This window comes from Barbus barbus (assembly GCF_936440315.1).
Source record: "Barbus barbus genome assembly, chromosome: 8".
Classification (NCBI taxonomy): domain Eukaryota; kingdom Metazoa; phylum Chordata; class Actinopteri; order Cypriniformes; family Cyprinidae; genus Barbus; species Barbus barbus.
In genome coordinates this window covers 14,492,329-14,726,976 of record NC_136736.1, presented here as the reverse complement: position 1 = coordinate 14,726,976, position 234,648 = coordinate 14,492,329, and the positions used below count along the sequence as shown (strand labels likewise).

General features: G+C 38.5%; 1 protein-coding gene and 2 long non-coding RNA genes across 3 annotated transcripts; all 3 read left to right on the top strand.

Annotated features, from left to right (window-relative positions):
* Window positions 1–23,318: 23,318 nt before the first annotated feature.
* Window positions 23,319–24,190, top strand: LOC306873400. Its single transcript, XR_013784489.1, has 3 exons — window positions 23,319–23,535; window positions 23,645–23,727; window positions 23,938–24,190. It is a non-coding gene; the product is annotated as an uncharacterized lncRNA (long non-coding RNA).
* Window positions 24,191–30,260: 6,070 nt separating this feature from the next.
* LOC306874299 lies at window positions 30,261–31,142 on the top strand. The gene is made up of 3 exons (XR_013784615.1): window positions 30,261–30,487; window positions 30,597–30,679; window positions 30,890–31,142. It is a non-coding gene; the product is annotated as an uncharacterized lncRNA (long non-coding RNA).
* A 55,661-nt stretch (window positions 31,143–86,803) lies between these two features.
* LOC306873897 (neuroligin-4, X-linked-like) lies at window positions 86,804–190,537 on the top strand. The gene is made up of 6 exons (XM_079423429.1): window positions 86,804–87,160; window positions 94,816–95,572; window positions 117,355–117,507; window positions 173,519–173,704; window positions 177,831–178,620; window positions 187,967–190,537. Exons 2-6 carry the CDS (start codon window positions 95,110–95,112, stop codon window positions 188,853–188,855), a joined length of 2,481 nt encoding a protein of 826 aa, XP_079279555.1. The 5' UTR covers window positions 86,804–87,160; window positions 94,816–95,109; the 3' UTR covers window positions 188,856–190,537.
* Window positions 190,538–234,648: the final 44,111 nt, after the last annotated feature.

The window sequence follows — 234,648 nt, the reverse complement described above, 5'->3', positions numbered from 1 at the left end:
TAACATCTTGTGAAGCAAATCTGTGTGTTTGCATGAAACAAATTCATAATTAAAGGGGTCATATGATGCTATTTTAAATATCATTATTTTGTGTATTTGGTGTAACAGAATATGTTGACATGCTTTAATGTTCAAAAAACACATTATTTTTCAAATACTGTGCATTAATATAGTTCCTCTATGCCCCGCCTCTCTCAAATGGCCATACAAAGGTCTACAAAGTCCCTCCTTCCAACAAGTGCAGTCTGCTCTGATTGGCCAACTGACCCAGTGCATTGTGATTGGCCGAACACCAAATGTACGCCCCTTACCATAATCGCGAGCTTCAGCTTTCAAGTTAGTTTTATCAGTTCAAGCCCAAAAGGGGAACAGAGTCGCGTGACAGACACAGTGATGATGCTCGTATGTATTTGGAGTACAAAAGCCACGCTTAAGACTATTTCTGACGGGCTGTACACCCCGCTGTGATGTGACCCTGTTCCCCTCACACATACTCACACACGTTACGCGCAAAACTCTGCATTTGAACAGTCAATAGCAAATACTTGAACTAATAACAAAACATACTCACAGTCGCTGAGTCAGAAGTGCCAGATTGTCATAGCAAAGTCGGAATTGACCCTTTTTTTAAAAAAATAGCCTTCGTGCATAGCCAGCCTTGTACTCTACTAGGTTCACGAAACGGTCATCCATAAAATGCGTTGCACAAATTCGAACATTTGGGTTGTGCTGTTGTGTTGTAAACAAATCTTAACCAATGATTCCTAATTGCATCTACTTTCGGAAGGCCAAATAAAGTGCTTTTGCTTTCGCATAGAAACACACAGCGTCTTCCTCTCATGCTGCATCAACACTACTGCTGTTACTGAAACCACGCCTTCTTTCTTTGCATGAACATTTGGCCGGCATTACGCAAATATTGCCACATCGTGACGTAGATGTGGGGGTGTGTTTAAATGAGCTGTTTTAGAGGGGCATGGACAAGTCTTAACTTTTTAATAGAATATCTCTTTGGGTTTGACTTTAGTCCTTGCAACTTTAGGGATCTCATATTCACGAACAGCTTGTAGCACTTCAAAGAGAAAGGAAAACTTGAAATTGCATCATATGACCCCTTTATTGTGTTTTAACTGTCACTTCTGTCTATAGGAGTCCTCTAACCATATTATTGCTTTCTCCAGTTTGGACGGCACCCATTCACTGCAGAGGGTCCATTGGTAAGCAAGTGGTATAATGCAAAATTTATCCAAATCTGTAAACTCTACATCTTGGAGGTTGAGTGCGTTGTCATTTTTGTGTGAACTACTCTTTAAATTTACCTACACAGTACTTTGAGGAGTTCATTTATGTTTGGAATTTGTTTGCTTTAAAAGGAAACCATAAAATACATTATGTAATAACCTAAATCCATAGTGTCACTGTGCACTGATGTAGAAGCTGTTGAATTTGTCTATGCTCAGCGAGACAGACGGAGAGGGGGAGATGCCTTAGGCTGGCCACCGGCCATGTCCTCAGTTTATGTAAAAATGAGCCACCTCTGCCTGACCGGAGCACTGAAAATCCATGCTGGGAACACTTTGATTGGTCGGGAGTGTGACTGTCACCTGACCGCCAGGAGGCAGAGTATAATAAGCAGGTCTGTAGGGAGGTCAGCCTGCATTTAAATAGCCAGGGTAAAAGCGAAATGATAGATAGCGTTAGAGAGAGACAGCAAATACATGGTTAGTAAAGATATGGAGAAGGAACGCTTAAAAGAGAAGCAGAGTGATAAAGAGAGAGGGAATGGAGCTTTAAGAGAGTATGCAGGAGGGTGACAGTGATGTATAGGAAACAGAGCAGGGAGCAGAAACTAGGAGAGATGGCTCTTTTCAGACGTTCTCTTCCTCTATTCACTGCAATGCCAGAGGGGCAGAGTGTGTGGACTACATTCATCCACAATGTCAGTCTTTGTCAGGATTTTATCAACACTCAGGGATCCGGCCCTTACTTGGACAAGTAGAACACGCTCTTCCAAGAGACTCTTGGTATATACAACCTCATTTCAAACATAAAAGCGTTTTTTATCCTCTTAGAGACTGTTAAACCCTATTGGACAAGTGAGTCTACTGTTTAATATTAATAATAAAAAAAGAACTCATCTAATAAGACTGGCAGACTATTCTATAATAAGACTATTCTTCATATTTTAAAACCACCATTCAGACTTGCCATTGCTAGGTTCTACTATGCAATAAAAGCAAAACAAAAAATGCATAAAAATGTGTCTTGTATGTCTCAAATATTGAAATTAATTTCATAAGTAAAGTTTCACATTTAGCATGTGATCAAATAGAACAAATGTTTAAAAAATACAAAAATACAAAATATTACATAAAAATTAATATTATTCTAGATTACGATTTCAGATGATGGAATCTTTAACATTTTTAATACTTTTTCATTGTTTGCTTTTTGTTATTTGTTTTTTTAGTTTTGTTTTGTTAATTTCATTTTGTTTTGTTTTTTATTCTGTTTAATTTTTCTGTGTGGTCACTAAATTTTAGACCCCACTTGGAATAATCAACCAGAAGGAACATTGACACAAGCCTCCCATCTCTCATTACCAGACTTGGATATAAAATATTGCAAGCAAAAACTAGACATAACCAAGATCAGATTGCAACAACTCTCAGCTGGTCAGATATTGTGTCCCTCAACATCGTGTCTCAAGTGGAAAGCATCCCGCAATATTAAAGGAAAAGAAATGCGCAAAGTCTTCTGCTTTTGAACGATCTGCCTTTGTTTATGAAGAAAAAGTAAAAAATATTGCTCTGCAATTTTGGTGTAAGTGAAAAGCACCCGTAGAAATAAGATGTGGTTGCAGTATCCTTTATTCATACAGGCTTGATGAGAGAATGAATTCTATTATAAATTATATTACGGCAGCAGGTGGTGGAGCAGAAATGATGGGGAAGAGACAAAAGAAAGAAAGAAAAAAAACAAGATGCATTTAGATATGCAGGAAGATTACGGCAACAATCCAGCTGCCTAAGGATTGATGTTTAGTAAATTAGTTATTTCCCCTACAAAGAGAAAGCAGGATGTCTAGAAAGGTCAAGATCTTTTATTATTATTATTATTATTATTATTGTTATTAATAACACACATTGCCATTTGATGTCTTTGTGCTTTAAAAAGTATAGGCCTGGAATTTGACAGATATGAATAAGAAACCAGCATTTGATTGGTATCAGCATACATACTCTCTCTTTCACACAGTTTTTCCTCTTTCACTGTGACATAAAAGCCATATAACTCCCTTTCTATCACCGGAGAGCCTGTCTAAGAGATGACACTTTAGCAAGAATGAAATCCGATGAGAAAAATGTTCAGCCAGCAAGAGAGCTGGTGGTGCTCTTAAAAGTTCAGATGAATATTTCTACTGTACATTTGGGTCTCCAAGCCTTCCTTCCCGCACATGTGAGCTGGTCAGAACCCTGCATGAACTGCTCCACTGGTTTGTGCTTCATATTGTTTTTACTTATTACACCCAGGACTAACAGTGTCTATGTAAGAGCCCACAGCTGTCTCCTTGTAAGAAAAATTGGCAGGCGAAGGGCAACCAACCTCTACAGTACCTGCAGTGGAGTCATGACAGTATATTGCAAAATGAATGCTAAATACATATGTATCTAGATATTGCTCATATTTTAATATTATAAAGAAAAATATTGTTAATTGTATTATTCGGTTTAATTAATTTGTGAATTATTAATATCAATGTAATCTATTTTAGTGCAATATATTAATATATATATATATATATATATATATATACACTCACCTAAAGGATTATTAGGAACACCATACTAATACTGTGTTTGACCCCCTTTCGCCTTCAGAACTGCCTTAATTCTACGTGGCATTGATTCAACAAGGTGCTGAAAGCATTCTTTAGAAATGTTGGCCCATATTGATAGGATAGCATCTTGCAGTTGATGGAGATTTGTGGGATGCACATCCAGGGCACGAAGCTCCCGTTCCACCACATCCCAAAGATGCTCTATTGGGTTGAGATCTGGTGACTGTGGGGGCCATTTTAGTACAGTGAACTCATTGTCATGTTCAAGAAACCAATTTGAAATGATTCAAGCTTTGTGACATGGTGCATTATCCTGCTGGAAGTAACCATCAGAGGATGGGTACATGGTGGTCATAAAGGGATGGACATGGTCAGAAGCAATGCTCAGGTAGGCCGTGGCATTTAAACTATGCCCAATTGGCACTAAGGGGCCTAAAGTTTGCCAAGAAAACATCCCCCACACCATTACACCACCACCACCAGCCTGCACAGTGGTAACAAGGCATGATGGATCCATGTTCTCATTCTGTTTACGCCAAATTCTGACTCTACCATCTGAATGTCTCAACAGAAATCGAGACTCATCAGACCAGGCAACATTTTTCCAGTCTTCAACCGTCCAATTTTGGTGAGCAAATTGCAAATTGCGTGCAAATTGTAGCCTCTTTTTCCTATTTGTAGTGGAGATGAGTGGTACCCAGTGGGGTCTTCTTCTGTTGTAGCCCATCCGCCTCAAGGTTGTGCGTGTTGTGGCTTCACAAATGCTTTGCTGCATACCTCGGTTGTAACGAGTGGTTATTTCAGTCAAAGTTGCTCTTCTATCAGCTTGAATCAGTCGGCCCATTCTCCTCTGACCTCTAGCATCAACAAGGCATTTTCGCCCACAGGACTGCTGCATACTGGATGTTTTTCCCTTTTCACACCATTCTTTGTAAACCCTAGAAATGGTTGTGCGTGAAAATCCCAGTAACTGAGCAGATTGTGAAATACTCAGACCGGCCCGTCTGGCACCAACAACCATGCCACGCTCAAAATTGCTTAAATCACCTTTCTTTCCCATTCTGACATTCAGTTTGGAGTTCAGGAGATTGTCTTGACCAGGACCACACCCCTAAATGCATTGAAGCAACTGCCATGTGATTGGTTGATGAGATAATTGCATTAATGAGAAATTGAACAGGTGTTCCTAATAATCCTTTAAGTGAGTGTATATATATATATATATATATATATATATATATATATATATATATATATAGTGAAATATTATTAAAATTTTACAAAAAAAATCTCTTATTTTATTTTGAAAGGTAATTTGTTCTTATGATCCAAGTCTGAATTTTCAGCAGCCATGTTATAATGATATAAATGTCTTTACTGACACTTTATCAATTTAATGTGTGAATAAAAATCTTAATTCTCTCGGCTACCTCAAACTTTTTAATGGTAGTGTACATGTATATAATGCCTTTTTCAGCATACCTTTGCATATCAACTTGGAAGTTTGTTTGGATGTATGGGTGAAGTTTGACTTTAAAATATTTGACTTTTTTGACTTTAAAATATTTTATTCAACAAAAATGTCTCCAGAAATTGAATAGTCTTCTGAAAGATGAAAAGTAAAAGAAAAAGAAAAAAAAAGGAAAGAAAAAGGAAAAGTGCACTCAGCTGGAATTTGCTCCATTTGGCAGAAATAACTTATTGTATGCATTTCTTAAAATTGTCACAGTCTCAGTAGGAGAAATCTTGTCCATTCCTTATGTCCACTCCTCCATCCATTTAACTGTGAAAATTCTCAAATATACTTTTCTATAATAGCAAGTTTTCTGTCCGTGGGAGCTTTCAGTGTGGTTTGCTTATTTTTGAAACTGCACCTTATTAATGCATTAAAAAAAAATGACGACACTTTTCAAAGTTTTAAGTGATGTTATGTGTTTACATGCTGTCTTCCAATTACTATTTATATTCCAAATATTATGTTTATAAATGCATTTGTGTGTGCTCGTGTTAGTTCTCTAACCATGCTTTTTATCCTGTCGTCTTCTTTTCTTTTTCCGCAGCATTGTTTGTCCTCCCATATAATTATGCAGATTTGTGAATCATCCTCAATTGGTTCAGTATTTTCCCTTGTGACGATTTAAAAACAGTTTGTTCCTCTCTATCATCCGCATTTGTTCTCTTCATCCCGCTGCCTGACTCAGGAGGGGGTTGGGGTGGGTCGATGGCTCTGTTGCTGTTGGGTCTTGTTGCCTGCTGAGATATCAATAGATTGTCGACCATGGGAAAGTGTTGTTGAACAGCGCTGGCAAACTGTCTCAGCTTCTAAAACAAAAGTCCTTCTTGCTGACAGCCACTTTAGAAGTGTGTGTGTGTGTGTGCACTACCTGCTTATATCAAACAGATATTGAACTGAGCCTATTCATGCGATACTCTTATTTATACTTTTCAGTTAATAGCACATTAGTATCTTGGACTGAAATAATAATTTTAATTTTTTTTGGTCATCATCAAAGCCACAGTACATATTATGTTTCACAAAGGGAATATCTTGATGAAGGGGATTTGTTTTCCAAGCAGAATGTTTTATCTGAAAATCCTTTAAAAGACTTAAAAACAACAGGCTTCATGAGCAAATATACACAGTGTGTTTGGTTTTTCGCATGATTGTGTGTGTGTGTGAGCAAGAGTGATGTCAAGGATAATGAGTGGGGGTGTGTTACGAATCTATATCAGCACTCATGCTTGAGAAATTAATTTAAACTAGCCTGTTAATCAATGTCATGAAGAAGAGAGCAGGAAACGGATGTGGTGGCACCATTGATGGATGAACACACGGATATGCACACCTGCACACAGTCAAATTAGTAATTGATGCCATTCAGGGTTCAAAAATAATAAATACAGTTTTTATTCCTCATTTTTCCCCCTTTTTTTGTCTGTTTGTTTTTACACTCACAAGTACATCATGTATAATTAAAGTTTATTGCAGGCACAGACACACATATATCACAAATATGCACACAGACATCAACAAAGTGTAATTCTAAAATTATTCAGAATTTCTGGAAACATTCACATTTCTGTTTGCAAATATATCACACATGGCCAAGCAAGCCCAAGGCTACAATTACACCCCACTTGGATGTGGTGTTGGCAGTGTAAATGCTTCGAATTGCCTGGAATACATGAGTTAAAGGTTAAAATGGACAATTTCCACTCACTAAGGGAGGATGCAACCAATGTATTATTTTAAATTCCTTACAAAAATATCACTACAGAAATAGAGTTATAGAGAGAATATAGAGTGTGAAGGAATTGTGCTGATCCGAGTCGCTGTCCGAGGTGCTGAAACTGCACGTTGTGAATGATGGTCTTCTGGCTCTGTCCAAATGCTGATCAAACTAACATTACACTCCACCAAATGGCTATTGGGGGTTTAGTCTGTATAATTTAATAGTTCCAATAGTTTTATCTAGGGCCGTCACAATATAAAATGTTCACTACATGATTACTGTGGCCAAAATGCCACAAGCTTATTTAGTTTTTTGCTTGCTTATTTTGTTTTCTGTTTTTGGACAATGAATCACTCAAAATTCAAGTTTAGAAAAGAGGACAGAGAGTTGGTAACCATAATTTTACAAAAAGAAATGACTGCAGATCAGCACTTCACACTGATTGGGTTTTTACGATACTGCATGTGTTGTATTATTACTATGTTTTACATTTTTTATTACCGCAGTAATTGTCCATACTGGTATATTGCAACATCCCTAGCTGTATAGTTTACATAGAAGTTGTTTCTGCAAGAATTTGATTTTGGGTTGGTTTTTGGATGGGTTTAGTTCTGTTTCCTGTATTTTAGGAGTTAATTATTGATTATCATTTGTACCAGTTGTTTATTTTGTTGATTTGGTTTGTTCAGTGTATTTAAGCTTTGTGTTTTTTTTCAGTTTATTTTCTGTTGTCATCATGTTTTAAACAGTTGTTCTGTTCCTGTGGTGATCTACTCAATTAAAAATAAAGGTGCTTCACAATGTCATAGAATAACTTTTTTTGTCTAAATGGTTCCATAAATAACCTTTAACATCTGAAGAACCTGTTTCACAAAAGTGTCTTTGTGTTGAAAGAAGGTTCTTCAGATTATACAAAGGTAAGAAAGAGATGGTTCTTTAAGATCCTTTGACTGAATGGTTCTTTGTGGAACCAAAAATGGTTCTTCTATGGCATCACTGTGAAGAACCTTTTAAGCACCTTTATTTTTAAGAGTGCAGAGCGTTCTGAGCATTTTGTTTAGTTCATTGTTAATAAACATCACTACTGCTGCGATTAGATTATTTTATCATCTTTATTGCAAGTAACCGATGCAGTTTAAAATTAGGAAATATATAATGTGTGATATATTGTCACACTGATGAGAAATTTAGTCACTTTGTGAGTAATAAAGTCACATTTGCAAAACATAAAGTTGCATTGTGAGATATAATGTTACATAAATGAGATACGTGATACAAGATATCAAGACACTATTTTGTTTTGTTTCCAGTTTTGGTTAACTGTGAGAAAGTTTTAAAGGGGTGGTTGATTGCGAATTCACTTTTTTAATGTTAGTTAGTGTGTGATGTTGCTGTTTGCGCATAAACAATTTTTGCAAAGTTAAAAAGCTGAAAGTTCAATGCAAACAGAGATATCGTCTTTAAAAATGATGGCAGTTTAATGTCTACAAAAACGGCTAGTAGGGACTACAACGAGCTTCTTCCCGGGTTTGTTTTTAAATCTATTCATAAATGAATCGCGATTTTCTGTCTTCTAACAATTCTAATGGAATAACAAGTTTCAAAATTGATGTTCTAAATCAGCTGTTCTTAATCCTGTTCCTCATGCCCCCCTGCTCTGCACATACTCTGCATCTCTCTCTCTCACTTGATCATCAGCTAATTAGCTCCAATAAACTGTATTCCAATTATACACTTTATGTGTATAGACAGACAGATATTTTTTCACATAGCTATGAGAAGCATTAAACATGGACACGTCTGCGGTTGCCGTGCTTTATTCAAGTTTTAATCAGGATAAAACTGTATACTAAAAGCAAACATAAGAAACATTTACAAATAACAGCGTATCTAAAAGTATGAGACAACAACAAACAAAAAACATACCATTAAGAGCCGTGTGCTGATACAAGTTCTGCATGATCCGCTTCACTAATATTCTCTGGGACTCATTCAGGCTCAAATTGATAAGCGTTATTGAAGACGCCATTGTTTACAATACAACCGGAGCACATGCCGCTGAGGTGAGGGGCGGGACTTTTAGATGCACACTAGGCGCGAATCTGGCGAATCACAACACACAGGGCCAGCAAACCAATCTGAGCCCATCACATATTTCTGAGGGAGGGGCTTCATAGAAACAAGAAATCATCAGCACGTTTATAGGAAAAGGGACAATAAAATAAAATAAAGGTAAAATTGTGGTGAAAAATTAAGGTAAATTATGTGAAAAATATTGTGTTTAAACAAAGCATTAACAAGCATTAACAAGGCTTAAACCTAATCCCAGACTAAAATGTAAGTGTGAGCGGTTTCAACTGAAAGAAACTTGCACTGACTGATCTTAAAATATGTCCGTGCCTTTGTTTTGTCTCAAGATGCATACCAGTAATATTTTTTTCTTAGGCACATTTATAAAAACTTCTTAAATGTCATAACTGACCTATTACCTAATCCTGGTTTAACCTAAACCCTCTCTATGAAATGACATAAATGAGATACATAGTCACTTTATGAGTAATACACTTTCTGAGATATAAAGAGACATTGCCAGATATGGTCACAAATGGGAGATTCTGTGACATGGAAAGTGATATTGTGACAAGTAAAGTCACATTAGAAATATAAAGTCACAATTCCAAGATTTAAAGTGAGACTACAGATTGTGTGAAGTCTGCTTTTTTATTCTCAGGATCAAGCTTCTATAAAAGGTAGGTATGAGATCAAAGCAAATGTTTTACTAAAGAATGCCCTACAACCATATTTTATCGTTCATTATCACACACCGATTTGAAATCCTTAGATACTAGTTGTGTTTTCAGTGCATTGGCGAACCTCGCGAAGATCCACTGAGCTGCTCTACAAAATTGCTTTTTCAGCGGTTGCTGAATGTGCAAAAAAAAAAAACTCCCAGTCTGCCATAATGTTGTGTATTATTCGGTTTTGTTGTCAAGAGTGAGATGAAATTTACATTAGCTGAAATGGGAATGCATCTCTCTCACTCTGGCTATTTCTGTCCTATTCGTTCTACAGTTACAACTGCAAGCCCCATACAATACCTGTTATTTATCAGGCAGCCCAAATGAACATACAAACAAAGGAGATGAAAAATAGAAGTAGAACAAATAGAGAAAGTATTAACAAGGTTGAAAGGCAAAGACAGATACCATCTCTATTTCGCTGTTTTTGGTAAAGTTATTGCTTCGTTTTCGTGAACACATGGTCCTCTTGTGAAAGCATTTCAGCAAGCGGCCTTACATATTTGCACGATAAAATAATCAATTACATTAGGAGCACAGAGGCAAATAAATCCATCTATGAGCTATTGATAAACACAGTATTGAGAATACAGGAAGGTGGCAATATGAAGTGGCTCTTCTGGGGTGAATGCAGCAGGAAGTGGAAAATGTGAGGGGCACAGACAGAAAAAGCAGCTCTGCCATGATTAGCTGTTACATGTGTGACTCACAATTAATCCCTGCCATGTCACGGTCAACCTGAGCTTCTGGAGAGGAAGGTATTTCAACAGTAATCTATACAAAGCTGCACATCTTTTCATTCCCCTATGTAGAGTAACTCTCACTGTTTGAACATTTATCAGGGTAAATGCACACTTTTAGTTTAGGTGCTATTTGTATTGATTGTGTCATGTGTCCTTGCAGGAACATGTTTAAAATGGCTTCAGATGAATGAAGGATGAAGCAGCATATAGAAGAATGCTGTCATTGACAAACAGGTTTGTTTGATAATGTACATTGGTCAATGACATCTTATTTGGATCTATGAACTTTATCAACAATTATATGCAATTCTCAGTTAGTCTCTTAAAATCTTACACTATTAGATAATGTGACATTGTCACAATTAGTGATGCAACTTCCTGAAAAATAAAAACTGATAATTAAAAAATGTGATTTTTGTACAAAATACTTGTTAACTTAAAATACTTATTTTATTTTATTTTTTTAAATTGGTTGATTGATTGTAAATATTGATTGTCAATAATCCCCTGTATTCACAGTCTTTGGGAAACCAGTTGAACACAATCTACTACATGCATTCTGTCTATTTTGTATATTGTGTTTTTGCTATTTTGTCATTCTGTTGCACCGTGGAGCGTCTGTCACTAAAATTATTTTATTTGAAACTAGATCATAACACTAAGAATTTAAATATCTTCTTACTAAGATATATTATAGAGTGACAACTGATATTTCTATAATGTTATGTTAGTCTCCTATACTGTTATAAATATTTCATTAATTTACATTACAAGCTTTACATTACAAATTATCTAGATTTTAGCTTACATTTTGGTAATATACTGTAAATATCAGCATCTACACTAAATTGCATATTTTTGCTCAGTTTGGGCCTCTGAATAACTGAGCTGTCTTTCACACTCGAGTATGACCTCCATATTCTCATTGTATCATATTTTATAAGCTATAATAATTTAATTTTTAAAAAATATATATTTTTTATTATATATTTGTCTAAAGGTCCGATAAACTATTCCATTAAAATCTATTTCATATGTCAGACTTTACAGGGTGAATATGTTTGAGAACTTGTAGGAAAGGAGAGAAAATTGAGAGCGGGCTATACATAAGTGTCTGCAAAGCTTTAGCTCGCCTTTTAAAAATAGGCAGTCAAACCTTCTCCACAAAAAACAACTTGGGTTCAGTGAAGGTACAAATGTACTATCTATTCTATCACAAAACATTCTGTAAAGCAGGAAAACAATTCGTCTAGCACCTTTGAATACATCGGTTTGAATTATAAACTGGGTCAGAGCTCACAGCTTCTAGATCCGGCGCAGGAGCACTCACAGGGACCCAGACAAAACGGAACTATAACAGAGATAAATTAGCAATGTCCCATGCGGTGCGGGACAAAAAGAGTGGCATTTTTACAGAGACCCTTTGTTCTGCAGAAGGTCAAGAGAAGCCATGTGGATCCACTCTCCTTCATTTCCCCCATCAGAATACAAGTGCATGCTGCGAACAAGGGATGCGGAGGAGGGGAGGGAGATTAGAGACTCTCCACGCTGATTCTCTCTTCTCCCATCAGCTATCGAATCACAGGCCATGGACAGAATGGTTTTTAATGAGCCATCAGACATATTAAGACTGATAAAAAAGAGCCATATCCTCTAATTTCCCTTCATTAATTAGACGGAAGCCAGACTCATCAAAGACGGCCAGGGAGCCTCCTCATGGTGGGAACGGTGAAATGGGGGAAGAGAGGAGATTTGGTTCCAGGGTGCTTTAAAATTCCCCCTGGGACATCTTCTTTTCCCCCCGCATTAGGAGAAAGAGGGAGAGACGGGAGGAGGAAGAGAAAAATGGGACAAAGCTATGGACTGCAGACAGGTTGCTTAAGAAAGAAGGCCAGAATGCTTGGGGCTGGATGCTATAGCATTCAGTTATATCTCCAGGAATTATTCTTAAAAATAGTATTTCCTCTGAGGTTATGCAATGCACCAAATAAAGAAGCCAATATTCTTATAAAAACGGAAAAAAGATGTTCTGAATTCTGTCTACAAAGCCTATAGGTTTATTTTATTTTATTTATTTATTTTGTTTTACTTTGCTGTGTGTTAGAATATAGAATAGTAGCAGATGCACTTTTCTTTTTTTTTTTTTTTAGTTTTGAAGCAAGTGACACACTTTCTAACAGGCATGGCAGGTTTTCATGCTCTCATAAGACTAAAGAAATAGGACATTGTTGTTTTGTGTTATCTACTGTGGCAAGTGTGTACTAAGTGACTCTTGATGTAGAAGCAGGACATCAGGAAACGTTTGGCATGTCTTGAAAGAAAACACGGGTAATAACACAAGAGTGTCCATGATAGAAGGAAAATAAATAAATAAAAGGTCCTTTAAATATTTAGCATGTGCCACACTCTTTGTATTTATGTAGGTTCCATATAGTTTTGAAATAAACTTCTATACTAATTCCAAGAAAAGTTTAAATTTAATGACATATTTTTCTTGTACATTGAATAAGCATGAGTGTATGCATCTTCTTGTTTATTTAAATGACTATTTTTAAAATGTTTTTAAAACATATTTTTCTAGATAAAAAGTTGTAACACTTAAGTATAGGGACCAATTCTCACTATTAACTATTAGCATTAACATAATGGCTGTTTATTAGTAATACTTTTAGTAATGTTATTAATTAGTAATAGTAATAATATAAAGCACATATTCTGCATGACCATATTCTACATCCCTAATCTTACCCATTCCCTAAACTTAACAACTACCTCACTAACTATTACAAAGCAGCAAATGAGGAGTTTATTGAGGCAAAAATTATAGTTAATTAGATTAGATTAGATTAGATTCAACTTTATTGTCATTGCACATGTAAGGTACAGGGCAACGAAATGCAGTTAGCATCTAACCAGAAGTGCAATAAGCAGAGGTACAGGTTAATGGTCGGTTAATAGCGAGAATTGGACCTTAAAATGTGTTAAAGTGTGACTTAAAAAGTAAATATCATTAATTCATTCATAAATATGTTTTTGATGTAATAATGACACCACATGACATTTTGCAACCTGAACTAATATTAACTTCTCAATAAAACTTCAAATGTTGTGATATTGTAAGAGATTTATTGACCTTGACACATGGTATGTGTCAGTCTGTGTCTTGTGTTCCCCCGCCTCTCGTGTCCATATTTGGTCTTCCTGTTCCTGTCCTCGTTCCATGTTCATTAGTTGATTAGTCCCTAGCCCTGTGTTTGATTGCCCCGCACCTGTTTCTGTTCTTCCTCGTTAATTTCCCTGTGTTCTTAAGCCCTGTGTCTCCCTGTCTCCCATGTCCTGTATTGTTCGTCAATCCTCCAAGCTCCATGTTCTGCACAGTTGGAATTGCACTAAAAACCTGGTTTGGATATCTCCATGTCTCCTCGCTCCTATCTCCCGTGAGGGAACATGACATAATACAGGACCAAACAGTAAGCGGCGTCCAACCTTTTTTTGTTTCCATTTTGTGACAGTTTTTGTTTGTTCCAGTTTTTTTCTCCGCGGCATGGACGCCGCCTCCCGCCTCGCTGCCCTGATCCGCGAGGGTTGTCCATTCTATGAGTTCGCGGAGAAGTTCTGTGCGATCGCTGCGGCGACGGCTTTTGAGGATAACACTCTGAACAAGCTGTTCTGGCTCGGGGCAAACTACCACCGTCCCGTGGACCTCCCAGACCCTGGGAAGCGTCCGGTTCCGAGCCAGCTCGCCGTCGTCCGCGGCTTTCCCGAGCCCTCCAATGTTCGCGCCTCCAGAGCGCCCCCGCGAACCCGCGCTTCCAGAGTGCCCCCGCCAACCCGCGCTTCAAGAGTGCCCTCCTGTGCCTGCTCCTCGCGGGTGCTCTCCTGCGTCTCCGCTGGTCCTGTCCAGCTCTCCTGCGTCTCCGCTGGTCCCGTCCAGCTCAGCTCTTCAAGACGCCCCCAAGTGTCTGCGCTTCAAGAGCGTCCCCTAGTGCCAGACCCTCGCACGTGCCCTCCTGCGTCTCCGCTGGTTCCGTCCAGCTCCGCGCTGCCAGAGCGCCCAACAGAGTCCATGCTGCCAGAGTGCCCGACAGAGTCCGCGCTGCAAGGGAGCTTCCCCAAGAAAATTTTGGGGGGGTAAGAGGGTCACAGCCTGTGTGGCCAGGCCAAGGGCCAAGGCCACAGAACCCCTCGGGCGGTCCGAGAAAATGGGGCCGTTGCCTCCCGAGTCCCCTGACCCGCCCTGGCCTCCCGAGTCCCCTGACCCGCCATGGCCTCCCGAGTCTCCTGTCCGGCCATGGCTCCCGGAACGGGCCCTGCCCTGGAGGCCGGTAGCCCTGCCCCCTGATCCCTGGAGGCCTCCAGAGCGAACACCCCCCGTCCCCTTAGGATGGTGTATGGCGTGAGGACAAGCCTTCCGGAGGGGGGCGTAATGTCAGTCTGTGTCTTGTGTTCCCCCCGCCTCTCGTGTCCATATTTGGCCTTCCTGTTCCTGTCCTCGTTCCATGTTCATTAGTTGATTAGTCCCTAGCCCTGTGTTTGATTGCCCCGCACCTGTTTCTGTTCTTCCTCGTTAATTTCCCTGTGTTCTTAAGCCCTGTGTCTCCCTGTCTCCCATGTCCTGTATTGTTCGTCAATCCTCCAAGCTCCATGTTCTGCACAGTTGGAATTGCAATAAAAACCTGGTTTGGATATCTCCATGTCTCCTCGCAACTATGTCCTGAGAGGGAACGTGACAGTAGGTATATGTTTTGATTGACTGATTGATTGATTCATTCATTAAGGTAGGTAAAATAAGCTAAGGCTTCAGCCTACACATTTTTTGATTATTATGAAAAGTTATATGTTTATTATAGAAAATTGTGTATATGCACCAAAATAAATGTTGTTGATGATTATGTGCTTGGTCATGTCACATGGTTTATTTTTGAAAGTTTTTTTTTTTTTTTTTGTTATGAAAAAAATATTATGCCTACTATTGCGGTTTTCTTTTCAAGAATTGTATTATTCTAATGAGCCAATTATTATATTTTTTTTTTTCATTATAAGGGCAGTTGTGAACTAATAAATACATAAATAAGTACAGACAGACAAAGAAAAGAAAACATGATGTTTGGGATTGAGGAATAGCAAATGACTAACACATAATTTACAGCTAATGGAGTTATTTGTTGAAGGAGAGATGTTGGGATGTAGATGCACTTATGCCACATGGAATATATGTTTTTGGCACATTTCTGACAAAACTGCAGATATGAAAGTAAGTTAAAACTGATAAGACCACAAGTAGACCATTAAGGCGATCAAAGATTTGACGAGAAAACATTCACTTAGAATAAGACAAAATAAAAATCTGCTATAGTGCAACTCTTCCTCAGGTCAGATGTCTTCACTGTTAGGAGACTGAGTGAAAATAGAGTCCGTCCTCCTCAATATCTTCCTCTTCCAAAAAAAAAAAAAAAGCCATTTCTTGCTCAGTACAGAACCATTTCCCTTCAAACCCCACTCCAGCTGCGTGAATATATCTGTCCTCCTGAACTTTTGTGGAAATGGAACTGAACTGACACATACCAGCAGGCTTCCATTGCATCTGCATGAATTAGAGCTTTCATTTGTCAGGCAGGTAAAACACAAGCAGAAGAGAGCATGGAGACACACAAGAGACAGGCCTTGTTGACTTGCTGAAATATGTTGCCAAGCTTTCCTCATGAATTCTAAATCAGCATGAACTAATTCATGTCCAAAGCAAACTACAAATATAAATTCCTAAGCAGGAGTAAGAGCTCTCTCAGCCTCTGTACAGGAGGTATTTTACAATGTTGATTCAGCTCTGCAGTCTATGTAGGAGCTGTCACGGTGCACACAGCAGGGAGGAACAAGGAACACGCATACGAGGATGTAACTCAAATAACATACTTTACTGGACATCAGGCAGGACAAGGCAAGGCAGACACTGACAGGAACACCGGGGAGTAACGAGTAGACCAGACAAAATGGCACTACACAGACAGGACTATAAATACACAAGTAAATTAACGAACACGTTGGACACGAATAAACTACTAATTACATGAAACGAGAACAGGAAACAAACCAAATATGGGCACAAGAGGCAGGAACACATGACACACACACAACAGTTCTCTTACATTACTCCCCCCTCCCGAAAGGCTCGTCCCGAGCCTTAACAGTTCCATCGGGGAGGGGGGGTGGGCGCTCTGGAGGCCTCTCGGGACAGACACAGACCGGAACACAGGACAGGGACCTCCAGAGCGGAACAGACAGACGGAGAGCTGGACGAGACCAGTGGAGACACAGGAGAGCTGGACGAGACCAGCGGAGACACAGCGGAGCTGGACGAGACCAGCGGAGACCCAGGAGAGCTGGACGAGACCAGCGGAGACCCAGGAGAGCCCAGGAGGCCATGGTGGAGCCAGGGGCTCAGGTGACCATGGCGGTGCAGGGAGCACTGAAGGCCAAGGCAGATGGTCTACGGAGCCTTGGCCTCGGACCCCTCTCGGCCCGGCCCCTACAGCCGGAACCCTACTACCCCCCCAAAAAATTTCCCTGGGGATGTTGGGGGTATCAGGAGCCCTCCGGGGCTAGACACAAGTTAAAAAGACCTCGGTCACTGGTCAATACGGCGGCAGCCGGCTGCCACTACAACAACGGTGGCAGCTGGCCGGCTGACCATCCCAACGGCAGGGACCGGTGGGCTGGAGGCAGCCCCAACCGGTGTCGGGCCGAGTGACCTCGGACGGCGGGTTGGCCTTCCCCGCGATTCAGTGGGCAAGGTGAGCCGCGAACAGCGGCGTGATCTCCCGCGAACGGCGGGCTGGAGTCAGCGGCGATCCGGCGGGCATTGAGTCAGCGGCGATCCGGCGGGCATTGAGTCAGCGGCGATCCGGCGGGCATTGAGTCAGCGGCGATCCGGCGGGCATTGACTCAGCGGCGATCCGGCGGGCATTGACTCAGCGGCGATCCGGCGGGCATTGACTCAGCGGCGATCCGGCGGGCTTGACTCAGCGGCGATCCGGCGGGCTTGACTCAGCGGCGATCCGGCGGGCTTGACTCCCGTGAACGGCAGCCTCCTCTCCAGCGACTGGCGGGCTTGGTGATCCGCGAACGGCGGCCTCACCTCCCGCGAACGGCAGGCTGGAGTGAGCGGCCGGCATGACTTGGGGGAGCCGCGGACAGTGGGTGTGCTTTCCCCACGGACCGCGGCGTGAGACCCGCGAACGGCGGGCAAAACACAAAAACACAGGAACAAAAAAAACACTAGAAAAACTTGGACGAAACAAAACGCGGTGAAGGGACGACGCTTACTGTACAGGTCTGGTCTTCTGTCACGGTGCACACAGCAGGGAGGAACAAGGAACACGCATACGAGGATGTAACTCAAATAACATACTTTACTGGACATCAGGCAGGACAAGGCAAGGCAGACACTGACAGGAACACCGGGGAGTAACGAGTAGACCAGACAAAATGGCACTACACAGACAGGACTATAAATACACAAGTAAATTAACGAACACGGTTGGACACGAATAAACTACTAATTACATGAAACGAGAACAGGAAACAAACCAAATATGGGCACAAGAGGCAGGAACACATGACACACACACAACAGTTCTCTTACAGGAGCATGGCTTTCACATTATGAAGTAAATATTGTTGTACTGCTATATTTAGGCCAACGGAAGGAGTATTTTGCTGGGTCTGTACATCTCTAGCATCAGGGGTCTAATCTAGGTTCAGTTTACCTCTGTCTATTTGAATCACTATCAGTTGAATGTATACCATCTGGGGGCTTGATTGTAACATATGCTAAAGATGGCCTTCAGGTACACATAAGGTTTACCTGAACAATTCTGGGACAAAGAGCACTTATAGACTAAAGATGAAAATCACAAAAACATTCATTAATCAATAAAGGAATACTTAAAAAAAGAAAAAAAAAGAAAACCACTTCACAACATGTTAAGAGATTGACTGTCATGTGGATTACTTGTGGATTATTAATCTTTTTGGATTCTCATTCTGATAAACTTTTTTTTTTTTTTTTTAATTAATGTATTGTTTAGAATTTAATCCATATTCCATTAGAAGGATTCCGTAAGAGATAGAGACAATGATTCAGACCTCCATATTCTGATAGAAAATGAATCAATGCCTGTCCTATTAGCCCTCAAGTATCTGTCTTTTCTTTTAAGCACAATTTGTGAAATATTCTCTGAAATATTCTGAAATTAAGATTTGTCACCCAGTTTCCCTGATATGTATTACATCGCATTAAGTGATACTGTATAATAAAGCTATCACATATAATTATGCTCATGTGTGCTCCTCCAGGTATTATTAAATCTAACATTCTCTGCATTAGTCCACCTATTATAGAAACCCTGCACAGCACTGATTTATATGCAAATGAATACTGGTTTTATTCCCATTAAAGTTTTAGATATTGTTTTGATGTGACGCTTGGGTCTCTTTGGGCATAATAATAATGGAGGAAGTGACAAACAGCATTAAGCAATTAAAATTTAAAGAGATCTGCAGAACGACCAAAATAAACACTGGTGCAAGATGTGGCAAAAAGAGGATAAGAAAAAGAGCGTTGGCAAAGCTACTTGGAAAATGTATAAGCTAATTATAATTTAGTAGTAGTCAAGTAGACTAGTTAAATATCAGCCAAGCCACTGTCTTTGTAATGATCGTTTGTAATAATTTTTTATAACAGTCAATTTTGTTAAGCCTATTTACACCACCTCTGCCAACTATTGTTTAATTGAGCCAGGAAAAAAAAAAAAAAGAATGAATGAATGAATGTACTGTATGTATGTATTTATATTTGGTAACATATTAGTATAGGGAGCAATTCTCACTATTAACTAGTTGCTTATTAGCATGCTTATTATTAACATATTGACTGTTTTTTAGTATTTATAAAGCACATTTTCTGCATGACCATATTCTACATCCCTAATCCTACCCAACATCTAAACCTTAAATGGTTACTCCACCCCAAAATGACAATGTTGTTATTAATCACTTACCCTCATGTCGTTCCAAACACATAAAAGATTTGTTCGTCTTCAGAACACAATTTAAGATATGTTGGATGAAAACTGGGAGGCTTGTGACTGTCCCATTGACTGCCAAGTAAATAACACTGTCAAGGCCCAGAAAAGTATCGTCAAAACAGTCCATCTGCCATCAGTGGTTCAATCTGAACTTTAAGAAGCGAAGAGAAAACTTTTTGTACGCAAAGAAAATAAAAATAACGACTTTATTCAACAATTTGTCTCATCTGCTATATATATATAGATATATATATATATATACATACTGTATATACAGCGGGTAAAAAAAGCATTGGACACATCAACATTTTTCTCAGTAAATATATTTCAGGTGCTGTTGACATGAAATTTTCACCAGATGTAACAACCCAAATAATCCATACATACAATGAAAACAAAACTATTAAAACAGAACAAGGGACGAAGTTATGGTTGTGAATGGTTTTTAGTGTGAAGAACCCACTTATTAATTTCAGTCTGCAAGTCACAGGGACATACAGTGCCTTTTTTAAAAGTTGTTTGTTTATAATGGATTTTGTGAATTAGACCTTTTGGTGAAATACTTTTTTATTGTTTTTAGTGGGAAAATGCTGTAATGACACTTAATGAGTGCCTGAACTATTTAGTTCCAAATCTTGTTTTTTTCCCTGGTGAGAAATTTTTGAGTAATTGCTTGTGGCACTGAAATCCTGTCAAAATCTTGAAATTATGTTGCTTTGATTGAGCACAGTGAGAGAGCTTTAGATGGCTTTGGGCTAATTGAAATGACTAATTATTGCAATGACCTGGCAGCCCTTTCATGTTTTATATGGGTACATAGCCACAAGACTGTCAAACCAGACTAAGACAGTGATGGCTGAGAGAGTGAACAAGAAGTAGACAAAGAGAGCTGCAGGAAGTTAGTGATTAGCAGGGAAAAGTGGTTGTTGGTAGGTCTTTTATGTACCTTGTATGTAGAACTCCCAACTTTCAAAAACTCAGTGACTATGTCAGTGAACAGAATGTCAGAGAGAGAGAAAAAAAATGTTTGGGATACTCTAGTAAAAACTTAATAAATAAGAAATGAATATTAAGCAACTTACTGTCACAGAATGGCCCGTCTTCCCCATCACTCATCACTATCACCTGTTTATTTCCAATCATCACCGGCACCTGCACCTCATTATCACCAGCCACATAAAAGCACTTCCCTCAGCTCACTAGATCGTCCGATCCTGAAGTGACGTGACAAGCACTGCAAAGTTCCGATCTCAGAATTACTACCTGGACCGTCTCTACTCCCCTAAAAGCTGAGTATAGATACCTGTTAATACTTACCTGTCATCACTCACCTTCTGCCGTTGGAGATGGGGAGGTTTCCGCCACCCACGGCGAAGTATGTTCCATCAGCGGCAATGAGGAATCCGCCGCAACCGGCGATGAACGTTGGGGATGGGGATGATTCCGCCGCCCACAATGAAGAAAATTCCGCCATCCCCGGCGAAGTATGTTCCGTCTGCGGCAATGAGGAATCCGCCGCAACTGGCGATGAACGTTGCGCCGTTGGAGATGGGGATGATTCCACAGTACACGAACAATCAGGCTTCGCCAACGCAGAATAACGGGCTAATGGATGAGGCTCTTCCCCCGGAGTTCTCGGCTCCCGTTCTTTCTCCAATGTCTTCTTCTCATCAGTGCCTTCCAGTGTCTGCTCCTCGCAAGCGCCCTCCAGTGCCAGCTCCTCGCCAGTGCCTTCCATTGCCTGCTCCTCGTCTGCACCCACCAATTCCTGCACCTCGCAAGTGCTCACCTGAGTTCCCGCTGGTCCCGTCCAGCCCACCTGAGTTCCCGCTGGTCCCGTCCAGCTCCGCGCCTCCCGTGCACCCTCTAATGTCCGCGCTGCAAGAGCGCCCTCTAATGTCCGCGCTGCAAGAGCGCCCTCCTGCGTCTTCGCTGGTTCTATCCAGCTCCGCGCCTCCCGTGCGCCCTCAAGTGCCCGCTCCTCCAGAGCGCCCTCAAGTGCCCGCTCCTCCAGAGCGCCCTCAAGAGCCCACTCCCTCTGAGCGCCCCACAGAGCTCGCTCCTCCGGTGAGACCCCTTATGGGGAACATTCCCAAATAAATTTTTGGGGGGGGCTATATACTTGTAATCCTAGTAGCCATAGTGGCCTTGCTAGGGACATTTGTCAGGGCCACTATGGCTCATTTCGCATGGCCACATGAATCCCTTTGGGCTTCCCAAAAAATATGGCCATGGCTGCCCAAGCCTCCTGTCCCGTCATGGCATCCCAAGCCTCCTGATCCGCCATGGCTCCCCGAGTCTCCTGTCCCGCCATGGCATCCCAAGCCTCCTGATCCGCCATGGCTCCCCGAGTCTCCTGATCCGCCATGGCTCCCCGAGTCTCCAGATCCGCCATGGCCCCCCGAGGCTCCTGATCAACCACGGCCTCCCGAGTCTCCGGATCCGCCATGGTCTCCCGAGCCTCCAGTCCTGCCCTGGCCTCCTAAGGCTCCTAATCCGCCCTGGAGGCTTCCCTGCCCTGTCCAGGTTCTGCTCCAGCCTCCAGGGCGCCCACCCCCCCCCCCCCCCCCCTCCCCTCCCCGGTATTATTGTTGTTACGTCGCGGGACGCGCCGTCCGGGAGGGGGAGGTAATGTCACAGAATGGCCCGTCTTCCCCATCACTCATCACTATCACCTGTTTATTTCCAATCATCACCGGCACCTGCACCTCATTATCACCAGCCACATAAAAGCACTTCCCTCAGCTCATTAGATCGTCCGATCCTGAAGTGACGTGACAAGCACTGCAAAGTTCTGATCTCAGGATTACTACCTGGACCATCTCTACTCCCCTAAAAGCTGAGTATAGATACCTGTTAATACTTACCTGTCATCACTCACCTTCTGCCTTGCCCTCTTCCAGTCATCCTCCTCGTCTGTCCCCGGTGGCTTGGTCGAATCCTTGTATGTCTCTGCCGCTCTGACGCTGCACATCTCCAGGATCTGTCAAGACAGAGAGACTGATTGTGATTGACATTCCTATTACTTTAACCTCACGAATTAACACTCACCAAGTCTGAAGAATCCACACGATTGCTGTTTGCTGTTCACCCTGTAAATAAACACCTTGTGACTTCACTTACCTTCTGTGTCCGACCCGTTCCGTTACACTTACATTTTGGAAAAAAAAATAGTTCCAATTGCTTTGTCTGTTTTTGGTCTGATCCAAACAAATCTAAGGGTGTATTCACACCTGTCTTGTTTGGTGCAATTTAATTGAACTCAAGTTCGTTTCCCCCCTTGGTGGGGATCTTTTGGGCATGTGTGAATACAGCAATCGCACTCAGGTGTGGACCAAACAAAACATACCAAAACTCAGGTACGGTTGAATGGAGGAACCTAAGAATGGATGACCTTAGCACAAGTGTGGTTTTGTTCACAATTTCTGGTTCACTTGCAAAAAAAGGCAGTGTAAAAGTGAACCACATTTGTGTGACCGGGGCAAAATTCACCTTATACTTGGTTAAGTTTCACAGTAATTCACCTTTGTTGCTTTAACTAAGTTATGTGCGCTGTCCCCTTTAAGAGTTCGTGCATGCGCTAGAGTGAAGTGCACGTCAGACTGGAAGAGAGAAAAGTTAGAAGCAGGAGTTGCACAGAGGAAGAAATAGTTGATAAAACTGTTAAAGAGAGGAAATTTCCAGCTTTATTTCAACTTGTGAGTGTGTGGTGACTACAGTTGTGTGGTTTTATTGAGTGGATGGTTTAGTTTGCCGATCATACAAGCATTCTGTTCCTGCACGTGAGAGATCGCCCGTGGGGGAGGGGAATTCAGATCACGTTGACAGAGACTGAGCGTGAGTTAACCTAAGATATGTTGTAAGATTTGTTAAAATGTTAAATAACTCTGCTTATTTCATATATCAACTGAACATGCAGTAACTCTTGTCCTTTATACTGTGTTAGAGGGGAGAGAAACGATACGTAAGATCACACAAGTGCCAATCACCACGTGAGCTTTTTCTGTGTGCTTCAGAGGCTTAATAAGAGTGAGTTTTGTTCATTTTATTCTAAAGAGTTTCTGTATATTGCATGAAAAGGATTGTACCCTGTGTAAAGTGTGTACTGTTATCTTTAGTTTATTTACCGATTAATATGCTCAAAAGAAGATAAACGTGAACTGTGTATAAAGTAGGTGGTGCATTCATGTTGTGAAATGTGCTGATTGCTCATATTCTGTGTTCTATTTGTTTTATTAGGCACAAACAGGCCACTGCCGTTGTTTTGTACACCCTTTATAAGTTTTGTAACCTGGTTTGCACTGGTTTAAGTTGAATGGGGCTTGTGAATTGGAGTTTTTTTATTTGAGATTGCATGAAGAACACTTTTTCATATTATTGCTTACTATTTTACTTCTTGTACCCATTGTAGAAAAGTGGGTGTTTGTCTTTGTTTTCGTTTCTGCTTTGTACAATTTTTCTCATCTAATTGGATTAGAATCTCCAAATCTTGTCCCCCAACAAAACATTAATGCTGAGTCCCTTTTTCAGGCTCAGTCAAGAATAAAAGAATCCTTTTGCTAGATGTCTTGGCTTTGTCTTTTCCCTTAACATATAATAAGGACGTCAAGCCGGCCACATCTAATTTTGGTGTCAGAAGTGGGATTCTGTTTTGTTCGGGGCTGATTTCTTTTTGTTACAAATAGTGCAAAAGTAGAAGGGTGCAAACAACGGTAGTGGCGAAAGGCGACTGAGTGCTGAAAGGACCTACAGTGCCATCCCGACAGAAGCGGCGGCAGGACAAAGGGTCAGCGCAATAGGACTGCAGTTTGTGAGGATTTCGAGGAGGACAGTGCTGGTTTAACTGACTGTTTGAGAACTGAGACCTTTGGTGATTGCAGCTCAAAGTCATGGATGCTGAGGACATGGACGGTGCAGCTGCAGGGGAGGAGGACATTCAAGTTGCAGGTGCTAAGGTCAGGAAATAGACATTGAGGGAAGTAACCCCGTCTCACAGCTTCAGTCCCAGATCTTGGAGTTGGGACGTAGACATGATGAAGTAATGTCAGCTGTGGCTAACATGACTAGTGCCCATACTAGATCCTATGTGTATATCCCCAGAGAGAGACAAATTGTACCTTTTAGTGGGGACCCAGGTAAAGACTGCCAAAATGTTGATGAGTTCATTGAGGAACTTGGGAGGGTTATAAGAGTGAGGGGGTTGAATGCTGAAGATCAGGTAGATTTTATTCTCTCCCACTTAAAGGGTTCAGCACTAGATGAAGTCAGGCTGTGTATGGGGAGGGAGGATAAGTCAGCTGAAGACCTGTTCTCATATTTGAGGGCAGCTTTCAGGGAAAAGCGTAGCACCTCCCAGATGTTGCACACATTTTATGCACGAAAGCAATTGGACGGTGAGGATTTTCATGATTTTTCACATGCATTGTCATTGATGTTAAATGCTACACTGCAACAAGCACCACATTGTGTTCCAGATGCGCAGTTGGCATTGAGAGACCAGTTTATAGAAGGGGTGAGGGATTCAGCCCTCCGAAGGGAACTGCGTAAGGTGGTTAGAGAGCGACCTCATGCTACATTATTTGAAGTTCGGGAGGAGGCCTTGTTGTGGTGTTCAGAAGAGAGACCCCGTCCAGCTAACGTGGGCCGAAACCGAAACATAGTGAGTGTCGAGGAAAGTGTAGGGCACGCAAGGATGACCGCCACCGTACCAAACGACTTGACTGTAGCCCTACAAGATGTAATTAAGGTAATTACACAACAAGGGAAGGCAATCGGGGAACTTACCAATGCTGTCCGTGATCTCACAATTCAGAGGTCTGACCCAACTTGTGAGAAACATAGTAAGCCCAAGTTTAAGCCAAAGTATACCCGAGATGGTCAACCCATTTGTTTGAGATGTGAGGGCGTTGGGCACATAGCCAGGCAATGCACTGGGCAGCGCTTTCAAGAAAACCCTGTGCCTGAGTCTCCGGTTCCGGGAAACTTCGCGCCTCCATTGCGAAGAGCCGAGCAATGAGAGGTGGCACCGATGGCTCAAAGACTGGCACACTGACAAAAGAGCGGTTTCTGGAACGTGCAGTGGGCAAGTGCCCAGAAGTGGAAATTCACGCTGGGGGCGTAGCAATTCGGTGCCTGTTAGACACTGGCAGTAACGTGAGTACTTTGACAGAGAGCTTCTTCAAAGAACATCTTCATGGGGAAGACAAAGACCTGCATTGTACGAGCAAGTGGTTAAAAATTACTGCTGCCAATGGTTTGCCTCTTCCCTACCTTGGGTATGTTGAATTTGATATCCAGGTAATGGGCTTGACTATACCTGGGTGTGGGTTCTTGGTGATACGTGACCAGAATGATGGGGAGACTGACTCAGCGCCCCCAGGCATACTTGGCATGAACATAGCACAGCGTTGTAAACAATTAATTCTAGCTGAGTTTGACCATGCTTTGGAGGGGACGTTGGATGCTGACTGGAGAGCCGTCCTTAATAGAGTCCAAGAGGCTGCCCCAGTAGGAGCGGACTCTATGGTCCGGGTAGCAGGCACCCACAAGTTGTACATACCTGCAGCCTCCGTGGCTACAATTCAGGCCAGAACACACAAAGAAGTAGCTGGAAACAGAGACTTAAGCTTGTTTGAGCCAGGTAAGGCATCATTGCCGGGTGGCTTGGTCCTGGTTCCTACCTTGGTTTTACCTGGTAGGCGGGTATTCCCAGTGCAGGTAGTAAACTTGTCTTCAGAAGGTGTGTGGCTGCCACCGAAGGTGAAACTAGGGGTTCTTGCCCAGGGTCATCATGTTGAGAGTAGCTCCTGCGAAGTTAGATTCCATCAAATCTCTGCAGATCATGAAGAGGTTAGGGTTAACCAGAGGTCAATGACAGGAGTTAGCGGTGACCTGCCGTGTCCCTTGGAGAAAGTACAGATCGGCGGTACCCCTGCACAACAGGCAGAGCTGAAGGAGCTTCTGAGGCAATACCTGGATGTGTTTGCTATTACTGATGAAGACCTTGGTTATACTGAACTTGTAAAGCATGAGATTCCCCTGAACGATGACCTTCCTGTGTCACAGTCTTACCGACGTATACCCCCAAACCAATTCCAGGAAGTGAAGGACCATATCTCTGGACTGCTCAAAAAGCGTGTCATCCATGAAAGCTCTAGTTCGTATGCATCTCCAGTGGTGTTAGTCCGGAAGAATGATGGGAGTCTTCGGCTATGCGTGGACTACCGGAAGCTGAACTGTAAAACTAGGCGTGATGCATTCCCGTTGCCACGAATAGATGAGAGTCTGGATGCTTTGAGTAAAGCCAAGATGTTCTCGTCTATTGACCTCGCGAGTGGCTATCACCAGGTAGCAGTTCACGAGAAGGACCGTCACAAAACAGCTTTCATTACACCATTTGGCCTGTATGAGTACCAGCGGATGCCGTTTGGCCTATGTAACGCACCAGCGACATTCCAACGTCTCATGCAGGCCATAATGAGTGACCTGGTCTTTCAAACGGTACTCATCTATTTGGACGATTTACTGGTGTACTCAAGTACGTTTGAGGGACACTTAGTGAGGCTTGAGACCGTGTTACAGAGGTTGAGGGAGGCTGGACTTAAGGTTAAGGTGGAAAAGTGCCACTTCCTGCAGTCTGAGGTAAAATTCTTAGGGCACGTGGTATCTGCTCAAGGGGTGTCTACAGACCCAGATAAAGTGAGTGCAGTAAGACAGTGGCCAGTCCCTAACACTCTGAAGGAGCTGCGGTCCTTTTTAGGATTCTGCAGCTATTATCGAAGATTCATTGAGGGCTTCTCCAAGGTGGCTGGTCCGCTTCATGATGTCGTAAACACTTGTGTTCACCAGGGGAGTGTTGCGCAAGCCAACAAGTTGTTTAAGGTCTCCTGGACAACGGAGTGCCAGCAAGCCTTTGAGCACCTCAAGGAGAAGCTCACCTGTGCTCCGACACTTGGCTACGCTGACTTCACCCTACCTTTTGTGCTGGAGACTGACGCCAGTAACCTGGGATTGGGCGCTGTGTTGTACCAGCAACAAGGGGGAAGTAAGACTGTGATAGCCTATGCAAGCCGGCGGTTGAGGGGCGCAGAGCGAAATGACAGGAACTACAGTAGTATGAAGCTGGAGCTCCTGGCACTCAAATGGGCTGCGGTGGAGAAGTTCAGGAGTTACCTGCTAGGATCCAAGTTTACTGTCCTAACGGATAACAATCCCCTCTGCCACCTCAATACGGCTAAACTGGGCGCCATTGAACAGAGGTGGGCTGCACAGCTTGCAATATTCGATTTCGAAGTGCTGTACCGCCCTGGGCGGTGTAACACCGCAGCTGACGCACTCTCTAGAAGACCAGGACTGGAGGGGATGGAGGTGGTAACTGAGGATTCGGAGTATGATGGCTGTGTGGCTATTTGCAGCGGGCTTCGTACAGGGACTGCAGTGGGAGTTGACCTGGCAGGGCTAGTAGCGAGTCCTAGAGAGGGAGAAATTGGACTGTTACAGGCAGCCATAGAGAATGAAGAGACAGGAGAGGAACACCTGGAGAATACCCCAACATTACCTGGATACACAAAGGATGAGCTTCGTCAGTTTCAGGAGGCAGATCCGACCATCAGTGTGTTCAAGAGGTTCTGGAACAAGAAGAGGAAACCCACAAATTGTGAGAGAAAGTACTTGTCTAGACCGGTGCTGTTGTTGTTTAAGCAGTGGGGCAGGATTCAAGAGAAAGAAGGGCTGATGTACAGAACCATTGATGATGTGTTCAATGGGGAATGCCTACAGTTGCTGCTCCCAGCATGTCTAGTCGAAATGGTGTTGCAAAGTGTCCATGACCAGATGGGGCATCAGGGCGTAGAGAGGACGCTGGGCCTGCTCAAGCAGCGTTGTTATTGGGTTGGGATGTATGACGCTGTGGATAAGTGGGTGAAGAAGTGTCAGCGCTGCGTGCTAGCCAAAATGCCACAGCCCAAGATTCAGGCACCTTGGACCCCATTCTTGGCTTCTCATCCACTAGAAGTGGTCGCTATGGATTTCACCACACTGGAGCCAGCGTCGGATGGGCAGGAGAACGTCCTGGTCGTGACCGATGTATTCACTAAGTTCAGCCAGGCGTTCCCGACTCGCAATCAGAAGGCAGACACTACTGCTAAGATCCTTCTGAAAGAATGGTTCCTCAAGTACGGTGTGCCTCAGCGTCTTCATTCAGACCAGGGGAGGAACTTTGAGAGTGCCGTTATTTCAGAGCTCTGTAAACTGTATGGGGTAAGAAAGTCCCGCACTACGCCACATCATCCCCAGGGAAATGCACAGTGCGAGAGATTTAACAGAACTCTGCATGACCTCTTGCGTTCCTTGCCACCTGAAAAGAAACGGAAATGGCCAGAGTACTTACCTGAGCTGGTGTACGCCTATAATGTGACACCTCATGCCTCCACCGGTTACTCCCCTTACTATATGCTGTTTGGGATGCAGCCACATTTACCAGTCGATGCATTGTTGGGCCAGGAGCCAGTGCCTGAGAAGGAGCCCGCCTGGTTGTCTGTCCATAAGGAGCGGCTTCGGGATGCTCATGCCCAGGCACGTGAGTACGCTGAAAGGAAGGCAGCAGACCGAGTTGCCAAGCGTGAGAGTAGGGTATATTGTCCAGAGGTGGCAGTTGGTCAGCAGGTGTACTTACGTTATCGTCCTCCAGGACGGAACAAGATACAGGATGCCTGGGCACCCACAGCCTATAAGGTGGTGGAGGTGCATGGTACGACCTACACTGTGGAGCCAGTAGGAGACGGTCCTGCAAAAAGAGTACATAGATCAGACATTAGGCCCTGTCCGAGACCAGTCCCAATGCCACGGAGAAAAGTGAGACCTGTAGAAGAAGCACCTACCTCAGTATTGGTGGATGAGATGCCTTCTTTAGATGCGGAATGTGTGCTTGTGGAAGAAACCAGATGGCCTGAGGAGGACCCAGAGGATCCAGTGCTTGAGGAGTCACAACAGCCAGATGAGGAACCAGACAGTTGTGCTGAGGGGGGATTTGAAGAAGCACAGGAAAGATATGATGATGCACAAGTGAATAATGAGGCGAGTGTTGTTGGAGAGCCCTCTCTGCCTGATACGGAGAGAACTGATTCACTTTCAGACGTGGTGTTGACCAGACCAGTCCCTGTTCCCCGAAAGCCTAGGGCAGAGAGTATTCATGTGGATGCGCCCCTTCCTACACCACGCAGAACTCAGCGTTCAACTGCTGGTGCTCACAGTAACCCAAACAGACTGCCTAAATCCGCTTGTAATGCTGTGTCTTTCAGTCCCGATGTCCTTTCCCAAGTGTTAGCGGGCATGGTCTTGTATACGTCCAGTAAGCTACAAGGAGTAGTGAATGATTAAAGGGTGTTTGCAGTCATCGAGGACGTTGACTGTAGGCAGGGGAGAGTGTGACCGGGGCAAAATTCACCTTATACTTGGTTAAGTTTCACAGTAATTCACCTTTGTTGCTTTAACTAAGTTATGTGCGCTGTCCCCTTTAAGAGTTCGTGCATGCGCTAGAGTGAAGTGCACGTCAGACTGGAAGAGAGAAAAGTTAGAAGCAGGAGTTGCACAGAGGAAGAAATAGTTGATAAAACTGTTAAAGAGAGGAAATTTCCAGCTTTATTTCAACTTGTGAGTGTGTGGTGACTACAGTTGTGTGGTTTTATTGAGTGGATGGTTTAGTTTGCCGATCATACAAGCATTCTGTTCCTGCACGTGAGAGATCGCCCGTGGGGGAGGGGAATTCAGATCACGTTGACAGAGACTGAGCGTGAGTTAACCTAAGATATGTTGTAAGATTTGTTAAAATGTTAAATAACTCTGCTTATTTCATATATCAACTGAACATGCAGTAACTCTTGTCCTTTATACTGTGTTAGAGGGGAGAGAAACGATACGTAAGATCACACAAGTGCCAATCACCACGTGAGCTTTTTCTGTGTGCTTCAGAGGCTTAATAAGAGTGAGTTTTGTTCATTTTATTCTAAAGAGTTTCTGTATATTGCATGAAAAGGATTGTACCCTGTGTAAAGTGTGTACTGTTATCTTTAGTTTATTTACCGATTAATATGCTCAAAAGAAGATAAACGTGAACTGTGTATAAAGTAGGTGGTGCATTCATGTTGTGAAATGTGCTGATTGCTCATATTCTGTGTTCTATTTGTTTTATTAGGCACAAACAGGCCACTGCCGTTGTTTTGTACACCCTTTATAAGTTTTGTAACCTGGTTTGCACTGGTTTAAGTTGAATGGGGCTTGTGAATTGGAGTTTTTTTATTTGAGATTGCATGAAGAACACTTTTTCATATTATTGCTTACTATTTTACTTCTTGTACCCATTGTAGAAAAGTGGGTGTTTGTCTTTGTTTTCGTTTCTGCTTTGTACAATTTTTCTCATCTAATTGGATTAGAATCTCCAAATCTTGTCCCCCAACAAAACATTAATGCTGAGTCCCTTTTTCAGGCTCAGTCAAGAATAAAAGAATCCTTTTGCTAGATGTCTTGGCTTTGTCTTTTCCCTTAACATATAATAAGGACGTCAAGCCGGCCACATTTGTATTTGGTCCAGACCAAAGCAAGTGAACTAGCGGACTTTCCTGGTGTAAATGCACCCTAAATTAGAACCATTGTAATACAGAGCAACAGACGTGTTTTGAACCACTTGGTTGAGTGAATTATTCAATGACTCACTCACTTGCTTCATTCCTGAATGAAGTTTTGAACAAACCTTTTGAATGAATGATTCACCTCTCGTTTCATTACTGATTGAATCACTGATTTACTCGAATGCATGATTCAATGACTCATTCATAAGATGGTCACCATCTATTGGCATAATTATGTAACTGTGGAAAGAGTCAACGGCACCTCTGTAATGAGCAGACTGACAGTGTGTCAGTAATGTTGTTTTGTGGACAGGAAAACTACCATGTACAGTATAGTAGTCACATAATTGGTTTGGTTCTTGTCAGTGGAAGTTTTAATTGGTTTTCAATAGGTTTCTAGACAACCTCAACCGAGAACCAGCACCACTTTGCAAAATAAGTATGGGAGAGCTAATTATGGTTTAAATGTATTTAAACTTATAACTGTATAAAACTCCACCCTCGTCCTTAAATGGTTATACTGTGACAACTTCCCTTTTTCCCCCCATCACTAAAATTATGCTAACTGTCTCATCTCAGAACTCTGGTCTCCATTTCACCCACTCATACGATACATTTCAGAATTTTTGCTCCTGGTTATATTTAATTGAAAACCTTATTAAATTTAAATTCCTCCATTTGGTACAATGCAAGCATGTGTTTTTGTGCGCAGCAACCAGTTGTGCGTCTGCTTAGAAGTGCTTCTCATAAATGATGTCCATAAAAGGTTTCAGGTTTAACTTTACTGATCTTAGATCAGTATTTTTGTTTGACAACCAGATTTATCCTGAAGTGGTGTGTGTTGATGCTAAATGCACAATTACTGTAATACAAGAATGGTTTCCTCATTTGAACTGAAACTGCATATACTTCTTATAAAAGCACTGTAATGCAGATATTAAATTAAATTATATTTAATGATTACTTTTTCCACTAAGTGGCAATTAGTCAGTAAACAAAGAATATACCCTTTTTAATCCATTAACCTACAACAACCTTGTAACAAACTTATAAAATAACGCACTGTAATAAATGATGGTCTCTCGATGAGTGCACTGATTTGATCTGATGAAGGTAAAAAAAGATAAATGGTTTCCGTAATTTTTATCCTTTTATCCCATAAAGCTATAGGCAGTGTTTTTCATAAACACGTTTTGTTGTACTGGTTGAAAGTGTCTTCACAGCCTGATACCACCAATACATAGTGGTGTAAATATAAATATATAAAATATATTTATAATTATTGTTTATTATTATTATTATTTATACAACAGTTCTTGTCCTCAAATATGACTGGCTGAGAGGAGTGTGAAATTCTAATGATAACAGAGCTTCAACCATTTCAGCATTTGTATCACTCCTCTTGCAGTATTTCTCAAAGCGCCCAAATTCACTATAATTTTATAAATAATACGGTATGTGTGTCACAGAATGAAGTTTTAAGAGTTTTTTTAGGCAATAATGTACCTGTTTAGACTTCAAATATGTGGCTTGTTAATAAAGATAGTGTCTATTTGAAAATTTGCTTCAACATTTTCAGAGATGTGAGCTTCAGGAATGCTGGATCCCTGTCAACCTTCAAGCAACAACTGAAAACTCATCTCTTTCGGCACTACTTGACTTCATCCTAAACTTAAAAAAAAAAAAAAAAAAAAAAAACCTTAATCTCCCCCTCTATCTTTCTCTACTTCCCTTGCTAGACTGTACTTATTTGAACAATGACTGAGACTTGGTGTTACAAGCACTTCCTCTGTGTGATTGCCTCTTCAAGATGAATCGCTTCTTGTATTCCCCAATTGTAAGTCGCTTTGTATAAAAGCGTCTGCCAAATGACTAAATGTAAATTTAAAATGTTCAGGGAATCAGCGGTCGTTCAGTGCTCATGAACTCACTGAGAGCAGACTTACCTGGGCCAGATCTTCTGGAAATTGCTGCTGACTCTGATGTCTCTATAGTGGTTAAATATGAGATGTAATTAGTTTTGGGTAAATCTAATGTGCAGCCATTGTTCTCATAACGTTATATTTTATATAAAAGTCATAACGTTATATTTTATATAGCTTTATTTCTGTATGTCAGAGCGCTGCCATTGTACTTTTGGCTGAATTTCCTAGCTGTTGTTGTAGTTGTTGTTCATTAAATATTATAATTCAAATTCAATAAATAATATGCAATATGGTGCCATAATGTTGTATATCAGCATGTTGTGATTACCTGAGGCCCAATCACTACTAGTAATACTCTTCTGTGGAAGTCTCAGGACCATAAAATGTTAGTCCAATCATTGCATTTGTTGCAAATGTCATATGTACGGTGGCCGAGAGAGCTCAACGCGCTGCAACTTCAGAAAACACATGCAAATAGACAAAACACCAGCAAATCAAGAAAACATCTTCATCATTTTGACAACACATGCGCTGCAAATGCTCACAACACATGCAAATTAATAAACGCTGCAAATCCTCACAACACATGCAAATTAAGAAACGCTGCAAATGCTCACAACACATGCAAATTGAGAAACGCTGCAAATGCTCACAACACATGCAAATTGAGAATCGCTGCAAATGCTCACAACACATGCAAATTGAGAAACGCTGCAAATGCTCACAACACATGCAAATTGAGAAACGCTGCAAATCCTCACAACACATGCAAATTGAGAAACACTGCAAATCCTCACAACACATGCAAATTAAGAAACGCTGCAAATCCTCACAAAAACGTGCTGCATGGACCACAATGGAAATGTTTCAAGGGGACCCAAAAAAAGTGACGGACCAGCTGGGATTTGCTTATTGTGCAGTGGCTATTGGTTGAGTTGTTAGTGAACTGAAAGGTGAGTGTTTTTTTGTTGTTGTTGTTTATTTTAACACCCTGATTGCATGATTTCTTTGTCTTTTGGATATTATTAGATTAATAATGACAAATTACACGATTAACGTTATTATGTAAGATGGCTAACTTATCCTCAACTAAATATAATTTCAAGGTTAATGAAAATAAATTTGCAATGCTTCATTAATTGTTAAAACCAGGTCAAAATAAAAATGTCAGTAAGAATAATATTTTAAAATTTATTCAGGCCCTTTTAGTAGGCTAATGAAAGAAATTACATTTGCTTGTGTTGTGAGGATTTGCAGCGTTTCTTAATTTGCATGTGTTGTGAGGATTTGCAGCGTTTCTCAATTTGCATGTGTTGTGAGCATTTGCAGCGTTTCTCAATTTGCATGTGTTGTGAGCATTTGCAGCGTTTCTCAATTTGCATGTTTTGTGAGCATTTGCAGCGTTTCTCAATTTGCATGTTTTGTGAGGATTTGCAGCGTTTCTCAATTTGCATGTGTTGTGAGGATTTGCAGCTTTTCTCAATTTGCATGTGTTGTGAGCATTTGCAGCGTTTCTCAATTTGCATGTGTTGTGAGGATTTGCAGCGTTTCTCAATTTGCATGTGTTGTGAGCATTTGCGGCGTTTCTCAATTTGCATGTGTTGTGAGCATTTGCAGCTTTTCTCAATTTGCATGTGTTGTGAGCATTTGCAGCGCATGTGTTGTCAAAATGATGATGTTTTCTTGATTTGCTGGTGTTTTGTCTATTTGCATGTGTTTTCTGAAGTTGCAGCGCGTTTAGCTCTCTCGGCCACCGTACATATGTGCCTGTCATCCTATGTATTTACATATCGCCACGTAGCCAATATTGTTATATTTATTTAATTGCTGGTTAAGTACTGGATGCTTCACCACATTTGTCAGACATAAATGTTGAATAAATGTTGACAACTTATAAAGATCTTTCCACTGTAGTGAACACCATTCATCAGAGGATTCAAATAAAACACCCAGTTCATTGTTTAAAGATCTAAGCAAATCAAACTAACATTTAACAAACCCATTTAAATTCCTTTAAAGACATGAATAAATATACACATCAAAAGTTATGTTATCGCCAGCAGCTTATTTGCACAGTTATTTGCAGTCACAGAGTCTGGTGGGGAGTAATTGCTACCCACTGTGTTATAGCAAACATCTCCCACTTTCCTGTTCACACAGATTTTCATCCATATGTGCAAATCAATGGCTTCCTGTCTGTCTTTAAAGAGCAACCCTTGTGCTACTCTGAAACATGGCATGAATACTTGCTGTCATACATGATTTGCTCTCATGGAGTTACAGACATGTACGTGACTTAGTAAGTGCATTCATTATCTAGTGAGTCTGCTTGCAGCATCACACCACATGTGGCCTGTTAGGTCAGGCAAGGCGACGTGCTCCACAGAGAGAGGATCAGATCCTGGAGGCTCGGGAAGCTTCAAAGCCTTGGCTGGTCGACCCTAGAGTTTCCCTCTGAGCCCCTGAGCCAGAGATAAGACAGACTTCATAACAACAGCAAATCATGAGTCTTGGATAGAGGATAGAAGATGGTGAAAGTACGAAAAATATGCTGGTTTATGGAAACTCAAAGACTTAAGAGCATGAACTGGAGAACGGGGTAAATGGTTTGATCTATGATGCACTGAGATTCATTTTCTGATTATTGATTATGAGAAGGGATGAAATTCTCATTGATTATGGGGAAAGGTAAATTATTGACTATTGATTAAAGCTAAAGCCCTAAATCAATCTATCTATCTATCTATCTATCTATCTATCTATCTATCTATCTATCTATCTATCTATCTATCTATCTATCTATCTATCTATCTATCTATCTATCTATCTATCTATCTTTATATATATATACACACACACACACACACACATTCTTATCACCTAGAATGTTAATTTATTATTAGTATTAGTATTATTATTACTATTAATAATATTATTAATAATTATTTATAATAATAATGATTATTATTATTATAAATAATTTCTATATATTAATATATATTTCTGCTGGAGGTCCTGGACATCTTGTTTAGACACATGGCATCATGGATTCTATCAAATAGCAACAGATAAAAAATCAATAAGTGACTAACTCTGTTAGAAATCTTATTATGGGCCATGTTTGGATCTTCCAAACGGACAATAATCCGTTTGGAAGATCAAAACGGATTATTGTCTAATAATAGTCACTGAGCACAAAACCAAGCTTCTGCTATGGCCATTCCAGTCCTCTGACCTGAACCCTATAGAACATGAGTGAGGTGAACTGAAGAGAAGAAACACCATCATGGAGCTGTGAATCTGACGGATCTGGAGAGATTCTGGAAGGAATGGTCTCTGATCTCTTGTCAGGTGTTCTCTAACCTCATTAGGCATAATAGGAGAAAATTTAGAGCTGTTGGCAAATGGAGGTTTCAAAAAGTAATAAAAGAATAAAAAAATATATAAATTTGAATAAAAGGGTGCCGTTAATTGTGGCCAGTGCATATTAGAGAAAAACATTTATTTCATAATGATATTCCCCCCCATTTTAAATTCTTATTATCCAGTGAAAGGTTAGATTTTTGTGAATTTTTTAACAATACAGATACATTTTCACATCCTTAGGGTTAGGGTTAGGATTATGAAAGCTATTATATTAGTCCTCCTCCTCCCCAGCACCACCTTTAGAGATCTGCTTGGGGGGGGTTCTACATTTCTTGCAGCAGCCATCCTGTGTTATTTTGACTAAGATGAACAAATTATTGTATTTGCTCAGCAGCAGCAATAGAGTAGCAGCATAGCAGATTTAATCTGTCAAAATCAAGTTTACGTATATTTCATGCCCATGCCAATAAATGCCACTCAGAGAGTTGTCATGGCTGATCATTTATATTTAACATTAATTTAAAAAGTCCTATCTATTAAGGCATAACTAGAAACAAAGGAGGAGTAGTAGTAGTCAGAAGTCTGGCTCTGTAAGACTGTCTTGAACTGATACCACCCTTGGTGTTTAGGTCGAGGCTTGTGACTGATTCTGTGATCTCCTGCTGTTTAATGTCCCCAGTTGCCCTGTTTTCTTTCTTCATCTGCAGAAAAAGAGAAAAGCCAGAGCATGGAGACTTGCTAATTGATACGTCACTCATCTACCCCTAAAGATAAAGAAAGATAAAAAGTTGAGAAAAAATATTGAGACACTCCCCATTATCACACTACCCTTACAGAGCCTATCCACACGTTACATAAGAGCTTAGAATGTCAGAATGTGATGCTTTGTGCCAGTGGCTAAACAGAAGCAATGCTGATCTGACCACCATGTCATGCTGGAATAGCCAGAGGTTTGAGTCTATATTATAATTTATGTAATGCCAAGTCAGCCTTACTCAAGAGAAGTGCTGAGTTTTTTGCTGCAGTGCTAAAGAAGAAGCAGTTTGGGTTCATCAAAGAAACTTTCCGTGAGCAGTTCTTAAAAGAACCATTTTTTCTTTGTGTGAATAACATGTAATCTAAACAGCATTTTCAGTGTAAAGAACCTGTTGTGTACTGAAAAGGTTCCATGATGTTATGTTCTTGACTGAACAGTTGATGCCCAATAATGAACCTTTGAATAATGAATCCAATCAGTACAAACCAGACAAAAACCTCAGCAGACCAACGCATTCTCTGATCTCTCTGAAGAAAGAATGTCTCACATTTCAGATCATAACCCTAACACTTAAATTTGAGATGTCTCTTTGCATCCCTTTTGAGATTTCTTACCTTAAACTCATTCTGCCTACTGTGCAACTCACATTTCTGGTTGCGGAAAAGATTGAAGGCCAAAAATAACTCGAGGACATGTTCTTGCAGCGGCTGGCACATGTTAACAGCCTCAGCAAAAAGATTGCATGTGGTTCTGTGTCGTCATGATTGCTAATCCACTCAACAACCATATAAAACTGTAAATTCCTCTGTCAACTGTCACTACCCTGTCACTGGATATTACAATGTGAAAGAGCTGCCCGATATCCGTTCTCAAAAATCATCCATACTTCTATACATTCCACTTCTCAAGCTCTTCGGGCCATAGATATGGGTGTTTTGTAACGGCTTTAGTAGTGGAATGATTTGCAGATGAATGCAGTGCAGTCTGAATGCTGTATACTTCTCTAAAGGTCAGCAGGATTGTGAGAGAATGGGAGTGGCGTCTCTCTGAGTGTCATATCATGCTGTCTGTTCCTCTGGGTAGAGCTTGTCCTTTCAAGCTGATTTAGGAACGGCTTCTCCTGAGTAAATCTTACCTTCATGGTGAGAGGAGAACAAGTAAAACAGATTTTTGGACCAGCGTGAATGGGAAGCTTCAACTGACTCTTCTCATGTGCAGTCAGAGCACCAACCTGATTTTGTATGACTGAAAATAAAAACCCATCACAATGATATGACATCTGGGATCAAGAACACTAAAGTCTATGCAAGCCACTGACTATGCAGCTTTTCTGTCTGCTTGCATGTATGCATGCATAAAAAATATTTTTAATGAGATGCACGTGCTGGTTTTATAAAAAAAAAGTGGCTGACTGGTCTTTTTTGCAATGCTGTGTAAGTGTTCATGTAAAAATGGAGCTAGAGCTGTAGAATGTACACATTAAAATGCAGACATTTGTGTCCCACAAACTCATCCCCATGTGCAGAAATTTGTTAAGATACATTTCCTCTGGGAATTCTCAGAGTGTAAAACAGAAAGCCCATTGGTGTTCATTAAGCCTGACATAGAATAGCTCTGCTTGACACTCCCTGCTGGATTATTAAAGGGGTCATTGGATGCCCATTTTTGTGTAAAAAACACCTTTTTATACCTGTCAAAATCAGCTCTGTCTTCAGCACGCTGATCTAGTCCATGTTTCTTTAAATCCTAGTGAGCTCTGCTGACTCCGCCGCTCTCTTCTGTGGAGTGACGAGCAGACCATAGATATGTGTAGATTCCCTATTTGACAGCTCCAGATACCGTGACGCGTCAGCCATCTCGCATTTTCCATAATAATCAATGAATATTCAAAGATATACAAGCGTAAAACACAGTCAATGCACTCAAAGATTTGCAGACATTCCAAAAATGGCAGATGGCTTACATATCACGGCCCATAGAAACAGTCGATAATGTGGAATCTAGGTATATATACATATGGAGCATACTAAACTTCAGCCACTAAGTTGGCTAACTAGCACATTATTAGGAAAGTCGATTTGAAAAGATTCATAAAAAAGCCTTATACTCACTTCTTCTGTAGATAAAGCTGGATCACGAATGATTCATGCGAACATAGATGCATTTATGTAGATCGAGGATAGGCGCATTCACTTCAAAGCGAAAGTAACGTTAATCCTGTACGTCTTCAGCGGCTCAGATGTACGGAGTAAATGATGAATGCTATATTTATTATTATATCCAACAACTAAACACTTCAATCGCTTAATCTGAGACATCTTGTCTTCCCCTGCACCGGAGGCAGACAGCTCTCAGCTCTCTCAGGGCGGGTCTAAGGTAAGATGCTAGTGTCAATCAACTATCGTGGGAGATGTCTGTACAGAACTACGTCATTCTGACGGGAATCTCAGAACAGCCTGATTTGAGAAAGGGGATTTTAAAATAGGGATTAAAAAAATATATATTTTTAATTATTAAAAATGAAAAATTATAGGATGGATGTGTACACACACTTCCAACTCACATTTATGTTCAAACAACTTTAAAAGTGAATTTTGCATCCGATGACCCCTTTAAATGGCAAGTGTAACACTGGAATAAGGAAGAATAGGGTGACTCCAGTTGAATTTAGCTCTCTTTTGGGGGATTATTTATTTATTTTTTTAACTAATAATTATTCCGGCACCATTTGCTAAGGATCAGTCTCTGGCCTGGTTGTACAGTATTAGTTCAACATGCTTTTAGCTTTAGAGTGGTATAATGTGCATCCAGCACATGGGATCTGAATTCAGATCAAGGAGGTCAAGGTGAAATACAATGTAGACCATACAAAATACAGTAAAATACCAATATTGTGAAATATTGTTACAAATTAAAATAACAGTTTTCTACTGTATTATATCTGAAGATGTCATTTTAGTCCCTTGATGTCAAAGCTGCATTTTCAGCAGCCATTACTCCAGTGTCTCATGACCTACCTTCATGTCACATGATCTTTTAGAAACCATTTTAATATGATGATTTGCTGCTCAAGAAACGTTTTTATATTATTATCAGGGTAGAAATCAGCTGTGCTGCTTCATATTTTTGTTACCATGATACATCACCAATCAATCTTCAGTGTCATGATCCTTCAGAAATTATTTAAAGAAAAAAAAAAGCCATATTAAATTGACCAAAAGTGAAGGTAAATACAAAATATTATTAAATATTATTTGTGTAAAATAAAAATAAATAAATAAAATAATAACTAAAGGATGATTATTTCCACAAAAAAAATGTTTTCAACACTGATAATGCATAAAGTCAGGATAACTATCCTGATATCTATCGATCGATCAATCAATCAATCAATCAAATAAACAAATAAGTAAATGAATAAGTGAATAAATGAATAAATAAGTAAATTTCTACATACATACATTTGACAACCTAGATTAATTAGATTCTTTAAATTTGGACCTATGATAATTAGGGTATTTGACCACTGTTTATGATAAAAAAAATAAAACATATAAATAAATAAATAAATAAATAAATAAATAAATGGTTACAGTGATAGTAATTTCTTATGTCAGGAGTGTAAAATCAATATGCTAAATCAGTTGCTGGTTGTTGATATTTCAAACAGAATTACGAGACATAGATATTCAGTCGGATCTGCTCTGGTTTATAGGGCTTTGATAAACCACATCCATTGGGGCTGGTAGTCCAAAAGTATGTACATTTGGAGAAATTAGATTTTTAGATGCCCTCATTCGAATATGGAGAACTGCGCATGTTGTCTACTATTCCTCCAGTAGAAACTGCATGTATTGTAATACAAGTGAAAAGTGCTGAAGCAATATGCTGTACTACAGTGTCGCAAGAACTCATTTCTTCACTGTCATGCCTTGATAGCAGCCTCTGCTGTCCCAGCAATGTGCATAATTCATCAATACTCAGTATCGATGAATACTCACTTCAATACTAAGAGGCGCGGACAGCAATTACACCAAGGCACGTGTATGGTCATGAACTTAATTACATCTGCAAAGCATGGAGATCCCTGTCAGTCTATTGTCGTTGGAGCTAAAGGATGTAGTGTGAGTTGCTGTACCGGTGACATCCACTCTTTCGGAGCCTTGAAAATGTCATTCGCATCCTCAGATATGACACTGATACGTCGCCATGGCAAAGCCTTTGTACCAGAATGCAAAATTTCATCAGCACCTTGCAAAGCCAAGTACTTGTCACTCTGGCATAACAAAATGGATCAGGGGATTGAAAACGACATGGTGCTTTATGAATGTAATACATGTTTTTAAATTCTTTTCTCTCACTCATACACATACACTTTTTCTGCACGACAGGCTGTAAACAGTTCACAAACATTACAGTCCATTTATAATTACTTTTAGGCTGATATACACTGAATATGTCATTAATCAATATGTGCCATTCACAACTGAATTGAACTGAATTGAATATTAAGCTTCAGTTTAATATTTTAATACAGTAAAATGAACTGAAACTGTAAAAAATATTTTTATGCAAATTGTGATTTCTTTCTTTCAATTATATATTTTTTTACTTTTTTTAGAGAAAAATGTCCAATCGATTAAAAAAAGTGAAACTTTCATATATTTTAGATTCATTATATTCAACACATTTTTTTTTTTTTTTTTTGATGATTAGAGCTTACAGCTCATGAAAGTCAAAAATCAGTATCTCAAAATATTAGAATATTTACATTTGAGTTTCAATTAATGACCATCCCTACAGTATAAATTCCGGGTATCTCTTGTTCTTTGAAACCACAATAATGGGGAAGACTGCTGACTTGGCAATGATCCAGAAGACCTCCACAAAGAGTGTAAGTCACAGAGGGTCATTACTGAAAGGTGTGGCTGTTTACAGAGTGCTGTATCGAAGCATATTAAATGCAAAGTTGACTGGAAGGAAGAGTTTGGGTTGGAAAAGGTGCACAAGCAACAGGGATGACAGCAAGCTTGAGAATACTGTCAAGCAAAGCTGATTCAAACACTTGGGAGAGCTTTACAAGGAGTGAACTGAAGCTGGAGTCAGTGCATCAAGAGTCACCACGCTCAGACGTCTTCAGGCAAAGGGCTCCAAAGCCACTTCTGAACCAGAGACAATGTCAGAAGCATCTTACCTGGGCTGTGGGAAAAAATTTACTGGACTGTTGCTCAGTGAAAATCAAGGTATAATCCATGTTGCTTGAAGTCCAGTTTGAAGTTTCCACAGTCAGTGATAATTTGGGCTGCCATGTCATCTGCTGGTGTTGGTCCACTGTGTTTTCTGAAGTCCACAGTCAACGCAGCCATCTACCAGGACATTTTAGAGCATTTCATGCTTCCTTCTGCTGACAAGCTTTATGGAGATGCTGATTTCATTTTCCAGCAGGACTTGGCACCTGCCCACACTGCCAAAGGCACCAAAAGCTGGTTCAATGACCATGGTGTTACTGTGCTTGATTGGCCAGCAAACTCGCCTGACCTGAACCTCATAGAGAATCTATGGGGTATTGTCAAGAGGAAGATGAGAGACACCAGACCCAACAATGCAGATTACCTGACGGCCGCTATCAAAGCAACCTGGGCTTCCATTACACCTGAGCAGTGCCACAGGCTGATTGCCTCCATGCCACGCCGCATTGATGCATTAATTCATGCAAAAGGAGGCCCAACCAAGTATTGAGTGCATAGAAAATAACATACTTTTCAGAAGCCTGACATTTCTGTTTAAAATATCCTTTTTTTATTGATCTTGTGTAATATTCAAATTTTCTGAGACTCTGAATTTTGGGTTTTCATTATCTGTAAGCCATAATCATCGAAATTTCAAGAAATAAAGGCTTGAAATAGTTCCCTCTATGTGTAATGAACCTATATAATATATGGGTTTCACTTTCTGAAATGAGTGACAAAAAATATTGACCCTTTTCACGATTTTCTAATTTGAGATGTACCTGTACATAAATGGGTAAATTAATACAAATTAATTATATAGAGGGACCACATGATGCTTTCATGAGCCAAGTGCACATTAGCTGAGCTCTGTGTATATTACCGTATTTTACTGTTGTTCATCTTCTTTTTTACATTTGGGGTAGTTTTTTAGTTTGTCGTTGGTCAGGAGATGTCACACAGTCGGAAACTCGCTTATCTTTCACCATCATCCTTGCTAATTAAGAAGAAAACAAAACCAGCAGCCGCGGCGGGCAGAGCCGACACTGAAGACAATATGGCGGTCACTATAAAGCGATTTGAGGACATTTTGAAGGCTGAATTAGCAGCAATGCGCACCAAATTCGCCTCTCACATGACTACAATCCAGAATATATGCTCTCAAATTTACTTTTTAATCGGGGAACAGAGAGAGCAGAAAAAAGTGATCGGTGAAGACACTATGCGTCTGGATGCCCTCGAGCAACAAGTGATTGATTTACAAGACCGCAGCAGATGCAGTAATCTCTGCCTGCTGGACCTGAAGAGGCCAAGAAGGATGACCCGATCTGCCTTTTTGAAATGGTCGCTGCCGATTTGGATCCCATCACTTGCGGGCAGAAATATCGAGATCGAAAGCGCCCATCGAGTTTACTCCAGAGCTTCAACTGATCTCTTTCAACTGATTTACTGATCTAGATCTTCATGTGACAATTGCTGCTGGCAGTTCTTCATGTAAGCAAGGAAACTTGGTATCACTTATGTGCAGTTTTCAATGTACATGATACAATTATTTATGTTTGCTTCCTCGTTATGGAAAGTACACATACTATTTTTTTTAACCCCACTTTATCACTCGTGTGAATTCAAAGTTATTCTGTTCTTTTATAATAGGTGTTATAAAGAATGGTACTGGCTGTCATGTTACTGTCACTGATTGAGACAGGGGAGGGTTTTTACCCCAGTCTGTAAAAGTTTTATGGGGTGGGTTTTCTTTTTGTTAATGAGTTTTTAAAGGCAGACTTGAGTTAATTAATTTGCAGTGGTATAACTTTCTCATTTGTTCAGTTCACTTATTTGTTTGATAATAATGACTGAAATTAATATAATATAAGTTGTAATGTCAATGGTTTATATGGCCCCCATAAACATACAAGTCTTTTTACAACTACTGCGACGAAAAAAGGTTGACTTTGCTTTGAACCAGAAAGCTCATTTGTGGATGGATGATGTTCATAGATGCGATAATAAATATTATGAGGTGGTCAATTTTGCTGCGACTGACAATAAAACTAAAGGTGTTTTGATAACTGTTTGAAGAAATTTAAATATTTCCATTTTAGACAGAAATGGTGATAATGCTGACAGAATTGCATATACATCCCTTTTGAAAAGTAATTATCCCTGATCCTAAATGATAATTCTGTTGTTTCTGCTGCAGATGTTTGCTCTTTTCTCCTCGTACAATCATGCAGACCACTGTCCATAACAACTCTCTGGTCTAAGGATATCAGTGGTGACTTACGAACTTTGTTTTCTGATCAGATTTGGGAGATAATCACATGTTCCTCGATCCACGGGGGGCACTCGGTGCATGTTTTTTTTTTTTTTTAGAGTTGTTTTGTTTCTTCTCTTTGATGTGTAGTTTTTGTATTCATGTATGTTATTTATGTATTTGTTTCTCTTTTCATGTACTTGAGTTTGCCTTTAAAAATATAAAAAATTTAATTGTTCACAAAAAAATATATATAATAATGTTCCACAAAACATTCATTATTTTTAAAATATTATTTATTTGTTGTGAAACTACATAAAATTGCACTTCCTGTCATTCTATCACTGCAAATATTCTAACACATTCAAATATTTATGTATTTGTTTGTTTTTGCTCAGCAATTTTGTTCTATGAATGTTTTGTCTGTTTTCTACTACAAAAACATATATACATTATTGAATCAAGATACTTTAGTATATTTACTTAAAATATTATTTAATTAAATTAAGTGATATTAAATCTTGTTGTCTGAAAATAAAGCAAGATTAAGGGCTTTATGGCTAAAAAAAAGGATTAATAAAATTGCTTTTCATTTGAATTAAGTTGATTTTTTTGTTGTTTTGGTATAAACTCATTAAATCTTATTTTTTTCTCAGAAAATGAGATTTAATAGTACGTGATAATCATTACATTTTTACTTGAAAACAAGACAAGAATACTACTGTAAAGTATGTTTTTTTTGTTCTTGCATGAATTACAAATTCCACTCAACATAGGTTAAGGCCAATTCACTGTAGAACTTCACAATTAAATTTAAATTTCTTAAATTCAGATTTTTTTTTTTTTTCTCAAACAACAATCAGTCAAACTAAAACAGATGCTGATACTGTGGTGGCTCATACTGTATAGTAGTATGCTCAAGATTGCAGATGGCAAACATGAAGCTTCTTGTCTGTGAATCACTCTGGTAAACAGTCTTTGTTTGAAGATGCTGTTTACACAAGCTGGAAAGTCAGATTTATGAGGACAGAAGGTAAAGATGGTGGACCAAAACCGTACAATAATGTCAAGGGGCACATAAGACAGTTTCACTTCATAAAGCAGATTGTTTTTGTAATTACATTGAAGTGTTAATGCTACACCAAACAAATATGGTTGTTAGTTTATGTAAATTGAGGAGTGCTGGATGAAGGCTGCATAGTGCATGCAAGCTGCAAGAATTAATTTTCAAACTACAGGGTGGCACACAATCAACAGTAATCAAAATCCAATTTGATTTCACTGCAGTTCATGCAATTTAGTTAACCATGGCAGTATAATATTTTAGAAAAAAAAAGAACGAAAAGCAAACATGGAAAGTCCGCTGAACTGTCACAGTCCCCAGTAGAGCTGCACTGCATTTCCCAGCATCCCTCTTGCCACTCACCTGCGTAATCACTCACACCTGACCTCTATCAGGGAATCCTCCTCACCTGTTGCTTCCTATCATGCTCCCTATAAGACATCACTCCATCCATATGCTCATTGTCTGGTCTTGAAGTTACAAGCTCATTGTTTCTCTCTTCAATTGTCTGCTGGATACATGTGACTCCGTAGATGTCTTCCACCTGTTTGTTCTCCTAAAAGGGAAAGATAAGGACTGTTTATTCATCAGTTTGTTGCGCTTCACTGAATTGAGTTATGCACTTACCTTTTGATGTTGCTTTCAGTTTGTTAAATGAAGAAACTTTAAAGAAACCTTACTCATCCTCATGTGCCATTAACATGACCTAACATTACCTAACAACTGAAAACATACGATGTCCTAGTTCTGACATTTTCTTGAAATAAAATTAGTTGTTCCAATTTAGCAGCCTTTACTAGTGTTGTATACCAAAAGTACAATTGCAGGGTATCTTTATTATTTACATAATGTAAATGCATTTGTGGTACATTTGGCGTAAAATACACTTTATGAATTCAGAATTAGCTTTATTGCCAGGTATGTTTGCATATACGAGGAATTTGTTTTAGGAACAGTAGCTCCACAGTGCGACAGAATGACCGCGACAGGACACAGATAATAAAAGGGAAATAATGTACAAATATACAAAATGTACAATATGCAAAATGGCACAAACACAATAGACATGGTCTCATAAAATCGATTAAAAATAAAAGCATTCCATATAACATTTCATTTGACCTCCTAACATCAGCATTTTATTGGTCAAGGTTTAGCACCACCTTTCTATGAAAATTGCTCGAAGAAAAAAAAAAAAAAAAATCACAAATTTCTTCATTTTGTGTGACCCTATTATGTACCTTGACCATGAAATATGTCTGCTAACAATTCTGAGGTTCTCAATTAAAAGTGTAATGTCAAGTGTTTGGTCAACCGTAAATGTCTAAAAAGCATAACTATTTTATTTTAACATGTCCCTGGCAAGCATATCTATAGTATTAAAATAAACACGCAACCACCGACACTTTGTATTTGTGTGGGTTACAATTTATCTACGTTGTAGGAACTGAATATCTTCACAAGGTCAGTAAACCTACACTGTTGAAATCCGCTGATAGAAAGATTATGCGTGACCAATAAAACAAAGACCGTTGTGTATATGTGTGCAGACATATTCTGTTACTGACAGTCACACATGACAAAGGAAGTAAACTAGGTGAGAAAGGGTGCTTCTCGATATCTTTCCTCACTCCTCCGTTCTCCATCCTATGACCCGGAAACCGATCGTGCTCCGCCATCTTGAAGGACATCCCAATTCTCCAGAGGAACTATGAGGGAGGACATATCCTATGAGGAAGTATTTTTCATCGAAAAACCTGATGCACATGTAAATTATCCTCCCCTTTCTCATCTGTTGTAATTTTAATTTATATTTTACCTTTTGCAATTTAAATAATCCATATATTGCTGCTCATCAAACATTTATTTGCTTCAGTGGTATAGAACATGGAATATATTACTAATGTAATTTACAGCTTTGCACATGTGTAAAGAAGCCAGTGTATTTTTTCAATTTTTTGTATTTTTGTCAAGTCAATATTATTTGTATAGCGTTTTTAACAATGCAAATTGTCAAAGCAGTTTTACATCGGCTTGATCTAAAGCTGGGTGGCTTTATATCAGCTTTACAGTATTTAGACTGGGAAATAGTTTGTCAAAATAGTGTTATTCTCCTCTGGCCAGACAAAATCAGCAGTTTAAATCTAGGCTAAAGCAGAATCAGACTGTGCAAAGGACTCATCTGGTTCCTGTGGTCTTGTCCTGATGGCCGTCTTGGAGACAGGGTCTTCACTGGGGATCAGTCTCTGGGGCTCATCTAGGTGTCCTGGCTGTAGAGGTCATCTCTAAGTGCTGATCCACCATCTGATCTGGATACAGTCTGGATCTGGGTGGCTACGGTGACCCCGGAATAAGAAAGAAACAGACTAATGTTAGCGTAGATGCCATTCTTCTAACAATGTAACAAGTACATCAGGTGTTTTGCGACGTGTTCCCGGTTCCGGTTGACCTAATTAATGCAGCCTTACGATTTTTTTAACGGAATTGAATTATAGAAATGCGATAGTGTATTATGTGTAAACCAAGTTAAAGAGATGGGTCTTTAATCTAGATTTAAACTGACAAGAGTGTGTCTTCTTCACAAACAGTGTTAGGTAGATTGTTCCAGAGTTTGGGTGCTAAATAGGACAACGATCTCCTGCCCGCAGTTGATTTTGATATTCTAGGTATTATCAAATGGCCAGAGTTTTGAGATCGCAGTGGACGTGAATGACTATAATGTGATAAGAGCTCACTCAAATACTGAGGTGCCAAACCATGCAGGGCTTTATAGGTAATTAACAAGATCTTAAAATGTATACGATGTTTAATAGGGAGCCAGTGCAGTGTTGACCGAACCGGGCTAATGTGGTCATACTTCCTGGTTCAAGTAAGAACTCTAGCTGCTGCATTTTGAACCAGCTGGAGTTTACTAAACATGCAGAGCAACCACCCAATAAAGCATTACAATAATCTAGCCTCGAGGTCACGAATGCATGAATTAATGTTTCTGCATTTGACATTGAGAGCATAGGTCGTAATTTAGATTTTTAAGATGGAAAAATGCAGTTTTACAAATGCTAGAAATGTTTTTCGAAGGAAAGATTGCTATCAAAAGAACGTCTAGGTTACAAACTAATGACAAAGAATTTACAGAGCAGCCATCAAGTATTAGACCGTGATCTAGGTTATTACATGAAAAAGTTTTTGGTCCAATTATTAACACCCCTGTTTTTTCAGAATTTAGCAGTAAGAAATTGCTAGTCATCCAGTTTTTGAAATCAACTATATTTTCCGTTAGTTTTGCAAATTGGTAAGTATAATCAGGTCGCGAATAAATATAGAGCTGAGTATCATCAGCATAACAGTGAAAGCTAACACCATGTTTCCTAATGATATCTCCTAAGGGTAACATGTAAAGCATGAAAAGTAAGGGGCCAAGTACTGAGCCTTGAGGTACTCCATACTGCACTTGTGATTGGTATGATACCTCTTCATTTACTGCCACAAATTGATGGTGGTCAGATAAGTACGATTTGAACCATGCCAGTGCACTTCCTCTAATGCCAACATAATTTTCCAGTCTATTTAAAAGAATGTTGTGGTCGATAGTGTCAAACGCGGCGCTAAGATCCAGTAGCACTAATAGAGAGATACAACCACAATCAGATGATAAAAGCAGGTCGTTTGTAACTCTAATGAGAACAGTCTCAGTACTATGATATGGTCTAAAACCTGACTGGAAATCCTCACATACATAATTTTTCTCTAAGAAGGAACATAGTTGTGGTGATGCTACCTTTTCTAATATAAAATAGATGATCCACATTTAATTATTTATATACTTTTATATTAGATATTACTTCATATGTAGAAACACAGTTTTAAATGCAAATTTTAAACTGTTAATTTTAGATCTTCAGTGTAATTGTTTTCTTTTTTCTATGTATGTGAGAACGTGCTGCTCATGCAGTTCTGAATGATATATTTGGTTTAGAGCACAGTTCAAATTCTAACACATCAGAAATCTTCTTTAAAGTTAAAGAGAGATATGAATCAGAAGATGTGTCTGTGTTCCAATTACAGCTGTGAGCCTGAGCAACACTGTGGAAAGGACAGACCACTCCAGAAACGGGACCCATTTACAGTCTAGTATAAAGGCCATCATTTAAACAATGATTGTCGGGCAAAGTCTAGTCTACTTTCAGCGCCCACTGAAAACAAATGAGGACACTTCACTTTGACTAAGAGGTAAAATACAATTTTTAAAGTTGAAAAGTGGTACAATAGATACTTTTGCGCTAGGGAAATATTTTTTTGGACATCTCAGAGCACTTAAAGTTACATTCATACCATGTCACCTATCCTTCAGAAGATGAGGAGCAGAGGATCTGGTATTTGACCTGAAATAGATTTTAATTTGTGATTTATGCAACCGCTGCAAGTCTCATAGTATGGACTGTCAGGAAATAGATGATATTAGCCTAGGGGCGTTCAATAACTAATTTAACCCTGGGCACTAATGCTGACTCTGACAGATCAATCAAGAATGTGTTAGATTCTCTGATGCTTATGATTCTTTAGCACTGTTAACCTGCTCTATTAAATGGAACTGACAACATTAGCAGACTCAATCAACTTGACTACTTATATGATGCATTTCCTGTATTTGGCCCAAGTGAGCATGAAGTTTACAAGTGTGTGTCACTTTTTATCACCCGATGGGACACACTTGTTGAAAAAATGTAAGTGTTTGCATAGCTTTATTTTTATTTTAAATTTGCATTTTAAAATAATCAAATATCTGTTCAGTAGTCCCTATAACAGGACACAAATTAATTTGTGGTGCTTCTAATTAAGCGATGAAAAGCAGTTGCAAATGTTGTACAAAATAAATATCACCACTCAGGTCAAGGTTTACTATAAACTTCCAGGCAAGTGTTTTTTTTTTTTTTAAGGATATTGGCCAGCAAACTAGACCAGTCTGTGAGATCAGCTAAACCAACAAACCAACTTTTTTCATAAGCCAAACATTTTCCAAATTCATGTTACACAAGATCCCATATGCAAGATAGTGACTCAAGTCGGTATTATGTAAGATACTACTTGGGGAATGCAATTTTAGGATAAAATTAATTTTTAGAATGAAATTGTGGAAGTCATGCATTGACTCGTGCTAACATGGTCTACTGCTGCTTGCTTCCTGGAAATTATGTAATCTGATTAGTTTTAGCAGTGACATAAAACGTTAGAAATATAAGTGTCAATTAAGCATGAGTGTAGACTGAGTGATTTGAGAGAGAGAGAGATTTTGGTAGGTAATCCTGCACGACGACTTTTCAGCAATCTTGTGAGTTTTTAAAATTGTGATTCCTACATTACTTATGAAACAGAAGATTGATTGCCAAGGCAATACTGATTGTTATAATTATTTTTAAATGCACATAAATATTCATTGTATGTTGAATTCTTTGAATGTATTTGACAGTTCAGTGAGAAGATCAAGTCACTCTATGGTGTAGCATATGTATGTATAGTGTGGTTGTAATACATTTTGCTGTAACTTCTGTAAGGCAGGATCTCACTGGATGTGCACTTTGGGAATCTTGGCGTAGTACATCTTCCAGAGACCTTTCTTGTAATGTTTTATGAATGCTATTCAGAATTATGGATTATGAATTATACATAATTACATATGATGATATGAATGCTCTTTTGAAATACTATTACATTGTAGGCATATTTCGATGGAGGACTATTAAGTTGTCATCGCAGACTGCACATGCAGCATGCCCAGGGAAGTTGGATTCAAATGTCTTTGGCTCTTATGAATTGGTTATTTTTAGCAAATTAACATCAGTGGAACAAGTCTGTAGCCTGATTGAACAAATTAATCTTATTAGCTGTTTTTAATACACTTAAAAAAAATAGTTTGAATCTGAAGACTGAACTCCAAGATACAACCCAAATTCTGGAAATGTGATGTTATTTAAATTTGAATAAAATGAAAACTAAAAGACTTTCAAATAACATGAGCCAATATTTTATTCACAATAGATCATAGAGAACATAACAATCAGAATGAGCTTTATTTGCCAAGTATGTTTACACATACAAGGAACTTGTTGTAGTGACAGAAGTTCCACAGTGCAACAGAAAGACAGCAACAGGACAGGACGCAGATAATAAAATAATACACAAATATCCAAATAGGCAATGTGCAAAGCAGCAAAAACACAATATATAATATAGACAACTATGTATGTACAGGTCAAGAATGTACAAATTAGAAATGAGAAATAAAATGAGTATGGTGAATGGATAATGTATTATAGTTGTGTGTTCCACATTTATTGTTGAGTGTTCATGAGATGGATTGCCTGATGGAAGAAACTGTTCCTGTGTCTGGTCGTTCTGGTGCTCAGAGCTCTGTAGCGTTGACCAGACGGTAACAGTTCAAAGAGGGAGTGTGCTGGATGTGAGGGGTCCAGAGTGATTTTACCAGCTCTTTTGCTCACTCTGGATAAGTACAGCTCTTGGAGACTGGGGAGGGTTGTACCAATGATTCGCTCAGCAGTCTGATGGATTCAATGATGGCAGAGTAGAACGGTTTCAGCAGCTCCTATGGCAGGTTGAACTTCCTCAGCTGGCGAAGAAAGTACAACCTCTGCTGGGCCTTTCTGATAATGGAGTTTATGTGAATATTCCACTTCAGGCCCTGGGAGATGGTGGTGCCCAGGAATCTGAATGACTCCACTGCAATCACAGTGCTGTTCATGATGGTGAGTGGGGGGAGAGCAGGGGGTTTCTCCTGAAGTCCAAAATCATCTCCACAGTTTTGAGCGTGTTAAGCTCCAGGTTGTTAAGACTGCACCAGACAGCCAGCTCCTGTCTGTAAGCAGACTCGTCACCGTCCTGGATGAGGCCAATAAGTGTGGTGTCGTCTGCAAACTTCAGGAGCTTGACAGAGGGGACTTTAGAAGTGCAGTCGTTGGTGTAGAGGGAGAAGAGCAGTGGGGAGAGTGCGCAGCCCTGAGGAGCTCCAGTGATGATGGTACAAGTGCTGGATGTGAATTTACCAAGCTTTACTAACTGTTGTCTGTCTGTCAGGAAGCTGTTGATCCACTGGCAGACGGAAGTGGGGAGGGAGAGCTGGGTTAGTTCATTCTGAAGGGTTTCCGTGATGGTCTTAAAAGCGGAGCTGAAGTCCACAAACAGGATCCTCACATAAGTCCCTGGTCTGTCCAAATGCTTCAGGATGAAGTGCAGTCCCACGTTGACCGCATCATTCACAGACCTGTTTGCTCTGTAGGCAAACTGCAGGGGGTCCAGTAAGGGACCAGTGATGTCCTTCAGATAAGCCAAAACCAGTCTTTCAAATGATTTCATGGCTAGAGACGTTATGGCCACAGGTCTGTAGTCATTAAGTCCAGTAATCTTGGGTTTCTTTGGGACGGGGATGATGGTGGAGCGTTTGAAGCATAAGGGGACTTCACACAGCTCCAGTGATCTGTTGAAGATCTGTGTGAGGATGGGGCCAGCTGGTCAGCACAGATTTTCAGACAGGCTGGTGACATACCGTCTGGGCCTGGTGCTTTCCTCCTTTTGTTCTTCCTGAAGACCTGGCACACATCATCCTCGCTGATTTGAATTGTAGGTGTGGGGGAGAGGAGGGTTGCTGGAGGTGTTAATGATTGTGTGGAGAGGTGTTCAGGGCGGGTGTGGGTTTTTTTTCTTTTTTTCTTTTTTTTCTCCAAAACAACAAACTCGTTCAAGCCATCTGGCAGGTGTTGGTTCTCCAGAGTGCTGGGGGATGGTGACTTGTAATTGGTGATATCCTTTATTCCTTTCCACACTTAAGCAGGATCACTGGAAGATATTTTTGTCCTTGGCTTGTCAGAATAATTCCTCTTTGCCACTCTGATCTAATTTTCCAGTGTGTATTTGGCCTGTTTATACAAGACTTTATCCCCTTTTCTGTAAGCATCTTCTTTGGCCTGACGGAGCTGTCTGAGTTTCGCAGTGAATCATGGTTTGTCATTGTTGTAGATTAGATGAGTCCTGTTAGGAATGCACATATCCTCACAGAAACTGATATAAGATGTCAGTCTCTGTGAACTCGTCCAGATCGATGGCAGTGGCTTCAAAAACAGACCAATCAGTGAGCGAGAAACAGGCTTGTAGATCCCGCTCTGTTTCATTAGTCCATCTTTTAACAGATCTTCATAAAGGCTTTGCAGATTTAAGTTTCTGCCTGTAGGTCGGAATAAGATGAACCAAACAGTGATTAGAGAGTCCTAAAGCTGCTCGTGGAACCGAGTGATATGTGTCCTTTATTTTTGTGTAACAGTGATCCAATATATTACTGTCTCTGGAGGGACATGTGATGTTCTGTCTGTATTTTGGCAGTTCACGGGAGAGATTTGCTTTATTAAAGTCCCCGAGAATGATTAAAACAGAGTCCGGATGTTGTTGCTCACTCTCTGTGATCAGATCAGCGAATTTCTGTAAAGCTGCGCTCACGTGTGCTTGCAGTGGAATATAGACACTCACGAGAATGAACGAGCAGAACTCCTGCGGCGAGTAGAGTTAATGAAGAGCATTTCTAGATCTAAACAGCACATCTTCTTTAACACAGTTACATCTGTAACATTGATGTAAAAGCACGTTCCGCCGCCGCCACGCGATTTCTCAGTTGATTCCGCGTCACGATCTGCTCTGATCAGCTGGCAATTAGGCAGATGTAGTACGCTGTCCAGTATGTCGCCATTTAGCCAGGTTTCAGTGAAACACAGAGCAGCAGAGTTAGAAAAATCCTTGTTTGTCCGGGAGAGCAGAAGGAGTTAATCCGTTTTGTTGGGTAGAGAGCGGAGATTCGCCAGATGGATGCTTGGCAACGCCGTTCGAAATCCGCGCTAACGAAGCTTCACGAGCGCTCCAGCTTGCTTCCCCTGCCTATGCCTCCTGTAGCGTTTGACCAGAGCTACAGCTCCGCCAGCTACAATGTCCAGCAAAATGTCCGAAAAATTAAAATCCGGTAAAAGATTTTGTGGTGTGTTCTGCCAAATGTTCAGCAGGTCATCCCTGGTAAAACAGATCGTATTTGAAAAACAAAAAACAGGAAAAACAGTACAAACACTGGAGAGCAACGCACTATAGTTGCCATCAGCGACGCCATTTTGGATTGCAACAAATGTTTAAACTGATAAATCTTACACTTATCCACTAAATGAGCTCATTTCAAATTTGATGCCTGCTACAGGTCTCAAAAAAGTTGGCATGGGGGTAGCACAGGGCTGAAAAAGCAAGACATTTTGAATAGATTCATCTGGGAGAACATCTAGCAACTAATTAACCTTTTGAGCGGTACGGTCCCACATATGGGATTTAGAACGTTTGGTGACGTCGTATAACTGCCAAATTCAAACTGTGGTTTTGCGCATTGGCTGCCGCTGAGCCAGAGAGAGACGTGCACTGCGATTGTCATATTCACAACTATGCAGTGTTCTTAACCACATAATGCATATTTTAGGTTTCAGACACTTAAATACACAAGTACTAGTAAAACGATACATTTAGAGCTTGTAAAATACAGATGTCTATGGAAGCAACAATAACAATCCATTAATTTAATTTGGCGATGTGTTTTATACATATCAGATACACATAGTGTAAGTAACTATAAAGTTCACTCTATTCTTCACCCAGTTCACCCGCCACATGTATTTAGGGAGAAATTGATGAATTCACGTGCTGTAAATCTGACTGACAGGACTCTCTGACTCAAACATGGTGGCGCCCATATCACGTTACAGATCACGATCAAGATCATTTATAAAGGTGTTTGAAACGACAAAACACTCATATACAGTATTTGTGAATCGGAATATCAGATTGTCCATGACATGGTAAGCAAGTTTGTGAATGTTAAAGGTTGAACGAAATAAAAGCAATCCATCTGTCATACAGTGTTATTGTGGCCGCTGTGTCACGTGACAATCATGACGCGCCTTAAAAAGACTCTGGGGGGACCGCTAGAATATTTTAAACTCCCCACTGAAAGGGTTAATTGACATCAGGGCCCGTATCCCTAAAGATTCTGAGAATCCTCTCAGAGAGCTCCTAACTTAACCTAAAAATTCCTTGCCAGGAGTTTTAGCTTAGAAGTGATTCCAGAACGTTTTCAGTGAACTCTGAGCAAGGAATGGATGGAAAATCCTATCTTAGTGAGGAGGTGTGGTTGACCCCGTTGCTAGATATGAGTCATCATTTCAAAATCCGTGATTGGTTGATCCTACAAGTTTGATGAAAATGAACTTTTGGTGATAATGAGCAAAGGATGTACCCTCAAATCAATAAACATAATTATACACTCTAATCTTATGCAGACTGTAATTGTAAATAATATTTCACATTCAAGAAAATATCTGGAAAATGAATAGTAAGCTGTAGGGGTTATAGCCTAACATTAGAATCTAAAATATGTGAAAACTTAAGCTCATTACACCCTGTTCAAATAATGATTTGTCTTATTTGCTCATATTAATATCCTATTACACCCACAACGCCAGGGAATCCTGCAATGTCCATAAATGCCCTTTTATGTGTGTGTAAAGTGCGGGCATCCAGCGGGAATGAAACAAATTGTGTCACAATATTAGGTTGTGACAAAGCTGTCAGTGTTTGGGTGATGACTCTGCTGACGGAGGATTGGGACAGACCCAAGTCATCACTGCTGCATTGTTGCATTTTCCCTGTTGCCAAATACCTCAGGGTTGCGATTACTTTCTTCTCCGGTGTAATGACGTTGTGGCGTCGAGTTGAAGTAAATGCATCTCTAAGGAGATCCACCACAAACATGATTCCTGCACGATCCAATCTGTAGCGTCTCAATAATTCCCTGTCATCCAGTGTTTGCAGGACATCTCTCCTGCCTCCTCTGTTGGCCATTTTGTGCAGCTGCTTAGGGGAGCTCCTAAGCCACTAAAAGTCCTCTTCCCTGCTCTTAGCAGATCTCGCCTTAGGAGCCCTTTTAAGCGCTAGGAATTTTGAGGAATAGCTTTTATATTAACTGGGATTTTCGTGTCACTTTTAGGGGAAATTCTAAGAAAACGTCATGACTCTGAGAATTTTCTTAGAACTTGGCCGCTAGGAGCCACTTTTTGCACAAATTCTTTAGGGATACGGGCCCTGGTCTGTAACATGACTAGCTATAAAAGGGATGTCTTAGAGAGGCAGAGTCTCTCAAAAGTAAAGATGGGCAGAGGTTCTCCAAAAAAGGTTCGTAAAAATTGTGGAATACTTTTAAAAACAACGTTCCTCAATTTCAAATTGCAAAGGCTTTGCAAATCTCATCATCTACAGTGTATAACATCATCAAAATATTCATAGAACTGTGTTGGATGCCCGTGGTCTTCGGGGCCCTCAGATGACACTGCATCACTCATTGGCATGATTCTTTCATTGACATTACTAAATGGGCCCAGGAACACTTCCAGAAACCACTGTCGGTAAACGCAATCCGCCGTGCCATCTGCAGATGCCAACTAAAGCTCTATCATGCAAAAAGGAAGCCATATGTGAACATGGTCCAGAAGCACCTCTCCTGTCCTGTGGGCCAAGGCTCATTTAAAATGGACTGTTTAAACATGGAAAAGTGTTCTATAACGAGGTGCAAATGTGATATTCCTGTTGGAAACCACAGACGCCGTGTCCTCCGGGCTAAAGAGGAGGGAGACCTTCCAACGTGTTATCAGCGTTCAGTTCAAAAGCCAGCATCTCTGATGGAATGGTGGTGCATAAGTGCATACGGTATTGGCAGCTTGCCTGTTTTGGAAGGCACTATGAATGCTGAAAGGTATATAAAGGTTTTAGAGTAATATATGCTCCCCTCCAGACGATGTCTATTTCAGGGAAGGCCTTGTGTATTTCAGCAGGACAATGCAAAATCGCATATTCACATACTTCATAGTAGAAGAGCCCGGCTGTTGAATTGGCCTGCCTGCAGTCCAGATCTTTCACCTTGTAGAACCTTGTCGAAACAAGAACACACACACACACACACACACAAATTAACAGGACAGCACATTCCTGAGGAACTCCCCTCTTTTCATTATCTATATTCTTATAAATTACCAGCCCCACACTCAACATCCTATTCTGCTCTCCTTAACGTCTCACGAGACCCCTAAGAAGGATAGATTTGTGGAGAAAATCTGGAATGAATTTAAAACAGGACTTCATGTTTGGTTCTTATCACTTAACCAGAAACAGGACCAAGACCTCTGTATTTGGACATGATCTCCTGACCATTAATGCATAAATTCAATGATGCTATCAACCGGGAAGACCTTTTTACGATGAGACTCTGAGCTTAAATGTCTCTTCATTTTCGTTGACCAAAACGAGACTAAACAAAATGTCATAACGTTATTTCGTCTTGTTTAATCGTTTTATTATTATTATTATTTTGCAGCATTTCTGTTTCCTGTGTCTCACTTCAAGGGCTGCATCAGGTCACACTGCGCAGACGCAGGCGACGTCACTTCCTCAAGCCCCACTTGCGGCATTATTTAGAAGATGACAACAAAGTAAAGTCTTACACAGAGAAAGGGACCGATGGCCGGCCAGCCAGGGATCGCCTTTTGGAGATGTGTGTACTTCTAACATGTTTGGTTGGTAAAATAAATGTTGTAAATTCAAATCAGAGCATCTTCCATGTCTGGAATGGACGTATTCTTGAGTCTACAAGGTAACAATAATATAAGATAACCTTGTTTGAAATTGGCTAAAAGAAAATTTTGGTTTTATCTATACTAATAGGTATTATACTATACTGACTGGGTTAAATATAATTGCATTACTGAAAAGAGACTAAAATATTAGTCTCTTTTCATTGACTAAAATAACACTAAAATGCTCAGACTTTTAGTTGACTGAAACTTGACTAGACTAAAAAGAGTATTAACGTGACTAAAACTAAAATGACAGCTTCACACAGACTAGACTAAAATTAAAAAGGGAAAGGGGAGTGTGGCCAAGTATGGTCACCCGTACTCGGAATTTGTGCTCTGCATTTAACCCATCCAAGTGTACACACAGTAGTGAACATACACGCGGAGCAGTGGGCAGACAATGCTGCGGCGCCCGTGGAGCAGTTGGGGGTTCGGTGCCTTGCTCAAGGGTCTCACCTCAGTCGTGGTATTGAGGGTGGAGAGAGTGTTGGTTATTCACTCTCCCACCTACAATCCCTGCCGGACCTGAGACTCGAACCCATGACCATCAGGTTACAAGTCCAACTCTCTATCCATTTGGCCACAACTGCCGTCAAAAACAACACTAAGTCCAGGTTCATCTATCCATTGTGTGAGAAGGATTCCAACAGTTGACCAGCATTTTTTTTTGCTGCTGTGAGAGCAGCTAACAGTAAAGATCTTTGTTGGATGGGCAAGGTGAAGTCCCAAAAGTCATTCATGAAAAAATGGCGCGGAGTCAAACATCTCAGTACCCAACAAACAGAGCTGGGTAGATTACTTACAAATTGTAATCCGTTACTGATTCCAGATTACATGACAAAAATTATAGTCAGTAACGTAATGTTAAATTACACATTTTAGGTAATATAATCAGATTACTTTGAGATTACTTTTGATTTAACTCGTTTATCACATTGATGTAAATAGCATTATCGTGTACCATAATGATGTAAAAAATGCAAAGAGTAAGAACTTGTTCCATTTATTGTAATTTCAAGTGCATTAAACATTATATTACAGTTTCCCAAACTAGGGTTCGTAAAGGAACTGCAGGTGGGTTGTGAGTTTAATGAAAAGCTGACAATTAAATCATAAAAAATTAAATTAAAATAAATAATTTTAAAACAAACTCTTTTTTTTATTTATTTATTTTTTTTTATTTGAACTCCCTTTCGAGGAAAGTCTCTTCACTTGGCGGCCATATTTGCAACGCCTCCAGTCAGCTCATACAAGACAATCTTAATGAACAGGGGAATCCTGAAATCTCAAATACTGCTCGCTGAACTCACATTGTCAAATCAGCAACAAAAATCTGAAATTAATTGCCCCATGAATTTTGTTTCTTATACTCAAATAGCGTTTAAAAAGCTTATTTTTCAGGCTAGACCAGGCAATGTGCATGCTGAATCATAACCTGCTTATACTGTGCATATGCATTGGTTAGTCTAGTCAGGTTTCTATGGGAAATTTGGCTCTTTCATTTCAAAGGTGGGACTATTCCTCCATATTGCGTGTTGCAGTTTCTCCCATTCATAAGTATAGGAGTGAACAGTCTTTGTGTTTCTATAGTCTTTGTTTTAAATAAAACACTTACTAAAAAATATTTAAAAATTTTATTTACCTGCATGCCATGTGATCATTAATCAACATCAAAGAAACCGTGAACATGCAAATGTGATAATTTTTGAAATATTTATTTTAAAATCTCAGGGGTACGTAAAGCAAATATATTTGGTGAATAAGGTTTAGATGACAAAGTTTTGGAATGCCTGCATTACATGTATCTAAGAAATAACGTGAACTTGTATTTGAATTAGTTTTAACTAATAATACATGGTTAAAAAACCTAGAGAGTAATAATTCAAATAAAAATTAATGTGTTCATCAGTAGTTGATGCAATGTTGAAGCACTTCTTAAACCTGAAATGATTTTTGTAAATCCAGTGGTCAAATGCTGTCGCCACCTGAATAATGACTGATCTTTGTGTGAATGTCCGCAAGACTGGATTATTTATACATATATATAAGTATATATTCGGTAGACTATTTTAGAAAGGAAAATTTAAAAGATGAAAGATAAATTAGGGGGAATCAATGATTTATGAATAATGCATTGCTATTGTGTGAATATGTAATCATGTAATCCATAAAGTAACTGTAGACTGATTACGAGTACTTAATTTTTGGAATCTGATTACGTAACACAGATTACATGTAATCAGTTACTATCCAGCTCTGCCAACAAATATGATAAATCCAGTGAGAGCTGAGTCCAAAAATGTGAGAGACAGGGGCACTCCCCAAAAAAAAAAAGCAAAAACGTGCCTAAAACTCCTTGGGAACCGAGATTACACTTAGATGACAGATTCATATAAAAACGTTTCATTGGAGTCAAGTAAACCCTATGCAGCGATTTCCGATGAATCATTTGGTGATTAGGGTTTTTAGAAGACAACTTAAACACACCCCATACCTGATCGGAAAATAAAACATGCACATCCTCATTAAGATCCTTAGCCCAAACAGTAGTAATAGATAAAGGTTTGTATGAATGCTCAAGAAGAAAGAGATAGATGACTGAAGCAGAGGAGGGAGATTCCTCAGAAGGAAGGATTAATTTGCACAAACAGGCAGTTGAACAGGCAGTGAACAGGCAGTTGAGAGTTCCAAGGCACCCCATATGCCCATAGGGCCGATCTAATGCGCAAATGCATCAAAAAGGAGGTGCCTGGCAGATTATATTGAGTTTTAAGATTCTTAAACCACTATCATCATAGAGTGTTTACTTTACTATGAGTCCATTGCGGACAATGAAATGGAGTACTGCCTTACAAAAGGTTATTATTGTGGAAAATAGGCGAATGCCTATTTCCACAATACGTGGACGTCTTTCAACATCCCTCCATGTGGAGAGTAGGTGGGTTAGAATGGGACTAAACTGAGATTTACACTGCCTAAGTGGAACTCCCAAAAAAAATCAAGATGCATCAATTTATGAAGATAAACAATAGATTACTCCATTGCCCTTCAAGACACAGAACCGTCAGGATCAAACCAAACTGCTAAAGGGCGGAGGGAAAAGGCTTGAGCAAACAGTCTAAAATTAGGTAAAGAGAGACCTCCGTGTAATCTACATCGTTGTTAGGTAGTCAGTTTAATACGAGGACGTTTCCCATCCTCTGTATACCGTGAAACACATGCATCTAGTTTGTTCCAGTAGCCAATCGGTGGAGCAAGAGGATTCATGGAAGAAAATAAATTGATACGTTGGAGAACATTCATTTTTATCCCCGATATACGGGTCTGGAAAGAAGTAGGAAGACGAGACCAATTTTCCAAATCTGAGGAAACTATGGCTAGAATACCATTTCCTGCAGTGAAGGAAAAACATCTATCCCCAAGTTCTTAAAGTTTTGAACCAATGGAATAGATATAGAAAGGGAAATGGAATCAATTTTAGAATTGAAGTAAACATGACTTACTCCAATTAATTTTAAACCCTGAGAGAGATCCAAAATGGTCAAATAAATTCATCACATGAGGCACAGAATGTGACGGCTTCTCCAAAAACAAGATATCATCATCAAACAAAGAAATATGATGACGATTATTACGTATATTTATGGGATAAATAATTTCAGATTGTCGGACTGCTTGAGCTAAGGGTTCCAAGGATAGGGCAAATAACAGAGGAGACAGCGGGCAACCCTGACGAGTACCTCGATGTATAAAGAATGGGTTAGAGTGAACAGCATCTGTGAGAACAGTGGCTGCTGGATTGGCATACAGAACTTTTATCATATTTATGAAACTCGATCCTAGACCCAGATACTGTAGAACCGCTCATAAATAGTTCCATTCTAGCTGGTCAAAAGCTTTCATCACATCTAGAGATCTTACTGCATAAGGAGATGACAAACTATTCTTTGAATTAATAATATGATATAACCTGCGTAAGTTATCCGAAGCTGAGCGAGATTTAATGAATCCTGTTTGGTCATGATGAGCTAGACTATTCATACATTTCTCTAGACGACGAGATAGGGACTGATGTTAAATTATATGCTAAAGTACGATCAAAGAAAGTGGCCGGTAACTAGAACAGGAAGTCAGATCTTTATCTTTTTTTAACAAGAGAGAAATAACAGCTATATTAATGGATGGGTGAAATGAGCCTTGTCTAACTGAAAAAAAATATCTAACATGAGGGGGCCTAAATCTGACCAAAAAGTAGTATACAATTCGATTGGAATGCCATCTATGCCTGGGGATTTCCCCTTGTTCATAGATTGAATTGCTGACTCCAGCTCCTGAAGAGAAATCGGTTCAGCCAGGTATTCCGAATCTGAATCTGACAGCCTAGGTAAATCAAGGTTGGAAAAAAGATGCAAAAGAGTCAGGGTCATCATCAGCAGAAGTAGTATAGAGGTTAGAGTAAAAAGAGTGAAAGGCGATATTTATGTCTTTTGGGTCTGTCATAATGAGCCCAGTTTGGGATTTCACAGCTGAAACATTAGCAGACTTTTCATTGTTACGTAATCTTAGGGCTAAAAGGTGGCTTGGTGTACTCCCTTGAAAATAGTATTTCTGCCTGGATCTTTGGATCAGGAATTCTGCCCTGGATCTCAATAATGAATTGACTTCGGACCTAACCGCCTTTATTTTACGGAGTGTATTGTCTGAGAAACAACGCTGATTATCTCTAGTCAGATTCTGGAGCTGTGATTCCAGTTCAACTATCTTTTTGTGTCGGTTTTTCTGAAGGAAAGAGGCATATGAAATTGAGTTATTCCTTTTAAACCCTTTAACTGCATTCCAAAGTGTTCGAGGATCATCCACTGAACCTTGGTTCATTTCAATAAACTCAGCAAATTTATTTCTGAATTGACTGCAAAAGTTTTCATCCTGTAACAATGTAGGGTTAAATCACCATCTAGTGGCATGAGATGGCCGAGGGATCAAAGATAATCTGCACAAATTTCCATCATGATCTGACAGAGATAAGGAACAGATATCGGCATCACGAACAGCTGAAGATAAAGAAGTAGAAATGAAAATAGTCAATTTGCGAATAGGATATATGAGTAGCAGAAAAGAAAGTGAAAGACTTAGCAGAAGGGTTTAATAAACGCCAACTGTCCACCAACGAGGATGAGGTTACACATTGCCGAAGTTTGTCAGAACACAGAGCTTGAGAGTGTGATTCCTTTGGGCCAGATCTATCTAGGATATGCAACATTACATAAACTGAGAGAAATACAACATTCCTATTCTCCACTATTGTTTTTATATGTTATTCTACCATCTGTATCACAACCTTTCTCTAAAATCTTAATATTTAGTCCTCCGAACCAATATTAGGACACCCTTGGTTTTAGTATCCGAAGATGAGTGAGATACCACTTCATAAAACGTATTACACCTGTGTATACCCTCCTCTTTCAAATGGGATTCTTGAACTAACACTATATCAATTTTTCTTCTTTGCAAAAAATCCAGAAAACCTGGACGTTTGTGAGGGCCATTTAGCCCATTAATATTACAACTCAGAATATTAAGGTCAGTCATAGGTATCAAACAGAATTACTGCATACTAAGACAAAATACAAGTTTGAAAATAAAACCAGTTGAGTCTACCATTAACCCCCACCCTCCCCGTTACCATTCTAAAAAACAAACACATTGCCATAAACTATGGCAGATCAAACCAAGAACAAACCTTGATTTTGGTTTTATGAATTTCTTTACTGATAAAATAGATAACATCAGAAATACAATATCAAATGTAGATTCTACTGCGTCTAGTATTTCAGCTTCATTCATCGCACCCAAAGAAAAACTGCAGTGCTTTACAACTATAGGACAGGAAGAGCTAAATAAACTTATAAGTGCATCTAAACCAACAACGTGTTTATTAGATCCTGTACCTACTAAATTACTGAAAGAGTTGTTACCCGTAGCAGAAAAAACGCTTCTCAATATTAACTAATCGTTATATTTAGGTCACGTCCCAAAACCATTCAAGGTGGCGGTTATTAAGCCTCTTATTAAGAAACCACAACTAGATTCAAATGAACTGGCAAATTACAGACCCGTTTCAAATCTTCCGTTTATGTCAAAAATTTTAGAAAAAGTTGTCTACTCAATTATGCTCCTTTTTGCAAAAATAAAAATGATCTCTATGAAGAATTTCAATCAGGTTTCAGGCCCAATCATAGTACAGAAACTGCACTTGTTAAAATTACGAATGACTTACTACTTGCTTCGGATCAAGGCTGCACCTCATTGCTAGTATTACTTGATCTTAGTGCTATGTTTGACACTATAGACCATAATATACTCATAGATCGATTACAAAACTATATTGGTATTCAAGGACAGGCTTTAAGGTGGTTTAGATCCTACCTGTCCGATCGCTACCACTTTGTTCATTTAAATGGGGAGTCATCTCAATTATCACCAGTAAAGTATGGAGTACCACAAGGATCTGTCCTAGGTCCTCTGCTATTTTCAATTTACATGTTGCCCCTTGGAAATATTATTAGAAAACACAGGATAAGTTTTCATTGCTATGCTGATGATACCCAATTATATATCTCAACAAGACCAGATGAAACTTCTCAACTATCTAAGCTAATAGATTGTGTAAAAAGTGTAAGATTGGATGACCAATAATTTCCTCCTACTAAATTCAGATAAGACAGAGATATTACTTATTGGACCAAAAAACAGTACACAGAATCTCGTGGATTATAATTTGCAACTAGACGGATTCACTGTTACGTCCTCTAAAGTCAAAAATCTGGGTGTTATTTTAGACAGCAACTTGTCCTTTGAAAATCATATTCCCATGTTACAAAAACAGCATTCTTCCATCTCAGGAACACTGCTAAGCTTCGAAGCATGCTACCTGTTTCTGATGCAGAAAAGCTAGTTCATGCATTCATGACCTCTAGACTGGACTATTGTAATGCACTGCTAGGTGGTTGTCCTACATCTTCAATAAACAAGCTACAGATAGTCCAAAATGCAGGGGCTAGAGTTCTTACCAGAGCAAGAAAATATGATCATATTACTCCAATTTTACAGTCTCTGCACTGGCTACCTATTCAGTTCCGTATCATTTACAAATTATTATTACTTGCCTACAAGGCCCTAAATGGTTTAGCACCTGCGTACCTAACTTGTCTTCTACCACACTATAATCCAACCCGCTCTCTAAGGTCGCAAAACTCTGCACTTTTGGTAGTACCTAGGATAGCAAAGTCCACTAAAGGAGGTAGAGCTTTTTCACATTTGGCTCCCAAACTCTGGAATAGCCTTCCTGATAACATTCGGGGTTCAGATACACTCTCTCAGTTTAAATCTAGATTAAAGACACATCTCTTTAGCCAAGCATTCACATAATGCATCTTATAATCTTGTACTGCAGTTATATCTGATCAGACGTACATTATTATTATTCTTTAACTTGGGTTGAACAATTTATTTTTGCTTAGATGGAACAGCAGCTACGCTAATCATGTCTCTGCTTGTCTCTCCGTTTCTGCTAGGAATTACAGAACTTCAGTCTGGATCCAACCATTACATGATCTGAGATGACCGAACACCTGAGATGGAGGATCAGCGCCGGGAGATGACGTATGTGTCCCTGATTGTAAGCAGAGGCCAGACACCTGGATGAACGCCAGAGACAGATCCCCATTGAGGACCTCGCCACTTAGACAGCCATCAGAAAAGACCACTGGAACCAGCTGAGCCCATTCAATCTGACTTGCTGCAGTTTGGAACTGAACTGCTGGTTTGTTTGGCCAGAGGAGAATTGACCCCCCGACTGAGCCTGGTTTCTCCCAAGGTTTTTTCTCCATTCTGTCATCGATGGAGTTTTGGTTCCTTGCTGCTGTCGCCTCTGGCTTGCTTAGTTGTGGACGCTTCATTTCCAGCGATATCGTTGACCTGATTGCAAAGACACTATTTAAACTTATTGACACATTATTTTCCTTTTTTGATATTGTGCAGTGCTTTGACACAATTTGCATTGTAAAAAGCGCTACATAAATAAAGGTGACTTGACTTGACTTGATCTGCATGCCAGCACCCCTTAATATGGTCCGTGGCATCAACAAAACCCTGCACATTACTGTAGCACCAACATTTGGCCCCATAGTCACATATTGACTAGGTAGTATTTCTGTTTTAAAAAAAGAAGAGAAGAGAAATAAAGAATACAACTAAAACAAATAAAATATCATAATCAGTTAGTGATACTGTAATGTTCACTTAATTTATAGTTCATTGTGCATAAAGTAAACAGTGAAAGACACAGTCACCTAACCATTTAGAGCATCTCTTCTCCGATTAGACAGCAAATGTCCAGCTGAAGCTCACTGAGAGTTGTTGGATGAATGGGATCTGAGAAAATATATTGCTGCTTCTGGGGAGTGCAGCATTTTAGGTTCAACTTGATTGAGAATGACCAGGATAAAGGAGAAAATTCTGGATGCCAGCGTCTCTCATCTCCTTACTAATTGGCGCAAATGCTTTTTGCAGTGACCAGAGAAAAATCTGGAAAGAAAGACAGCGTTGCACTGTCGGAAGTTTTCACCGGGGCATGAAGTCTGGCGGCCCGCAGAATGAGCTCCCTGTCCGTGTACCGCAACAGTATAAAGATGAAAACCCATGGTTTAGCGCGATCTGAGGAGAGCCTTGTGTACACGCGATGCGCTCGCTCCACTTCAATCTCTTTGCCCGCCAGAGACGGGAGCCACGTCAGTAGAGATCTTTTCAAAAAGCCCATAGGGTCGTCCTTTTCGGAACCTTCAAGCAATCCAACCAGACACAGATTGCTGCACCCATTGCGATCCTGTAAGTCCACAACCTGTTGTTCGAGCGCGGCTACTCGCCATTACTCTCACAGTTAGTTAATGAGACCCAATGACTTGGTGCCCTGACCCAACGTAACAGTTTGTGTTGAATTTAGGCGTATAGACTGTCCCATTTTATCCCATCCTTGGTTGTGGCCAGGCTGTAATCTGATTTTTGCTCATATGTGACTTGAAGCTGTTTTTTTTTTTTTTTTTTCTCTTCTTTTCATAAGTGTGAACAGCACACTGTGACCTCAGTCTGAACAGTCATATCAGAAATTGTGCAGCCAAACTGCACTGTTGGTTTTCATGCCAAAGATTTTGCAACCTTATTATTATTATTATTATTATTTGCCCTGTCCACATTCAGTACACAGGCTGCTACTGCTACAGTCACCACAAGTCACTCCCCTATGTGTGTTATAGAACGCCTAAAGCACTGTAGCTAGATCAACACTCTGTCTGAGAGAAATACCTACTTCCTTTCCAACGTGTTTGTTTCTTAGTGAACATCTCTTTATATCTTGCCATACTGACGAAAATATGGTTCAATATTGGGAGAGTCACTATGGAGGAAGCAATGATTGCTGCCCATCAGATGATCTATATTTCTGTAATTAAATGGTTGTCAATACTTTCACAAGAGGCACACGGACAACAACTGACCTTGCTCTTGTTCATGCAACAGCTGGCAAGTCATTGCTTTTCTTATCTAAAGTGCAACAAGGTGTTACAGTGGATACAAAAAATAACACTCTCTTGTACAATTGAACAAATCCATTACTTGTTGGAAACAAACAAATTACATAAAATTGCCATAATGAGATACAAGGATGTCTTTCTGTCTAGAAAAGGGGAGGCTGTTTTTAGTCCTGCTGTGCAGCATGCTGCAATCTGTAAGCGCTGATTCGCAAATCGATTGCAGGACGCGGATAGCTTTTTGATTAAGAACCTCAATATATTTCTGTCTCTATCTATTTCTCCTTTCTCCCCATGCTTTTCTTTTTCCTTCAATTTTCTCTTTCTTTCCTATGCTCTTTCTCTTTCTTTCCTCAAACCCTCTTTCGCTCTACCTCCCTAATCTTTCCCTCCCCCTCCCGTAAGAGGAAGTTGTCCTCGGCAGACAAGGAGTATTGCTCTTGTGAGCACTGCTGCCTGGAGAAACGCATGGGTTTGAGGCGTAGGGAATGCACTGAACACGGTGTTACAGATGGGATACAGGTGGCGTATTGATCGGGCCCAAAAACTCATCAAGCTATTCCAAGAAACTGTCCCATGGATTCGGCAGCCTGGACACCAGTCTACAGCACATTCCTCCCTCCTCTGATGGATGAGTCCATCCCATCCTTTTTGAGGCCGAATGTGAAGTCTAACATTCCCTGATGTGTCCTAATCAAATGCTTATTTGTTTGCTTCTGACAGACTGACCCTGAATTGACCCTTCGCTAGGCCCACCTCAACAGCTGTTGTCATGAAACATTTCCTTAAACAAGCTTTAGCTCTTTTCTAATGTAAGTCTGTGAGGGATTTGGGTGTTTCTGTCGGTGTTAAAATATACAAAACTCTTAAATGTGGCAAATCTTTAGAAGTGCATGCTGTGAATGAAACAGCCCTCATTTCCAAATAAACACGTAGAACAGCATGCAAAACACTACATTTCCTTTAAGGTAAAATAATGTTAATAATTTAACACCATTTAATTTACTTATTGATTCAGGACATTGTTACGTCAATAGTGACTAAAAGTATCATAGTAAATGTGTTGTGAACAGTTCTGTTGTTAATGTTATTACTTGCAATTACTTTAAAATGTGGCATTTGCCTCCATTCTGAATTGTCACCACAGATGTTCTGTAAAGCAGGTAGCAACAGTAACCAAGGGAGGTGGAGCTTACCGAATGGTCAGTTCTCTTTAGATGGAAGACTGATTCATTGGAGATTGTCAATGATGAGGAACAAAACACGTACTATAGTAATAAGAGTAAACTATGTACAAATGCAAACAACGGTAACACTTTATTTTAAGGTGTCCTTGTTACAAGTTACATGTACTTTACTATTATATAACAATAAATTGTGCATAATTACATGCAAGTAAACCTAAGCCAAACCCTAATACTAAGCCCATCCATATAGTAAGTACATGTAGTTAATTAATATTACTCAGTAATTAAATGCATAATTACACTGTAACAAGGGCACCTTAAAATAAAGAGTAACCCAAACAACTAACACAAAACTAACTCTTAATCTAAACCTTATATATGTATAAGTATTAGTATGTGTTGTTAATTAACATTATTCTGTACTTAATTGTATAATTGTAATGTTACAAGGACACCTTAAAATAAAGTGTAACACCAACTCTTTCACTGTAATAGACAAGAAAAAAATAGATTTTAACTTAACTCTTTTTTTGTCTGATTTAATGTAATCACAGATCTTTCCCATAAAGTCTTGAAATTAAACATAATGAGGACGATATGAAGAGAGACCACTACAAATCACAAAATGTTATTTTCAAGCTAAAAACATATTTTTATAGAACTGTGTAACATGTTTCAGACTATATTTATATGAAAATAACTATTATTTTCCCATTATTCTACTGAAATTTCCTTTGGGTAATTTTTTTTATAATTAAATTTTGGGCAAAGGTAATTGTTTAAAAAGACTTGCACATAGTCATTGTGCATTCACTGCCACAGTGTGCCTTGTCCACAGTTCTGAGTCACATACAGTGTGTGTAATGTACACACACACATTGCCCCAGCAAGCAAGCTTGTCGGACTTAGTTCTATCCCCTCCACACTGTGAGATGGATGGGAAACACAGAGTGTGAGTCAGAGTGCTGTGTGTTGCACCACATACCTCCCCCCCAACTTTCTGTCCTTCAAAGGGCAGATTAGAAGATCCATACTGTGCACATTTGGAATTATTGCTGAACCCCTAAGACCTCAGTGTGTAAATCCAAACCCTGGCACTTGTGCAGGTCAAGCAGACACTCTCTGAGCATGTGTGAACTGGCATTGTCACATATGCCTGTCTGTTATGATGTTTAGTCCATGGGGTTTCAGTAGCAGCTGCCCCATTGTGCTGATCCAAGATCAGTTTTCTAAGACCTTTAATAACCTTGCAGTCTGGAATCCCCAAGAGAGGAGGAGGGTGGTCCTGCTTAAGATGAGAGGGCAGCGTGTACCTGGAGCAACAAAAGGCTATAACCAGTCATGTTCATACAAGGATAAACATATCATGTGAGATGGAAGCCTCACAGACATTTAATTTACACAGTTGCAGAATTAATTTACAGTACGCTATCTTGTTTAGCTAGCTATCAAGACCGATGCATTTTAAAGACCATCTGGGCTCTGATGAGTGAGCATTACTGTATTTGTGAGATTCTAGGTCAACCAAGTGCAAAGATGACAACATAATTTCATTTAAGTCTGCTTTGACTTGCTTTAGTGTTTTGTATGGATTAAAGAATTTGTCCAGACTTGCATGCATGTAGGTTTTGCATTTACATATATTGTCTGAATGTATGTTTATATTAAGTCTTAATGACACACAACTTTTATCCTAATTGAATACAAAATTATCTACAGTATAACACAAATTAGAGAGAGAGAGAGAGAGAGAGAGAGAGAATTTAAAACAGAACTTTATTTCATAATCATCTTAACAAAACAATTTACCAAAACTAATCTATACACCCAAAGATTTTCAGAAATCATACAAAGAGCTCCATTACAACACCAAATCTTCTCAAAAGGTAAACAAATCATTCATATCTTTATCAAATTTACAATCAATTAATACTAATAGATTTTACCAGTGTTAAAAATATATTGATAATGTTTTGACAAGGTGTTTGTTCAATTTTATTCCTTCTACTTATATATATTGCCATTTTTGCCTGGCCAATTATACAATTCAGCAACTTACAGATATATTTATTTCTTTGACTGTATTTAAAAACAAAATAAAAACCCATTCAGAAAAGGATTAATTAAAACCATGAAAAATTCATTTTACAAAATCAAAGAAAGGTGCTATCTAGAACATTGTACAAATACATGAAAAATTGTTTCTCTTTGAAAATAAAAAGGACAATCATCCTTGACTTCCACATTCAAAGCGGAGACAAAATAATTAACAGCTAAAATCCCATGAAGTATTCTCCATTGTAAGTGTTACGGGGCGAACGAAACGTGAGACGTGCGGGTCCATTTGCAAGCTTGCATATACGCTATGCAATACTCGGCAGAGAGTAGTGAAGTAGAGAAGTACATGGTTTATGTAGGGTGTGTGATCAGTGTAATCAGCTGTGTGTATCTTCAGTGCAATGGATGATGGGAATTGTAGTCTGAGGTGGCGTGCAACAGTTAGTGTGGTGCAAGAGTCCATGTGGTGAGCGAGTTGCCTCTGGTGGTGAGTTAACGGAAGTTCATAGACCAGATTCATGACAGTAAGTCACCAACTTTTTTCGATAACGGCGGTTTATACATAACTCTCCATTCTGGTTTTACATTTTCATTTAAACCAAAGAACAATCTCCACGGTGTATCTGATTTCTAAGCAATATGATTCTCGTTAAAAGCTATCACACAAACTCTATACAAAAACTTTCCTTTTCCAAAAAAAAAACAAAACCTTTAAATCCATCCAACTTTGGTGAAAGCATTAGACGAGAGAAAAAATAATTTTCATCAGGCACAGATACTCCAGAAAAATATTCTTATATCATTAGGCTCTCTTCAACTGTAAAAGTAGATTTCTAAGAGACCAGTCGAATCGATCTGGTGCCTAAAAAAATTAGCCACCATTTCTGCATTGTCCAAGTTCTCTCCAGCTAAGTCCAGCAATTGTCTTAAATTAATCACCTTTGATTCTTTAAGCTTAGAACCCCAAATAAAAAAAACTGCTGTTGTTAGTTGCATCAAGACGGGCTCCAAGAATCTGAAGCCAGTACGGATTTTTGGATTTCTGAATATGAAATAGACTCCAAACTTTAAAAAGACTCCCATAAAAAAATAGAAAGACAGACAAGTCAATATTTAAAGGGTTTAATAGAAAAAGATGTCCATAACCTTCATAATTCTGCAAAATAATGTGGGCAACTGCCCTCCAGCTGACATCCGCTGCACCATCTAAAAGTCTCTGTAAGAATTGTAAACGAAGCGTGGCCATTCTGCTTTGTAAATGAATCAGTCCTTGTCCTCCTTCTTCTTTTGGTAGATAATAAAAATATCTGCTGAACCCAATGTAATCTGTCCCAAAAGAAGTCCACAAGAATCGCTTGTATTGTCCTCAATAATTGAGGAGGATCAATACACGCCAATTTATGCCACAATGAAGAAGCATCAGGTTATTTATAACAAGAATGCGTCCTCTGTATGACATTCTAGAAAGCAGCCATTTCCATTTCTCTAAGCGTCCTTTAAGTTTTTTCAACAACTCCTTCCCAATTCTTCTGCTGAGTCATGTCATCACCTAAAAAACACCTAAATATTTTAAACCACCTTTTCTCCAGACCAAACATTTGGGAAGTATTGGTTTAACATTTTTTCTTTTACCAACCAGAAGTGTCTTACATTTGTCTTTAGTCCATGCTCTGCGTACATTAGGTGATCCATCTCATCACCCTGTTTGTTTCTAATCAGTGTATGCTGTTAATGTTGCATTAGGAGCTGGAGGCCTCCCTGCACAGTATGCACTTTCAATCTTTTTTGATGCTATAGAGTACTGTTTATTGATCTGGTGCTGATGATGTATCCATGATGTATTCATAGATGCTCTGCATTTCCTCCTTTACTGGCCTTGACATTGTATAAATCCGGTCATCTTCTTTTCAGCTTGAATGTGGCTTCTATATATTAAACTTCAGGTGCACTGCTATGCACATTTCTTACTGCAAAGCACAATTTCTTTCTTTTTTAATATTGACTGCCTTCCTTTACTCTCTTGTTCAACTCACTAGGATGACTGACAGGGCGTATGAATTGTTCTTTAGTTCAAACAGTAGAGGTCATAGGTTTAACTCCCGGGGAATGCATAAAGTGATAAAATGTATAGGCCAACCTTGGATGTAATAGATAAAAGTATCTGTCAAGTAGTCTTGAGCTCATGTCCACTAAAGCAGTCCTATTATGCTTTTTACACTTTCAACCTCCTTTAGTGCATAATGTTGCTGTTTTTAACATGAAGATCTGCAAAGTTACAAAGCACAAAGTCCACTCCAAAAGGGAGTTTTTCTTTATATCAGTAAGCACTGTTTCTGAACGGATTCATTGCAGAGTTGAGTTAATAGTGTGATATTGCCGTGTCCACTGTTTCACAGACCTAATATACTGATACACATGCAATTTCTTCCCAAACTGTTTACATTCACAGACATAACTGACATTATGTGAATTTCTGTGTTTGACATAAACTTGTGTGTATTTGACAGTTGACACAAAAGAGAACTTAGTTTAATACTTATGTGAAATGCCATCTCAAAGTTGTGTGATAGTAAATCATTGTTTGCAGATACCACAGAAGTACTGTAAACGGAATCTTACCTGTCGCAAAAATGGTCAGTCCTCTCATAAAACAGCATTTTTTTTTTCGAATCAAACTATAAAAGTAGATCAGTCCACAACAAATGTTTAATGGCAAACATGTTAAAGATTAGCCAATAGGCAGTCAGTTCATAAATTGATAAGACGTTTCCCAACAAAAGCAATTTATTCAGCATGGTGAAGCCTCTCCTCCATTGACATCCATTTAAAGAAAAAACAACAACAACAACAACAAAAATAATACAATAAAATGCAATGCAAAATACAATAAAACAACAGTGATACTTTTCTCTTAACAGCACGTACAGTTAATTCTTAGCTTACAATCTTTAGTCATTCAAGTACATACATTCAGTATACTTAAGAACAAAGACAGAAATAAAAGAAAATTATGAACCAAAAATTAGAAAGACATTGGCTAGTAGTCACCGAGTATCTTCAAGAAAGTTCCAGAGAGAGGACCAAATGCACCAAAACACCTCTGATCTTTGATGTAAATTTTAAAAAGTTAATTTTTCCAGTGGTAAGAGAGTGGCCACCTGACTGATATTGACTGAAGGTATCTGAGCACTTGACTTAATTGGCCAAGTGATACAAAAATTCAGTAGACATATTTATTACAGTCAAGAAACAGATCCACTTTACAATTTAGAAGGTATAAGTTTGGGGACAATACAAAAATCTTTCCAATAATCTTTTGATGTAGGAACATTTTTTATGAGTTCCTGATGAAGGTCCATATTGTTTCCCCTTTGTCACTTTGTGCTTAGCTTAATTTGGTTTGTTTGGTTTTGGCAAATTGAACGCCTGCTCTTTCTACCAATATCTGGTGCTCTTGGCCATATAGTATAATTTCCAGTTCTTTTCAACTAATTCTCATTCATTTGCAACAACATGTCTACTAACTCTCAGTAGGGTAGGTTTAGGGTTAGTAGAATAAGCTGACATATACTTGCAAAGTTTCTCATAGTCAGTATGTTGTATGTTGCAGACAAAATAAATAATATTGCGGCCATCAAAATAAAGTGTTAGAAGATATTAAGCAGACAGTCTAATACTCGAATGACTGCTAGTTGACGTAGTTGCAAAGTTACTTACTGTTAGTAGAATGTCTAAAGTGGACTATCGATATAGTGTTACCAAAAAATGCTTCTGATTGAAAATCCTAGGTCAGAACCATTACATGTTATAAAATGTGTCTAACAGTATACTAACTTAAACCAGTTGATATAAAAGTAAAGTATTAGTATTTAAAAGTTCATGTATGATTTTGTATTTGCATTACTTTGGTTGCTGCTGTCTAAAGCTATGAAAATAATTCTGTAAATTATATTTATTAATGCTAAGGAGGGGATATAGTGTGATGATTTACCACACCTTTATAAAAAAAGCATGATAACATTTTTTGTATGTTTCTTTTTGGTCAACACTGTGAAATAAAATGATACAATTCTATCACTTTGCACCTCTGCTGAACCGAGGCTTTAAGACATCAGCGGTGTTAAACAGCTGCAACATAATTTTGCCATGAAACACTTGTTAAAAAGCTATTTTTATGTTCATATGCAAATGTGTATGCATGCATGTCTTAAAACCTGTGAGCGTATGTGTGACTACCATGACAAATGCAAATAAATGTGTTTTTTGCCTAGGAGAACGTTTGCCTGAATAATCTTGCTATTAAGATGGTCTGTTTATGCTTTTCCAGTGAGTGCATGTGTGTCTAAGTGTCTTTGTGAGGTATGTGGAGCCAGAATCACCACATCTGTAAGCAGGTCAGTCTTCTGAAGCTCTCCTAGAGGAAATCAGAAAGAGTTCCATACCACCACTAATGATCCAGTACCATTTTCCAAAAAAGTGGAACATAGTTTCCTGACCTTAAAAATGAAAAGCAAATACAAAACCTCAGTTATACAAGTAACACACAATACATTTTTCTTAAATATCAATATCAATGCAACCACATAAAAAAGCAGCTGCAAGATAATAATTGGTTGGTTATGACAAAGCAGATGAGTTCACTACTCTGTTCTTCTCATTTGCCAATGGAATCTAATATTGTTGTTGCATATTTGCCTGAAGGCACAAAATTATGCACCCAGGTCAAATGAGAATTGCAAATATTTATGCTTCACTGTGGAAGTGTTGCACAAGAATGTTTTATTTATTTTAATCTAAAATGCCTGATTGAATTGTGTCAACAAATTCACATGAGAGTCAGTGAAGTCAAAATGATTAAACATGCAAACTCTGATACTTAGTCAAATAAGCATGGAGTATGGAATACACTTTTTGAGATTTTTTTTTTTCTGAATGTATAGCTCATTCATTGACCATCTTTCAATATCATCTTGTTAAACGATTAAAACATTTATATTATACTTGGAAATAAAAGTGTAGCGCAGGGGTGCAGTTACTCATACACCATTAGAAGGAAAGAGGCACTCATGAACACGGACACTATCATCAGTCTATAAATTATTAATGGCGTAGGTCAAACCGCATCATCCTTATCCATCAACACATTCCGTTTTGACATTGATCTTTTTGCCCCCTTTGCCTTCTGTATCTGTTGCTGTTGAAAGACAGCAGCACTCCAGTGCTTATTTTAGCTGCTCTCTGAATATGGAGATCCTTCGGAATTGGACCACTCAATCTGTCCATCAGCCCTTGTGAGACTGGCAGATGTCACAGAGGATTCATATCAAAGATTTTTCATGGACGTGCGATGTGGAGTGCTTCTGTCTGATGTGGGATGATATAGACCCTGTGGTCAGTGTCTGGGCAAGGATGTTCTGTGAAGGAAAGTTTGCATCCTCTGCATGTCATTTTGCACCTTGCAATGCTCTTTTTTAACTCCTTATGTCCATGTGAGTGACTGATGCAGAGTAAGGTTAGTATTGCTTACTAAAACTGTCATGAAGGAGAAAACTAGCAGTGGAAAATATTCTGTATATATTTATTTTATTTTATTTTATTTTAAATGCAGCTGAGTTGTTATGAAGATGGCAAATAAAACTTTGAACCCATACTTGTGTCTTGTATGATGTTATAATAATCATAATACTGTTTCCAATAAAATAACTGGTGCTAAATATATGTATTTCTAATAACCCTCAGGTAGAGAGCTGGAATCTTACATGGGGTGAATAGTGAAGAGGACAAAGGCATATGACTGTGAACCTTAATAAGGTTTTATCAAATTACATTCTGCTCAGTCTCATTTTACATGGATGGAATTTTCTTGAAAATTAAACTTGAAAATCATCTTATCAAGACTCATCACTAACTTGTCACATGGTTTTTACAATTTACATTTAGATAAATTGATAAAGAAAATTGTTGAGGAATTAATTCTCAGGAAAAAAAGAAAGAAATGAAAGGTCAAAGTGACTTAATAAATTATTATTTATTCATGTATATATAAATATTTAACTACCGTATTAATATTCATTGAGAATAAGAATCCATATTTATCATATAAAGTAGATAGGAGTAATTTCTCTTAGAATCTTACACACAGATTATCTGGCACATGCTTCACTTCATCCCTTCCTCAATCCCCTTGAAAAAGAAACCACAAATGCAAGAATACTAAAATATACAAAACAGGGTTTCCTATATGCAAATGCAATACATTATAGTAAATATATTAAGTAAAAAATTTACGTGCATATACAAATTTTACTAGGGGGATTTTATATACTGTGTGTTACAAACTAATTATATATCGGCTTATAAATAACATAAATGGCAATATCACTCTTGATACAGGGCAATATCATATACTGCAGTTCCAGCCATTCATAAAAGAATTTCCATTCAGATTTATTCAAAACTAGACAAGGATATTGTGCATTTAAACTCTAACCCCAAAATTGAACCTTTCACGGTTGGATGCACACTAACAGTGCACTTTTTCACTATGCCACAGCCAAACGTAATATTTAACATCAAATCAATACAAACAGTGCTATATGTCAAGTACAGAACCTAAATCATTAAAGAACAGTCGGCTCAGTCTTACTCTTACTCTTACTCTCATTTCTTTTGACAGGCGCACTTCAGGTGTAAAAGCTGATATTCCATACACCCCTATATCACTTGGCCAGCTCTCAGCAGCCATTGACGCGGGTGTCATGTCCGATACATCACAGGCTTTCCACTAGAGACGTAGCAATTGTTACGTAGCTGCGGGATGTGGCCAGATTAAATGTGTAACTATGTTTGGGGTCAGCAGGCAGTAGACAGATCCCTGCTATTAGACTGGGATGAGGGAGACAGTGAGGCAAAATGAACTGCATTGACTCGGGACGTGAGAAAATCTGAGAAATGAGAGCTGTGGAAAAGTTTCTGTTGTTGGGTTACTCAAATATAATAGCAGTTGGAAGAATGGGATGGAAGGTGGAAGAATGAGCTGGAGACTCAGCACTGACTTGGGAACTAGTGAAAAACTTTTCCCTTCATATTTATCTCATAAATAAATAAATAACACAGTAATATGTATTCCCGGTAAAGTTTACTGGTTGTTGTATTGGCACAATCTCTTTGAAAATAGTTTTCAGTCTAAGCCAGAAGCTGGAAATATTTAATTCCTCAGGATTTCGCTGGGAAGACAAAACTATAAAGTATCTGGTATATGATTATGTTTTAAAAAGTAATGTTTTGTAACAGATATAAAGAATAGGGAGTAAACAGTGGCAGGGATCTACTCACATTACACTCGCGTGGGCCCTCGGCTGCCATATGAATCCATTTGCTGCCCTGAGGCAACAAGCTTCATCTGTGCCGGGAGTTTGAACGCCTGGAGAAATGAGCGCCCGTGGTCTTTGATCTAAGTCTCTCGCGCGTGATTGTATCTTTGCAATCCGAAGCACTTAGGCACGCTCGGTAATTTCTACTACAGCCACAGCACCACAGTGCATCAGCCACTGTTAGTAATTGTGCCTTCCAAATTGCACAAATTACAAAACGGATGCCCTTTTAATCTAAACATCCAATTAGAGCTGCGATCAGTAATAATAATATCATAGATTAAAACAAACTAGTTAATAAATGAGAGAGCTCTCCAGAAAATGACTCTCCAGAAAATAAATGATCCTTGTCATCCTAAAATGTAATGCTGAACTCATAAGAAGTCCTGTCTCAGTAAATCTAAAATTATTTAGAAAATCTAAAGGATCTTTATTTTTTATAGCACTTTATACAATAGAAGTAACAGAATCAATGATGCAAACTTCAAACATGAGGCAAATCCAAAATTGTGTTATAAAGCAACTGTAGCAAGGCAATTCTGTCTGTATTCAGCTCAAGTCAGTTCAAGTTTAGTTCTCATCCAATAGTGTCAGGGGTGTCAATTCAATTATATTACAGTACTGACTAGTGTTGGGACAAGTTACTCTTAAAAGTAATGCATTACAATATTGTGTTACTCCCTAAAAAAGTAACTAATTACGTTAGTTACTTTTTATGGAAATTAATGTTACGTTACTTTTGAGTTACTTTTTTAAAATCTGGACAGGGCTTGTTTGTTTGTTTTTAATATAAAAAAGTTTTTCTTTTACAAATGTAAATGTCCTTTCACAACAAAAATGAAATGAATACACCTCAGGCTGAAGGAAATGTAAATTCATGTCTGTACAGTAGAGGGCGTAGCTCAAACAAACTGCATGAAAAATATGATGCAGAGGAAGAAAGTTCAACACTATTCAGCAACAACAAAAATGAAACAGAAATGTGTCATTTTTGCTTAGTATGGTTGAACCGGATCATCGAAGGTCAGTAGCAAAGACACTGGTTAATAAAATGGGATTATACATAAATTATATTTGTCTTATTTAACATATTTAATTATTGCAGGTTTGTATAATATTATGAGTTTGCATTCGACTGTTTTTATTCATTTTGAGGAATCTGAATCTGTTTTTTGTGCAGGTGAGATGAGTAAATACATGTTCATATTTAGTCTAGAGCTACAGTAAGCATCATGATTACACAGCACGCACAACTCCTCTATACGTACTCACAATTTCTCTCAACATGGCAACACACAAGCTGTCAGCCAAGACATGGGAAACAAAGTAACTGGCGTTACCTATTTGAAAAAAGTAAGTCAGATATTTCCTTATAAATGAAAAAGTAATGTGTTACTAGTTACTTAAAAAAGTAATCTGATTACATAACTCACGTTACTTGTAAATGCATTACCCCCAACACTGTTACTGACACATTAAGTCTTTTGACCCCAAATAAGCAAGCCAAAGCCCAACTCCATAGGGTGACATAAATGTAGAATAATAAATAAATGAATAAATAAAAAACACTGAAAAGAAACCTGTTGTTTCAAGAGTGCTGCTAATTAGTACTGGGACATTTCACTGTTCGCGGACAAGAGCATGTGAGTGGTGCAAAGTGGAACTAGACTTTGTCTGAAGCAGGGAGCATATTTTAAGCATGCTTTACTTTGTAGAGTTTAAAATACAGTCATTTGAAATTGCCAATATGAATAATGGACAGCTCACACATAAGTCACTTTCAAATCAAGCAGCTTTCCATAGGTAAATACAGCAAATTTGCACGCCAAATATCAGCCTGATATGAAATATTTTTGGAATTCCCAATCACATGAATTCCTATTGAAATTACTGTGATCACACTTTTAGACTTTTCACTCAGAAAAAAAAAAAAAAAAAAATGTAGAGTATGTTGAAAGCCAGACCATCTACAGATTTTTCACTTAATAAACACAGAGCAGGGAAAACCTGGAGAGGAGCTAACACTGAGTGATGAGAAGGGGAATCATACACTATTCCAGACTGGTTTTTCAGTGTTGCTTGCCAATATTCAATTTTATAAGTTTGTCTTCTTTTGGAACTATCTCTGTTGGTCCAGGAGAAATATACAACCTAAACTGGACATTTTCTGTTTGAAAAGTAAATACTTGAAATGATCAAATGGGGAATCAAAACCAAACTGCCATGTTGATATTCAGCACAACAGCACTCATACTTATGTGATATTGCTTAAACCACATACGCTACATAGCTGTAACCCAAAACAACCACAAACACACAGCTATTATAAAGGTACTGAAGCTGGTTAAATGGTGATAGAGTGAATGCGGCAATCTATTGGTTGTAGGCATTGTAAATTTAATTCAGTGCAGTCCAATGGCAACGAGAGAGCGAGAGAGAGAGAGTGCAGTCCAATGGCAACGAGAGAGAGAGAGAGAGGGTCCAAAACCTCTTTATTGCTTTTAAAACACAATCACAAAAAAATACAACCAATTCAAACAATTCCAAAAATACTCCAGAATGAAAACATTAACTCAACATTGACCCAAAATACAACGCCTTCTCTTCAACAAAACATAACACATTTTTAAAACACCATATGTTTCTAAATTCTTCTATATTATTTATCGACTTAAAAAAGTCAAAATCGATTTTCAGTCTGGCTTTCAACAATCTGACAAAAACTGTATTTACATCACAATCTGAAGACTCTTCTACTTTATTTCTTCTGCTCATGTATATAGCCATTTTTGCCTGGCCCAATATAAAATTGAACAACTGGCATTTCACTCTCCACTTTTGACAATATTTAAAACCAAAAATAAACATTTGTTTAGAAAAACTTTCTCCAAACATTATGAACATTCTTCGTAACAAATAAAAGAGAGCACTCAATCTGCCACAACCTGAAAAACAGTGAAAAATAGTTTCCCTCTGTAAACAAAAAGGACACTCAGCACTTACATTGGGATTGACAACTGAAATAAAAGCATTAACTGCCACAATGCCATGCAGTATTCTCCATTGCAAATCCCCTACTCTCTTTGTCAACGGTGGTTTGTATAACACTCTCCACACAGGTTTAATATCATTAGCAACCCCTAAATGAGCTCTCCAAGGAGTATCAACTCTACCATTTAATTTACTTTTGTTTAACATTTTAACAAACAGCTTATATATAACTTTTCCTCCCATGTCCTTCAAATTGTTGGTGAGAAAACTTTCAGACTCTAAAAGTTGACCAGTACATTCTTTAAAATTGGGGAAAAGAATCATAGCAGGAAAAGATACATCAATATTTGGCTGACAGAAACCATTACAGTGATCAATTAGTGAAGAGAGCTCAGTCTCTGTGAGTTTACATTTCCAAGTACTGAGCAGTTGGTCTATGACCCTAATGGATCGAACTCCCACATGAGAGGCTAGACTTGCAACATTGAGAAAGTTGGGTCCACATAAATTAACCACATGTCCCAGTGTGACAGTCCCAGTTGAAATGAACAAATGCATCATAAAAGGCCCCATTGTATCCTCTACATTAAACCGTGTCCCATATACAACAGGCTCTTTCAACAGCCAGAATAGAGATTCACTGTCTGTTGATCTCTGCTTATGAAACATCCCCCAAACAGTAAACAGTCCTTGATAAAACTTTGGGAGATTATGCAGCTTATGAGTCCTTAGCTCCATTAAAAACAAAGACTCCACAAGACCCGAAATCCCACCTCTGGACAAAATAGTTCTGGCTAAAGGCCTCCAGACAAGGTCTTTGGGTCCAACCAGGAACCTCTGAATAAACTGGAGCCGAAAAGCAGCACCTCTACTGGCAAGATGAATGAGTCCTTGTCCTCCTTCTTCTTTTGGCAAGAATAAAACGCTCTGTGGGACCCAATGCATTCGGTCCCAGAAGAAATCCACTAAAATTGCTTGTACCTTGGCTAGCAATTGTGTTGGAGGATCTATACAAAATAATTGGTGCCATAACATAGAAGAAATCAAATTATTAATTACTAGTGTTCGTCCTCTTAAAGACATATGTGGAAGAATCCATTTCCACTTTTTTAAACGTCCTTCTGCTTTCTCTAAGACATTTTCCCAGTTCTTACACATTAAAGTATCATCACCCAGATAAACCCCAAGATACTTAAAACCCCCCTTACTCCAGGTTAACCCACCAGGTAAAAGAATGTTCTGTTTTAATTTTTCACTGAATGTCACAGCTTTACTTTTCTCCCAATTAACTTTAGCAGAAGATAAAACACTAAAGACATTAATATTTTTAACAAGAGTGTCAATATCCTTTTGTTTATTAACAATTACAACAACGTCATCAGCATAAGCAGATAACTTAAAATCTGTTTCACAACCAGGAAGAGACACACCAGAAAGAGATCGCCTTAAATTATGTAAAAAAGGCTCTATTGCCAAAGAATACAACATACCAGATAGTGAACAACCTTGTCTTATTCCCCTCTGAACCTTGAAAGGAGCACTTAAACCACCGTTGACCTTCAATATACTCTCAATATCACTGTACAAGACTCGAATCATATTTATAAAACTAGAGCTAAAACCAAAAGCATCTAATGTTTGCCACAAATATTGATGCTCAACTCTATCAAAAGCCTTTTCTTGGTCTAGTGAAATTAAAATGTTTTCACAGCCCAATGACTTGGAAAGATCGAGGAAATCACGAACTAAAAAAATGTTATCAGATATTAACCTATTTGGAATACAATAAGTCTGATCAACATGAATGATATGCTCCATCACTTTTCTCAGCCTCAAAGCCAGCACCTTGGACAAAATTTTATAATCCGTGCAGAGTAACGCCACTGGCCGCCAGTTCTTAATCTCTTGCAAGTCCCCCTTCTTGGGGAGAAGAGTGAGAATCGCTCTCCTGCAGCTCAAAGGTAACAGCCCTCTACTTAGACTGTCCCTGAGAACAAGCAGTAGGTCATCTCTCAGAACAGGCCAGAAAACTTTGTAAAAGTCAACAGGAAGTCCATCAATACCTGGAGCCTTGCCTATTTCTAGGCTCTGCAACGCAGAACACAGCTCCCCAGCAGAGATCGTTGTATTCAATTCTGCCATAGCTTCCTCAGAAACCTTGGGTAAGTCTCTATAAAAAGACTGTGCCACCTCAGGATTCTCCTGGAATTCCTTCTTGAAAAGCTTCTCATAAAAAACAGCTGCACATTTTCGAATTTCTACAGGCTCTTTCAACAATTGCCCAGTACTGGACCGCAAAGAATGCATGAGCCTTTTTTGTCCATTCTTTCTTTCAAGGCCAAAGAAAAAATGAGAGGGAGCATCCATCTTTGCAATATTTTGATACCGTGACCGAACTAACGCACCTTGAGTAGAAAAACCCAAAAGGCTAGATAGAGCTGACTTCTTTCTTTTGAGACCTTTAAAATGTTCTTCATCATTTGTGGAGTTTGCCAAACTTTGCAAATCCTCTATCTCATTCTCCAAAACTTTCATAGATTTAGTCATGTCCCTTGTAACATTGAGAGTATATTGTAAACATAGTTGCTTTATTTGTCCTTTCCCTATGTCCCACCACTGTTGTAAAGAAGTGTATTCAGCTTTTGTTTTTGTATAACCATTCCAAAAATACTTAAAAGCATCAACAAAAACATTATCTGAAAGCAAAGTCACATTAAAGTGCCAATAAGCACTCTTACATTTCACATCCTTAACAAAAATGGAAACTTGCACAAGGGAATGATCTGAAAGGCCAACTGGATATATTGAACAGCCTCTAAGAACATTAATTTGATGTTTAAAACAATAAAATCTGTCAAGCCTTGCCAAAGATAGAACATTATCCTTAGCATGAGTCCATGTATACTGACGTTGATTAATGTGAAAAGATCTCCAAACATCACATAAATCATTTATTTCAATTAAACTAACAAGACGTTTCATACTAGCACTGTGTGGTTCAGGATGGTTTCTATCTAAAGATGCATTTGCTGTACAATTGAAATCTCCACCCAAGAACATATACTCATCCACATTACATTTGTTAAGTACAGTGTTTAGGATATTTAAAAATATCACTCTTTCAATACCTAGATTGGGAGCATATACATTGATAAAGGACATTTTCACATTTTCAAAGGTAGCTTGTATCTTTAGCAGTCGACCCTTGACTATTTCTTCAGTAATACATGAAATCGGTAAAAAGTCCTTAGAAAAAAGAATACCAACACCTCCACTATTACTGCTCTTATGACTGAGAAACACCTCCCCATCCCACTCCTTCTTCCAGTCAGTTTCATTTTCAGTTGTGCTATGTGTTTCTTGTAGGAAAATAACATTTAATTTCTTAATTTTAAACAAATTAAAAAGAGAAACTCTTTTCACATCTTCTCTAGCACCATTAATGTTTAAGGACCCCAGCTTTATGTCACACATTGCAAAAATGTGATTATAATCAAACCAAACAATAAAATAAGCACAAAAAAAGAAAAAACCAAACCCCAAGCACTTAATCATCATTTGCTAATTGTGTTTTAACTTTCACCATCAACTTCCTAAGACGAAATATTTCCTGATCAGTAAAGGTTGATTGGGTATTGGGTTCTGTGTTTTTCATGAAATACCTAACAGAGCCAAGAAACAAACTCAAGTCTGGAAAGAATTCATCAACTTTGATAGATCTCATTCCTTTTGTTTTTTGCAAAAAAGTCTGAATTTTGGCAAAAGAATAACCACTTTCTGCATCCACTTGTGTGTTCCCACATTCACTCCCACCCTCCTGTGTACTTGACAAATTTTCTTCAGACTGGGATGAACAAACCATTGCGTGCATTTTTGACACTTTTGTGACTTGTTCAGTATTTAATTTGTTTTCTGGGCTCTTCCTTTTGTTTGACATTTTGGAAAAATCATCATCCATCAAAACATCTTCCTCATTGAATAACACTGATTCCACTGCTCTAGTCGCTATATGGCCAACATTTAAGTCTCCTTCTGAGATATCTTGCTCTTTTTGATCACTCTGTTTATTACTTGAATCCTCCACCACCTCATCCCCTGGACCACTATCACCTCGATCATCTGCCTGTGAGACCTGCATAACCTCTCGCAGCTCAACCGGTGCAGCGGCTCCGCCATCAGCCCCAGCGGGCAGCGTTTCCACCGCATCGGCAGCCGACCGGCTCGCGCGTCTTTCATTCGGACACGAGCGAATCGTGTGCCCCACCGCTCTGCACCCAAAGCACTTCATCAGTTCTGTAGTGACATGTACAGTATAATCAAAGTCTTCAACCTTGAACTTAAAAACCAAATTCAACTCTTCGTCGTTTTTCTTAAGAATCATATGAACGTGTCTCCTAAAAGACACCACATGTTTAAGCTGGGGAGACTTGCAACTGAAAGGAATCATTTTTATCGGTGACACTAATTTTCCGTATCTCCCTAGCTCTTTTTCCAAAAGTTCATTTTTCAAAAACGGGGGTGCATTCGAAATAATGACCTTTTTTGCAGGACCTGTCAAAGACATAACCGGTGTATGTGTATCATTAATAGTAATCCCGCTCTCAAGCAAACGGTTTACTTTATCCACCTCATCCAAAAAAATGACAACTGCACCATTCATCCTGGACGCGGACTTAATGCTTTCATAGCCAACAATCTCACCTACCGCTAAACTACAATCTTCTACAGAAACTCCTTCAGGGGGAGACAATTTTATAGCATGCCGGCGCGTTAGCTTCTGAAAACTAAACTGCTCTCCCGCAGCCATACTGACCAGCTACGCCGGCAGCCGCCGCCTCCACAAAAAGAAAAAAAGGACGAAAAGAAAAAAACTAAACAATCACTAACAGGAAACAAGAAAGAAAAGAATAAAGAGAAAAATGAAAACTCACACGCTGCACCGCACTCACTCCTCGCCACACTCACACCGCTCACGCATGCGCAGAGACAGAGAGAGATAGAGAGAGAGAGAGAGAGAGAGTCTCTCTCCATTTAATCTCTTTTTTTCCAGTCAGTGCTGCCTCTTTCTATGGAGACAATCAGATTCTCTACAAGTTCCTCCGCAGTGATTTCAGTGAATCACCTTACTCTATGTGGGTCATTTACATCAGATATGTTGCCGCGTTTCTGCTGAACAGTCCCCGGTTTGCCACCTCTCTTTCGGACGGCAGCATCACGTTGGATTTTAACAGGGGCAGAACGGAGTTAGATTTTTTCCCTTGTGTGGCACATACATTTTGACCTTACCTCAGGAAGTCGCGGCGGCAGGACAGAAGCCGTACAATGCAGATACCGCCAAGGTAAGCCACAAGAGCAGCCCTGGAAGTGAAAGTGTATTTTATATTGTGCTTACACAGAGTTGAACTGTTTGCCAGACGCCGCGTACACGCTTATTTCCCGCTGGTTCCCAGATTTCCCCCCCCTCTCTCTCTTTCTCTCTCGCTCTCTCTCTCTCTCTCTCTCTCTCTCTCTCTCTCTCTCTCTGAAAGCTTCATCCATCCGGGCGAACGATGCAACGATTTTGCTTTGAGTTTTTAATTCGCGCCGGCTACTGGCGATGATTTGCTTGAAAAAGGCTGACCGTACAAACTGTTGCAGTAGTTTTTGGGCAAAACATTTTGCGTAGACATTTTTTTTCTAACGAAAGTATTATTATGCTCAATAAAACCCTTATTCTACTCACCATCATTAGTGTCAGAATCTACATTTAAAGATGATGCGCAAGTAGCCCACACTGCATTAAAGGGTCTTTATGAGTCATAGTAAATATATGTACGCACTTAGGTTTTTTAGCAGGGTTTCGTGTGGCAGAAGTGCTTCGGTACTCTATGCTTACCTGTGGCTAACCAAACCTCCGTACACCTACTATGTCGATTGAGGTAAGATTGTTTTCCCCATCGTTCGTTTATAGCGGTTCACATTCACATGCGCGTTAATCACTCACTCGGTTTAAGAATGTGGTGGCGATAAATCTTTCGACATTTCGTTTATCGAGAGCCATAATTTTGGGCCAGGGGATTGAACGAAATGCGAGGTTATTATTTAAAACGTATTGTATTTGTGATGAAATACAACATCAGTCTGTGAAGGTTTGCTCAGACTGAAGACTGAAGAAGCTATAGTCTATGGCGTGTTGTTACTTAACTTTCTCCTAGCTTTGCTATGGTTTCAGACGAACCACATTCTCCTCAAAAGATGCGGTGAGTCCAGACTTTCATCACAGGGACCACTGTTTCAACCCAAGCTGTCCCGCTTACAGCGGTGAACCACAAGGTGGTACTGTGGACATCTGCATCCGTGCGTGTTTTTGGGATGGAGTGAGGAGGGGCCTCTCGAACATTCGCACTGTACAGGACCTTCACTTTGTCAGAATGCGCGGCAACTGCATGACATTATTGTCGGTTTAAGTGGCGAAATATGGTTCATAATTGACGTAAATTGAAAAGTACCAACAAGTTATTTCTCTATAGTGTAAATTTCTAAAGACAGTCATTAGCTGTACTTTCAAAGTAGGAACTGAATTAGAAAAACTGACTGATAAAGGATGTTTTTTAGGTAGACTATATGTGTAATAGGCTCAGGCACATGCAGGGGGGTGCTTGAGCACCTGCCCCTTTTCCCCTTGATGCCCAAAGTGCCCTTTTGTCAAGGCAATTTTTTTTTTTTTTTTTAGTTTTTTTTCTGCCCAATCTAACTATTAGTAAAATTAATTAATAATAGTTTAGCCGTAAATTAAATTATCCACATGATGACCTTTCACCTGACCTCATCCGGGACGATCCCTCACATTCAGACATGCCTTTAGGATGCCTTCAATAACGTCCTCGGCTGCCAGTAAGTGGAGTTCTCAGCGGAGCTGCATGCTTGTAATCTTATATTATTTAATTATTAGTATTTTACGAGAACGGCGTGAAGATCATGCACAGCTGTTGTTTATATTGCTGTGTGTAGCCTGTGGAAACAAGGTTAGCTGCAGCAAGGGGCTACAATAATTTTGTTCAATGTTTTCCTAATGACAATTTTATGATTGGTTTATAAAGGCTATATGAACACCCTTTTCCCATTTTTATCACAGAATAATTCAGGAAATATATTTTATATTTTCTATACTAAATGATATGTCAATCAGTACTACATTTTTCATTTACCGTAGTTTATTTATTTATTACCTGAAGATAACATGAGAAAACACACATAAACCATATATTTTCGCAATCGTGTGTTTATTGTCTTCACGTTTCATCAGTAAAGACATTTCTGCTTTTTATTTTTATAGCCCTGTGAGTTTTTTGACCATATTAGGGATTTCCTGCACGCCAGTTTCTGCGGGAGAGCGCCCTGTGACTTCGAGTATGAATGAAACATGCACTGCTCTCCTGATATTCATATCTCCTCATTTTGGATACGAATGAAACGTCAGGTCATGTCTCTTTTAATTTAAATCTAGAAACCTCTATGTGAAAACACCTGTTCGAGCTCGAATAAAGTGCGGGGGACGAATTTACATTTTATTAAAATTAATATTAAATATAAAACTATTTTTTACAGCTAACGTAGTTCTACACACAGCAATAAAAACAAAGGTGCTTGTTCTCTTTCGTTCTTGCTGTTTAATTGGGAAAAGTTTAAAGCGCGTCGAGGTGTCTTGTCTTTTTTTATGTTATGTGACTAAAAACTATTCATACTTTGAACTATTATTGTTACAGTATTTATTTAAAAAACGTAGAGTGCCTTAAAAATAATTATCGCGACACTGGTAAAACAGGCTTATACTGATTTTCTCGTCCTCCGAATTATACTTATCAATCCTGTTTTTATAATCATTATCATTCAAAAAATGAATAAATTCAGAACAGGATTAGAATAAAATTATATTTTAAATAAGACAGGAATATGTTTTTTCTACAACAACAACAGTAGTGTTTACAACAGCAAAACCACCATACCCTGTAAACTCAATAACAACAACAACAATAATAATAATAATAATAATAAAATAATATAATTTCAGAGTAATTAAGAGGTGCACAAAATGTCTTTAACATTTAAACTTAGAACTCTGCTCTGTGTTTCTTTTTCAAACCTGCGTCATGGCATTTGCTGCTGTATCAATACAAAAGCATCCATTTCGATACACATATCAGCAAGGAGCATAACCCTATTAAAAGCCGTGTTCCATGTGCCCCTTTTATACTTTGAGCACCTGCCCCTCCAAAGGTCTCTGCACGGCCCTGAATAGGATACATATACAGGCCTACATACTTCATCCACGATGTTGGCATATTGTTCTTTGACCAATATATTCTTTGACCTGCAACTTTCCAACAATTAAATTAATTTCATTGTGTGCTGAAACTTAAGTTGGCCTACAGTGTACTGGGGCAACTTTCTTGGTATTTGTAGTAGACCTACACATATTTAAAAAATAAATGGCTGTTTCTGCCTGTTTCTGCTGGGTTTTTTTTAGCTCTTGTGGTACTTTTGGAGTCACCTACTGTTTCATGAATATTTGTAATATCTAAATCATTTGATGTACTGTTTGTTAATATAATACAACATTCTTACAAAATAAGCCATTTATAAAAATAATTATAGTAAGTGTGAACCTAAGTTTGTAATCACAATAATTTGACATATACTGTAGTTAAAAATAGGCATGATGCTTTCACAAGCAAAATTAATTCTGGACTTGATTGCTGAGGTTTAGAGGTCCAGTTCAGTATTCATTTATCTTCTATTCTCTCACACTAGCTCATAGGATCAGTGGTTGGCTGTTAGTGTCACCTTTGAATACATTTTCACTCTCTCTCTTTGCTTTCTGGGGTTTCTGTCCACACTCAGTCAACTGACAGAAATATAGAAGGAGAGAATACAGCTTGAGAAAACAAATTCCAGCTGACTTGCCAGCCCAGACGCCATGTTGAATAAGTCATAGCAGGTGCATTTGCGGTGGAATCGCACCACGTTTATCCAAAGTTCACCCAAAGGTCACAGCGGTTTTCTATGCTTTATTCCATGGTCTTTTGTCTATCGCTTGGACCGAATCAATGCTGTCTCCTTTGCGTCACGAGTCACTCTTTGAACAGTGCAATTGTTAGAGCCTCCTTCAAGCAGATTATTTATTATAATTAAAATTCAGAGACAGACCCGCCACCTTCATTGAGATTCGCTTGAGTTATCTTCGGTGATCACACAGGCAGTGAATGCTATTTTCTCTCCTTTTATTCTCTTTGGTTTCATTTCTCTCCGTTTTATTTGTCATACTCACTTATGTATCAAGGGTGCATTTAAGTGAAGTGTGCGGTACATTTAGAATGGTAATTCCACCCAATCACCTTTATCTAAATATAACTGACAGAAACATACATTCACTCTTCCTAAAATATTGTAGGCCTATGCAGTAATACTAGAAAACAGCATGTTTTATATTTATTTTATTTTATAAGAATTATTTATTTATTTACTCATTTACTTACCTCAGACAATCAATGGGAAAGTCAGTGGGGTCCAATGTTGTTTTGTCTCATTGTGTGGACGAAAAAAAAAAAAAAAAAATCTGAAAAGCGTTCATGCAGATTTTGGACAGTATGAGGGTGAATAACATATATATATATATATATATATATATATTTTCATTTTGGGTGAAGTATCTCTTTGGGCTGGTAGCCAGTATGGACAACTGTGTTCTTTGTTCTTCTTTGTTGTATATGGTATTTTGGCAGAAAGTGCCTCCATATACTGAGCCTCTTAAATGTAAGGATTGGTTAAGGATGTAGCAATATTGGCGTAAAGTTATTGAATAAATCCCTTTTGGCTGGTCTAGCTGGACATCAGACAAGAGTGCATGCAAACTGGTGCATGCAAACCTACATAGGTTTTTGTCTGCGTTGGAAATTAAATTGCCAGCCAGACATGCTGGCCCATCTGCCTCGGAGGACAAATATGTACGTGAAAGATTTTCTGAAATGCCCATCTTGATGTCATGATATATAATGATAAACGGCAAAGAGAGAACTAATGAAAGCTTAGGACTTAAAAATCAGTAGGCCTTCCCTCTTAGATCAACAAAGGCCTGTTGATGGATAATGCTGTCTTAATTGTTAATTGTTTACAGAGTTTATTATAGTTTTTTTTTCAACTGCATAACACTAAATCTTTACTTGTCACACAATTTATGAAACCTAACACTCAAACGCCTAAACCACACACCAAATCTGCAAAACCATATACTAATTCTCAGCCTTTGACAGTTTTCAATTTCATAAAAAACTTTTTTGCAAAACACAACACACAATTCTCTATGTAACACACAAAAATCTTACAGGAATTAATATGTCAAAAGTGTTTGCAAATTTTTGCTTTTGATTTATGTTTGTAATATTTTGAATGCAATACTTCGTTTTGCAAGAGATGCGAGGCATTTTGCATTTTGTGTGTGCAATTCTTGGATTTCTGTGTAAAGTTATGAAAAAAAGAGGCAAAGTTTTGAAAATGTGTGTAAGCAGCAGAAAAACTGTAAAATGTGTTTTATTTTAAGAGAACAAATATTCTCACTTTTTTGTATCTCTTTATAATGAAGCCATTGCTGTGTGCATACAGCATATATCTTGATATATGAGCTAAATGATGGTTTTAATAAAAAAAAAAAAAAAAGAGTGGACTTAAAAATAGGGTGTTACGGTATGGGTCTTTCTGAGACCACCAATAAAGATCTTTTAAAGCATGTTATGTGCACTGGGACTCAAGCCTTGTTAAAGTCGTGCTCCTTCATTAGATGCTGCCTTAGAGGAATATCACCTTTCAAATACTCTAAACTCCCACTAAATATTTATCAGAATAATATTTTACAGTCATGTACTGTATCTGGGGATGTTCTCTGCATTGTATAAAGAAGATAATTATTCCGTGTTGTTTGTTTTCTTGTGCTTCCTAGTTTTCTCTCGTGACTGGCAGTGCTTAAAACATCCTGTCGTTGTTCTGTTATGAAGTGGGAGAGTGAAGATAACCCTAATCCTTTTGTAATTTAGCATTGCTCAACGCCAATTTCAGTTAATGTGACTGTCTCAATGAGTCTATTATATCATCACTGCTTTGTTCGCACAATTAACTTTCCTTGGGTTATACTATCTACCATCTGATCTCTGCTGAAATTGCTTTGTGATATGAGGAAATGAAAAAGTTATATCAATCAATCTTAGATTCTTGAAGAATTATTTAGACAGGCTTTGAAAACGACAGCGTAGTTAACACTGGGTGTGACATCTGTTGAACACACCATATTTTGAAGTTCTTGGCGGAATGATGCCCTTTTATGACTATTTAAATAAGAGGTACTGATTCAAGAACAGTCTCATAGGAAACTTTGCTTCGCTTTCACTGACAGAGCTATTAATAGAGGGATCAGAGCAAACCAAACAGTTCATCACTTGCAGATTTACTCAAGGACTAAAGTCATTAAAGTTTCCCTCCAGAGGTTCCAGCGAGCCTAGTTCAGTAATTTGAGGCAAATGTGCATGAGCAATCCATGTGATGATCTTGAACTGTTTATGAAGTTAAACAAATCAGAGCTACGGTTTGTGTTGTATGATGGTGTTGAAGTTCAAGAGTATCAAAAACACCAAGTGATGATGATCTTCTTGATTCTTGTATTCACAACCACTCTCTTCCTCCTCTTTCTTGTATGTGGATGAATTGCATGGAGCATTCATTATTCAAATTGACACGCTGGGTAGCATTTCTTGTGCATAATCTACTCTCAGCTTTGTGCGCTTCTGTTTGTTTATTCAGGTGGAAAGATTATCATTCTTTCAGACAATAAATGTGATGCAAACGTACCATTTTACAATTCACATATATTTAAATCAGAGGCAAATTTGTATTCACATCTACTCCAATATATGTCTCTAAGGAAATTTATTTTGAATGCATTTGATTTATTCCAGAGGATCTTCCTGGAAAGATTCCTGGAAACACCGTGACCTTTAGCATTTCCAAATCTCGAGGAGTTTTTCATGACATTCATTCTTTCATAATTACACAAAAGGTTTCTTATTGCTAAATTCCCAAATTTGTTCTTGAACAACAGACCAGAGTCAAAGGATAATGGATAAATGTTTGGGTTTGTGTAGATGACAGACCATGATGAATTTGACTATTATATGACTTCACATCTCATGCTTTTACTGATGATGATTATGAAGATTAATCATGAAGCTCAAATTGTTAGCAATGCAAAAGTAATGGAAACGTCATGGGTTTGAATCCCAGGGAATTTATGAACTTATAAAATGCATACATTGAATCCAATATAAGTTGCTTTGGATAAAAGTGTCTGCCAAATACATGAATGTTGGAACTTCACAATGACAACTAAAAGCTTCCATTTTAGGACCAAGTCATCAGAACACTTCAAAGTCATAGATTGGTCATTTCTACACTAAGTGATGGGAAAGAGAAGAGAAAATGTATATACATCGAACTAAATTGTTGTTCTAAAACATAACTGCTTCAATCAAAATGCCTGCTTCGGTCATAGATAGACAGTTTCAAAGCAAATAGATCAATATGTTCTAAACAGGCTTGTTTAGTGCAACTAACCTCATAAATGGATATACTTTACAATATTTTGTGTATATGCTACAATGCTACGCACGCAGTTATTTGAGCCTATCAATTTACTAGACCACATACTGTATAAATTGTGGCCCAGTCAATGGAAACATAGTCATATTTCAAAAAAGCTATTGTTTGAATCTAGAGGATAATGATGTCTAAGTGTTAGCATTTATTTTCTATTTACGTCTATTATTGTACATTTTTCTCTTGCAGTGCAAAGTTACCTTGGTGCCTCCAATGCTTAACACAAAGCATAAATATTAATGAAAGAAATGGAAATCCTCTGTTTTTGTTTGTGACAATGAATGATAATTTATGGGCTGTTCTTTCTTTCCCACAGGCAAACCAATAAAGGAGGTATTGAAAGGAGGGAGTAGTTACACCAGAGGACAGCTCAGGGGGAAAGAACCACATTTTGTTTCTCATCAAAAGGATAGCAGTTAAAGAACGACAAAAATACAACTAAGATCTAGAATCGCCCTCATGGCATGGGGGAATGACATGATCGTTGATCTGATTGGTGGGCGTGCTGTCAGTCATCTGTCCATTGCAGCCTGAGGACGGGGTTTGACCTTGGCTGTAGAAGGAGTGGAGGACTGTGAATTCAACCAACTCTGCTAACCTCAGCTGGACCATGTCACGGCTCAGAGGAACCCCAGGGATACCACTCACCATGGTTCATCCGCTGGCTACTCTACGCCTTTTTACCTGGATTGTGCTTGCGGGTGCTTGGCTAGCCATTACACGGGGCCAGCAGCACCCTATTGTCACGACAAACTACGGCAAGCTAAGAGGCTTGAAAACGGCTCTGCCCAATGAGATTCTAGGGCCTGTGGAACAGTATCTGGGGATTCCCTATGCCCTCCCACCCACAGGGGAGAGAAGGTTTCAGCCCCCTGAGCCCCCCATGTCATGGCCAGGGATTCGAAATGCCACACTGTTTGCTCCCGTTTGTCCTCAGTTTCTGGAAGATCGGTTTTTACTCAATGATATGTTACCCGTATGGTTCACCGCCAACTTGGATACCGTTGTAACCTATGTACAAGATCAAAGCGAAGACTGCCTGTACTTAAACATTTATGTTCCCACGGAGGATGGTATGTAATTTCCTTCTTAAAAAAAAGAGAATTTGATGAATATGGTTAATGTTTTCTTCTTGACAAGTTTCATTATTTGTTTGCTGATTTGGTTCTTCTTAGTTGTTTATAGCAGCTTAGTTTGTTTAGTTGGCATCATCACAACTTGATCTACGAAGATTTTCCAAGTTCAGCTAATTGTTGCTGACATTCTAAAACTAGTTTTCCAATTTTTTTTTTTTTTTTTTGGGTCACACTTTATTTTGAGGTCAACTTCTCACTTTTAACTAATGGCTTTTGCCTCAATGAACTCCTAATTGCTGCTTATTAATAGTTAGTAAGGTTGTATAGTTTAGGAATTGTGCAGGATTAAAGATTAATGATCATGCCAAATATGTGCTATAAACAGCCAATATGCTAGTAATATGCATGCTAATCTTTTTTATTTCAAAGTTGCTGTTATTTAAGTGTAAATAATAGTAACAATTCACAGATAGCGCTCAGCTGTTTGAGATTATTTGTCCTATAGTCTTGAATTGCATAATAGAGTGCTAAATTTAGCTTGGACACTGGACTGAAAGATTAAGGAAGAGAGATTAACTTGCAAATGAAAATCTCTCAAAGAGTGGAGCAGCCATGTTTGCATATTTCAATTATCATTGTCTTATTATTGTGACATCGTTATGATGAAACATTTTGCCAATGATTCAATTATTCAGCCATTTGGGGAATCAAAGTGTGCAGTAAATTTCTAACAGAATGCGTCAGCATATTGTGACAGCCCACAGTTTTGCTTAAAAAAGTCCCTTTTGTGATGTTGAAATTCAATCCTCTTTTATGCTGTACTGAAGTCGGTCATCCCCTGTTAGCTTTCGAGCGCTAACTGCCCATCATGCTTTGGCTCTCCAAATTGCCCTTTTCAAAATCCTGTGTAATATGGGACCATCCTGGCATTTTTGACTCAAAGAGGGACTTGCTCTGCAGTTGTGGCACTGTTGAAGCAGGATGAAAGATATAAGAAAGCCCTTTAGTGCAAAGACCATATCAAAAGAAAAAGCATGGCGTTCAAGGCTAGAATGGAAAACCAGGATCACCACTTCCTGATCTGTAGAAAACAGGTTAGAGACACATCAATTCTCTTTTTTTTTTTAGTTGCCTGCTTCTTTTGTTAGCTAGACGCACAAAAGAGACTGCAGTCTGTTAGTGACAGAGTCAGCTTTATCTCTCAGTGCAGTTAGGAGTGAAGGCTGTGGAGGTGGCATCCTGTTTTGTTGTGAATTAATCACAATGAATGCTTCAGCCTGAAGGTACGGTCTGGGTGAAGAGACAATGCAGGCTCCCTTCCACTCTTTAATTGGGAATTCTAACCAATTTAATTTATATTGAACTATTCAAAAAACCCATTCAGAGAAACAGAAAGATGTTGAAAAGAGGTAGTCACGACAAATCAGTGCTTGTTACCCTTATTGTCTATTCCAATGGGTGGATTTCTTTAACCTAACATCTGAAATCCAGTCTTGTTGTAAAGATAATTGAGATCTACTCATGGGAACTGACATATATGATCATATACTGTAATTAATACCGCTCACTGTTCTTCCACAGCCTGTAAGCCTATATATTCATATTAGTGGTCGGGACTAGTTGTCACACTTGTATTTTTAGTGAATACTTGTTTAATCTATCTATCTATCTATCTATCTATCTATCTATCTATCTATCTATCTATCTATCTATCTATCTATCTATCTGTCTGTCTGTCTGTCTGTCTGTCTGTCTGTCTGTCTGTCTGTCTGTCTGTCTGTCTGTCTGTCTGTCTGTCTGTCTGTCTATCTGTCTGTCTGTCTGTCTATCTATCTATTTCAAACTGGCCTTTTTGCCTGTTTGGTGGCATAACAATCTGATAAAAAGTTAAATATAAAATGAATTTGAGTATTTTCATAGTATTTCTTAGGCTTTTGTCTGTTCTTCTTTGATGGCAGCTCTCTCCAGCTGATATGCACTTTATAAGTATATTCAATACTCACAATAATTAATTATCTGGCATCATTTGAGAATGTTCCAAATGATTTTAATGGAAGCAACACCATCTGACCAAGCAGTTCACATATTGTCAAATGCGCTGATTTGATAAGTGACCTAGAAAAGGGAACTGTCATATAAATATTTTTTTATTTAAAGTCATAACATTTATTTCTTTTTTGAAATCATAAAACTTTTTCACCTTGAAGTTGTATTTTGAATCGCAGACTTTCAATGTCATCTCAAACTTCTTCACGCAACTAAATATATCTCAGAATACATCTCAGAAGCTGCCGATCTCCTGGGATTGTCAGACACACAACCGTCTCTAGAGTTTGGAGGAAAAACAGATGAGCAGCAGTTGCTGGTGAAATTGCTTTGTTAATGAGAGGGTTTGACAGAGAATGGCTAGAATGGTTTAAGCTATCAGGAACGTGGCAATAACTAAAATAACAATGTATGACAACAGTGCTATCCACCTTGAACCTTTAAGTGGCTGTCCAGAGCAGCAGGCAAACAGCAGATTCCTCTGTCAGCTAAGAACAGGAGGCTGAGGCTACAGTGGGCATATGCTTGCCAAACTGATATTAGACCATTGGAAAACATCACTTTGTCTTGTGAATCAAGATTTCAGATGCGATACAGATTGTAGGGTCAGAATTTGGTGTTAACCACATTAATTAATGGATCCATCCTGCATTTCTTTTTTGTTTGGTTCAGGCTGCTGCTGCTGGTAAAATGTTTTCTTGGCACACATTAGGATTTTTGAGCATCATTTAAATTCCACATCCAACCTGCTGTGATCCTTCATTCTTGCTGACCGTGTGCATCTCCTTATGGACACACACAGTCTACCCATTTTCTAATAGTTTGTTCCAGCATTATAACATTCCATGTCACAAAGACTGTTGATGTCATTGAGTTTAGTACAATGGTCTCCTGGGAATTGCATGAATGTGCAGCCGATGTTAATGAATTTGTGTGATATTCTCATGTCAGTATGGACTAGAATCTCCAAGGAATGTTTCTGGTTGTTAAATCCAATCCATCAAGTTAAATTAATTTAACTCGGTTAAATTAGTTATTAGAATTTAAAGGATTAGTTCCTTTCCAGAATAAAAAAACAAAAACAAAAAACGTATTCTAATAATTTATACACCCTCATGTCATCCAAGATGTTAATGTCTTTCTTTCTTCAGTCGAAAATAATTTAAGGTTTTGAGGAGAACATTCCAGAATTTTTCTCCATGTAATGGACTTCAATGGGAGGCAACAGGTTGAAGTTACAGTTTCAATGCAGCTCCAAAGGGCTCACGATCTCAGCCGAGGAATGATGGTCTTACTGTCTCTAGCAAAACGATCTGTCATAAAAAAAAAAAAAAAAAAAAAAAATATATATATATATATATATATATATATATACTTTTTAACCACAAATGCTCATCTTGCACTAGCTCGACTTCATGCATTACTTAGTCATGTTGGAAAGGTCAATTGACGTATGCGGAAGTACTGACCCAGTGTTTACGAATCAAACGGGCAAAGAAAGTCAAACGCCCTTTACAAAAAAAAAAAACAAAAGTAAAACAACGATGCTGGACAATTTTGAAGTTGGAGGAGAAAATGAGATCTACCCTACCTTTTCGCTCTACCCTACCTTTTTGAACTGGAGTATACAGGTGAAGAACTAACTGCATGTTAGTTCAGTGGTTAGATAATGTGGAATCTTTGGTTAAAAAGAAGATAAAAAATGACCAATAATTTCACTAAAGACCCTTATTCCTCAGCTGGGATCATGAAGCTTTATTGAAACTGCAATTTGGACCTTCAACCCATTGGCTCTCATTGAAGTCCACAATAGGGAAAAAATCCTTGATTTCTTTTTGACTGAAGAAAGAAATACATGAAGATCTTGAATGACATGGGGGTGAGTAAATTATCAGGACATTTTATTCTGGAAGTGAACTAATCCTTTAAAACATAAATAAAATAACATATGGTAATATGGTTCTTGTAAGGTGAATCTCTGTATCTGAATCACGTATGATCATCTCTCATTGTGTGTCCCGCTGTGACTTTTAATTTGTTGCTGTCAATCACCTATGAATAATTGGCCATTTCTTGTGGTTAATGTGTTTTGTGTGAAACCTTTATTTGAGCTGTGGGGATAGTATCGACCGCAGGGTAATGAGATGTCCTTTGAAGCTCAGCCCAAAAAAAGTGTTCAAAGCTAGTGTAACTTAGTTCCTCATATTCTTCAGGTTGAATTATTAATGAATATAATGTAATGAGCTTCTGAACTAAGGGATTAATAAATGTGCTTCGTACATGCTAAAAATACTGATTCAACCTGTGCTGAGGAGAAAAAGAAAAAGTGCATAAAGTTTTAAGTCAAACCTGGGTACATGGAGGGCATCCCTGTGAATTTTTTTCTGGTATGAATATCACAACCATATTAGTGTCAAGGTTTCAACACTCATCTTGAGAATCTTCCTGTTTTATTTATTTATTTTTTTAAGTAAAGTTAGTTTTCTTTAAATACATTTGATTTGAAAAGATGTTCTAGAATGAAAGTACGAATCAGCTTGCAATGGTAAAGATAACTTTCCTTCTCTGTAATTTCATTTTGCTGAGAATGACAAAAGATACCGGAACATCCAACATTTCCACTACTTTACAGGCCAAGGGTTTCATAATTTTCATAGTGGGTCCACAATTTGAAACATTCTCTTGGCACTGGTACAGTATTCAGGAGTTTGAAGATTTCCAGTTATGAAATAAGACAAGTCTTATTTTTCTGTGGAATCTTGCATTTGGTTAATAGCACATCAAAGTCATAGAGATGAACATTTAACTGTTAAAATTGCTTTTACGACCTTTGAATGAAATGCTCCTCAGTCTTGACATTAATTAAATAATTTTATGTTAGCACATCAAGCTAATCTGTCTAAGCCAATGCAACCATAACATCAATTATGCAGTCATTTGTGTAAGCTAATGCTGAAAGACTCTAGGGCAGTGAATAAACATGTTTAGAATAGTTCATGTATTTTAAGCTACATAAGCTTGCAGCTAGTAACTAGTAGGGTCAACTTCGGATACTTTTTTGTGTACTTATAGTTATTTATTTTAAATATATTCTAAATTACATACAGTGGGGCAAATAAGTATTTGATACACTGCCGATTTTTCAAGTTTTCCCACTTACAAAGAATGGAGAGATCTGTAATTTTCATCGTAGGTACAACTCAACTGTGAGAGACAGAATATAAAACAAATCCAGAAAATCACATTGTATGATTTTTGAATAATTAATTTCTATTTTATTGCATGAAATAAGTATTTGATCACCTACCAACCAGCAAGAATTCTGGCTCTCACAGACCTGTTAGTTTGTCTTTAAGAAGCTCTCCTATCATCCACTCATTACCTGTATTAATTGCACCTGTTTGAACTCGTTACCTGTATAAAAGACACCTGTTCACGCACTCAATCAATCAGACTCCAACCTCTCCACTATGGGCAAGACCAAAGAGCTGTCTAAGGACACTAGGGACACAATTGTAGACCTGCACAAGGCTGGGATGTGCTACAGGACAATAGGCAAACAGCTTGGTGAGAAGGCAACAACTGTTGGCGCAATTATTAGAAAATGGAAGAAATTCAAGATGTCTGTCAATCTCCCTCGGACTGGGGCTCCATGCAAGAGCTCGCCTCGTGGAGTATCAATGATCCTGAGAAAGGTGAGGGATCAGCCTAGAACTACATGGGAGGACCTGGTCAATGACCTGAAGAGAGCTGGGACCACAGTCTCAACGGTTACCATTAGTAACACACTACACCGTCATGGATTAAAATCCTGCAGCGTACGCAAGGTCCTCCTGCTCAAGCCAGCACATGTCCAGCCCGTCTGAAGTTTGCCAAAAACCATCTGGATAATACAGAGGAGGCATGGGAGAAGGTCATGTGGTCAGATGAGACCAAAATATAACTTTTAGGTATAAACTCCACTCGCCGTGTTTGGAGGAAGGATGAGTACAATCCCAAGAACACCATCCCAACCGTGAAGCATGGGGTGGAAATATGCTTTGGGGGTGCTTTTCTGCAAAGGGGACAGGACGACTGCACCGTATTGAGGGGAGGATGGAGGGGGCCATGTATCGCGAGATTTTGGGCAACAATCTCCTTCCCTCAGTAAGAGCATTGAAGATGGGTCGTGGCTGGGTCTTCCAGCATGACAACCCGAAACACACAGCAAGGGCAACTAGGAGTGACTCCGTAAGAAGCATTTCAAGGTCCTGGAGTGGCCTAGCCAGTCTCCAGACCTGAACCCAATAGAAAATCTATGGAGGGAGCTGAAACTCCATGTTGCCCAGCGACAGCACCAAAACCTGAAAGATCTGGAGAAGACCTGTATGGAGGAGTGGGCCAAAATCCCTGCTGCAGTGTGTGCAAACCTCGTCAAGAACTAAAGGAAACCTCTGACCTCTGTAATTGTAAACAAAGGTTTCTGTACCAAATATAAAGTTATATTTTTCTATTGTATCAAATACATATTTCATGCAATAAAATGGAAATTAATTATTCAAAAACCATACGATGTGATTTTCTGGATTTTTTTTTTATATTCTGTCTCTCACAGTTGAGGTGTACCTGCGATGAAAATTACAGATCTCTCCATTCTTTGTAAGTGGGAAAACTTGAAAAATCGGCAGTGTATCAAATACTTATTTGCCCCACTGTATTTTAAGGTATTACGTATAAAAAATCTAGCTGGTACTGTACAGCAGCAATGAAATTGTAAATCACATTTTTGCAACAAATACTTATCAACATTTCACATTTCACAACATTTCATATCACGGGAAGTCGTGGCCTAATGGTTAGAGAGTCGGACTCGTAATCCAAAGGTTGCGGGTTTGAGTCTCGGGCCAGCAGGGATTGTAGGTGGGGGGAGTGAGTGTCCAGCGCTCTCTCCACCCTCAATACCAGGACTGAGGTGCCCTTGAGCAAGGCACCGAACCCCCAACTGCTCCCCGGGCGCCGCAGCATAAATGGCTGCCCACTGCTCCGGGTGTGTGCACGTTGGATGGGTTAAATGCAGAGCACGAATTCTGAGTATGGGTCACCATACTTGGCAGTATGTCACTTCACTTCACTTATCAGTCAAACCTATTATATCAAACACTATTTTGATTTTTTTTTTCTTTTTGAATATTTTTTCCCTTTTCTTTTCAAACCAAAAACAGGCACATACATAAATAACAATACAGAAAATGACACCAATTCAAATATTATTCAGTTACATATAAATCACTGGCAAATTAAACTGTTTATTCATTTTGTGTGTAGGAATGTTATGTTGTGGGTTTGAGCTTAGTATACATATAGGTTGACATGCAATGCAGTGTAAAAACTGGAATCACACATCAGTGTGTAGGGCAGTATATCTCCTTCCTCTGACAGGAAGTCAGATGAGTGGAAAGACAGGGGTAAGTGTCTCTGGAACCGGTCAAGCGTAGAAAGCAAATGTCATAGAACTTCACTGCAGACACATATACCTATACCCAATTACATACTGTACACACAAAATGTGCATGTGACCACATGGTTTGGTGTTCCCCCTTTTTTAATGTTCCAGAGCAGTGGCAGTATGAGTGCATTTGGTATATCTGCATTGCCCTTTTTAAATGAATGTCCAGTCTAACAGATTGTGTGTGAGCTTTGTGGGCATATTGCTGGTGATGTACTAAGAAAAATTGCACACAAATCCAAATATGCAAATCTATTGGACTTATATTTAAAGACGACTTTTGCATGCAGTAATACAAAATGTTATCTATACAACTTGTTTGCTGATGTAGCTGAATACATGGAGTACATTTTTTAGGATTTACATCTATAAATGTCAAATGATTTATTGGAATGCCTGTTGAATATTCATGAATCCATGTCAGAAAAATATTAATTCACAAATAACAAACTGAAATGAAGACATGTGCAATTTAATACACTTTTCTGAATTTTGGCCTTTCTATGGAGACATGTCTTAGATTACATGCATGGAAAACACTGTTGTATTACACATGTAAAACAATTCTGGTTAGACTAAACTTGGATATATTTAGCATGCTATCAAAATTGGCCATTTTTTCATACAAACTTTAATAATTTAGGGCTTATTTTGTGAGTAGACATTTCTGTGGACCTTTAATAATGCATTATAACTTAATCAGTTTAATTATTAGCAAATCTTTAATTATGTATCCTTTGATTCACATCATTAATAAGCATGGCCCATTGTCAATTTCTTTTCCACCAGGTAAATATTGACATAGTTCACCTTTAGCTTACTGAGCCACTAGGGAAGTGCTACAGGTCTAACATCTTAGAGCTTGATTTATTAAAAATCTGCCATTCTCATCTTGTTATGAGGAGATTCTAAACAAATGAAAATGATTTGTCTTATTCAAGGCACGATCCTGGGCCATAACTAGATATTGAGGTGGACATGCCTCACCCAATACTTGATTTAGAGTTTGATCATTATAGGTTTTCTCATTGATTATTGAACTTTACCATCTCCTGGAATTTTGTATATTTTAGATCCTTGGCACAATCCCTAATTACAAGAAATTGCCAGTAATTATTAGTTGAAAGAGAAAACAAACAAAGGAACAGCCTCTCTTATAAAAAGTCAATTAAATTGCCTGAGGACCTGAGGTTAAGACAAAATCCCTAGTTAGCAATGTCATGCTTGGTTTGATATGTCAGTGTGTTAAAATAAGAATCAATTTTAAGATTAACACTTTATACCTAGCCAGAAGTCATTACTTTATAATATTTATCTTTAGTAAGTCATTACAATTTGTATTAAACAGATCAGTACTTTGTTACAAAATGATCTGAAAATGCATTAAAGCATAAATGTAGACTAATGATCTTAAGTATTGTACAAATAATATTTGTTAATGCTAATGGCAGTTATGAAGTATTATCAGATTGTTATTTTGAAATATAAAATGAGAAACATAATTTCTAAAGGGACTGTTTGTATCTATGCAATGTAAAAATGTATTGCCTTTTGCACGTTTCAATTCGAATACAGTGCTGCCGAAATCCTGCCAAATATTGATTTCACAAAGTTGAAAATAATATGTTAAATGTGAAATTGTGAAGTCGATTTGCAAGGCAAACATCTAAAATGTTCAGCATAACAGATTTAACGCCATCAAATTCACCAAATGTTTTTATTTGAAAAACAAGAAGCCTGTAAATGACAATATTAATTATATTAGGTAACTGGAGGTTAAAAATGTATGAAAAAGTAGTATGGGAAAGAGTATAAATTAATGTCACATTTTTTGGGATTACATATTCAGTATTTTTCACCCAATGTTGGCTCAAGTTTAAAGGTTGTTTCTTAAAACCCCCAGAGCAAACAAGAAGAAAAAGTGACAATAAAAGGCCAACATCAGGCCAAATTCACCTCAGAGCAGAAGTGTTTACTCTACTGATCAGTGGTTTACTCACGGACTGATCTCAGTCACACAACAGCAATATTAAACAGCACGGAACGTGAAATGAACTCTAAAATGAACCACACATGTATCTGTGATTTTAACTAGTTTAAAGCAAGATGAAACAGTGCTGACATTCTCAACAGCATTAAAATGGAAAACAGAAGAAATAGAAGGAAGGAATAAACCTATATAAACCTGGGGAAGTCGTGGCCTAATGGTTAGAGAGTCGGACTCGTAATCCAAAGGTTGCGGGTTCGAGTCTCGGGCCGGCAGGGATTGTAGGTGGGGGGAGTGAATGTCCAGCGCTCTCTCCACCCTCAATACCACGACTGAGGTGCCCTTGAGCAAGGCACCGAACCCCCAACTGCTCCCCGGGCGCTGCAGCATGGCTGCCCACTGCTCCGGGTGTGTGTTCACGGTGTGTGTGTGTGTGTGCATTTGTTCACTACTCACTGCTGTGTGTGTGCACTTGGATGGGTTAAACGCAGAGCACCAATTTCGAGTATGGGTCACCATACTTGACAATACGTCACGACTTTACTTTACTTTACTTTTTAAACAAACATTTACAACAATAATGCAAGCATATAGTTACTTTTTAGCATGGTAGTAAAGAGACTTTTTTTTGTCAATAATAATAATAATAATAAAGAAGTCATTACTCAGAAAGAACCATGTAAAAGGATCTGTGCAGTTTGCCAAAATTCATAACACTGATGCATTGGTGAAGGGAAAGATTTAGAGTCCAGGACAGAGCTGTTTAGCTAGAAGTCAAACAGATCTGTGTGATACAAACCTAACAATACACTACACAGAACACAGCACATATACAATGAAGTATGGTGGTGGTGGAAGTATCACGCCGTAAGGCTACTTTTCATCAGCAGGGACAGAACATCTTATTACAAGAAAGAAAAATGGACTACACAATGCAGAGAAATAATGCAAGAGAATATCATTTGACTTGATATAAACTGAATCTTGATAGTTCATCTTTGAGAATATCAATAACTCTAATTCCATGTTAGGCTACATAACCTAAAAATATCTAAATGTCAGAATTGACATATGCTAATCTCTTATTGTCAACAATATTGTATTACCTTCCAGCTTAGTACATTTTGAGTGTACCTTAATTCGATTTGGTAAAGGTACAGTACATACACACTGGAACAGTATCTCTGCAGAAAAACAACTCTCTTTTTCTTTTTTTAAGACTCAACATTTACAGAGGGAAGGAGAGAGAAATGCAGGCTAGCTAGGTTGCTAATCATTGGACTGTATCATGCCAGTCATTTATTTCATTAAAAAGTCTAGCTCAAACTAAACTAAACTCAAACTAATAAAACAAAAGAAAACAAAAGAAGTGTATCATTATTCAGGATATATTCATGATCACCTCTTGGCAAAGTTGTTACATGTCTTTTTTCTACAGTCCAACCTCATAATCCCTGCTGTGTGGTGCTTATGACCCAGCAGGGTGGGTGTGTTGTTCACACTCTAGTGATTTACATGCTACTTGCTTTTGTTTATACAGCTTGACATCCCACAATTCTTTGTTAACTGAAGAAATATTGGAACCTGCATGAACTCTCAGTGTGAGCCAATGTTAACACACAGTGCTGCATATGTAATGAGCCAAGGTCATTTACAGAAACACCAGAATCCTGATGCTCATTCTGCACTGGCTTAAAGCAAGGTTTTTTTTTTTTAGGCACTTTATTCTCCCCCTCATTTGCACACCAGAATGCAAGACTACTGAAGATTATGATTAATATTATTATTTGTATTTTATAATAGTACAATTTTGTTCAGAAAAAAAGTAATTATCTACAAAATGTTTGTTCGTTTAGAAATATATTTCCCAGCTGTAATGACTAATCCCCATTGTGTTACAATAGTTCTTTTCAGCAGACTTTCTTCAAATTTGAAATAAATCATTTTGGAAATGATTTTCGTTTAATATGTAAGCTGCTGTTTTAAAATCTGTTCCCCCATTTATCCTCTTTACTTTTCCCCTGTTGTTGACAGTAGGAGCCAACACAGTCAAAGACGATGATTTCACCAATAATGAGGGTGGCGAAAATAAAGGTATTTTTCCATCTTTTTTCTATTTTTTAACAACAACAACAACAGCAAATTCCAGCCTGAAACCTGCATGAAAGCGAAATCAATTTTTTTCCTGTAATGAATTCTTTAGATTTATTTAATTTTGTTCTTACCTTTTTTGGCCATCGAAGTACACCATCATAAGGCACATCTTTTTGACACCTCTTTCCTCTTTGGCGATTCCTAGCACAGAGCTGAAGGACTGTGTGAAAAGGCTAAAGTCTGCCTCTGCAGAAAATACAAGAACTTTCATAAAATAGCACTTGTTCCCACATAAACATTACCTTCTCCCAGTGCTGCAAAGTGAAAGATGGTCGACGAAAGTCTGCATGCTTTTTTTCCTCTCCTGCTCAAAGAAAAGATTAAACAGTCATGTTTCCCTCTTTTTTTCTCAGCTTTGCCATTATTTTTCCTTCATTGCCCGGTGAAGCATGAGCACTAACCTGTGTTGTTTTGACAGTGGAAATCTGTTCATTTGTAACTCCTGTCAGATGCTGTGCTAAAGAAACTCTTCTCGCTGTAATATTAATGGTTTGCTCTTTTGCATCCCATTACACTTGGACAAATAATATTTTGTTAGACACAACACATTATAAGGTACCAAGAAAGGGTAGAACAATGTGAATGTATGTTGTATCCACAGTCATCAAATTTTTTAAAAACCAAGGGGGATGATTTTAGCTGACTTTATACAATAATTACAAATTATTTAATTTTACACATTTTTATTTAATAAAACTATTAAATAAAATTGTCGATAACAATAATTAAATGATATTCGCTGAATGTTTCAAGGATTAAAAAAACATGACATGTTGTAATAAATTATTAATTGAATCATTCAAATCAAACAATTAGAAACAAAGGAACTGACTATCTTTATGAATGGAACGTTGACTCATTGGCTCACTCGATTTGTTCAAAAATGTATTCAATCAGGAACGAAACACTGCAGTGTTGCTCTGCACTGTTGTGTAAAATTAATAGCGCATCTGCAAACATGTACACATGCTGATATTCAGGAAAGCACTCTTGCTTGTGTGATAAATATAAATAATAATAATAATTAATAATAAAAAATAAAAATAAAAACTCATACTGGGTTTTTTTTTTCTTTAATTGCTTGAATTACTAACAGCATACTCAATAGTGTATCATCTCTCTGTCCCTCACAATCACACATACAGCACAATAATGTTATGTAATACAATGCATTTAAACTTGAATCAAGAAAATATCATACCTTCCGCTGTCTTCTTTTAAAAGAATGTCAAATGTTGCACTTGGACCATTTAGCATGAAAAAAAAAAAAATGTTTGAGCTTGTGTTGTGCAGCTCATATTTAGTTCTAACTGGCCAGTTGCCATTGTTTAGTTAATAAATGATCATACATAGATAATTCTAATATTCAATAAAAAAAAAAAAACAACAACAATGGTCACACTTTGTTTTAAGGTCCAATTCTCACCATTTACAAACCATTAACTACAACTTTTGCCTCAATAAATTCATAATTTGCTGCTTATTAATAGTTAATAAGGTAGTTGTTTAGTTTATTGGGTAGGATTATGGTAGAATATAGTCATGCAGAATATGTGCTTTATAATCTGTAATAAATAGACAATGTGTTAATAATAGCCATGCTGATAAGCAACTAATTGATAGTGAGAATTGGTACCTATACTAAAGTGTTACCAAAACAACATTATCCATCTAAAGGGGATATAAGGTAAAAGTGATGTTACAGAGGGGATGCTTTTTCTCTTTTTTATTTTTTTATTTTCTTCAACAAGGGGGATTCCGTCCCCCCTCAATTCGAGCTCTGCGTAGGCTATACATCTCAAAGAAACATAGAGGCAGGTCAGTTAAACATATGATAATTGAATTGATCTGTATTGGGCACAGGATGTAGTGGTGTCTCTTGACACGTCTGATAAATTGCTGTAGTGGATCTGACTGTGGTTTGTGGCTGCCGAGGAGTCAGCTGTCATGATCTCTGAGTGATGTGTGCGATCATTGATTGCTGCTGTCCAGACATGTGCTTTCTGATTGCCCTCTGATAGCTGTATCTGGATGGAATAGAGCAAACATGTGTTTGTAGTCAGCTGGGAAAATACTACAAGAAGCATTTTTGAGATCTTATTTTACAAGGTTCAGTTTGAGCAATAATCTGTATACTATTGCTCACAAAGTTTGTTGAAATAGATGGCATTCCTCTTGTGACCTGTCATTGTGTGAACACATAATGGTAAAATTGTCAACATCAACAGTTAATTTTAAAAAAAGTAGTTCCCACACAACAATCTAATTCTGTCATCATTTACTCACCTCTATGTCACTGTAGACCTTTCTTTCATCTGCAGAATATAAAATAAGATATTTTGAAGAATATTGACTTTGATTGTACGGACAAAAACACAGAGAAAAAAGGAAGAAGGAAAGTCATACCAATGCCTATAACTTTGCTTTCTTGTAGTTTAGGTCACACTTCAGTTTGGCCACCAATTCTCTCTATGACCTGTTAACTATGACTTTTGACTCAATAAACTGCCAATTTGCTGCCTATTAATAGTTAGTAAGGTAATTGTTAAGTTTAAGTGTTGGGCAGGATTAAGGGATCTAGCATATGGTCATGTAGAGTAAGGCATTAATATGTGCTTTATAAGTACTAATAAACAGACAACATGCTATATGCATGCTAATAAGCAACTAAATAGAGAGAAGTTGTTTATAATTTTTTCATGTGCCATATAGCTTAACAATGTTAATGCTGACCATGAGAATTGACACATTTTTTATTTAGCCTGGACACATGTTTTCTACTTGCCTGTTATTTGTGTATGGTGGTTTGTGTATAATTGAAAAGATTGCTTAAGGCACATTTTATATATTCTAAAAAAAAATGCATACATTTAGGGAAAAAAATAAATCATGCTTCTCATCAGTGAACTGGTAAGTAAAGGAAAATATATAATAATAATACAAATATCAGATATATAATGAAGAGTCTTGGACTTTGGACTGAGTTGGCCAGATGGCATTTTAACACGTACAAATGCCTATTTAATCATTTTGAAATCAGGCTGCCTTAAAAAGAAACAGTGTTGAGTCCTGTAGTACCTCCACCAAATGCTTCTTGTTCTGAAGAGACGAAGATGGTGTTTTCAGAAGGGCAGGATCGATGCTCTCTGTCTGTGGGAACATCTGCAGTGGCGATGAATTACTCTTCCTGGCTCCCTTGAGGTTGTACCTATGCCATAAGACTCCCCTGCAAAATCACCCTACAGCAATGCACCAGCCTCCGCATTTCCTGCCACCTTTAAAAACTCACCCAGGAAGACTCTTTAAATGCATAGAAATGAAAGAGAACGCTGTTCTTTCCTGTAGACCCTTTAAAAAGGATGACACTCTTTAGACTCAGCCTGTACATAAAGAAAGCTTTAGTTTGGAAAAGAAAGAGTGAAAGAATATCACTTGTCAACCATGCCTTAATTGGTTAACATGGGCTCTGAATGAAGGGCCTACAGCATTACTTTAACAGCTTTATTAAAAGTTGATGTTGAAAGCTTACATTTGAGACCAGTAGCAGTACATGGATATCAAATATGGTGCATGTCCAGAAGCCACGGTTGACTTCGGCTTGATGTGAGGCCAATAATCAGCATTCAGTTGCCTTTAATGATATATTACAGATATGTTTTCGCTGGCATGCCTGCCCTGTATTGCTGTGCATTACAATTCTGTGCTACAGCTGAACAGACTGACTGAACAGCTCAGCATTGTACAGACTGCATGGTCATTAACAGCCATCCTTCCCTACTAACACTTCTGGGAATAGATCATTCAAAAATGAAAAGTCAATCATTATTTTCTTATCTTTCAAAACCTGTATGACTTAGTTTCTTCTGTGGAACACAAAGGGATTTTATTTTATTTTATTTTTTTAAATTATATATATATATATATATATATGTATATATATATATATATATATATATATATATATATATATATATATATATATATGTATATATGTATGCATACATGTATATACATATACACACGTGTGCGTGTGTAACATTTTGTGTATATACATACAGTATATATATGAATTAATTTATACATATTTATATTATACATATTAATATGTAAGTTTGGGGTCAGTTTTTTTGGTAACACTTTACTTTATGTATAATAATTATAACAGTAGTTTGAATGCATTAATTAGTTGTAATACACCTTATAAGGCATTGTACAATCTCACGAATAATTGAAGAGTTCATTTACAAAAACAGATAACTCCGTTTTTAATCATTTTCAAAAATCATGTTTTTCATTGTGTATTCCAATTAATCTCAATCAAACTTCAGTTGGGTTTTTTGATTAGTTAAAAACAAAAAATGCAGCTAATTAACACAATAAAAACATGATAACATAATATATAAAAAAGCAAAAACGAAGTTATCTGTTTTTGCAAATAAACTCTTCAATTGTAACCAAATTTAGTACATTATAACACTTATAAATTGATTGTTACATTATGCATTTTAAATTTGACTTTGGTTATAATCATTTATGACAAGATATAATGTACAACACATTATGAAAAAAAAAACATATATATGTAAAATGTTATAATTTTTTTAAGGTTCACATTTAAAAAAAAAAAGTGTCATAGTTTCTACAAAAATATCAATCAGCACAACCAGTTTCAACTGCGAATACTAAGAAATGTTTTTTGAGCAGGGAATCAGCATATTAGAATTATTTCTGAAACATCATATGACACTGCAGAGTGGATTAATGGTTGCTAAAAAATGATCTTCGCATCACAGGGATAAATTACATTTTAAAATATATTCTAATAGACAATTACAATGTATTCTTTTGAATTGTAATAATTTTGACAATACTATACATTTTACTGTATTTTTGATCAAATAAATGCAGCTTTGGTGAGCACAAGATACTTGTTTAAAAAGCCAATACATTCTGCTAAATATCTCCTTCTGTGTTCCATAGTAGTCATACAGGTTCAGCTTGACACGAGGATGAGAAAATTCTGACAGAATTTAAATTTCTTTAATAAGAACTGTTGAGTCTAATGAAGAATTCAGCTCTTTCTCTCTCGTTCTTGCTCTGTATAAAGATGAGTAATGTGTGCAGTGCTGTGCAGCACATGAGGGAATATATTATCCTCCTCGGCCTGTCCTGGCAATGATGAATGTCCAGGGTGTGTGCACTGCGGAGTCACCCCCACTCACTCTCTCTTTTCGTTCCTTCCTCCCTTCCCTTTTCTCTCTATCTCTCTGAAACTCTTACTCTCTATATCTTTTCCTTTTATTTTATTTCTGTCTTTCATGTTCTCTCATCCTCTTCACCTGTGTCTTCTTGTCACTGCACAGTTCCACAGATAAAAAAGAAAGGGAACTTGTATAACATCTAAACAGTGAAACTCTTGGCACTGACAGGATGGGATCAGAGTGGACGCCTAAAGGGCCGTTCACACAGGCAACGTTATTGCATCTGCCTGGGCTGTTCTTCTATGTAAACATGCTCTAGAAGGATTATGAGTAACTGGATAAGTAACTAGCACAACTACTACCAGGAATGGATAAATAAATAAAGTGTATAAGATGCTCAGAATGTAAGTAATTAATTTGGTTGTTGTTAGTTATGGCATTAAGTCATTAAATGGACTAAAAGTAAAATGTTGTTTCCATGAACTAATACGGTGAAGCTCATTTACTCATTTAACTCACTTAACAAGCAAATTAAAGATTATTTGTTGTTATTTACAGATAATAGCATCCACTTTGGATTATTTGTATGATGTAACTTTTTGAAGCTTGAAAATTGTGTGGACTGTCAGTGCATGGAGTCTCATTAGAGAATATTAAAAATATCTTAATTTGTGTTTCTAAGGGTTTGGAACACATAAAGGGTTAGTAAATGATGGCTGAATTTTCATTTTAGGGTTAAGTAAACCTTTAAAAAACTTTATAAAGCTTGTTTGCAATAAGGAAAAGCAAAACAACTCTGTAATATATGTCAATTTTCATACAGTCTTATAACATACAACTTTCTTTTAAACAAACTCATGAAAATGTGCAAGTTTAAGGTAGTGTTGCACAAACTGTAGAGTATTGCAGTAGTAACTCAAAGTGGTTAAATTCCCATGGAGTGCATAACTGATGAAATGAATACCGTGAATGAGTTTTCTTTTGACAAAAGCTGAAAAATTCCGTTCAGCTTTTAAAAACGAGATGTTTGGTTCCATTCCACTGCGACAGCAGTAACTGTTTTTGCATGTAAGAACTCATTCTGGGTGAACAGCCCCCAACTCATCAATCCCAAGGGCCAACATGTTGCCAACTTCGCAGGTTTCCAATGCCAGTTGAGTTTCAACACACCTGGGATGCAAAATGTGCATAGATGTGCTGCCTTTTCTGCTAACAGCCCCTCCAATATGTCTCCATGATCTATGGGTTTCACTGTGAAGAGCCTTAAGATGTGTATCGGCATCTACTTTAAACAAGTTCATGGCAGCACTCCATTCTCGTAATGTGTTTCTGGATAGTTCTCCTTCCAATAGCTGTGGTGATGAAGGATTTAAATTGTTTTCTTGGAAGGAGCCCACGGAATTAGTACCTAAACTGCATCTACTGGGTCAAGTTTGTCAGTTAAGATTCTCCATAATAGAGCTTTCCAATTACGTGGGTGGAAAGTTTTGCCAGCGTTGGTAGTAATGGGTCAGGATAGGTAATCCTAGACTGGTATAAAAGGGTAAAACATTAACACAATGCTTGTGTAACATCTCCACTAAACGAGAAGCCCTTGCGCAGCTATTAGTCTGCTTTGTTGAGAGGCAGAGTAATAGACAGGAGGTTCTGGCCTTGTTGATGGTCCGGCGCAATAAAGGTGCTGTGACGCTGAAAGTTGTACACCAGCAAAGAGCTGCAAAATAGATGCACTCGCATTAGTGTGCTGCCTGGCGCCCACTCAGAACCCGACCGAGATTAATCACCTGTCACGACGGGTTGTTTTCCAGCTCTCCCTCTCTTTCTCTGTCTCTCTCACTCTGTTTCCCTCTCTCTCTTTCTCTCTGTTTTCCTTTGCGGGGGAGAACGATACACAGACTTGCCTTTAATTCTGCTCGCCTGCCCACAGGCGCTGTAGGATTGTGCCAGCGCTGCAGCAGATCACGCTGGATGTGTGTGTGTGTTTGTGTGTGTGTCTGCGTGTTTGTGCACCACCTCTATGCAGTTAATGAAGCCATATGCAACAGAAACCAATAATCAAAGTACAGTGAGGTGGCTTTGGCTGAATACCAATTACTCTGGGTCTTACGCCGTACCCCTGTTGGACTCCACTCCAGTCTGAGAAGCTAACAAGGGCGTTTCTAATGCAGATATACCACTCCCACTGTGAGGAGGCTGTTTGCAGTGAGTGTGTTTACAGAGGTGGATGCAAACAGACAACCACTCACACACACACACACACACACACATTGAATGTCATAACCCCTTTTTGAAGCCATTAGGTCTCATTCCATCAGCTGTTTTGAGCAGGCTGAGGAAGCTGTTTGATGAAATATTAGTATACACATTACCCTAATAAGTGTAACAGTGCAAACCACAGAGAATTAAAACACAGTTAATTAAAGATGCACACTGATTATTCACCCCAAAAAAAAAAAAAAACAGTGTTTTGACCAGTATTTTTATTAATTTTTTCTTTGAGGAATATTTGAATCAATTTTAAGTCTTTGTTACGTAGGTGTTTTGTGAACTTTCAGGAAAGGTAACTGTCTTAAAGAAATAGTTCACCCACAAATGAAAATTCTGATTTCTTTTAATCACCTATATGCCATTCCAAATCTTTATGACTTGCTTTCTTCTGTGGAATGTATATATAAACAGCCACCAACCACTTTATTAAGTACACCTTGCTTGTATCAGTTTGGACCTCTTTTTGCATTCAGAACTGCCGTAATTCTTTGTGGCATAGATTCAACAAGGTGCTTGAAGCATTCCTTAGAGATTTTGGTCCATATTGACATGAAAGCATCACGCAGTTGCTGCAGATTTGTTGGCTTCACATCCATGATGCGAATCTCCCATTCCACCATATCCCAAAAGTGCTCTGTTGGAGTGAGATCTGGTGACTGTGGAGGCTATTCGAGCATAGTGAACTCATTGTCATGTTCAAGAAACCAGTCTGAGATGATTTGAGCTTTGTGACATGGTGCATTATCCTGCTGGAAGTGGTCTGAAAGGGATGGACATGGTCAGCAACAATACTTAGGTATGTCGTGGCATTTCAACAATGCTCAACAGGTACTAAGTGGCCCAAAGTGTGCCAAGAAAATATCCCCTACACCATTACACAAGCAGCAGCCTGACGCATTAATACAAGGCAGGATGGATCCATGCTTTCATGCTGTTTACACCAAATTCTGACCCTGCCATCTGAAAATCACAGAAGAAATCGGGACTCATCGGACCAGGCAACCTTTTTCCCATCTTCTATTGTCAATTTTGGTGATCCTGTACAAACTGTAGCCTCAGTTTCCAGTTCTTAGCTGATAGGAGGGGCATATGCTGTGGTCTTCTGCTAGTTTGATGTGTTGTGCTTTCAGAGATCTTTCTCTGCATATCTTGGTTGTAACGAGTGGTTATTTGAGTAACTCTTGCCTTTCTATCATCTCAAACCAATCTGGCCATTCTCCACTGACCTTTGGCATCAACAAGGCATTTTCGACCACAGAACTGCCGCTCACTGGATATTTTCTCTTTTTCTAACCATTCTTTGTAAACCCTAGAGATGGCTGTGCATGAAAATCCCAGCAGATCAGCAGTTTATGAAATACTCAGACCAGCTCATCTGTTACCAACAACTATGCCATGTTCAAAGTTTTTAAATCACCTTTCTTCCCCATTACGGTGCTCGGTTTGAACTTAAGCAGATGGTCTTGACCATGTCTACGTATGTACCTAAATATAGGGTGACCATACATCCTCTTTTTCCTGAACATGTCCTCTTTTTGGACCTAAAAAAATTCATCAGGCTGGAATTTCTAATTTGCCCAAAATATTTAAGTCATGTAAAATATTTGAGTATTTAAGTCGTTGGATGCAGCTCGTGTTGGATGCAAGGTTGCCAACTCCACATTTATTGCATGGAATTGAGCTGATTTTAAACTGTTGTGGAGGGTTGATTTTCTCCCGTGGGTTAAAGGTGTGAAATATTGCATACATTACATTTGACTGAAATGCTTTTATTGACACATTTTGCATTCTACCTAAGTTAAAACTGTGGTAGATGTTAAGTTTTGTGAATGATGGCCAATGAAAGCCTTTTAGCTGTGTGTATGATCAATCTGCACTGAACTGCTGCCATGTGATTGGCTGAATAGATATTTGCATTAACAAGCAGTTGAATAGGTGTACCCAATAAAGTGGTCGTTAAGTGTAAATATAGGGTAGTGGTTTACAGCTTCCCTGAAGATGCATTAGTTGATATCATTGTCCATCGTCTGCAGTAAAAGCACTCGTCTAGAAAGTTTCAATGTGTGTTTTTATTGTGACTAAACAAAAGGACACATCTGTATGTACATTTGTTTTTATGTTCAAGACCATTAGATATCTGATGTGAAAAACCAATAGTCTGGTAAGCCTGCCTGCCTGCAATTTGTGAAATGTTATCAAAGACTTCCTCATCCTAGGGCTTCATGTCTCCTGTTTTATAATCAGCATCTTACACATGTACTAATCAGGGGCTTTAATCAGAACAAGAGAGACCCACAAATAACCAACTCATCTGCAGCAATTACGGACTTCCCTGTGCATGAGCCACATCTTGAGGTGAATCTCGCTGAGGTAGGATTAGTTTCAATGAAAATGCGGCTTGGTATAAAAAAGCTATTTAATTTGGGATATTTGTCTGATCTTCTCATTTGGGATTTTACAGTTGGATTTGCTTGTCAAAGTGTAAAGCCTAATGTGTTCTACTGATGTTCGTTTACTGAGAAAAACCGCCAGTGCTTTTGTCAGGCCACTAATAGTTGGTGAGAAAGGGTTGTTTAATCATCCATAAAAAGTGTTTATAGTACGTTCAAATATATATATTTTTTTTTTCTTCCTGCAGACATCCATGATGAGAATGGGCTGAGACCTGTTATGGTGTACATCCATGGTGGGTCCTACATGGAAGGTACAGGCAACATGATAGACGGCAGCATTCTGGCCAGCTACGGAAATGTAATCGTGGTGACCCTGAACTACAGGCTGGGAGTGCTGGGTAAGTCATTGGTTTTTCATTAAATGGTGGATGGTTTTGGTTATGGAATGTCTTGCTGACCTCCTGTTTTATATTCACCCTCCTACACACGTAATAAAGATATACACATGTGTTAAAGTGGTTCATGATCTCGAAATAGCTGAGAAATAAAAGGGGCATAGGCTTAAAAGTCACAGAATTTAAAATGAAGATTTAATTTTGTTTATTTGTTGAATAAAAAGAAGAGATAGAATGTTATGTAAATAAGACCTATGCAGCTATAGTCATGAAATGCAAACACAATATTTATGATTTTCTTATGAATCTTTTTCCTGTTGGAAGAAGTCCCAAATGAGTTCAGTTTCTTGACCGGTTATGCTTCAGTGTTATTGTGCTATTATATTATTTATTAATATTTAGAAGGAGCTTTTTTTTTCAGATGTAGTTTTTACGTTCTAGTAATTTGATGTGCATTTTGTCATTTTTATTGGTTTTTTTGGTAACACTTTAAGGACCAATTCTCACTATTATCTAGCTTATTAGCATGCATATTACTAGCATACTGACCATTTATTAGTACTTATAAAGCACATATTAATGCTTTTTCTGTATGACGTTTTCTGTATTTTAGATCCCTTAACCCTACCCATACCTAAACTTAACAACTACCTTACTATTAATACGCAGTAATTTGCAGTTTATCAAGGGATTTTTATTTATTTATTTTTTGCTAGTAAATTTTGTACTTAAACTTATTTTATATAAGATAATAAGGCAAAATGTCTCACTCATTTTATTTTATTTTAGGTTTTTCATGTTTAAATTTGATCTGTTTTCAGCTTTATTACAATTAATTCAATTGAAATGTAATAACTGAATTGACTGATGTTGTTTTACATAGCCAGTTTTAGTTTATTTGTCTTTGCATCATGACCAGGCAAATTTGCCCTCATAAAACATAATGATTATCTTCCACAAACTTGAGGAGGACAAATTCTGTATTTTCTCAATATGAGAAAGGAATGTTCCTACATTGATAGTCATCAAATTCAGAATTTGTGCTGTCTAAAAGTCCACTCTGGATTTCATAAACTTTCATTCCATTACAGTTATGCTTCAGTAGGACGTAGTATGATTAATAATTTACATTTAAGAATCTCAGTCTTTCAGCCTGTTACCTCTCCTATTGGATGTGGTGGGTAAATATTAAAGAGGACCATAGTTTTATTCACAGTCCTCCACTTCAGCTGTTCTTACAACTCATTATCAGCCACAGCTCTCTTTGAGGCTGGCTATATTTAGATGTGTTGGAGGAAAGGGTATAGGCCTCTGCAAAAGTGTGCACTGCAGGAAAATGGCAGTAGTTGGGGGAAAGAGAGGAAAGTGGCAGCAAGACTGAGGACAGGAGTGAGAGAGCGCGAGCGAGGCCTTTGTTAAACGTGTTTGTGCTTCTCTGCCTGACAGTGCTCAGCATGAAGGTGATGGAGATAGTCTAAAGTGTCTGGCTGTCTCCGTCTTTATGGAGAACAGTTTGAAGTGTGGTGGCAGTGAGTCCTAGATGGAGGGTAAAGTGAGATTGGAACATGTTCCCAAGCATATAAAATTGCAGGATCGTTTCCCTTTTGTACCCCTTCTTCAGAGAGCAAGAGCTCTTTCTCCATGACAAAAGTAATATTTTAACACCTCTGAGGTATCTTGGTTGCAGCGTGTGTGTGTATGTGTGTGTGTGCACTGCACAGACTGCTGTCTAGTTGGCCCATGCCCAGTCCGCCACCAGTGAGACAGATTTTCTCCTCAGCTGTTTTTAGACCTAGTGTTGTAATGGCTTTATCCAGCTTTTAGACACATGCTCACTGATTAGCCAAGGGTGAGAGGAGCGTTCCGGTGTGAAAATAGTGTTTGCAGAAAGTCATGCACTCCTTTCTTGAAATGGCTTGTTATTGAAATTGTGGCTGAACATTTAAACACATAGATACAGTGACAGTGTGGAATGCATAACAGGGTTGTCAGTGTCATAATCATGTGGGAAGTAATACGACTGCATGGGTGTTTATTTAGATTTATTTTATATAGGCTGCATGGGCATGCATGTGTACGGATGTGCATTTTTCTGTCAAATGTAACTGTTTGTGTGTGCTTTCATAGTAATTGCTTCATCTGCAGTGGGGCACATGTGGCCTGCCGATGATCCAGTGGAGGCTGTTAGAATGAACTGAGATGTGTCTCGGACACATGACTCTCTCTCTCTCTCTCTCTCTCTCTCTCTCTCTCTCTATCTCTCACACACATGGCAACGTGAACAGACTGCATATGTGCTTCATAATACAGCAGAATGGGTCTGTTTCTGCATTTTACACTTCATCTCTGTGCATTATGGGAAACTTAGTTCCAATTTGTCATGATGAAGTATTTATGTATGCAGCACAAAGTGAAGTATCACACAGCAGTACTGAACGGCTTTTTTTTTTTTTTTTTTAATTGTTTAAGAGATGGCTACCAAGAGCCTTGAAACATTTAAGGATAGTTCACCCAAAACTGTAAATGTAAATTGTATTGCCCTCATGTTGTTACAAACCTGTATTGCTTTCTTTCTTCTGCTGAACACACACACACACACACACACACACACACAGGTCTCTATAATATTAATTTATTCCTGTGATATTCCACTACAATTCTTTTTTACAGAAATATTATTTATATCCTATGGGCCAGATTTTTTTTTACCAACAGCTTGCACCAGTGCAAACCATCTTTTTGTGTTAAAACAGAACTGTCAGGATTTAATAAAGATGTATTAAAACGAATCACGCAACACAATTGACTTACGTTAGCGCTTGTCAAATTATTGGTATTTGCGCCATTATTTAACGCCCCCAAAAAAGCATGTGTTAAACCAGGCTGTAATTTGTGCTGCTCTTGGTAGATTACGCAGGTCATTATGGAAATGATCTGGCTATGTTCTTTAATATGCCCATTGTTAGTGAATCACGCACATATTTTTCCCCTCCCTTCAGCGTTTTTATTAAATTGCGCTCTAACGCTAATTTGCCCTGTTTAGTAAATCTGGCCCAAATTGTTTTGAACAGTAGTCAAGTTTTAGAACTAAATGTTTTGGAACAGTAGTATTTACCAAGTATTTAGATTGTGTGTGTGTGTGAAATAGCAGTCCTTAAGTCTTTCTAGTGATCTATAAGCCAGCATCTTTAACTTTGGTCATTGGTTATAGGCATTATTTGTGACTATAAGTATGAACAGTTCAATTTGATTGCTTCACATCTGTTAGTAAATATTACTGTAATTCCTAAACAGTGACAATGAGAATGTAGCCAATCCCGGTAACACTTTAGAATACTGACCCTTTGTTAATGAATAACTACACAGGAACAAGTGACTAATGCACTATTAAAATTGTAATAAGTACTACCTAACAAGAAACTCTGATTATTGATTTAGTAAGTTGTAGTGCTCAGTTGAAACCGGTAGTTTGCTATTAGCTAATCAATAACAACTATGTTTTTTATATATATGTGACCCTGGACCACAAAACCAGTCTTACGTCGCTGGGGTATATTTGTATCAATAGCCAAAAATACATTGTATGGGTCAAAATTATAGATTTTTCTTTTATGCCAAAAATCAGTAGGACATTAAGTAAAGATCATGTTTCATGAAGATATTTTGTAAATTTCCTTCTGTAAATATATTAAAACTTAATTTTTGATTAGTAATATGCATTGCTAAGAACTTCATTTAGACGATTTTCTCAATATTTCATTTTTTTTTTTGCAGCCTCAGATTCCAGATTTTCAAATGGCTGTATCTCGGCCAAATATTGACCTATCACAACAAACTATACATCAATGGAAAGCTTATTTATTCAAAAATAGGCCTGGTTTTGGCTTTTGAAAATTATGACTGGTTTTGTGGTCCAGGGTTACATATATCCTGGAGAACTGCTAAGAACTACTGTATATAGGTTCATAATTAATGTGAATTATGCCTAATGTATAATTAATTCTAAAATGAAGATCATGGTAACCCACAAGTAATCTCAGGAATTATCAAATTCTTCTGAAGGAACTACTAATTACTTGGATCAGTATTCTAACCCTCTAAATCATGAATTATTAAATCACAAAGTATTATTTTTTTTCGACACATTTGTTTTTATTTTTTAAACACGTGAGTAATCATGCCATTTTTTTATTTTATTAATATATATATATATATATATATATATATATATATATATATATATATATATATCTCTACACTCACCTAAAGGATTATTAGGAACACCTGTTCAATTTCTCAATGCAATTATCTAATCAACCAATCACATGGCAGTTGCTTCAATGCATTTAGGGGTGTGGTCCTGGTCAAAACAATCTCCTGAACTCCAAACTGAATGTCAGAATGGGAAAGAAAGGTGATTTAAGCAATTTTGAGCGTGGCATGGTTGTTGGTGCCAGACGGGCCAGTCTGAGTATTTCACAATCTGCACAGTTACTGGGATTTTCACGCACAACCATTTCTAGGGTTTACAAAGAATGGTGTGAAAAGGGAAAAACATCCAGTATGCGCCAGTCCTGTGGGCGAAAATTCCTTGTTGATGCTAGAGGTCAGAGGAGAATGGGCCGACTGATTCAAGCTGATAGAAGAGCAACTTTGACTGAAATAACCACTCGTTACAACCGAGGTATGCAGCAAAGCATTTGTGAAGCCACAACACGCACAGCCTTGAGGCGGATGGGCTACAACAGCAGAAGACCCCACCGGGTACCACTCATCTCCACTACAAATAGGAAAAAGAGGCTACAATTTGCACGAGCTCACCAAAATTGGACGGTTGAAGACTGGAAAAATGTTGCCTGGTCTGATGAGTCTCGATTTCTGTTGAGACATTCAGATGGTAGAGTCAGAATTTGGCGTAAACAGAATGAGAACATGGATCCATCATGCCTTGTTACCACTGTGCAGGCTGGTGGTGGTGGTGTAATGGTGTGGGGGATGTTTTCTTGGCACACTTTAGGCCCCTTAGTGCCAACTGGGCATCGTTTAAATGCCACGGCCTACCTGAGAATTGTTTCTGACCATGTCCATCCCTTTATGACCACCATGTACCCATCCTCTGATGGCTCCTTCCAGCAGGATAATGCACCATGTCACAAAGCTTGAATCATTTCAAATTGGTTTCTTGAACATGACAATGAGTTCACTGTACTAAAATGGCCCCCACAGTCACCAGATCTCAACCCAATAGAGCATCTTTGGGATGTGGTGGAACGGGAGCTTCATGCCCTGGATGTGCATCCCACAAATCTCCATCAACTGCAAGATGCTATCCTATCAATATGGGCCAACATTTCTAAAGAATGCTTTCAGCACCTTGTTGAATCAATGCCACGTAGAATTAAGGCAGTTCTGAAGGCGAAAGGGGGTCAAACACAGTATTAGTATGGTGTTCCTAATAATCCATTAGGTGAGTGTGTATATTATATTATATTTTGAGGGCATTACATATATGTCCACTGTAGTGGACACCATGCATCAAACATATACAAAGTGAATCAATAGATCTAAATGTGTGGTCTTAAAAAAACATGTTTTTAAAATATTAACTATGTGAAAATTGTTTGAATGCACATAAGAACATTCAGTAAGAGCAAGCTATGTCATGACAGGACAGAAATGTGAAGTGTAACAAACAAAACATGAGTGTGTGTCTATGGGACAGGGGTGTGTAGGGGTGAGTGGGGCTGAGTGGGGCTGTGTGGGGCAGTGTGGGGGGATATCTGCACTCATACAGTATACATGTATAAATACATACACTTATATTTACACCTAATAAATAAATATAGACTGTAAGCATTGAAATAAATGATCAAATCGGAATAATATTTAATAATTTTGTTCAATAAAATTATTCAAGTGTAAATTATATCATCATTTTAATAAAGCATACAAATAAGGCAGAGCCTATATATAGGCCCATAGGCAGAATTATACCCTTTGGTGCATGACGTCAACTGTAGTGGACCGATATATTTTCTGTCACAGAAAAAAAATGTACAAGAAACATATTGTTCAAAAATATTGGAAAATAATTTTTGTACCTGTCTGGTTTTCTGAGAATAAAAGTATTTAACACTTATTCCCAAGGTACATGGTGCATCCACTTTTCAAGCCGCCATCTTGAACATATTACGCAATATCTTAAAACAAAACAAAAAATAGATAAAAATGCAACAATTAAATAGAATTGTAGACAACACTTTAGGGGTTCGCCAGTTGGTGGTTGGGAAATGATGCCACATCCTAAATGGTTCAAAATGGCTTCCAAATAGCTGTCCACTGTAGTGACCACGATGCATCAGAGGGCTGAAGTGAAAAGCATGTAAGCATTGTAAGCTTTTGAATAAATGTAAGGTTTTGGATAGTAATGTCTCATGTGTTACTACAGCCTTCTGAACAAATTACTAATTATTTGGATGAGTATTCTAAAGTGAAGATCGCGGTAACCCACTAGTAATGATTTAAGTGTTACCAAATCTAGCAAAATACTAACCAAAACCATACAAAAACCTTAAAAGTTTACAGTGACTTCGATCTTCACTTTAGAATACTGATCCAAAAAATTAGTAATTCCTTTAGAAGGATGTAGTATCACCTGAATAGTTACTATCCAGTACTTTACAAAACTCTCAAAACTTACAGTGATTTCAGTCATTAGGGAGTTATCATGATCTTCACTTTAGAATACTAATCCAAATAATTAGTAATTCCTTCTGAAGAATTTGGTAATACTTGAGTCATTACTAGTGGGTTACCATAACCTTTACTTTAGAATTAATTATACATTATGTATTATTCAAATTAATTATGTACCTGTATACAGTAGTAGAATTTCTTAGGGAAGTATGAAAAAATAATAGTTACTGATTAGCTAATAGTGAACTACCACATTCAACTAAGCACGATCACTCACTAATCAGAGTTTCTTGTAAGTTACTAGTAGCTACTAAAGTGCTAATATAGCATTACTCATGTGTTCTTGAGTAGTTATTCATTAGTGATGGAACAGTATTTTAAAGTTTTACCAAGTTCCCTGTATAACTGATTTCTTGCTGAACCTCTAGTAGACATGCACATCGAAAATCTAGAGATTTTACAGTCTATAACCGTAAAACTGTACTGCAGAGAGTCCTGCAGAATCTCACTCAGGCTTTTGTCAAGCAAGACACTATAAAACCTTCCCAAATCACCCTCTGAGTCGTTTAGCAGACAGTAGCTTACGCTAATAGACCCCTCTGCAGTGGGTCAATCTCTGTGGAGCCTTTATCCTATTCACTTCTGTCTCTGTCAGTCTGTCTGGCCTGGAAGGCTCCTACAGTTTCCCTGAGGCCTCTGTGAGTAGAGTCTCCATAGCAGGGCAAGGACAGGCACAGCCCAGGGGAGGAAGGACAAATGGGCTTCGGTCCTCTGAAATGCTTGCATATGGGAAGAGAAATAGAGAGATTAGGGCTTTTTTTCGGGTTGCATTTTAAGCAATAGCAATATAATGACGCAGCAATAATGGTGAGAATGTGCTTGGGTGTCTGTGGGCATGTAATGCTGTCCTCAAATGCCGAAAGCCAGAGTTGTGGTCTCGTGGTAGTTTTAATGACTTTGCTTTCTTTTGCTCAAAAACAGAGAGAGGATAGGAGAGGTGATGTAAGGTAATGGCAAAAGAGGTCAGTGGAGGACTGCTGCAGGTAAATGTGTTGAGAGTTAGAGTGGACAGCAGTGAGGGATCACAGACTATTGAGTAGATTAAAGATAGCATGTCAACATTAGGAGAGGAAGGGCAGAAGAGGCTGCTATGAGAACGGGAGAGATGACATGGGAAACAGGGAATAGAAGAAAGAGCATAAATTGTTATGGACGTTAGCGCGTGTTTCACGCATATTCTTCGAGGAAAAAGATTTGAGTTCAGCCTGAATTGATTCATGTGAAGATGGGCAGATCCAACTTAAAATATTAATATCTTTGTTACTACTTTTATATAGAGATGATCGATCCTCCTGTGTAAATACTACTCCAAGTGATTTTAAACTCCTGATTTCACTATTTATTTATTAAGGAATCGGGATGGGAATCTCTAGGCACATCTCTAGGTTATGATTCAGAAGGCTGCACTGTGATCATAAAACGATTATTGGTGCATCTCAATGCTTTTTTTTTCTGTATAGTTTTTCTTTTTCTCACTTGGTAATTGTATTTTAAATTATCTATAGTGAATTTGCTTCCACTATCTGTTATTAATTAAACAAATGGAAGAGTTGCAATTCTTGATCTCATTAATTACTTTGTTTTGTGCATTTCCATTAGATTGCTTATATAAGTAGGCTACTTTTTTAAATAATTGCAAATTAATAATAAATTAAACCAATTGTATGTTAAGAATTATAACAAACTAAAAATAGATTCAAAACATACAAGTGTTATGTGTTAGTTCCTGTTTTTTCCTTATTTGGTTTGTTTCCTGTTTCCATTCATTTATTTGTCTTATTATCATTCAGTCTGATCACCTGTGTTCTATTATCTCATCAGTTCATTTTGTTTGGTTCTTGCTTATAAGTCCTCAGTTCTCCTCTAGCCTTTGTCTTGATGTTTTTGATTGGAATATGTATGTTGAAGATTCAGTTCTCCTGTCCCTTGTTCTGTATGTACGTTTACTCTCTTGTCGTGCACGTTACTATAACCACATCCCGTGACAACAAGCAAATATAAAGCAATAAGTGGAACAAAGAAACATATTACAAGCGATAAACAAAAATGACTTTCAATATCTGAGAGTGCTTTGAGTATGTGAAAGTTTCCAGACAGACACAGTTATGGATTTTTCTCTTTTTCTCAGCATTATTGTCGTTTAATTATTACTGATGACTTCAGCGGCAGGTTTAATAGGCTGCATTCACACTAATGCACAGATATGTTTCAACATATCAAATGTTTTGCTCGGTCCTTAAAACATAACTGACTGCCATTTACATTAATCTTGCATTGCAAAAGCATTTGGAGATTCAAGTTAATTGAACTGTACATACAGAGCAATGCACAGCTGCAAACACACACAAAGTGTATTTAGTATGTACTGCATTCCAAATGGCATAATGTAAGAGGAAACACTGACATATTGGCAGGTGAAAGGACAAGTTTCTCGCATACATTCTGAAATTTTCAGAATCAATTCAGAATCATTAATGACAGACTTGCAATGCATTCAATTTTTTTTTCTCCCACCCCTATAATTTTGCATGAAAATTACCATAGTATAACCTTAAAGGTAAATACTATTACTAACAACAACAACAATTGTATTACTATTACTAAATAGTTCTCATAGTTCTTATTTATTCTTAATATGAAACTACCTTTATGAACCTATAAACTATATGAACAATTTAAAATATTTAACTGTTTCATGACGTGTTAGTTCAGGTTGTAATATGCCATGTTATCCTAAAAAGAATTGTAATGATATTTATGAATTATTACCTTATGATGTTTATGTAAAACATTACCTTGAAAAACATATTTTTTTAACAACTTTTAGGTTTAAGAATAGTATTTAATGTTGCTGAATTAACCTAAATACATCAATTTATACCAACAAAACTGTATTTGATATATTTTAATGGGTTAAATCAGGTACAAATATCTCTTAAAGGTAAGAGTTGTGGGTCATCACGTTTACATTGTACTCAATCCCTGATATTTAAAAGAACTGATTTTATTTTTGCTTTTTCCCCTTTATAATTCCCTGTTTTTTCTGTACTTTATTGATAAAAAATTTAAATAATAATAAAAAAAAAAATGCAAAGGATAGGATGGATGAGGAAGGAGGTTTAGGCTGAGAAATTGAGGTGACTGCCTGAGGGGAGTCTTCAAAGCGTGACACATGCAGTGCATACAGCGCTGGTTAACGTCTTCCCATTACAATCAGCTCAGAACACAAACAATAAGCAAACAAGCCTCTTTCGAATGGCACTGATGCCCAAGGCGGGTGAGAAAGCTGATTTGCCAGAACCAAAAGAATAAAAACAAAACCTAATTAAAGACAGATCAAGCCCCAACTGATGTTTCCCTTTTGACACATAAACACACACCTCTAATGGCTTTTCGAAACGCAAACCTCTAGGATTTATATAAATGAGCAGAATCCTCTCCGGATGATGCAAGCCCCCTTGTAATGATTATTCAGACATTTTGAATCATCGTGGCCCCGTGAGAGGGTCTGGCAGCTCTGATAAGGAAGGCTACCTTGAGAGCCACTTGTTGAAATTCCTCAATTTTGTAATTTTACCTTGTAGCATGAATATTTCAAACATTAAATGTTTGCTTTTTTTTTTTTTTTTTTAATGATTGTTGAAAAAAAAAATTAAATGAACAAGTCATTGTTGATAAAGATTTTGCTTTTACAATAGCTTTTGTCTTAAGAACCTTTAAGGAATGCAGAATAAAATCAGCCCCAGTTCTGCCCTTATAAATGTGGATGTCTATGCTTGGCTTCCATTGTAAAGGTCATTGTTGTCATATTTCTCTGTAAAGCCAGTATTATAATGGGCTCTGAAGTATTTTTTTTTAAAACCACACGCCATCTATTTGTGAGAAGAAAAACACATTGTGTACTCAGCATTGTATTGATTGATTGATTGTTAAATAGAAAGTTCAAAAGAACAACATGTATTTAAAAAATATATATATATACAAAGTTAAAGACTTTACTGTCCATTTTAACCATTTGAATGTGTCAAATATATTAATTCATTAAAAAAATGATCCCAAAGATAAAGCACTTTATGAAAATTCAAGCCAAATTTAAGACAACAAAAATTAGAATGAATTGATTAAAGACCAACTTTGAATGATGGTTTATGAATGTGAATGTGGTAAACTGCAGCTTACCTATTTCTACATGTTGTTTATATAAATTAATGTGTTTAGGTTAATTTTGAGTTAAAAACGAGTAAACGTCTCAGGTTACGTATGTAACCATGGTTCCCTGAAGGGAACGAGACGCTGCGTCGAAAACACATATGGGAACGCCTTCAGCGTGACCAGGCTCTGAATATGATGTGTAATCAGTCAAACAAGGGCGAGGCGTCACGGGCGGGGTGACGTCACGACCAGGAAGCATATAAGCACGTGCGGTGGAGCCGGCTTCAGCTTCACGTCATGAAGCAAGCGCTGGCAGGGATGCCGGAAGTGTGGCAACGCGACGCAGCGTCTCGTTCCCTTCAGGGAACCATGGTTACATACGTAACCTGAGACGTTCCCTTCCAGGAACTTCGAGCTGCGTCGAAAACGCATATGGGAACGAGATACCAATGCCGCCAGACTGACAAGTCCCTGCCTGGTGTCAGGACGAAAGGACAGAGGAGCCGGGAGTGGCTCGGATGTCGAGGTCATAGAACCTAACGAAAGTCAGGGGCGTGGACCACCCAGCTGCGTTGCAGATGTCCTGCATGGAACACCTGCCCAGAAGGCCTTGGAGGCCGCCACACCTCGGGTTGAGTGCGCTCTGACTCCCACCGGCGGGGGGAGCTCAGAGGCCTCGTATGCCAAAGCCATGGCACCCACAATCCACCTACTAAGAGGAGGGCTTCGTAGCAGGAAGACCCCTCTTAGGCGGACCATAGCACACGGGCAGCTGGTCCGCTTTCTCCACAGGGAGGACCTGTGGATGTATGCATCTAGTGCTCGCACTGGACACATACGGTTGTGCTTCTCCTGGTCTGGCTCCCCGAAGGGAGGAGGACAGAAGGCCTGCAGTACGACCGGCTGTGGAACGACCGATGGGACCTTCGGAACATACCCCACGCGGGGGTAGAGGAATACTTTCGCCGAACCGGGCGCAAAGTGAATAGAGGCCGTAGTCAGGGCCTGAAGGTCACTCACCCTCCTCAGAGAGGTGATAGCCAATAAGAAAACGGTCTTGATAGTGAGGAGTCTCTCAGTTATCTCCTGAATGGGCTCGAAAGGTGCATTGCACAGAGCCTCCAGAACCACAGCCAGATCCCACGTAGGGACGAGATCGTACCGGAGGCCTCAGCCTCAGCACACCGCGGAGGAAACGTGTAACCAGGGGGTGTCTACCCACTGACTGGCCACCGGTAAGGGCGTGGTATGACGAAATAGCTGCCACGTAGACCTTAACAGTGTAATGGGTTACCCCTGCGGAGAAACGGGCCTGCAGGAACTCCAGTACTGCACCAACGGGGCAGTTGACTGGGTCGAGCTGGCGGTCGCCGCACCAAGAAGTGAAGAGCCTCCACTTCAAGGCGTACAGTTTCCTCGTAGAGGGAGCTCTGGATTGGAGGATGGTCTCGACAACCTCGGTTGACAGACCGGAAGCTATGAGCTGTGCCCCCTCAGGGGTCACACCAACAGCTTCCATCCCTCCGGGCGAGGGTGCACCTCGGTGCCCCCGGCCTGTGAGAGGAGGTCCCTCCTGACGGGCACTTCCCACGGAGTGCCGTCGAGGAGAGATAGCAGGTCCGAGAACCATACTCGACCCGGCCAGAACGGTGCTACTAACAGTAGACTGACCTCGTCCCGGCGCACTCTCGCCAGAACTCCAGGGAGCAGAGCGATCGGGGGGAAGGCGTACAGACGGAGCCTCGGCCACATCTGTACCATAGCGTCCAGTCCTAGAGGAGCTGGAGGGGTCAGCGAGAACCAGAGAGGACATTGTGCTGACTCTTGAGTCGCAAAGAGGTCCACCTGGGCCTGGCCGAAAATACCCCAAATCTGCTTCACCACCTCGGGGTGAAGCCTCCATTCCCCGGGCCTCAGCCCCTGCCTTGACAGGATGTCTGCTCCCACATTGAGATGCCCAGGTATATGCATAGCTCTCAGAGATAAGAGCTTGCCCTGGGACCACACAAGGATCTGGTGTGCCAGCCTGTACAAGGGGCGCGACCGCAGACCTCCTTGGTGGTTGATGTAAGAGACCACTGCCGTGCTGTCGGTGCGCACCAGCACGTGGTGATCTCTCAGGTCTGGGAGGAAGTGCTTGAGTGCACGGAACACCGCTAACATCTCTAGCCGATTGATATGCCACGTCAGGTGGCAACCTCTCCACAGACCGCGGGCAGGGTGGCCACTCATGACCGCACCCCAACCGGTGGGGGAAGCGTCCATCGCTAGCGAGACGCGGCGACAAGGAGCTCCCAACACCGGGCCCTGGGACAAGAACCAAGGATTCCTCCACATGTCGAAGGCACGGACACAACGGCGTGACACTTTGACAGCGCGGAGTGAGTTTCCCCTCAGGGAGACCCCCTTGGTCTTGAGCCACCACTGTAGGAGTCTCATGTACAGCAGGCCAGAAGGTATCACGCTGGACGCAGCTGCCATGAGCCCCAGCAGTCTCTGACACTGCTTGACAGTGAGTGACCGGCCTTCTCGCACTCTCCTGACTGTAGTAAGGATCGACTCGATCCGAGCAGGGGATAATCGTGCCTGCATCGTGGTCGAATCCCACACCACGCCTAGATAAGTGATTCTCAGAACCGGAAAAAGCACACTATTCTTGGCGTTCAGTCTCAACCCCAGTTCTTTCATGTGGGCGAGAACGACATCTCGATGCCGAACCGCCAACCGCTCTGATTGAGCGAGGATCAACCAATCGTCGATATAATTGAGTCACGACTGATTTGAGTCACGACCTGCTTGATAGTAAGCATCCTGAACTTCAGCTTTCTGACTGAGCGGTTCAGTAGACGCAGATCCAGTATGGGCCTCAGCCCTCCATCCTTCTTCGGAACAATGAAGTACCGGCTGTAGAAACCGGACTGGGTCTCGTGAGGAGGAACCAACTCGATGGCTTCCGTCCTCAGCAGAGTACCAACTTCCTGTTCCACAACCAGAGCCTGCCCGGGGCGGACCGCAGTCATAACAACCCCGCAGAATGGCGGGGGTGGCCCGCCGAACTGAATAAGATAGCCTTTCGCTACGGTCTGCAGGACCCAAGGAGACACATTCGGCAGCCGCTGCCAGGCTGTCAAATGCTCTACTAAGGGAATCAGTCTCTCGAGACTGACCTCTGGTGCAGCCAGACCGCTGTCTTGAAGCGGCGCACCGGCAGGAGACGCGTAATCTGGCGGCTGAGGCGAGTTTCTCGGCTCCGCGCTGCCGGGCGGACAAACCTGAGAAATATACTCGCTGGGACCGGCTGTGCCCTGGAACAGCGGCAGGGTCAGCAGACAAGTACCTGGAGGGCACCGAGGGGAGACGGTCACCGTGTGTCGCGGTGTAAGCCGCTCCACCCCGGTAGGGGTCGTCCTCCATAGTCCTGGGGCTCACCCGTCAGGACCTCTGAACGAACCAGACCCTGCAAGGCAGGACCCAAAGAGACACATTCGGCAGCTCGCTGCCCAATGATCTTCTAAGGGAATCAGTCTCTCGAGACTGACCTCTGGGTTCAGAGAAGCGGCCAGACCGCTGTCTCGATGCGGCGCACCGGAATGAGACGCGTAATCTGGCGGCTGAGGCGAGTTTCTCGGCTCCGCGCTGCCGGGCGGACAAACCTGAGAAATATACTCGCTGGGACCGGCCGTGCCCTGGAACAGCGGCAGGGTCAGCAGACAAGTCCCTGGAGGGCACCGAGGTGAAGTGGTCACCGAGTGCGGCGGTGCAAGCCACTCCACCCCAGTAGGGGTCGCCCTCCGCGGTCCTGGGGCTCGCCCGTCAGGACCTTTTGCGCGAGGAGCTGGTATGTGGAGGAGGCTGCGCCCGCCCAGCAGCCACCTGAGTTTAGAGAGCGTGCATACCCTCTGCCCACCAAAGATGTTGTAAGCAGAGCAGGAGCCTTCAAAGGCGATGCCGTGGAGGGAGACAGATAGCTCGCAAGCGTCTGTTCAACCCGCGGCATCATCGCCGCATACCCGCGCTCATTCAGTTCCCGCGGGAACGACTGGCCGGGACGAGAAAATTTCACCCGCGATCTCGACACCTCGGTGAGGAGATCGGGGAAAACGGAAGGATCCTGTGTAGAAGTAGCTCTCTGGGGTGAGAGAGGCGGCGAAACCTCGTCAACGCTCGTCACATCAACCTCCTCGGAGGACGCAGCGTCAAGCCCTCGTCTCGGGGGAAGAGACCGCTTCCGAACCGAGAGACGGGGCGCCAGATCAGGCGCGGGAGGAGATAGGGACATGCCCGTCTGACTCTCGCCAGCCAGATCAGCCTTTTTCTCTTTTTTTTTTCTCTCCGCAAGCCCCGCGAGTGCAGCCGCCGCTCTGCCCTTTTTTTCTGATTTAAAGGGAGAAGCGGGACCGGCTTTATTCATTTTATGCTTGTGCAAACACTGCAGCTTACAAAGCTTTCATAGTTATATCATATTGGGGTGACAGAGGCGGCGAAACCTCGTGAACGCTTGTCACATCAACCTCCTCAGAGGAAGAGAGACGAAGCATTGAGCCCTCGTCTCGGGGAAGAGACAGCTTCCACACCGAGAGACGGGGCGCCAGATCTGGCTGATACGGGAGGAGATAGGGACATGCCCGTCTCACACTCGCCAGCCAGATCAGCCTGCGAGCCCCACGAGTGCAGCCGCCGCTCTGCCTCGGCAGCAGCGGGACCGGCACCGTGTGGGGAGCTCGCGAAGGCTCCCTTCTCGAAGAGAGCCCTCCGGGTGCGGAAACCGATTTTGCGTGCTCCGCAACCAGGCAGACCACGCGCAAATCGTGTGTGTCCTCGCTCATGATATAGCGAGGGCAAGGATGCACACACGACTCAAAACATGGTCTGAAAGCTTCACCCCTGAGCTTGCCCTTGGCTTTGGCATGATACTGAATGCTTTCCACTTAAAACTAGGACAAACAACAGTAAATAAGACTGACACACACAGAGCGCTTCGCTGAATGACAAAAAGCTGAAGCCGGCTCCGCCGCACGTGCTTATATGCTTCCTGGTCGTGACGTCACCCCGCCCGTGACGCCTCGCCCTTGTTTGACTGATTACACATCATATTACTGAATGCTTTCCACTTAAAACTAGGACAAACAACAGTAAATAAGACTGACACACACAGAGCGCTTCGCTGAATGACAAAAAGCTGAAGCCGGCTCCGCCGCACGTGCTTATATGCTTCCTGGTCGTGACGTCACCCCGCCCGTGACGCCTCGCCCTTGTTTGACTGATTACACATCATATTCAGAGCCTGGTCACGCTGAAGGCGTTCCCATATGCGTTTTCGACGCAGCTCGAAGTTCCTGGAAGGGAACATATATGTTCCCTTTTTCTTGTAGGCCTTACAAATTGATATAAATAAGGAATAAATAAATAGAATGCTATTTCCTGAATTCCAAATGAAATTTCTGGTAGCACACAGCTAATTCAATTCAAATGCCATCTCCAGAATTCAGCCTGTTCTTACATTCTTAATTTTGCCTAGCCCTGAAATATCTAGATCAAACAAATGTGCATGGTTGTTTACAGACCTGCAGACATCAGTCAACATTCTTCATCCTGTCATCTGACTCTCATCTCAGATATGCACAGTCTGGTATATCATATCTCCACACTGAAACAGGGAGCTCAATTTGCCCTCAAAGTGGAACTTCTTCATGAACCAGATATACTGGAGAGATCTGGTCTTGTTTTCACCATAACTCCAGATGGCCTGGTCCCTGTGAGAGGAGGAGACCTCACTGTGTTGATTGGTTAATCCTATAAATTCTGTCTGAAGATCTGTGGATGGCAGCTTGTCGCTCAGGGATGTAGTGTGCTGGGGCACAAGAGGGCAAAGGGTTAATGTGAATCTGGCCGCTGTCTCTTTGGCTGGTTCAAGCCTCGTGTTCAGTCATGCTTACCCTGTTTTGGGCGATGCGGAACTCTTTGCCCCTGCACACGTTCGGATGCTAATGTGCTGTTTGCTTGTTTTTGTTTTGAGCTGCGGCATAGCAGTGCCACTGGATGGAGGATGTAATTGTGTTGGGCATTAAATCTTGAAATTACAATCACATTGAGAGCATTGACAAAAGTAGGGAGAAACATAATGAGGCATAACGGAAAAGCCATGTAAACATCCAATGACCTGACCTTGACTTGACATGAGTCATTTAGGAACACTAAATTGTTTTATTTGTGTCAGTTCATTTACTGTTCTACCGGTAAATGGGGTTATAGAGGGCTCTCAACTGCAATCTACATGCAGCCAGTTACAAAAATTATTTTCTTTGTACAGTTCTCCAAACATGGATCACTTTGTTTGTTTGAGGGGTCAAATATCCTGTTGTGTGCTTGAATAAGCAATGCCTACATTAAAGGGATAATTTAACCAAAAAGGTTTTTTTTTTTCAAAATTATTTTATCGATGTCCTTACTACCTTTCTGGGCCTTGAACGTGTCAGTTGCGTTGCTGTCTATGCAGGGTCAGAAAGCTCTCTGATTTAATTAAACATATCTTAATTTGTGTTCTGAAGATGAATGAAGGTCTTACTGGTTTGGAACGACATGAGTAATTAATAACAATTTTCAACTATTCCTTTAAGATTCAAAAGTTTGGGGTTGGTAAGATTTGATTGATTGATTGATTGATTGATTGATTGATTGATTGATTGATTGATTGATTGATTGATTGATTGATTGGTTGATTCTTTAGCAAGGATGCATTAAATTGACAAAATAAAAAATGATGGTAAAGACGCTCGATCGATCGATCGATCAATCTTTTGTAACTGTCTATTCACAATAGAAAAATATGAAGCTGAAGCAGCACAACTTTTCAACATTGATAATAATAACATTGATAAGTTTCTTGAGCAGCAAATCAGAATATTAAAATGATTTCTGAAGAATAATGTGACACTGAATACTGGCGTAATGGCTGATGAAAAATATGTAAATATATTACAATAGAAAATAATCATTTGAAAATGTAATAATATTTCACAATATCACTGTTTTTACTTTGTGTTTAATTAAATAAATTCAGCCTTTGTGAGCATAAAAGACTTTCAAAACCATTAAAAAATATTGCAGAACCTAAACTTTTGAACAGTGGTGTATATAGTGTAACATTGACTGAATAACAGTAAATAAATAAATAAGTAAATATCCTTAGACTGATTACTTTAGATGAACATACCTACACTTATAACACTATGGTTAATCCAGTGCGAAGCCAATATGACTGTTGATTTGAGTATGAACATCTTATCTAACATCACAAGTAAAATCACAAAAGATTATTGAAAGGAGTTCCAAAATAAAATATATGCTTTGCATCACATGATAGCAGCTGATATAGCATACTCTGTGTACTGCCAAAGGACCAGCAACAGGAATCAAAATGCAGCACCCATTTAAACGCATCAGATCATAATGTCATGTTTCTTGTCATGTTTGTATGATGCATGAAACTGTCATTACCTACAACCCTAAAATCCACACATATGTTTGATGGCTTTAACATCCAAACATCTGCATCAGTATGCAGGAAATGTAGTGCATCAACAGCAACAGCAAAATAACGGACTAGTCACAATTTGACTGAAGGAAAGGCTTGATTTGGGACTGTGGCATGGAGATGATGAAATTGTAACTACCTTGGCAATGTCGCTGCTTTGCTCAGCAGGGCTGCAGCACAAATACTTAAACATGTATAGCCTTGATCTAGCCAAAAGGAGACCTGATCTTCATTCTCAAGGGTTTTTAGTAGATAGTATTGACGTTAGATTTTTTTATAGTGACAGAAGCTCCACAGTACTACAGAAAGACAGCAACAGGACAGGACACAGATAATAAAAGAATAATATACAAATATACAAATAGGCAATGTATAAAACCGCAAAAACACAATATATGATATAGACAACTATGTGTGTACAGGTCTGATATGTGCAAATTTGAAATGGAAAAAAAAAAAGTATGTGTGGTGAATAAATAATGTATAATAGAGTTGTGTGTTACACGTTTAGTGAGGTAAAGTGACATACTGCCAAGTATGGTGACCCATACTCGGAATTCGTGCTCTGCATTTAACCCATCCAACGTGCACACACACAGCAGTGAACACACACACACACCGTGAACACACACCCGGAGCAGTGGGCAGCCATTTATGCTGCGGCGCCCGGGGAGCAGTTGGGGGTTCGGTGCCTTGCTCAAGGGCACCTCAGTCGTGGTATTGAGGGTGGAGAGAGCGCTGGACATTCACTCCCTCCACTTACAATCCCTGCCGGCCCGAGACTCGAACCCACAACCTTTCGATTACGAGTCCGACTCTCTAACCATTAGGCCACGACTTCCCATTTAGTGTCAAGTGTTCATGACATGGATTGCCTGAGGGAAGAAACTGTTTCTGTGTCTGGTCATTCTGGTGCTCCTTTTGCTCACTCTGGATAAGTACAGTTCTTGGAGAGTGGGGAGGGTTGTACCAATGATTCGCTCAGCTGTCACCAGTCTACACTTCGTAGTCTTCTGATGTCAGATTTGGTAGCTGAGCTGAACCAGACAGTTATTGAAGTTCAGAGGATGGATTCAATGATGGTGGAGTAGAACTGTTTCAGCAGCTCCTGTGGCAGGTTGAACTTCCTCAGCTGGCGAAGGAAGTATAACCTCTGCTGGGTCTTTTTCACAATAGAGTCTATGTGATTGTCCTACTTCAGGTCCTGAGAAATTGTGATGTCCAGGAATCTGAATGACTCCACTGTGCTGTTCAAGATTGTGAATGGAGGGAGAGCAGGGGGGTTTCTCCTGAAGTCCACGATCATCTCCACAGTTTTGAGCGTGTTAAGCTCCAGGTTGTTAAGACTGCACCAGACAGCCAGCTCCTTAACCTCCTGTCTGTAAGTGACGTGCATGCCACTTATTTTTGTCATATCAATTAACTGTCCTGATTTCATAGTGAATATATATATATTAGAATTAAAATAATAATAATTAAGATACTCTCATGGTATTCAGTGTGGTTACACTACTTGATATTGGTCAAGTCTTGTTGTCAGAATTGGTTATTATCTCTTTCTTGTGAATATACCTGTAAATTAATGTTAATTTTGCAAGCACATGGCTTGCCAAACAAGCAGTTCTAATAGCTACTAAAGTGTGCCAAATGTTAAATTAGTGCCAAGTGGTAAATAAACTGCAGTTGGCTAGTTACGTGAAAAGAAATATCCTCTTTGTTTTCCCAGAGAAGGAGGGACAATAGCAACAAAGTGATGTGTTGCCAAATGTGCTGTTGCACAATAGTACATTTTACCTTCCCCATGAAAGCAAAAATGCTTAGTTTGATAACCATGATGTTCAAAATGCAACACTTTTTTTTTTCTTCTCCTTCCCTCCAACCATGCAACTTCTCCCTTCATTTACTTTTGAATGCGGACCAGGCTGTGTTAAGAGCTCTATCTCTCCACATGATATCTGTGCAGCTTCAGATGGCTACCACTTTTACATCAAAGGTTATTCTCTTTATCCAGTACAGACACTTAAGCCTCTGTCAGAGGACATTACTTAAATGCTCTTATCAAGACATTCTCACATTTGTACATAGGTGCTATGGAAATGAAGGTGGAGGGAAAATGTGATGGGCTCAGCTGGACTTGGCTGCTGAATGGTTATGTGATCACACCATGAACTGAAAACATGAAATGTCGTGAGCGATGGGATTTACGAAGCTTGGTGAAATATGTGTTTTCACTTAGAATTAGGCGATATTGCAATATGAATTGTTCTAGCTGTACATATAAACACATTAGGAGCTCTACATATAACACTCCAAGGAGACACTAATTAATACTGCATAATGAGATGTATAGCTATTTTGGAGCATTATGGATGTAATGTGAAGCAGTTATTTAAATTTATAGTTAAACAAATAGTTCATCCAAAAGTGACAGTTGGTTGGAAATGTACTGATCCTCAGGCCGTCCAAGATGTGGATGAGTTTCTTTCTTCATGGTAACAGATTTGGAGAGATTTAGTATTACATCACTTGCTCTCCGATTGATTCTCTGCAGTGAATGGGTGCCGTCAGAATGAGTGTCCAAACAGCTGATAAAAACATCACAATAATCCACATGACTTCAGTCCATCACTTAATGTCATGTGAAGCAAAAAATCTGTCTTAATGAATAAACAACTTTAATCGATGGACTCTCATTCTGACGGCACTCATTCACTGCAGAGGATCCAATGGTGAGCAAGTGGCGTAATACTAAATCTCTCCAGATTTGAAAGGGTGAACTATTCCTTTAAGAATTGGGAAATTACAGTGACAGATTTCCATTTTGTCCTCATTTAAATTATTCATTAGCCTATTGGCCTGATATATGTAAAGCAAATTAAAATGGATTATGTTATTAGATGTATTGAGATATAAAAGGGAGTGTGAATGTGTAAAAATGCTGCTTACGAAGTAAAACAATTAGAAACTATAAGGTAGAAAATGTCACAAAGCTGCTGAATGGAGTGTGCTCTTTCATGTTTTAAATTAGTTCTTGAGGTTAAAGGTCCCAAAGATACTGCTGTTTTGTTCTAATTAGTATGATTGTCATGACTGTCCTCTTTGACATCACTTGCCTTATCAACATAATCATCATTCAGATCCCCATTTCTTCCCTATTAATTTCCTGTCTTGCGTTTTTGGCTAATTTTAAATTATGCATACTGTTTTGATGTGGTGGTCTGATTAGAATTCATGAGAAATGTTTTAAATATGCTGTTAACAGACATATAAAGGAACATTAATGGCTTGACACTAATTACTGGATGATCCCTGCTGAGAATGATTTTAATTACATGAACTTGGATCCGATTAAGGCCTTCACTATAAGTCGATATTTAGAATGTCAACATGAGCAGCGCATATTATAAGCTCCTCCAAATATACCAAATTTACTGCAGCTATATGTGCAAGGCAATGTGTTTAAATGCCAGTTTACAGATTATAGAGGGAGTCTGGGTATTTAAGTCACTGAGAAAAACCCTAATATAAATATATACAGTCACCGGCCACTTTATTAGGTACACCTGTTTAATTGCTTGGTAACACAAATTGCTAATCAGCCAATCACATGGCAGCAACTCAATGCATTTAGGCATCTAGATGTAGCGAAGACGACTTGCTGAAGTTCAAACCGAGCATCAGAATGGGGAAGAAAGGGGATTTAAGTGACTTTGAACGTGGAATGGTTGTTGGTGCCAGACGGGCTGGTCTGAGTATTTAAAAAACTGCTGATCTACTGAGATTTTCACACACAACCATCTCTAGAGTTTACAGAGAATGGTCCGAAAAAGAGAAAATATCCAGTGATCGGCAGTTGTGTGGACGAAAATGCCTTGATGTCAGAGGTCAGAGGAGAATGGGCAGACTGGTTAGAGATGATAGAAAGGCAACAGTAACTCAAATAACCACTCGTTACAACCAAGGTATGCAGAATACCATCTCTGAACGCACAACACTTCGAACCCTGAAGCAGATGGGCTACAGCAGCAGAAGACCACACTGGGTGCCGCTCCTGTCAGCTAAGAACAGGAAATGGAGGCTACAATTCACACAGGCTCACCAAAATTGGACAATATAAGATTGGAAAAGCATTGCCTGGTCTGATGAGTCTCGATTTCTGCTGCGACATTCAGATGGCAGGGTCAGAATTTGGCGTAAAGAACATGAAAGCATGGATCCATCCTGCCTTGTCTCAATGGTTCAGGCTGGTGCTGGTGGTGTAATGGTGTGGGGGGATATTTTCTTGGCACACTTTGGGCCCCTTAGTACCAATTGAGCATTGTTTAAATATCACTGCCTGCCTGAGTATTGTTGCTGACCATGTCCATCACTTTATGACTACAGTGTACTCCTCTTCTGATGGCTACTTCCAGCAAGATAATGCACCATGTCACAAAGCTCAAATAATCTCAGACTGGTTTCTTGAACATGACAATGAGTTAACTTTACTCAAATGGCCTCCACAGTCACCAGATCTCAATCCAGTAGCGCACCTTTGGGATGTGGTGGAACGGGAGATTCGCATCATGGATGTGCAGCCGACAAATCTGCAGCAACTGCGTGATGCTATCATGTCAATATGGACCAAAATCTCTGAGGAATGTTTTCAACACCTTGTTGAATCTATGCCACGAAGAATTAAGGCAGCTCTGAAGGCAAAAGGTGCTAGCAAGGTGTACCTAATAAAGTGGCCAGTGAGTGTATGTGTGTGTGTGTGTGTGTGTGTGTATGTATGTGTGTGTGTGTGTGTATGTATGTGTATGTATATATCACATATCACATATATATGATATATATGTATATATCACACTGTATATTTATTTTAGCGCTGCTTTGTGTGGATTTCCCTGATCTTCTGTGTAAATGCACAGCTGTTTCTCAATGTTGCTTATTTTGCAGGTGACAGATCAAAGGCTTTAGAAATTTTAAATATGCATATTCACCATATTGGTAGACATCTTATGTTTGTCTGATGACTAAGTGTGAACTTGAGAGTAATTTTAGGGCTTGGATTTCTCTAAAATTAATCTTGATTGAGTATTTTATATCAGACTTTGACCAAAGACCATACTGTTAGATGAGTGCTTATTACTGTCTGTAATTGTATGCATGAGCAGATTTGTGCCACAGCTGTTCTCCGGATGATGTTTAGAAAAGACTAAGGAAATCCTGTAACAACATGCCTTTTCCTATGTTCTGCTTCATCCAAATGATGCACATAAACACATTTTCATCCACCATGCTGCGATGAAAGACAAGAGATCTAATTTAGAAACCATGAGATTTCTTTCACAACAACAATGCTTAGGGTTACACTATTGCTCAGTTTGGCGTAGTGTTTAGTTAATCCATCTGCTGGTTGTTTTTTAGGCCAAGGGCACTCTGTGGATCCTTCAGAATGGATGCTTGAATTACATTCGATACCAAGCTGTTCACTGAAGCAGGTATATGCCCGAGGAGCTGAAACTGAGACCTGTCAGAGCAGATGTCGTCCATCCATAGCAAATCTTAGATATAGAAGGAAGGAAAACAGAATATAGTGGAACGTGGAGCTTTCTAGCAACTCAAGCTGAAAGAGAGCAGTCTAAGCCCTTAATGTCATAAATCTTTTGCTCTCTACTTAGATTTAGAACATATGATATCCGAAGACTTAGGCATCAATTCCTCATCTATCAAAGAGTTTAATTCATGTGACATGCTAACACATCTGTGCGTGTATTTTTATTTAAAAATCATGCATGTCTAGTTGTGCTGTGCATAACATTTCAGGCGGTAGTAAGTGACGCTTTAACATTTAGCAGGCTTACAGTATTGTAAGCTGATGGTATTAGTACTAGGCTGATGGTATTTCTGTAGTTGTTTTGTTATTTTCAGAAAATGGCCACAGCATTTGAAGTAAATAAATAAAAATAATAGTTTATTTGCATCTGTTATCTAAGGAATGAATTCTTCTCCAAGATTAAAGCTGATTCAAATTAAATGCATCTCATTCAAGTGTGCGTATGCTCAAAGTTGTGCATGGAATCTACATACGAACGTTGATTCACTGTAGCCTTTTGTCTTTATTTTCCTAAAATGCACTTTAAAAAAGGGAAAAATGCTACTTTAGTTGTTCTAATTAAAAATTTAATGTTTAATTCAATGTGTTACTTGCTATTTTTTTATCACATACTCAGGTTAATATTAAAATATTGCACACAGATATTTCTTCTAAAATATATTCCATAACATACAGGGAATTACTTCAAATGAAAAATTCAGTGACAAAATTGACTGAAGAAGGCCTAGTGCTGAAACATTTGATGATCCTGATTATCCATTTGTGCTTTTTGTATAATAATAAAAAAAAAAAAATCTATAAACACTATGTTTATAAGTGAGTGAGGATCCTACTGTTTTCATTTGAAGTAATTAAGATTTTTACTCATCTATGAACCGGTAAGTATTGGTTGAGCACAGTGATTTCACTTTTGTTTTTTTGGGATAATATACAGGGAAAGAATATGAAAAGCTGCATTATAACTGAAGCTGTGAGGTTTCTCTGTAACAACACAGATGCGTGCATGTACAGCTGGCTTTTTAAACGTCTGTACTATAGGTCTATATTAAAGGTGTTTGAACTGGTTTTGAGGATTGAACACTTGTCATTGATCAGGGATCTTGCTACTTGTGTTTTTAGATTAGAACATATCTATTAAAGAGCACTACATGTTTGCTGGGAGTGACAAAAAGCTGTAAAGGACAGGCAGTGTGGAAAACTTCTATGTATATGGTTTGGGTGTGTTTTATACAAATGACTAACCTCAGTCGAACAGGATTCTGGAAGTACATTTTTTTTTAATGAGAAGTTACATACACACATGAAATAATACAATAATCCACTCATTATTAGTGAATGAGACCCAATGCTTACAGTGCGAGAAATCATCCTCCCATCATAACTACAATTCTTACTCATCACCCTTTCATCACAAAATTGCAACAACTTCTTCCCCCCCCCTGTTTAGGCTATTTAATCTGTCTGTATCCAGACAATTTAACATTTTATTTCTCATGCTGTGTGACTCTGCTGTTGCAGTTTCGCTTGCAAGCTGCATATGTGTGCTATGTGAAACAGGTCTTACATAACCTCACGTCAGAGAAGCTGTTTATACTCTAATTAAAAAGAGAACATGTAAATTAATGGGCATATAGCTGTAGATTCCCCCAGTGCTTTAATAGAAATGAGGATTTGCATATTTGCAAATGCAAGTCACAGTAAACAACTGGATAGACTTTGATGTGCAATCATGGTCGTCATTTGCAGGATTATAAATCGTTTTCTTTATCATGTCATCTATTCTGTGATAGCTCACTTCATTTTTGAATTTTAATTAATGATGATCTCAGATAAAATTGAAGGGAAGGCCAAATGAAAATTATGTTCTTTGTAATACGATCACAAAGACATAAATGACATTGTGTCATATGGAGACAATTTAGACATTGAGTGCACCAGTGAAACGTTTTATTTGCTTTTAAATTTCTAACAGTATAGACGTTATCACTATTGTGTTCATATAAATTATTATAGCTGTCTAAACTGTAATTAGCCAGTTTCATTTTACTGTGCAAAAGTACATTACTAAAATGCACATCATAAGATAACAGTTATATATGTTGCGATGACAACCTTTTTTAATTCATCTGTTCTGGGTAAAAGCATAGAGCACTTCATGATTGTCTGGTTGCATAAAAGAAAGAAAACTATTTGTTTGACAGGTAACAGGTAATTATTACAAAGATTACAGTCTCAATCCCTGTGGTGCTCAAGCCAGCTCTGAGCTTAGCTACCAAATGTATTCATTTAAAATTTAATTTGGATGTTTGGATTCATGGTGTTCCTTTTTTTTCATATCAATGCTTAATTTACTTCAACATTGTGTTAATACTTCTTAGTCTAAGATTAATTTTAAGTGTTTGTTCAGCATCCACAGTCATAGTGATGTGAAATATGAGGCAAGTAACCACAACGCTGCCATTAAAGTGCAGCGTGATGCTGTTGAGATGCAGATTGGGTCCTGAGGTCTAGATGTTGCAGCTGAGGGAAAACTCTACACATGTAGAACACTGACAGAGGAATTGAATATATCATAATATATAACCATTTAAGCCGCTGCCATGGCTCATTGGTAACATGTTTGCATCATTTGTAGAGTGCTGGTGTTCGGTGTGGATCCTGGCCTTTGTAAAGAACTCCAGCTCTTGTTGATGAAGATGATTTGTTTGTGTTTTGACATGGTTATATATTTACTTAGTATCGATCTATCACTAATGTGTCCTCTCCACTCCCCTCTCAGGGCTGCATACAATGTTTCAATGACACAACAAAGCGTCTTAGTGGCCAAGTACTTTCTACTAAAAGAACAAACTCTATCAAGGAGCTTCTGCCAGACAAATTAATTAGAGACAAAATTAGACTAAATGCCATCGCTAATTGGTGCCATCTTTCATATTACTGGATCCATATTGGACCATTAAAGTTGCTCTTTAGCTTAGGTTTTGGTTGAACAATAAAATAGTTTCTTTGTATCTCGACATGGAGCCAGCTGTTGATTATCACACAGTTAACTCTAGAATATCAGAGGATCAGCTGTCATTGAAAGAGTCATTTAATATTTCCTATTAAAATTTCCTTGGTAACCACCAGAGTAGTTAAAGTTAACTACTAGTTAAGGTTATTGTAAGTAAAACTGTCCATTTTTAAATGCAGGAAATTAAAATGATTATTATTTGAATTCCACTTGAATGGTTTAATTAATTTTTTGCTGTCGAACAGCATGTCTAATTGATTCAATTCATAAAATATTCACAGTTTAAAACTTGTTTTTTTTTTTTACAACTTTTCAAATTTTGACAGGGCCTAATCAGTTTCTTTTTTTTTCTTTTCACAAATGATTTTTTTCTCTATTCATTGTTTAATCCAAATTTATAATAAACACTGTGGTAGTGTAGTAGCTTTACTGTATAAATTAAAACATAGATACAAATTTAATTTGATTGTGTGATTTTCCGTAAAGGATGTTTTTATAAACAGTCTTATTATTAGTTGTACTACTACTACTACTGCTGCTGCTGCTACTACTCTGTTTGTTGTTTTCCCCATAAAACAGAAATGGTGTCTCAAAATAAGCTGTTCAGAAATGCACAGAAATTTCATATTGATCTCATATACACATACAATTTCTTTCCCTGCTTTTTACGTTCACAGACATAACCGACTGTGTTTATGTGAACTTTGTGTGCTTTTTGACATAACCTTGTGTATATTTGACAGTTTCAGCTCAATAAGAAAGATAACTTAGTTTAGTTTTCACGTGATGTGCTGTCACAGCTTTCTGTGCAAATGTGTCAGATGTGTGCATTCAGAAAATTATATTTCAGTTATACATTTATATATTAAATTGTATATTATATAACTTTTTTGATGTTGAAGAATTGCAATATCACGTGAGTGTGACCGCAACAGACATGATAATCAAAACCTAACAAATCTTTTGTTTTGGCAGAATATTCAGTGCACAAGCTGTGAAGGCACCGCCCTCTTCTGGAAAGGGGGTGGGGAATCACATCTCATTTGCATTAAAAAATTGGTCATATTTAGCATGGCATAATAAAAGACGTGTGGGGTATTTTGAGCTGAAACTTCACAGACACATTCTAGGGGCACCTGAGACACATCTTGTAAAAAGCAACATAATTTGTCCCCTTTAAATAAACTGTAAAGTCCTACACTTGTTTTGGAATTCCAAAAAATTGCAAAATTATGTGACAGTAATTTTCTTTTTAATGACTGGTTTTCACAATTTGTCTACATTTTCAGCACTGCTAAAATCATAGGGCCCTACAGTACTTTAACAATCTCTAACACTAGAGTAATAATGCTCATGGCATGTTAACGTTATGCAACTTAAATGTCACTATGTTCAATCTTGACACTGGCTTTGTCACTGACTGACTAATGCTCCATGTCAAAGGTGAAAGAGAAATGCATCATATACTGTCTATAGGTTCTTCTGAGCCTTGAGGTGAAGACCACCTGTCTTAATGAGTACAACTGACTCTGACATCCATCATTGACACTGACAGGAAAGCATTTCCCAGGCGTGATGTTCATCTTGTGAGTGAAGGATAGTGGCCTGTAAGGGACAGCAAACTTCATCATGGACCTGTGTGGTTACCACTAAAGTGCTGAAGGATGTGTACTCTCACCCTTGGAAGCGTCTTAATGTTTGATGGAGCGAACTGAGGATGCCCGAAGTTTAAAACAGAAAGTTATTTTGACAGTCTTTGCAGGTTTTAGGGACTGGCTAGAGGTTAAAGGACTGGATAGATCCACTTACTAATGTGTGTCAAAACAGGGCCTCACATTAGAGCTAAAGTGGTTTGTGCATGTGATTTTGACTAATGGAGCTGTGGTGCCCAAATGAGTGATACAGGTTTGAATCTGGTTTGCAATGTACACTATATTGCCAAAAGTATTGGGTCACCCCCTTCTAATGAACAGGTTTGACTACTTTAGTAATTTCCATTAGTACAAATCTTAATATTTAAGCATATAATGATATTGTAGGGAATTGCGTGCTTCTAATTTTATTGCAACAGTTTGGACAAGACCCTTTTCTATTCTAACATGACAGTGCCTCTGTGTATAAGGCAAGGTTCAAAAAGAAATGATTGATTCAGTCAGTGTGGAAGAACTTGACTGGTGTGCATAAAACAAAGTCCTAATCTCAGCTGAACACCTCTGGTGTGACTTTAAATGCAGACCTTGAGCCTAAAAATCATCACCAAACACCTATATTGATCTGTGTCTCTACCCCCAATAATATCTTGTAACTTTATTAATTAATTTAGACCAAGTTGGGTTATCCAAGCTAATATATTATTATTAATGAAATGAATATTCATACGTAATCAATTAACCCTTAAAAAAAAAAAAAAAAAAAAAAAGCTAGAATTTTATAGGGAAGGTTCACCCAAAAAATGAAATGTATCCCATGATTTACTCACCCTCAAGCCAGTTTAGGTGTATATGACTTTCTTCTTTCAGACAAATACAATCTGAGTTATATTAAAAAAAAGTCTGGTTCTTCCAAACTTTATAATGCCAGTGAATGGTGGTTGAGATTTTGAAGCCAAATAAAAATGCATCCATCCATTATAAAAAAAAAAAAAATACTCCACACAGCTCCATGGGGTTAGTAAAGGCCCTCTGAAGCAAATTGATGCGTATTTAATACTTCATGAACTGTAATCTCTAGCTTGTGCTAACTGGCATACACGCGTTCATTAGAGAGTGGCACTCTTGTGGATGACATAGGAATAGCTTAATTTCCATTGAGAATATGCTAGTCTTGTGAGAACCAATTTCTGTCTACTTTTTATGATGGATGGATGTATTATTTTGCGCTTCAAAATCTCGACCATCATTCACTGCCATAATAAAGACTGGGAGAGCCAGGACATTTTTTTTTTTTTATACATAAATCCAATTGTATTCGCCTGAAAGAAGACAGTCATATACACATAGGATGGCTTGAGGTTGAGTAAATCATGGGGTAATTTGTATTCTTGGGTGAACTATCCCTTTAAGGTAAGAAAATACCTTACCAGTGGGGGGCCTTCAAGTCAAACAGGTTCGAAGCTGATTTTGACTGATTGTCTCCTTGTATGAAGATTGTCATCAACCATATGCTTTCATCTATGCAAACATACATAGCAGATGTGCTGAAATAAGTGGTGGAAGCTACCTAGAAAGTATAGCAATGACCTACTCAAAATTTAAACAATTCTTTTTCTTTCTTTCTTTCTTTCTTTCTTTCTTTCTTTCTTTCTTTCTTTCTTAGTTGAATCCTATGCAAGAATATTTGCATATGACTGAAAACATTTTAGCAGAGCGTATTTGAGAGTCAATAGAATCCGTACTATGTCACTATAGTACTTCGTCTCGCTACAGCAGTACTCGTAAAAAAAAAATCAATAAATAAAAAATGTTATATATATATATATATATATATATATATATAGTGCTGAGCAGTCACATTACTGAAAAAAAAAATATTTTGGTGAGATGTACAGTATATACTATATAATACCAATGGTAGTTCTAATTTAGAAGCATTTTATTCTCTAGCCTCAGTCCTTATAGATCAGCATAGATCTGCCCGCAAGCAACAACCCCATTTAATACAGTAATGCTGTACTCTATATGCAGACATAGAAGAATCTGACCTGTTGTTCGCCAGCTCATGCAGAGAGTTGGGTATTTGTAAGAGAGAGCTCAGTGTATTTGTCAGATGGCATGGGCACGTGGGTTCTGCTGCCCTGCAGATAGCGACCTGGGAGACCCTGATGGATCTGATTGCCATGCTTTTGGAGGACAGATGGCTTGTGTTGAGGTGATGTGTGTGTGTGTGTGTGTGTGTGTGTGTGTATGGACTCACAACAGGGAGATTTAATTCTCTCTGACCCTGATCTCAGTTAAGCAGTCTCCACGTTTTTCCCTGTCCGAGGCTGTTGGAATCCTGGGGATGACAATGTGTTCTTTGCTACTGTGATATATGTGGTTTTTCTCCTCTGTTCAATCCCAGAGTATTTATGGAGGCCTGTTTTGCCTCTGTTCTTCCCTGCAGCTTCTGGTCAAGGGCAAATTCACGTTTTATCAGACATTGAAATGGAAAAAAAATCCCTGACATGTGTTTTGGGAAATCAGCCTTCACTGCAGAGATACCAATGAAACCCGAGTAAAATGTTTTGATCAGAATCCACATTCTTGCTTTGGGACAACATCAAGTGCAGGCCGTGTTTTATTTATGTGCAGAATGATTAATCAGACTTGTGTCTGGGTTTCTGACCCGCCCTATGGCAAGCGATGAGAGGAGGTATTCTGAACTGCCTAATAGAGAAATATTCTAGAGAGAAATGTGTAGCTCAAACATACACTACGTCCTCCTTTCCCTTCTGTCAGTGTCACATGTCTGTCTTCAGCTGAGCTGTCATTGTCCACTCATAAAACACTGGTGCCCTTCACCTGAGTGACCTGTCATTCTGAATATCCACCAGACACAACTTTGATTCCTGTGACAGTTTAACCATACATCAGAGCAGGAGAGACCTTCACGAGCAGAGAGTGCCTGGACTCCATCACCCAAAGGGTCCCTCATCAGTCTCCCACTCACTGCTGATCCTTGTCCAGTCAAACTGAGTAGACTGGACACCTGTCTTAATATAAAGTATGAGACAGACAGAAAGAAGGCTAAAGATGATAGGTAGGGGCCTACGGGTATGGATGTGCTGTCCAAGAGAAGAAGCACAAAAAAAGGCATAGAAAATGAGCGACAGTTCACCCTAAAATTCAACTTCACCCTCATGGTGTTCCTCTTATGACTTTCTTTCCTCTTATTTGTTTTTGGCCATACAAATTAAGTAAGTGGCGCTCAAAACAACATCGGACACCACTGACTATTATTGAATGTGTAAATGGCACTAGATAGGAAGAGCTGCTAGCTAGGTTGATGCTTGAATCCGGAGTGGTGAGAGTAAGACCAGTTATATTGGTGCCATGACCCGGATGGTTTGGAGCAGTGTTGGGGAAAGTTACTTTTAAAAGTAATGCATTACTTGCGATTGAACATTAATTGCGTTACTCCCTAAAAAAGTAACTAATTACATTATTTAGTTACTTTTTATGAAAAGTAATGCATTACATTACATTTCCGTTACTTTCACGTTGCGTTTTAAATATGCTTGATTGTTTTTAATATAAGAAGTTATATTTATAGCAAATGTAAAAAGCCCTTTCACACCAAAAAGTGTAACGAATAAACCTCAGGCTGAAGGAAAAGTAAATTCACGTCTGTAAATTTAATCATAATAAAATAATAAAATCAATAAAATCATAATAATCTTTGTGTTTTTGTTTGGAGTCAGAAAGGGTCTTAAATGTCTATATAAGATGCTCTGAGCTCTCCATTCTGTTAAAAGAGTGTTTGTGAGTATGTGAGCAGAATATGATGTTCTGTGTGAAGTTCTGAGCAGCTCTATTCCAAATCCAGCAGAGCTGCCTATCTAGGTGGCATCATAGGTGCTCTCCTGGCACAAATGTTGTTTGAAACGTTAGGTAACTAAAATATGCTGCCTTTTAAAAATTTTATTTTAGCCAAACTCTCAAGCAGGCATCAAGCAAACATCCTTCACAGATAAGGCATTGCCAGAATGCATTTCAATAAGCTCAACTTCAGTTTCATCCAAGATGAAAAGGACAAAAACTGAAAATGATAAGGGTATTTATTCTGTACTAAAGAATCTTCATAGAAAATACTAAGTGCACAAGATTTCACCTAATGCGTTCTAAATGCTACTGTAGGTGTTTGAGGAAGCAGCAGGAGTACTTTACTAGGACTGTACAACATTGTTCCACCTCTGTTATTAAGGCACCCTGAATTGACTCTTAAAATGCCAAAACTTTACATTTAAATAGGACATTTATATATTTATTTATTTATTATTTATTTACTTACTTGCTTGGGTACTGGCTTGCTTGCTTATGCACTTTGTCTTTATTCAGAGACTGCATATTTAAGTTTAACTTCACTACGATTCTTTCTTTCTAAATAAATAAACAAATCAATGCGTTTAACTATCAAGGATGTATTAAATGATTAAAATGACATTAAAGACATTTACAATGTTACAATAGATTTCAAATGAATGCTGTTCTTCAAACTTTCTGATCATCATAGAATGCAAAAGCCTCTAAGTACGTCTGACGTTTTTCTTTAAAGTTAGCATTTCTTTCTGGCTAATATGTATTGATTTCTGTGCAAGTACTGGTACTTCTGAATGGGTCGAGGCAAGGATTTAGTGCATTTGAAGTGAAAGAACTTGATGAACACATACTATGTGTGGAGAGAATTCACTCAGTATTGTTATGTCATTTTTGTCCAAGATGGCTTTTAGAGGCTTTTGCATTGGAACTCTTCATATATATATATATATATATATATATATATATATATATATATATATATATATATATATATATATATATATATATATATATATTAGTATTACATATAGAAAACAGTTATTTTAAAGTCTTATGATATTTCACAATAGTACTTCTTTGATGTAGTGTCTTCAGACTTTCTCTCAAATAAATGCAGCCTTGGGATATATAACACATTTTCTTTCTTTTAAAGGCCAACTCTTACTGATCTCAGACTTTAGGACAATGACGTTTATATATATATATATATATATGGAGATTCAACATGCATGCATACATACAGACATCCTTGAGAAATGGAGCAACAGAAAAAGGCAAAAAAAAAGTAAGAGTATGTTAAGAATATATCATGGTCCAGAAAAAGACATCATCCATCAAAATATGTCTATCTGACAATGGCAGAATGGCAGGAAATGGAGCAGAAACAGGACTCCATCAATTACCGCTGAGGTTTTTTCTGATAGATGGGGAATATTTTGTCCTTTACAACATCATGCCCCCGAAGCCTATCCTGCTTTTGCACAATGCTGCCAAGACTTAGTCTAATAGAGTCATATATTAAAGACTTACTTATTTGTGCGTCTGGGGCCAAAGATAAAACACCTACCCGCGAGGAGTAAAGATTCAACATCTTGCAGTGGCTAATTTTATAACCGTCTATGAAAATTAATTCACAAATTTATGAATCCAATTACATTTGCACCACAAATTGGTCGAACTGAGTGCAGTCTGAGGTCTTCCTTCCTCTTAACTCAAACATACACACACACACACACACACACACACACACACACAGAGACACATAAACTTCTGAACTTGCATGAGAACTTTAGAGTTATGCACTGTACTTTCCCTCAGCTTTAGGGCTATTTTTTTTACCATAGCATCCTGCAAGCATTGCAGTCCTTTTCTTAGGGGTGTCAAATAGATTCTAATTACCTCGGCAGAATTAAGTGAACATACGCTAATGGATCATGGGAGGCATAGCCTGGCTCCAAGGATGTGTAACCAATTGCACTCTTCACGGTTCAGAGGGACTAGAGCTGGAGGACTCACTTCACACCAGACCTTCTGTATGTATTACCTCACTATATCCTTTTAAACCAAATGACACTTGACTGAGTCTATGAGGATTTAACTCAAAAACAGAAAAAAAGAGAGAAATTGAGAAGTATATGTCATGCCCCGCGTGGGAAGGGCACAGCAGTTCCTAGCTGTCTTGAGTTTTTCTGTCCTCTAAAATGACTGGGATCTGACTGTGCGTAGGACTATCTACTTAACCCTTTAAGGTAGGTATTGTATCCATATGGTATGAGAGCATATCATGTTCCTTCACTTTCTAGGAATTAAAAAAATAATTAAAAAAAAAAAAAAAAAAAAAAATTAATTTCTAGAAGGGCAGACTATGAAAAAAGGCCACATGACATTTGATTTCCCCATTAACGTTTTCCTACAGTTATGCTGTCTAAAATGATCCTTATATTTTGCTTTTCAGCATTTACAATGCATAAGGATTTCATTCATTCATTCACAGATTAACTCTGACACTTTTTTACAGAAAATTTAGAAAATAATGAACATTGTCACAATGCTGTACTACATAATCTTCTCTGCATTTCTCCTCTTGTCTAGTTTGCTTCCTTATCTAGTTGTCTAATAAATTTGGCGTTGTGTATAACAACTATTGTTGGCTCTTTAACAAATTGCTTTGTTTCTCTTTTGTCCATTTGGATAAAAGTGCTAAATACATAAATGTAACTGTCTATGGAAAAGGCAATAGTTACCCATTAGCTCATGAACAATGAAATAGGTTTTTAAGAATATTAAGGGATACATGATAATGGTTCGCTTAGTTTGGATTGTAGGCGTTCCAATGTGTATAAATGTATAATTGCAAACGATCGTTTTGGTAACACTTTAGAATAGGGAATACTTATTCACTATTAACTATGACTTTTCCCTCAATAAATTCCTAATTTGCTGCTTATTAATACTTAGTTAGGTAGGTAGTTGTAAAGTTTAGTTATTGGGTGGGATTAGGGATGTAGAATAAGGTCATGTAGAATAAGGCATTAATATGTGCTTAATTACTACTAATAAATGGCTAATATTGTAGTATGTATGCTAATAAGCAACTAGTTAAGAGACTCTAAAATAAAGTGTTGCCATAATTTTTATTTAATCAGAAGAGAATTTTGAAATTGGTAAGGCTATATACGTTTAACTTTTGATACAGGGGATTTTATATCATAACAAAAAGCATAATCCCTCATACAATGTTTCCTGGAATTCTGAGACTTCAGCACACAGTGGTGCTCACTATTTAGAGAAGCAAGAAAAGATTGTAGGACATCAGAGACGGGCTGCAAGAGGCAGGAGTCCTCGCTTATATGGACCTTGAATGACTTCAAGAGTGCAGTCACCCAAGTGCACTCATCTAAAATGCATGCAGTTGACTATAATTCCAGGCTTTACGATGAATAATGTAATTTGATCAGTGAACCGGGCTTTCGTTTCATGGTGCTTTGAGGTAGTGCTTACTTATATATCCCTTTCTCTATACATATTTAAGGAATATATAAAGTGAAGTCTGAAAGTCTGAGACCATGCTAAAATCCAGGGATTCCAAGTCTAATTTAAACCAAGAAATAAACAGAATGTTTTAGTATTAAGAAATACACTGAAAAGTCATGCAAATGTATTATTCATTATTATTATACACAATTCATAATTAAAATTATACACTTTGTTTTCTCAATGACTAATAAAATAAGCACATTTGTGAAGTTGCACATGAACGAAAGATGTTTTTGCTTTCATTGAAACACAAGAAAAAGCAAATCATTTCTGGTTTTACACAAACTTGTGGGGCCTATGCCAGCTCAAATGCTAAAGCAAAGCATACATAAATTCATGTTCATTTTTTTACTCAAATGACTATGCTCATAATATAATTTGTAATGAAATTATATTAAATTAATGTGGAAACAAGCAAAATAGATGCATTTTCAGTGAATGTCTCAGACTTTTCTGCCCCTCGTATGCATCTTTATTTTACCTTGCTCTCTTTTTGTTTTCTACAGAATAGCTGAAGATGTTAAGTTACAGAATTAGAGCATTTTCCCTGCTAAATCATAACCTTTTATACAGCAGACAGACAGCAGCGCTGATGGTAGAAAAGACACTTTCCCAACAGCACAATTCTCACTAAATAAAGAACAGATGGAGTTTTCACCACACATCAGACAGACTCCCTGATAATTACACATGCTCATTTTAATCGCTGTGCTTCTGTGTTTTATTCAATAGGAGTACTGGAGCACTATTTTCTGTTGCTCCATCGACTGAAACATCTTCATGAAACCAATCATTTTTTCTTGCAGTGCATAGCTCTTATATTTTCTCAGTTACATTTTAGAAAATTAGTTTAGAAAAGTATGTTTTGTAGACAAAGCTTGTTTCCAGGATAAAAAATAAAATAAAGATAATTGCAACTTATCTCACAATTCTGAGTTTATATCTTGCAATTTAGACTTTTATTTTTCATAATTGTGAGATATAAAGTCATAATAGTGAAATATAACTTGCATAGAGAGATATAAACTCGTAACTGCAGTAAAAAAAAGTCAAAATTGTGAAATAAAAAGTCACAGTTGCTTTTATTTTTTAATCTGATGGCGGAAATAAGCTTCCATACATCTCTTCCATAGTCATGATAGACTCACAAAGATGTTTGTCCAGATTTTCCTAGTCGTGAAGGAGCATTGTGAGAGAGTGACTCAATTGCAACTTGACAGATTGACTCAGTTGCAACGGAGTCAGGGAAGATGGTGCGCTCTAACTCTGAAATGTAAATAACAAACAGGAAGGCTCAGAAACACTTACGGCTAGACAATTACCATAAGTGGCATAATTCTTTATGAAACAAGCCACAGGAACAGTATAACTAGTGCTTTTATTCCTTCCAAAAAATATCTGAAGTTCTCATTTGAGACTGAGAGTCATAAATGATCTAAATCATGCAGTCTGACATCCTGCAAGCATATCATCAGAATAGGACCTCAGGCTGACGGCACAGTTCTACATTAAGTCCAAAGTGACAGACTGAATCCAGTTGTTTACTCAGAGCCAGTGTCATAAACCATTTGATAAAAAATGTTATATAAACATTCACCAAATATTGTGCCAGATTGCAGTTTACGTAATCTCAATGAGAAGGAAGCAAAGGAAAAAAATAAAAATAAATAATCAGGATTGAGTATTGATCAGAGTCTTATTTTAACTATGGCATTTGGAGTGTGAACAGTAACACAGCTGTTATTGTATAACCAATGTGTTAATACATGCTACTTTCACTAGATGTACAATTTGAATGCAATCCAAAGCTGTAAATAGTAGTTTGCTTTGATAAATAAACTCACTGAGATTCCTCCTGATATCAGTGATGATATTAGGTATATCATTTATGGAAATAGCAAGTGAATTTGTCACAATTCGGCTGCTGCTACTGTGTAGGAACAAGGAATCGAGGAGACATCGGAGTAATTCAACATAGAACCATCTTTATTCATCCAAATAAAGAGACATAGAGGCAAGACGCACACGTAGCAGGGGGAACAGACGTGTAACAGCGGACAGGAAACAAGGGACAGAACACACTGTCAATAGACAGAACTAATGAGGGGAAAACGAGACACACCTGGAACCAAATCAAACACGGCTGGGACTAAATTAACTGAATGGGGACAGGAACAAGAAACACTAAATATAGGCACAAGAGGGATGGAAACACAGGACATGGGGACACAGGTCTGACAATTTAAGGGTGACCCTTGATATTTGCATTGTGATCATGGTTAAGGTTTGAGAAGAATAAAAATACGTTCATATGAGATGTAAGAAACGCGTACATATATAAATAAATGTGTTATTGTAAATGAATATATATATTTGTTTGGACCGTGATCATCTTTCTCCCAGTATTTGTGTGCGAAACAATCAACTGCTGCTGCAGACAGTCTTAAAAAGAAGTGCTTTGTTTACTTGTAAAGGCTTGAAATACACAGATAAAGAAAATAAGCTGCAATGTCAAACAAACCCTTTAAGGCATTTCTTTATCAAACAGACAGAAACATTATGTCTTTTAAGGCCAAGTGTTTATAGCTTTGTTTGCTTGATACTCCACATGAATAAAAATAATCTACAAGACATGATTTATTCCTGTGCATGCACATAAAATACACTAAATTGGGATTGGAACTTTCAAGCACCATAAACATTTAACATTTATTACAAAATTTCTGAAGCCATAGATTAGCTTTGCATGACATTAAATGAATAGTTGACCAAAAAAATAAAAATAATAATAATAAATCAATGCATACATACATAAAATAAATTATTCACCTTCATTGTTGTTTCAAACCTGAATGACTTTCTTCCTTTTGCGGATCACATAGACATCAACATTTATATTCCACATAATTAACAAAATCATACAGGGGCTGGATTCACGAACATCTTAATAAATACTAATTAAAATTAAAATTCTTAACTTATGCAAACAAACATACTATTTACAGGTGATAAATAAAATACAAAATAACCAAGGTCAACAAAACATACATGACAGCCAACATGATTTTTGTGAGTGAGTGAGTGAGTGAGACTGGGTGTTGGGGGTGGAAGTATGTAAACAAAGGAAATGTAAAAAAAAAAAAACAATTACCATAAAAAAGTACAACAGACATAATAGTAAAAAAAACATAATAGTAAGGATAACAGTAATAATAATAATAATAGCAATAATAAAATATAAAAACTTCCTTTTGCGATCACATGTATACACTTGGGGCGGCCGTGGTACATTATAAATGTAGCCCAAAAAAACGCAACCCACGGCTCTGTAATTTTTCCCATGACTGTATTTTCAAAATAGCCCAATTGTGCAGGAAAACCGCGACCCTGGCAACACTGGTTCGCTGTACCCTTATCACATATAAGTATACATATCTCTCTCTCTCTCTCTCTCTCTCGGACACACTCGCTCTCTCTCTCCGCGTTCACTTCACTTTTGTCTGGCCCGGCGCCACATAATCACACAATCCCTGCGTCCCAATGTGCATACTATCCACCCTATCTGCCCTAAGTAGTATTGAAAATTACTAATATCACATAGAATATAGGATGGATAGTGTGCACATTGGGACGCAGCCAATGATTACCTACAGCTCTGCGATGACAGCAAGAAGTTGGGCTCAAACCTTATCAAACGATTAATTTGCGTTAAAAAAATATTAACACGTTACAATTTTTTGATTAATCGCATGCGTTAATGCGTTAACGTTGACAGCCCTAACATACATACATACCATACATACAAACTTTTTTTTTTTTCCCCTTTTCCTCTTCCTATGCATGTATGTATAGTGAAGTGACATTCAGCCAAGTATGGTGACCCATACTCGGAATTCGTGCTCTGCATTTAACCCATCCAACGTGCACACACACAGCAGTGAACACACACACACCGTGAACATACACCCGGAGCAGTGGGCAGCCATTTTATGCTGCAGCGCCCGGGGAGCAGTTGGGGTTTCGGTGGCTTGCTCAAGGGCACCTCAGTCATGGTATCGAGGGTGGAGAGAGCGCTGGACATTCACTCCCCCCACCTACAATCCCTGCCGGCCGGAGACTCGAACCCACAACCTTTGGATCACGAGTCCAACTCTCTAACCATTAGGCCACGACTTCCCCCTTATGTATGTATGTCAACAAGTGTATGATGCATTAAAAAAGCGTGACGTGCAGCGTGGAACCAGCCCAGTGTAAAGTCCACGAGACAATGGGATGTGACATCCCATAAGGTTGGATAGTAACGTTTTCCAAAAGTTATTTAACTGGGGTGCAATGCCACATGGCGTGAAGATAGGTGTCTGGGGTGTTTTGTGTACAATGTGAGCATGTTTCTGAAGTAAAACCCATTTTAAATAATTGCTCTGTCCATACCTGGCCAATGTTCCTCTGAAAAGCTGCTGGATCCTTGTGCGGCCGCATATTCTGTAACGGAGTGATCCATCTGCAGAGCTTTATTAAAAAGGCGTGGTCATGAAACAAACATTGGTCGATTCACAGCAAACAGACATAGATGACGCAAGACAAAGGATATTCCTAGGACAAGCGTGGGTCTTCGATCGACGAACAATATCCAACAGGACAAGGCAAAGAGAGATAATCCAGGTACGCGAGTAATAATCCAGGCAGGGGCAAACACAATCCGAAACAGCAAGGCAAAGGTCCAAACCAAGATACACAGGCTAGAATGAAAACAGGCAAGACAAGACTATGACTATGAAAACTATGATAGGCTCCGTAAGATAGCTATCAGCTAGGTTAGCGATATGTGCTTACAATACTCAGCGATCTGAATGAGGAAGTCCATGTCTTAAGTAAGGCATGTGCTTTCAGCTGTGTGTGTGTGTGTGTGTCATCAGTGCAATGGATGATGGGAACTGTAGTCCGGGGGGAAGTGCAACAGTAGTGTAGTGCGAGAGTCCATGTGGTGAGGGGGTGACCTCTGGTGGTGAGTGAACGGATGTTCATAAACTGGATTTGTGACAGTATGTCGCTAGTGTCGTTGTAATGCTTAAATATAACAATTAATTTGGAATAACCCAATAAAATCATTAAATAATTATTACTGTTCGGGATTTAAGACAGGTATGGGGCTGTCCTAAATTTAAGAAGTTATTTACAATGATTTTTAAGAAGATTCTTTTCAAGAATTTTAATTCTGCTGAAGTTTTTTTTTCTTTTAAAAGAAAGAAGATAAGAATATTCTTAAGAATAATTTTTTGAAATACAAAATATTCTTAACTTTTTTTCTTAAGTTAAAAAAATAATAAGAAAATGGCAGTTAAGAATAAATGTATTCTTGAGAATGTTTTGTGAATCCGGCCCCAGGTTCTGAAAAATACGAGTAAATGACATAAATTTATGTCAAGTCTTCATTCACTCTATAATCTGGGCTGTTAATCACTGTGACCATATCATTGAGTCTGGACTGTTGAACTAATCAGTCAGACCGTTTTTGTGAACTGGATCAACTGATTTATCGATTCACCGGACTCAAAAGAACTCTTCTTTTACAAAACAGCCATTACTACTTCTCTCAAAAACAAAAGAACTAAGGAGTATGTTCAGTGAATAAACATATGACCTCAATTAATTTTTATTGCACTTAAAATATAGCCAGGGCATTCTAAAAATCACCTTTTGTCTTCCACAGAAGAAAGTCAAACAAGTCTACAGCAGAATGATAGAAACTGCATAAATGATGACTTTATTTTGTTGTGAACTACTCGTATATGTTCTAACGTATCCATGTATCACATGTGTTGTAGTAAAACTACCTTTACAAACATGTCTATGAGAATCTGTTTATGTAAGTAAGTGACACTTATTTTAGAGCCTGTCCCTGCTGGACTCAGCCCTGATGGTTCCAGTTTCTTCCGGTTGCCAGTCTCAGCTTTGGCCACTATTACTTCCCCCAGAAACAATCATTTTCCCAGAAAAAATTTGTATGGATGCTGTATCATCTCAATTGGAGATTGAGGTCTAGTGTGAATGCAGTGATCAGAGTTGATGTACTGAGGTTAATTTCCCATCAGCCCTAATGGTGGTCATTATATCCGGCACCTGCACATTAGAGATGCTGTACCAGACTTCATTACCGCTCTTTTGACGTCATTCTAAAACAAAAGATACTGACCAATAAAGTCTCAAATAAAATTCCTGGTATGGTGCATGTGCATGACCGTCATGACCTCAGTTGAGCTAATCCAGAATGTTTCTCTCACGTCTCCTCCTTTGAAAATTAAAAATTTAATCTGAGAACCAAAGGGATCTCAGATTAGGGGTCTTCCTGACAGTGAGCACAATTAGACACTATTACCATCAGACTGTCAGTATATGGCTTTATTTCCCTTCATTATTTCTTTCTCTTACTGCCTTTGCATATTCTGATTAAAAAAAATACAAATAAAAAAAAAGTGTTAATGATTGCTGAATGCACGTATTAAAGACAAAAGGAGGATTTGGCATTAAAGACAAGTTTTGACAAATGTGGCTGTTATTATCCTGTTATAAAGTTAGAGGGTGTCATCCCAAATAAATTAAATCAATATGTACTTACTTGCTTTACCTTTAGTCATTTAGCAGACGGTTTTATCCAAAGAAAATACAGAAATTAAATAAACTTGACAAATGCATACATACATAGCTATTACTATCAATGACAAGGACTAAATGCATTCCAATCAATTTCTAGTGGGTTTAAGTGTGTCCTGAGTGAAGCTCTGTTTATGAAATTATTCGATAGATCTTTTAGAAGTACCAGGTCACGGCAAGTCATGAAGTACAGAGAGTCATTGCATATTTCAGAAACTTTTCAGTATATGCTTGAAACACATTTACTCTTTCTCATGCTCCAAACGTGTATGTCTTTCTTCTGTGGGACATAAACAAAAAATTGAAGAAGAAGAATCTTGGTAACCAAATAGTTTCAGTTCCCATTGATTTTCATTGGAAGGACATAATACAATGAAGTCAATTGAAAGAAAGAAAGAAAGAAAGAAAGAAAGAAAGAAAGAAAGAAAGAAAGAAAGAAAGAAAGAAAGAAAGAAAGAAAGAAGATACATTGCCAAAGGGAAATGTGGCTGTTTTGTTCAAAACTATATGGCAGTCAGTCGTATACTTTAACTGAAAAACAAATACGATATAATACATTCACATAGACTATTGTGAACATTTTAGTAAGCCTAGATATTACTTTATGCTCTTATCCTTTATTCTACTGTCCTTCTCTGCTGAGATTTATCTGTATGGTTTATGGTTGCCTACACAATATATCTCCTTACATGCCAGTAAAGGTACATAAAAGATTACGGGACTGTGTTACATTAAATTCCTGAGGTTTAGTTTTGGCTGATTGCTCAAGCCAAAGCTGTGATTGTCTATTTTTCACACAATAGTTTAATCCTTTGTTAACTTTGGTGGAATCGTTCATCCAAAAAATTAAATATTTGTTTTTACAAACCTGTATGATCTTATTTTATTCATGACCAAGAAGATATTTGACAGAATGTTCATGCTGATCTTTTCTGTGCAATGAAATTGAATCGTAACTAAGGACTGTTGAATTAATGTTGCTTTTTTGGTGCCGTTTATGACTTTGAGTATTTTTGTATGACTGACTTTCTTATTTAGCACATAAAAGCTACCTGGTCTCGTGATTAAACATACATCTGGGAAAATACCAATAAGTATATTACTGCAGTTTCCTTTCAGTCGGTCACTCAGAGTCACGTCGGTGACCGACGAATTCGGATCTCACCAGAGAGACCAATCCACTTCGAGTGTAACTAAAGGAGCCAATGGACATTGGCATGTGGTACTTCGCATTTGGCGGTCATGCCCCGCAGTGCGGGTATTAGAGGCAGCAGGTGCACCGCATTAATTCATCTTTCTTCGAGTGATTGCAGAAAGACAAGTGCGATTGTTACGGCGCAGCAGCGGTGGTCGCGGTCTCATGGGAGAAAAAAAAAAAAAAAGATTGTCTTCGTGCAGACAGCCACACCAGGGGAACCTGAACACCAGCATGTTGAGGAAGCCATCTCGGAGTTGCAAGTCAAACATGGCGGAGTCCCTCTGTCTCTGCTGCGATCCAGCATTTGTCCTGGCACCCGGGGCGGTGCTACGTACAGTGGAGTCAGAGGTGATTTGAGGATCACGGTGTGGGCTTCCCCAAGTGGAGTTCCTCACCCTTCAAGCACTGCGCAGCCGGTGGAGCTGCCGATGTAATACCGCTGCGCCCTCTGGGCAGAGTGCACCACGTGTATCCTTCGGTGCCCCCTCTGACGACCAGATGTCGATCGCTAAGGGCAAGCCCTCTCTCTCCAGGGATGACGACCAGGCAACGAATCCTCCACCGTGTCCCGATCCTTTGAGGCTGGATGAACGATTACTCGGTGGGGGTCGCGCTGGTTCTCAGCGCACCCCCCCCCCCCCCCCCCCCCCCCCCGGTGCCATTCTCCCCGGAAGTGCATGAGGAGCTCACAAGATCATGGAAGGCACCTTTTACTGCCCGAAACAAATTTTGTAGCTCCTCCGCCCTCACCGCCATCGATGTTGGGTCCACTTTGGTGTATGCGGACATCCCCTCTGTGGAGCGGTCTGTGGCCATGCAACTGTGTCCAACAGCCGATACCACTCTACAGGGTGACCCGTTTCTCCCCTTAGTAAGTATTCGTCAGGTCTAACTGGCAGTGCGTATAGATAGAGCTTGTGGGGAGACGGCTTCTGCCCTCTACTCCATGGCGTTACTGCAGGTCCACCAGGCCAAAGCCCCGAAAGACCTGCACGAGGGTGGTAATGACCTGGCAGTTCTACATGAACTGCCTGCTGCAATGGACCTTGTGCTTCGAGCGACGAAGGTACTGCACAGTCTCTGGGTTCTGCGATATCCACGCTAGTCATCAAGGAGCGCCATCTCTGGCACTGTCTAGCCGACATGGAGCATAAGAAGGTACAGTTCCTGAATGCTCCCGTGTCGCAGACCAGCCTCTTCGGCGATGCTGTTGAGAGCTTTGTTCAGCAGTTCTCAGCAGGACAAAAGCAGACTGAGGCAATCAAACTCATCATGCGGCGGGGGGAAATCAGCTGCTTCCACCCCAGCTGCAGTCCCTCAGCCTGCTCGTCGCCATGGGTGCCCCCCTGTTGCCAGGATTCGATCAACCAGACAGCACGCCTCAACCAGGAACATGCTCAGTCCGTGCTGAACTGCCTCAAGACTTTATCAGGCAGGACGGCGGTCCTGAACATCTCCAACTACCAACTGCACTGGCATATCAATTGCCTCGAGTTACTGGCAGTATGCCTTTCCCTGAGCCGCCTCAGAGGGCACCTTCGGAGCAGGGACGTTCTAGTCCGCACGGACAACACTGCGACCGTTGCGCATATCAACCGGCAAGGTGGTTTACACCCCCATCACATGTCGCAACTGCGCAAATATGCGTTTCCCCCAGTGAGCCTACTAGCACAGACACTACGCAAGATCAGGGAGGACGAGGAGTTGGCTCCCGGAACTCATGCTCCTCGCGACAGCCCCTCCATGGCCGATTCCTTTGAGGAAGGATCTGCTTTCTCAGAGATGGGGCACCCTCTGGCACCCGTGTCCAGACCTGTGGAAACTCTAGGTGTGGTCCCTGGATGGGACGCAGAGTTTCTAGGTGACCTACCCCAGGAGGGAGCGCTTACTATCGCTTCAGCTCGAGCACCGTCCACTAGACGGGCCTATGCTCTGAAGTGGAACCTGTTCGTCGAATGGTGTTCCTCTCACCATGAGGACCCCCAGAGATGTTCAGCCAGAGCCGTGCTTTCCTTCCTGCAGCAAGGGTTGGAGCGTAGGTTGTCCCCCTCCACCCTTAAGGTTTATGTTGCTGCTATTTCCGCCCATCTCGACCCCATACAGCAGGGCCAGTCAACTAGCTTCATTTGAAGGCTTGATTATCGAACTGAAAATTTGAAGGGGGCCAAGGGGGTGGGGGGCATACCAATTTATTTAGGGGGGGTATAAAATTAAAAATAAATTGAAATGCATATCTAGCAGTAAAATTAAGTAATGGTGCCAACACCAAGATCTATAAAAGGTTAACAGAGTGCTGTCTGTCAATCAATTAAAAAAAAAATATTACTTAATCACATTTTTCTGTAATTTAACATGATTAATCACATATTTATATTATCATAATTTCACATTGAATCTCCAAATTAATGTAGAATAGATAGTATATTTTAAATGCGTGTTTAGTGGCATCTTTTTACAGAGTAGCCTATTATTAATGAAGAGTTGATACCGATACTGCTACTGGTGTTTCTATTAAATGCATTTTCCCTCAATTGTGCCTATTAATTATAACCATTCAGCATTACAATGTAATTGATAGCCAAATTTAATAGGCTCTGAAATGTAGAACAACTTTTAATTTAAGTGATTTTAAAACAATTTTCGCATAAACTATAAATTATATATGCATAAACTATATTAGTTAATTTTTATTCAAGCTACAAAAGTTAATCAGTGACTAGACTAGTCGAGTCATTTCTCTTTTTCTTTTGTTCTTTGATTTACATCAATGACAGAGTTCAGCAAGTTTCACTTTAAAAGCAGCACGGTTTCTTTAAAACCTGATGCATATGACGCAGATCTGACTCACATCCGATTTTCTCCAACTGCTCATTTAAGACTTTGTAACTCAAGTAAGACTATGTTTACGAGATAATTCGCCAAATTTTGACATAATTGTGTGTTTTTTTCAGTTCAAGTGCTACTGGCAGTCTTTCTGAATCGTCTTAGTGTATGTGTTCAGCGCAACCTTTCAAACTATACTTCATTTGATATTAATTTTCGTCCAGTGTTTGCCACCTTGTGGACAACACTCAAGGCATATGTGCGATCTACGCACGTACAGTTCTTCTCCCTTGGGCCGGATTAAGATGGTCGGATTTGGCCCGCAGGCCGCCAGTTGATGAGCTCTGCCATAGAGGGAAGGTCGGTGGGGAAGCACGATCTGGTCGTCAGGTTCCTAAGGGGGGCCAGGAGGTTAAATATTCCTAGGCCTCCCTCCCTTTTTAAAAATCATTTATGATAAATTGTGGCAACACCTCCCCCTTTACCTTTTGGATGCGGTTCATGTTTGTAACTGTAATCTTAGGGGGTAGACTCGTTTAAAGTAATGTAGTCATCTGGTTTTAGCCAGGTTTCAGTCCAACAAAGCACATCTATTTTATGGTCAGTGATCATATCATTTACAAAAAGTGCTTTTGTAAAAAGGGATCTAATATTCAATAAGCCAAGCTTTATCATTTGTTTGTCTGTATTATATCTGTTTTGTATTTGTTGAACATCAATTAAATTGTTGCTCTTACTTTGGTTTGGATGTTTTCTGTATTTTCTAGTTCGGGGAACAGACACAGTCTCTGTGTGCTGAGAATTAACTGACTTCTGTGACGTGAGGCGGATAGCAGATGGTCAGTTTAGCCAGTCTGTCTGCTTCCTGACCTGGGCCCCAGTTAGTCAAGTACGAACTCTAAGACTATGTGCCATATTTCTAGAGAGAAGAGCGGCACCACCCCAAGAGGGATGAAGACCATCTCTTTTCAACAGGTCAGGTCTGCCCCAAAAATTCTTCCAATTGTCTATGAAACCCATGTTATTCTGCGGGCACCACTTAGACATCCAACCATTGAGTGATGACAGTCTGCCATGTATCTCATCACCCTGGTAAGCAGGGAGCGGACCAGAGCATATTACACTGTCTGACATCGTACTTGCAAGTTCACACACCTCTTTAACATTATATTTAGTGATCTCTGACTGGCGAAGTCGAACATCATTAGCGCCGACGTGAATAACAATCTTACTGAATTTACGTTTAGCATTAGCCAGCACTTTTAAATTTGCCAAGATGTCAGGTGCTCTGGATCCCGGTAAACAATGGACTACGGTGGCTGGTGTCTCTATTTTCACGTTTCGTACAATAGAATCGCCAATAACTAGAGCACTTTCATCAGGTTTCTCAGTGGGTGCATCACTGAATGGGGATAACCTGTTAACCTGTTTTAACCCGCGACTAGGCCGCCTCACAGTCACCCAGTTGCCCTGCTGCACGGGCTCTAGTGGAACCGACCAATGTACAGGATTCCCTGAGCTAGTCGCATCCAAAGCAGTATCTACAGCCCTCACATTCTTACTGTCCTCAACTAAAGTTTGGATGCGTGTCTCTAATTCTGAAATCTTCTTTGTCAGCCTAACTATTTCCCTGCATTTATCACATGTGAATCCCTCGTCGCCGACAGAGAGAGATAAACTGAACATGTGGCAAACAGTACAAACAACAATAGCAGGAGAAGAAGCCATTACTCACCGTGATTGAAGAATGATTCGCTTACCACTGTTGTTTGATGAACTCGTAAAAAACGGAGCGAGAAAAAAGAAAACAATAATAGGCGCGAATAGAAACGCGAATGGAACCGCGAGTGACAAGCTAACCAGCTAACGAATGCTAACGCGCTGAACGCGCGCTGCACTTGTGGTATTAAAAAGCGAACGATCAAATTAGTTTGATAGATAATACCAGAAATATGGTGGGAATTAAGTTATATATTATCACTTTAAACAACAGAGAGTGAAAGTAAGATAGAGATTCAACAAAAAAGCGACAGCTACACGGAGCTACAATCGCAAACCTCTCAGCAGCACAACAGACAGAAGGCTACATGTACGAAGTGTACATGGGACATGAGACCAGGTTGATTCAAAGATTTGTTTTGTTTTGTGAATGTCGTTAGCCAAACAGTTGCCCTTGACTTTCTTTGAAAGGACAAAATACAATGGTTCAATGGGAACAGAAACTGTTTGGTTACCAACAATTATTAAAATTAAAATTAATCTTCATTGAATCTTTTGGGTTACACAGTTCATACATACATAAATTCACACAGGTTAGGAAACTGTTGCCAGTAAGTTACTGTAATTAAGATTTACAGTAGCAAACTGTATTTGATTGTAACATTTTAGATTTTCTCAGGAAAATGTTATGGGTTTTCAAATTCAAATATGACTTCCTGTTATGAAACAGGACATCATTTCATATATGTCCACTATAGCGGACACCAGGACTAAAAGCATGTTTATTATGCATTTTGGGAGACATAATTGAAGAGGAAAATAAATTATATAATCTATTTTGTTATGAAATATTAGTATTACTATATAATATAGAAGTATTACTCCCATTATGACAATTCTTTTTTCAACATACTGTCCCAACAGCAACACATGCAAATTAGATACAGTATAGATACACTGTGTTTAATGGGAAAACCAGTTTATGGAATTTTTTACACACATATTGCATAAAGCAAAATGGTATATCAAATCATTTTGTTATATATTTTTTAACATAGTTGAGAATCATCCTTAAAGTTTAGAATACAAAAATCCTGAAACCTAAAAATGTATTAGTGATTTAAAAAAAGTGTGTGTGTGTGTGGGGGGGGGGTCTCAGTAGGATATAGGATATTTCATAAGTTAAAGCACTTTAAAACAGGCATAAAGGACACAAAAAAAAAAAAATGGATTTAAATGTTGTATATGTATAGTGTGTGCGTGTATGTATGTATGTATGTATATATGTGTATATATATATATATATATATATATATAATTTATTAATGTGTATGTATATATATTTGTGTATGTGTATCTGTGTGTGTGTGTCGTTGTACATATACATATATATAACTGTTGTTTTTGTTGGTGTTTGGCTTAGTGTTATGTTAGAATCATTATTATACTCTTATACCTTTTGTTCTTTAATATTTTGAATTGTTTTTAGCTTTATTTTATCTTTTTTTTTTCATTTAAATGTTAAGTTTTGAAATTTTGTTGTATGCATTTGTCATTTTTAAACTGTGTATAGGTAGTATTTATAAAGTTTTAGCTTTTAGTTTTGGATCTGTTTTTAGTTGTTTTAATACTACAATTGATTGCTTCTGTTGTCCTCGTTTGTAAGTCGCTTTGGATAAAACCGTCTGCTAAATGACTAAATAATAAATAAAATGAAATTAATCAGTATACTACTGTAATTCGTTAATTCTAATATAGATTTAATTTGATTTTATAATTTATTTTATAACATCAAATTCTTTATTTAAAACATTGCATGCATAACACTTAAAACAGTAATAACAGCGTATATTGTAGATTGTGTACAATTGTCTATTGTATAGTGTAAAATGCGTATATTGTTATTTATGTATATTGTTAATTTTCCATATCTTGTTGCTTGTACTGCCATGGCACAGAGACTTGTACCTAAGAATTTCACCATCGAATTTGATTTGATTTAAAAATACAGTCTTCCAATGATGGAACAGTGCATCTTCACCATTTCTCCTGTCTTAGGACGTCTTGCAGTGCATTATGTTGTATTCTCTGGATTTATCCTAACAAAGAATCTTTAGGCAACAGAAACATAATGGGGAAAAAATACATAGCCATCTGCAAAACCCAGGTGCTGCTCCAAAATGTGGCCACCACCTTTGCTCTCCATCCACTTTGTTAGTGACAGAAATGTCTTCTCTGAAAAACAAGAAGTAGAATTGGCACTTTTTAAAAAGGCAAACCCCATTTAGAATACACAAACCTCTCAAAACCATAGTTGTTCTCTTACCATTATCAGTCCAAGGGTGGCTGGCATTTGATGCTTCATTGCAGTTGCCCTAAAAAAAAAAAAAAAATCTTGCAGTAAATCTTAAATTCCATTAAAAACCATAACAATCTAATTCTACAACTAGATAGGCAGCTAGCCATAAAGCTAGTTTAACCTAACATATGATTTTTTATTATTTTATTTATTTTCAATAGGCTACTGGCCAACATTAACTAACACCTGAACAAAATTTCACATTAGTTAAGTTAATGTTAATATAAGATAAGCGTTGCTCATTAAAAAATAATTTAAATTTGGTAATTCAATAAACTGACAAAAGTCATTTGAAACAATATAGCACAGTTTACCATAGTAAAGTCTGTTACCGCCATATTGATGGGTGAATGTTACTAGGTTAATCTGGTGTGCAAAAATCTGACAAAAACACACAGACAAACGTATACATATTTTTACCTTGCTTGCAGGTCTTATTCTCTCGTAAAGTGCATTGATACACAGCGCAGATGTTCTCCGGAAATTTTCCACTCTCACTAGTTCAGCCCCTGCTTCCGTGTCCTCGGACCCGAACGGCGCAGAGCAAAGCAACAGAAGACGATATAGAACCCATTATAATCCGTGATACAATGTACAGTGAGTGGATGTGGACAGAAAACTGATGCCTCTGTATATTTTTGAAGTATGCTGTTTCTGTCATGAAGGACAAAAGTATTTGCCAATCATTACAAGCAATGTAACACATCCAGTGTAGACAGTCTCAAGCTTGCGGTGTTGTAGACACGGTGTAGGGCAAATCCTGTCAGTCCAAATGTAAGAAATGAGGAAAATAAAACAACCTCAATGTAATGGCGCCAAAGAGGCCGTTATGGCAAATACAGTAGTATACAGCAATAATAAAAAAAAATACAGTAAGTCTCTGTATGTGGAGTTTGACATCACAGAAAATTACCATGATGCAAAGGATATTACAGTTACTTACTGTAAAGGGAATTTGCAGTATTATAATGGGTGATATACAGTAAATAACTGTAGAAAATACAGAAATGTCTAACAGTGTAAATAATGGCTTTCATTTTTGGATGAACTATCACTAACTTCTCCTTGTGAATTTGAATGAATGAATGAATGGTCTTCCATTCTGAGAGATACGTTCATTATTTTGTACTACTCTTTTCCACTAAACTACCCTGTCGTGCTTTTTAGTATCCCTGTTTACTTTACTGCTCCCCTAGAATTCATAACTGTCATCATAGACTGCTTTGGGGATTGTGGCTAGTGTATAATAGTGCGGCAGACACCGCTGTGATGACATCAGCGTGAGCGCCCTTTCCTTCCATACATCCTGCTGAGGTGTGTTATGGATACATTTGGAAGTATTTTAGCGAGAGCAGCTAGCTGTGAGCCTCACAAGATCTTTTTCTCACTGTCGCTCAGCCTACTGATCTCTCCATAGTATTTGGAAGGGTGACCTACACGCGGTTCTCGCTGGCTTCACCATTTAATACAGCAAAGGATTAGTGAGGGTCGTACTTTGAACAACATACCGGGAAACGCAATCCTTGTTGAATGTTCCGGAGTGTCTACCCCAACACTAATACAAAACTGTCCACATCATGTCGCCAAGTATTAATATAATACTTTGGTCCATAAAGAGAAAATAACGTCACATTAAGCTATACATGAACCAGAAGCAGGTGTTAATATTGTGTGTATACATATTAATGTGACGTTAATATTAGGTGTTAATATTGTGAAATACAATTACGTTGTTCATTTTGCCACAAATGTCATTTTCAAATGTTTCCTGCCAAACCAAATGAAGACTTGTACATCCTTTTTTGAAATTTGTGAATCACCTACTCCCCCAAGACCCCCCCCCCCCCCCCCCCCCCATACTGTAGAGATAGTCATTTAATGAAACTGAAATACAAATATTCTAATATATTGAGATACTGGATTTTGACTTTCATGGGCTGTAAGCTCTAATCATCAAAATTAAAACAAAAAAACTTTTGAAATGTCTTACTTTACATGTTATGAATGTAAAATATATATGAAAGTTTCACGTTTTGAAATAAGTTACAAAAAAATGAAGTTTTTCACGATATTCAAATTTTTTTAGATGTATCTGTATGTGACACTGTAAAGTATATTGATACGGCGGTGCCAGACCTGCAGATGATAGAATGTGCGCTGTAGCAAGATACAGCGATATTTCTTCTAAAGCAGATCGTGGAGACATTTTAACGCCCACGATATTGTTCATATGGCACAGACCGGACCGCAAGGCAGCGCCGGCGCCAAGGTGGGGCATTCGCGTGCCCCCCCAAACGAGTTACTGTGCCCCCCACTTTCCATCCTCTCCCCTCCTTGCTGAACATGATCGATTTCGAAAGCGAAAGTGAAAACGATAAAACAGCTCACATAAGAAAGCGATTGCACGTGATCACAGATTGCACGCTCACGTGCACGCTCCACTTCTTCAGTTCTCATACAGCGCGTGATCAGTTATCAATGATCAAATACATTTATGCATTTAGCAGACGCTTTTATCCAAAGCGACTTACATTGCATTCAAGTTACAGTTTTTAAATTTTATCAGCTCTTGCTTTCCCTGGGAATTGACTTTGGCGTTGCTAGCGCCATGCTCTACTATTTGAGCTACAGGAAAGCTTTCCTTGCTTTCCTTGCTTCTCATCCAAATACATACACAGCAGTCCACACGTGTCTATCGTGTAGAGTATCTCACGTAAATACAGTCGGTTATGGCTTAAGTGAGCGTAAACAGGTGGGTGAAAACTGAATGTGTGTCAATATTACATGCATAACTTCCGTCTTAAATGGAGAGCATTCGTAATTATTTGTGTCATCAATGTTAACCAAAATAAGATGTTAAATACATGTATATTTGTTAAGTAAACCTACTGTATCTGAGAAAAAAAAAGTTTGATTTGTATCTCTACCAAAAAATGAAAATGTATTACAGTTTTTCCAAATTCAATCCTTGATTTAAATTTCTCATAGGTTTAATTGATTTGGTCTAAGGAGAGAATAATTGATGACTATTTTTGTTTGAAAACTACATATAAAATAGCTACCAAAATAAATATTGGTAAATGCAGTTACTAAAAGTAATGACTAAAAGTTGAATGCAAAAAATGCAAAGACTTTTTGTCAACTAAAACTAGACTAAAACTATGAAAGACTCAAATGACTAAAATGAGACTAAGACTATTAAGTATTTTCGTCTCAAGCTAAAGACTAAGACTAAATTAAAAATGCCTGCCAAAATTAACACTGTAACTAACTGACATGTTTAAGTAATTATATCAAATTCACTTTTCCCTAAACCCCAATTAATTGCTGTCAAGGATACTTTTTCCAGCCCTTTCCTTTTCAATTTTTGCAGGTTATATTTAACAAATGATTCTTTTAGACTGTATGGAACAGTGAAAGTTACAGTATCAAAATTTATTTCAAAAGTTGAAAGGAAGTTCAAATAATTATGATGTAATTAATTTACGGTCCTTTTCTATATTGATTCAGTCTAGAGATAGAGTGCCCTCACTTATACAGCCATTATAAAGTCTATGCAAAGAGTCAGGCTTAGAAGTGGTTTTGAGAAATACCTTGTGAATGGACTGGTTCACAGATAGCAGACACATAATAGTGGACAAGGTGCAATGTGCACCAGGTGTGCCTCATCACACTGCCAGCAATATTCCATTTGATAATGGATGAGGCCAGGCTGTAGGGAATTGATGAATGTTTTGAGAAAGGGTTCTTTATCTGCATGCATATCTTCTAGTACTTTCTACAAGGACATTTCTGTAAAGGTTACAGTAAGATGTACTCACAGAATTCCTCTTGACTTCTTTTCCTTCTTTGTCATGATGATGTTCTGTATGTGACCATGGCCTTGGGTTATCCAGTTGAGCTACAGTAGTGATGCTGTCCTGGGCTTTGTAATCCCTCTCCCAAAGCAAGCCCCTTCTGTGTAGGCATGACCAACTGGATCTGTCCCTGTATCAAAAAGCCACAGTGGCTAGCCCTGCTTCCCTTGCTTCTCATCCTATTTGCCCAGCGATGTCTGGGACCAGCCCCTAAGCGGGTGTACGAGGAAAGTGCCTTTGCCACAGGCCAGAATCGGAAATCCAAGACCGGGGGCAAAGGAACAGAATTGACACCCCTGAGGCTTTTCCTGGTCTTGCTAATGGGTTTAAGACAGTCGGTTAATTTGTCAACCTGTTTGTGATTTTTGTGCACGTTGACAAGCCTGTTAAAGGTTGGCACGCTTACCGTAAGCCGATCGGAGCAATGGGGATTATTTAAAAAGTCTTTTAGGAAATATCTGTTGCTGTATGTTGTCACTTTGATGTAGTGTCTCCTGAAATAAGAAGAGATTGTCAAACAATGCTTATAGACAAAACCATTTAATGAAAAGGGACTGCCCTCCTTTAGCAATCCAAATGTTAATTTTGATTAGAATCTAGCTTTTATTCACATGGCGACCTCTGCAAAAAGATGCCATCAAGCCATAATTTTCATGTCATTTGAGTACCTTACCGTTAACCCAATGGAAATTACAGGCACCTCTACATTCAACTTTGAATGAATATCTAAATTGCATCAATTAACATGCAAGTAACCTCAGCCTTTTTCCATAAAGACGGTCAAATGACCCTATTAGTGTCTAAAATGCAACCTTGAACTACCCTCTGTGCCTTAACTGCATGTCTCTTGCACCAGAAGTAGTGCCTTTTTTATTCTTTCTTCACAATGACTTTAGTGAAAGGGTAGTGGGACAGATTGGGTCCAGAGGTAAATAATGAGAGGGTTTCGAGGGCATCCATTAGTGCCCTTAACATGAAGTAACCAAGGCATGCCATAAAGGGTCTCTTTTTAGAATTATGTTCGCTCCCTATTCAGATGTCAAGTGCAGAGATTATTTTGTATACATGTGTTTGTGAGTGGGAAGGAAGGTGTGTCAAGCAAAAGACAATTAGTATGAAAACAAGTTTTAATAAAATGGCCCACAGATGTCTATGATAAATAAAACGGTTATGTAGAAAAAAATATATATATATATTGAAAGAATGAAAGTTAATAAGCAATGGTTTTCTTCAAAGTGATGCCTTTAAAAGCTTTCTGAGATTTTTTCTAAATGCATTTTTTTTGTGTGTGTGTCACTAGGGTTCCTGAGTACAGGTGACCAGGCAGCCAAAGGGAATTATGGGCTGTTGGACCAGATCCAAGCACTCCGGTGGATCAAAGAGAATATCCAGGCTTTCAAAGGTGACCCGAAAAGGGTGACTATATTTGGATCAGGAGCTGGGGCGTCCTGTGTTAGCTTGCTGACCCTGTCACACTATTCAGAAGGTAAAAAGCATTTTGTAATAGACAATTAGATATAGTACAGTGTTAACAGACCATTGTTTGGGAACCAATATCTGACCAAAATGGAACATTGTAAGATAAAATGAGTAATTAAGGCACACTGTGAGATATGTAAAGTTGCTGTTGTGAAATATAAAGTCGCAATTGTGACATACATTACGATAAGTTTCAATGACGAAAAAGGAAATCACAATTGTGAGGTGTAAGATACAGTCACAATATAATTACAGTTGAGAGATATCTCTCAATATCTTTAATAATTAAAGTCCCAATTGTTTGTAGTAAAGTCACAATTATGAGACATTAAAGGAATAATTCATACAAAAATTAATATTTTGTCATCATTTAAGAAGATATTTAAGAAGATATTTTGAGGACCAAACAGTTGTCGGTCCTCATCGACTTCCATTGAAGGGAAAGACATTTTTGGGTGAACTACTTAAATGCATACCTCGGGTCTTTAGCGACCCAGGACGTCGTTTACTACACTCTCCCTCCTTCAGTTTTTAAAGTTAGACATCAGCTTTCTTAGTATTTTCATTATAAACAATATAACAAGAAAAAAAATATAAAATTGAAAAGAATGTCTGTTTTCTGATTAATTTTTCATAAAAAGTGTATAGGGTCGCTAGAGACCCAAGGTGTGTATTAGAGTAAGTATATTTTTTCTATGCAAAAATATGCAAATATTCGATGATTCAATACATGCAATTCACCTTTATTCCTCAGGGTGGCACTGTTTAATAGACAATAATGACGTGATATTTCACTCCTAATCATCGCAGGCCTAAAACAAAAGAATATCATCAGCAAAAATTGAACTGGTTTGAATGGCTATGCTGCAGCGCAATTACTGTATGCCATAAAATATAAATGTCACTGCCATTTGATGGTGGATGTGGTAAATAAGCTGCCAGCGATCAAACTATTGATTTTGAAGTTACTGAAAAGGGTATTTTGCTGTTATGGTTGAGATCGTGAATATGAGCCAGATGCTGAATGTAGAAGTGCGCTCTAACGATGATGGCGATGGTACAATCATCTGCTCAAATTGAACCCTTCTAAGTTTCAAAAGGTAACGAAATATGCTTTATTTTATTCTTCTGTAATGGTTCTTAAAATATCAAGAGAGTTTTTTGCTATTGCAGCAGTTAGATATCCATCCGTGCTGGATATATCTGAGTCGCTAAAGACCCGAATGTGTAAGAGTGATTGGCAAAACATTCATGCATTTAAGGGTTAAGACCATTTTGAACCTGGCATATATGAAAATGACATTTGAATTCAAATCTGCACCAAAACAATCATCAAGTGATCTGGGCCTGATTGAATACAAACTCTAGAAATATATGCATCTGGAAAGAATAACCTGACCCAGCAGATGAAAAAAAACTGTATCTTTATGCATGAATTCTGCTGGATGAAGGACAGCACTGTTTGTTTGGCTAGCAGAATGAATCAGTTAACCTGGAGCAAAGATGAGGCGGAATCGGTGGTCTAGCATATAACTGCAATTCATAATCAATATATCTACCATCTAGTTGCTCTTTGCGAAACAGGTGCAGTGAAGCACTGATGTCCTTATGTAGCCTTAATTTATGTCCAGACTCATAAATAAATATAAGTAATGATTTAGAAAGAAAGCTGCAAGCCTGATAAACTGTGGTCCTACTACGAGACCAGTTGCACGTGAATAATGTGACTGGTATTAACAAATGTTGGATTATTTTGAAATGTTGCCCTGTGAAAGCAAACAAAAAAATTTAATAAAAAAAGAGAAAGAAAGAAAGAAAATAAAACAAACAAACAATTTTAATGGGTTAGTTCACCCAAAAATGAAAATGTGTCTATGTTTTACTCACCCTCAAGACCAGTACATACATACCATACATGCATGTCTGAGCATGCCCTAAATTGCAATTATGAGAAATTAAACTGTGATAATGTTCCATTTGTGTTTCTCTCTCTCTCTGATAAAAAAAGTTTCCAAACCATCATTTATTTACATTTACAACAAACACACAATCCCCTCTTTTCTCTGTAAAAATCTTTTAGTTCCAGTGTGCCTGGTTGCATGTAATTTTCATTGCAACAACAACCCCTACAAGGCATTCATCTGGAACTCAATTGCTCCACTATAAAAATAGATTTTACATTCAATGTCCAGCCTGGCTAGATAGCAGACACAATCTAGTAATGGATCAAATGACCTCTGGCTACAGTTACTCTAACACTAACACAACCCCAAATAAGGAAGTGCCATATTTGATCAAAATAACAGGACAAGATGTACAGTTCCCTCCTGGTGTTCTGTCTGAAAGGTCGGCCATGATTTATGAATGAATTACATATTGTAAATCATAAAATAAGCAGAATGGCATTTAATTTCACTTGTTACCCCAGAGCCCTTTGTAGACTGTCTGGCATGCATCTGAAGACAGTGTTTTTTTTTTTGTTTTTTTTTGCAATAATAATTTCTGTAATTGATGTATGGCTAATTAAATAGATTATTTAGGATGTGAAATCATTTTCTGATCTAGAGAAGAGATGCTTTTTTAGAAGGAAAATGCTTTTATTTCCTCATTTTATTCTTGTAATATTGTTCAGATCCCACTTGCAATGTGTTCAATGTGCCTGGCAAAGCCATCATGAATCTGGATTTGGACTTCCTTTAACCTAGTTCAAAACATATTATGGGTAATCAGTCTTTGTTTTATGGGAAGGGTCTGCTAAGCTCCACTGTCTGGGCATTGATATTGATATTTTTAATGGCCAATACATTAGAAAGCTCTTGACAGTAGTACCATCTCCACATTTTTGATATTTTAAACTTGAGTGAAGGCTATTTTTCACTCCATGTCAGTGCGTCAGAAGCCTCAGTTCAGCCAAGTGAGATCCGTGCCCTGAGGTATTATTATTTTCTAGGACACAATCTGCGTCAACGTGTTATGGCCACGGCTGGCTGAGCTGAAAAAGGTACAGCTTCAATGCATATGCATATTAGTTGGCCTTTATGTCAAGCACTGTCTGATATTAGTTACCCATATAACATTATTCAGGGACAAAGACCCCAGGCTTCATTACAAAGCATTCTTATTCTACCTGCGCATTAATTTTTAAGCCCTTTTTGGTCAGGTCCAAATGAAGTCTTTGACACATTGTCATAAACAATATGAAATAAACAAGCACCTTTCTTCAATTTCATTATTATTATGCTCATTAATTATCAGTTCTCACTTTGATTTGTGTTAAATGGATAGACACAAAAACAAAAATAAATAAATACATACATGCATGCATACATACATAAATTACGTCATCGTTTACGTACTCCCGTGTTGTTCCAAACCCATATTCATCATTCATCTTGAATAAAGATATTTAGGTCACACTTAATTTTTCATTTTTATTGCCATTAACTAACCATTAACTACGACTTTTGCCTCCATAAATTCCTAATTTGCTGCTTATTAATAATTACTAAGGTAGCTGTTAAGTTTAGGTATTTGGTAAGATTAGGGATGTAGAATATGTGACCCTGGACCACAAAACAAATCTTAAATCGCTGGGGTATATTTGTAGCAATTGCCAAAAATACACTGCATGGGTCAAAATTATAGATTTTTTTTTTATGCCAGAAATCATTAGGATATTAAGTAAAGATCATGTTCCATGAAGATAATTAATAAATTTATTTCCGTAAATATATCAAAACTCCATTTTTGATTAGTAATATGCATTGCTAAGGACTTAATTTGGACAGCTTTAAAGGCAATTTTCTCAGTATTTTGATTTTTTTGCACCCTCAGATTCCAGATTTTCAAATAGTTGTATCTCGGCCAAATATTGTCCGATCCTAACAAACCATGCATCAATGGAAAGATTATTTATTCAACTTTCAGATGATGTATAAATCTCAATTTCGAAAAATTTACACTTAAGACTGGTTTTGTGGTCCAGGGTCACATATGATGCAGAATATGTGCTTTATAAGTACTAATAAACTCATTGGTTCTTGTGGAAGCTTAAATGTGCTTGCTCAACACATGACACTCATTAATTTTGGGCGAAATAATCCTTTAATATTACTTAATGTTTTTATTTTCAGATTTATTTCAGAAAGCCATCATCCAGAGTGGGACTGCTTTGTCAAGCTGGGCCGTCAACTACCAGCCAGCCAAATACACCCGCATACTAGCTGAGAAGGTGGGCTGCAATATGCTAGATACTATAGATCTGGTGGAATGTCTTCAGAACAAAAACTACAAGGAGCTGATCGAACAGTACATCACACAGGCCAAGTACCACATTGCTTTTGGTCCAGTTATTGACGGTGACGTCATTCCCGATGACCCCCAGATTCTGATGGAACAGGGAGAGTTTCTCAACTATGACATCATGCTGGGCGTTAATCAGGGTGAGGGTTTTAAATTTGTGGATGGCATCGTGGACAGTGAGGATGGTGTCTCTGCAAACGACTTTGACTTTGCTGTGTCTGATTTTGTGGACCACCTCTATGGTTATCCAGAGGGCAAGGACACGCTTCGAGAAACCATCAAGTTCATGTATACCGACTGGGCTGACAAGGAGAACCCAGAGACCAGGCGAAAGACTCTAGTTGCACTCTTTACTGATCACCAATGGGTGGCGCCAGCGGTAGCTACGGCGGACCTTCATGCTCAGTATGGATCGCCTACGTACTTTTATGCTTTCTACCACCACTGTCAGAGCGAAATGAAACCTAGCTGGTCGGATTCAGCACATGGAGATGAGGTGCCTTATGTGTTTGGAATTCCCATGATTGGCCCCACAGATCTCTTTAACTGTAATTTCTCCAAGAACGATGTCATGCTATCTGCAGTGGTAATGACTTACTGGACGAATTTTGCAAAAACTGGGTAAGTTAAAGCATTGTATTTGTTTTGTTAATTAATCATGCACAATGGTTTCAGTATCAGATACGTGTGAATAGTTATTTGAACACTTTTTCACTTATCATGGTCAACAACATTTTATCTATCAGTTTCTTCAACAACAAAAATCCTTAAATATGTCATTTAGAGTTACAATTATTTGAATACACCTCTTCTGTGAGGAGAATGCTTTTTTCATTTTTATATTTTTAGGGGTCATAAAGACAAAATATGTATTATGGGTGTGATAGCTGTCCTTAAATATGGATGAACAAATGCTAGAAAGATTAAATAATCGAAAAGAAAATCTCACAATGTCATGTTCTTAGAAAAGTTAAAATAAGCCCTACTCGGACGGGAATAGTTTTACAAGGGGTTGTTAGAGAAATTTGTGTTTCACAGATGTACTTTGTGATTTTAATCCCGTCCGAATCTGCCACCTATGTGTTTTTCACACACAACCTCTGTAATGATTCCAAAGCATTTTACCTACTGTTTTTAGGCAAACTCAGTGATCCTCTGAGAAAACTAATCCTGTCCGAATCTGAATGTCTGTGCCGACGATATTTTTTTCATAACACATTTCCTTGTGTTATGAAAAAAGTGTTTTGGCCAACGTGAATAACTATAGACACTCTGCAGGGAGGCAACCATATCAAAAATGTGCACAAAGAAATAATAATAATAAAAAGAAAATAATAGTAATAAAATCAAAAGCCAGATCACGTAAACTGTTAAGACTGGCTACTTTAATATCAGTGACAGGTAAGATTACTCGCCATCATTTCTGCACTCAGTTACATAGTTTTAATTACATACCTTTATGAAAATTAAACATGGTTTTACTACAAATAATAATAATAATAAGTTAAACTAAAGTAACCACAAATTAACCATGGTTTTGCTATACTAGCCGTAGCTTAACTATGATATTCGTAGTAAAAATGTGATTATACTAATGATAATCAATCCGAATGACTATACACAATGCATGCATATAGAGCGCGTGATCTTTGCAATGCCCAGATGTACAAAACAGACCCTCCCATCGCTGTAATAAACACAGAGATGTTAGTCCTGTCCAAATTGGTACATGAAAATCGCAGACGTCGGGTGATAAGAATTTAAACTCAAACGTAGTCCTGTTCGAGTAGGGCTATTAGTCATAGACAGCCATTCCCCAAATTACTAATAAATACATAATTACATTTGTAGTAACTGTTGCATTGAAAAAAAATAACTGAAATATATTCAAATAAATAAATATATAGATACATTTAGATACATTTTAATATCGATTGATTGATTACATATGCATGAATACAGAGAGTAAATTATTATTATTATTATTATTCTCCCTTTTTTGATCTGGGGCATTTGTCATTGACCTATTAAGCAGCACATAAACGTTTCTTTACCTGATCATTTTAGCATGTTTAGCAGATGTCCATTACGATTTCTTAAGATTAAGAGTCTTACTCTATAAAGAATGGTTGTTTTTAACTGTCTCAGACCACACAATGTGGAACATCACATTGTATTTAGGAAGCTTGTCCTAAATGAGTTGTGGTTTTGATTAAAGAACCTTCAGTGGCCTTTGCCGTCTCCTCACATTTCACAATTTGAAGACTCAATGTCAGTCAGATTATTCTTTTAATGGAATCCGACCAGCTCTTAACTAAACTCTTGAATTATGGGATTCGGTCCATCCTTTTCCCCATACAGCATCACTGCACTCAGGGCAAGCCCAATTCATCCCGATCCAACTTGAAATATAAGTGACTGGGGCCCCCTCATACTTTCAGGGCTCCATTCGCCGTTTACAGGCAGAACAGGCACTGCTGTTTGGCACCACTCCAGGTGATACCTGTGTGTCAGGAGATAGATTGGCAGGCTCATCAGTACCTCACGTCAGGCTGCTCACCCTCCACTGGCTAAGTGTTTCTCTCAGCGCTAGTACTTTAAAACAGAGGAGGAAAAACGAAAGCAATTTCAGCAGCACTTGGAGAATGCTCGCTTTGCAAGAGAGTCACTCCAGCCTCTGGTAAACACTCCAGTGGTGATATCAGCCTCTCTGAGTGTTTCCACATAAAAAAACAGGGCGAATAAATAACATGGAGGGAAATGTGCAGAATATAATGTCTCATTTGTAGCCTTCATTTGTTGCCATGGTTGTCAAGCTTGGATGCTCAGTCTGGAGAGAGCAAGACATGGGTCATTAATGCTATCACTGACGAAAATTAGCATACACTGGTGTTCTGGATGTCAAGTGTCAACATTGACTTTGTGGATTTTATGGGTCAGGTATATTGTATGCACACATTGTATTATACATCAACAGCAGACTCGAGATAAAAACCTGAAACGGATAGATGGAAATCTTTGGGACTCACTATCACATTGTTCCAATCCAGTATTATTTTACTTCTTCTGTGAAAAGTCAATGAAGTCCAAAACAACATTGAACCCTATTGACTTTTGTATACACACACAGACAGACAGAGACAGAGACAGACAGACAGAGACAGAGACAGAGACAGATAGAGAGAGAGAGAGAGAGAGAGATGTTCTACAGCAGTGGTTTTTAATCCTGTTCCTTGTGACCCCTCGCACATTTTGTATGTTTCTCTTATCGCTTCAGAGGTCTGTTCCATTTGACCGTAAGTGCCCTGCAAAGTGGACATCACAGGATATTCTGCCATGATTCCAGTTCAAATGGAGTGTATATGTTCCATTAAAGGGGCATTGAGGGCATTATGTGTGTGCAAGTTGTGACAACTAGGCAAATCTCATGATTATGGTTAAATAACCCTTCACACTTCTTTAGTAAGTTTTGTATGTGTGTGATGATGCAGGCGATGGTATAGCACAAATCTTTGTTCATAAGTGAAGTAAACATCAGCCGATTTTCTGTGTGCAGGGAGTAGAGAGTGTTATTCAATTATCTTGAGGTTATTATTTCCAGATGAACTTAAAGGGATCGTTCACCCAAAAATGAAAATTACCCCATGATTTACTCACCCTCAAGCCATCCTAGGTGTATATAACATTCTTCTTTCAGACGAATACAATCTGAGTTACAGTGGTGTGAAAAAGTGTTACACAATAAGCAAACATTGAAACTAAAACAGATCACAAAACTCACACGGAACGTGACAGAACTTACATCTCATCCCTGTATGTTGTATTGCATAAAAAAAAATAAAAAATAAAAAGATTTACAGCACAGTGAAGATTTATAGATTATATAAAACTGACACTAACATGTATTTTACCAAATACATTCAGCAGCACTAAGAACAGCTCTCTTCTAAAGGGGATGTAAAGAGCCTGTGCTAATGTAAGTCAATGGCTGGGTTGTAGTAACGCTGCTGCTGGGGGGTGTTTGAGGGCAGGGATGTATTGGGATCACTGAAAAATTAAACTAACCTTACCCAGTGATTGGGTAATACCGGGCAAAAATATTTAACATAAAAATAAATATCCAACAGGCTGAACCTGAAAGAAGAAGAAAAAACAAAACAGCATGTTTTAGAGTGAAGGTCTATCACCCTCTGGAGGCAAAATACTCCCACTATGTGTTTTAGAGGAATAATAAGATTAGTAACCTGCTTTAGTAATATCACCTTGTCATGCTACGAATTGAATGAGGTGATGTAAACGACTCTTTATGACACTTCCTGCTTGAATGCTTGCGCAGTTTAGTTGTTTATTGTTACTGCGTAACACACCAGTTAGCTTTACAAGCCCTGAAATATTGTCAATATTGTGCATTACATTACAAATGACGATAATGGCTCTACACAGATATTAGTTCCAGGAAGCACAAGAAAATGTGAAGAAATGACTATTCTCAGTTATATTCTGCACACACCATTAAGTGGATCTTTAAGTAAATGCATTGTTACATCATGGAATCTCACCGTTTGCCAAAATCTGGCTGGGAGAGTCAAATCCGTTAATGAAAGTGAAAATCAATATGGATTTCAGCCATTACAGAAGTATACTCAATGACTGAAATGAAGCATAACATTCCCTGATGCTGTCTAAGGATACGGTGGATTTAACCATGGGAAAAGCTTTTGTAATTCTAAAGAAAGTACCATTGCCTACAGTGTGAACAATCGGAATATAAATCTGTGATGACTGTGTACTTCGGGTAATAATTAAATAATATGAGCACTGTATTACTGAATATCAGCATGGCTGTGATTCGGCTGTAGTCACGAGGCTGTACAGTTTGTAAACTGTTCGGTGTTACTGAGCAACGCACAGACTGGCAGCTTGTCTGGAATGTTGCAAACACAGACAAATGGAGTAATACAAACAGTGAAGCTTCACAGTAGTGCACTAATCTGTTCAGAACTGTTGGTGGACCGCATGTCCAACTGTTGTATTACTGTGACCTGTTCCAACATTTTAAATAGCCTGAATGAAAGGATACACACAATTACATAGATACATACGGTTATGTTCCAAACTGTTAAATTGTTAATGTCTTGGAATGAAATTAACCCAATTAGAGATGTTTTGAGACCCATGGGTCAATTATGGACAAACCGTAGGTTATTTTAACATAGCATTTTGAGTTTAATATAACTCAGCATAATGGGTTGACTTATTTTAGTTATTTTTTACAGGAATGCCATGTTATTTTTACCTCGTACATCAGTTGATATTTCCAGATTTATTTAAATTCAAATCTTAATTCTGTACACAACCACTGTATGCATCTTCTTTGTATGAATATAATGTAAATGCAACATATATAGATGATTTGATTATATGCAGAATTAAAAAATATATATTCGTGCATACCCTTACACTTATTTAACAAACATTGAAAAACCCTTTTCTATTGAAATAGTGCTGGATCTCATGCTGGTGTGTTGCTGAAATCTGAACCAGTGTTGGAATGATGTTTGGCAGAGGAACTGCGAACCTCAAGCTGAAACATATTTTAACATCCAAACCAATTCAATTCAGTATTATAACAAATAAAATCAGTTCATTCAGGACAACAGGCACTTCTGTTTTGTGAAACGGCCAATGCTGACGGACTTCTCAGCCCTGTATGTTGCGTTGTGTAAAATGAAAAGATTTATCACAGTAAATACTTTGTAGAAATAAAAGATTTCCCATTTTAATCCATGCTCACTGGTGGTAGAAACCCTGTTCTGAACAATTAGGAGTGATTAAAAACAGTTACACCACTTTTCTGCTCTGCTTCCATTTTGCACAGTTCACCGACTGGTCTGGAAAACAGACAACCGATCCAAACAGTGAAACTTACTACGGTCTTTGTACTAAATATCAGCACTCTTGGTATCCATTCAAACTAATGGAACTAGCGAGTTAGAACCACTCTGCATCAATTTTAATGATTTAGGCGAATTGCAATATTAAAGTATTATTATTATTATTTTTTTATCGAATATTTCAGTGTTTATAAAAAAATCTGTGCATATCATTCCATAGCAATTTACATTTAATGTTTTCTTTAAAATGCTAAGTTATTTTTGTCTATTAATTTTGTGCGCACAGTTTCAGCTCCCTAGAATGCATCTAACTGTGTGATTATGTAAATTATAAAAGCAAAGTGGATGTAATGCGACATATGATGTACACTGTTCCACTTAAGTGAAGTGCTGCTCTTATCTGAAACACAGAAATTAAGGAGCTATACGTAGATTTGCTCGGTGAGTAAATAGCTTAGAGCATTGCTTGCTTTTCTCCGGTCTGAATTCTCTTAAATAGTCATTGGTATTGTTATTGCTTACTTTACATACATATATAGGCATATGCAGAGGTTATAGCAAACAACTGAAATACCATTGATTCTCTCTCATGTTTGGTTGTTGCTAGATTAGATTGTTGATTCCCTGCCATATATGCTTGCATTGAGATGGTGCCCTTCGAGAAGATAATTTGTGGAAAAGAAAAGATATATTATGTTTTCCACAATAATTTACCTTGCAAGCCATAATAAATAGTATAGTCAAACCATGAATAAATGTAACATTTGCCATCAGCTGCCTTCCATTTGATATTAGTAAGACATCTCAAATATCACATGACATCATTGCCACAACTTAAAGGAATATTTCACCCAAAAATGAACGCATTCGTGTCATTCGTTATTCACCCTCACATAACTCCATGCCTATCTGATTTTCTTTCTTCCATAGAACACAAAATTATGACTAACTACTTGATTTGCTCTATGCGATTACAATAAACAGGAACTGGCACTTTCAAGCTTAAAAAAAGACCAAAAGCATCAAAACGCAGTTGAAAAAAAAAACAAACCAAAAACAAAATCACCTTTTGTGTTCTATAAATAAAAAGAGAGTCATGCAGGTTTGTAATGACGTGATGGAAATGACAGGAATATTATTTTTTTATTTTTTTCAGTAAACTGTTACATACTGACAGAGAAACTTTTATTTATTTATTTATTTTTCCTCCTGATGGACACATGGTCCCACCATTAAAATTCTCAAACCAATTTATTAATTTCATCCATTTCATCCACTTATTAATTATTCATCCATGCACCTTTGAAAACATCAGTTCATTCACTTATTTAGTAGTGCTTATTTAATCATTTTTAGTCATATATTGTTTTGCTCTTAGTACTAGGAAAAGGGCTCTTGTTTGATTTCACGCATGCACATTTTTCAACACACCTTGAAATTTATTGATAAAACGGCACACCGCATCACAACAATCCATATGGCCATTTCATGGGATGCCTAGAATTCAGATTCTATATGGGACTCTTTCATTTTCTGCTGTTATTAAATATGATAATAACCTAAAATGTAGCCAAGTAGACCAGAAGAACATTGAACCTGTCATCCTAGAAAGTTTCTCACAATGACATCAAGAGCCATAATAACCTGAATGAATAAAGCAGCTGAACAAAGCTTGGAAATAGTTTGAAAGATTGTTTGATAGAAATCATCATATGTACAGTTACATGCTATGTATGTGAGTATTTTGCATGAGCCATTTGAAACTAGCAATCAGCCAGCTTACAATACAATAATACAAGCTAATTTACATTAGCTGTCTATTTTCAGATTACTTAGTGGTAAGCATGATACTAAGCGGCTATAGATACAACTGCATAGCTGCTATCTATATCATAAATCTGTACATATGCAATTGTGTGGCTCAGAAAACCAAATTCCCATTTAGCCTGATTGACATTGATATTTACTCAGACTGTGTTTAAATCTATAGCAGCAATTCATCCCTGACACAAAACCATTTATTAATAATTAAAGTGATAAGGTAAATGAATACAAATTCAGTGGCTTTACAACGCATTTAATTCCAGTCCAGTTTTGATTAATTACATTCAAACATTATGCTTTAGTGATGGACCATATTCACCTAGAGTGGCACTGTTCTCTAGATCTGCTCTGTCAGACATGCATTCAACCTCACTGCCCGGTCTGTCAGGGTCGGATTAATCATATGGACACTGGGCATGTGTTCAGGAGCATAATGTCCAGGGTGGGTACATCTACATCCATGGGGACATAAATGGCTGCAAAAATGTTTTCAAATGTGCTTAATGGCTGCTTGTCTTTTTTGGGATGATTTTAGCGTTCCTTCAGTTTCAAAATACCATTGTAACACATGCTTATGCTACACATTTTGGTCACACTTTAATTTGTAGGGACCAATTTTCACTATTTACTAATTATTAACTACGACCCTTGCCTCAAACTCATGTTTGCTGCTTATTAAGGTCAGATTTTATTTTAAGGTCCAATTATTGCTTTTAACAAACCATTAACTACGACTATTGCCTCAAACTCCTGATTTGCTGCTTATTAATAGTTAGTAAGGTAGTTGTTTAATGTGGAAGTAAGCCTATGGGTGAGACTTCCGGTTCATTAGCCGTTATAGATAAATACAGATAATACATTAAAATAATATCGTAAGACACAAATTTTCAATATCAACCAACAAAACTAACTGTTTTGTACAGCTAAAAATAGCTGGACGCAGATGAGACCGGAAGCTAGACCCATAGAATTTACAAATGCCCATGCCCATTTTTTCAGCAAAAAAAAGGTGGACTGGATAGATTTATGGATGTAGAATATGTGCTTTATTAGCACTAATAAACAGCCAATATGTTAATAAAAAGCATGCTAATAAGCACCTAATTAATATTGAGAATTGGTCTCTATGCCAAAGTGCAAACATTATTAATAGGTGGTAAAGTTGGTAGTTTATTAATTGGTAGGATTAAGGGATCTAAAATATGGTCATGCAGAATAAGGCATCAATATGCTTTATAAGTTCTAATAAACTATGCTAACAAGTTGAAGGTGAGAAGTGGTCCTTAAAATAAAGTCTTACCTACATTTCTTGTTAATTTTGTATCTAGTCATTTATTTATATTGTCCACAAATACATAATCAAGCAAATAACGATAAAAAGGTAAACTTGTCCTCACAAGCCTTCAAGTTCATGCATTCCAAAACATGTTTCTCAATATCTTTAAACCACTGCAAATCCTACTCATTTTTCCGTGCGGTCATGCCAAATTATTGTCAAAATATTTGTGCTCTGCAATGCTATGTAAAAAGCCTGATGACAAAAGATGACTACTGAGGCCAATTTTTAAACAAACAAATTTGAGCAAAATCTGTGGAGAAGTGAAGCTATTGCTTCAGAAACAAACCTTGACAACGTTAATGCACTCAGAGAGAAATGTCGGCCCGGTTTTTACCACCTCATCTCCATATTTAGAAACCTTTTATGCCCGACTAGATTGTCTGCTGCTCCCAGACTGAATAATGTGTAGGAGTGGTAAATTGGCTTTCCGGTTAAAACCTTTATCACTAGGTATGTTCTTTTTTGTGGCTAGGAAAGATATACCAGTAATGACTGTTCAAATACAGAGCAGTTCTGTATTTTTTTATTTCAAGCATGTCAGTTATGAAATTCTGAGCAGATTTTTTGTGTGCTATGAAACTGAACAAAAAGACTGATGAAGAGGCATCACATCCCAGAACACTCTGAGGTCATGAATCTTTGTAAACCATCATATGTTGTAGGCATCTCTATGTTATAATACCCTTAGGTTCAACAACCTAAGGTTAAGCTATTATTATAGCATATGTGTGTTCATAAACACATACAGTGCACAGAGGTTAAAGCTGTATGTGGGTTTATGTGCATCTGTGTAGACTTGCTCTTTAATACTGCAATTTTAAATCACACACTGCATTGCATTTATAAAGCTCTTTGCTTCTGAACTGAACAGCAAATACTGATGTTTTCTTTTTTTTAATTATCCTTTTAGGGATCCAAATCAACCAGTTCCACAGGACACCAAATTCATCCACACAAAGCCTAACCGCTTCGAAGAAGTGGCTTGGTCTAAATACAACCCCAAAGACCAGCTCTACTTACACATTGGGCTGAAGCCAAGGGTGAGAGATCACTACCGTGCAACTAAGGTTGCCTTCTGGTTAGAGCTGGTACCTCATCTTCATAACATCAATGAACTCTTTCAATACATCTCAACCACGACTAAGATACCTCCTCAGGATACTACGCCGTTTCCGTACACTAAGAGACTAGGTAAAACATGGCCATCCGCCACACGCCATCCTGGTGTTCCTCCTGCCAATACCAAACAAACTACAGACCAGCGTAAAGGCAACGATCTGGGCGACGACTCAGCGGTGGTCATCGAAACAAAGCGAGATTACTCCACTGAGCTCAGTGTGACCATCGCGGTGGGTGCTTCTCTCCTGTTCCTAAACATTCTGGCCTTCGCAGCACTCTACTACAAGAAGGATAAGCGTCGACATGAATCCAACCGACGTGGGCCTAGCCCGCAGCGGAACTCTGCACCGGCTAACGCAGTGGCTAACGCTAATGACATAGCACATTTGCAGAGCGAGGAGCTGATGTCACTCCAGATGAAACAGCAGCAGATGGAACATGAGCACCATCATGAGTGCGATTCTCTGCCAACTCACGATGCGCTCCGTCTTACCTGCCCAGCCGATTACACACTTACTCTACGACGTTCGCCTGATGACATCCCGCTCATGACGCCAAGTACCATAACAATGATTCCTAACTCTCTGGCCGGAATGCAGCCCCTGCACAATTTTAACACGTTCGGAGGTAGTCAGAACAGTACCAACCTGCCCCATGGGCACTCTACCACCAGGGTATAGTTTTGTGCTGTGCACTGAAAGATCAGAACTATAGGACATGGTCTGCTAAGGCATTGGGTGTTAAGGACCTGTGTTTGTCATGGCAAACTGTGCTGACTTTGTTCCACTCTGAGACTTATCTTGGTGGATGAGATGTTATTTTCCTATGAAGCCTTCTTGCAGAATATATCAAAGTCAAATATGACCTACTTGCGAAAAAATGAATGTTACTAAAGTAATTATTTGGAGCAAAGCTCGTTTAGGGCAGGGGACTTTACACCAAAAGACGAGAACTCTTTCTGAAGGACTATTTTGCTTGCGTAGACAACATATACTACATAAACGACACAGAGGTTGAAGGATCTGATGAAGCTTTGTACAGTATGTGCCATACCATATGTCATATACCAAGAGCAACAATGAGAGCAATGTTATTATACGAGAACTATATTTCAGACAAACACATTAATATTATTTTCTGAGAGTGTTGTCACATACCGAACCTGTGGACTGAACTGAAAAATCCCAGCCTGAAATGTAATTTTAACAAAAATTTGTAAAGGTGACAATGTAAATACTTGTGAGTCTAATACAAATATTAAAAGAATTACAAAAGCTTTTACTGTTGTTTAGTTCAAAATATGACTTATGAGCTTACGCTTTCGTTAAGGTGCGTGTAAATATATCAAACATTATCTTTTCTGTTTCTTTTTGAAATTATGTCTGTGCTAAACAGCCTTTACACATGAGAAATAAATAAAGGAGAAGACAGTATTCTTATTCCAAAGTCTCTAAATATCCATTCATCTGAGTGTTCCTTTGTCCCAATGTTTGACGAATATTGCATGTTTGATTGCTGCTTTACGTTTGATAACCCCATACCATGACCCCATACAGATGTTAAAAAAAATGAAATATTGCTTCTAATTACATTACAGTGCTGGGTGAAGTTGCCTATTCAAGCTGTTCAGAGTGTAGTTGTAACGTTTTTCTCATTTGTTGTTTTGATGGAGGAAGGTGGGATGGATGTAAATCAGGCCAACTTCTACCCACGTTCAATTTGTTTTACCTACATAAATCTCTCTATTTTTTACTCCTTTTTTTTTCTTTTTTTTTTTTTTTAAATCTGTATCATCACTGCCTGAGCTTCAGATGTGACCAGCATTGTATAATTAAAAATATCTATAAATAAATAACACAGGCAGTGGATTTGGAGATCTATATTAGTTGGATATGTTTGTAAAGAAGTATATGTTAGATATTTCTATTCGTAACATGCTAGCAATATGTAAAGTATTGTGCCAGGCTTGTGATATTTTGGGTTAAAACGTTAGTGAATGAGTGTAAATACAAATATGATTACTATAAATAAATACAAACAAAAGAGAAAAAAAAAATAATAACCCTGATATTTTTCAGTTCTGCATCCTATAACAAAGATGTTGAAAGTGCAAGAAAGAATTTAAAAATAAATTAACAAATGAGTTTATTAAGTTGCATTTGTATATTAAATCAGTTCATTATTCATGATAGCCCTTGGATTGTTACCTGTCAGTACAACAAGGGTCAAATGTAGGGTTCTAAATAATAGTTTGTCTTATATTGTTTGCAGTTTTTGCCTTAAGTGATAGATGATATTTCTGGCTGGACACCTGTATAAAATTTTTCTGCCGCATTTTTAATAAAATATCACAGTATTTTCTAAAACCGTGTCTTCAGATTTGTTGACTTTTTGTTGAACTTAAATGGATAAACTGATATGCACCCAGTATGTGATATCAATATGAAGCTGTTTCTTTTCTCAGTAATAGCACTTTTTAGCATAGGTAAAAATTTTAATGCATTTTAAATGAAAAATAAATTTGACTTGCCTTATTATATTTGATAAGCCCATTAAAATAGGTCCCACTCCATTTCGTGCTTTGAATTCCAACTTAACTTATTTACCAACTTAAGTCTACAGCACTTTTTTCAATATCAGTGCCATGTGCACGTCTTGTTAATCGTAGATTATCTATATTTGAAAATGAGTCCTTTTTATGGTTGTTACAAGATAAACTGATGGCCTCTGTTCTTTGAAAATCATGATAATGTCATGCAAAGCCAAATCAATTAGATGGCAACAGGGGCAGAAAACACACTCGAGCTCATGGTTGCTTTCTTTGCCTAATATTTTCTCTCTTAAGTAGTACAACTTCTCACTACACATTCAAGGAGACGTATGGCCTGCATACCAAAAAAATCCTACACAAAACAAAGTCATATTCTTTAGTCACTGGCTCCTATATCAACCTACGACAGCTGAGAACAAATAAACAAACAGGAATGAATGTTATTCAATCTCTCTTTACAAGTGATATGAACAATATTTCTCATTAACATTCTATGAATAGACAAACAGCTCTGCTGTTATTGACACCGCTGTCCTTCAGGTTCAATCAAGTCTCCTAATCTTTTTCAGGTTTTTTTTTTTTTTTTATAAAATAACTATATGCTTATAAGAATTAATTTATTTATTGTCAAGATTAAGATTGAAATTGATCAGCTGTTATGCAGGTGGTCCTCAAATATTTCCTCTAATGCCGGTTCATCTGTTCATCATTTGCCAGAGCAATCTCTCATTTTCCAACCTGCAGTTCCTTTTTTGTTTAACTGCCAACTCATATGTTGAGATAAGCTAAGAGGGGATGTAGAAAGTTGTGAATTTGTAAAGTCTTCCATTTGCCTTTTTTAGGTAGAATTCCAATCGTATGTATTGTGGCTGCAAGTTAATTAAATATGATATTGAAACTTTATATTTGTAGCATAGTACAAGAAAATAGGATAGGATAGTACTGCATCAGTGATGATTTCTTTCCATTGCTTGTCAATGTATGGATGATCATCCCTCTGCATGCCTTTGGAGAGAAGTTCAAGAACTGAACAGTGCAAATGTTTTTGGCGGTTGTTGCATTAATTTAAAATGTGGAATTCAAAGAGTAAACCATCAACAAAAAGGCAAAGAACTGTCCCAAAGCTCACTAGTTTCTCAACAGGGACTTTTATTTTGTAGCATGTTTAATTACCTTACTCAGTGGTTGTATACTCCATACACAAACACTCAAACGAGAGGAGAGCAGGGCGTAGGGAGAGGAAATCACTTTCACAGTTTTTACTTCATTGAGCTCTCAAATCAGAGTTTACCAACTCCCGAAATCTAGCCATTGGAACTTCAGAACACTAAATTGAATTCTAAATTGTTTAGTGAAAGCAACTGAGCGAGAGAGAGAGAGAGAGAGAGAGCGAGAGAGAGAGAGAGAGAGAGAGAGAGAGAGAGAGAGAGAAACTACACATATGGAACTTAAAGGCACAATACATCAAGTTGAGCCTTGCATGTTCCCCAGTAGGAATCAGCATGGAGTTCATCTAGAGGTGCAATAAATTGCTTTGAAATTCTGCCACTCACTTTCATTGCTGTTATTGATCTTTCCTAAAATGAAGCAAGTAAATTAGCTTTTGAGTTAAAACTGAAGTGACAGGAGAAAAAGCAAAAGCTTAAATAGTTATTTGCAGTTACTCAAGCGCGATAGATGTTGAGTCTTTCGGGGATCGAAAGTCAGACATGGAATTTAATGGATTCTTTGAACCTAGCAAAGTTTAAGGCCACGATCTCTCAGTAAAGACAGGGCTATGGCACCTTGTGCTTTTTTAATGCATAATACTTTTAAAAACTTAATGGTAAGCTAATATTGGTCTTTGCTGTGCCTTTTACAGATGTTACATTTAAATATATTTAATTACATGGGAAATAACAATTTCAAATAATAATTACATATCATACATTTTTTTTTTTTTTATTACACTAAACTGGTGTAATTCCAAAGTAATTACTGAAATTAAAAGTTCATTAAAACATTTAAAAGGTCCATATTTAACAGTGTTACTTCTTTTCTCAAATTCACATCCTATGCAAAATAAACTATTTCTACACTCTCATATGTAAGGGGTTCAGTCTGTGAAGCTAAACTCTCAAACCACGCTGATTGTTTATAAGAGGCAAAACCAGCAGGAGAAGGGAAAAGTGAGTGGGCCTGAATATTGTTGACTCAACTGGAAGTTAATTAAGCCTGCTCCAGCATTCCATCAGTCTCCCTGCCCCCTGTCTGTCATTCATGCGTGGGCCCTTCTAAGCAGTCATTACCGTGGCATATCGATCCAAGCTGTGACAAGGTAGCCATCCAAAGTGGAGGAGTGTGAAAGGAAGAGGACTGGGGTATGGAAAGGGAATGTAAGAATGGTCAAGGGTGTTCATAGAGCAAATGTAGGGAAATTAAGAAAGTTACTAACTTCTAAGAGTTTAGATTTTTTTTTTTCTTTTGAAGAATAAAAATTCTTCACACCTATTATTTCTCACTCCAACAAACTCACACTCTTTCCCCATTCTTCTTTCCATCTTTCTGCACTTCTACTTCTCTAAACACGAATTAAGATTCAGGTAAATACCTCTGCATCCAATTCAGCTGATTGCCTTTGCTCCCTCAGTGGCAAGACCTTAATAGATGAATATGAAATCTTCTGAGCCAATATATATGCTGAACAGTTAAGTGGAGAGGAACACTCATCTGTGCCGCCCTGCCTAGCTAATGAATAGCCCAGAGAAATTTCTTTCTTCTTGTGTTCCTTCTCCCGATTTCCTCCTATCAATACCACGTCATCAACTTTTACAGAGTTAAAAAAGTTCATTTTTTGTTCTGGTGCTCGGTCCTTACTTAAACGGATGACTAATTCCTCTAGTGTAGTGCTAGAAAGAACAATGAAAAATGAGACAATATGTCTTCTGAACATGGCCGTCTCCGTCTTAATAGACAAGGGCCACAACACAACGCTGATCATTAGCGAATATGAGCGTGTTGGAAAAATCCAGACTGCATCATTCATCTGAAGAGAGTGGAAAGGAGGCAGGGAACTGCAAAGCATGCAGGCATCAGTAGAAAAACATTGAAACTCTTAGCTAAGGCTTGATTAAGGCCTCTTGAGTTACTGTTAGGGTGAATAGTTTAATTTTATTTATCATTTGTAGTCACTTTAAATAAAAATTGTAACTATTCCGTTAGATTTTAAAATTATGTGATCTTTTATTGATTACTTCAAATTTTATGTTTTTCATGATGTAAAAAAATTGTGGAGTCAAAGTCATGGGCTATATTTTAAATGCCATTGAGTCATAAACGGAGTTGAAATTCTGAGATAAAAAGTCTTACTTTTGAAAGTCATTATCTCATAATAATTCCATTTTTTATGAATAATCATAATTATGTTTTTTATATAATTTTGATTTATGACTTAGTATCTCATCATTTGAACATCTCATCAATGAACATTGACAATACGTCACGACGACGACGACGATCATTTCAAGGTTTTATGTTATAATGATTTGTTTACTTGACAGGCTTTGACAGGTTATTTCAGGTTTGACATCAATGATATCGAATGTAATTAGTTTCCACTCAAAAATATCTATATAAATTAACTACAATATATAATAGAAAAATAATACAAATATTTTTATTTTCAGTTATATTTCTGTGTTTTTCGTCATGCAAACATGATAATATCTGAAGATTGTCAAGTCTTTGATGGAATCCTCTAAACTGAGGTGAGAATGTCACAAGAGCAATGAGGTGAAGGATAAAAGGGTGTTATTTCCCTTATGAGACTGTCCTGGATTGATATATTTTCCTTTTATGATGATTTCACAATTTTCAACACAGGCAGATAGCTTTTGAAGAAAACACAGTTTTGGGGAAACTTGATTTGAGTTTGACATAATTGAGAATGATGGAGTGCATTAGGTTTAGCGCTACTGATATTTTACACGTAAATTATATATATATTACCCTCCTCATGCTCTCTCAGCTGCTTGAAAACACTATTTATAAACAAACAAACATAAATAATTATGATAAATAATTATTAATTCAGCTGTATGTTTTTAATCACACAATCACATAATTTAATTTAGATTTTGTTGCAATGTTGGCCGCTGTTGCCTTTGTACTATGCTCTGACAGGATGATGATGAAAGTTTCAGTCTGTAATTCTTATGGCTTCATCATTTTCCTTTTCTTGTTTTGTTTCTCTTTCTCTCTGTCTTTATCTCATACAAACAGACATACACTTGCTTACGCAGCATCCAAAAACAAGAGGCTCCCAATTACAAGCTAATAACATACTTCATTATTTCTGAGTGGCTCAGTACAACATGTCCAATTGGCAACAGCTTTCATGTCAGGGTTCTGTCACTTCGGTCTAGTTTATTCATGGTTTTGTGACGGAGCCCTGACACTCCCTTCTTGTCTTGTTTTCTAGACTCTTGTCTATGTGCTCTGTTTCATGTTGGGGCATGATGTTTGGATCCCGGCACTCCTGTCTTGTTCAGGCTCGGTTCTGGTTTCGTGTCAGGTTTCGGACACTCACGCTCCAGGTTTGTTCTCGCTGTGGGAGCGTGCGATTCCGAGTTTGCTCGGGCCGTGTGCTCCTCTGTCCTCTGTGTGTGTGTTTTGTTCGGCACGCGGTTCGGTTTCGGCCGCATGCTTTTTTCTCTTGTTTTGTCTTGTTCTGTGTGGCACGCAGCTTGTGTTTTTTCACTGGATGCGTGCTTTCATGTTTGTCATGCTTTGTGAACATGCAGCTTATGAGTCTCCTGTTCGTGTCCTGTTTTGCACATGGCTGATGATTTTGTTTTGCTGGCCATGTGCTTGTTTTTTGTTTTGTGTGAGCACATGGCTTGTCTTGTTTGGTTCGATGTGCCATGTGCTCTCATGTCAATTGTCTTGACCCCACCCACCTTGTTTCCTGATTATTGGTTAATTTGCCCCACCTGTGTTTACTCGTTAGCTTCCTCATTTGCTCCCTTTATAATCTCCTTGTGTTTGCAGTCCTGTGCCGGTTCGTAGTCGATGTTACCCTGTGTGAAGTCCTGTCCTGCCAGTCTGTTTTCCCCTACAGGGTAGTTTTTGTTTTCTGATTGTATTATATAATGAATAAAGCCCTATTTCCTCCTGCAAGTGAGTCCTCGCTCTAATCACTTCGTCCACACCTGACATTTCAGGGACCTTCTGGTGAAAAATCTCCACATCAACTGTAAGATTTCATTAGCTTGTTTAGAACTGGATAATTAGTTAAGTAATTAAATAACAATTGAGTTATTGACAGGTTTTGTATTTTCTTGAGATTTTGAATATGCATTTCTATCTAACCACCAGTGTAGAATATTAGCCTCATAAAATATTTTGCAATCAGTGTTATTCAGAGTCACAGTCATTCATAACTTAGATTTAAGTATTATCCTGGTCCAAATTTTAAACCACCACTTCATAATTCGGTTTATTAACTGAAGGACATAATATGTAATAGGCAGACTCAGAATTTCTCAGCTGAATAATTAAACAGGAAAGCAACTTCAGTGTAAGATGGATCCTGTCATGATTCTTGAAATCTTATCAAGACAAGCTGTCAGGGAGAAATGGAAAATAATTCACACTGAAGAGTTCGGCTATTGAAATCCTCCCTCCTTGTCTCTCTACTAACAGTATGAAGTCGGGCTCTGTGTCCCCTTGGAAAGGCATTTCCATGGTTACTGATGCAATTTGCGGATAGCTAAGTGGACAGAAAGGAGGCAGCATGATGAATGATGAGGACTAACCGTTGACATGTAAAAGCGGAAGCTTATCACACATTCAAAAACTACATAACACAACCAGCATGTAAGTGAATGAGTCTAGCACTGCGCCACACATTTAAGTTATAAACTGGTAACTCAAGTACTCCGTTACAACTAAGGAATTTGATAATTGAGTAGAAATCTATAAATGTCATCATTCGTGTGGTTTTCTTCCTTTTCATGGAAAAATGTACAGATTAGTGTACTGGTCATTTTCTTGCAATTACAATGATGACTGGAATTTTCAGGATTTTCAAAATGAGACAAAAGGACCATAAAAGTAAAAAATAAATAAAAATACACCCATATGATTTATGTACTATACTGTATATTTGCATACGCTAGCTTTGTGTCGAGAAAGATCTGAGAATGGAGAAGTTATTCACTGCAAGCAAAGCACTGAGGGAGTTGAACTCATGAACTGAATCAGTATGATTCATTTAATGCTTTCATTTCAGATCATTCAGATTTGTATATGGGTTGCATGAACATAAACAAATGATTAATTTCTATCTGACTTAAAAGTTTCTTCTATAATGCAGAAAGGGGCGATGTCAATGTTGTCAATGTTCAGTTCTGTTCCTCACACAAAGATATTGTAGGCCTATGGCTTCAAAAGACCTGAAAAAAAAAATAGAAATTGAATAGATCACTTCAAAGATGGTTTTTTTTTTTATTTAGTCATTTTAGAACTTGACATCCCACTCATTCATTTTATTCAATTAACCATTGTGTGGTGCTCATATTTTTGTTACTCAGCCAGTGTTTGTGGGTCTGGTGAACCCGCTGCAGTTTGGGGTTTTTAATTCAACACAATCAAAAAAAATTAAAATAATGATATATATATATATATATATATATATATATATATATATATATATATATATATATACTCACCTAAAGGATTATTAGGAACACCTGTTAAATTTCTCATTAATGCAACTATCTAATCAACCAATCACATGGCAGTTGCTTCAATGCATTTAGGGGTGTGGTCCTGGTCAAGACAATCTCCTGAACTCCAAACTGAATGTCAGAATGGGAAAGAAAGGTGATTTAAGCAATTTTGAGCGTGGCATGGTTGTTGGTGCCAGACGGGCCGGTCTGAGTATTTCACAATCTGCTCAGTTACTGGGATTTTCACGCACAATCATTTCTAGGGTTTACAAAGAATGGTGTGAAAAGGGAAAAACATCCAGTATGCGGCAGTCCTGTGAGCGAAAATGCCTTGTTGATGCTAGAGGTCAGAGGAGAATGGGCCGACTGATTGAAGCTGATAGAAGAGCAACTTTGCCTGAAATAACCACTCGTTACAACCGAGGTATGCAGCAAAGCATTTGTGAAACCACAACATGCACAACCTTGAGGCGGATGGGCTACAACAGCAGAAGACCCCACCGGGTACCACTCATCTCCACTACAAATAGGAAAAAGAGGCTACAATTTGCACGAGCTCACCAAAATTGGACGGTTGAAGACTGGAAAAATGTTGCCTGGTCTGATGAGTCTCGATTTCTGTTGAGACATTCAGATGGTAGAGTCAGAATTTGGCGTAAACAGAATGAGAACATGGATCCATCATGCCTTGTTACCACTGTGAAGGCTGCTGGTGGTGGTGTAATGGTGTGGGGGATGTTTTCTTGGCAAACTTTAGGCCCCTTAGTGCCAATTGGGCATAGTTTAAATGCCACGGCCTACCTGAGCATTGTTTCTGACCATGTCCATCCCTTTATGACCACCATGTACCCATCCTCTGATGGCTCCTTCCAGCAGGATAATGCACCATGTCACAAAGCTTGAATCATTTCAAATTGGTTTCTTGAACATGACAATGAGTTCACTGTACTAAAATGGCCCCCACAGTCACCAGATCTCAACCCAATAGAGCATCTTTGGGATGTGGTGGAACGGGAGCTTCGTGCCCTGGATGTGCATCCCACAAATCTCCATCAACTGCAAGATGCTATCCTATCAATATGGGCCAACATTTCTAAAGAATGCTTTCAGCACCTTGTTGAATCAATGCCACGTAGAATTAAGGCAGTTCTGAAGGCGAAAGGGGGTCAAACACAGTATTAGTATGGAGTTCCTAATAATCCTTTAGGTGAGTGTATATATATATATATATATATACACTCAACAGATGTTTACTTCATCCCAGTTACAAGCAATATAAACAGCATGTATGGTCAAAATGTGCCCTTTACTTTTGTTATATCACATTTATGAATTAAAGTGCTACAACCTTGTGCGGGAATGGCAGGGGCAGAAACACAAAACTCATACTTGCACTCTCACAGACTCTCTCTCACACATGCACATACACACATAAACACACATACACGTACTAATAGCAGGCCCAGACAATAGGAAGACAGTGTGAAGGAACACAAGACCTAAAATGTCCACTCTTTTATTAGCCCCTGGTATATACACAAACATCCTGTATATAATATAAATGTGTAAGGAGGGGGGGGGGGGGGGGGGTGTAGAGTGAGTGGTCATTGAAAATTTGTTTTGATATATGTTCTTCACAGAAAATTAGCCATGGCCAATTAGTCGGAGTTTGAAAAAATAATTAATACTATAATTTTTATTTTGATAAAGTTGAAAACGGGCCCCTCAGACCCGAACACCATAGGGTTAAAAAAAGAGTGAATTTCCTTTGAAAATTAAAAGACAGATTTCCACAAAACTATAAGTAATAAAATAATAGCATCACGTAGTTTTGGAACAACACATGGTTGATTAAATAATGACAGAATTTTCATTTTGGGGTGAACTGTTTCATTAAGTAACGCTTAATGGTACTTTTTTCCTGCACTGAATACTCATTAGCAGTAACAAAAAAACAAGATTTTAATATTCAGATGGACCTGGCCTGACCCTGTGAAATACTTTCCGTAAAATAAATCAGTTCAGTTTGGATTCCTTAAAGGGGAATTTCAATTCACTTTTTTTTGGTTTTCAGTGCCGCTGGGACACTTAATGGATCCTCTCAGTGATTTGTCAAATTCAAAACATTAGCCCTCATTCACAGTCAGAGCTAAGCTGAAATCTAATTCCTCTTAATGGCTGGCTGTGCATGCACTACACTGTTAGCAGGAAAGCGGCCCAACAAAACAGAGTAAATGTGCTCATTGCTCTTCATGACTGTGTTGATTAGATTAAAAGCTGTAAGGCTCCCCTATTGCCTCTGATCCAGGACCTGCATTCACATCTAAAGTACTAACCTTCCTTCTTACGAAGCAGACCAATCCAAGATCACTGTGAAAGGGCAAGTTAATTTCAGGTTAAGTGTTGTCCCTGCTGGAGTTAGTTGTGAAAATGACCTAGCTGGACACAGAGAGAATGATGATACACAGTGATACGGAGTTCACTCTAAGCAGCTGGGCAGCCAGCTGTGATTTTCTAATATGCTCATTTTTCTAAATGGTTTGCTTCCCATCACCAGCTCATTTGAGTAATGTAAGTCAATTACATGGACACGAACAGCCAGTGCCATCTAAGATACAGCAAATGACAGCCTATTTTGGGTGGGGGAAAAGGAGAAATGTAATATAATTTCAAGTTGCCTGAATTTGTAACAGATGCAGCAACATCTTGCTTCCTAAGCCATATTTGCCATGGAGTGCTTCCAGCTTGTTATAGCGGGCTGATGGTGGACATGTGTGCGGCGCTTAAGCGCTATCAGATGATTGTTGGACAGATTATCTATAGGAATAATACAACAGGTTGGAGCTGAGCAACAATACATTAAGAGCAGATTATGTAACGCCACCTATAGTTTGATCTAATAATTTTAAAGACATAGTCACCTTTTCAGTACCTGTGTTTATTTTAATTAGGAACCCTTTATCATCCAGTGGGACTGATTCTTTATAGTATTAAATCATTAGTCCCCTTGCAGTCACTAATTTTATCCCTTAAAACTCATCTTTGATATCAAAATGACATATTTAAACGTTTTTCTGTAAAATGGGTTTTTTTATGCCTTATAATGGCTTGAATATAACTCTTCATACCTCTAGTATAGCTATGAATATGAAAAATTTCACTCAGTTATGTGAAGTCGTAAACACTACACAATGGCGATACTGGATTAATTCAGCTGTATAAGTTTAAACCAAAAACTGATTTCAGAGAAAAAGAGGAAGAGTGAATTATACAGGTTCGCAACGTATCAATATGGTCATGCATTTTATATAGCCTATCACTCTCTACAATGTCCTGCAGCTAACAGTATTTGATATTATTAGCATTTGTCATGACTTTGCTATTAAACATTATTAATGTGTTGCCAATGTTACATTAGCTATGTTCCTATGATATTAAAAGCTCCACCAGCAAGTTGACGGTAGGAAAAGAGTTCTTTGAAACAACAAGGAGAAAATGTTAAGCATTGCTGTTGACCGATGTATTTGAAAATAGATATGTAAACGGCATTAAAAACTTGATTTTCACCACAGGGGGTCTTACATTAATAGACATTGCAATTAGTTGGACTGATGCATTTACAGTTTGTGAGAACGCAGTTGACAGTTCTTGCTATGTAGGACAAAAGGGCGGAAAGAGATTTTTTTGTTTTGCCCTATCAGAGATTATTTTTGCCCCTTTCACCAAGGGGATGAAAAGACAGCAATGATTTATAGGGAATCTGAGGGATGACACATGCCAAGCAAGGCAACTTTTTTAGTGGCCAAAAAGATGCAACTGAAATTGGGTTACTCACAAAATGCAAAGGGCTTCATTTCAGCCTTACAAACTCAATCAGTCATCCTATCCCTGGAGGTCATTTTAATAACATCACATGACAGGGATCTCTTGCCAAACAAAATGCAATCTATATACCTAGTCTTTTGGGAATTTTGCAAAACAGCATCCTTAGAATAGTTGGACTGTATTATCTGGCAAAATACAGAGTGGAAAAAGAGATTGGATTTAAAATGGCAGGCCATCTGTGTAACGTTTTAATACAGGATATGAGTGATTAGATAGATAATATGGTTACAGTTGTGATCCAATGACCTGGTGGGGGCTTTTGGAATTAAGAATCTCTTGTCAGTTTTTTTTTTTTTTTTTTGAGCTGTCAAGGTTATTAGTGAATAAGGACTTAGATTTCATTCTGCTCCTTATGCAAAAAATATGATATGGCTTGAGAACAGCCACCTTATTTATTTATGATTATTATTATGCATGAAGGAAAGAACATCTTGTAGGTTTGGAACAACGTCAGAGTGAGTAAATTACAGAATATTCATTTTGGGGTGAACTATTCCATTAAGTAATAGTTTGTGTTGTTGTTGTAAATGTAAATTTGTGTCTCATTTTATTTGATATTTTTGATTAGAAGTCAATAACATTATTAAATATCACTAAACCAACTGAAATATATTGATTTAAAACACCAAACTTTATTTGGGTTAAATAATGTACACCTATTTTAAGTAACAGTTAAAGGTTACTATTTATTTATGCGTTTGTGTGTTTACAGGACATATACAGTATGGATCACCATTTACCTTATACTTTAACAATGAACCATAATATAATATTTTAAACATTTGACTGTTGACTAACAAAGTTATGAGGAGTCTTTAACTTTTCATTTGTATTTTGTCATTTTTCTTATTACTGTTCAAACTCACAGCATACTTTATAATCTCTATTTAATCCTAATGAGCAGGGAAGGCATAAGAGATGCCTTCCTATGAAACTTCATCAGCTAAAAATTTGTCACTGCAGTAGTCACATTATTGTTTGCAAAACAGTATTGAAAGAGGATAAACTGCAGAAGCTCTGCAGCATTTTTAATATCTACTGTATGTATAAGCTTGTCTCCATAGAGTTGTTCTGAAACATTTAAATCTGCTTTGCTCTCCTTCATGTTGCAAGATAACAAATCATTAACTTGTTTCTCCTGCCTCTCAGGTACTTGTTGGTTATCTTTCAGCCCATTCTAGGCTTTGCATATGCAGAAATATCACCTTCCTGTTTGCATAAAGACATGGCCATTAGCTTAGTGCTATTCAAAAATCTCAGAGCAAAAGTTTTCTTTTACTGCCAGAGAATAAGCATGGATAATTAGGATGCGAGATGTTGGTTGCTGTACAAGGAACTCTATTGATTGACCACTGGAACCAGTTGAGACCTTACAATCTGACTTTGCTGCAGTTGGAATTGAACTGCTGGTTCGTTTGGCCAGAGGAGAACTGGCCCCCGACTGAGCCTGGTTTCTCCCAAGGTTTTTTTTCTCCATTCTGTCTCTGGAGTTTTGGTTCCTTGCTGCTGTCGCCTTTAACTTTTCACACTCCACAAACATGTTCACATCATAGTATGAAACTAAGAAGATCTGATTGAACATCTTTAATATTGATGTTTCCCTTTTATTTGAAGAGCCATGCATTATTGACCTGAATCCCTGTTAGGAATGCTATTAGCTGGTGGAAGGGTCATACTGAATACTCGGTCAGGGAGTCTTTGATCGCAGGTCCGTAGGGAACGTGCTTGTTTGTGTAAAGACATTTATTCAGCATGCGATTAGCGTCATGGGTCTATGAACAAGCTCATAGTCTTGCTACAACTCTACATAAGCCAAGTTTGGGCTCAGGAAGAATTTATTAATTTATTGAAAAAAAAAAAAAAAAAAAAAATTGTATTCAGCAAGGACACATTAAAATTAATCAAAGTGACAGTAAAAAAATATATATACAGGTCCTTTTCAAATAATTAGCATATTGTGATAAAGTTCATTATTTTCTGTAATGTACTGATAAACATTAGACTTTCATAAATTTTAGATTCATTACAACACAACTGAAGTAGTTCAAGCCTTTTATTGTTTTAATATTGATGATTTTGGCATACAGCTCATGAAAACCCAAAATTCCTATCTCAAAAAATTAGCATATTTCATCCGGCCAATAAAAGAAACGTGTTTTTAACAAAAAAAAGAGTCAACCTTCAAATAATTATGTTCAGTTATGCACTCAATACTTGGTCGGGAATCCTTTTGCAGAAATGACTGCTTCAATGCGGCGTGGCATGGAGGCAATCAGCCTGTGGCACTGCTGAGGTGTTATGGAGGCCCAGGATGCTTCGATAGCGGCCTTAAGATCATCTAGAGTGTTGGGTCTTGCGTCTCTCAACTTTCTCTTCACAATATCCCACAGATTCTCTATGGGGTTCAGGTCAGGAGAGTTGGCAGGCCAATTGAGCACAGTAATACCATGGTCAGTAAACCATTTACCAGTGGTTTTGGCACTGTGAGCAGGTGCCAGGTCGTGCTGAAAAAGGAAATCTTCATCTCCATAAAGCTTTTCAGCAGATGGAAGCATGAAGTGCTCCAAAATCTCCTGATAGCTAGCTGCATTGACCCTGCCCTTGGTAAAACACAGTGGACCAACACCAGCAGCTGACATGGCACCCCAGACCATCACTGACTGTGGGTACTTGACACTGGACTTCAGGCATTTTGGCATTTCCCTCTCCCCAGTCTTCCTCCAGACTCTGGCACCTTGATTTCCGAATGACATGCAAAAATTGCTTTCATCCGAAAAAAGTACTTTGGACCACTGAGCAACAGTCCAGTGCTGCTTCTCTGTAGCCCAGGTCAGGCGCTTCTGCCGCTGTTTCTGGTTCAAAAGTGGCTTGACCTGGGGAATGCGGCACCTGTAGCCCATTTCCTGCACACGCCTGTACACGGTGGCTCTGGATGTTTCTACTCCAGACTCAGTCCTCCGCAGGTCCCCCAAGGTCTGGAATCGGTCCTTCTCCACAATCTTCCTCGGGGTCCAGTCACCTCTTCTCGTTGTGCTGCGTTTTCTGCCACACTTTTTCCTTCCCACAGACTTCCCACTGAGGTGCCTTGATACAGCACTCTGGGAACAGCCTATTCGTTCAGAAATTTCTTTCTGTGTCTTACCCTCTTGCTTGAGGGTGTCAATGATGGCCTTCTGGACAGCAGTCAGGTCGGCAGTCTTACCCATGATTGCGGTTTTGAGTAATGAACCAGGCTGGGAGTTTTTAAAAGCCTCAGGAATCTTTTGCAGGTGTTTAGAGTTAATTAGTTGATTCAGATGATTAGGTTAATAGCTCGTTTAGAGAACCTTTTCATGATATGCTAATTTTTTGAGATAGGAATTTTGGGTTTTCATGAGCTGTATGCCAAAATCATCAATATTAAAACAATAAAAGGCTTGAACTACTTCAGTTGTGTTGTAATGAATCTAAAATATATGAAAGTCTAATGTTTATCAGTACATTACAGAAAATAATGAACTTTATCACAATATGCTAATTTTTTGAAAAGGACATATAGCATAATTCATAAACAGATGGATCACTGTTACGGAAGCAGGACTCAGACAGAGGATTATCAACAACATAAGTTGTTGTGCGATGAATGAGTAATGCCTTGACAGGAACTCGTGGAGCTTGGAGCAGAACACACACCTCACACTGGCAGATTCTCCGACTTCTGGAGCAGACAGTCTGGGGAACACTGGAGAACACACACTGGAGAGAACACTGGAGGTGAGTATACAACTAGGTAAGTAGCAGATAATTTGCTGTGATGTCATAAGCAGTCCTCTTCGTCAAAACGAGACCGGACCATGAGGTGTGTGATTTTGTAGTGGATGGTGATGAGGATCCAATGACGTGCAGGTGTGTTCAATCAATGATTAGGTGAAGCCAGGTAAGGATTGGAGAGGGAGAAGGACAGACAGACTCGTAACAATCACAGTTTCCACAAAACATTAAGACGCATAACTGTTTTCAACATCGATGATAATAATAATAATAATAATAAATGTTTCTTGAGCATCAAATAAGCACATTAGATTTCTAAAGGATCATGTGACACAGAATTCAGCTTTGCATCACATTAATAAATTGTAGTTCAACATATATTCAAATAGAAAACTGTAATTTTAAATTGTAATAATATTTCAAAATATTACTGTTTTATTTTATTTTTGATCAAATAAATGCAGCCTTGGTGAGCATAAGAGACCTCTTTTAAAACAATAATTCTTAAAATAACTGTCTGTATTGCATATGATATTATACGGCTCTAGACTTGAAATGTCAATAACAAATTTGTTTGATTGCTGCATTTAGTACAACAGCACAGGGACAGTTCATTGTTTCATTCAGTTTGTCTGTGCTCACAGCCTTCCAGACCAGAGCATGTGAGTGGTGTGGGGTGAAAGCAGAGTTGTGTGATTTTGCTTGGAGCAAGGTGCAGGTTTTAGTGTTGGTGCTTACTCTCGCTCCAAGACCACTCAGAGCAAGTGAGGAGCAGGAAATGGAAAACTCTCAGTGGAGCTGGAAAAGCCAGGGTGATTACAGAATGCTCTGAGCACTAAGGGAAAATTGCTGTCGGCCCACTCCACAAACAATTCTGCCTGTTTGTTGCTTGGTGACATACAAAACTTGACATTTAGGCTTCTTAAACTGCTAGAGAAAAATAAATAAATAAATAAAAGCAAGCAGGTGAGTCTTTAGTAAGTTTATTGAGGCACAAGTCGTAGTTAATAGCTTGTTAATAGTTAGAATTGGACCTTAAAATAAAAGTGCAACCAGCAAGGACAGTTTTAAACTCCATATTAGTTACACCATATTAATGTAACATCAAATTTGTTGATTATACTGTATGTTTAGTTTCATTATTTGTTTGTTTACCATACATTTACATTGCATTTCATTTGTTTATTTCAAAGGGAAAACTGATGTTGAAAAAATACCTATGATTTATTTGCAAAGGATTTTATGTATTTTTATTTGCCTTATTATTTGGGTATATTCAGAGAAGACGTGAAACACTGGTTAGGTGAAGGTTCATGCCAATTGAGGTTACTGTGTTGCTGAGGTTTATTCCCAAAGAAAGAAATGCATATTATCACCATTGAAACCCATGTGTTATTTGTTTTGTTTCCCTCGTGGGTGAGACTAAATAACTTACTGTTACGGCATTAGAAAAATAGTGTAACATAATTTCTTTGTTTATAGAAATGATGTATAAAAGCAATATAATGTGCAGTCCTGCTGCATCATGATTGTGATTGTGATGTAGAACTTCAATGATGTTATCAACCAGGAGAGACGGGTTTACAACCGACGTCCGAGCTAAGGAAATCTCCAGATCTTCACAAACTCCTCCTCACATTCGGAGGAAACGTGCCTTTTCTTCTCAAAAGACTCAAATCTTGCTTAAGGATTCCAAAATGAACAAATTATAATTGTTCCTGCTATTAAAACAATATACTCAAAAGCAAGATATACAATATATTTACAATATATATTCAGGTTGTATTTCATGAAATTAAGCTTGCTGTGTTTATTGGAATCTATGGTATTGTTGTAATCTTTTGATGTCTAATTTTTTTCCGATCACTATTGTTTAGTTTCACATGCTTGGTGTGATTATTTAGAATTAAGGATCGTTTAATCTATGCCTTAAAATTGATATATGTACTTTGGGTGTGCAAAATACTTGGTGTTTGATTTCGAATGAAAGCTAGTTGTGTCAGCAATAATTTGGTGTAGATGGTAATTGACTTTTCTCATCATAATGTATGATTAAAACAGTTCTGTCAGGACCACTATCGTCAAAATGATAGATACTCAGCATAAAGTTTGGTTTGGCGGTATGGTTCTGTTCTGGGCAAAACTCCCTGTCCATCCATGCAGCCTGTCATGAATGAGCAGGGAGAGCAGCAATAATAATAATAACCCCCCAAGGGTTAACAGAACAGAACAAAGCAGATATCATTGATGTACTCAATGATATTTAAGTGTAACATTATTCAAGAAGTCTGATTCAGCAAGTAAAATCAGAAGCCAAGTCCTGACTGCGCGAAAGGAGGAGTTGGGGATGGAGGAGGGTAATTTGCTCCTGAGCAAGCGGGAAAAGCTGCCGATTCAAACTGAATAGAGCTTATATAGGAATGCCGCAATAGGTGTCGTATTCCTATGGGTAGATGTGATCGGCTGAAAGTCAGCTGATGCAAGCTTGACTCACGTGACTTGCCAGAATTAACGCTAACGCTCGATTTCTGTCAGGACCACTATCGTCAAAATGATAGATACTCAGCATAAAGTTTGGTTTGGCGGTATGGTTCTGTTCTGGGCAAAACTCCCTGTCCATCCATGCAGCCTGTCATGAATGAGCAGGGAGAGCAGCAATAATAATAATAACCCCCCCAACACAAACGAAAGGCCAGAACCCCCCAACACACGATAGGCCAGAACCGCCCAAACCACAACTGATGGTATTCTGAAAGAAGCATAGCCTTCTTAAAATAGCAGAGACTGGGGCAGCAGCCCCTTAAAGGAGAAGGCAGTGAAGGGGTGCTCTTCTTTATAAGCAGTTAAGAAGAGCAGCAGCCCCTTACCGGAGGAGAGTAGCAGCAAAGTGGTGCTCTTCTTTATAAGCAGCTAAGAAGAGCAGCAAGCCCCTTTAATGTAATACCTGAAAAAGATGCAGAAAACGCACTAAATTTGGCAGCCTAATCTGCAGCAAACACAGCGCACTGCAGCCATATGAGCAAACATGAATGGTTCAAGAGATCGCCGGTTCTACCTGGCCTAAAAGATTCAGCATCCATTTAAAAACTCTATAAAACAGTATATAACACTCAAATCAACTCATCAGTTTACAAGTGTGTCGTCTCCCGCTGACATTGTGCTTGTTGTGTTACGTGTCCTCAATTGACAACCCACATGAGCGAAGACAAAAACCTTACCAATACACTCGATAGCTTGCAGCAAGCATGTTGCTTGCTTAAATCACAGCATGTTGCAGTAGTCAAGAAACTTAAGGAAATAGCAGTCCCAATATTAGATGAGCCATAAGCAACCAGCATATTTCGAGAACAATCAGATGGTCTAAACAACAGCAAAACATTAGCTTCTTGCTGTTGCAAATTTAACGAATACCAGCACTTGCAGTAACATCAATAGTTTAAAGCAGCAAGCAGGTCTAGCAACAAACATGATACTGAGCACTAGATAAGCCCTAAAAAGCAAGCGAAATCCCTATACCCTAACAGCTTTAAAGCAAATACCTTCTGAAATAGCATAGACTGGGGCAGCACGCCCTTTAAGAAGAAGAGAAGCAGCGAAGGGGTGCTCTTCTTTAATAAGCAGCTGAGAAGAGCAGCATGCCCCTTTATTGCAGTACAGCATATGGTCAATAGCCGAAGTTTAGGCAACACCATGTAGCCCTTATCCAGATAACCGTTAGCATTAATAACCTTTGGTAGCAAAATCTATACTGCCCATTAGTATCAAGCATGTTACAGGTACACTAATTAAAGCAACAGCATATCACTACTTAAAATACAGCGTTTTGAAAATAATGGTAGGATAAGTTTAATGAAACACAATTCCCAATACTAGATGAGCCTTAAGCAGCAAGCTTGTTTCATATCAGATAGCCTTAAACAGATTAAAAATAAGCCTGGCTGTGGTAAATTTAACTGGGTAATGTTACCAGTGTGTCAAGATACACCAATGAGCCTAAAGCAACAGCATGTCTAGCAAACAAACATGTTACTGAACAACTGCCTTAAACAACGAGCAATATTTGATAGCATAATTGCCAACATAGCATAAGGCAATGAAAATGAAAAAGAACTTCGCTTAGCTTCGTGAAGACATTCAGAGTGAGATGAATAAAGGGTTAAATGTTCAGTTGTTACGTATGCTTTAACCCTCCGTGATATCTTTGCTTTTTCCAGCAGGGAAAGCAGATCTCTTGTAAAAGTGTTGTTGATGCAGTCACATTAGCACAACTTCAGCGAATTGCGGGCATTGCAGTCTATATCAATGATATATCGTTGTGAGAAGCAGTGCTTGCTCAGGTCACTTCCGAGTCTATCAGCTTATATCAATCACGGCGAATTCACGTTCAAGTTCACAAACTTGAATCTGGTGAGAACTCTGTGAGAAATGAACCCATGAAAATTCCTGATTGAAGATTTCCCATAGAGATAGAATTTGCGGTCTAATTTGCTCCTGAGCAAGCGGGAAAAGCTGCCGATTCAAACTGAATAGAGCTTATATAGGAATGCCGCAATAGGTGTCGTATTCCTATAGGTAGATGTGATCGGCTGAAAGTCAGCTGATGCAAGCTTGACTCACGTGACCTGCCAGAATTAACGCTAACGCTCGATTTATAGGAATCTGCTAGGATATGCTCTTTATTTTATTAAATAATGCAGCAACGGAGTTATGCACGGAAAACTGAGCCGTGCGGGGCAGAGCTCCGCCCTACAGAGACACTTGTGATTGGATCAAACAGCAAAAGGGGCGGACTGAAGTCAGCCCATTAAAAGACAGAGACCCAACTTTGGTGAGAGCTCTCTATAATGCAGCAACGGAGTTATGCACGGAAAACTGAGCCGTGCGGGGCAGAGCTCCGCCCTACAGAGACACTTGTGATTGGATCAAACAGCAAAAGGGGCGGACTGAAGTCAGCCCATTAAAAGACAGAGACCCAACTTTGGTGAGAGCTCTCTTTGCTTGCTCGTGCGCTGTTTGAAACTTCGGCTCCTGCTCTGATCGCGCTGCGCTGTTAAGCGCTTCCAGCCATTAACATCTGGCCGAGCATTGAAAAACTATCAAGACTTAGTCAAACTTCTAAACAAACTTTAACATCTGAAGCCGTAAGAACTGAAACAGACTTCCTAAGAGCGTCATCACGTTACAGAGAAACCAACCAATCGCAAGAGGGCATGCCCAGTGACATCACGCAACAGCAATTTCAGCAGCCAATACGCACCCGGGGTTCCCTCGACCAGGAAAGGGACGGAAACTCAATTTAAACCTGTTAACTGTCACGGGCCCACTTGCCATTACCAGAATCAGAATCAGAAAGAGCTTTATTGCCAAGTGTGTTTGCACACACAAGGAATTTGTCTTGATGTTAGGAGCTTCCAGTACAGAAAGTAAAAAAAAATAGTGCAGACAACATATAATTAAGGTGATTAAGAACACTAATAATGAAGAGAATAAACAATAATTAAGATTAAATATAGTAATAAAGAATAAAAATGTACAGAAAAGAGACATGACCATAGACAGTACTGTGAATGTGCATGTGTCCTATGTACAGATGAAGGTTTGATGAGTTATTTACAGATATACAGTACCGGGGTGTGTTATGTATTGTTCAGGTGGGATACGGCCTGGGGGAAAAAACTGTTCTTGTGTCTGGCTGTTCTGGTGCTCAGTGATCTGTAGCGCCGGCCAGAGGGCAACAGTACAAAGAGAGAGTGAGCTGGGTGTGAGGGGTCCAGAGTGACTTTCTTAACCCTTTTCCTCACTCTGGAGGTGTAAAGTTCTTGGAGGCTGGGCAGAGGGGCGCCGATAATCTTCTCAGCAGTCCTAACTGTCCGTTGTAGTCTTCTGATGTCTGTTTTGGTAGCTGAACCAAGCCAAACAGTTATAGAAGAACACAGGACAGACTCGATGATGGCAGAGTAGAACTGTTTCAGCAGCTCCTGAGGCAGGTTGAACTTCCTTAGCTGGCGAAGGAAGTACAACCTCTGCTGGGCCTTTTTCGCAATAGAGTCAATGTGATTGTCCCACTTCAGGTCCTGGGAGATGGTGGTTCCCAGGAATCTGAATGACTCCACTGCAGTCACGGTGATGTTCATGATGGTGAGTGGGGAGAGAGCAGGGGGGTTCCTCCTGAAGTCCACTATCATCTCCACAGTTTTGAGCGTGTTAAGCTCCAGGTTGTTAAGACTGCACCAGACAGCCAGCTGCTCAACCTCCTGTCTGTAAGCAGACTCGTCACCGTCCTTGATGAGGCCTATGACTGTAGTGTCATCCGCAAACTTCAGGAGATTGACAGAGGGGTCCTTTGAAGTGCAGTCATTCGTGTAGAGGGAGAAGAGCAGTGGGGAGAGAACACAGCCCTGAGGGGCGCCAGTGCTGATGGTGAGAGTCCTGGATGTGAGTTTTCTAATACCCTAATGAGAGTTAGTTTTAGTTCCAAATTAAGTTAGTTGTGTAATTACTGAACAAGTAGAATGTCTAAAGTGGACTATTGAAATAAAGTGTAACCAATCCATCACCATATATACTAAACTGATTTCTAAATATTATTAATTTGTCAATAATGCACATTGCTCTTAAAAAGGGCACCTTCCCTTTTTACCTAATTTACATTTACATTTAGTTATTTAGCAGATGCTTTTATCCAAAGCGGCTTACAAATGAGGACAATGGAAACAATCAAAATCAACAAAAGAGCAATGATATGCAAGTGCTATAACAAGTCTCAGTTAGTAGGACACGTATCAAGGTTTTTTTTTTTTCTTCTTGTTGTTGAATAAAGCGAGCAGCTATTGTCGGATCATCAGGATGCAATGAGAGGTAGAGGTGAGTGTTCTCAAAAAATATTGACAATGTGTTATTTTGATGTGCAATTTTAGTTTTGTGTAATGTGATCATCGTGGATTATTATGTGCAAAATTGCAAAAATATCATTAATTCATGTATGATGGCAATTTAAACCTAATTCACTTCAATAAAGATAACTATACATGCTATTCTTGTCATAAGCATCAAGGTGTGGGGGCGCTGTGGTGCAAAATCATTCCACTCATGTGTAGTGCATGTTAACTCAAAGATTCGTAGAAAAAATATAAACATTGGATTCGACATTGGCCGTAGATCTGCGCGCGCAGTCCTTGAAATCCATTCTGCAGTTAGCATCATATAGCATCATATAGCCACCATGGCAAAAAGAACCCAAGGCAGTTTAATTAAATTTGGTTTTACTAAGAAATTGTGTAATGATGACGTTAATGGCACGACCGATTCACCTGCCGCAACCCCCCACCCCCCACCCCTGGTTATAAAAAAAAGTCCACGGTATAGTTTGAACACTGCAGAGCCTAGTGATGCCATGTAGACAGAGAAGTGGTCCAAGAACTGAGCCCTGTGGCACCCCAGTATTTAGATGTTGTGACTTGGACATCTCCCCTCTTCAAGACACCTTGAAGGACCTATCTGAGAGGTAAGACTCAAACCACTGGAGTGCGGTTCCTGAGATGCCCTTTGCCAACAGGGTTGACAGGAGGATCTGGTGGTTAACCGTGTCAAAAGCAGAGGACAGATCCAGCAAGATAAGTATTGAGGATTTGAAATCTGCTCTTGCCAGTCTTAGGGCTTCAACAACTGAGAGCAAGGCAGTCTCAGTTGAATGTCCTCATCTGAAACCAGACTGGTTGCTGTCGAGGAGGTTGTTCTGTGTGAGAAAGGCAGAAACTTGGTTGAACACAGCTCGTTCAAGTGTTTTTGCAATGAAAGGAAGAGGGGAAACCCGGTGTGTAGTTCTCTAAAAGAGATGGGTTAAGGGTGGTTTTCATAAGTAGTGGGGTTATACGAGTCTAAATGCTGAGGGAAAAAGTGTGAAGGGATGTGTTGATGTGAGTGAGTGCAGGTACAACTGCAGGAGAAATTACTTGAAGGAGATGAGATGGAATAGGATCAATCAATTTAACTTTTGATAAATTATCAAAAGGATAATTAATTAACTTTTCTCACATAAAAGGATGCCACTTCACCTAATGTTCCACTTCGGACAGGTTTTGTCAATGCAGTCATTAACATCTGTTTATGGAAGTCAGGCAAGGACATTTATCGTTCTCCAGCCCTTCTCAGAGGATTAGTCAACGCCGTATCAACAAGGTCACACATAATTATCATGGCTGCAGTGGTACCATGCATTTTTTTATTTTTTTATTCTGTTTTTTGAGAGCCTCACCTGAGGCACACAGCAAATAGAGGGCATTAAGATGCGGTCGAGTGTGCTACAGGGCTGCTGAGGGATAGAATCAGGGGCATGTTAAGAGCTTAAATGAGAGCAGGCTCGTCCATCAAGCAAGAAACAAGATGCAGCATGCTGACAGTTGCAGGAGATTCCACTTCCCGCTTCACATCTTTAATGTACACAAAAATGATCGCTTTATGCTTCGTAAAATCTGTGTCCTCTATAGCAAAAGGCCTTGCTCAGGTTATGGGGAACAGAAAGTAAAAACTGCTAATGCATCGAGATTTCACATGAGGAGAGACACTGAAATAAATGACACACTATATCACCCTTTCAGCGTGTTCTGTGTCTATTCGGAGGGTAAGTGTGAAGACTTGCATTCTAGTGCAGGTTATAATTAATTATTTACAGGTGATTATCTACAGGTTGATGGATTCTATCTGCTCTGATGGAGCACAGAAATAATTGCTGCGTAAAGCACATTCAGAAGTATGGTATGGCACATGGAATCACAATGGAATCACAATGGATGTAAGGAGGGAAGAAAAGACAGATTCAAAGGAGAAAACGGTAAGAGGTAAAAGGTAAGAGTTATCAACTTTTCATCTAGTGTTATCCTGATCTTACCAAGACAGGTGAATTTTTAAAGAATTTAAACTTAACCTACTTTGTTGCTCAACGCTGTGACTATACATTGCTCTGTGAACTAGCTGGTTGAGCAGGATTATGCATATTTTCAATTTAATTAATGCTCCAAATGTCTAGTTTGGGGGCCAATACAATAACTATGTCCTCTTTTACGACTAACACTTATTTTGCTTGCTCACTCTCATAGCTTATAGTTCATTCATCCCTTCACAACCAGTAAATATTTAGTCAACCTGATGCTGTTCTATAACAATATTACACTGTGTCTTAAAGTGCCCCTGTTATGGGTAATGGAAGGTTCATATTTTGGTTTCGGGCATCCCAAACAACAGGTTGACATGATGCAAGGTCAAAAAACACTTTCATTGTCTTATAATATGCATTTATTTTTACATTACTTGCTCAAATGATTTGCTCAACTATTAATTTTTCCAAAGCCCTCCTTTGTATGCTAATCTGCGGTGATTGGTCCGATTGGTCTCATTTTCATTTCATCATGCCTGTAATGCCTGATAAAGCAGCGTTTGTGAGCTGCTTTGTGTACAGCCGTTACCGGGGAAACAGCTATTTTTACTGCTCCAAAAGCGGCACCTAGTGGCAAAGAATGAATTTGCATTTTCATTCAGACCAATGCAAAAAAAAATCAACAAGTGGCGGGCAATATGCTAATGTTTCATATTGACATCAACAAGAAACGGCTTGGGATTAGTTTTAAAAATGACTCGTTTCAGTGATTCAGAGTTGACTTTCTTTTGAGAGACATTCCCCCGGTTTCACAGACAAGGCTTAAGCCTAGTCCTAGACTAAAATCTAAGTCTGAGCTGTGTCAACTGAAAGAAACTTGCTCTGACTGATCTTAAAATATATCAGTGCCTTTGTTTTGCCTCAAGATGCACACCAGTAATGTTTTTTTCTAAGTACGTTTATAAAAACTACTTAAATGTCCTAATTGAACTATGGCCTAATCCTGGCTTAGTTTAAGACCTGTCTGTGAAACCAGGCCTATAACTTTATACATGGTGTACTTTCAGATTTAAAACTTTGCAGGATGTTTTTATTCACTTAGAGCTGTGTTGCACACTGCATGAAAGTTAATTTAATTGCACTTTAACTACACGCGATGTGACAAGATTCCAGCAACAAGCAATTTGGCTGTCCACATCAGATGTGACGCCACAACAAAACGTAACATAATCACTCAGAAGCGCACTTTTTATAACCACAAGTTTATAACCTAATTCATCAATATAAAACCTTTTTTATCATTATTAAAATTACATACTGAATGACCGATACCATCTTTGTTATGGAAAACACCTATTGGTTCATATTAATTCACAATTTTAACGTAGGCCTACATGCTTGCTTTAATTTGTTTTCAAGATCTGAGGTATCTATTGTTGCTTACAGTATGGCTATAAATGTCATGCAATATGATATCTAAACTCACATTATACACTTTAAATTTGAATAAAGCAGTTTGAATAAAGTACCTGAGATTATCATTGTCATAGCTTGTACTGTATGTTGTAACTCCAGACGTGACTTTGCATAAACAGAAATTTTCGCGTGTTACCGTCGCTGCTGGTTATTACAAAAACAAAATTATCCCATGCAACTTATTCTATATTCCAAGTGTTATAAAGGCATAAGGTAGGGTTTGCCAAGAAACAAAGTTTTCATCAGTGCGCCTAGGAAAAGAAAGAGAGTCATTTTGAAACTATGAACTGAAACATAATACTTTCTTTACCGAGTTGAATTTCTCTGTTCTGAGACAGTCAGTATACAGCCTAGAATGCGCATAAAGAGCACACCCTCATATAATCACTAAAAGCTGTCACTCACTTCAGTTCATTACGATCCCACAACATCCCATTAGTAAGTGCTCTACACTGTACAATGAATCTCTTATTTACATTGTATCTACATTTTGTTATAATGAGATGATTCACAAGCTTGCAGAACTCGGCACTTGACAAAAACTCAGCATTTTGAGCAGTGAGTGGATTCTAACTTCTTTCTAACTTCTAACACTTCTGGTGAAATTTGTTCAAGAAATCAACAGATATGTCTGTGTTAGAAATATATTTTGCTAGTATCAGATGGGGCCCAATGATTCCCTGGGGCCCTAAGCAGCCAGCTTTGCTTTTATATATATATATATATATATATATATATATATATGTATATATATATATATATATATATATATATATATATATATATATATATATATATATATATATATATATAAGTTCAGATGCAAAAGCCTCTAAGTGCCTATCTGAAATTTTCATCCAAAATGAGCATTTTTATCAGGCTCCTATGTTTAGGTTCAGGAATTGTACTCTAATGGCAATGTATAGGTCCTTTTCTATGCAATTAAAGTGAAATAACTGAACATAAACATAAGAGCTTGATTAAAATGCTCATTTTAGAAGAAAATTTCAGATTTTACTGAACTCTTCACATATTCACATATATTTTAAATGCTATATTATCGTTTATTGTTATTTTTTATGTAAAGCGAGCATGTAATAATGCTATGAAACAGTACTGTGTCACGTGATGTGGTTGTAGATGACGAAGGAGTAGACGAAAGGACGAAAGGAGTTTTAATAGGCATCGTATACCCATTAAACAACATCAAACCGAGACAAAGAAAATAACGAAACTGAAGGCTTAGAAAGGACAGGAAACAAAGGAGCAAACGAGATGAATAATACAGAACAGGTGATATGAATAAATGATGATAATGACTTATGAAAACAGGAACTACCAAATAAGGGCAAAACGGAACTAAATAGAAACATACACATAACGTACTGAGTATTTGTAAATATAAATATGTACCAGTTCAATCTTTAGTTATGTGCTGTGATGTGTGACTGTTATTGATTTGATTTAATTCAGAAGCTTGTTTGTATTTGATGAGTAATCATTTAAAGTTAATTTATCTGCAATTTACAAATAATTTATGCAAAATTATTTTTAGCACTGATTAAAAACAAGCATTATGTTAGGAACCACAGCAGAGCAACACTGCTTCAGACAGACTGGCCTCTATCCTTCCCCATGATCACTTCATGTCATTGGTTCAACTGACCTATCAATAATAAATGCTACAAATATACCTTTAAAAAACTCTGTGCGGTGGGTTGGGTCAGGGTTGTGTGAGGTGTGGAGTGAAATATATGCCTGTGAGTTGTTCTGTAGCCTACTGGCCAACTCAATTCTCCTGAGTGCTTGACCACAGAACTGTTCACTATTCTCTGCCTCTTCCTTCCACAGACCACCTGAGGGTCAGATCATTTACCACAAACAACCTCCAGAGGCTGACATCACCTTAGGGCGCTCTCTACATCTCATCAATCAGCCCTACAATTATCTGCAAAGTTGTAAGGCTCTGCCTCTCCAACCAGACATTTATCAAGGCATCACTGAGCCACCTAGAGGAACGATTCAAAGTGCCTTACAGACTTTTCAACACACCTTTGTTTCTGCTCGTCATTTTTGAAAGGACCTGAGAGAGACACATTTCTCAATTTAATTTTGCTCACTTCCTTTTATACAACAACGCAACACAGCAGACTAAGCACAGCTTCATCTCTTGCCAATGAGCTTACTGGAGAGAGCAAGAAAGAGAATGGGAGCAGAGGTCTTTAAACAAAGGAATCTGCCATGTTTCCCACAGAACTCGGCCACTGAGTGGAGGAGAGCTGTCAAACAGAATCACAGCCTCGTCTTTCCAAATGCAAGTTTCAAACAGCTCAGTCAGAGTTGTATGTACGTGACTTTAGGCACCGCTAGGGACACCTAATTGGAGAGAAATGAGCTTGACAGCTATGAATGCAGCACCGGCTGTGCGGATTCTGTGTTTTTCTCATTGTGAAGCGACTGTATTTATGTGTGGTTGAATTATTTGGTGGTAAATCATAAAGCAAAGGCCAATGCTAATGCAAAACTATGTGAAAATATGTTGTCCTTTGTTTTTTTATTTAACTGTTGAAATACAAAATTAATTTAGGAAGAAACAAAAAAGTGTTTTTGTGCGTTCTACCACCCATGTGCAATACATACATACACACACACACACACACACAAGACATATTTAACTTGCTAATGTGTGCTATTGCTACCTTATAGTTAATCGCAAGTGATTGAAGTTACTCTCATTTATTAAGCTTACTCAACGCAGTTAGATTTCTACTATATTGGCTATTTAAGTTGAGTTTACATCAGGAGTGGCCAATCCTGCTTCTGGAGAGCTGATGTCTTTCAGAAGTTAGCTTCAACCTGTTAGATCAAGCCTCCACACCAGATAATTAAGATCCAGCCCCAGATGCCAGATCCCATCAGAAAATATATGTTTTGTCTGGTAACAGAACAACCCATCAGCAAATACCCAAAACCTGTTAACAGGAAGTCTTTTCTCTTACCCAAAATACCCAAAACTCTATTAACAGTCTTCTATTAGCCAAGAAGTTGACTGAGGAAAAAGCCAGTGAAGAACAGAAGCAGGAGACGAAGTGATGATTAAAAGGAGGAGAGTTTATTGAATAGGCTTAGTTGCTCAGGTTTCAATGCTCAGAATTCGTCTGACCAGTACTGTTATACTGAACAAGTACTGTTATACTGATTTACAACAACATGCCATGAACCATGAGTTTCTATAAACATTCTCTCGCATGTTTTATTCATGAAGACAAACATCCCTTGAAACCACACAGTCATAAGTCTAAACAACAATGGAAAAACAATATAAAAATAAATAATGTAATATAATATAATATGTCACGTTCTGTGTGTATCCACTGTGACCTAGTTTTTCCTTTGTTGCCTGATTATGTCATTCTGTTCAGCTGTGCCTTGTTCATTTTCTCGTTTGTCTCTTATTATTTAAGCCCTGTGTTTCCCTGAGGAACTTTGTCCTGTTTTATTTTGATGCGTTTGTGGTAGTTCGTTCTCCTGGTTATTCTCCATTCCATTGAGTTTAAATTGGAATTAAAGACTTTGTATTGGATTACTCCTGCATCGTGCGCAATCCTTATTTAAAATAGGGATTAAAAAAAAAAAACACTGGGTGGGTGGATTTTTTTGCATTATAGGATGGATGTGTACATACACTTCCAACACACATTTATGTTCAAACAACTTGTAAAGTGAATTTTGCATCCGATGACCCCTTAAGTTGAAAAGACTTTATATTGGATTACTCCTGTGTCGTACGCTTCTCTACAGCCACAAACCGTTACAATAATATAATATAAATGAAAAATTAATGAATGAATCAATGAAACTGTTATATAAATGACTATAATAAAATAATATATGATTAAATTGAATAAATAAATGATACATGATAATAAAAGAAAGAAGAATGTTGAATATAAAAGAAAGTAAAACACAACACATATGTATGATTGCTCTCTTGAAGCAAAACACACACAGTTTGCATTTGAGGATCCTCAGATCCTTCAAACCTGCTCCAGAGCACTTGCCTTGAAGTTTCTAGGATTCCTGAAGACCTAGTACCTGGGGCCCATTTCAATAAGAAGGGTCATCCAACTCTGAGTTATAACTGGAATTCTGAGTTGACTTAACCTGAGATGGGAAACTCTGAGTTTTCAGGTTCAGAACAGCTGAATTTAGTTATTTTAATCCACTCTGAGTAAGTTGACTACTCTGGAGTTAAACTCCAAAATTACAATTCATCATGGTAACAGCACCGACAAAAAGACGCCCGCATAAGTAACTTTAAGGGGTTTATCGGATGCAAAATTCACTTTACAAATTGTTTGAACATAAATGTGTGTTGGAAGTGTGGGTACACATCCATCCTATAATGATAAAAATCTACCCAGTGTTTTTCTTTTTGAATATTTCTCAAATCAGGCTGCTCTGAGGTTCCTGTCAGAATGATGTAGTTCTGCACTGACCTCTCCCACAATAGTTGATTGACAAAGCCGTCTTACCTTAGACCCGCTCTGAGTGACATGTCATCAGTCCGCCATTGTGTCGACTCCAGTGCAGGAGACGACAAGAATGTCTCCAATTAAGCGATTGCGGTGTTTTGTTGCTGGATGTAGTAATGAATATAGTAGTCGTCAGATTACGACTGCTATATTCCTGACATCTGAGCCGCTGAAGACGCAGAGGATTAACTTACTTTAATTTTTAAGGGAATGCGCAGGTCCTCGCTCTGCCTAAATACATTTATGTTCATGCAAATAATTTGTGATCCAGCTTCATCTACAGATGGTTTTTTTATGAATCTTTGCAATTCGCCTTTCCTAATAATGCGCTAGTTTAAAGTTTAAAGAAGTTTAAAATCTGGTTGTCACTCCACAGTAGAGAGGGTCGGGGTCAGTAGAGCTCATTAGCATTTAAAGCAACATAGACTAGAATGGCGTGCTGAAAACAGAGCTGAATTTGACAGAGTAAAAAAGATTTTTAAAAAGTTTTTTACATTACGATTGAGACATTTTAAACAAAGAATGTTATATACTGTTCATTAAGACCCTAAAGAATCATATCAGCTTGTGGAAAACGGGCATCCAATGACCCCTTTAATTCTTAATTACTGTATAAACTCAGAGCTGACAACTGGCAGAACAGTTCATTTTTATGGTATCCCATGGGCAAAAAAAAGAAGAAAAAAGTCCCTCTCCCGACATAAATGTAACCCCCTATAAATTAATGCAGCCTCTTCATCCACAAGATCCTGTATAAACAGATACAGTGGGCAAATAAGTATTTGATACACTGCCGATTTTTCAAGTTTTCCCACTTACAAAGAATGGAGAGATCTGTAATTTTCATTGCAGGTACACCTCAACTGTGAGAGACAGAATATAAAAAAAAAATCCAGAAAATTACATTGTATGATTTTTGAATAATTAATTTCCATTTTATTGCATGAAATATGTATTTGATACAATATAAAAATATAACTTAATATTTGGTACAGAAACCTTTGTTTACAATTACGGAGGTCAGACGTTCCCTGTAGTTCTTGACCAGGTTTGCACACACTGCAGCAGGGATTTTGGCCCACTCCTCCATCCAGGTCTTCTCCAGATCTTTCAGGTTTTAGGGCTGTCGCTGGGCAACACGGAGTTTCAGCTCCCTCCATAGATTTTCTATTGGGTTCAGGTCTGGAGACGGGCTAGGCCACTCCAGGACCTTGAAATGCTTCTTACGGAGCCACTCCTAGTTGCCCTTGCTGTGTGTTTTGGGTCATTGTCATGCTGGAAGACCCAGCCATGACCCACCTTCAATGCTCTTACTGAGGGAAGGAGGTTGTTGTCCAAAATCTCGCGATACATGGCCCCCTCCATCCTCCCCTCAATACGGTGCAGTCGTCCTGTCCCCTTTGCAGAACAGCACCCTCAAAGCATGATGTTTCAACCCCCATGATTCACGTGTAAGGGTATTTACATATAATATTAATATGTAATTTAAAGAAATAGTTTAATTCAGCTCAAAGGGAATAATTTATGATTTTATAGGGATTTGAACAGAATCAGTGTTACGGCGATTCACTGAACGAGCCGTATGACAAACTCTGCACTGGATATTAAAATCCCAAATATAGTGAAAACACTATTAAATAGCACAGTAACGAAATCGACAGATTAAGGCATTAACTTGTGAGCAGAAAACACAAGATACTTCTCTTTTAAAATATAAATCAGATTTTATTTATATAAACCTAAGACATAAACTAATCTAACACATGAACACAAGCATTCACACATTCACACGTTGCAGAAAGAGAGAAAGTAAGGAAAGGATGAGTTTAAGAGAATGGAAATGTGAAATCCCAAGTTCACAGCAATATGTGCTATTGCATAGACCTGAACAACCATCAATCACTTATTTAACCCTCGCTTTGAGTTTCTCAATGAGGCTAAAATTATATTAAATACACCAATTAGAACCTGTTAGAACCTGGAGGTGTGTTGCTTGCTTTGCCTGTGTAACGGGGTTGTGTCCTCGTTGAAGACAGGGGGTTCCCTGAAGTGTCTGATTGGCTGGAAGTTCAGTAGGCGTTGGCTGAAGATGCGGAGTTGGGTCTGCTGGAAGTTTTGAGTGCAGTCAGAGCTGGACTTTGTAGCAAACTTACATTAGAACACGAAACTCCAAGAAAGAAAAGAAACTAAAGTAAAAGAATAAAAATAAAATTTTGTAACGAGACCAAGTTGTTTTCCTTCTCATTATGGCACGTGGGCCAGAGCACGCTCAAAGAGCAGCACGCGGTGAGAGGGACGAGAGGCGTAAAAGAGAACAAAAGAGTGTAAAAAGAGAAGGAGGGACAACAGTTTTAAACTCGCTTCTGGACACATCCCATCTGGATGTCTTGACCAATTAGATACTGTCCTTGCTTGGGGTATTGCTTTGTTTCTCCTACCCCTCTAATAAATCTGTTCATTCAGAGGTCTGAACTTTACAGACTCTTGCAAAGTATACCTTTTCAATATTGATTTTATAACAAGACTATGATACATTTGACAAAGAATTGATTGGAAGAAACACTTAAAGCATGAATTTTCAAGCTCATACATACTAAATATGCAATATTTACCTTTAAAGCTATTCAATAATGATTAAAAATACATACATATTATTTGATTAAAACATGATATCTGGGTACAACATAAAAATGTACTTTTAGGATGATTTTATGTGCATATGGAGAAGAAAGTCTTTGTGCAGTTCTAAGGAGAACGAAGGCATGTTCTTTAGACAAAGGAATGTTGGTTTGGACTGTCTTCTATGTGTGGAGACACTCCCCAGAGAGAGTCTGTAGTTCGTGATTTTCTATCACAGGTTTAGATGTGAACATCAGTCTTGATTACTTGCAACAAATTTGACAGTCTCCTTCTTGAATTGGAATTATCAATAAGTGTTCGTTTGTCTCAGTGTTGCAAGTTGTTTGGTGAAAGAGGCTCGCTGGTTAGGAGGCAGGAATTCGATTTATGGCATTGTCCTGTTACAGCTTTGAGGCCTCTCTGCATTCCAGCTCCTCAGGTTTCAGTGTTCTGATGCATCTTAAAATTGTCTGATTCAGTCTCTGATATCCTACACACGGTTGGGATGGTGTTCTTGGGATTGTACTCATCCTTCTTCTTCCTCCAAACACGGCGAGTGGAGTTTAAACCAAAAAGTTCTATTTTGGTCTCATCTGACCACATGACCTTCTCCAATGCCTCCTCTGGATCATCCAGATGGTCTTTGGCAAACTTCAGACTGGCCTGGACATGTGCTGGCTTCAGCAGGGGGACCTTGCGTGCTGCAGGATTTTAATCCATGACAGTGTAGTGTGTTACTAATGGTAACCGTTGAGAATGTGGTCCCAGCTCTCTTCAGGTCATTGACCAGGTCCTCCCATGTAGTTCTAGGCTAATCCCTCACCTTTCTCAGGATCATTGATATTCCACAGGGCAAGATCTTGCATGGAGCCCCAGTCTGAGGGAGATTGACAGACATCTTGAATTTCTTCCATTTTCTAATAATTGTGCTACAGTTGTTGCCTTCTCACCAAGCTGTTTGCCTATTGTCCTGTAGCACATCCCAGCCTTGTGCAGGTCTACAATTTTGTCCCTAGTGTCCTTAGACAGCTCTTTGGTCTTGCCCATAGTGGAGAGGTTGGAGTCTGATTGATTGAGTGTGTGAACAGGTGTCTTTTATACAGGTAACGAGTTCAAACAGGTGCAATTAATACAGGTAATGAGTGGAGGATAGGAGAGCTTCTTAAAGACAAACTAACAGGTCTGTGAGAGCCAGAATTCTTGCTGGTTGGTAGGTGATCAAATACTTATTTTATGCAATAAAATGGAAGTTAATTATTTAAAAATCATACAATGTGATTTTCTGGATTTTTTTTTCTGTCTCTCACAGTTGAGGTGTATCTTTTTTGTTACTTCGATAGTGTCTGCATGATGAAAACATGCGCAACGAATGAATGCACCTGCACTGCAAAAATGCTTGTCTTATATTTATTGTTTCCTGTCAAAATATCTACAGATACTTAAATCAAGATGCATTTTCTACATAAGGAAAAATGACAAAGTATTTAATCTTGTTTCCTGGGAACAATATTATTTTTCATACCCACTGGCAGATAATTTGCAAAATAAGATCCCACATGGTCCTGTATGAATGTTTACCCCCCCTCTGTTAAAACATAACTTTGGTTTATCACACCTGAGTTCAGTTTCTCTAGCCACACCAAGGCCGGATTACTGCCACACCTGTTCGCAATCAAGAAATCACTTAAATAGGACCTGCCTGACAAATGGCGCTTTTCCACTGCGTGGTACGACTCGGCTCGGCACGGCTCAGAACAGCACGACACGGCTCAGTTCCGCTCTGGTTGTGTTTCCACTGCAGTTTAGTAACACTTTAGAGTGGGCGGGATTATTCACGTGTCGTTATAGTTGCGTCGCCTCTACTGCCGTGACGCCTGAAAAACTTTTTAATTCCACATCGCTCCATTAAGCTCTCGCTGGATCCGCTCATCGGCTATCAATGAGAGGAACATCTGTAATTCCTCAACAGACAACGAAACAGCCATTATTTGGTTATTAAAAGAAAGGTGCGCTCATTCAAAACAGTTGCATTCAATCCTTCTCGTGCCGCAAGTGACGATTTTCTCCGGCCAATCAGTGATCAGCAGAGTTTACACGTCACGTTTTGGTAACGGTACAGCTTGCTTGGAACCTCGGCCGAGGTGGTACTAAAAAAAGTAACAGGTACTGTACCCAGTGGAAAACCCCCCAAAAGTGAGCCGTACTGAACCGTACCGTGCTGTACCATGCCGTGGAAAAGCACCAAAAGTGAAGTAGACCAAAAGATCCTCAAAACCTACACATCATGTTGAGATACAAAGAAATTCAGGAACAAATGAGAAAGAAAGTAATTGAGATCTATCAGTCTGGAAAAGGTTATAAAGCCATTTCTAAAGCTTTGGGATTCTAGCGAACCACAGTGAGAGCCATTATCCACAAATGGCGAAAACGTGGAACAGGGATGAACCTTCCCAGGAGTGGCTGGCCGACCAAAATTACCCCAAGAGCTCAGCGACGACTCATCCAAGAGGTCACAAAAGACCCCACAACAACATCTAAAGAACTGCAGGCCTCACTTGCGTCAGTTAAGGTCAGTGTTCATGACTCCACCATAAGAAAGAGACTGGGAAAAAAAGGCCTGCATGGTAGAGTTCCAAGACGAAAACCGTTGCTGAGCAAAAAGAACATAAAGGCTCATCTCAGTTTTGCCAGAAAACATCTTGATGATCCCAAAGACTTAAAATACCCAAAGACTCCCAAAATACTCTGTGGACTGACGAGACAAAAGTTGAACGTTTTGTAATGTGTGTGTCCCATTACATCTGGCATAAAAGTAACACAGCATTTCAGAAAAAGAACATCATACCAACAGTAAAATATGGTGGTGGTAGTGTGATGGTCTGGGGCTGTTTTGCTGCTTCAGTACCTGGAAGACTTGCTGTGATAAATGGAACCATGAATTCAGCTGTCTACCAAAAAATCCTGAAGGACAATGTCCGGCCATCTGTTCGTGACCTCAAGCTGAAGCGAACTTGAGTTCTGCAGCAGGACAATGATCCAAAACACACCAACAAATCCACCTCTGAATGGCTGAAGAAAAACAAAATGAAGACTTTGGAGTGGCCTAGTCAAAGTCCTGACCTGAATCCTGTTGAGATGCTGTGGCATGACCTTAAAAAAGGTGGTTCATGCTCGAAAACCCTCCAATGTGGCTGAATTACAATAATTGTGCCAAGATGAGTGGGCTAAAATTCCTCCACAGCGCTGTAACAGACTCATTGCAAGTTATCGCAAACGCTTGATTGCAGTTGTTGCTGCTAATGGTGGCCCAACCAGTTATTAGGTTTAGGGGGCAAGCACTTTTTCATTTTCATTTTGTTTTCCCTTCATAATAAAAAACTTCATTCAAAAACTGCATGTTGTGTTTACTTGTGTTATCTTTGATTAATATTTAAATTTGTTTGATGATCTGAAACATTAAAGTGTGACAAACATGCAAAAAAATAAAAAATCAGGAAGGGGGCCAACACTTTTTCACACCACTGTATATATATATAATCTTGTATCTTGTTCCCATTTGCATTAAGACTTTTTTTTGTACCCCACTCACAGGTAATTTTACTTGTTTTAAGTAAAATGCACTTAATTTAGATTTCAAAATACATAGTAAGAAAAGCATTTTTGCAGCATGAATGAATGCATTAAGTTTTTCAGTATCGCTTACGCATTAAAAAGGGGGAGAGGGCCAAAAGAAACCCTGGTTTTATCGAAGAAAACCTGCTTCCGACCAGGTTAGGTTCACCGAGTAAGTTACCCTGGTAGCTGACTCAGAGTTTAAGTTACCTCTCTTTCAGAAACAGACTTGACTTACTCTGCTTTCTCAGGTTTGACATACTTACCATTCTGAAAGGGAAAACCCAGTTTTCCTCATTTCAGGTTTAACAGAGTTTTCACTTAACCTCCTTTCTGAAACAGGCCTCTTTTTTTGAGGTTAAATAATACTTTAACCACAACCACCATTCTTTCAGGACATTAGTCCAACATTCACATTGTAAAATTGATGTAAAAGTGCTGAAACTGTTTGACCTCATTCAACATTACAGTGAACATAATCAATCACTGCCTTCCTGTGGCTTTCGACCGCTCATGTTCACACAAGCATATGGCTGCATTTTGACCTACTATCAGTGACTGTCAGACTGATTATTGCTGTTATCCTCAAATAACTTGCATGCAAAATACAATACGGTTACCTTTGAGGGAAAGTCATTCCAATGAGAAAACTAATTACTGGCTGTTTTTTTTTTTTTTTTTTTTTTCGAAGAGAGATTTTGAAAATTTCAACATTTGCATTTGTGTTTTGCCACAATTCTGTACGCATTTTTGACCATTCTTTCCACATAAAATAAATGTTATTAAAAATAAAGGTCCTTTTTTGGTATCTATGGTTCCCTGAAAAAAAAAAAAAAGTTAGCATTCATGGAAGTTTTCCATTGCACAAAAAAAAAAGAGTTATTGTATGAATTTCTCATTGTAAATGTTCTTTGGGGACATCGAATGGTTCTTCTATGATATTGCCTTTTTATTTTTTTTTTTAGTTATTTTAAGATTGCTTAAGATCAGCGGTGCATTGCCAGTTCCAGTGCCTCCTAACCACTGTTATGTTGTTTCTTGGAACAGTCCTGGTGGCATTTCAGACATTGTGGTGGCTTGTGGCTGAAGCTGTGGAGGTGGTGACAGATGGTATTCTTGATATCCCTCGTTCCTCATGATCAAATGCAAGCTCAAAATGACTGGCATACATTTTTGGTTGTCCTGGGTTAGCTAGTCTTAGGCCACCTTACAGCACAGGACTGGAAATTTAACATTGTAAGGCTTTGTATTTTATGATATTACTGAATCACTGATTGGAAATTCAGTAACTGCAGAAGATTTTAAATATCTAATTTATTTTCTTTACTATTTACTTTTGATCAATCGATCGATTGACAAGAATTCTGTATACATCAAATTTGATTAGACGGTTTAAAGTAAACAACAATTCTGATCAATGTGTACAAATTCAAGTTTAGCTGTTTGAATAATTGCTATTAAAAGTGCTCTTTGAAATACACTGCACATAAAAAAGCCAAACCCTAATCCTAAACATTGTCACGCTCTGCTACTGTGTTGGAGACGACGGAGATTCACATTCAACTGTCTTTATTAATCCAAATAAAGCCACACAGGTAATAAGCAGACAACACACACATAGCAAGTGAGTTTGACATACAATACCAGACAACCAAGACAAAGAAACACAGGGTTTAAGAACACAAGGTAATTACTATAACACAGCTGAAACAAATGAACATAATTGGAACTAAACGAAGACAGGAAACAGGAAGGACCAAGCGGAACAAAAACAGTTCATGATGTAAGTACATGAAGTTAATTAATATTACTCAGTACTTACATTTATTATTACACTATAACGAGGACACCTTAAAATAAAGTGTACTAAAAGTACTTATAATACTTACATATACTTCATTTTAACTAAGAAACAAACAGCTGAAAATAAATACAAAAAAATGCTCTCTCATGACTCATCATTAGTTGGCTATCATGCTGTTGTGGCTCTGCTGAAGTTTAGCAATATTCCATGAGAGTGTCACGAATCCGGTCCATGAACTTCCGTTCACTCACCACCAGAAGTCACCCGCTCACCGCATGGACTCTTGCACTACACTACTGTTGCACTTTCCCATTGGACTACAATTCCCATCATCCATTGCACTGACCACACACAGCTGTCACCAATCTCACATTGCTCTGATTGCACAGCTGATCACACAATCACACACGCTTTTTAAGCCTTGGACTTCCTCTCTGTCATGGCCAAGTATTGTATAGTGTTTATCACTCTCCTAGCGATAGTTACTCTATGGAGGCCGCTTAGTTGTCATAGTCTTGCGTGTTTTCTAGTGTTTTGAGTCTTGCCCGGGTTTCCTGGATTAACCCTTTGCCTTGCCGTTCGGACTCTGTTTGCACCGCTCTTGGACTATTGCTCGTGTACCTGGTTTATCTCTCTGCCTTGCCCTGTTGGATATTGTTCACCGATCGTCGACCCACGCTTGCCCTAGGATTATTCTTTGTCTTGCCTGTGATGTTCCTGTTTGCCATTGCATGAACCTTGCTTGTTTTGTGACCTCGCCTTTGAATAAAGCCTTGCAAATGGATCCGCACGTCTCACGTCTTGTTCGCCCCGTTACAAAGAGAGAGTGAACCTCCTGTCATTCAAGGCCACGATAGTGACTCATAAACAGTATATGTTTATATATGTATTTATGTGTGTGTGTATTTGAGGCATAAATGTGGTTCTTGTTATAATCAGTCAAAGATGCCTATACACAAAATCTTCCACCAGAAAAAAATAAAATAAAAATAGTTTTTTTAAGCAAGTTAACAGTTTGGGATATAAAACTGGTAACTGATAAAATAAAAGATTATACAGTATATATATATATTTTTGTTTATGGATTACAAGCAATTAAATATATAAAGCAACATAAAAGATATAAAACTTGCACTCCTCAATTAACCCTAGAACGCATAACTAACTTTCTTGTACACTTAGATGCATATTTATAACACAGCTTCTTCTGACAATGAAAATAAAGGTTAATTATTACTACTGTATGTGGGTGTGTGTGAGTACCTGTAATAGTTATGACTGAATAGTTATGGATCACAGCATCTTCTAAACGACAGCTTATTTATTTTCTTACTAAATAAAATTCTGAAAATGAATGTTCTTTAATGCCACATATGTAGTTACATAGATAACAGATGAGAAAAAAAAATCGACCAATCATTTTTTTTTTTTTTTTTTTGTTTACCAGTGTATGCATTTTGGAGTTAAATTTATATTAGCAAAAATTACAATGCCATAGACAGGGCTGAATAAGCAACTTGTGTGGCAGGTTTATGCTGTTGTCTCTGGAGACATGTGTTAAGATGATTAAGAATACTCTGTTGAGCTAGACAGAAATGTATGGCTCCACTGCTGTTAATTGCCTGTATTAGTTTGGGCAGGGAGGGTTTAGCTGGGTTGGCAAGGATATCCAAACAGACTAATTATCACATCTCGTTAAGTGTTAATTGCCACCGTGAGAAGCTGCTTGTGTGCACTAATGCCTTCCACAACATACAGTCACACACACACACACAAACACACCCCCACTACTAATGTGCACAAATACAGGATTTCTCTTCAACTTTGTTGTACAATTAATAAGCCCAAATTCCTCCAGCAGGCAGTCCAGTGGGTTCATTAGAGACTGTGTAAAAGAGCACTATAATCTTTACTGCACTGGGTAGAGTGTCCATTTTAATATGTCTTCTAATTAGACGTTACTTGCACGGTCATCTGCACAAAGTGGCTGTGTCTGAAAATGCCCTCTATATCTTTATAGTGTGCTGTATTGCTGTTCGTAGTGGTGTGCAAAACCATAGTGGACATTATTGAAATACATGCAATCAATCCCATAATGAATCACCGTAATGCATAGAGAATGAACTCTATGGACAGTCACTTCTGTTTTTTCTGAGGGTGACTGATGATTTTCACCATTACAGGTTTTGTAGGCTGATTGTGTGCTGTATATTGACAACTCGAAATAAAAATCCTACAAACAATCAACAACCACAGTAGCTCACCAGAGTAACTGCAAGGGGAAGTCGTGGCCTAATGGTGAGTCGGACTCCTAATCGAAGGGTTGCGAGTTTGAGTCTCGGGCCGGCAGGAATTGTAGGTGGGGGGAGTGAATGTCCAGTGCTCTCTCCACCCTCAATACCACGACTGAGGTGCCCTTGAGCAAGGCACCGAACCCCCAACTGCTCCCCGGGCGCCGCAACATAAATTGCTGCCCACTGCTGTGTGTGTGTGTGTGTGTGTGTGCGTGCGTGTGTGTGTGCGCACGCTATTTGGATGGGTTAAATGCAGAGCACGGATTCCGAGTATGGGTCACCTTACTTGGTTGTACGTCACTTTCACTTAACACTTTGACACCTAGGCATCCTTGTTTGAAAGTTGATAGAAAAAATAAAAGTATTTTCTGTATTGTAATTTACAGTTGGCCTTGATTTATTAACAACTTGGTATGCAAGCTTATCTACTAACATTGTCTACTGAGGCTGGCATTTTTCAGGTGAACCGAATAGTATGTTTTCAGTCTTTTGCTGGATTCCTTAAATAAATATGCAATTTATGGTGTGCAATAGATTAAATATGATTTATCAATCCCAGTTATTTCAGAATCTGTGTTTGAACAAGCTATTATGACTGCAAGGTCTTAATCTGATTCAAACTCTGCACCATCCTGTAACTGTGACAAAATGGAAACTTTGAGAAAGAAAATGTATAATGCATCCAATGCTGCAAGACTGCTGACATAACAATCACATAACATAATTTTATCATGAGCAATCATATGTGAATTTAATACATTGCTGTCTTATATATAATCGGCAGGACTGTGAGTGTAATATTGAATTTAACCATATTTGTGTAGTAAAAAGTATTTTTTTACTCTCTGATTTCAAATCACATTTACGCATTGACTATGTAAATTACCTTGTCTGCATTGATTTCCACAGTAACATTCATTTTTCAAAGCACTTGTCATATATAGAGGCACAGAAAGCAGAAATACAAATATTGTATTTTATTATAAGAAATTACCATTAAATATTGTGCAATCTTGGACATTTTTTTTTTTTTTTTGTAGTGAATCAATTGTTCTGAAAAATCCAGCACAGTTGTTTCTCAGGCTGAAGCTCATTTAGAAACTGCCCACAGAATCTATTACAGGGTGAATGGGGGTCATGTGGAAGGTCGTAGTTTGAAAGAAAGGAATGTAACAGCTAATAGCTGGGAGGCTGATGCAAACAGGTGAAGCAAAACCAGTTGGAACAGTCTTTATACCCAGTATTATCGCTATTAGCACTGCACTAGTGTGACGGACACCTATAATCTACGTCCATTACATCTAAAATACCACAGAATTCTCATAAAAAGACTCATTGTTTTTTTTAGAAAACTTTAGCAAGATGAATCTGCAAGTATTGTGAACAGAGCCCAGTAAAGCTTACCCTTCAAGAGGTCTTCAGGGAGAGATATAAAGATTGCCACTGATAGAATTAATCAACAGGGCGAGATATGAATCCTGAAGATACTGTGGATAACTGGCAGGATTATGGACATAATCCTCAGATCCAGTAAAGCACCTTGGCTGAGTAAATATCATGTTTACATGTAAAATAAGTTACCAGTGAACCTTCCTTATTTTTCAGATTTTTTTTCAAAGTAACTTGCAAGTGTGATATTGAATTTGAACTATTCAATAAGGAAGTTAATGCTGCAACTTACATTTTATTCACAATGTTCTGATCTGTCAACAAAACCATCATTAGGGAAAGTTACTTTTACAAGTAATGCATTACAATATTGTGTTATTTCCTAAAAAAGTAACTCATTACATTAGCTAGTTTTTATGGAAAGTAATGTGTTACTTTATTTTTGAGTTACTTTTTAAATCTGGGCAGGGCTTGCTTGTTTATTTCTATTATAAGTTATTGTTTTACAAATGTAAAAGCCCTTTCACAACAAAAGTGAAATGAATACGCCTCAGGCTGAAGGAAATGTAAATTCATGTCTGTACAGTAGAGTGCCTAGTTCAAACAAATTGTGCAACACAGTCTCATCCCAACTCGTCACATATTGAAGCTTGGTCGGGACCGTTTTGGCGTCGCTTTTTGATGCTGAAGGTACCCCTTTAGCGTCACTTTTCGACGTAAAGGGTCCTCCATTGTTTTCAGTTGTTTGTCTTAATTTAATGGTTTGCATGCATTTGTAAAAAATAGAAATAATTATATATACATTTTTACTTTCATTGGAGCACCTAACCCCACCCCTGCCCCTAAACCTACCCACCTCTGAACAATATAAAACACACACAAGCACATATAAGTGCAATCACAGGTATTTACGAAAAACTTTAGATTTTTGATATGTCCTCACCTCAATAGCCTAGCAAGCATTAACAAATGCATTCCTTCAGAACCTTTTTCGCTCTATTATGCCACGGTAGATGACGCCATCCTTTTAATCAAGGCAAGCAGGATACGGTGCTTGACTTGCTAAAGCAGATATCACAGACACTTTAAAGATCATGCCTATTCACCCTTCCGATTGGCCTCTTTTCGATGTTAAATGGAAATCTATGTTCTATTTTGCTGTGAGACTCACTTTCGGATGTAGGAGCAGTCCATACATCTTTAATTGTTTGTCTGAGGCCCTGTGTTGGATTTTGTTGAACGTTCGTAAACTCCCTTTCATATTACATCTATTAGATGATTTCTTGCTGATAGATTTTCCATCCTCGGGAAGCTCAGTGCTCGACACACTCAAATCAGTATTCACCGACTTAGGCGTGCACCTGTCAAACAAGAAAACCATGGGTCCATCTACATCCCTAGAATTTCTCGGCATCGTTCTTGATTCCCTTAAGATGCACGCCTCTTCCCAGTGATAAACTCCTTAGAATTAGGCCCTTCTTGGAATCTTTTCTCATAGACAGTGCAGTATCAAAACGTGACATGCTTTCCCTCCTAGGGCATCTCAATTTCGCTATGAGAATTATTCCTTAAGGTTGTTATTTTATTTCACGCCTGCTCATTTTGGCTCACTCCATTGATAACCTGAATGATACAGTTTTTTTAGACGATGGATGTCGGTCAGACCTTAGGTTTTGGTCGCACCTGATCAATAACTGGAACGGTATCTCTCTTTTCTATAAAGATGTCCCCGTATCATCTGGTGCACTCAAGGTATTCACCGACGCAGCCCCTTCCATTGGATTTGGGGGATATTTTCAAGGGCAGTGGTTCGCTGAGAAATGGCCGAACAATTTTTCTTCCTTGACTAGTTCTCCCTCATCCGCTCTTTATGAATTGTATCCCATCGTAGTAGCTAGTGTTCTCTGGGGATCTGCTTGGTCACATAAACGTATTGTGATGTTCTGTGACAACAAAGCTACAGTTGAGATAATAAATAATGGATTTTCAAATTGCCAAGCAATCATGTCTCTTCTTAGACTTTTAACTTGGCAATCCGTCATACACAATTTTATCATCACATCCGTTCATATATCAGGACAATCTAACGCCATTGCTGATGCTCTCTCTCGTTTTCGTCTGCAGGCCTTCAGACACCTTTGCCCGGCAGCGAACCCGAATTCAACACCATGCCCATCTTTGGCGGGAAATAATCCTCGACTAGGCACCCAGTTTAACGTTTTATTAAATTCCGCTAGAATGTACACGACTAGAGGTTTAGTGGCTTCTACTCTTAAAGCATACAATTCCGCTTGGTTCCGGTTAGCGCACTTTTGTTTCTCATTTCAAATTCCCATTTTTCCAATAATAATCACAACGGTTTACGCTTTCATTGTTAATTGTTTCGATTCTTGTAATTTGAGCATTGTTACCATTTGCAAAATGGTGGCTAGCACACAGTTTTACGCATGATATCACAATCCCGACATCCCAAGTCTTTTTTCTATGCCTTCAATTCGGCTTCTCCTTAAAGGCATTGAGAAATCTGCTTACAAGTTCCCAGACAAATGACTTCCAATCACACTCAATTTATTGCACAAGCTAGTAGATAGTTGATACAATGGTCTTTTTTCCGTGTATATTAATACCCTCCTCGAAGCCGTGCTTCTGACAGCCTTTTATGTTTTTTTGCGACCAGGAGAATTCGCCTCAGACTCAAATTACTTTAGTCCGTCTCGTGGGTTATCTTTTTCTGATTTGCACTCTTCACCTTCTTTTTATACGTTATTCCTAAAGTGTTCTAAAACGGATACTGCTGATATGGACGTCACTATCTCTGTCTCTAAAATTGATCACTTTTATTGTCCCTATTCAGCAATGGTAAAGTATCTTAAAATGTGCCCATGTACCCTGCGAAACGCTCCACTTACAGGTTAACTAACGGGCATCCAATGACTAAGCACTGGTTGAGGGTCCATCTAGTTTCTGTCTTAACAT

Bases quoted from the DNA above. Each gene is read 5' to 3' on its own strand.
- LOC306873897 (XM_079423429.1), top strand. From the start codon at position 95,110: ATGTCACGGCTCAGAGGAACCCCAGGGATACCACTCACCATGGTTCAT. The intron at 117,508-173,518 runs GTAAGTCATTGG...GTGTGTCACTAG, and splicing joins CTACAGGCTGGGAGTGCTGG to GGTTCCTGAGTACAGGTGAC. The intron at 173,705-177,830 runs GTAAAAAGCATT...TTTTATTTTCAG, and splicing joins CCTGTCACACTATTCAGAAG to ATTTATTTCAGAAAGCCATC.